The 288,358-nt window shown below is 42.3% G+C and overlaps 1 protein-coding gene across 3 annotated transcripts; it reads right to left on the bottom strand.

The window, feature by feature from the left end:
* Positions 1 to 60,658: 60,658 nt before the first annotated feature.
* On the bottom strand, positions 60,659 to 287,758 carry TLL1 (tolloid like 1). Of its 3 annotated transcripts, none has more exons than XM_069744191.1 (22): positions 287,269 to 287,758; positions 285,182 to 285,692; positions 202,942 to 203,052; positions 153,559 to 153,639; positions 153,293 to 153,445; positions 147,704 to 147,821; positions 142,546 to 142,724; positions 142,327 to 142,432; positions 121,635 to 121,759; positions 119,682 to 119,797; positions 107,427 to 107,529; positions 104,597 to 104,713; positions 97,929 to 98,074; positions 96,181 to 96,376; positions 95,032 to 95,157; positions 94,370 to 94,530; positions 88,996 to 89,176; positions 78,653 to 78,778; positions 75,630 to 75,757; positions 67,215 to 67,428; positions 66,019 to 66,269; positions 60,659 to 62,822 (listed from the first exon to the last, which is right to left on the bottom strand). In XM_069744191.1, exons 2-22 carry the CDS (start codon positions 285,333 to 285,335, stop codon positions 62,691 to 62,693), a joined length of 3,024 nt encoding a protein of 1,007 aa, XP_069600292.1. In that variant the 5' UTR covers positions 285,336 to 285,692; positions 287,269 to 287,758; the 3' UTR covers positions 60,659 to 62,690. The 3 variants fall into 3 exon arrangements, with proteins under 3 accessions (XP_069600292.1, XP_069600293.1, XP_069600291.1); XM_069744192.1 differs by lacking the exon at positions 287,269 to 287,758 and adding an exon at positions 287,164 to 287,234; XM_069744190.1 differs by lacking the exon at positions 287,269 to 287,758 and adding an exon at positions 96,544 to 96,567 and having other exon boundaries at positions 285,182 to 285,448.
* Positions 287,759 to 288,358: the final 600 nt, after the last annotated feature.

Below are 288,358 nucleotides of genomic sequence, written 5' to 3'. Positions count from 1 at the left end.
GGGTGCGCACCACCACCGCCAGAGACACTTTATTGTACTATGAGGGACCCAGTGGCAGTGCCGTCGACCAAAAGCGGGCACACCCACCTCTTCAGACAAACAGCACTCTCACGGGTGCTGGCGCAAAGTGGCGATACCACGGCCCCGTGTGGGGAGTTTGGCCATTTTGTTAGGAGTAAACATGTCGTATGCTGGACAATCAGGTGCAGAAAATTACGAGATTGGAAAAGTCATTCAGAAGAGTCCACAGGCAAGACCTTTTCATAGGAAAGTTAGGTGTCAGCCGGGCAAGGTGGGGCAAAAGATTTCGAAATCCAGTTGTGGTTCATTTTAATGAAGGTTAGATCATCTACATTTTGGGTAGCCAGACGAGTCCTTTTTTCTGTTAGTATTGAACCTGCAGCACTGAATACTCTTTCTGATAGGACACTAGCTGTCGGGCAAGCAAGCTCCTGCAATGCATATTCTGCCAATTCTGGCCAGGTGTCTAATTTGGATGCCCAGTAATCAAATGGGAATGACGGTTGAGGGAGAACGTCGATAAGGGATGAAAAACAGTTAGTAACCATACTGGACAAATGTTGTCTCCTGTCACTTTGAATTGATGCTGCAGTACCTGTCCTGTCTGCGGTCATAGCAAAATCACTCCACAACCTGGTCAGAAAACCCCTCTGGCCAACGCCACTTCTGATTTCTGCCCCTCTAACACCTCTGGTCTGCTGGTCCCTGGAGCTCGTGTGAGAACGATCACGGGCGCTGTGTGCAGGGAATGCCAGAAGCAAACGGTCAACAAGAGTTGATTGTTTTGTTGCTAATATTATTTCCAAGTTCTCATGTGGCATAATATTTTGCAATTTGCCTTTACAGTGAGGATCAAGGAGGCAGGCCAACCAGTAATCGTCATCGTTCATCATTTTTGTAATGCGTGTGTCCCTTTTGAGGATACGCAAGGCATAATCCGCCATGTGGGCCAAAGTTCCAGTTGTCAAATCTGCGGTTGTGCTTGGTTGAGGGGCAGTTGCAGGCAAATCTACGTCACTTGTGTCCCTCAAAAAACCAGAACCCACCCTTGCCACGCCACCAATTTCCAATGACCCCGGGAAAGCTTCCTCATTAAAAATATACTCATCCCCATCATCCTCCTCATCCTCCATCTCCTCTTCGCCCGCTACCTCGTCCTGTACACTGCCCTGACCAGACAATGGCTGACTGTCATCAAGGCTTTCCTCTTCCTCTGGTGCAGACGCCTGATCCTTTATGTGCGTCAAACTTTGCATCAGCAGACACATTAGGGGGATGCTCATGCTTATTATGGCGTTGTCTGCACTAACCAGCCGTGTGCATTCCTCAAAACACTGAAGGACTTGACACATGTCTTTAATCTTCGACCACTGCACACCTGACAACTCCATGTCTGCCATCCTACTGCCTGCCCGTGTATGTGTATCCTCCCACAAAAACATAACAGCCCGCCTCTGTTCGCACAGTCTCTGAAGCATGTGCAGTGTTGAGTTCCACCTTGTAACAACGTCTATGATTAGGCGATGCTGGGGAAGGTTCAAAGAACGCTGATAGGTCTGCATACGGCTGGAGTGTACAGGCGAACGGCGGATATGTGCGCAAAGTCCACGCACTTTGAGGAGCAGGTCGGATAACCCTGGATAACTTTTCAGGAAGCACTGCACCACCAGGTTTAAGGTGTGAGCCAGGCAAGGAATGTGTTTCAGTTGGGAAAGGGAGATGGCAGCCATGAAATTCCTTCCGTTATCACTCACTACCTTGCCTGCCTCAAGATCTACAGTGCCCAGCCACGACTGCGTTTCTTGCTGCAAGAACTCGGACAGAACTTCCGCGGTGTGTCTGTTGTCGCCCAAACACTTCATAGCCAATACAGCCTGCTGACGTTTGCCAGTAGCTGCCCCATAATGGGAGACCTGGTGTGCAACAGTGGCAGCTGCGGATGGAGTGGTTGTGCGACTGCGGTCTGTGGACGAGCTCTCGCTTCTGCAGGAGGACGAGGAGGAGGAGGAGGAGGAGGGGGTGCGAACGGCTACAGCCAACTGTTTCCTAGACCGTGGGCTAGGCAGAACTGTCCCAAACTTGCTGTCCCCTGTGGACCCTGAATCCACCACATTTACCCAGTGTGCCGTGATGGACACGTAACGTCCCTGGCCATGCCTACTGGTCCATGCATCTGTTGTCAGGTGCACCTTTGTGCTCACAGATTGCCTGAGTGCATGGACGATGCGCTCTTTAACATGCTGGTGGAGGGCTGGGATGGCTTTTCTGGAAAAAAAGTGTCGACTGGGTAGCTCGTAGCGTGGTACAGCGTAGTCCATCAGGTCTTTGAAAGCTTCGCTTTCAACTAACCGGTAGGGCATCATCTCTAACGAGATTAGTCTAGCTATGTGGGCGTTCAAACCCTGTGTACGCGGATGCGAGGCTAAGTACTTCCTTTTTCTAACCATAGTCTCATGTAGGGTGAGCTGGACTGGAGAGCTGGAGATCGTGGAACTAGCGGGGGTGCCGGTGGACATGGCAGACTGAGAGACGGTGGGAGATGGTATTGTTGACGCCGGTGCCCTAGATGCAGTGTTTCCTACTACGAAACTGGAGATTCCCTGACCCTGACTCCTTTGGCCTGGCAAAGAAACCTGCACAGATACTGCAGGTGGTGCAGAAAATGGTGGCCCTACACTGCCGGAAGGGATGTTGCGTTGATGAGTAGCTTCATTGGCCGAGGGTGCTACAACCTTAAGGGACGTTTGGTAGTTAGTCCAAGCTTGCAAATGCATGGTGGTTAAATGTCTATGCATGCAACTTGTATTGAGACTTTTCAGATTCTGCCCTCTGCTTAAGGTAGTTGAACATTTTTGACAGATTACTTTGTGCTGATCAATTGGATGTTGTTTAAAAAAATGCCAGACTGCACTCTTTCTAGCATCGGATACCTTTTCAGGCATTGCAGACTGAGCTTTAACCGGATGGCCACGCTGTCCTCCAACAGGTTTTGACTTTGCCACGCGTTTTGGCCAAGATACGGGCCCGGCAGATGGAACCTGTTGCGATGTTGATGCCTGCTGCAGCCCCTCCTCCTCCGCTTCAGAACTGCTGCCGCCTGCACCCTGTTCCCCCAATGGCTGCCAATCGGGGTCAAGAACTGGGTCATCTATTACCTCTTCTTGTAGCTCGTGTGCAACTTCGTCTGTGTCACCGTGTCGGTCGGTGGTATAGCGTTCGTGATGGGGCAACATAGTCTCATCAGGGTCTGATTCTTGATCAGCACCCTGCGAGGGCAATGTTGTGGTCTGAGTCAAAGGACCAGCATAGTAGTCTGGCTGTGGCTGTGCATCAGTGCACTCCATGTCAGATTCAACTTTTAATGGGCATGGACTGTTAACTGCTTCACTTTCTAAGCCAGGGACGGTATGTGTAAAGAGCTCCATGGAGTAACCCGTTGTGTCGCCTGCTGCATCCTTCTCTGTTGTTGTTTTTGCTGAAGAGGACAAGGAAGCGACTTGTCCCTGACCGTGAACATCCACTAACGACGCGCTGCTTTTACTTTTACCAGTTTCACGAGAGGAGGCAAAAGAGCTAGAGGCTGAGTCAGCAAGATAAGCCAAAACTTGCTCTTGCTGCTCCGGCTTTAAAAGCGGTTTTCCTACTCCCAGAAAAGGGAGCGTTCGAGGCCTTGTGTAGCCAGACGACGAACCTGGCTCCACACCTCCAGACTTAGGTGCAATATTTTTTTCCCACGACCACCTGATGCTCCACCACTACCACTACCCTCATTACCAGCTGACAATGAACGCCCCCGGCCACGATCTCTTCCACCAGACTTCCTCATTGTTTTAAAAACGTTACCAAACGAACGGTATTTGTTGCTGTCACACAACTTACACGGTGAGCTATAACTTCAGTATGATTTAGCTACCCCTTTACAGGTGGGTGAGACCACAACGAAAATCAGCCACAATGTTACACACTCTGTTGTTGTTGGCAACAAATGAGATGGCACACACGCAGGACTGTCACTGAAGCGCAAATGTAAATATTTATCTCCCACTGATTTGTGTTTGTTTTTTTTAAAAGGGAGACTTCAGAAAAAAAAAAATTAAAAAAAAATTATTTTTTACAGAAGAATTTATAAAACAAATAAAATGAAATGATTGTTTCAGGGAGAATTTAGGAAAAAAAAAAAAAAAAAAGGCTTTGTAGGGCCCACTGAGTGAGAGAGGACGCACACAGGAGTCAGGAGTGGCACACAAGCCCAGAGGCCAATATTAATCTCCCACCGATTGATTTAGTTATTTTTTTTGGTAGATTTTGGAACCCAAATCAATCAAAAAAATTAATAGGCTTTCTATGGCCCACAATTGGGGGGAGAGAGAGAGAGATGGCACACCCAGGAGTCAAGACTGGCACACAAGCAGAAGGGGCAATATGAATCTCCCACAGATTTTTTTTTTTTTTTTTTTTTTCAGGGAGACTCGAGAGAAAAAAAAAATACAAAAAAATGATTTTTTTCAGGAATAATTTAGAAACCAAAGAAAATAAAATGATTGTTTCAGGGAGAATTTAGAAAACAAATAAAACAAAAAATAGGCTTTCTAGGGCCCACTGAGTGACAGATGACGCACACAGGAGTCAGGAGTGGCACACAAGCCCAGAGGCCAATATTAATCTCCCACTGATTGATTTAGTGATTTTTTTTGGTAGATTTTGGAACCCAAATCAAGCAAAAAAATTATTAGGCTTTCTATGGCCCACAATTGGGGAGAGAGAGAGAGATGGCACACCCAGGAGTCAAGACTGGCACACAAGCAGAAGGGGCAATATGAATCTCCCACAGATTTTTTTTTTTTTTTCAGGGAGATTTGAGAGAAAAAAAAATACAAAAAAAATGATTTTTTTCAGGAATAATTTAGAAACCAAAGAAAATAAAATGATTGTTTCAGGGAGAATTTAGAAAACAAATAAAACAAAAAATAGGCTTTCTAGGGCCCACTGAGTGACAGATGACGCACACAGGAGTCAGGAGTGGCACACAAGCCCAGAGGCCAATATTAATCTCCCACTGATTGATTTAGTTATTTTTTTTGGTAGATTTTGGAACCCAAATCAAGCAAAAAAAATAATAGGCTTTCTATGGCCCACAATTGGGGAGAGAGAGATGGCACACCCAGGAGTCAAGACTGGCACACAAGCAGAAGGGGCAATATGAATCTCCCACAGATTTTTTTTTTTTTTTTTTTTTTTCAGGGAGACTTGAGAGAAAAAAAAATACAAAAAAAATGATTTTTTTCAGGAATAATTTAGAAACCAAAGAAAATAAAATGATTGTTTCAGGGAGAATTTAGAAAACAAATAAAACAAAAAATAGGCTTTCTAGGGCCCACTGAGTGACAGATGACGCACACAGGAGTCAGGAGTGGCACACAAGCCCAGAGGCCAATATTATTCTCCCACTGATTGATTTAGTGATTTTTTTTGGTAGATTTTGGAACCCAAATCAAGCAAAAAAATTATTAGGCTTTCTATGGCCCACAATTGGGGAGAGAGAGAGAGATGGCACACCCAGGAGTCAAGACTGGCACACAAGCAGAAGGGGCAATATGAATCTCCCACAGATTTTTTTTTTTTTTTCAGGGAGATTTGAGAGAAAAAAAAATACAAAAAAAATGATTTTTTTCAGGAATAATTTAGAAACCAAAGAAAATAAAATGATTGTTTCAGGGAGAATTTAGAAAACAAATAAAACAAAAAATAGGCTTTCTAGGGCCCACTGAGTGACAGATGACGCACACAGGAGTCAGGAGTGGCACACAAGCCCAGAGGCCAATATTAATCTCCCACTGATTGATTTAGTTATTTTTTTTGGTAGATTTTGGAACCCAAATCAAGCAAAAAAATTAATAGGCTTTCTATGGCCCACAATTGGGGAGAGAGAGAGATGGCACACCCAGGAGTCAAGACTGGCACACAAGCAGAAGGGGCAATATGAATCTCCCACAGATTTTTTTTTTTTTTTTTTTCAGGGAGACTTGAGAGAAAAAAAAATACAAAAAAAAATGATTTTTTTTCAGGAATAATTTAGAAACCAAAGAAAATAAAATGATTGTTTCAGGGAGAATTTAGAAAACAAATAAAACAAAAAATAGGCTTTCTAGGGCCCACTGAGTGACAGATGACGCTCACAGGAGTCAGGAGTGGCACACAAGCCCAGAGGCCAATATTAATCTCCCACTGATTGATTTAGTGATTTTTTTTGGTAGATTTTGGAACCCAAATCAAGCAAAAAAATTAATAGGCTTTCTATGGCCCACTATTTGTGAGAGAGATGGCACGCTCAGGACTGGCACACAAGCCCAGAGGCCAATATTAATCTACCATTTTTTTTTTTCCAGGGAAAATTTATAAACCCAATAAAAAAAATAATAATAAATAGGCTTTCTATGGCCCACTATCTGAGAGAGAGAGATGGCACGCTTAGGACTGGCACACAAGCCCAAAGGCCAATATTAATCTCCCACTGATTGATTGATTGATTGATTTTTTCATGTAGAATTATGAACCCAAATCAACCAAAAAAATAAATAGGCTTTCTATGGCCCACTATTTGTGAGAGAGATGGCACGCTCAGGACTGGCACACAAGCCCAGAGGCCAATATTAATCTCCCACTTTCTTTTTTTTTTCCAGGGAAAATTTATAAACCCAATAAAATAATAAAAAAATAGGCTTTCTATGGCCCACTATCTGAGAGAGAGAGAGATGGCACGCTTAGGACTTGCACACAAGCCCAAAGGCCAATATTAATCTCCCACTGATTGATTTAATGATTTTTTCAGGTAGAATTTAGAACCCAAATCAAGCAAAAAAATTAATAGGCTTTCTATGGCCCACTGAGTGAGAGATGGCACACACAGGAGTAAGGAGTGGCACACAAGCCCTGAGGCCAATATTTTTCTCCCACTGATTGATTGATTGATTTTTTCAGGTAGAATTATGAACCCAAATCAACCAAAAAAATAAATAGGCTTTCTATGGCCCACTATTTGTGAGAGAGATGGCACGCTCAGGACTGGCACACAAGCCCAGAGGCCAATATTAATCTCCCATTTTTTTTTTTCCAGGGAAAATTTATAAACCCAATAAAAAAAAAAATAATAAATAGGCTTTCTATGGCCCACTATCTGAGAGAGAGAGATGGCACGCTTAGGACTGGCACACAAGCCCAAAGGCCAATATTAATCTCCCACTGATTGATTGATTGATTTTTTCAGGTAGAATTATGAACCCAAATCAACCAAAAAAATAAATAGGCTTTCTATGGCCCACTATTTGTGAGAGAGATGGCACGCTCAGGACTGGCACACAAGCCCAGAGGCCAATATTAATCTCCCACTTTTTTTTTTTTCCAGGGAAAATTTATAAACCCAATAAAATAATAAAAAAATAGGCTTTCTATGGCCCACTATCTGAGAGAGAGAGAGATGGCATGCTTAGGACTGGCACACAAGCCCAAAGGCCAATATTAATCTCCCACTGATTGATTTATTGATTTTTTCAGGTAGAATTTAGAACCCAAATCAAGCAAAAAAATTAATAGGCTTTCTATGGCCCACTGAGTGAGAGATGGCACACACAGGAGTAAGGAGTGGCACACAAGCCCTGAGGCCAATATTTTTCTCCCACTGATTGATGTTGTGATTTTTTCTGGTAGATTTTGGAACCCAAATCAAGCAAAAAAATAAATAGGCTTTCTATGGCCCACTGAGTGAGAGATGACACAGACAGGGATGGCACTCTAGCAGAAATGTCAATCTTAATCTCCCACAAAAAAAAAAAAAAAAAAAAAGGAACTGTCCTTCAATTACTATCTCCCTGCAGTAATCTCAGCCAGGTATGGCAGGCAGCAATAAGGAGTGGACTGATGCACAAATTAAATAAAAAGTGTGGACAAACAAACAAGATAGCTGTGCAGAAAGGAAGGAACAAGAGGATTTGTGCTTTGAAAAAAGCAGTTGGTTTGCACAGCGGCGTACACACAGCAATGCAGCTATCAGGGAGCCTTCTAGGGCAGCCCAATGAGCTACAGCGCTGAGGAAAAAAAAAAAAAAAAGGAGCTTCCACTGTCCCTGCACACCGAAGGTGGTGTTGGGCAGTGGAAATCGCTACAGCACAAGCGGTTTTGTGGTTAATGGACCCTGCCTAACGCTATCCCTGCTTCTGACGAAGCGGCAGCAACCTCTCCCTAAGCTCAGATCAGCAGCAGTAAGATGGCGGTCGGCGGGAACGCCCCTTTATAGCCCCTGTGACGCCGCGGACAGCAAGCCAATCACTGCAATGCCCTTCTCTAAGATGGTGGGGACCAGGACCTATGTCATCACGCTGCCCACACTCTGCGTTTACCTTCATTGGCTGAGAAATGGCGCTTTTCGCGTCATTGAAACGCGACTTTGGCGCGAAAGTCGCGTACCGCATGGCCGACCACGCACAGGGGTCGGATCGGGTTTCATGAAACTCGACTTCGCCAAAAGTCGGCGACTTTTGAAAATGTTCGAACCGTTTCGCTCAACCCTACTCCCCGCATTGGGTTTCGTGTTTCGGTCGATCCCCGACTTTTCGCGATAATCGGCCGATTCCACTCGACTCGACTTTTGAGATAGTTGAGTTTCGCGAAACCTGACTCGACCCTAAAAAACTAAAAGTCGCTCAACCCTAGTATTGAGTGTCCATATCCATCTAGTCTCAGTTTGTGCTAGCCTCTGACTAATGTTACCTCCACGTATAGAGGGTACTATTCTATCAATGCCTCTTATCCTCAATAAGGAAGGATCGCAATTATGAAATTGAAAATGAGTCCCAGCACTCCGTTCTTGCCACTTTTCCCGTTCCAGGACCTGTCGTCACATGGTTTCACCTTTTGTTATCAGTTACAGCATTCCGTTTAGATTCATCTTCTCCCTTCCAGGACCTGCTGCATCACATGGTCTTACCTATCCAATTATAGTGGGCCGGGTGGAACGCACGCCGGCATTGCGTTCCGGTTGGGTCCGCCTCCTCTCCCATGTTCCCCTGTGTCGAGTCAGCTGATTGCGGCGCCGGGGCTGCATGGGTTTGTGGGTTGGCTCTCCTGGTGACCTCCTATGTCGGCGCGTGTCGCTCCACACCCGCTCCCCCTATCATTGGCTGCTCACCACATAAATTCCCAGCTCCCCTTGGATGTAGCCACCCCCTGACGAAGGCAGACGCCAAAACGCACGTCGGGGTTCGGCACATCCCAGGGACTTATACTCTACACAGCAGGTAATACCAGGTGGCTTTTTTTGACCTCCATTCCTTTTCATTTTATTTCGTTTTTTGCTCGTTTGGTGCTTTATACCTCACTGGACATTATGTCCAACATGTCATACATCAGTTTGACTTAGCGCCAGCAGTTTGCACTAATATTTACAATAGCACTCTATTTGGTCTCCTTTTGCCACCTATTAATTAAGTTTGCACATGCACTTGATTTGCATTGATTTGGTATATCTGCTTCTTATACCTATATATGACTTACTGACACAGATATGCATATTTATGCTGATTTTATACTGTGGTTATATAGCTAATTTATTCTTGTGCCATTCATATGTCCCTGGTGGTGTGCTTTTTATGGTATTTTTTCCCACCGTTCCACTATATTATATATTTTAATAAATATTGTTATTTATACCTTATTTTGGACTTTTGTCTCGGTTTTTTCTTCGTGTTTCTATTACAGCAACATTTGCCTAATGTTATATGCCTTACTTCATTATCTATGATAGATAGATTTTATGGATAAAGGGTTTGCTGTACTTTTCTGCCATCTACTGGCCATTGTTATTATATGTTTTCATGCTCTGAAGCTGTATTTCCCACAATGCTTCCCTCTCTCTGCAACTCCTCCTATCTTGTTTCCTCACATCCTGTCTTGTGGTCAGAGCCATTTTGGCAACACGTGCGTCAGTACTGAAGAATGGATTCTCGTGTCTCCTTTACCCTCAAACCTTCATATTCTACCTCATCTTCATCTTTTCATCTTACCCTGACATCTAACCTCATCTCATCAAGGTAATGTGAATAAAACCTCTTAAAATTAATCACTGCATCGTCCTTCAGGATTTACCACAAGCAGTTGGCTAAGAATAGGAAGAACGAGGAAGAGCATGCTGCCGGGACTGCAGCACACACAGAGGAATCAGAAAGCTAGGGACCACGCCGAGGGCCGGGGTGGAGAGTAAGCCAGCATCCCTGCATGGAGGGACAAGGGGATGCCATGCAAGGGCGCCTGTAGCAGCGGTACAGGTTGCCATTTATTGGCCAAAGTAATAATTTGTCAGGACCTCTGTGTGTGTTCTAGTAGCGTTGAAAAAAAATTATTGTCATCAGCTATTTCATTACCATAAATAGGAAAAATAACTAATTTTTCTGGACTGGTGTATGTTTTTTAGTAGGTTAGGAAAAAAAATAATTGGCATCAGCCATCTTGTTACCGTTACTAGACCGAAGAAATAATTTTTCAGGACCGCTGTGTGTTTTCTAAGTACTGTTGCAAATAAAATCTACTCTTACGCCATCTCTTTGCGAGTAGTGTTTGCAAAAACCACAACCAAATATAAGGAGAGCATCAATTAGAAGACGTTGACTTGGTCATGAAGGTGCTGGTATATCTGCTGATGGTGTAGCAGATGTAGGGAGATGACATGGTCGTTCTGTACCTGCTACATGCCCAAATACAACACCTTCCTCTGGTGCTGTGGGACTGTGGGAGCAGCAGCAGGCAATAGTGGAGTTTCACCACAACTTCACAACCAATGAGTGGGCCTCCATGTGAGATGTGTGTACTGTCTTGCGCTACTTCGAATATTCCACCAATATGGCCAGTGCTGATTATGCCATCATCAGCATTACTATACCACTTTTATGGCTGCTGGAAAAAGCAATTCAGGCCATGATGGATGGGGTGATGGTACCGGAAGAAGAGGTGCAAGAGGAACAGGACCAATTCACACCATTTTCTGACCTGTCATCCACACATGGCAGATAGGGAGGGTTGCTGTCCAAACAGTGGGCAGGTGCCCAACTGCATAGTCACTGGACAGTTTGGGAGGATCATGATGAGGAGGATAAGGAACAACAACCATGTTCAGAGCAGAGTGGAACTCAGATTAGCTAACAGGCATCATTGGAGCGTGGTTGGGGGATAAAGAGTACCCAGATGATACACCTCCTACCGAAGACAGCTTCTCGTTGTCTCTGGGCAGCCTGGCACACATGAGCCAACATATGCTGCAGTACCTGCACAATGACCGTTGAGTTAACCATATTGCTACCAGTGCAGATTAGTTGGTGGCCACCTTGCTGGATCCTCGCTACAAGGAAAAGGGGCCATTATTAATTTCATCACTGGTGCAGGAGCGCCTGATGCGTGAATACAAGCAGACTACTGATGGCTTACCCACTTGACAGCGGGGGCTCAGTGGAAGAACAAGGCAGAGGCAGTGGAAGTCGCCAAAGCAGCTGCAGTACCGCCAGCACCTCAGAAGGTAAGTTTAGCTTGGTCAAAATGTGGCAAAGCTTTATGAGCATGCCACAACATACAGCACCATCATCTAATTCTACTGTAATATGGTCCATATTCGCAGGAGCCAGCATAACAACAATATGGTGGAAGAGTACTTGTCCACATGTCTCTATGTACTAACCCTGCGGCAAGTGTCATGTTAGAACATTTGTTTAGCACAGCAGGGGGTGTGATCACAGATAGGTGCATCAGACTGTCCACATACAACGTGGGAAACCTACCTAACATTCCGTAAAATGAACCAGGCGTGGATTGCACAGAACTTGTCCATAGCTTTGGATGACTTAACAACTATACCAGTCTCACCCAGTCAGTATTCAACTCTATTTGCCATTTGTTTCATTTGTGTGCCTCCTCCCCAATTAAAAAACCCAAACAACTGTGTTGGCTACCTCCTCCTCCACCTCTTTGACCTACACAGTCAAATTGAAGGGAATGATGTGCACTCTGTAAACAAAGGTAGGCGGCTGCAGGCTGAACAAAAAATCCCAATCTTCATGAAAGACAGCTGCACTCCAATAGTATGAATTTTTCTGCCAAAAGTATATCTTTATTTGTGTGTACAGACATGACCAGGTGCTTTATGACATATACAGGTTGCGGATAATAAGGTTAACATTTCGACCGAGGGCGGTCTTTGTCAAAACCTCACTTATGTTAGGGGTGCAGAGAGGAAAAAGGAGTCAGCCCAATAAAGGCGGTACCTGTAGGAGCGTGGGGACGCTATGTCCGTACCATTGGTGATGCAGCACGCTCCTACATGCACCGCCCTTATTGGACTGACTCCTTTTTCCTCTCTGCGCCCCTAACTTAAGTGACGTTTTGACAAAGACCGCCCTCGGTCGAAACGTTAACCTTATTGTCCGCAACCTTTATACGTCATAAAGCACCTGGTGATGTATCTACGCACAAATAAAGATATACTTTTGGCATAAAAATTGGAGTGTGGCTGTTTTTCATGAAGATCTTTGACCTACACCACCACATCCACCTGTTCATCCACTTGGACCTAGGCCTCATGGTTCTAGATAGCTAGTTTTAGTTTTGCTAAATCTAGTGTTAGGGTTGGCGGATTGCATCAAATATAAATAAATAATAAATAAGGTGCAATCGCAACCCGGGGTCCACTGTGCAGTAAACTGCTGCTAGTGTGAACAAAGACGGATAAAAAACTAGCAAATGTTCCTACTTAAACACACTGAGTTAACTCCACACACTGTGACTGGAATGGAGATAACCAAACCCAGATAGAACTCAGAGATACACAAGGAGAGGAGTACCAACTCAGCTAACCACAGAGAGGTACAGGAACAGTAAGTACAAGTTCAGCTAACCACTGAGGAGTACAGGGACAGTACGTACCAGCTCAACTAATCACCGAGGGGTACAGGGAAGGTATGTATCAGCTCAGCTAACCACCAAGGGGTACAGGGAAAATAAGAAGTGTGCAATACCGGTTAGAACCTCTACGAAAGAACACATGGGTTGAACTTGCTCTGTGGTGCAATACCCTGTTAACCCCACAGGGAAGTAAAGCATACACACAGGATGGAAACAGATAGCAAAAACTCCCACCCTGGTGCAGGGCTACAATTTTGTTTCTGGTGTCCTACAACAGCTCTTTGGTATTCACCATAGTAGAGTTTGGAGTGTGACTGTTTGAGGTTGTGGGCAGGTGTCTTTTATACTGACAACAAGTTCAAACAGATGCCATTACTACAGGTCATGAGTGGAGGACAGAGGAGCCTCTTAAAGAAGAAGTTACAGGTCTGCGACAGCCAGAAATCTTGCATGTTTCTAGGTGACCAAATACTTATTTTCCACCATAATCTTGCCAAATCAGACAAGGAGATATTCTGGATTTGTTTTTTCATTTTGACTCTCATAGTTGTAGTCTATCTATCATGACAATTACAAGCCTCTCTCTTCTTTTTTAGTGGGAGAACTTGCACAATTGTGGCTAAATAAATATTTTTTACCCACTGTATATAATGCTCCAAACATTAAAAAAAAAAATGACATACTCACCTCTCCTCTGCTCTGACTCCTCAGCATCGGCATCTTTCTGCTGTCTGCGCTGTGACTGTTCTGGCAGAAGGCGCCCAGTACTGACATCATCATGCCCTCTGACCTGAATGTCACAGTCAAAGGACGGAAGACGCTGCAGTCATGGAACAGGGAATAATAATAATAATTGTTATTTATATAGCGCCAACATATTCAGCAGAACTTTACAATTAAGTAAGTAAGTATCACAAGTACCGGGGCCTGGAGCAAACGGGGGGAGGTGCTGATGCCAGCCCTCGCTACAGGTCTCAGAAAATGGCAACAAAAGCAAAAACTTTTTTTCATAAACATTTTGGAATTTTGTTGCACTACTTAAATAAAAAATAAACTATACATGTTTTGTATTTGTGTACTCGTACAAACCTGAGGAATCATATTGCTAGGTCAATTTTACCATATAGTGGACATGGTAATTTAAAAACCCAAGAAACAATTGTGGCATTGCTCTTTTTTTTGCAATTTCACTTGGAATTCTTTCCTGTCTTCCAGTACACTGTATGGTCAAATCAATGGTGTCATTAAAAAGTACAACTTGTCCTGCAAAAAACAAGCCCTTATATTGAAAGAAATGCAAAAAATTTATGGCTTTTAGAAGAAGGGGAGGAAAAATTAAAAATGAAAAAAATTGAAAATGGCCATGGCATTAAGGGGTTAGTTTGCATAAAATGCCGCAACATCGCTGCATGTGAACATAGCCTAAGAGTGATACCTTTACTGGCAAACCTGAAAAAGCCCATATCCTAGATATCACTGTATGAAATATTCCAGGTACAAATCTTTATTCAATACATAGTGGAATGCATTGCGAACAATAAGACATATAAAATTATCAATGAAAATTGAAATTAATATCTCATGAAGGTCTGGATGTGGAATGATACTCAAAATCAAAGTGGAAAATCAAATTATAGCCTGATACAACTTCAGTGAAAGTGCCTCAAGACAAGGAAATAATACTCAGTAGTTTATGTTGCTTCCACATGGCCATTTGACCTCCCAACAACATCTGGGCATGGTCCTGATGAGGTGGCGGATGTTCTCCTGAGGGATCTCCTGTTAGACCTGGATTCTTTAATCCTGGAGAGTCTGTGGTGCAACATGGCATTGGTGGATGGAATGAGACATGATATCCCAGATGTGCTCGATTGGATTCAGGTCTGGGGAATGGGCGGGCCAGTCCATAGCTTCAATGACTTCATCATGCAGGACCTGCTGACACACTTCAGCCACATGAGGCCTAGCATTGTCATGCATCAGAAGGAACCCAGGGCACATTGCACCAGCATATGATCTCACAATGGGTCTGAGGATCTCATCCTGGTACCTAACGGCAGTCAGGGTACCTCTGGCTAGAACATGGAGGGCTGTGTGGCCCTCCAAAGAAATGCCTCCCCAAACCATTACTGACCAACTGTCAAACCGGTCACACTGGAGAATGTTGCAGCAGAATGTTTTCCACAGCTTCTCCAGATTCTGTCACGTCTGTCACATGTGCTCAGTGTACCTGCTCTCATTCGTGAAGAGGACAAAGCCAAGGTCAAATCTGCCTATCTTGGTGTTCTCTGGCAAATGGCAATCACCCTGCACAGGCTTGGGCTGTAAGCACAACACCCACTTGTGGGTGTCGGGCCCTCATACCATAGTCATGGAGTCTGTTTTTGACAGTTTGAGCAGACACATGAATGTTATTGGCCTGCTGGATGTCATTTTGCAGGGCTCTTGCACTTCTCCTTGCACAAAGAAGGAGGTAGCGATCATGCTGCTGGGTTGTTGCCCTCCTATGGCCCCCTCCACGTCTCCTGGTGTACTGGCCTGTCTCCTGGTATCTGCTTCATGCTCTGGACACTGATGACAGACACAGCTACCCTTCTTGCCACAGTTCGCATTAATGTGCTATACTGGATGAGCTGCACTACCTGAGCACCTTCTATGGGTTGTAGACATTGACTCATGCTATTGTACGTAGGGGTGAGAGCAATGACAAAATGCAAAAGTGACCAAAACAACAGCCAAAAAAGATGAGAACAGAGAAATGGTCTGTGGTCACCCCCTGCAGAACCACTCCTTTTAATGGGTTGTTTTGCCAATTGCTTATAATTTCTACCTGTTGTCTGTTCCATTTGCACAACAGCAGGAGAAATTGATCAAGGTTATAAAATTAAGGTTTTCATTACAAATTGAGAAGTAGTAGGAAGGACGATCTTAAGAGTTTAAGGATCTGAAGTTAGTCTGCTGGAGGTGTGAACTGTATCCATGTAGTGGGTCAAAAATGAAAACTACACCTAATATCACAGAGCAATACATTTCTACAACATTGAAACCATCCACTGGCAATGGATGAACAGATCCACTGAGCTGAAATGGTCCAAAGGAACAGCCCCCAGGATTACAGACAGAGGGAGTAGAACAATAGGGATACAAGGCACAAATGTCTTCAGTAACATTTCTTAAATGTCACGCTATTGCCTCCTTTGCCTGATAAAGGAGCCTCTGGGCTTTTTCTGGTTAGCCAATAAAGGTATAACTCTTACAATACTTTGTGTTTTGTGGGTTTGCATAGATTTTACTGGATAACACTGAATGACAATTTAATTCTTTATTCTACATCACTGCAGCAGGAAATTAACATTGTGAGCAATGTTTTCCTGTGTGTTGAAAATGATATCTGAAATCACAACAGATATTATATATGGACACATTTAAAACAATTTAATGCACAATGACATCCACATTTGAAAGAAACTGGATTGGTTGTGAGTGACATCTATTTTTGAACATCTTTTGAATAGAAAAGGTGAAAAAAACACGTGACCCAGTATATTTATGAACAAATAAAATGTTTAAGCTGTAAACAAAAGTATGTTTCAAAAGAAATAATAATTATATATACATGGTACTAGTACATTTTGCATAGAAATTAGCATTTACATAGACAACAGTAGTGGTTCTGGTTTCTTTCAATTTATGAGTTTTATTTAAACTGCTTTGAATACACTGAGTGCCCTCTAGTGGAGAAATATTGTGTTGCAGCACATCATTTGTATTTAAAGAGTAAACTTTTCTTAATTTTTCTTAAGCTCTTGAACTGCCAGCAAATCGGTGGTAGCCAGAGTCCTTAGACCCCCATCAACCTTGTAATAGACCCAGCAACAGCCCAAAGTATGGATACCACAAAGATGTGGCTCTTCCCACTTACTTCTGGGCCAAAGGCTGACTCCAGGAATCTCTCTTCTGGAACCAGGGCAGCAATTAATCCAGGGAAAACGAGATTCATAAAAGCAAACTTTTATTTGGAGACTGGCAGTATTTATAGTATTTACAGGCAGATATAGAGGATAAGGCCCAATGGGTTATAAAATAATAATAATAATCTTTATTTATATAGCGCAACATATTCCGCAGCGCTTTATAGTTGAACAGTTTCAAACACAACAGTCATAAGTAACAACGTTAACAATACAATAATTAAAGCACAATAAGACGCCCCTGCTCGTGAGAGCTTACAATCTACAATGAAGTGGGGAGATACAAAGTACAGGGGCGTATTTACAATGATGTATTTACAATGATGGTCCAGCCATCTTCAGGGGGTGGGGGATAGATAGAAGTAATGAATGGGCTACACACACACAAAATAACTGATTAGGGAACATGATAGGCCGCTCTGAACAAATGTGTTTTGAGGGAGCGCCTAAAACTATGCAAATTGTGAATGGTCCTAATATCTTGGGGTAGAGCAATTCCAGAGGATTGGTGCAGCACGGGAGAAGTCTTGTAGTCAGGAGTGGGATGTACGGATTAGTGCAGAGGTTAGTCGAAAGTGATTTGCAGAGAGCAGAGGTCGGTTAGGCCCATAGACAGAAATGAGGGAGTAGATGTATGTGGGTGCTGCACTGTGAAGAGCTTTGTGGGTGAGAACAAGTACTTTGAATTGGATTCTATAATGAATGGGCAGCCAGTGTAACGACTGGCGAAGAGCGGACGCGTCCGAGTAACGATTAGCTACATAGACAACCCTGGCTCCTGCATTAAGGATAGACTGGAGAGGGGAAAGTCAAGTAAGGGGGAGGCCAAATAATAGAGCACTGCAGTAGTCCAGGTGGGAGTGGATCAGGGCAACAGTGAGAGTTTTTGTTGTTTCCATAGTGAGAAAAGGGCGAATCCTGGAGATGTTCTTTAGGTGTAAGCGGCACGAGATTGTATATGGGATGTGAAGGAGAGATCGGAGTCAAATGTAACACCCAGACAGCACGCCTGCTGCCAGGGTGTAATTATGATGCCACCCATGGAGAGGGAAACGTCAGGTTTAGGGATGTTAGTAGATGGTGTGAGCAAAAGAAGTTCAGTTTTGAAGAGGTTGAGTTTCAGATAGAGAGCGGACTTGATGTCAGAGACTGCGGACAGACAGTCACTGGTGTTCTGTAGTACGGCGGGAGGAAGGTCAGGGGATGACGTGTATAGTAACATAGTTAGTAAGGCCGAAAAAAGACATTTGTCCATCCAGTTCAGCCTATATTCCATCATAATAAATCCCCAGATCTACGTCCTTCTATAGTTGTATGTCGTCGGCATAAAGATGGTACTGAAAGCCAAATCTGCTGATGGTCTGTCCAATTGGGGCCATGTAGAGAGAGAAGAGAAGGGGGCCAAGGACTGAGCCCTGAGGTCCCCCGACAGTGAGAAGAAGAGGAGACGAAGTGGAGCCAGAGAACAGAACACTGAAGGAGCGGTCAGAAAGATAGGAGAACCAGGAGAGAGCAGTGTCCTTAATGTCTAGTGACTGGAGCCTAGAGAGTAGGAGAGGGTGGTTAACAGTGTCGAAAACTGCAGAAAGGTCGAGAAGAATGAGCAGAGTGGTCACCCTTACATTTTGCTGTCAGAAGGTCATTGGTCACTTTGATGACCGAGTGTTTCTGTCGAGTGTAAGGGGCAAAAGCTGGACTGTGAAGGGTCTAGAAGGGTATGAATGGAGAGGTAACGGGTAAGGTGGGAGTAGACTAGGCGCTCCAAGAGTTTAGAGATGAAGGGAAGGTTGGAGACCGGTCTGTAGTTATTTGTGCAGGATGGGTTGAGGGTGGGTTTCTTTAGTAACGGAGTAATGATAGAGTGAAGAAGGAGAGGAAAATGCCAGAGGAGAGGGAGAGATTAAAGATTGTAGTTGAGTAGTGATGACTGGAGAGAGAGACTGGAGGAGATGAGAGGGAATGGGGTCAGTAGTGCATGTAGTCGGACGAGAAGAAGAAAGGAGCTTGGAGACTTCTTCTGTGATGGGATCAGATGTGGAGAGTGAGCCAGGGGAAATGCAGGGAGGGATGGGAGTCACTTAACTTGGTGATTGGGAGCAGATTTCCTGATGGATATTGTCTATTTTCTCTATAAAGTGGGAGACCAGGTCATCAGCACAAATGTCTGTGATAGGGGCTTGTGCTTTTGGCCTGAGGAGCGAGTGAAAGGTGTCAAAACGTTTCTTGGGGTTGTTGGATAGTGAGGAGATCAGGGTGGTGAAGTAGGTCTGTTTGGCAAAGTGAAGGGCAGAGTTATAGGTTTTTAACATAAATTTGAAGTGTATGAAGTCTTCTGGTGTGCAAGTTTTCCTCCATAAGCGTTCAGCACTCCTAGAGCATCGCTGGAGAAATCGGGTTTGTGATGTGAGCTAGGGCTGTTTTACTCTGTGTTTGGAGGTTCTGATCTGAGGGGAGCTACTTGGTCCAGGGTGCTTCTAAGAGTGTCATTGTAGTGATGTACCGCCAGATCAGGACAGGAAAAAGAGGAGATTGGGGACAGTGATGAGTGTAAGGAGTCTGAAAGTGTATGAGGGTTAATGGCTTGTTGATTTCTGACTGAATGGCGGGTAGGAGTGTGCTGGGGTGGGTGAGGATTTGTGAGCGTGAAGGAGAGAATGTTGCGGTCAGAGAGGGGAAGCAGTGAGTTATTTAGGTAGGAGATTGAACACAGCCGGACAAAGACCAGGTGTAATACTATTGTAGGAACTCAAGGATTCTGGTAGCGTGGGGCAATGAACAGACAGAGACGGATTTCTTTAGTGCAAATAGTGTATTTGTAGCACAGCAATAACACCCAAAACAATATACTGATAACCCACAATGAAACAAGTCCCTTAACCATATACAGCAAATTGGCAGAGTTCTTAGGGCAGAGTCCCGGGCAAGGTGAGTGTGCCAGGTGACGTGGTGCAGATCCAAAACACTGTCGGTCAAATCCAGGTATGTAGTAAACACAGGGAAGTCCAGAACAAGTCCTCAGGTTAATCCCAGGTGTGGCATGAACACGGGTAAGTCCAGAAACAAGTTCTCAAGTTGATCTCAGTTGTGGTATAAACATGGGTAAGTCCAGAACAAGTACACATTAAAGCATTATACTTGTGTAGATTCCAGTAGCTCCCACCAGGGGGAGAAAATGAAGAATTAAGTAGCAAAAACACAGTCCAGCAACATAGTTCCAAAACACAGTTCAAAAACAGAGTTCTTACCAGGAGTGAGCCAAGGGATAAGTTCCAAAATCAACAGACTAAAGAGAACTGAGAGTGTAGCTTACATAGGCAGAGAATGTCCAGAGCCACAGGTAGAAGCACAGTTGAACAAGCAGCTGAGCTGAAGGGGAAACGGAAGCATAATACTCCAGCAAGGAGGCTGACACCTGCGCTGGGTTTTAAACAAATGAACAGAAAGTAGGGTAGACAAAAACATCAAACTCCATCTTAACAAAGGGCAAGATCATTCACAAGGTAACTTGGAAAACCCGGAATACTGACACCAGGTCAAGGGTGTTACCGTCCTTGTGTGATTCAGAGGTTGAGAGATGCGAGAGGCCGAACGAAGTGGTTAGTGATAGAAGCTGGGATGCATATGTAGAAGTGGGGCTGTTTATGGGGATGTTGAAGTCTCCCAGGATAAGGGTTGGGAGTTCTGAGGACATGAAGTGCGGCAGCCAGGCAGAGAAATGGTCCAGGAAGTGGGTGGGTGAGCCTGGGGGCTGGTATATGACCGCTACTCTGAGGGAGAGGGGGCGGAAGAGCCTGATGGTGTGGACCTCAAAAGAAGGGAATGAGAGTGATGGAGCTGGGGGGATGACCTGGAAAGTGCATTGTGGGGAGAGGAGTATGCCGACTCCACCACCAGGTCTGTTTGTGGGTCTCGGGAAATGGGAGAATTGTAGGCCACCATGGGAAATGGCAGCAGGGAAGACAGTGTCAGAATCCTGGATCCAGGTTTCAGTGAGGGCCAATAGATTTAGAGAGTTGTTCAGAAAGTAGTTGTGCAGGAAGGGAAGCTTGTTACATACAGACCGTGGATTCCAAAGAGCACAATTAAAAGAAGGAGATGAGGGAGTGCAAGTAATATTAATAAGGTTAGAATGGTTTTGATGTGAGGTAGGGTAGCGGTTGAGGTTGTAGGATGGTGGACCAGGGTTGGGGGAGATGTCTTCCGAAATCAGTAAGAGTAGGAAGATAAAAGCAAGAAGTTTTTGGAATTGTAAGAAGTTTTTTTGTGCAGTGTGTTTAGGCAAGATGGGCTGAGGTTTTTCAGGAAGGTGAAAAGTGCATGGGAGCTGTACATGGGAGAGGGAAGGATAGAGGAGCTGATGTATATGAGTCGTGATGGAGGGGGGATTGGGCGATGAATGTGGATGGCAATGGAACATAGGAGGATAGGAAAATAGCACATGGATAGAAGGGAGAGCAGAGTGTGGGTTACCTGACTCCTGCCCTGACTAACTGTCATGGAATAACTGACCTTTAACTTGATTCTTGTCTAATTCGATGGTTTGCTAAATGTGTGTGACCCCACACATGCGTACACCCCTAAGAATGAATCTAAATTTACAGGCCCCCAGTGCAGGGAGAGGACAGCGGGATTATGGGAGCCGGTTAGTTATAAATTAGGGACAGCTGCTCAACACATCCTGGTTTGGATAGATGATCAAAAATGCAGTCCTGATTACATCTCTATATTAAACACCTCTCCTGTGATAAATATCTACAGAGACCTCCCCTCCCCCCCAGCTACAATAGTGAGTAGTGAAAACCATGTAACTGATGATGAATTCTAGCAAAGGAGTTGAATGACATGAAATTACCATTCAGGGTGCTTGCTGAGGGTGCTTGCTGACACATAGAAAATCATTGCAAGATACAAAGACATTCAGGATCCAGGGAGAGCTGGGGATATTCAGTGCATACCATTCAGGGTGCTTGCTGACACATTGTATCTTGCAATGATTTTCTATGTGTCAGCAAGCACCCTGAATGGTATGCACTGAAAATCCCCAGCTCTCCCTGGATCCTGAATGTCTTTGTACCTTGCAATGATTTTAAGACATTCAGGATCCAGGGAGAACTGGGGATATTCAGTGCTTATCATTCAGGGTGCTTGCTGACACATAGAAAATCATTGCAAGATACATAGATATTCAGGATCCAGGGAGAGCTGGGGATATTCAGTGCATACCATTCAGGGTGCTTGCTGACACATAGAAAATCATTGCAAGATACATAGATATTCAGGATCCAGGGAGAGCTGGGGATATTCAGTGCATACCATTCAGGGTGCTTGCTGACACATAGAAAATCATTGCAAGATACAAAGACATTCAGGATCCAGGGAGATCCCAGGGATTTCCCACAGGTACCGGACGCAACTTCAGCCCTGGTTCTCAGTATAGGTAGAGCATCCCTCTTGCTAACTTCTCTAGCCCTAGGGGCTCTTCTCCTTTTCCAGGAGTATATCTGGATTCCATATCACTCCGCCTCTGAGAGTTTGAGTCCAATTTCTCCTGCAGCTACGCAGTCACAGAGAGAACGTGCCCCCAGGCCCCAACGTCTATCTCGAGGTTCACTGGCTGGCAATAAGGAGACATCCGGGGAACGGGATCTAGACAGTCACATCTTGTGACTGTAAGTTCTTACTGCAGCCCACAGGGGAATTACAATTATTATAACAAGGAAACATATCAGGAACAAAGCATTATTCAGATTCTACATCACAGTAGCATTGATGTTGTCAGGGGGAACATGGCAGCTGGTCCATCTCTCTACACATGCTCAGACAGGAGCTGTGCATTTGTGCCTGCTGAGCTGCCCACAATGTGGGGTTCTATTGCACAGAGAACTAATAATCCAGACCCCACCAATCTGCAGCTAATTCGAGCCCCTGCTAACTATGGAAAATTAAAAAGAAAGTTACGTTACTATTAAAATATAAAGTAATCAATTTCTACACATCCTATTCTCAGTTTACAAAATTGAATGGTTCACTATTTCCCCAAAACTGATAACATCCATAGTTTTAGCCGAGAATTACTGAATTATATATTCCAATATAAAGTCATGACCAAAAGTGTTAGCACCCTTGAAATAGTTCCAGAAAATGAAGTATTTATCCCAGAAAATTATTGCAATTACATGTTTTGTTATGCATATTTACTTCATTTGTATGTATTGGAAAAACACAAAAAATAAGAAAAAAAGGCAATTGAACATAATTTTACACAAAACCCCAAAAATGGGTTGGACAAATTAGCACCCTCAACTTAATATATGGTTGCAAACGCTTTCTAATAAATAACTGCAATCTATCGCTTCCTATAACCATTAATAAGCTTCTTACACCTCTCAACTGGAATTTTGGACAAGGCTTCTTTTACAAACTGCTCCAGGTTTCTCATATCTGAAGGGTGCCTCCTCCAGTAGCAATTTTAACATCTCTCCACAATAGGGATGGGCTGTTCAGGTACCAAAACAGCACTCGAACTTCAACCAGAACCTAAACCCCATTGAAAATAAAGGTTGCCCAAACTGGAAATGGAAAAAAAAAATATCTCTCTTACCCTGGAACTCCAAATATTGCTATGTAATTCAGGGGAAAGTCCATATTCGGCACTCAGCAAAGGACAGTAACTGTCTGATACGAACGCCGAACTCAAACATTTGGGTTATCCCATCTCTATGCCACAGGAGTTCAATGAGATTTGGATCTGGACTCATTACTGACCATTTCAGATCTCTCAAGCGCTCTGTTTCCATCCATTTCTGGGTGCTTTTTGAAGTATATTTGAGGTCACTGTCCTGCCGGAAGAGCCATGACCTAGGATGCCAAACCAAGTTACTGACACGGGGCATTATGTTGCGACCCAAACACTTTTGGTAACCTTTAAATTTCATGATGCCTTGCACACTGTTAAGTTGCCCAGTGCAAGAGGCAGCAAAACTACCCCAAACATCTTTGAACCTACATCATATTTGACTATCGTGGTCTCATCTGTCCGCAAGATGCTTTCCCAGAAGTAATTAAGACACTAGCGTTCATGGGAATAGGTACTGATGAAAGCTGCTGACAGAAAAAGGGTCCTGTGTGGCAAACCCATAGAAAAAGGTTATCAAAAACAAACTGGATACTGCCACGCTAAACAGCTAATGGACAGACATGGGAAAAAAAGACATGTAATGATAAATAAATCAATACAAATTGCATATATAAAAAGTATAACTCAGATAATCCCTTTAAAAATCTTGGCAGTTCAAAGTTACATACAGGTATTTATGATCAATACATCCCTATAAATAGAAGAAACAACTATTTGTGGTGTTTTCACTATCACCGTAAATGTAGAGTTTGGGCTGTAGATCTTACATATAAAGCATAAGTATTCCACAAATCTATTGCTACTAAAAAAGTGTCAGTACACAAACGAGAATTCAGAGGTATAAGTATAACCCCCATCCTGTAGTGATCTTTTACAAGGTCACTATATCAGGAAATTGTAGGTCTTCATTTTGTTAATCATGCATGTGAAACATAAAAAGGAGTATTAGCTGAAATGCTAGGTCTACTGTGGAAACTATTTGTAGCATTATAAACTGACACTTTTTTCATAGAAAGAGATTAGTGATTTGTTTATACTCTATATGTAAGATCTACAGCCCAAATTCTAGATACTCTGTGTTAGCAGAAACACCACAAATTGCTGTTTCCCCTATTTATAGGGAGGTATTGATCATAAATACCTGTGTGTAAGTTTGAATTACCATGATTTTTGAAGGTTTTATCTGAGCATTACTAAATACATGCAATTTTAATTGATTTACTATCATTGCACCCCTTTTTTATCCCCATTTCCATCCACTAGCTGTTTAGCGTGACAGTAACCAGCTTTCCCAGAAAGATTTTGGCTTATTCACATACATTTTGGCAAACTGCAGTCTAGCTTTTTATGTTTGTGTCAGCAGCAGGGTCCTCCTGGGTCTCCTACCATAGCATTTAATTAAAATCAAATGTCGACAGATAGTTCACTCTGACACTGATGCACCCTGAGCCTGCAGGACAGCTTGAATTTCTTTGGAACTTGATTCGAGCTGCTTATCCACCATCCGAACTATCCTGCATTGCAACCTTTCACCAATTTTTCTCTGCTGTCCACGTCCAGGGAAATTAGCTACAGTGCCATGGGTTGTAAATGTCTTGAATATGTTGCGCATTATGGACAAAGAAACATCAAGACCTCTGGAGATTGACTTGGAACCTTGACATTGTTCATATTTTTCAACAATTTTGCTTCTCAAGTCCTCAGACAGTTCTCTTACTGTTCTTCTTGATTAGTGTGGCACATACAAACATAGAGTGAAGACTGAGTATGCTTCTCCCTTTTTATCTGGTTTCAGGTGTGATTTTCATATTGGCCAAATCTCTTACTAGCCACAGGTGAGTTTGAACGAGCATCACATGCTTGAAACAACTTTGTTTATTCACAATTTTGGAAAGGAGCCAACAATTTTGTCCAGATCATTTTTAGGGTTTTGTGTGAAATTATGTCCAATTTTCCTTTTTTTCTAATTTTTTTTTGTGTTGTCCAATACACAAAAAGGAAACACACATATAACAAATCTTGAGTAATTGCAATAATTTTCTGTGAGAAATACTTCATTTTCTGGAACAATTTCAAGGATATCAATACTTTCAGCCATAGCTGTAAATACAAGTGTTATAAATTTACAAGCTCTGATCAGTGCAAGCTATTAAACAGAATAACCTACAAGGTTTTGGTGAGGAGTAGTGTTGAGCGATACCGTCCGATATTTGAAAGTATCGGTATCGGATGGTATCGGCCGATATCCGAAAAAAATCGGATATCGCCGATACCGACATCCGATACCAATACAAATCAATGGGACACAAATATCGGAAGGTATTCCTCTATGGTTCCCAGGGTCTGAAGGAGAGAAAACTCTCCTTCAGGCCCTGGGATCCATATTCATGTGTAAAATAAAGAATAAAAATAAAAAATATTGATATACTTACTCTCGGACGCGCCCTGGTTGTTACCGCTGCAACCGCCATGATTCCCTTCCTAAGAATGAGCGCGTTAAGGACCTTCGATGACGTCGCGGCTTGTGATTGGTCATGGTAGCGTCATGTGACCGCTCACGGGACCAATCACAAGCCGCGACGTCATCAAAGGTCCTTAACGCGCTCATTCTTAGGAATGACGGTGACAACCAGGGCACGTCCGAGGGTAAGTCTATCAATATTTTTTATTTTTATTCTTTATTTTAAACATGAATCTTAATCCCGATACCGATTCCCGATATCACAAAAATATCGGAACTCGGTATCGGAATTCCGATACCGCAAATATCGGCCGATACCCGATACTTGCGGTATTGGAATGCTCAACACTAGTGAGGAGACATGGGAATAATAAGGGCCTGAACCACTGTGGTACAAAACAATGCCTTCTTAAAACATTAGTATTTCAAATTAATCAATTTGTTTCAGTGTTTAAAGGGAACCTGTCACCCCCAAAATCGAAGGTGAGCTAAGCCCACCAGCATCAGAGGCTTACAGTATCTACAGCATTCTGTAGTGCTGTAGATAAGCCCCCGATGTATCCTGAAAGATGAGAAAAAGGTTAGATTATACTCACCCAGGGGCGGTCACGGTCTGGTTCTGGTCCGATGGGCGTCATGGTCAGGGGGCTCCCATCTTCTTACGATGATGTCCTCTTCTTGTATTCACGCTGCAGCTCCGGCGCAGGCGTACTTTGTCTGCCCTGTTGAGGGCAGCGTAAAGTACTGCAGTGCGCAGGCACTGGGCCTTTCTGACTTTTCCCCTCAACATGGCAGACAAAGTACGCTGGAGCCGGAGCGTGAATACAAGAAGAGGACGTCATCGTAAGAAGATGGGAGGCCCCGAATCGGACCGCGATGCCCATCGGACCAGAACCGGACCGGGACCGCCCCTGGGTGAGTATAATCTAACCTCTTTTTCTCATCTTTCAGGATACATCGGGGGCTTATCTACAGAATGCTGTAGATAAGCCCCTGATGCTGGTGGGCTTAGCTCACCTTCCATTTTGGGAGTGACAGGTTCCCTTTAAAAGCATTAAGCTGGCCATACACGTTAGTTAAAATTAAGTGAAACGTTCCAATTTTAATGGGTTTGGCCAATGACCTAATGGTTTTGGGGCTTTCTAAACCAGCCCAGATAAGGTCATTGTTTGTGATGGGCTAATGGGGTGCAGGAATTGAATTGATATCATAAACTCCAGTAGCATAATCACTAGGAGACTCTAATGTCTAAAAAAAATAATAATTTAGATATTTTTGATTATGTGACTTGGATGAAACACATGTAATTAACATCGTATTTTCTCTTTGGGTGCGCTAGATGAATGTCACCTTGTAGCTTTGCTGCTGAAATCTGACATTAATCCAGCATATATTTGCATCTATTTCGACAAAGTTACATTATTATTATTATTATTTATTATTATAGCGCCATTTATTCCATGGCGCTTTACATGTGAGGAGGGGTATACATAATAAAACAAGTACAATAATCTTGAAAAATACAAGTCACAACTGGTACAGGAGGAGAGAGGACCCTGCCCGCGAGGGCTCACAATCTACAAGATAAACACTTGGCTCTGTCTCCACAGGTTAATTGCACGTTATCTGGCCTTTTAAGTGAAATATCAGCTTCTTTTGTCCATTTGAACATGCTGTCATTTTAATGATGTCTTTATAATTTCACATTTCAGATGAAGTCTCCATTATACATAAAAGCCTTGGATATGATTAGTACAGCTGGTAATAGGACATTTTCTGACAAAAAAAGTTTCCCGTTTACATTATGAAGAATGACATATGCGGATTCATAAAATCTTTTTATTATGTACAAGTTTCATAGGGAAAATGTGTGTAGTTAGGGAATAGAGGTTACAAATCATGTGACAGGTGAAAAGATTAGGCTAGTTTCACATTTGCATCTATGTGCGCAGCATATCATCCGCAACAGAAAATGCATGCAAAAACGCATGCAAACACATTTTTTATCCGCATCAGCTTACGCATAACAGCAAAAAAACGCAACGTTTGCATGCATTTTTGCATGCGTTTGCACTTTTTATGCGCATGCATTCGATAGGAAAATGCTTTTCCAGGAGAATTTCCATGACACAAGCCACACCCAATGGGCGTGTCCATTGGGACTTCTATATATAGACCCTTGTACAGATGAAATCCTCATCTTTTGCTGCTGTATTCTGCGTCAAGATGGATCTTCGTATGGAGAGTTTCTATAGGAATCTGGATTAGGATGTCAACAGCGTCTGCGTTTTTGGCAAGACCACATTGTTGAAGTCCGAAAGAGCCGTGGAGCCTACCACTTCTTATTCAGTGAGCTCCGTGAAAACCCAGATAAATATTTTGTAAATTTCTGAGTCTTCATAGAATCCGATTGCTTGCAATCTCTTCCAGAGGCTTGAGAGTACTGGACTTCCAGTGCCCACACCCTCTTTTTATACATCTTTGTTTGGAGGGTGGCTTAAACCAGTTCCTGGACATGTTTACTCATAAATACGCATGCGTACGCAAATGCAATTGTACGCATGTCCTTATACCTTTGCGTTCCCATAGACTGTAATGCATGGTTTTGACGCACTCCATCCGCAAGCGTCTGCATGCGTATGGCCACGGAAATTTGGCACCTCAAAAAATGCAACATATTGCGTTAGCCGCACCCTGCCGCACACTGCGAAGCGACGCTTGCGTAAGCGAACTCATGCAAACGCATGTCCCTGTGTACACCATGTTAAAGATATGTACACTGGACGCATGCGGATGTAATGCTGCATTCACAGACGCAAACGTGAAACCAGCCTTAGATACATTTTCATGCAGAAGGTTCTGTTTTGTTACCTTATAAATATATTGCCTTAGTGATGAAGAGGTTTCATGGCCATGGACTTGTTTTGCAACAGCAGTACACAAGTGTTGTGATACAAGATGTAGGCATGGAAAACTGACTTTTTAAAGGGAAAAGATTATAAATACATTATGTATTGGTCTCAAGAACATAAAAGAGATAAGATGCATCATCAATATTAGATCTTTAGAGGTCAAACACCCGGCACTACCACCAATCAGCTAATATCAACTCCAGGGGAAACCATATGACAACCGTCTGTGGGGGTGTTAGGTATCAGACCCCCTCCGATCTTTTATTGATTATGTATACTATGGATGGGTCAATAGCATAAAAGTACTGTAAAACCCCTTTAAGCTTTATTTATGAAACTTGGTTTGGAAGTAGGAATGAGTAGCTGGGATGTTAGACATCTGTCTTGGATCCATGCTTTGCCTCTCTCACCCCGGCCCACTAGACTTTCTTGGTGTGCTTCTATATGTTTATTTCCTAGGCTTATGTAAGGCCTCCCAAGACACACACCGATGTCTTGTTATTATTACTTATGACCTTTAGTTTTTCTGTGTGTGCATAGTCTTAGTCCACAATTTCCAAGATGCCTGTGGTTTCCAGTCCCTGGATTACATGTGTGGGGCTTTCATTACCACTGCTAACTGGCTAGGTTCTCATGAACATTTCCTATCTGCTTGTGTCTTCAAAAGTTTTCCGATTTTATTATTACTCCGGAATTCTGCCTGCTACCTGTTCCAGGTCTTCTATGACTTCAGTGTGTCCAGCGGTTTATGCAATGTCTCATAGTTGCCTGCAGCTTCCATGGTGTTTGGACTTTCTTGTTATTCTGGAGTTTTGTCTGCTACCTATCTGCTGTCTCCATGATTTTTAATCAGATTTCACTTGTCCGTTTTTCTCGCAGATGTGTATGAACCCCAACACTGCAATTATTATTAGTTCTACAATCTGCCTGCAGTCTTCAGTAACTCTGCGATCTGCCTGTGCAGCACCTCTGGGTAGCCGATTGCTGCAGTGATATTGCCTTCCTTTCTGGGAGGGTGATGTTATGCTTGGAGGCAAGGGGGATTCTTTCTATCAGGTAAAGCACTTACATTCAAAACATCTGAATCTAGGCCAGGAGGGAGACAGTAGAGGGAGACAGTTGGTCTCCAGGAGAGCAGAAAGATGTCTGAAGCAGATGTGGGGGCCAAGCAGCCATAAGGGAGCTGCTACCCCTGGAAAGAGAATCAGAAGGACAGTTGAATTGTGGAGGAGCTTAGAGGGAAGAAGCACAGAGGAGGAAGAGGCTCAGCAGGGGAACAGCGGAAGGACACCCTGGGAGCCAGAGTACAGAACAGGGTACGGGAGCCCCAGATCGTGTTGTTCTCCAGGACGCGCGACAGAACCGGAGGGCATAGTACTATATGTCAATTGCCTGTAATAAGTCTGAGGTGAAGCAGTGACCTTAAGAGCCGGGTCATCTAAGAAATCCTATAAACAGGCTCAAAGTGCCTATCGTACAGACATTTGTCTTAGGACAGGAGAGAGGGGACCCTGTTAGCAAGCATTAAGCCACAGAGACTTCACCATCTGGCGCAAGTAGGAAAGGCTTGCAGACCTCACCTGGAAGAGGGATATCCTATTGCCTCCAAGCTGGCCGGATTACAGCTACCCTACACCTGGTACCCTGGACTGAGGACTGCTACCATCAGTAAACCAGGTAAAAGACTTTGCAAACTTTTGTCCTTGTTCTTTGTGCATTCATCGGCTTACACCATCTTGCCATACACTGAGGACCCTGCTTAACCTGTGGGAAGAGTCACCATCTTGCTGCATACCATCACCCCAGAGGACCCTTTTAAGCAGCGTCGGTCCCAACTGACCAAACACCAAAGGTGGTGTCACGAACATAGACATTACAAATCCCCTTTAAGACCATTCCCTTTACTTGGACGCCCAGGGCCACGGACCGGGTCGCAGCCACTGTGACATCCCCTTTAAGACCAGACCCAGTACCAAGTACCACGCTGCCCTGGCTTGCGCGCTCCACCTTCAATCTTCAGTAACTCTGCAATTAGTCTGTGATCTTCAATAACTCTGTTACCTGGCTATCTGCGACTTGCAGTACCCCAATTTACAACACCCAAAAGCGATATGTCTCACATATGATCACATAGTGATCCCTTCTCTTATAAACATGTATCCCAAAAGAGGACTATGAAGGTACAATATGTTAAAATATATAAATTTATTAAATTACAAAACACTCATAAAGTACAAAGAGATATCAATATATAAAAAAATTATTGTACAAAAAATTACATACAACTATATCACCTACAAAGAGGGAGAAGAACTGGCTGTGAATCTGAAAAAAACCTGATAGGATCAAAAAAAACCTGATAGGATAACAACTCCGGTAAACATTATCTTGACTATTGAAATGGCATATAAAAGCCCACCAGGGTGCACAAAAACAGTATCACAATTTATCAGCGCCCTATCTTAGTTAATTTGGTGGCTCTTTCAGTATAATACTTAATAATCACCATACATGTTTCCCATTCATGTCTTATATGTAGTGTTGAGCGATACCGTCCGATACTTGAAAGTATCGGTATCGGATAGTATCGGCCGATACCCGAAAAGTATACCGATATCCGATACCAATACAAGTCAATGGGACACCAAGTATCGGAAGGTATCCTGATGGTTCCCAGGGTCTGAAGGAGAGGAAACTCTCCTTCAGGCCCTGGGATCCATATTAATGTGTAAAATAAAGAATTAAAATAAAAAATATTGATCTATTCACCTCTCCGGCGGCCCCTGGACATCACGCTGGTAACCGGCAGGCTTCTTTGTTTAAAATGAGCACATTTAGGACCTGAGGAATGACGTCGCGGCTTCTGATTGGTCGCGTGCCGCCTATGTGACCGCCACGCGACCAATCAGAAGCCGCGACGTCATTCCTCAGGTCCTAAACGCGCTCATTCTAGGAATTTAGGACCTGAGGAATGACGTCGCGGCTTCTGATTGGTCGCGTGGCGGTCACATGGGCGGCACGCGACCAATCAGAAGCCGCGACGTCATTCCTCAGGTCCTAAACGCGCTCATTTTAAACAAAGAAGCCTGCCGGTTACCAGCGTGATGTCCATGGGCCGCCGGAGAGGTGAATATATCAATATTTTTTATTTTAATTCTTTATTTTACACCTCACCATGGATCCGATACCGATACCCGATACCACAAAAGTATCGGATCTCGGTATCGGAATTCCGATACCGCAAGTATCGGCCGATACCCGATACTTGCGGTATCGGAATGCTCAACACTACTTATATGAGAATGTAGTGCGGCCTAAAGCTATGAATACATAGCTGTCCACCTGGCAACAGTAATGCTGTCAGAGAGATAAGTCAAAATAGCTTTGTTAAGAACATACCAGCAGTCATAGTGTAGCCTGGATTGCGATCCTACAGCACACCTCGACACGCGTTTCACCGCCTCTGCAGTTTCGTCAGGAGATAGGTAAACGCCGTGTCTATCCGGTTCTTATACTAGTGGGTAATTAATGCAGCTGTGTGCGGCGCGTCACCGCCATGTTGCATCGCAGGGAGGAGCGCGGCGCTCAAGGAGCGCGGCGCTCAAGGAGCGCATCATCCGGGCACATGACCCGGTCATATTGCCAGGACAACGCGACTCCATGCAGAGCCACCGCCCGCCTCACTGCAAGGCAGCGCATCCGTGGCACGCGCATCAGCCATCTAACCTGAGTACACTATGTGAGTGTGATGCTCATATGGGAAGATGAACTAAAAGTATTTGAGGTAATTGCCAATACTACACCTATATCTTATGGTTTAACAGGGGCATACAATATGGATCATAACTTATAGCTTTAGTTATTTGTGCCAAGCATTCTGCAGAGATTATGATGTAACGCTCCTATACAATCCAAATAGTATATAAATAGAAGTAACATCAAATGGCTTCATATACAAGTCTGTGACATCTACTATATAAAGCTGAATGTGTGTGTGTGTGTGTGTGTATGTATGTATGTATGTATGTATGTATGTCCGGGATTGCATCTGCACCGTCGCAGCTACAGCCACAAAATTTTGCACAGTCACACGTCTGGACCCCGAGAGCGTCATAGGCTATGTTGTGAGGTGAAATTTTAACCCCACGCTTTCCAATTCACCAAATAATTTTGCCCCTATCTACATAATGGGGAAAAAAGTGAAAGGAAAAGTGTTGGAGGCGTCGCAGCCACAGCCACAAAATTTTGCACAGTCACACGTCTGGTCCCTGAGAGCGTCATATGCTACGTTGTGAGGTGAAATTTTAACCCCGCGCTTTCCAATTCACCAAACAATTTTGCCCCTATCTACATAATGGGGAAAAAAGTGAAAGGAAAAGTGTTGGAGGCGTCGCAGGTACAGAAACAAAATTTTGCACAGTCACACGTCTGGACCCTGAGAGCGTCATAGGCTATGTTGTGAGGTGAAATTTTAGCTCCGCGCTTTCCAATTCACCAAACTATTTTTCCCCTATCTACATAATGGGGAAAAGTGTTGGAGGCAAATTGACAGCTGCCAGATGTGAACAAGGGGGACTTAAAGAGTGAGAGCGATGGCACCAAAGAGTATATACCGTACAGTTGCTAAGGTGGGGCCCCGACATGGGGTACTCACCACACACGGGGATATGGACACACACAAAATGCGCCACACACTACCACGTGCTTGAACACATATACCACCCTCAGCACACATTCCACCACACATACACCAACCTCGCCACATAAAAGTCGAAACACAAAAGTCGCCGCTCAAAACTCGCCACGCGCAAAACTCGCCACATGCAAAAACTAGGCTCACGCAAAACTCGCCACAAGTGCAAAACTCACCTCATGGAAAACTCGCCACACGCAAAACTTGCACACGCGGAAAAATTGCCACATGTACAAAAGTTGCAGCACATGCAAAAGTTGCCTCACACACAACTTGCACATACTCAAAAGGCACCACACATAAAACTCGCCATGCGCAAAACTCGCCATGCGCAAAACTTGCTGCACACAACTTGCTACACTAACCTGTCACATGCAACTCGACACACAAAAAGTTGCTACATGCATGTTGCCACACAAAACTCATCTCACAAAAGTCGCTACATGCATGTCGCCACATGCAACTCAACACACACAACTTGACAAACGAAACTCGCCCTAAAACACACACAAGTCTGGTATTAGTCTTCAAAAAAAAAAATCTGATTAATAAGCAGACAAACTACAAGAGCAACAAATGTACCATATAGGAAATACAGCAGCTGTCAGTCACATGACCTGTCTATTATGTGTATGTGTGAGCTAATATATACTGCCAGGGGGAGGGCTTCCTGTTAGCTGGGGATTTATCAGGCTGCCAATTTATCTTACAAATACTGAGGTAAAAATACTGAGCAAATAACGTGTTAACGAGGTCTAATACAGGAGATCACACAGGTATATACTATATACAGGGGAGATGACACACAGATATATACTATATACAGGAGAGATGACACATAGGTATATACTATATAAAGGAGGAGATGACATACAGGTACATACTATATACAGGAGGAGATGACACACAGGTATATACTATATACAGGAGCAGATGACCTACAGGTATATACTATATACAAGAGGAGATGACATACAGGTATATGCTATATATAGAAGATGACATACAGGTATATACTATATACAGGAGGAGATGACACACAGATATATACTATATACAGGGGAGATGACACACAGGTATATACTATATACAGGAGGAGATGACATACAGGTATATACTATATATAGAAGGAGATGACATACAGGTATATACTATATATAGGAGGAGATGACATACAGGTATATACTATATACAGGGGAGATGACACACAGCAGGTATATTATATATACAGGGGAGATGACATACAGGTATATACTATATACAGGAGATGACATACAGGTGTATACTATATATAATGGAGATGACAAACATGTATATACTGAGGTGAAAATGAAAAGGTGTGAGTGCAAAAAGAGAGGACTTTAGGGAAAATAGTGGAGTGATCCGAAAATGACAGATGTGGGGTCGAAAGAGGAGTGAGGGAAAATAGTGGAGTGATCGGAAAATGACAGATGTGAGGTCGAAATGACAAGTGTTAGGGGGGAATGAGAGGAGTGAGGGAGAAAATGAGAGGTGTAAGGGAGAAAATGAGAGATATGAGGGGAAAAATGAAAGATGTGATTGGGAAAATGAGAGGCGTGATGGGAAAATAAGAGAAGTGAGGTGCTATAACTAACCACAGATATTTACTATGCCCAGGCAACGCCGGGCTCTTAAGCTGGTCCATAAATATAGAAAGTAATGACAGATCTTGAGATTGGACATAGATCAAAAATGTCTTATGTGGATAGTGGCATTCAAACACCTCTTCAACGTAACCATCTTTATCAGATCATCCACTTGGTAGTGCGATCGTCATGTGAAAAAAACATTTTCATCCAATTTTGTACTTTCCATTGGCATGTAATTCCTTCATCAATACTTTAAATATGGACAATTCTGCAACAACAAAATTATGATGAATACACATGATCTAATGGCCCCAACTTAAACCCAATATGGGGAACACATCACACTGCAACAATAGAGACTACCTAGTATAGTCCTCTCATTATAATAGATATATATAAAGTTAAAAACAAAACTAGACAGGTACATGATTAAAATTCGCGCTTTTCATAAAAAGGATTTGTCAGGACAGTGTCTAAGCTGACTATCCACTTTGCCTCTCTTTTTAATAATTTCTTGTTATAGTCCCCCCCTCTTATGCCTAATTGCACCCTATCTATACCTCTAACCTTGAGATATTTAGGATTACTGCCTTGGTGGCTTCTAAAGTGTCTCGGTATGGTTTTCAATAACATAATATCCTGCATTGAGGCCGCGTTTTTGATGTCTCTCATGTGCTCCAAAATCCTAACCTTTAGTTGGCGGGTAGTCATCCCTATGTAAATCAATTTACATGGGCAATATGCATAGTAAACCACCATATCTGTAGTACACGAGATAAGGTGGGTTATTTTATATGTCCGGGTAGCATTACTATTTTCAAATGTAAATGCTCTCTCAATGCACTGACATGCCGAGCTGTCGCCACAATTGAAGCTGCCCCATTTGGGTCCTGCTCTATCTGAGAAAATTGTTTTCCGTGGTGCTACATAGTGACTGTGTGTTAGTAAGTCCTTTAAATGTGTTGATCTTCTCCATGTAATGGATGGATTAATAGGTAAGTATTTACACAGATCTTCTTCTGCACGTAAGATAGGCCAATATTGTCTTAGTACATCCATGATATCTGTCCACCATGAATTAAACGTTGTTATGAGCCTCACTGGTTGTTCATGCTGCTGTTGTCTCCTTATGGTTCTGTGTTGTGAGTTCTGTTTTTGGGCACCTCTGGTGGTTACTGATGGTACTGGGTGATTTGTGTTCTGCTGTCTCTGGTGTCCACCTGTTCTATTAGCATTTGGGAGTTTCCTATTTAACCGGGCTTTCTTGTCATTTCCCCGCCGGCTATCAAGGTTATCAGAGTGTTTTGTTACCTCAGCTTCTGGCTTCAGTAATCTTCAGGACAAGCTAAGTTTTTGATTTTCTTGTTCCACGTTTTGCTTTATTTTTGTCTTGTCCAGCTTGCATATAATTGTTTCTTTGCTGCTGGTTGCTCTAGTGGGCTGTAATTGCTCTTCATGTTCCATGAGTTGGAACATGAGTTCAAGTAATTACAGGATGGTTTTTTTGAAGGGTTTTTTGCTGACCGCGCAGTTTACTTTTGTATCCTCTGCTATCTAGTTTTAGCGGGCCTTATTTTGCTGAATCTGTTTTCATACTGTGTATGTGCCTTCCTCTCATTTCACCGTCATTATATGTGGGGGGCTGCTATTTCTGTGGGGTATTTCTCTGGAGGCAAGAGAGGTCTGTGTTTCTTCTAATAGGGGAAGTTAGATCTTCGGCTGGTGCGAGACGTCTAGGACCAACGTAGGCACGTTCCCCGGCTATTGTTATTTGTGTGTTCAGGTTTAGGGTCGCGGTCAGCTCAGGTTCCATCACCCTAGAGCTCGTTGGTGCTTGTCCTTTTGTGATTCCCTGCCATTGGAATCATGACAGTATAGCCGGCCAAAATGTTTGGGCTGAAGTAGGAGGAAAAGTAGTCTGAGGAAGTTATTTTTTTTTTTTCTCTCCTCTGAGGTTGCTGCCTAGCCTTAATTGCAGCCTGGCTGATTTTTTTTTTTTCCTCCTCTTAATCCTTGAATGGCTCTGACCTTAGCTGTTTATCATGGACGTCCAGAGTTTAGCTTCCAGCTTGAATAATCTTGCTGCTAAGGTTCAAAATATACAAGATTTTGTTGTACATGCTCCTATGTCTGAACCTAGAATTCCTATTCCAGAGTTCTTTACTGGAGATAGATCTAGTTTTCTGAATTTTAGGAACAATTGCAAGCTGTTCCTTTCTTTGAAATCTCGCTCTTCTGGAGACCCTGCTCAGCAGGTTAAGATTATTATATCTTTCCTGCGGGGTGACCCTCAAAATTGGGCATTTGCATTGGCACCAGGGGATCCTGCGTTGCTTAATGTGGATGCGTTTTTTCTGGCATTGGGTTTGCTCTATGAGGAACCTAACCAGGAGATTCAGGCTGAAAAAGCTTTATTAGCTCTCTCTCAGGGGCAAGATGAAGCAGAAATATATTGTCAAAAATTTCGGAAATGGTCAGTGCTTACTCAGTGGAATGAGTGCGCCCTGGCTGCAAAGTTCAGAGATGGCCTTTCTGAGGCCATTAAAGATGTTATGGTGGGGTTCCCTGCGCCTACGGGTCTGAATGAGTCTATGACTATGGCTATTCAGATTGATCAGCGTTTACGGGAGCGCAAACCTGTGCACCATTTGGCGGTGTCTTCTGAACAGGCACTTGAGACAATGCAATGTGATAGAGTTCAGTCTAGAAGTGAACGGCAAAACTATAGGCAGAAAAATGGGTTGTGCTTTTATTGTGGTGATTCAGCTCATGTTATATCAGCATGCTCTAAACGCACAAAAAAGGTTGATAAGTCTGTTGCCATTAGTACGTTACAGTCTAAGTTCATTCTGTCTGTGACTCTGATTTGCTCATTATCATCCATTTCCGTCGATGCCTATGTAGATTCAGGCGCTGCCCTGAGTCTTATGGATTGGTCATTTGCCAAGCGATGTGGGTTTAGTCTTGAGCCTCTGGAAGTCCCTATTCCTTTGAAGGGAATTGACTCTACACCTTTGGCTATGAATAAACCTCAGTACTGGACACAAGTGACCATGCGTATGACTCCCGTTCATCAGGAGGTGATTCGCTTCCTGGTATTGTATAATTTACATGATGTTCTAGTACTTGGTCTGCCATGGTTACAAACTCATAATCCAGTCCTTGACTGGAAAACAATGTCTGTGTTAAGCTGGGGATGTCAGGGGGTTCATGATGATGCACCTCCGATTTCTATCGCTTCATCTACTCCTTCTGAGGTTCCTGTATTTTTGTCTGATTATCGGGATGTTTTTGAGGAGCCTAAGCTCAGTTCGCTTCCTCCTCACAGGAATTGCGATTGTGCTATAGATTTAATTCCTGGTAGTAAATTTCCTAAAGGTCGTTGGTTCAATCTGTCAGTGCCAGAGCATACTGCTATGCGGGATTATGTTAAGGAGTCCTTGGAAAAGGGACATATCCGTCCATCTTCGTCCCCTTTGGGAGCAGGTTTTTTTTTCGTGGCCAAAAAAGATGGGTCCTTGAGGCCTTGTATAGATTATCGTCTTTTGAATAAGATTACCGTAAAATATCAGTATCCTTTGCCTTTGTTGACTGATTTGTTTGCTCGCATTAAGGGGGCTAAATGGTTCACTAAGATTGATCTTCGGGGTGCGTATAATCTTATACGAATAAAGCAAGGTGATGAGTGGAAAACCGCATTTAATACGCCTGAGGGCCATTTTGAGTATTTGGTAATGCCTTTCGGACTTTCTAATGCTCCTTCAGTCTTTCAGTCCTTTATGCACGATATTTTCCGTGAATATCTGGATAAATTTATGATTGTGTATTTGGATGATATTTTGGTTTTTTCTGATGACTGGGAGTCTCATGTTCAGCAGGTCAGGAAGGTGTTTCAGGTCCTGCGGGCTAATTCCTTGTTTGTAAAGGGCTCAAAGTGTCTCTTTGGAGTCCAGAAGATTTCTTTCATGGGGTATATTTTTTCCCCTTCTACTATTGAGATGGATCCCGTCAAGGTTCGGGCTATTTGTGACTGGACGCAGCCTGCATCTCTTAAGAGTCTGCAGAAGTTCTTGGGCTTTGCTAATTTCTATCGTCGTTTTATAACTAATTTTTCTAGTGTTGTTAAGCCTTTGACGGATTTGACTAAGAAGGGTGCTGATGTTGCTGATTGGTCTCCTGCGGCTGTGGAGGCCTTTCAGGAACTTAAACGCCGGTTTTCTTCTGCTCCTGTGTTGCGTCAGCCTGATGTTTCGCTTCCTTTCCAGGTTGAGGTTGATGCTTCCGAGATTGGAGCGGGGGCAGTTTTGTCGCAGAGAGGCTCCGATTGCTCGGTGATGAAGCCATGTGCGTTCTTTTCTAGGAAGTTTTCGCCCGCTGAGCGGAATTATGATGTGGGTAATCGGGAACTTTTGGCCATGAAGTGGGCATTTGAGGAGTGGCGTCATTGGCTGGAGGGTGCTAGACATCGTGTGGTGGTCTTGACTGATCACAAAAATCTGATTTACCTTGAGTCTGCCAGGCGTCTGAATCCTAGACAGGCTCGTTGGTCACTGTTTTTCTCTCGTTTCAATTTTGTGGTTTCATACCTGCCAGGTTCAAAGAATGTGAAGGCGGATGCTCTTTCTAGGAGTTTTGTGCCTGACTCCCCTGGAAATTCTGAGCCCACTGGTATCCTTAGGGATGGGGTGATTTTGTCGGCCGTCTTCCCAGACTTGCAACGTGCTTTGCAGGAGTTTCAGGCGGGTAAACCTGATCGTTGTCCGCCTGAGAGACTGTTTGTTCCGGATAGTTGGACCAGTAGAGTCATCTCCGAGGTCCATTCTTCTGCGTTGGCAGGTCATCCTGGAATATTTGGTACTAGAGACTTGGTGGCCAGGTCTTTTTGGTGGCCTTCCTTGTCGAGGGATGTGCGTTCTTTTGTGCAGTCTTGTGAGGTTTGTGCTCGGGCTAAGCCTTGCTGTTCTCGAGCCAGTGGATTGTTGTCACCTTTGCCTATCCCGAAGAGGCCTTGGACGCACATTTCCATGGACTTTATTTCGGATCTCCCTGTCTCTCAAAAAATGTCCGTCATCTGGGTTGTGTGTGACCGCTTTTCTAAAATGGTTCATCTTGTACCCTTGCCTAAGTTGCCTTCCTCCTCTGAGTTGGTCCCTCTGTTTTTCCAGAACGTGGTTCGTTTGCATGGGATTCCGGAGAACATCGTTTCTGACAGGGGATCCCAGTTTGTGTCTAGATTTTGGCGGACGTTCTGTGCTAAGATGGGCATTGATTTGTCCTTTTCGTCTGCATTCCACCCTCAGACGAATGGCCAGACGGAGCGAACTAATCAGACCTTGGAAACTTATTTGAGGTGTTTTGTTTCTGCTGATCAGGATGACTGGGTTACCTTTTTGCCGCTGGCCGAGTTTGCCCTTAATAATCGGGCTAGTTCTGCTACCTTGGTTTCTCCTTTCTTTTGTAATTCGGGGTTTCATCCTCGTTTTTCCTCTGGTCAGGTGGAGCCTTCTGATTGTCCTGGAGTGGACATGGTGGTGGATGGGTTGCATCGGATTTGGAGTCATGTGGTGGACAATTTGAAGTTGTCCCAGGAGAAGGCTCAGCAGTTTGCTAATCGCCGTCGCCGCGTGGGTCCTCGACTTCGTGTTGGGGACTTGGTGTGGTTGTCTTCTCGTTTTGTTCCTATGAAGGTCTCTTCTCCTAAGTTCAAGCCTCGGTTCATCGGTCCTTATAGGATCTTGGAAATTCTTAACCCTGTGTCGTTTCGTTTGGATCTCCCGGCATCGTTTGCTATTCATAATGTGTTCCATCGGTCGTTGTTGCGGAGGTATGAGGTACCTTTTGTTCCTTCGCTTGAGCCTCCTGCTCCAGTGCTGGTGGAGGGAGAATTGGAGTATGTTGTGGAGAAGATCTTGGATTCTCGTGTTTCCAGACGGAAACTCCAATATTTGGTCAAGTGGAAGGGTTATGGTCAGGAGGATAATTCTTGGGTGGTTGCCTCTGATGTTCATGCTGATGATTTGGTCCGCGCTTTTCATAGGGCTCATCCTGGTCGCCCTGGTGGTTCTCGTGAGGGTTCGGTGACCCCTCAAGGGGGGGGTACTGTTGTGAGTTCTGTTTTTGGGCTCCCTCTGGTGGTTACTGATGGTACTGGGTGATTTGTGTTCTGCTGTCTCTGGTGTCCACCTGTTCTATTAGCATTTGGGAGTTTCCTATTTAACCGGGCTTTCTTGTCATTTCCCCGCCGGCTATCAAGGTTATCAGAGTGTTTTGTTACCTCAGCTTCTGGCTTCAGTAATCTTCAGGACAAGCTAAGTTTTTGATTTTCTTGTTCCACGTTTTGCTTTATTTTTGTCTTGTCCAGCTTGTATATAATTGTTTCTTTGCTGCTGGTTGCTCTAGTGGGCTGTAATTGCTCCTCATGTTCCATGAGTTGGAACATGAGTTCAAGTAATTACAGGATGGTTTTTTTGAAGGGTTTTTTGCTGACCGCGCAGTTTACTTTTGTATCCTCTGCTATCTAGTTTTAGCGGGCCTTATTTTGCTGAATCTGTTTTCATACTGTGTATGTGCCTTCCTCTCATTTCACCGCCATTATATGTGGGGGGCTGCTATTTCTGTGGGGTATTTCTCTGGAGGCAAGAGAGGTCTGTGTTTCTTCTAATAGGGGAAGTTAGATCTTCGGCTGGTGTGAGACGTCTAGGACCAACGTAGGCACGTTCCCCGGCTATTGTTATTTGTGTGTTCAGGTTTAGGGTCGTGGTCAGCTCAGGTTCCATCACCCTAGAGCTCGTTGGTGCTTGTCCTTTTGTGATTCCCTGCCATTGGAATCATGACAGTTCTGACTAAGTAGTTGACTCCTGTGCGTATGTGCTGCTCTCTTATATTCCCTTCTAATGGATTTGTGGTTATACCCTCTCTGTTGTAAATTTTTGGTCAAAATTTTGGCCTGATTTTCAATTTTAGTATGATCTGAGCAGATATGTTTCATGCGCAAGAATTGCCCCACCGGAATCGCCCTGTCTGTGGATGGTGCGCCGAAGTAGCGTGGAGGAGCGAGTTAGTTGATGTATTTTTGCGGTATACATCCGTGGTTAAAAATTGACCTCCATCTACCTCTATCAGAACGTCAAGGAATTCAATCTGTTTCTTGCTGTATTTATGTGTCAATCTGATGTTCTGTCGATTGCTGTTCAATTGGTCAATAAAGGCATTCAGTGACGTTTCTGTACCCTGCCATATAAACAATATATCATTGATATATCTGGACCATGAGACCACGGCAGCAAAACTCTCCAAATTATAGACCACTTCTCTCTCCCACAGCCCCAGGAACAAGTTAGCATATGAGGGCGCACAAGTCACCCCCATTGCTGTTCCCTGGAGCTGTAGGAAAAATCTATCCTTAAACGTAAAGAAGTTGTGGGTCAATGAAAACTGTAAAAGATCAATAATGAATTGAATGAGGTCTCCATCTAAGTCAGTCATTTGTAGGAAAAATCTGGATGCCGTGATCCCATGGTCGTGACAGATCGATGTATACAGTGACTCAACATCACACACAACCAAGAACATGTCTCGTTCCAGCTGTATGTTGTTGAGTCGAATCAAGAGGTCTGTAGTGTCTTTAATAAATGATGGCAGGGTCTCTACACATCGTTGTAGATAGAAATCAATGAATCTGCAAACTCCCTCGTTAAGGCCACCTATACCAGAGACGATTGGGCGACCCGGTGGGTTTGTAAGACTCTTATGTATTTTGGGTGTCAGATAGAATGTTGGAACAACCGGTGTCTGAATGGTTAATCCTTCCAACATTCTATTTGTTATAATTCCCTGATCTCTAGCCTCCTGCAACACATAATCTAGTTGGATTTTATATACTTCAAGGGGGTTGGAATCCAGTTTTCTATAACACTGTTTAATATTGAGTTGCCGCAGGGCTTCCTTCTCACACATATCACAAGGCCAGATCACAACACAGACTTAATGACCACCTGCTTCATATTTCTCAACTCATAAATAGCTCTATTTTCAGCAGAGGTCAAGTTAAACGAAGATCTATCCTCAGGCAATGATGCCAAATCATGTTTAACTAGTTTAGTAAAAATATCAACATTGGCAAAAATACCTGAAGGGGGGAAATGCTGTGACCGGGCATGTAGATATGTTGGGAAGCGTTGATCCTCAGTTGTTGCTTGTTCAGCAAGTAGAGCTTCCAGGTCCGCCAGTGCTTGCTGTTCTAAATTAGTCGGAAATGTGTTTTTAGATTGATTTGAAAAGGATTTCTTATATGTCAATTTTCTGGGAAAAAAGTTCTACATCTTTAACCATAGTAAAATAGTCAAACTTCGCCGAAGGAGAGAATGTGAGGCCCTTCTCCAGTACTCCAACTTGTGCTAGAGTAAGGCTAAAGTTGGATAAATTAATTACCCTCATATTTAACGCATCCTCTTGTTTGCCTTCTTGTAGTAGTTAAGTGTGCGTATTGGAGGGAATGAGGTCACAGATCTGTGGGATGGTTGATCTGCTTTGCTTCCCTCTCCTAACCCACTGTTTTTCTAAAAAATGTTCTCCACATGGTTTCTCAGATATTGATGAAGCGATTGATGATGATCGAGACACTATTCTAGGTTGAGAATTCTTATATTGCCACCTGTAGATCTTATTGGATGAATAATCTTGCAAATCACGTTGAAATTTGCGGACCTTTGTAGCTTGCTTTTCTTTTTCCCACTTATTAATATCAGTTTCTAAATCTCTATCAAAGCTTGCACATTCATCAGTTGTCAATACTGCTTGAATTTTGCTTTTTACTGTGTCTATTTCAGCTTCAATAGTTTCCAATGTTCTGCGGTCATGCCCAATAAGTAGCTCCAACAAAGTACGTGAGCAGTTAGTTAGTGTATCTTCCCACTTAGAGGAAAAGGTGGAATCATTAATATCTAATGTGGGAAATATCTGGATTTTCTATCCTCTAGGAATGATATCTTTCTGCAAATAGTTCTCGAGAGCTACCTTATTCCACCCTAACTTGGTGCGTTTTTTTAAAAGATCTTTAATATTCAGCTTCAAATCCTTACCCCAATTTACAAGTCTGCCGCTTTTAGTGCAACTGCTAACTGCCTACAGTCTTCAGGATGTCGCCTGTCTTTTTGCGGTGTCCAGTCTCTGAGTTATCTGTCTATGGCCTTCATTACCTGTTAATGGTCCTCAGTCTGCTATCCGTGTCCTGCGTGCTTCACCTGATTGCTGCACCAACGTCCATTGCCCATGTGCCCATCCAGACCTCGGGCTTAGAGGAACCACCTCAACCCAGTGATCCCGCATTATGTAACAAAGGAAGTTTAAAAAAATGAATTTAGGTAAGAAATTCCTGCAAAGCTCCAGGTGGAATATTGGTGTTATTCCAAAAATATAGAAGTCTCATTGTAGTGAAATGTTCCATTCACTGTTGTCCTCTGCAGAGCTGCATGTTTTACTGTCTGCTATGCAGGGAACTACAGCATGAGTCCATTCCAAAGAAGTGCAAAGCTGGAAGGCCAATGGTGTGTCTGTGCAGGAAACTATAAGAAGGGGATGCAATGCTCCACCAATACTGTAACTACTATGTTCATTGAATTGGTAAAAGTCCCAGAAATCAAAGACAGAGACATTGTAAATGAAATGGTGATGAGACAACCTTTTAAGGTACATACAGTGGGGGAAATAAGGATTTGACCCCTTGCTGATTTTGTATTGTTTGCCCACTGACAAAGACATGAACAGTCTATAATTTTTAGGGTAGGTTTATTTTAACAATGAGAGATAGAACATACAGCCAAGGCAACAAAGTAGTGGCTAAAAAAGAAGCACATTAAGGTCATGGAGTGGCCTAGCCAGTCTCCAGACCTTAATCCCATAGAAAATTTATGGCGAGAGTTGAAGCTCTGAATTGCCAAGCGACAGCCTCAAAATATTAATGATTTAGAGATGATCTGCAAATAGGAGTGGACAAAAATGCCTCCTGACATGTGCGCAAACCTCATCATCAGCTACAAAAAAATGTCTGACTGCTGTGCTTGCCAACAAGTGTTTTGCCACCAAGCATTAAGTCTGGTTTGCCAGAGGAATCAAATACTTACTTCTCATTGCAAAATGCAAATAAATTTATGTAATTTATACAATGTGATTTTATATTTGATATTTTAAATCTCAATGTTAAAATTAACCTATACTTAAAATTATAGACTGTCCATGTCTTTGTCGGTGGGCAAACGTACAAAATCAGCAAGGGATCAAATACCTATTTCCCCCACAGTACAGTTGAAACTACAAGTTTACATACACTATATAAAAAAAACACACATGTATGCTTTTCTCAATATCTGACATGAAACCAGAAACCTTTCCTGTTTAAGGTCAATTAGGATTAACATAATTATTAATATTTGCCAAATGCCAGAATAATGAGAGAGAATGTTTTAAGGCATTTTTATTACTTGTTGCAAAGTCAAAAGTTTGCCTACATTAAGATGTTATATGTAAACTTCTAGTTTCAACTGTACAATGTTATTGTAAAGTTATTTTGATCATGATATGCTGGCAACTCTTAGTAAGGCTCCTACGGACAGGTTTTTTGCAAGCCACTCCATGAATCTGGTCCCAGAGGCACCTAGCCTTTACTGTTTAGCCCAGTGGTCCCCAACTCCAGGCCTCGAGGGCCGCCAACAGTGCAGGTTTTCAGGATTTCCTTAGTATTGCACAGGGGTTGGAATCATCACCTGTGCAGATGATCACATTACCACCGATAGCAATAATAAAGAAATCCTGAAAACCTGCACTGTTGGCGGCCCTCGAGGCCTGGAGTTGGGGACCCCTGGTTTAGCCTATGTACTTCTATGTGGTCCACAAAGTGGCTGCTACCTGGGGACCAGACTGCCAGATGAGGGTTGTATAAGCCAGGTAAAAAACAGAGAATGAGAAAACAAGACAGAATCATCAGGCAGAGGTGATAAAAACTTAGAGATTAGCAACTGAATAACACAAAGGATCGAGGCTGCAGTGGTTTTGAAAAAGAACCAGGGTTCAGGTATAAACTAAAAATGGTATTTGGAGACAGAGTGCTACAGGTTTCCTAAGGTTGACAGGTTATAGTCAGATTACTAAATACAAGAATTAACCCTGCCTGGGCAAGACTAGAAGTCCCAGAGTATCATAGTTTCATAGTTTTCAAAGCTGAAGGTAGACATAAGTCCATTTAGTTAAACCTACTGTATATCTTAACAGGCTGATCCAGAAAAAGCCAAAAATCCAATGAGGCAGATGCCAATTATCTCATATTAGGGAAAAAAAAACTCCTTCCTGACTCCAAATACGATAATTAGACTGTTCCTATGATGAACAATCAATCACAGAATCTACTACATAATATGTGATATTCCATTTTTTAAGAAAGGCATTTGGGCCCTCCTTGTTTGTACTTTTGTAGAGAATCAACCATTATACATCATATGGCAGAGAGTTCCATAATCTCACTGCTCTTACAGTAAAGAATTGCCTTGTGATTATGATTAAACCTTCTTTCCTCTATATGTGGAGGATGTCTTCTTCTCAACTTTGCAGACCTAAGGGCAAACAGTTCACTAGAATGATCTCTGTACTATCCACTCATATATTCATATATTTGCAATAAGATCGCACCTATGGTATTTTTCGGACTATAAGGCGCACCGAACCATAAGATGAACCTAGGTTTTAGAAGAAGAAAAAAAATTTGAAGCAAAAATGTAATCATGATGCACTGCTATGGCAGGGTTTGCTGCTGACACTGTTATGGGGGTAATGTCCCCCAATTCTGCACAAATATCCCCCATACTGGTATATATGTCCCAATTCTGGTATACAAGTCCTCACCCAGGTATTTATGATCCCCAATTCAGATATATATGGCCCCCATCCTCATCCTAGTATCCATGGCCCCATCCCCATCCTGGTATACATGGCCCCCTTATCCCCATCCTGGTATACATGGCAGCCATCATGGTCCACACATACAAAAAAAAAAGATTCGACTCACCTTTCTTCATCTCCTTTGCAGCATGGCATCCTGTGCAGATGCCAGCAGCCGATTTCAGTGTGCGCACTATGCGCTGCGTCTCTATGCAGCGTCAAACACGCAGTGTTTACTGCACGTGGACACATACCCTTAGATGTTTTTAGGAGTGTTTTACAAAATGAAACACAAGAAAAGGAAGTATGGCTATCTTTTGCATGGTCTGCAAGAATGAGGGATGAGGGAGGCTGTGCTGGAGAGGGATCCGATTTCCTCTCGTGACAGCACTCCTCTGAGTTAGAAGCAGCGGTAGATTGGAGCTGAGCTGGTCTGGGATCTGAACCTGTCCTGATACGAGAGAATTCCTGCCGTACAAGCTGTTAAGGAACAGAAGGGACTGGGACCTGGAGAGAGGTGCTACGCCCGTGAGTCACACCACAAGCATCCTCAGTATTGCTCACCGGCTGGAGGAGCTAAACATCTGCCTGCATGTGCTGATTATTTTGTTCGGAACAGACCATTAGAAAGGACAGTGAGTAAATGTGTACGCATAATAATTTTTTTTTGGCACCAAAAGACAAGGCCTATAGTTAGGTATATTGACTTTACGGACCACTTTCTCTTGGGGTTCAGTGACTGAATATTCTATGCTACTCTTTGGTACTGACACAGCACGCAGCGAACTCCAGGCATGACTTGTGCTTCCTATTTCTCTGCTGGAAAAGGAGTCTCTGTGAAACAATATAAAATGGAGCAGTGGTTCAATTCCAACAGACTTTGTCCACGGCATCTTTGCTGATATGTAAATATGGTTAATTTCGGAATATTCTTAATATAGTTGGACAGACTTTTCCTCTAGTTTTCTTGACATTACACCGTAACGGGAGGGGAATATTTGATTGGGAAATCTACTATATAAAGCTGAATGTGTGTGTGTGTGTGTGTGTGTGTGTGTGTGTGTATGTGTGTATGTCCGGGATTGGCATCTGCACCGTCGCAGCTACAGCCACAAAATTTTGCACAGTCACACGTCTGGACCCCGAGAGCGTCATAGGCTATATTGTGAGGCGAAATTTTAACCCCGCGCGTTCCAATTCACCAAACAATTTTGCCCCTATCTACATAATGGGGAAAAAGTGAAAGGAAAAGTGTTGGAAGCGTCGCAGCTACAGCAACAAAATTTTGCACAGTCACATGTCTGGACCCCAAGAGCGTCATAGGCTATGTTGTGAGGTGAAATTTTAACACCGCGCTTTCCAATTCACCAAACAATTTTGCCCCTATCTACATAATGGGAAAAAATGAAAGGAAAAGTGTAGAAGGCAAATTGACAGCTGCCAGATGTGAACAAGGGGGACTTAAAGAATGAGAGCGATGGCGCCAAAGAGTATATACCGTACAGTTGCTAAGGTGGGGCCTCGACATGGGATATTCATCACACACGGGGATATGAACACACACAAATTGCGCCACACACTACCACGTGCTTGAACACATATTACCCTCAGCACACATTTCACCACAAATACACCAACCTCGCCACATAAAAGTCAAAACACAAAAGTCGCCACTCAAAACTCGCCACGCGCAGAACTCGCCACATGCAAAAACTAGGCTCTTGCAAAACTCGCCACAAGTGCAAAATTCTCCTCATGAAAAACTCGCCACACGCAAAACTTGCACACGCGGAAAAATTGCCACATGCACAAAAGTTGCAACACATGCAAAAGTTGCCTCACACAAAACTTGCACATACTCAAAAGGCACCACACATAATACTCGCATCGCGCAAAGCTCGCCATGCGCAAAACTTGCTGCGCACAACTTGCTACACTAACCTGTCACATGCAACTCGACACACAAAAAGTTGCTACACGCATGTTGCTACACAAAACTCATCTCACAAAAGTCGCTACATGCATGTCGCCACACGCAACTCAACACACACAACTTGACAAACGAAAATCGCCCTAAAACACACACAAGTCTGGTATTATCCTTCAAAAATAAAAATCTGATTAATAAGCAGACAATCTACAACAATTGCACCATATAGGAAATACGGCAGCTGTCAGTCACATGACCTGTCTATTATGTGTATGTGTGAGCTAATATATACTGCCAGGAGGAGGGCTTCCTGTTGGCTGGGGATTTATCAGGCTGCCAATTTAGCTTACAAATACTGAGGTAAAAATACTGAGCAAATAACGTGTGAACGAGGTCTAATACAGGAGGAGATGACACACAGGTATATACTATATACAGGAGAGATGACACACAGATATATACTATATACAGGAGAGATGACACAGGTATATACTATATAGAGGAGGAGATGACATATAGGTACATATATATACAGGAGGAGATGACATACAGGTATATACTATATACAGGAGATGACATACAGGTATATGCTATATATAGAAGATGACATGCAGGTATATACTATATGCAGGAGGAGATGACACTCAGGTATATACTATATACAGGAGGAGATGACATACAGGTATATGCTATATATAGAAGATGACATGCAGGTATATACTATATGCAGGAGGAGATGACACTCAGATATATACTATATATAGAAGGAGATGACATTCAGGTATATACTATATATAGGGGAGATGACACACAGCAGGTATATACTATATACAGGGGAGATGACATACAGGTATATACTATATACAGGAGATGACATACAGATGTATACTATATATAAGGGAGATGACAAACATGTATATACTATATATAGAAGGAGATGACATTCAGGTATATACTATATATAGGGGAGATGACACAGCAGGTATATACTATATACAGGGGAGATGACATACAGGTATATACTATATACAGGAGATGACATACAGATGTATACTATATATAAGGGAGATGACAAACATGTATATACTGAGGTGATGAGGTGAAAATGAAAAGGTGTGAGTGCAAAATGAGAGGAGTGAGGGAAAATAGTGGAGTGATCAGAAAATGACAGATGTGAGGTTGAAATGACAAGTGTTAGGGGGGAATGAGAGGAGTGAGGGAGAAAATGAGAGGTGTGAGGGAGAAAATGAGAGATGTGAGGGGGAAAATGAAAGATGTGATTGGGAAAATGAGAGGCGTGATGGGAAAATGAGAGGCGTGAGGTGCTATAACTAACCACAGATATTTACTATGCCCAGGCAACGCCGGGCTCTTCAGCTAGTAGAAGTATATATTCTTACAATTGTGAGTCACTGTGCTGAACTGCAGGCTTCTCTTAGGGTAAAATAAAGTAACGGCGGCTGGTTCAGACGGGCATGCCAACAGGTAAATTTATGTAGAGCGTATATGGCTGGGGTCACACTTGTGAGTGCAATGTGAGAAACTCTCGCATCAATACCCGGCACGGTCACCAGCACTCGGCACCAGAATGTGCAGCTGCATGTATTTCTATGCAGCTGAACACTCCTGTCCGAACTGCCAGCGGCAGTGGCAGGAATTGATGCGAGAGACTCGCGTGAGTTTCTCACATTGCACTTGCAAATGTGACACCGGCCTAACAGAAGCAGTTCTCTTGGGTGCCGAGCTGTTCAGCACAGAGAGTAGAGCCTTCTGGTGAAATATTTGTTTGATATGTTCTTTGTGTGGTTATCAAAACCCAGTGGGAATAATTTCATCCCTAAATAAAAGTTACAGAAAGTGGACTGTGTGAAATTGGTTCTTTTCCCATCTGTGACTCCTATGTATCTGGAGCAACACCCACGGTGCATAATTTACACTTGTTAGACACCAGTGTAGGACAAAAGCTTTCACGGACTATCTTTGTTGAAATCTGGATCGTGTAATGGCTTTTCACTACGTACAACTTTATCTGGTAGAACAATTGAGGTTTGAACGGAAATTCCATGAAAATCTGCAATGGAAATGGAGTAGTACAATAATGGATTCTACTAAACAAGTGAATGGATTCAGAGAAAAATAATGTCTGGAAAATTGTACAAGATTTCTCCAAAAGCACTTTTCCCAGGTGAAAAGAAAAATCCTGATTGTGTAGGTAAACTTTAACAAAGTTTCATTTGACAACTATCTTTTTTAGAAAGCCTAATCAGATTTAAGCTACATTTGGTCAGTGGAAAGGTGATAAATAGAACAAATTAAGGCAAAAATGCATAATTAATGGAATTTCCCCATAATGTTCATATTTATAATTGGATATTGTCACTGAACTTTTCGTAAAGTTGCTTTTATTCATCTACATTACTATGTAACAATTATGGATTTATAATAACCATAATGGACAGGTGTCCTTAAATGTAGTCGTTGATTCGTTTTTTGTCTAAATTTTTCACATATTCAGTTTGAAAACCAATGGTAGGTAATTTGATTCCATCTCATAATTTAATATTTAAATGAGGTAAATATGGTTAGGGACTCATTCCTGCTTCCATAGCCTGCGGTCTAAATTTTGATAGCACTTATGAATTGAACCATGAATTGTGTATTTGTGTGTCATATTGGTTATTGAATGGTAAATGAGTGAAGCACAGACGATATGTATCCATAGAGTGGAAATGCTATTGATTATCTATCTTGATTTTGTGTTGCATAATCCACAATATTAAAGGACCAGAAAAGTTCAGTAAAATTTTAACAAATCTCATCCACACATTAACATTTTTTTATCACATAACTTGAAAAGACATTCACATTTTAAATCAGCGTGTCAATTTATGTTGAGGATTGTTTGCAAATTTTCACATTTTTAATGGGGAATTCTAAATCTAGAAGACACCCTTTTTGTTGTGCACCTTGCATGAATCAGCATCAAAATCCACAAATTCTGAGAAAAAAAAAACACTCCACTTTTACTAAATTTAGAACATAGTTCACTAACCTTCCCTCATATTTCAATGGCTCCTCTGGTGGTCCCTGTTTAGCTAGGCCTTTGGTGATGATGCTCTTATGTACAACTGCAAGCAACCACAAGTTACAGCAGATACATGGTACAAGGCATTATTGAAGCAGAGCACAAGGCTAGGGAGTCATGGAAGCATTAGAGGTGGTGAAAGAATTTTTATTTGTTTTAATTTAATCCTACCATTTGCTTTAATTTAATCCTACCGACAAGTGCAATTCCGCAAACAAATCGGCACCACTTACATACAAATTAGTGCAAATTTGCTGCTAATGTCCATGCATCACCTAGCAGATTTGAGTCAATTTTCTATGTCAGTTATGCCTCATATGAATATAATTTTAATACTAACTAATAAAGTTAATGATCCTGACATGTTTTGGTTCCAGCGCTTGGCTCTGAGATGTTTTTTTTTCCAGTGGACAGCTCACTCTGCTCCCATGTGCACTGGGTTACTTTGGTACCTTGGAACACAATTCTAAAGTCACAACCTAGGGCCTTTGAGGATATCTCAGGCCAAGACATGATGCCTGTGCATTCAGGAAGATTGGCATCTTTCACCACCACATCGCTGGCACCAGCTTTTCAAGTGTGCCTCCTGATTTACCCAGTTTTGCTACAGTCATTGGACTATGCAACACGCTGGGTTTAGAGACTTCACAAGCGTGCCTCCTACCAAACGCAGTTCTGTCATACCTCTTCACTCTGTTACATCACTAAATGTGTATCTCCACCCACCAGCTCTGTTAAAATCACTGAACTTCGCTACATTAAATCTATTTCACCACAGACCAGCCTCCAATCATATCCAGCTCTGTGGTTCCATTACTCTACTACTTCTCAGTAGTCCCGGCTTCTCTGTGACCAAATTCAGCCTTCTCCAGCTGTATCTCCTTCCTGCATCAGCGACATCTGTCCGGGCTGCATTCCATCTGCTCATCCTGTCCAAAGGCTGTGAGGGTCAACCTCACCAGCTGAGACAGAACAGTAATGAAGAAGAGGTGACAAGTGCAAAACATACGTTGGGGAATGGGACCAACGCCAGGACTAAACGCTAATTATGGGTAAATACCTCTAAAAGTTACTATCGTTCAATTTATCGTAAGACACAGGCACTTTTTCTGCTTATTAGCAGAGCATTCCCTCGTGATCTAGTGGTAACCCATTGAAACACGTATAACTAGTTGTTTCATAGCATTACATACAAAATTGGAAACACATTGCTCTGTCGTGCCATGTCATTGGTCCCCATTCTTTTACCTTGGGTCATATTCACAGAGACCTATATATATCCATTGCATGACTTTTTTTTTACATTTTTTGTAATACTCATGTTAATAAAATTTTGTATTTAATTTTCAATGGCATAAATTTACTCTTTTCTTCCCTAATTTTTCTGATAATTATGAGGCGCCATCTTAATGGTACACTCTGTATATGAAACTGGTACAATTTTTGCACAATAATTAAACAACATTTTTCTGGCTTTGTACTTAACATTATCTGGCTAACACGGTACCAAGATATAGATCTTTCCTGTACTTAACATTAGGCATTTTTTTTTTCATTATGTTGTTAGGTGTGGAGCGCTTAAGGTACCGTCACACTAGACGATATCGCTAGCGATCCGTGACGTTGCAGCGTCCTCGCTAGCGATATCGTCCAGTGTGACAGGCAGCAGCGATCAGGCCCCTGCTGTGCTGTCGCTGGTCGGGGAAGAAAGTCCAGAACTTTATTTCGTCGCTGGACTCCCCGCAGACATCGCTGAATCGGCGTGTGTGACACCGATTCAGCGATGTCTTCACTGGTAACCAGGGTAAACATCGGGTTACTAAGCGCAGGGCCGCGCTTAGTAACCCGATGTTTACCCTGGTTACCATCCTAAAAGTAAAAAAAACAAACACTACATACTTACCTACAGCCGTCTGTCCTCCAGCGCTGTGCTCTGCTCTCCTCCTGTACTGTCTGTGAGCGTCGGTTAGCCGGAAAGCAGAGCGGTGACGTCACCGCTCTGCTTTCCGGCCGCTGTGCTCACACAGACAGTACAGAAGGAGTGCAGAGCACAGCGCTGGAGGACAGACGGCTGTAGGTAAGTATGTAGTGTTTGTTTTTTTTACTTTTAGGATGGTAACCAGGGTAAACATCGGGTTACTAAGCGCGGCCCTGCGCTTAGTTACCCGATGTTTACCCTGGTTACCGGCATCGTTGGTTGCTGGAGAGCTGTCTGTGTGACAGCTCTCCAGCGACCAAACAGCGACGCTGCAGCGATCCGGATCGTTGTCGGTATCGCTGCAGCGTCGCTAAGTGTGACGGTACCTTTAGAAAGTACTCTGAAGATTTGTTGCCAGAATTAGGACTGAGGCTATGTTCACACGTTCCTGATTTCCCTCCTTTTTTTTCAGGACTAAAAACCGCAGCTCTTGGCAGAAAACGCAGGTCCTTTTTTTGGTGCTTTTTTGGTGCGCTTTTTGATGCGTTTTTTTATGCAGTTTTCTATGCAGAGTCTGTGTGTTTTCTAGGATGTTTTTTAGGGTTAAAATGGCTGAAAATACCCTAACCCTATTCTAACCTTAGTGGAAAAAAAAAATTCTTAATTTTTTTATTGTCCCTACCTATAGGGGTGACAAAGGGGGGGGGGGGGGGGGGTTATTTACTATTTTTTTTATTTTGATCACTGAGATATAACCTATCTCAGTGATCAAAATGCACTTTGGAACGAATCTGCCGGCCGGCAGATTCGGCGGGCGCACTGCGCATGCGCCCGCCATTTTGCAAGATGGCGGCGCCCAGGGAGAAGACGGCCGGACGGACACCGGGAGGCCGGGTAAGTATAAGGGGGGAGATGAGGGCACGGGGGGGGGGCGTCGGAGCACGGGGGGTGGCATCGGAGCATGGGGGGGTGGGATTGGGGCACGGGGGGGGCAGCCACACTGCAGCGGTTCTGCACCACAAACCGCAGAAAACCCGCAGATATTTTTTTCATCTGCGGGTTTGACCTCACAATGGAGGTCAATGGGTGCAGAACCGCTGCAGTTCCGCAAAAAGAAGTGACATGGTACTTCTTTTTTACCGCGGCTATTCAGCGCGGTTTTTTTTTGCGATTTTCCGCAATGTGGGCACAGCAGTTCCTGTTTTCCATAGGGTACATTGTAATGTACCCTGCATGGAAAACAACTGCGGACCCGCAGCGGGAAAATCGCGGCGATTCCGCATTAAAAAAAGGATGGTGTGAACATGGCCTTAGACATGTTTTTCTTACTACTGACATAATGAATGCTGAATGCTAGATTGTTTATTAATCACAACAACACAATGTGCCTTTTGATGAATAATCGTACTTTCATACGGTTGTATTGATACATCTTGGTCTCTCTGCAGAGTGGTAACTTTGGATTATAGCATCACAAATATTACTCTATAATTGCCTATTTCTGCATTAGGGACTGAAGGCATACCCCAGCACCTTCCAGCATTACTGCAGCAATATTTCTCTCCGTGTTTGGCGATTTAGCTGTTCAACTATTTGTCTGCACTTCGCAATTTTTTATACGCATTTTCTTATTACGGTAATACAATTTTATCAAAGCTTCATATGTAATATAACAATTGCTTTAAAAATATAACAGTTCGGCTCTTTACATTGTACAACTGAGGATGAATAGTACACAGAACTCGCTCCTGACATAATTTATGCTCAGTGTTTTTTCATTTCCTGTATGGCATGTCTGGCATTTTCACTGGTTTTATTTTTTTGTGTCAATAAAATGGAGTATTTAATTATCAGTTTTTTTGGAGGGCTTTTTTTTTTTTTTATAGGCTCTCTGCAATCACGGTCCTCCATTTTACTTATCAGGGCATTAAAGGCTCTTTGGATAATAATTTGGCAACTCTTTAAACTACCTCATAGATGGCTTACTTTTGGTCCAATTTTTTGTGGAAAAATGTTGGCACATGTTGAAGCATCTTAGAGTTGTGCGAAAGATTTTTTTTTTGTTTTTAGATATACACCAAGAGGGATGACTGGAGTGGAACTACGCCCATTTTTTTTGACTTTTTAAAAGTCTAAATTGATGAATCAGGTGAAATTATCTGGAATCGCCAGAATCTGACCACAAAACAGAAAAACAAACTTCACAGGTGAGCACATACAAAATGGACATAAAAAAGGGGCAAAATAGAATAATGAATTACCGTATTTTTCTGACCATAAGACGCACTTTTTTTCCTCCAAATTTGGGAGGAAAGTGTGGGTGTGTCTTATGGTACGGATGTAGCATGTGGGGAGGGGGGCAGCAGTGAGTAGGATCGCACTGTTATCCCACTTCAGGATGTCCCTGCTGCCTGGAATCAGAGCTGAGTGCTGTGCAGTGTGCACAAGGAGGACCTGTGATGATGTCAGAAGTGGGCGGGCTGGAGCATCACATGGCAGAACAGAGCCCTCCCTCTTCTTGACATCATCACAGGTCCTTCAGACTCCAACACTAGAATCTGCTGGCTGTGCTGTGGAAAGGCAACAAGAGGGAGGGCTCTGTGTGCAGTCATGGGATGCTTTTACCTCACCACAGTGTGGCAGGCTGCCACAATTAAGAGGTTAGTCTTTCCAAAACACAATAAAGCAGTCTGTCACTTCTTTAGTGAACTATAACTCCCAGCATGTCATAGGATCTGCAGGACATGCTGGGAGTTATAGTTCTCCCATTGGATTCTAAAGCAGCACTCCAGTGTTATTTTGCAGTGCTGGAGTGGTGCTTTAAATATAAGCCATGTGCCCCCATTCTTATACTCACCCTCCAGCATCTTCATATAGTACTGTACAGACACCACACTGGTCCCGCAGCTTCCAACATAATAACATACTATTATATGTGGTGTTATTATATATAATAGTATGTTATTAAATATTTTACCACATTTTTTTGCTTCAAATATTTTTTTTCCCTATTTTATACCTCTAAATCCTGGGTGCGCCTTATAGTCCGCTGCGTCTTATAGTCCGAAAAATACGGTACGTGCAAAGCAAAAAGTGTGCAAAACAAACAAAACTAGACCAAAAAAACAGGTATAAATGCAATGATGAATTGGTGCCTTAACGCCCAGTAGTGCCTCCTGCGTTCCTGTTTGATACAAACACTCTCAGACGGAGGCGATGTGATAAGTGGGGCTTTAGCTGCACCCCATTTCTAGAAGTGCATTTGTGTCTCATTTAAGACAGCTGGTTTGTTGGAAGATGCAGGGGCTGCTCTGATGGAAGAGGATGCAAGAGTTAGCACAAGCGGACAATGCACAGTGAACATTGCCCTAGCTCAGTGGTCCCCAACTCCAGGCCTCGAGGGCCGCCAACAGTGCAGGTTTTCAGGATTTCCTTAGTATTGCACAGGGGTTGGAATCATCACCTGTGCAGATGATCACATTACCACCGATGCAATACTAAAGAAATCCTGAAAATCTACACTGTTGGCGGCCTTCGAGGCCTGGAGTTGGGGACCCCTGCCCTAGCTATTCCTCTATAGATGGATTTGGCAATAGATGTTCCAAGGCATAACATTAAAATCCAGGAATGCATCTCTAGTCCAGCCATGTAGAAGAAGCATAAAATCGGGTTAAACACTCAAAACGTGTACCTCATTTTACGATACTACGCTATGTTGCAATATGTTTTTACTCAACATTCAGTAAAGAAGATTGTATGCTTTATGTATCTGGATGGGCTAATGATGCATTTTTAGATTCTCATCGGAATGTTACAGAGTTGCATCGTCTGTGCCTTGGATTAAGCCTATCTACACCTGGTGAGCTGGTAGAATTTTTGCTTTCAGAATGTATAACGTTAGGTTACATGCAAATTGGTATATCTGTAAGAGGGGGTGGTATAAATCTCTTTACTTGTGTGTGGCCAGTATAACAAAACTGTATGGTCCCCAAGTCCCTCACAACTGTATGTCTGTGCAGTGTCAGTGATCCTTTGGATGGTCTGTTGTATAACCATTTTCAGTAGGAAAAGGAGATTTACATTTCAGAGTAGACCTATGTGCCAAGTAGTTCATTTTTTATAAAGAGCCGGATGCGAGCACGAAACACATGAAACTAAAAACTATGAAATTGCCATTACACTCTAGAATAGCTTTCTTCATACAGTGCGGTCTACTCTGAAAAGTCAATACTTTTTCCACTAATCTATATGCAAAAGCGTGTTCACCTTCATTTGTCAATGGGACAGCAGAAGCATAATATTCATGGGCAATTATTGGAGATGTAACAATCACAACCCTTTCGGGTGAACAATGCCATAGCTCCTTATCTGTACCTTTCAATATCACTCTGTGTGCGCTTGTCTCCCCCTTTTTTCTCTCTACGTGTAACCATTTTTGTCTCCCATATTCTGCAACCACTTTGATGGGTTTGGACAGGGGAGGAGTAGCTTCTGAACTGACCATGTCTGGTTGCAATGACCGCGCGGGTAAGAAGCCTAGCTTGTCAAGGAAATATTACTATGAGTGAAAAAATCTTTGCATTGATATAAAGTGGAAGTCCATTTTTAAAGAGAAGTCATCATAAAATAACTTGCTGTTAAAATCAGGTTTTTGTGTTACATGTGTTTAAAAAAAAAAAAAATTGGCTATGAATTTTTTGCATATCACAATAATAAATGTATTACAATTTTTTTTGCAATTTTCATACTGACCACTAGGGCTTTTTATTAGACTCTTAACTTCCTATTGTTTCAAGAAAAACACGTGTACACAGCCGCAACAGCTAGATCCCTATCTTTTTGTATTAGATCTAAGGGCATGTGCACATGATGTCTTTTCAGCTGGGAGAAGCAGCCGAGTTTAAGAAAGTTTAGGAAATGCTTTTTAGGAAATGCTTCAAAAAAGCCTTTTTCGATGTTTTTGACTGCCAGCAATTTTTGGAAGCGTTTCTCTAGCTTTTTGTACTGACATTTTCCAGTAGTGATTTTATAAAAAGAAAAAAATGTTGACAAAGGCTTTATTTGATGCTTGGATGTCTATTGTGCAACTTTTGAGCCTTTTCATTGACTTGTATAGTAAAGTATCAACAGATACAAAGTCAAAGTTGAGGGCCTCCACAACTGTTATCCTGTGTACCAAAATAGTAAGTATACTCTGGTCTAAGGATAGATGAATGCAGTTTTCAGTTGCAGGCCATCAAATAGATTACTTCTCATGCAGAATGGAACGGCACCTCCAAATTCCATATACAGTATGTTAAAGAGAATCTGTCATATAAAAAAATGCTATAGCTTAAAGCATTCTGACACTCTTCGGTGCCAGCCCTTAGAGTCACACTGCCGAGAGGAAATTAACTTTATTCCTCTCCTTAGCATTCGGGTTTCAGTCACAGGGGTGGAATCGGCACGGCTTCAGTCACCGAACTGTGTATAGAGAGCAAAGGCTGTAACCATGCCCTCGGAAGGAAGGGGGAGCGGTAACATCATCTAATGTTACGGGTGGATCCTGTGTTATCTGTGTATTGAGGCCAATTATATAAAGTCTTGCTGTAAATTTTGCCTGCAAGGACAAGAAGTAAGAGTCTAAAAAGAGGTTTTCTTTTAAAAGGGTTTGTTTAATCTATTGATAAAAGTCTGCAGTCACTATGTCACTTCAAACTTCTGAATCCTTAGGTCACCTACACATGTTCAGTATTTGGTGAGTTTTTTTAATTCTTTATTTGAGTAAGTGGTGCATGTGCTATTGTTATACTTTTCCACTCTTGATTTTGGCTTATAAATATGGGAGGTAAACAACGCATCAAATACTCAACGTGTGAACGGGATCTTACAGCGTGTTTTGTCAACGGGAATGCGCATGACTGCAAGCGTGTGATTTGCATACTGTCAACCAAATTTCGACTAGATGTCCTAGGTCTCGCTGAATTCAAAGGCATTGAGCAAGGCTGAGCATGTCTAGTCGGCAAATGACCGTGTGCATGCAAATTGCATACTTTTGTTCACATGACTACCCACTCTCACCGGTAACACCAGAGAGGCCTGACAGCATGCGTTGCGCACACAGTAAGGATTCAGAAGCTTGCCGTCACATAGAGCAAGTGCAGACTTCCATTAGAAGACAATACAATCATTTTAATAATACACATTTTTATATTTTATAATATATAAAATTGGCAAAAAGAAATACAAGCAGCACAAAAACCTGGCTTAAACAATAGGTAATTTCCTACAGACAGCTGCCTTCTAAAAAAAAAAAACAGACAACGCTCGAATAAGAATACTGCCCTGAGAATAAAGCTTTAAAGGTTTACTTGCTACATCCTTCCTACACATGGCTACCATCCGTCATAGGTCTATGTTGGTTTACTATCTCACCCCATACTCCGGATATTTACTGGATACAGGAGTCTATGGATCTATCTTAAGTCCGCAACATGTCTACTAAATTCAAAAATAAACATTTAAAAAAAATTACATATGGAGTAATTTAAATATATATACTGGTAACTTCATGGAATAATGTATTTTAAAGGAATAAACCATGTTTTATTAGTGCCAGTGAATGTTGCAGCGAGATAACAGATGTTTGATGCCAATGTATTCAGCAGCCTACATCCAATAATACCAGAACCAGATTTCTATTTAATAAAACATACGGGAACCTGAATATCTTAAATAAAACAATTACGTATCTGCATATGACAACTTTAAATAAAAAGTTGCTACTGTCAAAAAAAAATAAAAAATTTGGCACATAAAGTAACATTTAACTGGTCGACCATACAAGATATTTCACACGCCTGGAACATGTACATTCACACAAATCGACAATAGCAGATACATCATGGCTGTACAATGTCTAGAAGCACATAATAGAACAGTTCAAAAAAATAACAGTACACCTACCGAGAAAGCAGCATGTTATATGTACAGTATACATAGAGCTAAAATGTCCTTAAAGATCCTTTGTAACATACATTAAAAGGTTGTCCCGAGACATATCAAATTACAGATGTATCTACATGGAGATCGCTTTGATCATGTGCAAGAATTCTAAGGCAACAATTGTTGTTCCACAGGACACGGAGCTGAGATTGCAATAAGTTCTCCATATACTTCGGAAGTCTTTCGGAATAGTATGCAGACTGTCACAGAGACACATTCAGATTTCTCACTTAAGTTGGCTCAATTAGTTTTTCTTTTTAGCATAATAATTTTTGTGGGTTTTTTGTAACGGACATAGCACCATTGGAGATTTCATCCAATAACATATTATGTAAAAGTATATAGACAGGCCTTTCCTACAGCCGCTACCGAAAACTCTGCCTTTAATGGAGTCTGAATGGCAATTTGTCCTTAACGTTCACACACCAAAGAAATACTGTAGCAGCCATTCTAAGGATGGATACTGAAAGGTGAAACCAGAGTCTGAATTTCAGGTTTTGCAATTCAGCCAATTAGATTTCCTGTTTATTTTTATTTTTCATTTATTCCGCTCTAAGAAGAAGGACAGACGTGAAAGCCACTAACAGGTCCCTGATTTTATGTTTGTTGCAAAGTAACAGTGCATTACAACATATGGCATATTAGAGCAGTAAATTGACAACATCCTTTTCTGAACAGCATTCACACTATGAATGTAGCGGAGGAAAGAGAATGTTACATTCATATAAATGATGGTTATAACGAAAGGAACAAATGTGGCTGTTTCTCGGATGTAAACCAGACGTCTGTGTGGAGACAAAGAGGCTTTAAGTTTGCAGATCCTAAGCATCTTTGTGTAAGTGGATAAATGGAGGAGTCCTGACCGGGTTTCCGAACATCTCCTAAAGATCTTCCTATTTTGCATTCTGTATGCCATTTTGTTTGCACGATAAGCTGCCTGCCAAGCACAAAAGTCCAGTCTGAGGAATTCTGTGAACGATGAGTCTGTGGCCTGCAGGAACTTTTCATCTTGTCTTATATTTCTTCTTAGACAATAGTCAGAAGATAGAGCTTGTCCTTGGGGTGACTTTCAATGAACGTTGCAGAGTGATCTTGCAGGGAGCATTGACAAATGTCAAACGAAGTATAAAAGCGCTTAGGGGAAATTCACAAATGGGACTTGGTTGGTTTGACTGAATATAAATATTCATGGTTTCATTTACCATTTCTGTATTTTGTGCTTGTGAAAATCAGAATGCAACATCTGGAAACCACCATCTGAAGGACAATTTCCTTGTGTATTGCTGAATAAGACAACATAAAAACCAATATATTGCACACTATCCTATTAGTTGCCAATTTTGTGAATTCCCCCCAAGCTTCCCTAGCAGCATGCAAAACCCTGTGTTCAACTTCTGGCATGGTAGTACAATTGCAACCATTATATCAACGTCTTTAGCTTGTATCGTCCACTACTGGCCAGTGCAGTTCCTTAGGTTGATGCTTCCAATTCTAATTATGATATAAAACACATGTACTAATAACGTTAGTAAAAAAAATACTTCCTTTTTATAGTTCACATGTGCTGTCTTTTATCCCCCATTTTCGGCCTTAGAGGTTGAGTGTTATTTGGTGAGTAGGATATCTTGATACTTCACGCTTGTGTATCGTATATGAAATCCTTTCTTGCCGATTGTATCATCAGTATGAAAAAGAATTAGTATTGAATCCCCGCTTGATATAATTTCTTCTGGAGGCTGAAATACATATAGAAGAGGTTACAATTCTCAATCTTTACATGCCATGAAAACTAATCTTCCAAAACAAGAAATAGCCACTTGTATGCATTAGATGTATTCAATGACAAGCAAGATATCCTTTATAAAATGTAATCTCAAAAAAAGCAGAAATTAGAATTATGTTTCTGAGAATCGACTGTTTAGATTGGAAAAATCTTCGGCGCTGCGGGTATACCCTGTGTTTGTAGTTGGTACAGAAGAAATGTATTACCCAGGATATAATGAGTACAAGCTACATTTTATTGGCATAACTAAAGGATAAGCATTTTGGCACTGACAGTCCCTTCCTCAGGCAATAATACAATGGCAAACGTGAGGGATTTATATGACAGCACAGGCTTGAGCCAGACCGCTAGACCTCATGGAAATGGATAGTGGAGTGAGCAGTCATGTTTTTTCACCTACCTTCCACTCCATACCTACTCAGTACTATGCTGAAATAGAGCCTTTTTATCTATCTACAATTATTTTCCTGAATATTTCTGCACAGGACCGTGACTAATACACATAAATATGAACAGAGGTACTAAAAGAGGTAGTATGGGACTTTTACATTGTTGGCCTATCCATAGGATAGGACATCAATATCTGATCAGTGGGGGTGCAACACCTAGCACCCATGCCGATCAGCTGATCCTGTTGCCAGCTGACGTGCTCAGGTGCAGAACACAGCTCTGTCAACTGTATAGTGGCCACGACCAGGTACTACACATCCATCCCCTTTTGGAATCAACATGGATTTGAAGTGCAGTAACTGGACATGGCCACTATACAGTTGACTGAGCACTTCAGCCAGCAGCAGAACAGCTGATTGGTGGGGGTGTCATTGGTCACACCCCAACCAATCAGATATTGATGATCTATCCTAAGTATAGGCCAACAATGTAAAAGTCTTAGCCAACACCATTTAGCACAGATTTCCCTATTAAGTCATCTGTTCAGATTTAAATGTATTAGTCTAAGTCCAAACTAAGAATTGTCCATCAATGTGAAAGTCCGGACAACCCATAGAAGGAAGCCCCTAGTTCAGGACCCCATGGATTAACCAGAGTAGAGAATAATTACAAAAAAGGAATCTCATTTTTCTGGAGGACCCACTGTGTTCATACATAACTTGGGTATCCCATTCATTTTAGTTTGCATCATATTAGGCTTCATTTTCCCCAATAGTGGTGGAGACGCAAAAGTATTTATTACTGGGTTTCCCATTTACTCACAGATTTCAGAAGGTCAATTAGAGTCACAGCAGGTCTATGTTCTGTAATTATCTGAGTTTTATGGGCCATTCTACTTTAAAAAAGGGTTTGCCATATGCACAAAGCCCCCTTTATGGAGGGCAACAAATCACAAAAATTGGTGATTCTGCCAATTATAATGTAACAAGTTTCTATAATCTGACAAACGAGTCTATGGCATTGAAAAAAAAAAAATCTATAGGAGGTCGCTGAACTGTATGGCCAAAACAGCCTGTGCATAGCCTGGATCGCTGTAAGCAGGGCAGCAGGAGAACAATAAGATCCAAACTGAACTTTCCTCCCACCTCTCACCTAACTTGCTCTTTGACAATATACAATCTGGTTTCTGCCCCCAGCACTCAACTGAGACAGCCCTGACCAAAATCACCAACAGCCAAAGCTAACGGACAATACTCTGTACTCCTCCTTATAGACCTGTCCTCTGCTTTCGACACAGTTGGCCACTGCCTCCTACTACAGATCCTCTCCTCCTTTGGCATCAAAGACCTCGCCATATCCTGGATCTCCTCGTACCTTTCCAACCGCACATTCAGCGTCTCCCACTCACAAACTACCTCCTCATCCCACCCGCTCTCTGTTGGAGTCCCCCAAGGCTCTGATCTAGGACCCCTACTCTTCTCAATCTATACACTTGGCCTGGGACAGCTCATAAAGTCTCATGGTTTCAAGTACCAACTTGCCCAGACGTCATCTCGCTGCTGTCCAGAATCCCGGAATGTCTATCAGCTATATCTTCCTTCTTCTACTCTAGCTTCCTCAAACTCAATGTGGACAAATCTGAACTCATCATCTTCCCTCCACCCCATAGATCTTCCTTACCTGACCTATCTATCGCAATTAACAACATCATGTTTTCCCCCATACCGGACGTCCGCTGCCTCGGAGTAACCTTTGACTCTGCCCTGTCCTTCAAACCGCACATCCAAGCTCTGTCCACCTCCTGTCACCTCCAGCTCAAAAATATCTCCAGAATCCGTGCTTTCCTCAACCGTCAATCTACTAAAATGCTGGTGCATGCCCTCATCTCCTGCCTTGACTACTGCAACATTCTTTTCTGTGGCCTCCCTGGTAACAACCTTGCACCTCTCCAGTCCATCCTTAATTCTTCTGCCCGACTAGTTCATCTCTCTCCTCGCTACTCCTCCGCTTCCCCCCTCTGCAAATCTCCCATTTCCTCAGCGTATCCAGTTCAAATTACTAATACTGACCTACAAAGCCATCCATAACCTGTCTCCCCCATATATCTCTGAACTAATCTCCCAATATCTTCCCTCACGTAATCTCCGGTCCTCCCAAGACCTCCTTCTCTCCTCCACACTTATTCCTCCTCATCCAACCGCCTCCAAGACTTCTCCAGAATATCCCCCATCCTCTGGAATTCTTTGCCTCAACACTTCTGACTATAAACCACATTCGGATCCTTCAGATGGAACCTGAAAACCCATCTCTTCAGGAAAGCCTACAGCCTGCACTGACCCTGCTGCCTCCTCACCACTACTGAAGCTACCGAAGCTCCTGCAACCCACAACCTATTGGCTCCTTCCCCATAATCCTGTAGAATGTAAGCCCGCAAGGGCAGGGTCCTCACCCCCCTGTATCAGTCTGTAATTGTTAGTTTGCTTACTGTAAGTGATATCTAACTTGTATGTAACCCATTCTCATGTACATCACCATGGAAGCAATGGTGCTATATAAATAAATAATAATAATAAGTTTTTTTTAAAGCAGTCTGGGCTGGTAGACAAAACCTTCAGATCACAAATGCTTGAATACTCATGTAAAGCGTACAAGTCCAACAGGTATTTATCAGCATTTTGAATGATTTTGTGCACTGTTTATCCCTCAACAAGAAAAGCATGCTTTTATAAAGACTAATCTCTTTTTGTGTAATGACTCACCCCGGAACCACAAAAACGTCCTAGCCGCATCGCAGATGTATCATAACCATCAAAGAGATCCATGTAGTCATAACCACAATCTGCTTCTTCTTCCACCTCAAATGTTGGGAAGTCGAGTTCAATTCGAAGACCTCTTTCTGTCACCAACAACCACTCACAATCTGCTTGGACTGGGTAAATGTTGTCTCCAAACTGAGCGTGTGAAAACAAGTCTCTTGGCTTTGGTTCTGGTTTCAGCCTACCTCCGCACTCTGAAAAAAAAAATGTGCACATTAATATATAAATTCAGGCTACTTAAGAAAAAAAAAATGTAAAAACACAAAAGTACATTTAAACACACACTGCCTGAAATAAACATCTATACTTCTATATAATGATGTCATTCTTTATCAGCCTGCATCAAAGCTGGTAATTGGGAAAACCAGTTTTTTCTTTTTTTCTTATATAACCAATATTTAATTAGGAAGAGACACAGAACGACAGCAAGCCATAACATCTACACGTGTGGTTTCTACTTTTGCAAAAGGAAAAATGGCACAAGCCAAATCTACGGTATAGATAGGCGATTTACCACTAGAGGTCACTATAATGCAACTAGTTTTGCTGCATTAAATAAAAAAAAAAAACACAATTGTTTTTGTAAGATTGCTATTATATAAATAAATTATCCCCCTTCTAATTATAACATGTAGCCTGTCAGTTTTTGGCGATGTCGCTTTACAGGACTTTGATTGAAGCATCTCAAAGAGACACACAAGTTTTTTGCTTTTCTTCCCACGGATTGTTTTTGTCATTATCCTGCGAGCTGCACATCAATAATTGTACATAATCCCATGGAAACATACTAAATACTCTTGCATGGCTTCGACGTATCAGACAAGGATTTCTTTGTGTTCTCCAGATAATCCTTGTGTATTGTAATTTATTACAAATGTCATGCAATGTTGGAAATAAAATATATGATCACGGTGCAACAGTTCATATCATCAACTTGTAAATGTTTTTGAATTTTACAATTTTTTTAATCAAATATCCCATACGTTCAGGAATATGCATTTGTATTAAATAATCTTATCTCACACCTCAGTGTAAGAAGGAAGCCTTCATTCGGTAGCTTCCCACTTGGCTCGGTGATCACTCGTATGCTTCCAACATGATAAGCACAGACCTTGAGTTAAATATCATTTCCTACTGACCCGTGGAATGTGTGGCTTGAAAACCTTTTCTTTGTACGGATGCGTCAGACACAAAACGAAGAAACATCTCATTTCCTGTAGCAACTAAAGGCTCTGGAATCTTATTGCCACACAGTCGTCCCAGGATTGAAGACTTCTCCGTTTCCCCATCAAAAACCTCCAGGTGGTCATAGGCGCACTCTTGATGCTGCTCAATTTCGAATTCGCCAAATCTCTATTGTAAAAACAGATTCACATGAAACAAGAGGACACGGTACATGCGAAGCTCCAGAAAATGGCCTTGCGTTATTGTGAATGGAGAATATGCTACCTTCATGATTCAACCCTTAGACGGTACATGATGAACCTATTATGTTTGCAATGTATAACAGTATTATGGGTGTAAAGTTTTCTTATTTTCTATGAACAATATCAAAATATCTTGTCTCTATTTGGATCAGTATAAAAAATGCATCTTAAATTGATGGCAATAGTATATATATATATATATATATATATATATATAGTGGGGCAAAAAAGTATTTAGTCAGTCAGCAATAGTGCAAGTTCCACCACTTAAAAAGATGAGAGGTGTCTGTAATTTACATCATAGGTAGACCTCAACTAAGGGAGACAAACTGAGAAAAAAAAATCCAGAAAATCACATTGTCTGTTTTTTTAACATTTTATTTGCATATTATGGTGGAAAATAAGTATTTGGTCAGAAACAAAATTTCATCTCAATACTTTGTAGTATATCCTTTGTTGGCAATGACAGAGGTCAAACATTTTCTGTAAGTCTTCACAAGGTTGCCACACACTGTTGTTGGTATGTTGGCCCATTCCTCCATGCAGATCTCCTCTAGAGCAGTGAAGTTTTTGGCTTTTCGCTTGGCAACACGGACTTTCAACTCCCTCCAAAGGTTTTCTATAGGGTTGAGATCTGGAGACTGGCTAGGCCACTCCAGGACCTTGAAATGCTTCTTACGAAGCCACTCCTTCGTTGCCCTGGCGGTGTGCTTTGGATCATTGTCATGTTGAAAGACCCAGCCACGTTTCATCTTCAATGCCCTTGCTGATGGAAGGAGGTTTGCACTCAAAATCTCACGATACATGGCCCCATTCATTCTTTCATGTACCCGGATCAGTCATCCTGGCCCCTTTGCAGAGAAACAGCCCCAAAGCATGATGTTTCCACCACCATGCTTTACAGTAGGTATGGTGTTTGATGGATGCAACTCAGTATTCTTTTTCCTCCAAACACGACAAGTTGTGTTTCTACCAAACAGTTCTAGTTTGGTTTCATCAGACCATAGGACATTCTCCCAAAACTCCTCTGGATCATCCAAATGCTCTCTAGCAAACTTCAGAAGGGCCCGGACATGTACTTGCTTAAGCAGTGGAACACGTCTGGCACTGCAGGATCTGAGCCCATGGTGGCATAGTGTGTTACTTATGGTAGGACTTGTTACATTGGTCCCAGCTCTCTGCAGTTCATTCACTAGGTCCCCCCGCGTGGTTCTGGGATTTTTGCTCACCGTGATCATTCTGACCACACGGGGTGGGATTTTGCGTGGAGCCCCAGATCGAGGGAGATTATCAGTGGTCTTGTATGTCTTCCATTTTCTAATTATTGCTCCCACTGTTGATTTCTTCACTCCAAGCTGGTTGGCTATTGCAGATTCAGTCTTCCCAGCCTGGTGCAGGGCTACAATTTTGTTTCTGGTGTCCTTTGACAGCTCTTTGGTCTTCACCATAGTGGAGTTTGGAGTCAGACTGTTTGAGGGTGTGCACAGGTGTCTTTTTATACTGATAACAAGTTTAAACAGGTGCAATTACTACAGGTAATGAGTGGAGGAAAGAGGAGACTCTTAAAGAAGAAGTTACAGGTCTGTGAGAGCAAGAAATCTTGATTGTTTGTTTCTGACCAAATACTTATTTTCCACCATAATATGCAAATAAAATGTTAAAAAAACAGACAATGTGATTTTCTGCATTTTTTATTTCAGTTTGTCTCCCATAGTTGAGGTCTACCTATGATGTAAATTACAGACGCCTCTCATCTTTTTAAGTGGTGGAACTTGCACTATTGCTGACTGACTAAATACTTTTTTGCCCCACTATATATATATATATATATATATATATCTACTATATAAAGCTGAATGTGTGTGTGTGTGTGTGTGTATGTGTGTGTGTGTATGTCCGGGATTGGCATCTGCACCGTCGCAGCTACAGCCACAAAATTTTGCACAGTCACACGTCTGGACCCTGAGAGCGACATAGGCTACGTTGTGAGGTGAAATTTTAACCCCGCGCTTTCCAATTCACCAAACAATTTTGCCCCTATCTACATAATGGGGAAAAGTGAAAGGAAAAGTGTTGGAGGCAAATTGACAGCTGCCAGATGTGAACAAGGGGGACTTAAAGAGTGAGAGCGATGGCGCCAAAGAGTATATACCGTACAGTTGCTAAGGTGGGGCCCCGACATGGGATACTCACCACACGGGGATATGAACACACACAAAATGCGCCACACACTACCACGTGCTTGAACACATATACCACCCTCAGCACACATTTCACCACACATACGCCAACCTCGCCACATAAAAGTCGAAACACAAAAGTCGCCGCTCAAAACTCACCACGCGCAAAACTCGCCACATGCAAAAAATAGGCTCACGCAAAACTCGCCACAAGTGCAAAACTCACCTCATGGAAAACTCGCCACACGCAAAACTTGCACATGCGGAAAAATTGCCATATGCACAAAATTTGCAACACATGCAAAAGTTGCCTCACACAAAACTTGCACATACTCAAAAGGCACCAGACATAAAACTCACCACGCGCAAAACTCGCCATGCGCAAAACTTGCTGCACACAACTTGCTACACTAACCTGTCACATGCAACTCGACACACAAAAAGTTGCTACACGCATGTTGCCACACAAAACTCAACACACACAACTTGACAAACGAAACTCGCCCTAAAACACACACAAGTCTGGTATTAGCCTTCAAAAATAAAATTCTGATTAATAAGCAGACAAACTACAAGAGCAACAAATGTACAATATAGGAAATACGGCAGCTGTCAGTCACATGACCTGTCTATTATGTGTATGTGTGAGCTAATATATACTGCCAGGGGGAGGGCTTCCTGTTGGCTAGGGATTTATCAGGCTGCCAATTTATCTTACAAATACTGAGGTAAAAATACTGAGCAAATAACGTGTTAACGAGGTCTAATACAGGAGATCACACAGGTATATACTATATACAGGGGAGATGACACACAGATATATACTATATACAGGAGAGATGACACACAGGTATATACTATATAAAGGAGGAGATGACATACAGGTACATACTGTATACAGGAGGAGATGACATACAGGTATATACTATTTACAGGAGGAGATGACACACAGGTATATACTATATACAGGGAAGATGACACACAGGTATATACTATATACAGGAGGAGATGACATACAGGTATATGCTATATATAGAAGAGGACATACAGGTATATACTATATACAGGAGGAGATGACACACAGATATATACTATATACAGGGAAGATGACACACAGGTATATACTATATACAGGAGGAGATGACATACAGGTATATACTATATATAGAAGGAGATGACATACAGGTATATACTATATATAGGAGGAGATGACACAGGTATATACTATATATAGGAGGAGATGACATACAGGTATATACTATATATAGGAGGAGATGACATACAGGTATATACTATATATAGGAGGAGATGACATACAGGTATATACTATATACAGGGGAGATGACACAGCAGGTATATACTATATACAGGGGAGATGACACAGCAGGTATATACTATATACAGGGGAGATGACACAGGTATATACTATATACAGGGGAAATGACACAGGTATATACTATATACAGGAGATGACATACAGGTGTATACTATATATAAGTGAGATGACAAACATGTATATACTGAGGTGAAAATGAGAGGTGTGAGGTGAAAATGAAAAGGTGTGAGTGCAAAATGAGAGGAGTGAGGGAAAATAGTGTAGTGATCGGAAAATGACAGATGTGAGGTCGAAATGACAAGTGTTAGGCGGGAATGAGAGGAGTGAGGGAGAAAATGAGAGGTGTGAGGGAGAAAATGAGAGATGTGAGGGAGAAAATTAAAGATGTGATTGGGAAAATGAGAGACGTAATGGGAAAATAAGAGAAGTGACGTGCTATAACTAACCACAGATATTTACTATGCGCAGGCAACGCCGGGCTCTTCAGCTAGTATATTTATACTAGCTGAATATAGTATAGTAATTCCATGGAAAAGGGGGTCAGATAAATATGACTGACATAATGCACTGGAGCTACTTTTTCTCTTGCTTGTCTTTACGTCTGGTCAGGACAAATCTCCGTGCCCCTGCATACTGAGCCACAACAGATTTTGTCATCTGTTAGTTATCAGAGGTGGGGTTACAGAAACAGCATGCTCAGCTGATTTAATAGCTACACTGCCAGTGGCTGGTGCTCACTAGAGGCTGTCTGAGGAAAAAAATGGCAGAATGCGTAATTTGCATGCAATATTCATATAGCAGCAGGCCATGCAAGTCAACGAGTCCGCGGAAAAAAAAGAACCATCTGAGGGTGGTCATATTTTCATGGACTGACAATAGAGAAGATGAAGAATTTTTTTTCTTCATCTGAAAAGAAATTAGATCACACTCTGATCAGATTGTGATCAGATTGTGATTAGCATAATTGTATCAATAGAACAAATTAAAACCCAGCTCACCCCTCAATGTAGCTCGACAGAACAGAAGCCCGCGATCCACGGCACGGCACGGCATTAGTTAGACACAGGGAAGGAAGAAATGAATCCAGCTTCTGATCCACAGTTCAGAGAGACATTGTTTAAAATCATGAAGTCTTTATTTCCAGAAGAGTTAAAATGAGACTTCCAGAAGAGTTAAAATGAGACTTCCAGACGCGTTTCAAACGCAAGTGGGTTCTTAGACGTAGTTTAAACCAAGTCTAAGAAGGCACTTGCATTCAAAAAGGATCTGGTCGCCTCATTTTTGTGTGTCCCCTCTACTACTCCTCCATCACAGAGGATTTTGTTTCTTATATTTTGTATTTTTTAATTTCTCTATTGATTTTTAACTTTTCCGGAAAAAAACACATTTATGATTTTAAACCACGGACTGTGGATCAGAGGATGGATTAAATTCTTCTTTCCTATTAGCATAATTGGACAGATTTTCACAAATGACAGAAAATACGGCAGTGTGACCCTAGCCTTACTTAGAATACCTCTTAAGTGCACCATAGAAGAGGAGATTAAGACAGAGACTGATAGATTTTCAAATATGCAATTAATATGGCACCTGTACAAAATGCTACCAACAATAACAGATGTGTGGTACCACAGAAGACAGACAAGATGCATCTTCTATGTGTTTTTTTTTGAGAGGGGACAAATAAGCCTGAAAAACCAGATAGGTCAGTCAGTTGGCTGTAACCTGTTTGTGTGCTGAATCTCCCGCAGTTTTCCTAATACTTATTGACTATATTACTTGATTTCTTTAGATATCCTGAATGTAAAAGTGCATTTTCAGATATTTAGAAGGAGCCAGTAAACTAAACTTTTTTTTTCAGTTAATTGGATAAATGAAAGATTGGCCTGGAGGTCCAAGAAAGTATGTTTCCAACAGAGAAGGAATACAGATTTTATTCAGTTGCGAAATGCAGCAAATGTCTTTTTCTGAAAGAGGATTTGCGAGAGTTTATTAGAGGCTTATGTGCAGGGAAGCGCCCAGATTTTTAGTTAATTATTAGAAAATATAATGAGACAAAATGGTTTGTTGCAGTTAGCAACCAATCGCAAAACAAATTTCCTTTATCCATAGCAATAAAAAGCGAGCTGTAATTGGTTGCTATGGGCAACAAGACACATACTTATCTGAAAACATACACGTGAAGTGTTGAACACAGACTCATCATCAGCAGTAGTCTTACAAAATACATCCTGGGATGCCATTTTAATTTTTGGGGGGAGTTTGGAGTTGGCACTGTAGTTCAAATAAACCTCCCTACTGTAATATATAACACCAGCAGAATGTTGTGTTTTCAGCCTTGTGGTAATAGCCTTCATCAGGCCCCTGCCCATGTATACATGTCCACAAAATGGTTTACAAAGTAGATGTGCTTTCTTCTGGAAATATTACATCTGTCCATGGTTTGTATCTAAGCAATTAATCAAATTTGTTTCAAATGCCTCAAAAATTTCAGATGCTAGAGTACAATATTTGAGGGATTCAAAAATCGAACAAGATGGCAACCAGCTGGTCACCATTTGGCTAGATTCTTTTGAAGATCATCAAGGGGTTAAAATGAAAAACACATTCTACTCATCTGGCTTTTTACATCACCTCTGCCACAGCTCTCAAGACCTCCATGCGTTCCTTTGTTTTTCCATCACTGGAGACCATGTAGCCACACAGGTGGTCACGCATGGTATAATGTGAATGATGAATATTGCCCCATGTGAATGACTAGGATTCAATGCTGGAGGAATCAAATACCCGCATGCAAAAAAAGGGAGCTGCGGTGAAGGCGACATAAGGTGTTGGGTGAAGGTCTACGACAGGTGAGTATAATGTTTGTTTTTTTTTTCTTATTTTTTAACCCCTCATCTCCAGCAATTATACTTTGGAGGATGGAGAGACATCAGAACATAAACCTATTTTCACTGCAAATCGGGCCACTTTTAATTTGGGCTAATTTTTTTTTTCACCGAGTTAAGATAATCTGCCCAAAATAAATTTTGGAAAATTCACTCATCTAGTTTTCTTTGGAATTAGAACTCGGCTCTATTCAAGTAAATATGGTTGAGTGAATTATACACACAACTTGCTTCTTAGTCCTCTCTTTACAGAAAGAACTTGACTTATTTGCATGTACCTTAGATGGGCAATATCGACCAACTTTGGGATTAACTACAAAACTGACTGTATAGCAATCTTTATTACTCAATATCAGTGCCAGTCTTACTACAGTTCTCATACATGAATGGACTAAGCCCCCTTAGTTACATTCCAAAATGTAATGGAAGACCTTGTCAGAAGAATCCCCAAAACGGTTTTAGAACCTCATAGCAAAGATCATAATGTGGAACATGTAATAAGTACATTGTATATGTCAGTACGATCCATAGAATTAGAGATGGGTGGACACCTGGATGTTCGGGTCTAGACACCAGAAGAGTACCCGGACCCTACTGAATGGGGGACTCTAACATCCAGTATTTGCCACGCTGCCATGTGTCTGACAGCATGGCAAACACCACTATTGAGCTGCTGTAAATTGATCTGTGTGAGCCCGCAGCTGTGATTGGAGGAATAAAGTTTACCTTTGGTCACTGGCGTCGTGTGATGTGACTACTGCTCCAATCAGCTGATGCCTGACAACCGTGAGAGCAGGAGCGGCTGATGGGAGTATTCATCTGCCGCCTCCTGCACTGTAAATAAGTGAAAAAAAAACAAACTGCTGTGGGTTCCCCTTTATTTTCTATAACCAGCCAGGAAAAACTCACAGCTGGGGGCTGCAACCCTCAGCTGTCAACTTCAGCAAGGCTGTTTATCAAGAATAGGGAGGTTCCCACGCCATATTTTTTTATTATTTAAATAACCAGCCTTGCTAAAGCAGACAGCTGGTATTCTTAGGCTGGTAAGGGGTCATGGATATTGGCCCCCTCAGCCTAAAAATAGCAGCCTGCAGCAGCCCATCAGCCAACACCAGTTACTGGCAGTAAACTTTTTACCTCCGATCACAGCTGCGGGCTCACGTTGTCAATTGCAGTGTAGGAACCATGGCTCTCTGACCGGCTGCAATGAGTTCACCACTGATCAGAAGTGGTGCTTGCCGTGCTGTCATGCACATGACAAACACCCGTTGTTCGGGGGGGCCGGACCCAAACAATAACACAGATTTTCTTGTTAAATCCATGTTTGGTGTCCATGCCTGAAAAGTAGGTGTTCGGGACGGATGCCGAACTTTACTGTTCGGGTTCGCCCATCTCTGCATATGGAATCCATGTAATCTCATATCTGTTTATGCAACGGCCCATTTTCCTTTTTGTAATTTTTAAATTGTAAAAGATGACCATATATACTATATTTTTTTTTTGCCTGATACGCAAAGGAAATGTGCAATCTTTAACTTTAGGCATTTTAGAGAACATTTAATCTTCATCTTGCTGAACTGTTCATAATAACAGTAATTTTGACCAGGGGTGCACATGTTTACATACCACTGTAATAACTTGTAAGAATCTGAGATGACTGTCATATTGTTCATCTTTGTAAAAAGCAGTGTATTTTACGTCATCTCATTATGCAAGTACTTACTAGTTTAACCCTATGGCCTGGAGTGGCACTTATTTCCCAAGTACATTCCTTCCGACTTGGATACTTGTCTGGCCAGTTGGGGCTTGTTATTACTCCGTGAGGGCTATGAATTCGGTGCTCACATTCAGCTGCGTAGAGAAATACATGACTTGTAATATTTTATTATAGAAATTTGCACATGCCAACACTTAAACACTTGTCTCTTTAGAATTTAGTTCTACTTTAACACCTGTTCTGGTATAAATATAAGGACTCCATCCCTCATTGCATAATTGTATAATGTGTGCCATATCGGATATATTAATTTCTATACATTTTTATAGTATAATTTACAGCTTAAAGCCCCAATAACCCAAACTATTTTTCATTTGTTTGGCACGGATATCTAAAGCGGTTGGTCACTTTACTTTAATAAAGACATGACTTTTGAGGCCTTTGTTAATATTTCAGTGGTACAGATTCTCTCTCTGCACTTAATGGCAGCCTTCTTCGCAGATTCAATAGTTCTCCAGTCCCAAAATGGCTGCTGGTGAGACATGAGATGAGACGGATACATCAGCATCGCCTGACAGAAAAACAATTTTACTGTCCGAATTGTTTTCAATTGGAGAAGGCTGATGGACAGGTCTGGTCACATGCTCCTCACTTAATTGCCATTTTGTGGACAGGAAAACTGTGCAGTCTGTGAGAAAGGCTGTACTAGCAAGTTTGCAAGGAGAATCTGTAATACTTCTACATTAGTAAGTGCACCATAATATTTGGTACAACAGAGATTGAGTGGAAAGCCAACTACTTAACTTCCCAATCAAGAGCCTGTATGACAGTAACCTCATCACCATGGGGAAACCATTGAGAATTTATGACACTTTTGAGGGAAAACGACCGATGTGTTATCTGCTTTGCCAAGCATCTTTGAGGCAATGTTATTCACATTCTCTTCTCAGATGTAGTCTTGCTAATGCTGTGCTCTAGGAGACCCTGACCAGGTTCCAATGAACACTAATTACAAAATACTAAGGTCAAGGAAAAAATGCAAACTTGTGTAATGTAGAAATGTTTTGTATTAACTATGTATACTATGGCCTCCACATATCTATAGCATTAATATCCATATGCCAGTTTGTGCTCAATTTACATAGATTTGGTGTAAAGAGTAGTAAAGCACCCATAGTGTTTAAGATGTAGGAATGTCTCCACTGTCTCCAGGAAACTGTCACAACTAGCAGCTGCCAGTCACTTGCAAGGAGGAGGAAGCCATTTAGCTAATACTAGAGTGAACTTCCTCCCATTAAATGCGGATTTAATAGTTTAATGGTGTTTAGGCATAGTTTTATGTTACTCTGCAGTGTTAAGAGAAGATTTGCTCATGCATGGTGTTCCAGGCTACACACAGCTGGATGTCCCTATACTTCCCAGAATGTTAGTCTGAGCTTTGAATTTTGATATTGCTGGGAAGACAACAAGAAACACTGTTCTTATTGCCTTCCGATCTTTGGCCTCTACAATAATGTAAGCAATAGCAGCAACCACATTGGAAAAGATTTCTTGGCTAACTCCAATGATCACAACTATTATGATTATATATACAAGAAAAACTACTTTGCAACATTTGTGCCCAGGGCCGGACTGGCCATCTGGCAATTCTGGCAAATGCCAGAAGGGCCGGTCTGGTTGTGGGCTGCCTTGTCTGCTACAATGTTAACAAAATCGGTGTTCTCAAGATACTCGTACTGTTGAGTTGTGATGGAGCACACAGTTGCTGACTCCGTCACTTACCCCAGCAGCCACGGGGATCATTAGAAATATTGGTCTTGTAGTGAATCTTCCTTTCTTCCATTCAGGATAATATTAGTAATATATCCCATCTGGTTCATGGGGACGGCAACAACATGGGCCTGTGTGATTTCAAATGCCAGGGCTGAATTTCAGCCCCAGTCCATACCTGCTTGTGCCCTTAGAAACCCTAAATGTAAGAACTTCTTTACAGGGAGATTATTCATATGGTCATTTACAAAAGGATTGCAATAATCGAACGTGCTTGTGTAATGTTTTATCTGAGCATGCTCTGGTGTTATCTGAGTATCTTGGGCATGTTTGACTAATTAGTTATTTTTTAGGGATCTCTGTTTCTCGTTTTGGTATACATATTTCTCTGAGATTCCGCATTATTGTGATTTGGTTTTTTCATGTTTGACTAATACATTTGAGTCACTGTGGCTGCATGATTCACGGCTGTTAGGCCCCTTTCACACATCAGTTTTTTGCTATCAGTCACAATCCTTCGAATTTTGAAAAAACGGATCCGGCGACTGATGCCGCCAGATCCGTTTTTTTCTCATAGACTTGTATTAGCGACGATGGCCTCATGTTTCATCCGTTGTTCGCCGGATCCACGGAAAGTTGTTTGTCCGGCGGCCAGAGACAACGGACAAAGTAATGTTTTTCGTGTATGTTAAAAAAAAAAAAAAAAAAAAAAATGGACAGCGACGGATCCGTCGTCATCCGTCGTTTGCTCGAATGGAAGCCTATGGGCGCCAGATCCATAAGATGATGGAATCCGGCAAAGGATTCCAGTTTTTTTAACGGAGCATGCTCCAATTTATTTAGGATCCAATTAGACAGATCCGCTAGTCGGATCTGTCGAAAAAACGAATCCGCCGCATTAATTTTTCACAATCTGCGACGGATCTGTCGAGTCAACGGATTGTGACTGACGGCAAAAAAATGATGTGTGAAAGGGGCCTTAGCTGCAACACATACAGGGATTACCTGTTTGTTAGGATATCCCAACATGTGCTGCAGCTGTCTAACAGCCACAAAACATGCAGCCGCAGGGACTTATTATTTGGTCATGCCCAAGATACTCGAATAATACCCGAGCATGCTTCGATAACATGTTATCCAAGCACGTTCATTTATCACTAATGTTAACAGTTCTTTTGTACAGTACGCAGTTTACAGTATAGTGTGAGAAGCAATAGTGAAAACGACTTATTTCCACATGTGTATTCTGTGTCTATTACCTTCTTTGCAGTCATGTTTATTCTCATGGAGTACAAATCCATTGCGGCACTGGCAGACATAGCTACCAATAGTATTGATGCATTCATGTTGGCAGCCTCCATTCTCTTTAGAGCATTCATCCTTGTCTGCAAATAATATCAGGGTTACATTACAGCACATCTCTACAGCATGTACAAAAATCAGCAAAACCATCATTACCAAAAACCTTTATGTTGTTAATTCAAGCCAAGCACTTCATGCAATGGAGTTTACCAGGTCAACTTGTAACCTTGTGTATATTTTATTCCTTTAATTTGGTCAAAAATTTGCAAATAGAATTGCGAAGATCAATAATCATCTCCGCTCTTTGTTTTAATAGGCCAATTGTAAATCACTGGAGACAAAGTTCACGAGCAAAAACATACAAGGCTACAAGCTGCTAATCGTTTAAACACAGATTAAACCGATCCATACCTTTAAACACTATAAATCATCTAGGTAAATAACCGTGTTCATATGAGACCAATCCATAGCACTAGAGAGACGTATTAATGTGTAACAAGGAAGCGGCCAGGGCAAAGACGTAAATTAATAGGTATTAAATATTGATACTTCCACCATTAGAAGTGAAGTAGAGATGAAAAGATGAAGAGTAACTGGCAGAAGGTCAACAGTTTTGCTGCATAAAAAAGGACTCTCAACAGCAGACATTCCAGAAAGGCATCCGCCAGCGCAGGAATGTGTCAGATGGCATTATCAAATAGACCTGGTCGTAGCTTCAAATCAAAACTGTCAGGTTGCTTCTGACATACAGAAAAAATCCTACAGCATCTAATGTCTTGCTACAGCAATGCACCACACAGATGCATAACAATTACAGTAATTAAAAGGGACAAAATTAATCACAAGTCGAAGCGCAACAATTTCATCTAGTATGTCATCATTTAAGGGCTTATTAGTCATCAGGACCTTTAAAGGGGGCGGCTGTGAAATCTGTTTAGCATGAAATCTTGTTAAACCAGTCTTTTTATCTGCAAGTTATATTTTAAATAAACCATGGGAATAATTATTGGTTCTCATATAACAGACATAGCTGAAAGAAATTCCACTCCTCCAAAAAAAAAAATTCCAGTGTAAATCTCGACTTTTGTCAAGTCTTTTCAGCAATGTATTTGTCATGTTATGTGGCAATACTGGAGATGTACAGGGTGGGCCATGTATATGGATACACCTAAATAAAATGGAAATGGTTGGCGATATCAACTTCCTGTTTGTGGCACATTAGTACATGGAAGGGGGAAAACTTTTCAAGATGGGTGGTGACCATGGTGGCCATTTTGAAGTCAGCCATTTTGGATCCAACTTTATAAATGGCCTGCCGAGCTGTATCCATATAAATTGCCTACCCTGTATAATGGAGTTCTAGCACCTTTTAGGTAGGGGTAATCTTAAGCTGCCGTTCAGATAGATATAACTAGGAAGTGACTAGACAGAATATTTAACAATTTCATACAAAAAAAAACCCCAAACAAATGTATTATAAGTTTATGTGATTTTTATTCTAAATGGAATTTAACTACTGACCCTTTTGGACATTTCTTGTACACTGGATTTAAAAAAAAAAAAAAAAAAAAAAAAAAAAAAGATAAAGCCCAAGAAAAAACCCCAAAAGAAGCATGTTCACTATGCTAACTAAATAGTAATAGTACATGGAAATAACATAGGGTACTTGGATGTATTTTACTCATTTTTTATCAAAATATCTTTCTGCGACAAGGTGTACCCAATGGGGACAGTCCCCTTTACAGTTTGTTGCAGTGAGATGGATTTTACACTTTTTTGATAAAGATAATGTTGCCTAAGTATGTTCTTTATGTTACTGACACATACTATTTGTATTTACTTATTTGTTGTATTTTTTCTGTGAAATGGCCATAATGTGAACATGCTCTTACACCATTGCACTTATACCAGTGTATGCTCCTTTCTTTGGTTTTTCATATATTATTTTAGCCTACAGTCAGTGGCTCGCTCGGGTCTTACATCTGAAGTGGTGTAAGTGCTGATGAGGACTTTGACATTGCATTTTTGATGCAGATGGAGTCACGCTATGTGCTCAGTTGGACATCATTTTAAACCGTATACACCAATATGAGGTGAGGTTAATAACCCCGACGACCATGTTTTGCAGCCCACCTTAAATAGTTGCATAGAGCAGAAAATGATGTTTAACAGAGCACACACAGATTCTGTCTCCATCACCATAGTCAATTGATACGTCAACATATCTCAGCCAGTGTGTTGGATGTGTGTTCGACAAGCAGTAAATGACTTTCAGTAGCATCTAGCGGAGATCTCAATTTTGGGAAGAGATGTAAGCCACAGTACATCCGTCAGTCAAGTTATCAAACACACTGAAAATATGGACAAGTGAAAAAAGTAATGTAATGTGTATATAAAAAGTTATATACTGGAATGTGAATGTAGACCCGAGTCATGAATCTAAGTAATTGTCCTTTTATTAGCCACAGCTAGTAGATCAGACAAAACAGACAAGATATCATATTATCCCTACTATTCTGCTGCTTAGTGTAATACGCTACAATCCTTTCCATCATCACATTTCAATTACAAATGCATTTTCAATCGGCTTGACATCAGTTCACATATCTTTCCAGCTTTTAGAGGTGAATGACCAAGAAACCTTTCAGTATTTACACCAAAAATTGAGGAACCCTTCATTCTCTTAATTGGTGGAAAGATGCAAGTAACGCCTTCCAAATAAAAAAAAAATGTGAATTTAAAAAAGGTTAAAGGATGTAATACTCTTGCTTCCTTATTACAGTGCACATAGGTAAGTTTAAGACATTCAAAGAAATTGAAGAATGCTCACGGCCCTCAAAGAAATAAGGCTAACTTTTTTACTGCCTCAAAAATAGGTTTTATGTGACACGTTAATGCCAGTAAATGGGAGATTAAAAAATAATTACACAATCCTATTGATACTTCTAGGCCAGGTTAAGGAAAAATTGCACTTAATGTAAGTATATGGTTAAAGAATAGCTCTTTAATAATTCCATATGGTTAGTTGAAGTTTTTTAAACAAATGTATTGTGGAGTCCATAAACCCCAAATCATTTGTGGTTTAGTGAGCAAGAAGCAGTTTCCCCAACTTTTAATGGATGCTAGCCCCAAGAAAAAGCACATGTCCTTTCCCCAACAGAAGGTTAGCTTACACCAGGGTGGTCGTACCTCTGAGCCTGTCAGAGGCCACCAGTCTGTCATATATACGTACACGACCTGATGGGGCACCTTTTATCGTGTCCTTGCAAGATTCAAAAATAAAAATTTTTTCTTTGCAGGCAGCTTGCTTGTCTGTAAACAAAAATGTATCGGCATATTGGCAGAAGTGAACGGAAATGATTCCCCTCTCCACAAAAGTTAGGAACCCACAATTGGATACAGTCAGTTGAATACAGTGACCATCTGTATTAAAGGGGCTATCAAGTTATTTAATGGTTATATTTGCCAAGGATCCAGACAGCTTCATTGTTCCTGCAGTTCTTCTAGCAGCATGTGAGAGTGCTTAGTTTGGACCAATGGTAATGTGACCATGCTACTGGTCCTAACTGTCAATCGTCAGAAGCATACCGCCCCCAGAAACCAGAGGCAGAGGAGTGTGTACTCCTGAGTAGAGTTGAGCGAATATGTTCGGAATCGGTCACCGAATCTGAATTTACCATATTCGTGCCATATTGGTACCCTCTTCATGCCGAATTTATGTGTGATGATCGATTCATTGACTCCAATGACGTTTTGCTGTGTTCGGCGAATATTGCGAAAACAAAATTTGCTGCTGATCGTAATTGGAACCGAATTTTGAAAAATTCACTCAACTCTACTCCTTAGGAATATTAGAACACTACTTTAAGGCAAAGTTCAATTTTAGAGTTTTGAAAGTAACATAATAAACAGAAGCAGAAAATAGTATACAAAATAAACCAATAAATCGAGTGGGTAGGTAGTGGCCACTTGGCCAAAACACTATATACTAGTAAAACAATTAAGAAACTATGCTATTCCCAAAAACATCTCAACAGTAGCTCCGAATTAAGGTGCCCAAAGAGTTGTTGGTTGAATTTACAGCTCTTTTCACTCCTGCTGAAATTGGCAGGTTTGACTGACCTTGGACTTGACTTTAGTTTCAAGTCCAAGATAATAAACCATCAGGATAACATTCTAATAGCACTTACCACCTGCAAGCATTACTATCGTTTTAACAAAAAAAATATTGTAAATTAATATATTTTACAAAGTGAATATAAAATGTTATGCTACATAAAATGGACATTTATACAGTGGGGGAAACAAGTACTTGATCCCTTGCTGATTTTTTACGTTTACCCACTGACAAAGGCATGAACAGTCTATAATTTTAAGGGTAGTTTAGTTTTAACATTGAGAGATAGAATATCAAAAACAAAATCCAGAAAATCACATTGTATAAATTATAAAAGTTGATTTACATTTTGCAGTGAGAAATAAGTATTTGATCCCCTACCAACCATTAAGAGATCTGGTTTCTACAAACCAGTTGGACACTCTTAATCAACTTGTTACCTCCATTAAAGACAGCTGTCTTACATAGTCACCTTTATAAAATAAAAGACTTCTGTCCACAGACTCAATTAATCAGTCAGACTCTAACCTCTACAACACGGGCAAGACTGAAGAGCTTTATAAGGATGTCAGAGACAAGATCATAGAGCTGCGCAAAGCTGGAATGGGCTACAAAACCATAAGTAAGAGGCTGGGTGAGAAGGAGACAACTGTTGGTGCAATAGTAGGAAAATGGAAAAAATACAAAATGACTGTCAATGAACATCGATCTGGGGCACAATGCAAAATCTCACCTCGTGGGGTATCGTTGATCATGAGGAAGGTGAGAGATCAGCCTAAAACTACATGGGGGGAACTTGTTAATGATTTCAAGGCAGATGGGACCACAGTCACCAAGAAATCTATTGGTAACACATTACGCTGTAAAAGTTTAAAATTCAGCAGTGCCCCCAAGGTCCCCTGCTCAAGAAGGCACATGTGCAAGCCCGTCTGAAGTTTGCCAATGAACACCTCAATGAATCTGTGAGTGATTGGGAGATGGTACTGTGGTCAGATGAGACAAAAATTGAGGTCTTTGGCATTAACTCAACTCGCCATGCTTGGAGGAAGAGAAATGCTGCCTATAATCCAAACTCCATCCCCACTCAAGCATGTAGGTGGAAACATTATGTTTTGAGGGGGTTTCTCTGCTAAGGGCGCAGGACTACTTCACCGCATCAATGGGAGAATGTATGGAGTCATGTACCATAAAATCCTGAGTTACAATCTCCTTCCCTCTGCCAGGACATTGAAAATGGGTCGCGACTGGGTCTCCCAGCAAAACATACAGCCAAGGCAACAAAAGAGTGGCTCAAAAAGAAGTACATTACGGTCATGGAGTGGCCTAGCCAGTCTCCAGATCTTAATCTCATAGAAAACTTATGGTGGTAGTTGAAGCTCCGAGTTACCAAGCGGCAGCCTCAAAATCTTAATGATTTAGAGATGATCTGCAAAGAGGAGTCGACCAAAATTCCTCCCGACTTGTGCGCAAACCTCAACATCAAATACAAAAAACGTCTGACTGCTGTGCTTGCCAACAAGGGTTTTGCCACCAAGTATTAATTATTGTTTGACAGAGGGATCAAATACTCATTTGTCACTGCAAAATGCAAATAAATGTATATAATTTATACAACGTGATTTCCTGGATTTTATTTTTGATATTCTATCTCTCAATGTTAAAATTAACCTACCCTTAAAATTATAGACTGTTCATGTCTTTGTCAGTGGGCAAACTTACAAAATCAGCAAAGGATCAAATACTTATTTCCCCCACTGTACATGCAGATTTCTGAATATGGTCTACAAATAAATATTTATGGGTAATTAATTTCTATTACTATATTCATTCATCTCTCACATTTAAAGACATAACTAAAAAGGTTATACTTTATGTTATTTTTTCTGTATCCATCAGTATGTAGTCAAGCAAATATATGGTATCACTTGATTTCAATTCTGCAAACTATCAGATGTGAAATCTTCAGCTTTCAGTTTCTTTCCAATATAATGTAATCAAAGGGTGACTATACTTTTAAGTAACTTTACAGAGTTAAGGTACCTTCACACTAAACGATATCGCTAGCGATCCGTGACGTTGCAGCGTCCTCGCTAGCGATATCGTTCAGTTTGACACGCAGCAGCGATCAGAATCCTGCTGTGATGTCGCTGGTCGGGGCTAGAAGGCCAGAACTTTCTTTGGTCGCTGGTTCTCCCGCTGACATCGCTGAATCGGCGTGTGTGACACCGATGCAGCGATGTCTTCGCTGGTAAACAGGGTAAACATCGGGTTACTAAGCGCAGGGCCGCGCTTAGTAACCCGATGTTTACCCTGGTTACCATCCTAAAAGTAAAAAAAACAAACGCTTCATACTTACCTTCCGCTGTCTGTCCTCCGGTGCTGTGCTTTCCTGCACTCACTGTGAGCACAGCGGCCGGAAAGCAGAGCGGTGACGTCACCGCTCTGCTTTCCGGCCGCTGTGCTTACAGCCAGTACACAGAAGCACAGCGCCGGGGACAGACAGCGGAAGGTAAGTATGAAGCGTTTGTTTTTTTTACTTTTAGGATGGTAACCAGGGTAAACATCGGGTTACTAAGCGCGGCCCTGCGCTTAGTAACCCGATGTTTACCCTGGTTACCGGCATCGTTGATCGCTGGAGAGCTGTCTGTGTGACAGCTCTCCAGCGTCCAAACAGCGACGCTGCAGCGATCCGGATCGTTGTCTGGATCACTGCAGCGTCGTTTAGTGTGAAGGTACCTTAAGCTGTCCTGTGTATACATGCTGAAACACTTTCTGACCATCTTGTCTGTATCCTGCATTTACATAAGGTTTCCATTTGACAGGTTTAGTTTTATAATTTTCAAATGATTCAGCTGGTGGATGAAGACTAGCCTTCTATATATAGTCCATATTAAAAGAAAGATGGATTGCCCTCAACGGTCTGTAAAATCCAGTATTTATTTCAAATATTAAAACATCTTTAACGGGAGAATGGGAGAAGGAGTGCGGGTCGCTCTCACACTCCTTCCCCTGTTGAAGATGTTTTCATCTTTGAAATAAATACTGGATTTTAGAGACCGGTGAGTGCCATCCATCTTTCTTTTTATATGGACAATTAATATTGTTATTTGTGGGCAGGCACCCGAAGGTGCAGATTTTTATACAGACAGCGTTTTGGCACACCAATGGAATATTGCGCCTAAGGTGTATTAGAGGTGTGGATCGCTTTGTTGCTTGTGTAGACTTCTATATATAGGCCTCCTATATATATCCGAGTACAGGACAAAGAGGGATTTCTGACATTTTCCCAAAGGTAGCACACAGAGAGAAGCATATTCAGAAAGATTCAGTAGTACTGAGCTGTGAATCCAACTCTGGGGTGAAGAGAAAATACTCGTTAGAACGAGCAGCATGATCTTTCTGCATCTCTCTGCAATAGGATCTCACTCTGCACATTACTCATTCTCTCCTCTTTATAAAGTATAATAGTCTGTTGATCCTGGCACTTCAGTGCACTGGTAGTACATGTCTTGAGCAAGATGGAGTTAAGCATTTTTTTTTTTTTTTTTAAGTGGATGGTGAGTTCAGGAGGCTGGGGGGAAGTGGCATATAAGTGGAGAAAGAAGCAGAATTTTCTGATATTTATTGCAAAGTATCTTATATTCACCTGTATTGATTTATTCAAAGTTTGTTGAAGCTCCCATTTAAACTGTCCCACTACATTATAGGAACACAGCTGGATCAAATAGATCTGTTGCATTCATATTTCTGCAATTTGTTATTAGAAAAAGGCATCTCTGGACCATATTCCTATGCTCACACATGCAGGATGTAGGGGCAAATAACGCCCCTAAATATTGCCAGAAAACTATGATATTAATCCATATATGAATGTAAATGAGCTAGATTATACTTTAAATGACATAATTTAAAAGGGAGGTCTACTACTAGGACAACCCCTTCTTGATCAAAAGGTTTGGCCCCATAAAATAATAAAGCCTAAACTCGCCTCCCGTGCTGGCGCTGTTCCCACGGTGTCGGCACTTGCTCTCCCCAGGGCTCTCGTGCTGTGACACGTGACAGCGGTGACCAATCAGAGCGGGTGTCACTATCCCTGCTTTCAGACAAATCGAACATGAAGAGGAAGTCCGGGCTGCAGCTGATCTCAGACTTCCCCTTCATGTTCAATTCGACAGGAGACAGCAATAGAAAAAGAGGTTCAGAAACCAGCTCACCTCCTGATGCCAGTGTGGATATAGCGCTGGCATCACAACGATAGCACAGGAGCCCCATGAGACCAAGCACCGACACTGCGTGAACAGTACCAGCACGGGAGGGGAGTATAAGCTTTATTATTTTATGGGGACCAAGCAAGGGGTATAAGAAGAAGCTGTACAAGTAGTGGACAACTTCATTAAAGTAAATCTCTGTGGCTCATTTTAAAAAAGAGCCTGTCAGCAGCACCCACGTGGTACAGTCCAGTCCGAAGGGTGCAGTCTGTTTTGCTGTCTGTTTTGCCTCCTCGCTCATGGCAAGCACCATTCCTCCTGCCCTGCTTTATGTGAAGGACGCGTTGTACATCATCCACAGTCTCCCCCAATCACGCTCCTGTGCAGCTTTAATTAGTTCTGCCCTGCAGTGCTGCAATGCCCATGCACCGGCTTTACTTCCAGGTCACTGGCGCTCTCTGATCTCTTCCGTCACATTACAGTACTTTGCTCTGCCCTAGTTATTTTTGTATCTATACAAAGGGGATTGAGGACTTACATACAACTTACTAGAATGCTGTATAAGAGGCCTTAAAGGTGGTGGCTGTACATTATATTGAGAAAACCTGGAGAGAGGTTCCCTGTAAAACCCAAAAGCATGACCATTACTGACATTGACACCAAATCTTAGAATTATAATGGAGCCAATTCATGTCAGAAACCAAATTTTGTATGTTAAAATACTTCTGCTGATTTTTTTTTTACAAATATCTACTGTAATTTGATTGTGGCAGTCAGATTTATGCTACATAAAGATGGCGTATACTGGCTCCAGCTAGTCATACATTCTATATTAGAGGTAGTTTTGGAATTATTTACATGGATTGTAGAAGAAAATATGTGTACAGTTAGGCAGCATAGGGCAATATCTGCAACACTTGTACTGGAGCCAGTTCATTTTATATAGTGCTTTCTATATTTATTGGTTAGATGTGGAGAAATTATCAAAAGTGAAAAAATGTAACTGATTTCTCTCAAATATAGAATTAGTTGATAACCGATATTTAGCCAAACTGTTTCTACATATTAATGCAACCAGTTAAAAATCATACTTTGTGGCCATTTGCACTGTGGATAAGTGATGACAGCAATTATATTTTTTCCTCTATTATACTGCATTCTATACCTTGAAATTATCTAACCATTAAGGTTCAGTTACACTTTTTTGGGGAACACCAAATATTATAGTAGCAGGCTACAATAAAGAGCATGTTTAATCTCATTAAGTAAACTTGCCATAACTATTATCCATTTTCAAAGTTACAGTATAGATTTCAACAATTTTTTTGGTATATAAAAAAATAGGCTATATATAGGAAGCAGAAAATTAATTGATTGGGTGTTTTACAACACAGATAGTGCTCAGCTTTAAATTATAAGTGGAAAATTAACAATTAGACATTAAGGCGTTATGGCAAAAATGTTAACATGGCTAAGAATTGTCAACTTGTTTTAGACTTCACCTTTAATTACACCTTGCCAAGGAGGAAACTCAAAACTGTTAATGGTAAAAGCATTGGAAAAGAACATGTAATAATACCACTTCCCTCATGCAGACTGATTCATTACATGTGAGGCAACAGAGCCCAGGCCCAAGGCATTAAGCACTAAAGAAAACAACTTAAAACTGGGATCTGTAATTCCGTGAGGGACATTGGCTGCTTGGTTCTTGGATGTGTTTTGTGATGTATGGCATAACATTTACAGAACACTTGACACTGCAGGCCCCATGTACAACAATAGACAAGTGGAAGTCTTGCCCATAGCAGCCCATAAAATGTCAAGAAAACACCCACACTAACACCATGTACACAGACATCTAATGTGTATAAAATTGTACAGCTAAGGTTTGAATCTAACCACATTGTAAAAATTCTGACTCTTGCTAAAAAAATAAATAAAATTACCTACAACACTAAGACCACGCTGCCCTTACCTGAGAAGAAGTGTGCACGGAAGCCTTTTTTTGATACTGTATTATCAGATTTAAATTCTATTCTCATATTGTTGTACTGAGAGGTAATAACCTCAGGCACTTCAGTCCCACAGAACTTTCCATGTAACTTTGAATCAGAGGATAGACCACTTCGAATCTCAACAAAGTCATACTTGCAAACCTGGAAAAAACACGGCATGTTAATACCATATAATAAATTATACCTCTTATTAGTCATTCAGGCTGCGATACAAATCACATCTGTTATGAAGGGCAAACAATCTATACAATGAATATATACTCACACAGTATTAGGGAACCTGTCACCACCCCCACCCCGTGCTCCATTCAAGATAGTGACGATGCCTCGCGAGATTTGTGAAGACTCGCAAGACTTCGGCACTTTATTGAGGAGCACGGTGACCCGCTCCACTGCGCAGGCACCAGATTCCAAGCCCGACAGTGTGAATGCATCATAACACACTGCGGGGCGGGATCTGGGGCCCCCGCTACACGCAGGCACCTGATGCAAGTTCAAATTGCAGAGCGCAGGCGTTGGTCACGTTACAAGAAAGAGAAGAATCCTAGACAAGCTCTCTAAAGTAGAGTTAACTGTTTTTATAAAATATGAAACGGATTATCTGAATTTCTGGACAATTAGAAAGCGGAAACATCCATAAAAACTGTTTATTTTATGGAGCCATTAGAGCCTGATCACTTCATCTATATAGACTAACATACTCCAGTAATTTGCCCTATGATTAGAGATGAGAGAAATCGATCCATGAAGGATTGACTTTCCTGAAATTCACAAATACCCACGAATTCAAACAATCTGTGATTCAATGCCCTTGTATTGGTAAAAAAATATATAAATGCCCCGCCATGTCACACACTGCTAAAAACAAAGAGCGGACTAATGGGGTTGGTCATATCCAGGAGGGCTGCCCATGATGGCCAAGTGCAGCAAGAAGGAGGAGTATAGAAGAGGAGAGCTGCCCAAGCAGCACCATTTTAGGCTTTACAACATAATAAGGATAGAGGTCAGAGCACACAGGTCATTATCTGATTATGTGTATTACTGCTGTGGTAGTCTAAGGCTATGTGCCCACGTAGCAGAATCTAAGCAAAATTTTCCTCATCAAAACCAGACTTCCTTGCCAGGAAATCTGCTTGCGTTTTTCTAGCGTTTTAGTCGAGTTTCTCCTCGTGTTTTTTTTTCATGCGTCCCAATACAATTCTATAGCGTCAAAATCACCGCGATTCCGTAAAATTAATGAACATGCTGCGTTTCCACTGTGGAAAAAAACGCAGCATGGGCACAACAATTGCGGAATGCTATTAAAAATAATGGGTTCAGTTTTGTAAGCATTTTTTACGTGTTTCCGCAGCGGAAAAAAGTGGCAAAAACACTTAAAAAACGCAATGTGGGCACATAGCCTTAGTCTATGGTCACGTACACTCGTTCGGCAGTTGAGGAGTATTTTACCTCAGCATCTGTAAGCCAAAATTAGGAGTGGAACAATCAGAGTAAAAGTATAATAGGAACACGTCAGCACTTTTGTACTTTTCACCCACTCCTGGTTTCAGCTTACAAATACTGAGGTAAAATACTGAGGTAAAATACTGAGGTAAAATACTGACCGAATACTTAATGTGCAAATGTGGCCTTATGAACAATAATCAAGTGATATAGGGAAGGGCTGTACCTGTATAGTCACTCAGGGTGACTGAATTGATTGATCTGAGATATTGTATAACATTTTTTTTTTTTTTTTTTTTTTTTTTAATTCTTCACACACTACAAACAAGGAGGGCATTTTAACCCCTTAGTGACGGAGCCAAATTTTTGAAATCTGACCAGTGTCACTTTATGTGGTAATAACTCTGCAACGCTTCAACAAATCCCAGTGATTTTGAGATTGTTTTTTCGTGACACATTATACTTTATGATAATGGTAAATTTAGGTCAATATGTTTTGTGTTTATTTATAAAAAATATCAAAAATTTGAGAAAAATGTTAAAAAATTAGCAATTTTCAAAATTTGAATGATTATCCCTTTAATCCAGATAGTCATACCACAGCAAAACATTAATAAATAACATTTCCCACATGTCGGCTTTAAATCAGCATCATTTGTAAAATTTTATTTTATTTTATTAGCATTTTAGGAGGTTTAAAATTGTAGCAGCAATTTTTCATTTTTTCAAGGAAATTTACAAAATTTATTTTTTTGTGGACATATCCATGTTTGAAGTGACTTTAGGGGTCTCATATATTGGGAAACCGTCAAACGTTATACCATTTTAAAAACAGCACCCCCTGACATATCAAAAACTGCTGTCAGGTAGTTTATTAACCCTTCAGGTGCTTTACAGGAATTAATGCAAAGTGGTATGACAGAAATGAAAATGTGTATTTTTATTACCTAAATGCCTCTAACTTCTGAACAGATTATTACAGCCGTCAGACTCTAAGGCCACTATTTGGTCATGAATTGCCATGGCAAACATCAGGACCACAAAATCATGATCTGAGGGCACCAATTTGGATAAAGAGGAAGTCCCACACTCTGTTTACCATTTATAATGATGTAGTCACTATTTACAGCAGCATCTAAGGGGTTAAACAGATTTGGACAGTGCACACACTGATCGTGGCTGATGCAGAAAGTTGTCAGCTATAGTGGACAGCCAACAGCTGCTGGATTGTCACCTGTATGGGGAGGCTATTCTCTTATATGTAAGGTCAGTTAAAAGGCGTATTGGCTGTCATTAAGGGGTTAATACTGCTCCCTTTTAATTCTGCTACTAAGCCAAAATCCTGAAATGGAATCTTGTGTGTCACAGAAAATCTAGTTCCTGGATTGTGACATGGACAATATATATGAAAAAATAAATAAAGATAAGAGAAAATTCTCTATAATCCAGAAATGGAAACACGAGTGTCTACCTCAATGTATGTGTGTGTTAGCACAAAAACCATATATTACTTTTGCACACCATGTTGTAATCGTCCAATATTAGATCTATATACACCACCCAAACACGGCTTTTGGCTACCAGCGGAATTTCAATTGTTTTCCACTAGCCGGATAGGATATTAATAAGGCAGGGTTTTCAATAAAGAGCTCAACAGAGGTTCAATACAGTCCTAGGAGACCTTAGTGTTATACCTCTATTTTCTAGCCTTTATTTGCTACAAATAAATATATTTTTTTTAATTAAGTGAAGCGAGTGAAATTGAATTTCACATAATCCACCCAAGTCTACCTATGACCATATAACCTCGTCCTTACAGAGGTGATGGGCTGTCTGCCATCGGCTTATAGCCATGCATTCTCTAACAATATACCCACGCATGTTCTAGTTGTTCACCTGGCATATATGGCCAGATATAGGATAGTCATACACATTTGTTGTTGCTATCATTAAGCTACACGATCAAAAGGATATTTTTAACCTTTTCCCTGCCAACATCGAATCTGGAAGTGAGAGAGTTAAAGGACTTTTCAACAGTGTACATATGCCAATGGTGTGAATTACGTTAAATAATCTAATGTCTTTAATAAAAATGTTTTATGCTGGAATTTCCTAAGCTCCTTACAGCAAACCATGAATTGCTGCAGAAAATGCACCGATTGTTTTCAGCTATGTGTCTTTGCGTCCAGTCAAAGCTTTGCTTAAGAAAGTTCATTTGAGGCTCTATGTGTGTTATTAATTCATGGTCCATAAATCACAGCTGCTTAACATACTGAAAAATAGGAAAAGAAAATAACAAGGGCTTTAAAAAAAAAAACAAGCCTTGGCTAAAGTTTCTACCTTCCCCACCCCTCCCCCCCCCCCCTCCAAGAAAAGAAAAAAAGATTTGTTGGCATTTCTCTTAATTTAATTATGTTCAGTGAACTTAACTTCTGTCTAATAAATTAATGACAAACTATAAAACCCCAAAATACTATAACTGATCATTAAAAAAAGAAAACAGTGGTATACTGTGTGCTTTTAGTTTTACTGCACTGTTGCAATGCATATGCTGATGTGGATAAATATTAAAAAAAATAGTGGACAGTTTTATAGGTTTTGTTTTGCCATAATATTAAAAAAATATTAATTTTGCCGATGATTAATCCTAGATTCCTGTTCTAAACAGAACATTCTTTCTGTGGTATATAAAGTGCTGGTGGGGAGAGGAATCAAAATATTGCAAAAAAACAATCTTTGCCTCTCCTAGGTTCTTCCTTTCCAGCTGAAAGTGAATGCGCAGCGAACTGGCATTAGATGTGGAGTGATGCAGCAGCACTATGGGTAGAACAGCCCGACATCTGCAGGTATCACATTATACAGGTGTCCTGGTCTAATGAAACCTTTCATACAGGGTTTGCACTTTGTCAGTTCAGTGCAGATTTTCAAGTTGTTTTTCCACATGTAAAATCCGTAGCATATTAAAGTAACAGCAAAGTGGAGGAGTTGTAACTGAAATCTTATCTACGTGCTGTGTGTATTTTTGGTTTCAGTGTAGCAATCATGTAGAAATGAATTTTTCGCTGCATTTTTAAATCAACTTTGTGCCAATTCTTTGCGCAAAATTATTGTAGATTTTGCCCACTCTAATGGAGAGGATAAAATTTGCACCAGAACAAAAATGGCAGCAAAATTCATGTGAAATGTAGATGGAGTCAAAAGTAGAAAAACTGGGGAAAGGCTGTAGAAAAATCTGCACCAAATTTACAATAAGTGAACCCAGCCATAAGAAGTGAGCAGCTGGACAGATGATTAAGAGTAAGGTCATCAGCTCTGACCACCCATTCACTGCTATAAGTACCACCAGGAAAGTGGTGGTCCGAGTCAGTATGATATCAGCTCTGTTAACTGAAGGATGTTGGGACCAATTTTTCAATCCGACTTTTTTTTTTCAGTCCGCACCACTGTAAATTAGCCCAAATTTAAATGACACTTTAACTTTACCAAGTTTTCTTACTTGGATGAATCTGAATATTAATGACACTGTGCAGGATTGAAAAACAGTTGCATATTTACAGAAATGCACCACACCTGTCCAAAGGTTGTGTCTGGTACTGCAGCTGAGCTGCATTGAATTAGATCAGGCAAAGTTGCAATGACATACACAACCTCTGGACAGGTTGTATTTGGTATTGATACACAATCTGCATCCATGAAACGTAATATATTGCTTGTTACCCAATACTCATATCCTTAATGCATAAACACAGCACACGTTAAAAAAAAAAAAAAATTAACTATTGCTCTCCGTCAAATAAATATTACAAATGGTGATAAAATGAAAGCAGCCCAAGAAGGTGCAGCTTCCAGCAAACTATGATGCTTAGATAGAACTAAGTGAGGAATACTTACTTCATTACCCTCTAGTTCAAAGTAATCAAACTTCACCGATATCCTGTACTGAGAGGGTGCAACCACCTGCCACACACAATTCTTATTAGAAGGATATTCTTTGGGCCATGCCGGGGTTGTTATAGTTCCGTTGAGTTTGGTTAATAATCCTCCACATGCAGCTGAAAGGACAAAAAAGGAGACATCTTGTCAGAAATCTGTAATACTATAACTACAGAATTATGAGGCGGTGCATTCATGCTGAATTAGCTAATAATAAGATGCATGAATATATAACGTAAAATAAAATGCTGCATAATGGTAATGCTACTAAACAAATGAACCTGTAAATACTGAACGTAACGTAATGGTACATTAGGTTACACAAACATGGGCAATCCCAGCATGTTTTGTGGTTGTCTAACAGATGCAAAACTTGTGGCCATGGGGACTTGAAAATGTCACTCAGCACCCGTGATACTCGATGCATACCCGAGCACCGTAGGCAAACTCGAGTAATGAGTACTTCCGCTCATCACTAATTTTTACCTATTTTTAGTTCCGGTGTCATTTTTGCCCTCTTCGAGGCATCAGTTTTTCTTATACCGAAAAAGTAAACTCTGGATGGCACTCGGATGATGCGCAGTAAAATATCAAATTCACAGTTTTCCTACAAATATTACCTTCACAGCTTTTCTTGTCTGGACCAAGCTCATAACCGGGATCGCAAGAACACTTGAAACTTCCCAAAGTGTTCACGCAGCGTTGTTCACAGCCCCCATTGTCTGGTTTGGCACATTCATCTTCCTCTATTTTAAAATACAGAATGTTTAGGTAATTATAAAGATCCCATCTAATCCCATAAGTAACGCTGCACCCCGTTCCCATACTACGGCCCCTAAGGTATAACGGGAGTAAAATAGAAGAATCCGACAAAGAAATATGAAAACCCAAGGAGGGTCATATGAAGGATATGTTGTCTACAGAACGTTATTTACATATTCCCATAAACCCTGTGTTACATGCTAAAACAGATTATCCGAAGCTCTAAATCCAAAGGTTTCAGGTAACGGTAGTAAGAAGGAGTCAACTATCGCATCTGTGCGTCTGAATAGAACGGCATACAATGCACACAATTAAGGCCAATAGTAAAGTGATGGGTGGATGGGTAGGTGGATGGATGGGTAGGTGAATGGGTGGATATATGGGTAGATGAATGGGTGGGTGAGTGAGTGGATGGATGGATGGATGGGTAAGTGGCTGGATGGATGAGTGGGTGGATGGATGGATGGATGGGTAAGTGGCTGGATGGAGGAGTGGGTGGATGGATGGATGGATGAGTGGGTGGATGGATGAGTGGGTGGATGGATGGGTAAGTGGCTGGATAAATGAGTGGGTGGATGGATGGATGGATGGATGGGTAAGTGGCTGGATGGATGGATGAGTGGGTGGATGGATGAGTGGGTGGATGGATGGGTAAGTGGCTGGATAAATGAGTGGGTGGATGGATGGATGGGTAAGTGGCTGGATGCATGGGTGGGTGGATAAATGGATGGAGAATTTGACCTGCTCTGTGGCACTAAATTTACATAGTTAGAAAATGCTATGTGCACTAAGTAGAGGAAAATACAAAGTAACTGTTTTATAAGCAGAGTCTGGAGGCCATTCATAACATCTTAGCACTACCGTGCCAGACTGCCAGAATTTTATTTACTCTGCCTGCTAAATATACATAAAGGTTCCCTGACATGAAAATGCCAGTATCTCCATAACCCTAGTGTCTGCGAGGTGTAAGTGGTATGTAACAATTTCCTAATTAAATATATTTTTACCCTTTAGGAAGTTAGCAGCGAACCCTGCTTTGTTTACAGTTGCATCGGATACAAACTTCATCCACAAGGTATTAGAGGAAGATCGGATATCATCCGGCTTATCATAGCCACAGAAATGTCCAATGAGAGGGCTGTTTTCACTGCTGCCATCTCTTACTTCTAAGTAATCGTAAGCACATGTGTCATGGCGCTCAATCTGCAAAATCAAAAGAAAGAAAAGGGTAAGGTGAGCATTTATGGGATTTCAGATCAAGTAACTAAAGATTGAGATGAACATCAGGCAGAAGAAACCTTAAAAACACTAGAAATACCTCTTAACATACTTCAGGGAAAAAAAATAATGCAACCAGATCTACTGATTACCTGGATGCCTGCTCCAACTTGTACCTGAAAAACAATCAATATGACCCAATTGGTTACAACAGATTTATTCCCAATATACCACAAATGTTTCCATTTAATCCCAGTATAGTACCAGTACACTAAAAATGTTTCTAAATATGGATCTATAGGTCAGTATAACATGATGTTAATGTGGTCATTAGAGAGTTGGGAACGGATAGAGAAGGCGGTGCATGCATAGCTTTCTCTACTCACTATTATGGGGGTTACAAAGATTTCTGAGCAAGAGTAATCAGCAATTTTTGGAACTTCTATAGAAGTGAATGGAGAGAGAGGCACGTTTCTGGCCACCTATTGCAGGTGGCACCAGGCCAGCCAAGCTCTTGAGATGGATGTGAATGTCATATATATGACCGCCACCTATCCGGCATTTACAACAGATCCTGCCAATATGCTATGAATGATCAAGACGAGAATACCCTTTTAAAGTTACAGCTGACCTTTTTTGTATCATTGTATGTCTACGGGAAATGTAAGCGTTGCAAAGATTTAAGCCTGGCTTTGCAAGTAAAAAAAAAAAACACTACTTGAACATTTGTGATGCAGTCTGACAACATAGGGCAATTTAAAGAAATTCATGCGACCCTATAACACCACACTTAAAGGGAAAGCTACGGATTAACAAATGGTCATATACATTTAAAGTACCATAATTAAAAAGATACGGCTTTGTAGAAAATGGCAAATTATTCTGTCTGCTATTTACTAAAGGCTATAACTGGATTTATTATAAGGTATATCCTTTTTAATGATTAATTTATCATTTATGGTGAAGCAACTCAGTCTGCAAACATAGATTACAGACGCATGAAAGGAACCTACTGGCAGGACCTTTACATTTAATGAGAATATAGCATTTGTACATTGAAATCCATTTAAAGGGACACTCACCTGAATTTGGAGGGAACAATCTTCAGCCATGGAGGCGGGGTTTTTGGGTGTTTGATTCACCCTTTCCTTACCCGCCGGCTGCATGCTGGCTGCAATATTGGATTGAAGTTCATTCTCTGTCCTCCATAGTACACGCCTGCGCAAGGCAATCTTACCTTGCACAGGCGTGTTTTATGGAGGACAGAGAATGAACTTCAATCCAATATTGCAGCCAGCATGTAGCCAGCGGGTAAGGAAAGGGTGAATCAAACACCCAAAAACCCCGCCTCCATGGCTGAAGATTGTTCCCTCCAAATTCAGGTGACCGTGTCCCTTTAATCCTCCTGAAAATGCATGCAGTGAAACAGGTCTCGCCCTAAGCTTGGCCTGTCAATGACAATTTGTTCGGTCTGCGTTACAGATTTCTAAAAGCAATACAATTCATCTGTGCCACCACTTAGGTCAGATAACATTACCTCAAACGCCTGGAAGATTAATCCCACATTGTAATTTTCGGCTACTGTTATTTTCCATATACATTCCTTTGATGGCCGGTAGTCGTCTGGGTAATTGGGAGATTGGATCTGCCCAGAATCTTTGTGGATCTCTCCACCACAAATTGCTGAAAATTCAAGTGAAAGGTTAGGAAAGGGGATTACAGAAATAGCAAAAAAAAAAAAAAAAACACAACATCTTTCTATATAAGACACAGAAAGCAGTTTAAAACTTGTTCCTTGCCTAGCAACTAATCAGATCTCAACTTTCATGTTTTCACCCGCGGTGATAAAATTTACTTTACAATGGGTAACAGACAGGTTTTCTTGCAGTTCAGAGCCACTAACCATATAGACTTTTAGAATTGAAGTCAATGTCCAATTCTAAACAATCTTAAACTATCATGTAAGTAAAAGTAATGAATTCAGGAAATATTCAAATTAACGCTGACACAACGTCATCCATTCACCAAGTACCTTCAATGGTTCTTACAATTATGTGTCTATAGGATATTCTATAGTGACCTCATTGGATATTTTCATTTTAATATGGGTGCATGTCTTCACATTCATTAGCTTTTCAAAAACCTGACCTGCACATCCAAACATAGACTGAGTGTGAACAGGTGCTGAACCCAGAGTCGCCAACTCGTATATAGTTAAATAAATAGGGCAGCACACTGCAGCGCCAAAACATGTAAACTTGAAAAAACGAAATTAGAACTGCATTACTGCACTAGAAATATGAAAAATGAGAGCTTTTAGCGCACAAAAATGGCCAATTTTATGTGTACCTCGTAGCCACGTTAAGGCATCTCTCTTATACGAGGTCCTAAGTTTGACCTACCTCACTGAGAATAAACGTCTCCATCTGAATGGGTACATGCAAAAACCTCTTCTTGGACTCAAATTCTCTCTCTATGTGGAGGGGTATTGGACCTACTATAATTAAAACACCTGAAGCTAGGAGGCGGGGAGTGCACGATCAGAAGGCTAGAGAATACATTTCAAAAACCTGACCTGCACATCCAAACATAGACTGAGTGTGAACAGGTGCTGAACCCAGAGTCGCCAACTCGTATATAGTTAAATAAATAGGGCAGCACACTGCAGCGCCAAAACATGTAAACTTGAAAAAACGAAATTAGAACTGCATTACTGCACTAGAAATATGAAAAATGAGAGCTTTTAGCGCACAAAAATGGCCAATTTTATGTGTACCTCGTAGCCACGTTAAGGCATCTCTCTTATACGAGGTCCTAAGTTTGACCTACCTCACTGAGAATAAACGTCTCCATCTGAATGGGTACATGCAAAAACCTCTTCTTGGACTCAAATTCTCTCTCTATGTGGAGGGGTATTGGACCTACTATAATTAAAACACCTGAAGCTAGGAGGCGGGGAGTGCACGATCAGAAGGCTAGAGAATACATTTCAAAAACCTGACCTGCACATCCAAACATAGACTGAGTGTGAACAGGTGCTGAACCCAGAGTCGCCAACTCGTATATAGTTAAATAAATAGGGCAGCACACTGCAGCGCCAAAACATGTAAACTTGAAAAAACGAAATTAGAACTGCATTACTGCACTAGAAATATGGAAAATGAGAGCTTTTAGCGCACAAAAATGGCCAATTTTATGTGTACCTCGTAGCCACGTTAAGGCATCTCTCTTATACGAGGTCCTAAGTTTGACCTACCTCACTGAGAATAAACGTCTCCATCTGAGACCCATTCAGATGGAGACGTTTATTCTCAGTGAGGTAGGTCAAACTTAGGACCTCGTATAAGAGAGATGCCTTAACGTGGCTACGAGGTACACATAAAATTGGCCATTTTTGTGCGCTAAAAGCTCTCATTTTTCATATTTCTAGTGCAGTAATGCAGTTCTAATTTCGTTTTTTCAAGTTTACATGTTTTGGCGCTGCAGTGTGCTGCCCTATTTATTTAACTATATACGAGTTGGCGACTCTGGGTTCAGCACCTGTTCACACTCAGTCTATGTTTGGATGTGCAGGTCAGGTTTTTGAAATGTATTCTCTAGCCTTCTGATCGTGCACTCCCCGCCTCCTAGCTTCAGGTGTTTTAATTATAGTAGGTCCAATACCCCTCCACATAGAGAGAGAATTTGAGTCCAAGAAGAGGTTTTTGCATGTACCCATTCAGATGGAGACGTTTATTCTCAGTGAGGTAGGTCAAACTTAGGACCTCGTATAAGAGAGATGCCTTAACGTGGCTACGAGGTACACATAAAATTGGCCATTTTTGTGCGCTAAAAGCTCTCATTTTTCATATTTCTAGTGCAGTAATGCAGTTCTAATTTCGTTTTTTCAAGTTTACATGTTTTGGCGCTGCAGTGTGCTGCCCTATTTATTTAACTATATACGAGTTGGCGACTCTGGGTTCAGCACCTGTTCACACTCAGTCTATGTTTGGATGTGCAGGTCAGGTTTTTGAAATGTATTCTCTAGCCTTCTGATCGTGCACTCCCCGCCTCCTAGCTTCAGGTGTTTTAATTATACTAGGTCCAATACCCCTCCACATAGAGAGAGAATTTGAGTCCAAGAAGAGGTTTTTGCATGTACCCATTCAGATGGAGACGTTTATTCTCAGTGAGGTAGGTCAAACTTAGGACCTCGTATAAGAGAGATGCCTTAACGTGGCTACGAGGTACACATAAAATTGGCCATTTTTGTGCGCTAAAAGCTCTCATTTTTCATATTTCTAGTGCAGTAATGCAGTTCTAATTTCGTTTTTTCAAGTTTACATGTTTTGGCGCTGCAGTGTGCTGCCCTATTTATTTAACTATATACGAGTTGGCGACTCTGGGTTCAGCACCTGTTCACACTCAGTCTATGTTTGGATGTGCAGGTCAGGTTTTTGAAATGTATTCTCTAGCCTTCTGATCGTGCACTCCCCGCCTCCTAGCTTCAGGTGTTTTAATTATAGTAGGTCCAATACCCCTCCACATAGAGAGAGAATTTGAGTCCAAGAAGAGGTTTTTGCATGTACCCATTCAGATGGAGACGTTTATTCTCAGTGAGGTAGGTCAAACTTAGGACCTCGTATAAGAGAGATGCCTTAACGTGGCTACGAGGTACACATAAAATTGGCCATTTTTGTGCGCTAAAAGCTCTCATTTTTCATATTTCTAGTGCAGTAATGCAGTTCTAATTTCGTTTTTTCAAGTTTACATGTTTTGGCGCTGCAGTGTGCTGCCCTATTTATTTAACTATATACGAGTTGGCGACTCTGGGTTCAGCACCTGTTCACACTCAGTCTATGTTTGGATGTGCAGGTCAGGTTTTTGAAATGTATTCTCTAGCCTTCTGATCGTGCACTCCCCGCCTCCTAGCTTCAGGTGTATTAATTATAGTAGGTCCAATACCCCTCCACATAGAGAGAGAATTTGAGTCCAAGAAGAGGTTTTTGCATGTACCCATTCAGATGGAGACGTTTATTCTCAGTGAGGTAGGTCAAACTTAGGACCTCGTATAAGAGAGATGCCTTAACGTGGCTACGAGGTACACATAAAATTGGCCATTTTTGTGCGCTAAAAGCTCTCATTTTTCATATTTCTAGTGCAGTAATGCAGTTCTAATTTCGTTTTTTCAAGTTTACATGTTTTGGCGCTGCAGTGTGCTGCCCTATTTATTTAACTATATACGAGTTGGCGACTCTGGGTTCAGCACCTGTTCACACTCAGTCTATGTTTGGATGTGCAGGTCAGGTTTTTGAAATGTATTCTCTAGCCTTCTGATCGTGCACTCCCCGCCTCCTAGCTTCAGGTGTTTTAATTATAGTAGGTCCAATACCCCTCCACATAGAGAGAGAATTTGAGTCCAAGAAGAGGTTTTTGCATGTACCCATTCAGATGGAGACGTTTATTCTCAGTGAGGTAGGTCAAACTTAGGACCTCGTATAAGAGAGATGCCTTAACGTGGCTACGAGGTACACATAAAATTGGCCATTTTTGTGCGCTAAAAGCTCTCATTTTTCATATTTCTAGTGCAGTAATGCAGTTCTAATTTCGTTTTTTCAAGTTTACATGTTTTGGCGCTGCAGTGTGCTGCCCTATTTATTTAACTATATACGAGTTGGCGACTCTGGGTTCAGCACCTGTTCACACTCAGTCTATGTTTGGATGTGCAGGTCAGGTTTTTGAAATGTATTCTCTAGCCTTCTGATCGTGCACTCCCCGCCTCCTAGCTTCAGGTGTTTTAATTATAGTAGGTCCAATACCCCTCCACATAGAGAGAGAATTTGAGTCCAAGAAGAGGTTTTTGCATGTACCCATTCAGATGGAGACGTTTATTCTCAGTGAGGTAGGTCAAACTTAGGACCTCGTATAAGAGAGATGCCTTAACGTGGCTACGAGGTACACATAAAATTGGCCATTTTTGTGCGCTAAAAGCTCTCATTTTTCATATTTCTAGTGCAGTAATGCAGTTCTAATTTCGTTTTTTCAAGTTTACATGTTTTGGCGCTGCAGTGTGCTGCCCTATTTATTTAACTATATACGAGTTGGCGACTCTGGGTTCAGCACCTGTTCACACTCAGTCTATGTTTGGATGTGCAGGTCAGGTTTTTGAAATGTATTCTCTAGCCTTCTGATCGTGCACTCCCCGCCTCCTAGCTTCAGGTGTTTTAATTATAGTAGGTCCAATACCCCTCCACATAGAGAGAGAATCTGAGTCCAAGAAGAGGTTTTTGCATGTACCCATTCAGATGGAGACGTTTATTCTCAGTGAGGTAGGTCAAACTTAGGATCTCGTATAAGAGAGATGCCTTAACGTGGCTACGAGGTACACATAAAATTGGCCATTTTTGTGCGCTAAAAGCTCTCATTTTTCATATTTCTAGTGCAGTAATGCAGTTCTAATTTCGTTTTTTCAAGTTTACATGTTTTGGCGCTGCAGTGTGCTGCCCTATTTATTTAACACATTCATTAGCATCCTGTATTAGCTAGATAATACAGTAACTACTGAGAATTAGTATGTGAATGTTACGTTAATAGTGTGCAGGGCCGGCTCGTGGTACACACAGGCCCTTGAGCGATAGACTAAATAGACCAGTAACGGCACAAGTGACTTTCTTTGCCATAACATGGTTTTATGAAAGCCTCTTTCGGCAAAAGGAGTTGCAATTTTTTACACTACTTTGCCATACATATTTAATACTACATTTCTATTAAACTCTTACTATGGGTTAAATGTGGTGAAAAAAAGCAACTGTGCAGTTTTTATTTATTCCAATTATCTACCACTGTGCTCTGTATTTGGCTTGTTTCAGACCAATGTAATTTAATGAGGCAGGGCAGATGAGCAGCTTTTTTGACTTACAGAATATTTATGTGAAATAATTATGGGATCACGCACTAGTTCCGTGTGACGGATGATACTTGTCCATTCAAGTCTATGGGTGCGGAAAAAAACGGATGCCATGCTGAGACAGTATAACATCTGATTTTTACAGATACATTGCAATTTTACAATATAAGAAACAGTAAACGGTCTTATAAAATATAAATTGCTTCTCCTATAAAAAGAATGGATTGCATACAAAAGACAAGTGAGAAAAAAAATGGAGTTTTCTGCATAAAACGCACTCTTTTTAATGCAAACGTATAAAAATAATAACTAGCTGCCTTCAGTTTGGGGATTTTCAAAAGCGTAACAAAAATTGTGTTTTAAAGTGATTGTCCACCATTGGACAAACGCTTCCCACTGTGTACAAAATAAAATAAGAAAGAAAAATTAAAAAAAATAAAAAGAGAGAATACTTACCTACCGGAGTGACACTGCTCCTCCTCTCTCAGCAATGTTGGAACATTGTTTATGTCATGCGAGCGCTGCAGTCCATTAACGATCGCTGATGGGCTACAACCAATTGAATCTAATGAAATAGTTCTGTCTGATGGAACTGTGAAGGCTGCAGACCATCAGTACCCGCTGGGGGGCTCACGCCACATTATGTCACCATGTCTCTTGTGGACACAGTGCAAGGAGCAAGGAGGTCTGGGAGACGAGCACACTGGGGGCATTCAAAAAGAATTATCCAGTCACGTAACATATTTTTAGGGGCTGTTTATTTTAAGTAACTTTATTCCCCCAGAAAATTTTCTTTTCTACTTGTAGTATCCTGACCTATTGGTATATACGAGGTCCATTCTCTCATCGACAAAGGTCTAGCCTGTCACCCACTGGGGAATGTGCACCCAATAAGCATTTGGAGCAGAAATTTCTGCATCTCTTGGCATGAAATAGGCTGCGTAAAATAGGCAGCTTTTTTAATAAATGTTTGTTGCAGATTTTTCCTCATTCATTATTTAAACACATCCAATTGTGGAAGTTATTAGTATCCCAACATATATTGATTAAAATGAACTATTGTTCATGGGAAAACCCCTTTAAATATGATTTCTGACAATAAAAAGTTATGGCCTGCAGCTATCCCTAGAACTAGTGGGCAGTGACTATTTTCTCCTCAGTTTGAGAGCGTTATGTTGTGGAATGTATGCAAACATTTCAATCCGAGGGAACTGGTCTTCCATTGAAGAACCTTTATAAATCTGTCATATGCATATTGCAAAACACAATTATACATACTTCTGTCATAATTACATCTATTTATATGGCTATTATCTTACCTTCATAAATTGCAGAAAACCCTTTCCCGACCCAGTTACTGCTGCTTCTGAATTCGATCCACATTCTGCTGTCTGTTGTTGTCAAGACCTCTGGAAGTTTATCGCCACAGAACTTGCCTAGAAGTAGAAAAGACATATAAACAACAATAGAATAAATATTATGTATACGGTGTGTAACTGGTGTGATGTATCCTAGGACATACTCGAATCTTATATTTTATTACATGACAAAATCACATTTATAAGTAGAAATTATGAGATACGAAATAACCAAGAAGCACTATGGCAATGTGCCAGCTAGATGTTTAGATGTTGCATATCATACCTCTTCATGAAATATCACCAGTACCATGCTGGCAGATAATAGTAAAGTAGAGGGAACTAGAGAGACCTGCTGAACATTGAGTCCTATAAGTCAATGTTCAACCCTCACCGGAGCCTTGCAACAATCCTTTTTCGGGGTGTTTTCCCCTCATCTGTGTGAGCAGAGTTTGCCTGTCTGAGTGTAATGCCACTGAGACAATGTAGAGGAATGCGGCTTCTCCTTAGGCCACATTCACATGTTCAGTATTTGGTCAGTATTTTACATCAGTATTTGTAAGCCAAAATCAGGAGGAGAAAAATCAGAGGAAAAGTATAATAGAAATATGTCACCAATTCTGTATTTTTCACCCACTCCTGGTTTTGGCTTACAAATACTGAGCATGTGAATGTGACCTATAAGAGAACAAATGAGTACAGAGTCTTACCAATGGGGAGTAAACACTCCAAAAAGGCTGTTTTGTAAATTAATTTCTGGCTTGGAATTTATCCCTTGTCATATTGCAAGACTTGTGTGAGGCAGTGACCCCTGTTACAGCTAGGGGGCACTATATGTGCTCTCCAGAATGTGTATGGAAGCGTAGTGAGGCCATGAGGGCGTACTACAGATACAGGTGTGGCTGTAATTAGAATGGTGAAGCAGTGACTGATTAAAAGCCCTGTTGTAGAGGGGGAGGTGTGTCAGTGTTGAGCTAGGAAACAGACAGAGCAGTTGGCTGCAGAGCTCTCTCTGTGTGGAGCAGAAGGAACCAAAGAGACTGACACCCTGCGATTTGGGTGGTCTTGTGTTTACCCGGCTGCAATCCGGAGGATAAAGAGTGCAGTGCACTGAGTGAGTACAGAGACTTGATACCGGCGTGTGGTCACCCAGGGAAACTGGACAGATGGAAGTTTGGCCTGTTTATTGACTGCATCATATAGCCATGTATTACTAATGGACTGTATGAAGAAGCCGTGTAATGTATAGACAGTGTGAAGTAACACAATAAAGGAACGTTTTGTTTGAACTTATTTGGGTCACTGGCGTTTCACTGTATATGGTCCTACCGCTGCATCATACTTGTTAAAAGGTAAGGACATTGACTTACAGGTTGACTACCTCTCCTTCATGGTAGTCGCGAGATAGCTCCACCACACAACAAAATAAAATAATTTGCATACTTTTCTCCCAAAGAGAATTGCCTGTAAGGCACCGTACTCAGCTGATGTCTTTAAAGGGCCACTGTCACCCCCTCCAGCCGTTATAAACTAAAAGAGCCACCTTGTGCAGCAGTAATGCTGCATTCTAACAAGGTGGCTCTTTTAGTTTTTGGTGCATGTATTCCCAAAATAAAGCGTTTTATAACTTCTCCAAAATACCTGTCTTTCGCTATGGAGGCAGGTCCTAACCCCCCTGCTTGAAACGCCACACTGCCGTCACTCAAATCTTCAGGGGCTCCAGGCGACGCCCCCTCCGTGCTGTTTTCGCATGTAATCCGGTGCCTGCGCTGTGTAGTACTGTTTGGTGCAGGCGCAGTGAGCTCTGGCCGTCTGACCTCCGATGCAGTCTTGTTATGCATTATGCAGAGTGCGGGGCTGGGATTCACAAGCAGGGCGGCCGCACAGGCGCAGTCTGCAAGACTGCATCGGAGGTCAGACGGCCAGAGCTCACTGCGCCTGCACCAAACAGTACTACACAGCGCAGGCGCCGGATTTCATGGGAAAACAGCGTGGAGGGGGCGTCGCCCAGAGCCCCTGAAGATTTGAGTGACGGCAGTGTGGCGTTTCAAGCAGGGGGGTTAGGACCTGCCTCCATAGCGAAAGACAGGTATTTTGGAGAAGTTATAAAACGCTTTATTTTGGGAATACATGCACCAAAAACTAAAAGCCACCTTGTTAGAATGCAGCATTACTGCTGCACAAGGTGGCTCTTTTAGTTTATAACGGCTGGAGGGGGTGACAGTGGCCCTTTAAAAGGAGAAGCAGAGCTTCCTCCACTGTGCCTCAATTGTGTCGCACTCAACCAACTCTGGAAATGCAATTTGTTAAAATTCGACTCAACGTCAGTCCATAATGGATCGATCCACTCATTTTTAGTCAAGACTCCAATATACTTAAAAGTTAAAAGGTGGGGCACACAGTAGAAAAAAAACTTTGGCATTGGTATTGTAGCATGATACAAATACTTCAAATTCTACACAACAGGATGTTATTCAACTAATTACTGATTTTCATAAATATTAAAAGTTCTTATGAGAGTCCAGCTGTACATACATTATTGTTATATAAAAGAGAATCTGGCACGCATTTAATGCAAGAGAAACATGGTTTTATCTGGACTGCAATCCAGGATTTGAAATGTTTCGGTCTGACACTCAGACCTTCATCAGACCAGTTGTTTGAATGGATTGATAAGTAGCGCTATATAGATAGGGGTCAACAACCCAAAAAGATGTGTGGTCCTCAAACGATTAACTATTGAGCAGCTAATCTGCATTTTGTACCATGCAAACAGGTAGAGATTACCTACCCAGCGATGGGGAATTTTTCCAATAGCCATCTCGAACTTCAATGTAGTCATACCCGCAGAAACTGCTCTTGTAAACATCCATTGTTGTGAAATTTAAAACAATCTGTAAAATAGTCAAATATATTAACATAAATGTGATACAATGACATGTATTTAGCTCTTCACTACAGAATTATTGGCAACCTAATTAAACAACTTTTCCATTAAATAGCAATGTGTCCTCTGGACTGGCCATTTGTGATCAGTAAGGGTCAGAATCCCAAAGCTACTACAGCCTAAAGCAGCTAAGTCCAATAAAAGTGGATAGGACAGAGCTGCAGCACCTTAAAATATATGTACGGGACTGTGCCAGCTAAATCATAAATGAAACAAATTGGAAGGGTCCTGCGAGGAGTCAAAACTGGACAAACCCCTTCCCACCAGGATAGTTCATCAATATTATCTTAATATACGATTTCACTGCACATTCGCAAGATGATTTCACTGCACTCAAACAAGCAACACTCGCATTCAAATCAGCTCTCACCTCTGCTAAACAGGCCTACTTCACAACCCTCATCTTCCTTATCCCACAACACCAAACAGTTGTTCAACACTTAACTCCCTCCTCCGCCCGCGATTGCCCCCTCAGAGTTTCCTAATCGTTACCGAGGACTTTGCCACACACTTCAAAAATAAGATCGACCAAACAAGGCAAATCTTCATCGTCAAACTACCACAACCCCTTTGTACACCAGACCAATGCCCAAACCCCATAACTTCCCTCTCCAAAATCACTGAAGGGGAGCTTGCTCATCTCTCCAAATCACACCTCACCACTTGTGCACTTGACCCCATCCCACCTCTTTCCCAACCTCACCACCACACTAATCCCATCCCTAACCCATCTCTTCAACCTATCACTAACTTCTGGTACCTTCCCCACTGCTTTTAAACATGCCACAATTACAACTATCCTCAAAAAGCCATCTCTTGACCCAAGCGCTATGTCCAGCTATCGCCCCATATCTTTGCTCCCATTTGCATCCAAACTCCTTGAGCAGCACGTCCATGCTGAACTTTCCTCTCACTTTGCATCGCTCTCTTCGACAACCTACAATTTGGCTTCTGTCCCCACCATTCCACTGAGACTGCCCTGACCAAAATTACTAACGACTTACAGCCAAAGCTAACAGACAATTCTCTATACTCCTCCTTCTAGACCTGTCCTCTGCCTTCGACACAGTTGACCACTGCCTCCTACTACAGATCCTCTCTTCCTTTGGGGTCAAAGACCTCGCCCTATCTTGGATCTCCTCATACCTTACCAACCGCACATTTAGCGTTTCCTACTCCCATACTACCTCTTCATCTCACCCCCTCTCTGTTAGTGTCCCTCAAGGCTCTGTCCTTGGGCCCTTACGCTTCTCAATCTATACACTCGGCCTGGGACAACTCATAAGGTCCTATGGCTTCCAGTACCATCTATATGCTGATGACACTCAGATCTACCTCTCTGGCCCAGATGTCACCTCTCTGCTCTCCAGAATCCCAGAGTGTCTATCAGCCATATCCTCTTCCTTCTCTTCTCGCTTCCTCAAGCTCAATGTTGACAAATCTGAACTAATTATCTTTCCTGCATCTCACATATCTTCCCTACCTGATCTATCTGTCAAAATAAATGAAACCACCCTGTCCCCAAAATCTGCTGCCTTGGAGTAACCCTGGACTTTGCTCTGTCCTTCAAACTGCACATCCAAGCTCACCACCTCCTGTTGCCTCCAGCTCAAAAATATTTTCAGAATCCGTCCTTTCCTCAACCCACACTCTACCAAAATACTTGTGCATGCCCTAATCATCTCCCACCTCGACTACTGCAACATCCTCCTCTGTGGCCTACCTTCTAACACTCTCGCACCCCTTCAGTCCATCCTTAACTCTGCTGCCCGACTAATTAATCTCTCTCCTCGCTACACTCCTGCTTCCCCTCTGCAAATCTCTTCACTGGCTCCCAATTTCCCAGCGTATCCAGTTTAAACTACTAACACTGACCTACAAAGCCATCCATAACCTTTCTCCTCCGTATATTTCCAAACTAATCTCTCAATATCTTTCCTCACGTAATCTCCGGTCCTCCCAAGACCTCCTTCTCTCTTCCACGCTTATTCGCTCCTCACCCAATCGCCTCCAAGACTTCTCCCGAATATCCCCATCCTCTGGAATTCTGTACCCCAACACATCCAGTTATTCACCACGTTTGGATCCTTCAAAAGAAACCTGAAAACTCACCTCTTCAAAGAAGCTTACAGCCTGTAATTACCACACGGCCACCTCAACACTATCGGAGCTAATGCAACCCTCAACCTACTGTCTCCTTCCCCATAATCCTGTAGAATGTAAGCCCGCAAGGGCAGGGTCCTATTCCCTCTGTATCAGTCTGTCATTGTTAGTTTTGTTTACTGTAAGTGATATTTGTATTTTGATGTTACCCCTTCTCATGTACAGCACCATGGAATTAATGGTGCTATATAAATAAATAATAATAATAATATATACGGTACTTACCTTGTAATGTATTCACATCCTGTTCCGCCCAGATGTGTCCGGATCCCAAAATTCAAGAGGCGGAAGTTCACTAACCTCCATATTGGGACACCCAAGTGATGGGTGTCTCAATATGGAAACTGCTGGTGGTACCAGCCCTCTTGCATGGTAGCATCAGCGGAACACCGTCGCACCACACACACTGTATATGCCGTACGCACCACACACACACTGTATACGCTGTACACAGCCTCTTGCAGGGTACCACCAATGGAACACTGTCGCGAACACGCCGCCGCCGGGATCAGCTGAATGATTCACTGACCACCACCATCTTTGTACAGGAGGAGCGCATGCGCAGCTTTAATGTGGCCGCCACTATCGGTCTGCAAAAAGATGATGGCGGTCTGATTTACTGTGCCTGCACGAATTCTGCGCAGCCACAGTGAATCATTCGGCTGATCCCGGAGGCAGATGTGCGACGTGCCTACAGGCAGAGGAAGCCGGGCACATTAAAGGGGTTTTCCTTTCAAACAAAAGTTAATTTTAAAAATTGTCTGTGTCTGACCATGTATGGAGCATACCACATCTCCTGGGCAGGGGAGGAAGCACAAGACAATACTGACATTACAGCAGGGGATCACAGAGGATTTCTTTTGTCAGGTAAAATATTTCACTGACTGTTTTTTAAACAATATTTTACCTCACAAAATGTACCCTCTGCGATCTCCTGCTGTAATGTCAGTATGGTCTTTTGCTTTCATCCCTGCCCAGGAGCTGTGGTATGTTCTGTACACTGTCAGACACAGTTTTAATTTTTAAAATGAACTTTCATTCATGGGAAAACCCCTTCAAAAACCAAATATCAACGCCAACATGGCTCCTCGTAAAAAGTACGCCAATGACAATGAAAGGAAAGCAGCAAAGGCACAACGACTTTGCTTTCATTTTAACACAGGGGGAGGGGTGAGTGCACATAGCAAAGAGGACACAGGGGGAGACAGCTCAAACAAGAGAACACATGAGGGAAGAAGACAGCACAGTGGTGGAGAGAGAGAGCAGACAAGGGGGAGAGCACATGGGGTCCACAGGTCAAAGAAGAGATGGCATGAGAGGAGAAGGCAGCAGTTGGGGGAGAGAGAAAGCGCACAGGGGTGAGAGACAGAGCACAGGAAACAGCTCAAACGGGACAGCATATGGGGGAGAACAGCACAGGAAGGAGAAAGACAGCAGACAAGGGGGATTGCACATGGGGTAGACAGGTCAAAGAGGAGAGCACAGACGGGAGAAGTCAGCATATGGGGAAAGAGTGGATAGGTGGGTGAGCACATGGGGGGAGAGATTCTCAACGCTGCAAAGCCTGCCCCATCGTGACATTACCGCACTCCCATGCAATAGAATCGGGCCTCCATCCAGTTACTATTATAACAGCATAACATAAGGCATAGACCCCAATTCTAGTGACGTCACTTACTGGGCTGCTTGGTGTAGTTTTGATAGAATCCCTGTTTTGACTGATGTAGATGTCGTAGAGCTAAAACTTCTGGGCTGTGTATAACCCCGCCCTATACACTGCCCACACCACTGATTGGCATCTTCCCAGGTACATTGTTAGCAAACTACCAATCAGTGGTGGGGGCAGGGTTATACAGTTTAACTTGACTGTCCTGCACATGAGACCTAGTCATGCAGTGTTAATCTCCTGCTGATAAAATATGAATTGTATTGAAACTACAGCACAACCTAATAAGTGACACATTCCTGGAATCGGGGGAATCTGTCCTTATATTATGCTGGTCTCAGATTAAATAGCAAAAACCATCTGACAGGTTCACTTTAATTATGTTCTACTAGATTTCTCAGCAATGTTCACTGTTGCAGCAGATAAAAGATGAGATTACTAGAGGTGTCTATACTGACAATTTGTCCAATGTTTGTTAGATAAGGTAGCACAAAATTGGCCATATAAGCAAATTTTGCTATTGCACTCTAGCATGAATTAACATAATTTGTCATGCATCTCATTATATTATATCATTAACCTTGACAGCGCAATGTCTTGGCAAGTTATTTTAAGAATAACAATATTGCTTGTTGGGGGCACGGTAAATAGCTATATCAGCAGCTATGAACTATTGGAATTACACTTGTGAAAAATTGCCAACAGCAGAACTGAGCAAATCATTAAAAAAAATTCTCCTGTGTGTTCATACTTCAAAATGTGAGGAGGCTGGAGATTTGCCAGTTATTTATACACCTAAAATCAGTAGAAAAATACAATCCTATGACAATCAGAACTCAACATTTTCAATGTGAAGAGACCTTTCATTTTTTTAGCTTTGAACTCCTCACACTGCTTTTTGCATTTTTTCCCTAGAACATTACATCTGTATTGCCAGTGACATCTAACAAATATTTTATGGCTAGGAGTTTGAACTCATCACTCGTAGAATAGAAATGGGGACTTTTCCATTCCGGTCTCTTCTCTAGTGAACTCCCAATCAGTACACACAAAACAAACAAAATAATTTTATAAGAACCTTTGGGGGAGGAGGTAAAAGTAATTGGTTAAAAGGGCCAGAAAGCTGTACTCTGGTATGTTTCCACGTTCAGGGAACGCAGCGTCCAGATGTTACAGCATAGTGGAGGGGATTTAATGAAATCCTGTCTCCACTATTCAGTAAAAAACGCATGCGGCATACCAACGAAACGCACATGCGGCGCGTCTTAAGAACGCAGCATGTCCTTGCATTGCAGAAAAAACGCAGGTGACCTGCCAGTGACCTCAGGTGCAGGTTTGGTCAGGATTTTACTTGCATAAAATCCTGACCAAATCCTGAAGCAATCCTGAGTGTGGACAAATACCCTTAAGTGAAAATGGAAAGGATTGTGCTTTATTTTTCTATAAGAAATAGATAGATATATATAGATAGCAAAAGGTGGCTACTTTGAAGAACCTAGAATATAAGACATAATTTCAGTTGCTTCACACTTTTTGTTAAGTATATAATTCCACATGTGTTAATTCATAGTTTTGATGCCTTCAGTGTGAATGTACAATTTTCATAGTCATGAAAACACAGAAAAATCTTTAAATGAGGTGTGTAGAATATATATATATATATATATTTCTTAAAAAGCGCTCCCCAAAAGGGATGACAGGAGAGTTTTAAAAAGAATCTCTTAGCAAAATCAATCCTCCACCATCTCTCATGTGGGAAATGTTACTTATTAAGTATTTTGTGTGACATCTCTGATTTAAGGGCATAAAAATTTAAAGTTAGAAAATTGCTAAATTTTCGCCAAATTTCCGTTTTTTTCCACAAATAAACGCACGTTATATCGAAGAAATTTTACCACTATCATGAAGTACATAATGTCTTAACTACTTACAGTATAACTGTAGCCAACCCCTAACTGTAGCCCTAACCATAGCCCCACCCCTAACCCCAACCCTAGCCCCGACCCTAGGCCTAACCCTAGCCCTAATGGGAAAATGGAAATAAATACATTTCTTAAATTTTTGTATGTTTCCCTAACTAAGGGGGTGATGAAGGGGGGTTTGATTTACTTTTATAGTGGGTTTTTTAGCAGATTTTTATGATTGGCAGCCGTCACACACTGAAAGACGCTTTTTATTGCAAAAAATAGTTTTTGCGTTACCAGATTTTGAGTCCTATAATTTTTCCATATTTTGGTCCAGAGGTCTTTTGCTTTGCGGGACGAGTTGACGTTTTTATTGGTACCATTTTCGGGCACGTGACATTTTTTGATCGCTTTTTATTCCGATTTTTGTGAGGCAGAATGACCAAAAACCAGCTATTCATGAATTTCTTTTGGGGGAGGCGTTTATACCGTTCTATGTTTGGTTAAATGGATAAAGCAGTTTTATTCTTCGGGTCAGTAAGATTACAGCGATACCTCATTTACATAATTTTTTTTATGTTTTGGCGCTTGTATACAATAAAAACTATTTTATAGAAAAAATAATTATTTTTGCATCGCTTTATTCTGAGGACTAAAACTTTTTTATTTTTTTGCTGATGATGCTGTATGGCAGCTTGTTTTTTTGCAGGACAAGATGACGTTTTCAGCGGTACCATTGTTATTTACTGTATATCTGTCTTTTTGATCGCGTGTTATTACACTTTTTGTTTAGCGGTATGATAATAATAAATAATAATAATAATTTTATTTATATAGCGCCAACATATTCCGCAGCGCTTTACAAATTATAGAGGGGACTTGTACAGACAATAGACATTACAGCATAACAGAAATACAGTTCAAAACAGATACCAGGAGGAGTGAGGGCCCTGCTCGCAAGCTTACAAACTATGGGGAAAAGGGGAGACACGAGAGGTGGATGGTAACAATTGCTTTAGTTATTCGGACCAGCTATAGTGTAAGGCTCAGGTGTTCATGTAAAGCTGCATGAACCAGTTACCTGCCTAAGTATGTAGCAGTACAGACACAGAGGGCTAATACTGATAAAGTGTATGAGAACATGATGCGAGGAACCTTTTTTTTTTTTTTTTTTTATTATAAATGGGCCACACAGGGATCGTTAGGTTAATGCATTGAGGCGGTAGGCCAGTCTGAACAAATGAGTTTTTAGGGCACGCTTAAAACTGTGGGGATTGGGGATTAATCGTATTAACCTAGGTAGTGCATTCCAAAGAATCGGCGCAGCACGTGTAAAGTCTTGGAGACGGGAGTGGGAGGTTCTGATTATTGAGGATGCTAACCTGAGGTCATTAGCGGAGCGGAGGGCACGGGTAGGGTGGTAGACTGAGACCAGGGAGGAGATGTAGGGTGGTGCTGAGCCATGGAGTGCTTTGTGGATGAGGGTAGTAGTTTTGTACTGGATTCTGGAGTGGATGGGTAGCCAGTGTAATGACTGGCACAGGGTAGAGGCATCGGTGTAACGGTTGGTGAGGAATATGATCCTGGCTGCAGCATTCAGGACAGATTGGAGCGGGGAGAGTTTTGCAAGAGGGAGACCGATTAGTAGAGAATTACAATAGTCCAGACGAGAATGAATAAGTGAAACAGTCAGAGTTTTTGCAGAGTCGAAATTAAGAAAAGGGCGAATTCTAGAAATGTTTTTGAGATGCAGTTAAGAAGAGCGAGCCAGTGATCGGATGTAGGGGGTGAATGAAAGGTCAGAATCAAGGATGACCCCAAGGCAGCGGGCATGTTGCTTTGGAGTAATGGTGGAACCGCACACGGAGATGGCAATGTCAGGCAAAGGTAGGTTAGTAGAGGGAGAAAACACGAGGAGTTCAGTTTTTGACAGGTTTAGTTTCAGATAGAGGGAGGACATGATGTTAGAGACAGCGGTAAGACAATCACTGGTGTTTTCTAAAAAGGTCGGTGTGATATCGGGAGCAGAAGTGTATAATTGGGTGTCGTCAGCATAGAGATGGTACTGGAAACCAAATCTACTGATTGTTTGTCCAATAGGGGCAGTATACAACGAGAAGAGTAGGGGGCCTAGGACTGATCCTTGAGGAACCCCAACAGTAAGGGGAAGGTGAGAGGAGGAGGAACCAGCAAAACATACAGTGAAGGATCGGTCAGAGAGATAGGAGGAGAACCAGGAGAGAACGGTGTCCTTGAGGCCGATGGAGCGGAGCATAGTGAGGAGGAGCTGATGATCCACAGTGTCGAATGCTGCAGAGAGATCCAAGAGAATTAGCATGGAGTAGTGACCATTAGATTTAGCTGTTAGTAGGTCATTAGAGACTTTAATGAGGGCAGTTTCAGTAGAGTGTAAAGAGCGGAAGCCAGATTGAAGAGGGTCGAGAAGAGAGTTATCTGAGAGATAGCGGGTAAGACGGGAGTGGACCAGGCGTTCGAGGAGTTTAGAGATGAAGGGAAGATTAGAGACAGGTCTATAATTAGCGGCACAGTTTTGATCGAGGGATGGTTTTTTAAGTAATGGATGTATGATGGCATGCTTAAATGAGGAGGGAAAAATACCGGAAGTGAGGGAAAGGTTGAATATTTTTGTTAGGTGAGAGGTGATAGCCGGGGAAAGGGACTGGAGGAGATGTGACGGAATGGGGTCACTGGTGCAAGTGGTCGGGCGAGAAGATGCAAGGAGCCGGCTTACTTCTTCTTCTGTAACTGCTTCAAAGTCAGAGAGTGAACTAGATGCAGTGGGGGAGGGAGGACAGTGCATGGTATGAAGAGATTGGGAGATGATTTCCTGTCGAATGTGGTCAATTTTTTCTTTGAAGTAATTGGCCAGATCGTCAGCACGGAGATCCGTGGTTGGGGCCTGCTCTCTTGGGTTGAGTAGGGACTGGAACGTGTCAAAGAGACGTTTAGGGTTATTGGACAGGGAGGTGATGAGGGTGTTGAAGTAGGTTTGTTTGGAGAGGTGAAGGGCAGAATTGTATGTCTTTAGCATGAACTTATAATGGATGAAATCTTCGGGTAGATTAGATTTTCTCCACAGACGTTCTGCGCACCTGGAGCACCGCTGCAGGAAACGTGTTTGCAGCGTGTGCCACGGTTGTTGCCGTCTGTGCCGAGTTGTTTTATGTATAGGAGGAGCAGCTTCATCCAGAGCACTTTGCAGGGTTTCATTGTAATGCTTCAATGCAGAATCAGGACATGAGATGGAGGAAATAGGGGCCAATGAGGACTGCAAGTTCATCATAAGTTTCTGGGTGTTAATGGCCTGTATGTTTCTATAGGTGTGGAAAGTGGGGGTGACCTGAGCGGGATGGCAGTTCTTGATAGAGAATGAAAGAAGGTTGTGGTCAGAGAGCGGGAGAGGGGAGTTTGTGAAGTCATCCACTGAGCAAAGTCGGGAGAGGACCAAGTCAAGGGAGTTTCCATCTTCATGTGTTGGAGAGTTAGTATGCTGCGAGAGGCCAAAAGAGGAGGATAGAGATAAAAGGTGAGAAGCAGATGGGGAGAGGGGAGAGGCAATGGGGATGTTGAAATCACCCATGATAAGGGTGGGGGTGTCACAGGAGAGAAAGTGTGGAAGCCAGGTGGCAAAGTGATCCAGGAACTGATGAGAGGGGCCGGGAGGACGATACACCACCGCCACTCGCATGGAGAAGGGGACGTAGAGTCTGACCACATGGACCTCAAAGGAAGGGAAGACAAGTGAGGGTACTTGGGGGATAACTTGGAAAGTACATTTGGGTGAAAGGAGCAGACCAACGCCTCCACCTGCTCTGTTGTCTGATCTTGGGGTATGAGAAAAGTGTAGTCCACCATATGAAAGAGCAGCAGCAGCGGTGGTGTCTGACTGCTGGATCCAGGTTTCAGTTAGAGCCAGGAGATTAAGAGAATTAGAAAGGAAGAAGTCATGAATGAAGGAGAGTTTATTACACACAGAGCGAGAATTCCAAAGGGCACAATTGAAAGAGACAGCAGGCATGCAGGGAATATTAATAAGGTTAGAGGGGTTTCTGGGTGTAGCAATTGGGAGGTTTGACTGGCTATAACATGGGGGGCCGGGGTTTGGAGATATGTCTCCAGCGACTAGGAGAAGGAGGATCGAAAGAGTGAGCAGATGGTTAAGTGATTTGTGAGAGCGTTGTTTTTTGCCTCAGTTTTTTTTTTCTTTTTTACGGTGTTCACTGAAGGGGTTAACTAGTGGGACAGTTTTATAGGTCGGGTCGTTATGGATGTGGCGATACTAAATATGTGTACTTTTATTGGTTTTTTTTTTTTTATTTAAAGAAATGTAATTATAGGAACAATATTTTTTTTTGGGGGGGGGGGAATTTGTTTTGGAATTTTTTTTTTTTTTTTTTACACTATAACATTGCCCCAGGAGGGGCATCATGTTATAGTGTAAGGGTACCGTCACACTGAAACGACGCTGCAGCGATACGACAACGATGTCGATCGCTGCAGCGTCGCTGTTTGGTCGCTGGAGAGCTGTCACACAGACAGCTCTCCAACGATCCCGAAGTCCCCTGGTAACCAGGGTAAACATCGGGTTACTAAGCGCAGGACCGCGCTTAGTAACCCGATGTTTACCCTGGTTACCAGCGTAAACGTAAAAAAAAAAAAAAAAACATTACATACTTACATTCCGTGTCTGTCCTCCGGCGCTGTGCTTTTCTCTGCACTGTCAGCGCCGGTCAGCCAGAAAGCAGAGCGGTGACGTCACTGCTGTGCTTTCTAGCTGGCCGGCGCTGACACAGGATGCAGGAGGAGTGCAGAGAAGCACAGCGCCGGGGACAGACAGCTGAAGGTAAGTATGTAGTGTTTGTTTTTATTTTTTACGTTTATGCTGGTAACCAGGGTAAACATCGGGTTACTAAGCGTGGCCCTGCGCTTAGTAACCCGATGTTTACCCTGGTTACCAGTGAAGACATCGCTAAATCGGCGTCACACACGCCGATTCAGCAAGGTCAGCGGGAGATCCAGCGACGAAATAAAGTTTCAGACGATCTGCTACGATGTACGATTCTCAGCGGGGTCCCTGATCGCAGTAGCGTGTCAGACACAGCGAGATCGTAACGATATCGCTGGAATGTCACGGATCGTGCCGTCCTAGCGATCAAAGTGCCACTGTGTGACAGTACCCTAAGATCGCTGATCTGACACTTTGCTGTGCACTGTGTCAGATAAGAGATCTGACGTGCACACATCCAGGCTTCCCGGCGTCTGCTCTGAGCACTTCCCTGCAGGACCCGGATGCCGCGGCCATTTTGGATCCGATCCTGCTGCAGGAAGGAGAGGTAAGAGACCCTCGAAGCAACGCGATCACATCGCATTGCTCCGGGGGTCTCAGGGAAGCACGCAGGGAGCCCCTTCCCTGCGCGATGCTTCCCTGTACCGCTGGCACACTGCGATCATGTTTGATCGCAGTGTGCCGGGGGTTAATGTGCCGGGAGTGGTCCGTGACTGCTCCTGGCACATAGTGCTGGATGTCAGCTGCGATAGTCAGCTAACACCCGGCCGCGCTCCCCCCGTGAGCGCGGCCGATCGCATATGATGTACTATCCCGCCACTGGGAATTAAGTCCCAGGTCACCTTGACGGAACAGTACGTCATATGGGATTAAGGGGTTAAAGAAGCACTCCTCCTACATCAAAGTTTTTGTCTTCTTAATATATTGCAATCATCATATTAAATAGCATTGTGCACTTACAATTGCTCATATTGTCTTTCTACCCAACTATTTTCTCTATGTAGAAACAGGAAGTCTCTTGTCAAAGTATTCACCATCCCCCGCTTCAAAGCCTGACGGAGAGGCTCCCTCCTCCATCGCAAGGGACTTTGCAGTGATTCAAAACTCATACAGAGAAAACTGACCTCCTGTTTCTACATAGAGCTTAGAAGGATTCAGCTAGTCATTTTTTAATCACATGAGGTCATAAACCTAATGGAAAAGAGAGGAATTAGCTGGGTAGAAAGGCAAAATGTGCAATTGTAAGAACACAGTGCTATATGATGATTGCAATATATTAAGTGGATAAAAAGTTTGATTGCAGTGCTTCTTTAAGTGCTCTGTCATGCACTTAACATCTCATTTGCATATTAATTAAAATGCAAATTACTTTTAAGTGCAGAAACAGATATAGAGCTGTCCATATATTTATATTTCAGAAACCTGCATGCCCATATATGTGGTTTGGGGTGGAGGACTGTTGAGCTTACTTACAGATTCCCTTTAAGAAGCTGGATTTTTAGTTTCCAGACTTTCATTTGAATAAAATAGAATATAACTGAAATAACAGAACCCTCTACCTTTTCCCCAGGGGTCACAGAAATTCTCCATATGCAATGAGTATAAGAAGGATAGCCATTTGGAAATCCAGGAGATGAAAAATTTCCTGTTGAGTCTTGTAACGTTTCTCCACATGCTGAAAAAAATGCATATCATTCACAGTCATCATGTCCAAGTAGTTGTAAATTAGTCACTAATCATCAATAATAAAATATAATACAATGCAGCATCTTTAGAACCTGGAAAAGAAAAGCAGTGGAAAAAACTTCTGTCTGAAAAATGCAATCTAGCGGTATTCCCACACCACAACCAGTATTTCTGGGCTAGGTGCACATTGTTGGTAATTCTATCCACCTTACTGTTCTAGCCAAGTAAGCAGATCATTTATATGATATATATCATCTGAGCATTTATAAAAATGGTATATAGGATACATAAATAAATTGGGGATAATTATAATAATAAATGAATATGCAGTGAGGAAATGTCAATGTCTACACTAAGAACGATATATTTATAGGAATCTAAAAAAAAAAAAAAATACCGTAACTCTTATTGTACTGGATAAGTTTAAAGGGAGTCTGTCACCCCCATAATAGTATATGAGCAGCGGCCACTGGCAGCAGGGGCTTATCTACAGCATTCTGTTATGCTGTAGATAAGCCCCCGATGTAACCTGAAAGATGAGAAAAAGAGGTTAGTTTATACTCACCCAGGGACGGTCCCGCTGCGACCCGGGTCCGATGGGCGTCGCAGTTCAGTCCGGCACCTCCCATCTTCATAGGATGACGTGCTCTTCTTTGCTTCCTGCTGCGGCTCCAGCGCGGGCATACTTTGTCTGCCCTGTTGAGGGCAGAGCAAAGTACTGCAGTGCGCAGGCACCGGGCCTCTCTGACCTTTGCCAGCACCTGGGCACTCAACAGGGCAGACAAAGTACGCCTGCTGCGCCGGAGCCGTGACAAGAAGAGGACGTCATCTGATGAAGATAGGAGGCGCTGGACCGGGCCGCGACGCCCATCGGACCGCAACGGGACCGCCCCTGGGTGAGTATAATATAAACTTTATTTCTCATCTTTCAGGTTACATCAGGGGCTTATCTACAGTATTACAGAATGCTGTAGATAAGCCCCTGATGCTGGTGGCCGCAGCTCATATACGATTTTGGGGGTGACGATTCCTTTTAAGTTTCAGCACTTTTTGACAGTCATTTCAATAATTTACCATAGAATTTAATTTACTATTGTTCTGAAATATGTATATTTTATTCCCGTGCTTTCAAGACAACCAGTGACCTACAAATCTTTCATGCAAAAGCTCGAAGCAAGTTTGGCGTGACCAGATGGCACGTGAATGTCTGTGTCCACCTATGGTCTAAACATCGCTTCTGCTTTTACATGGAGCAGCGTCCTTTACTGCCATTTTATTATTATTTGTAGTTTTGCAGCTTTTTTTTTTACCATGTTTAACCATTTTTGGTGGGTAAAAAATTTCTCAGGTGTACATCCCACAACTACCAGAAGAGTGTACATGTCCGTGTGCATTTGGTCCAAATTATGACTCCATTCAGTAAGAAACATGTTGCATCTCATCTAAGAACAAGGTTCATATACAGTTTATTAACTTTTGTGTACAACATTTAGTTACTGCATTTACTTGGAACAGAATTGTATTGATTTTGGAGAAACACCAAAATGACAACACTGGGTGGCACCAATTTACCGGTAACTGAAATATGGTTTTGTGGATTTATATAATAAGACAAGTAGATTCCTGCTGGCTTTGTAGAATGCTGAAAGAAATTAAAAGGTAGCTAATAAGTAAAATGTTAGAAAAGGTTACAGGCTTTAAAGACATGCTGGCTTGGCTGCTTGTGCCGACTGTGCTTGTAGCCAATTTACATTCATTCACCTTTGAACTCTAGAAACAGAGAAATAAACTGCTGAATAATACGCGTTTGTAATTCAATTTTGTACCTGGACATCGATACAGCTTTCGTGCCTGTGCAATATCTCCAGCACTGAGTCTTGTACGCTGCCCAATAGAAGGTCGCACACCATTGTCATCTCGGGAGGGAAGAATTGTATCCAGAAACATACCCCTAAAATATGATACGTACACAAAAAGAATCATCAGTTCTATTGCACGTCCCCTTAAAGGGAATCCTGTCAAGGTTTTTGCTACCTCATCTGAGAGCAGCATAATGTAGAAAGAGACCTTGATTCCAATGATGTATCACTTAATTTATTGGATACAGCAGTTGTGACACAATCAAAATTTTTAGATGTAGCAATATGCAGAGATGAGAAAGCTGACCCCGCCCACACTAGGTTCTCTGTGTATATTGTTTATTGATAATGAACTGCTAATCAGAGGAAGGTGCAGAGTCAGACCCACTTTGCACAAAGGAGCTAGTTTGGGCAGTGATAATCTCCTAGTGATAAAACAGTCATTGTATGGAAATAATGAGGGGCAAAACATGGCGGTCACAAAAGTCGCCGCTGTGACTGAGCCCGGTGGGTCAGGGGTCCATCGACGTCAGCAGAAAAATCAACTGGAAGTGCATCCTGGGACGCACATCTAGTTGAAGTGTGCTGCTGTGCACAGACCCATCTGATGCAATATTCACTGCTGGCACGCCACAGGCCAGCAACTGACATCAGTGTGCACTTCACAGGGCACATGGCAGTGACGTCATGTGCTCCCATCTCATGCTGAAGTCAGCTGCCGGCTTCACGCTGCATGGTGTGATGGGAAGGTGTTTTTTTATTTTTTAAACCAGTGGCCATACAAGTACATGGATGACTAGGGGTTGGATTATACTTTATGGATGACTATGGGGGTACATTATAATACATGGATGACTGTGGGCTGGGCATTATACAGTGGGTATGGAAAGTATTCAGACCCCTTTACATTTTTCACTTTGTTTCATTGCAGCCCTTTGGTAAATTCAAAAAATTTCATTTTATTTTCACAATAATGTACACTCTGCACCCAATCTTGACTGAGAAAACAAATGTAGAAATTTTTGCAAATTTAATAAAAAAGAAAAACTGGAAAAAAAAAACTTTGCTCAGACACTCATATTTAAGTTACATACTGTCCATTTCCTTGTGATCCTCCTTGAGATGGTTCTACTCCTTCATTGGAGTCCAGCTCTGTTTAATTAAACTGAGCACTTGATTTGGAAAGGCGCACACCTGTCTATACAAGACCTCACAGCTCACAGTGCATGACAGACCAAATGAGAATCATGAGGTCAAAAGAACTGGCCAAGGAGCTCAGAGACAGAATTGTGGCAAGGCACAGATCTGGCCAAGGTTACAAAATAATTTCTGTAGTACTCAAGATTCCTAAGAACACAGTGGCCTCCATAATCCTTAAATGGGAGAAGTTTGGGACCACCAGAAGTCTTCCTAGACCTGGCCATCCAGCCAAACTGAGCAATCATGGGAGAAGAGCCTTGGTGAGAGAGGTAAAGAAGCACTCCAAGATCACTGTGGCTGAGCTCCAGAGATGCAGAAGGGAGATGGGAGAAAGTTCCACAAAGTCAACTATCAATATTCGGGCCTTTATGGCAGAGTGGCCCAATGGAAGCCCCTCTTCAGTGCAAAACATATGGAAGCCCGCATAGAGTTTGCAAAAAAACACATGACGGACTCCCAGACTATGAGAAATAACATTCTATGGTCTGGTGAGATGAAGATAGATCTTTTTGGTGATCATTCTAAGTGATATGTGTGGAGAAAACCAGGCACTGCTCATCACTTGCCCAATACAATCCCAAGAGTGAAACATGGTGGTGGCAGCATCATGCCATGGGGTGTTTTTCAGCTGCAGGGACAGGACAACTGGTTTTCATTGAAGGAAACAAGGTATCCTTCTGCCACTGTATTCCTCCGCCGCTGTAAAAAAAAAAAAAAGTCCCTAGTCTCACTTTATGGCATTGCTGTATGAGAAATTTTCGCAGGCAGCAATTGCCATAAAGTGAGACTTTGAACTCAGGTAACCTTAGTGATGCACTGCAGGAGCCATTGTCTCCTGTCAGTGTGTCACTGAGGGTCCTATAGAGCAGTGACATCACCCGATGTCACTGTTCTATAGGGGAGATCGTCGTGGGACATATATATATATATATATATATATATATATATATATATATATATATATATATATGTATATATATATATATATATATAGATAGAGTTAGGTCCATATATATTTGGACAGAGACAACATTTTTCTAATTTTGGTCATAGACATTACCACAATGAATTTTAAACAAAACAATTCAGATACAGTTGAAGTTCAGACTTTTAGCTTTCATTTGTGGGTATCCACATTAAAATTGGATGAAGGGTTTAGGAGTTTCAGCTCCTTAACATGTGCCACCCTGTTTTTAAAGGGACCAAAAGTAATTGGACAGTTGACTCCAAGGCTATTTCACGGACAGGTGTGGGCAATACCTTCGTTATGTCATTCTCAATTAAGCAGATAAAAGGCCTGGAGTTGATTTGAGGTGTGGTGCTTGCATTTGGAAGGTTTTGCTGTGAAGTAAACATGCGGTCAAAGGAGCTCTCAATGCAGGTGAAACAAGCCATCCTAAAGCTGCGAAAACAGAAAAAACCCATCCGAGAAATTGCTACAATATTAGGAGTGGCAAAATCTACAGTTTGGTACATCTTGAGAAAGAAAGAAAGCACTGGTGAATTCATCAATGCAAAAAGACCTGGGTGCCCACAGAAGACAACAGTGGTGGATGATCGCAGAATAATCTCCATGGTGAAGAGAAACCCCTTCACAACAGCCAACCAAGTGACCAACACTCTCCAGGAGGTAGGCGTATCAATATCCAAATCTACCATAAAGAGAAGACTGCATGAAAGTAAATACAGAGGGTTCACTGCACGGTGCAAGCCACTCATAAGCATCAAGAATAAAAAGGCTAGACTAAACTTTGCTAAAAAACATCTAAAAAAGCCAGCACAGTTCTGGAAGAACATTCTTTGGACAGATGAAACCAAGATCAACCTGTACCAGAATGATGGAAAGAGAAAAGTATGGCGAAGGCGTGGTACAGCTCAAGATCCAAAGCATACCACATCATCTGTAAAACACGGCGGAGGCAGTGTGATGGCTTGGGCATGCATGGCTGCCAGTGGCACTGGGTCACTAGTATTTATTGATGATGTGACACAGGACAGACGCACCCGAATGAATTCTGAGGTATTCAGAGACATACTGAGGGCTCAGATCCAGCCAAATGCAGCAAAACTGATTGGTCGTCGTTTCATACTACAGATGGACAATGACCCAAAACATAAAGCCAAAGCAACCCAGGAGTTTATTAAAGCAAAGAAGTGGAATATTCTTGAATGGCCAAGTCAGTCACCTGATCTCAACCCAATTTAGCATGTATTTCACTTGTTAAAGACTAAACTTCAGACAGAAAGGCCCACAAACAAACAGCAACTGAAAACTACTGCAGTGTAGGCCTGGCAGAGCATCAAAAAGGAGGAAACACAGCGTCTGGTGATGTCCATGAGTTCAAGACTTCAGGCAGTCATTGCCCACAAAGGGTTTTCAACCAAGTACTAAAAATGAACGTTTTATTTAACCCCTTTCTGCCATTAGACGTACTATTGCGTCCATGTGGGGTGGGCTTTACTTCCCAAGGACGCAATAGTACGTCATATGCGATCGGCAGCGCTCACGGGGGGAGCGCCGCCGATCGCGGCCGGGTGTCAGCTGTTTATCGCAGCTGACATCCGGCACTATGTGCCAGGAGCGGTCACGGACCGCCCCCGGCACATTAACCCCCGGCACACCGCGATCAAAGATGATCGCGATGTGCCGGCGGTACAGGGAAGCACCGCGCAGGGAGGGGGCTCCCTGCGGGCTTCCCTGAGCCCCCCGCAGCAACGCGATGTGATCGCGTTGCTGCGAGGGTCTCACCTCCCTCCCTGCTCCCTCCAGCCCCGGATCCAAGATGGCCGCGGATCCGGGTCCTGCAGGGAGGGAGGTGGCTTCACAGAGCCTGCTCAGAGCAGGCACTGTGAAGCAGCCTGCACTCCTATCAGATCAGTGATCTGACAGAGTGCTGTGCAAACTGTCAGATCACTGATCTGTGATGTCCCCCCCTGGGACAAAGTAAAAAAGTAAAAAAAAAAATTTCAAATGTGTAAAAAAAAAATAAAAAAAAATATTCCAAAATAATGAAAAAAAAAATAAAAATATTATTCCCATAAATACATTTCTTTATCTAAATAAAAAAAACAAAACAATAAAAGTACACATATTTAGTATCGCCGCGTCCGTAACGGCCCGACCTATAAAACTGGCCCACTAGTTAACCCCTTCAGTAAACACCGTAAGAAAAAAAAAAAAAAAACGAGGCAAAAAACAACGCTTGATAATCATACCGCCGAACAAAAAGTGGAATAACACGCGATCAAAAAGACAGATATAACTAACCATGGTACCGCTGAAAACGTCATCTTGTCCCGCAAAAAACGAGCCGCCATACAGCATCATCAGCAAAAAAATAAAAAAGTTATAGTCCTGAGAATAAAGCGATGCAAAAATAATTATTTTTTCTATAAAATAGTTTTTATCGTATAAAAGCGCCAAAACATAAAAAAATGATATAAATGAGGTGTCGCTGTAATCGTACTGACCCGAAGAATAAAACTGCTTCATCAATTTTACCAAACGCGGAACGGTATAAACGCCTCCCCCAAAAGAAATTCATGAATAGCTGGTTTTTGGTCATTCTTCCTCACAAAAATCGGAATAAAAAGCGATCAAAAAATGTCACGTGCCTGAAAATGTTACCAATAAAAACATCAACTCGTCCCGCAAAAACCAAGACCTCACATGACTCTGTGGACCAGAATATAGAAAAATTATAGCTCTCAAAATGTGGTAACGCAAAAAATATTTTTTGCAATAAAAAGCGTCTTTCAGTGTGTGACGGCTGCCAATCATAAAAATCCGCTAAAAAACCCGCTATAAAAGTAAATCAAACCCCCCTTCATCACCCCCTTAGTTAGGGAAAAATTAAAAAAATGTATTTATTTCCATTTTCCCATTAGGGCTAGGGCTAGGGTTAGGGCTAGGGTTAGGGCTAGGGTTAGGGCTAGGGTTAGGGCTAGGGCTAGGGTTAGGGCTAGGGTTAGGGCTAGGGTTAGGGCTAAGGTTAGGGCTAGGGTTAGGGCTAGGGTTAGGGTTAGGGCTAGGGTTAGGGCTAGGGTTAGGGTTAGGGCTAGGGTTAGGGCTAGGGCTAGGGTTAGGGTTAGGGCTAGGGTTAGGGCTAGGGTTAGGGCTAGGGCTACAGTTTGGGTTGGGGCTAAAGTTACAGTTAGGGTTTAGATTACATTTACGGTTGGGAATAGGGTTGGGATTAGGGTTAGGGGTGTGTCAGGGTTAGAGGTGTGGTTAGGGTTACCATTGGGATTAGGGTTAGGGATGTGTTTGGATTAGGGTTTCAGTTATAATTGGGGGGTTTCCACTGTTTAGGCACATCAGGGGCTCTCCAAACGCGACATGGCGTCCGATCTCAATTCCAGCCAATTCTGCGTTGAAAAAGTAAAACAGTGCTTCTTCCCTTCCGAGCTCTCCCGTGTGCCCAAGCAGGGGTTTACCCCAACATATGGGGTATCAGCGTACTCAGGACAAATAGGACAACAACTTTTGGGGTCCAATTTCTCCTGCTACCCTTGGGAAAATACAAAACTCGGGGCTAAAACATATTTTTTGTGGGAAAAAAAAAGATTTTTTATTTTCACGGCTCTGCGTTATAAACTGTAGTGAAACACTTGGGGGTTCAAAGTTCTCACAACACATCTAGATTAGTTCCCTGGGGGGTCTAGTTTCCAATATGGGGTCACTTGTGGGGGGTTTCTACTGTTTAGGTACATTAGGGGTTCTGCAAACGCAATGTGACGTCTGCAGACCATTCCATCTAAGTCTGCATTCCAAATGGCGCTCCTTCCCTTCCGAGCTCTGCCATGCGCTCAAACGTTGGTTTCCCCCAACATACGGGGTATCAGCGTACTCAGGACAAATTGGACAACAACTTTTGGGGTCGAATTTCTCCTCTTACCCTCGGGAAAATACAAAACTGGGGGCTAAAAAATAATTTTGGGGGGAAAGATTTTTTTTTTTAATTTTCACGGCTCTGCGTTACAAACTGTAGTGAAACACTTGGGGGTTCAAAGCTATCACAACACATCTAGATGAGTTCCTTAGGGGGTCTAGTTTCCAAAATGGTGTCACTTGTGGGAGGTTTCTACTGTTTAGGTACATTAGGGGCTCTGCAAATGCAATGTGACACCTGCAGACCATTCCATCTAAGTCCTCATTCCAAATGGAGCTCCTTCCCTTCCGAGCCCTCCCATGCGCCCAAACAGTGGTTCCCCCCCACATATGGGGTATCAGCGCACTCAGGACAAATTGGACAACAAATTGTGGGGTCGAATTTCTCCTTTTACCCTCGGAAAAATACAAAACTGGGGGCTAAAAAATAATTTTTGTGGGAAAAAATTTTTGTTTTATTTTTACGGCTCTCCATTATAAACTTCTGTGAAGCCCTTGGTGGGTCAAAGCGCTCAGCACACATCTAGATAAGTTCCTAAGGGGGTCTACTTTCCAAAATGGTGTCACTTGTGGGGGGTTTCTACTGTTTAGGTACATTAGGGGCTCTGCAAACGCAATGTGACACCTGCAGACCATTCCATCTAAGTCTGCATTCAAATGGCACTCCTTCCCTTCTGAGCCCTCCCATGTGCCCAAACAGTGGTTCCCCCCACATATGGTGTATCATCGCACTCAGGACAAATTGGGCAACAAATTTTGGGGTCCAATTTCTCCTGTTACCCTCAGGAAAATACAAAACTGGGGGCTAAAAAAATAATTTTTGTGGGAAAAAAATTTTGTTTTATTTTTACGGCTCTGCATTATAAACTTCTGTGAAGCACTTGGTGGGTCAAAGTGCTCACCACACCTCTAGATAAGTTCCTTAGGGGGTCTACTTTCCAAAATGGTGTCATTTGTGGGGGGTTTCAATGTTTAGGCACATCAGTGGCTCTTCAAACGCAACATGGCGTCCCATCTCAATTCCTGTCAATTTTGCTTTGAACAGTCAAACGGCGCTCCTTCCCTTCCGAGCTCTCCCATCCACCCAAACAGTGGTTTACCCCCACATATGGGGTATCCGCGTACTCAGGACAAATTGTACAACAACTTTTGGGGTCCAATTTCTTCTCTTACCCTTGGGAAAATAAAAAATTGGGGGCGAAAAGATAATTTTTGTGAAAAAATATGATTTTTTATTTTTACGGTTCTACATTATAAACTTCTGTGAAGCACTTGGTGGGTCAAAGTGCTCACCACACCTCTAGATAAATTCCTTAGGGGGTCTACTTTCCAAAATGGTGTCACTTGTGGGGGGTTTCAATGTTTAGGCACATCAGTGGCTCTTCAAACGCAACATGATGTCCCATCTCAATTCCTGTCAATTTTGCATTGAAAAGTCAAACGGCGCTCCTTCCCTTCCGAGCTCTCCCATCCGCCCAAACAGTGGTTTACCCCCACATATGGGCTATCAGCGTACTCAGGACAAATTGTACAACAACTTTTGGGGTCCAATTTCTTCTCTTACCCTTGGGAAAATAAAAAATTGGGGGCGAAAAGATAATTTTTGTGAAAAAATATGATTTTTTATTTTTACGGTTCTACATTATAAACTTCTGTGAAGCACTTGTTGGGTCAAAGTGCTCACCACACCTCTAGATAAGTTCCTTAGGGGGTCTACTTTCCAAAATGGTGTCACTTGTGGGGGGTTTCAATGTTTAGCCACATCAGGGGCTCTCCAAACGAAACATGGCGTCCCATCTCAATTCCAGTCAATTTTGCATTGAAAAGTCAAATGGCACTCCTTCGCTTCCGAGCTCTGCCATGCGCCCAAACAGTGGTTTACCCCCACATGTGGGGTATTGGCATACTCAGGACAAATTGTACAACAATGTTTGGGGTCCATTTTCTCCTGTTACCCTTGGTAAAATAAAACAAATTGGAGCTGAATTACATTTTTTGTGAAAAAAAGTTAAATGTTCATTTTTATTTAAACATTCAAAAAATTCCTGTGAAGCACCAGAAGGGTTAATAAACTTCTTGAATATGGTTTTGAGCACCTTGAGGGGTGTAGTTTTTAGAATGGTGTCACACTTGGGTATTTTCTATCATATAGACCCCTCAAAATGACTTCAAATGAGATGTGGTCCCTAAAATAAAATGGTGTTGTAGAAATGAGAAATTGCTGGTCAACTTTTAACCCTTATAACTCCCTAACAAAAAAAAATTTTGGTTCCAAAATTGTGCTGATGTAAAGTAGACATGTGGGAAATGTTACTTATTAAGTATTTTGTGTGACATATCTCTGTGATTTAATTGCATAAAAATTCAAAGTTGGAAAATTGCGAAATTTTCATAATTTTCGCCAAATTTCCGTTTTTTTCACAAATAAACGCAGGTACTATCAAATAATTTTTACCATTGTCATGAAGAACAATATGTCACGAGAAAACAATGTCAGAATCACCAGGATCCTTTGAAGCGTTCCAGAGTTATAACCTCATAAAGGGACAGTGGTCAGAATTGTAAAAATTGGCCCGGTCATTAACGTGCAAACCACCCTTGGGGGTAAAGGGGTTAAAGTTATTGAATCTGTCCAATTACTTTTGGTCCCTTTAAAAACAGGGTGGCACATGTTAAGGAGCTGCAAATCCTAAACCCTTCATCCAATTTTAATGTGGATACCCTCAAATGAAAGCTGAAAGTCTGAACTTCAACTGCATCTGAATTGTTTTGTTTAAAATTCATTGTGGTAATGTCTATAACCAAAATTAGAAAAATGTTGTCTCTGTCCAAATATATATGGACCTAACTGTGTATATATATATATATATATATATATATATATATATATATATATATATATATATATATATATATATATATAGATAGATAGATATACACACATAATAATAATAATAATAATTTTTATTTATATAGCGCCAACATATTCCGCAGCGCTTTGCAAATTATAGAGGGGACTTGCACAGACAATAGACATTACAGCATAACAGAAATACAGTTCAAAACAGATACCAGGAGGAGTGAGGGCCCTGCTCGCAAGCTTACAAACTATGGGGAAAAGGGGAGACACGAGAGGTGGATGGTAACAATTGCTTTAGTTATTCGGACCAGCCATAGTGTAAGGCTCGGGTGTTCATGTAAAGCTGCATGAACCAGTTAACTGCCTAAGTATGTAGCAGTACATATACATATCAAAATATGAAGACACAAAAGCGCAGAGAGGTCAAAAATACTCTGCTGTAAAAAAAGTCACAGTAAATAAAGTGCTAGTCAAAAAATGAAAAAAATACAAAAATACAGGGTATTTACTTATGTATAACACATATCCCAAATAAAGACGATAACGCCTCCAAAACCATAACAATCAATACACAATTCCCATGAATTCCCAGGGAAAAAAATAAAGGCATACAAAGTAAATGAATAAAATGTAATATTTTATTAAAGAAGACTGATGAAATTTAAAAAGACCAAGACATCTATGTAAGACTAGAAAAATCCCAATAAAAACAAAAGGCGGATAACAAAGCAGTGATAAATGTACAAAAATTAACCTACTTATGCAAATATTGCCAAAATAAATGCCAAAAAAATTGCCAAAACAGGCTAATATAAGAGCAAAATATGTGCGGATAAATGTATATAGAAACCATATATTAATAGTAAAGTGCCAAACAGTGCTGAAGACATATAGCCATATGAAGGCCGAATAGTCACAATACTTATATAAAATATATGGAAACTACTGAAGCACAGTACTATAGTATAATAGGTACCTATGTAAAATACAAATGAATAAAGGGCCCAGTCCTATATATATATATCTACACATCTGTGCTACAACCGCATATACATGCTATACTAATAAGGCATAGAGCATGAGGACAAATGCATGAATAACTTACATGAATGCTAGCAAGGCTATATATCACGCTTGTGCCGCCACCCCGACAGCGCCGTTTCGCCTATCCGGCTTCTTCCTTATGGGGGCCCCCTGTTTGTATATAGAAACCATATATTAATAGTAAAGTGCCAAACAGGGGGCCCCCATAAGGAAGAAGCCGGATAGGCGAAACGGCGCTGTCGGGGTGGCGGCACAAGCGTGATATATAGCCTTGCTAGCATTCATGTAAGTTATTCATGCATTTGTCCTCATGCTCTATGCCTTATTAGTATAGCATGTATATGCGGTTGTAGCACAGATGTGTAGATATATATATATAGGACTGGGCCCTTTATTCATTTGTATTTTACATAGGTACCTATTATACTATAGTACTGTGCTTCAGTAGTTTCCATATATTTTATATAAGTATTGTGACTATTCGGCCTTCATATGGCTATATGTCTTCAGCACTGTTTGGCACTTTACTATTAATATATGGTTTCTATATACATTTATCCGCACATATTTTGCTCTTATATTAGCCTGTTTTGGCAATTTTTTTGGCATTTATTTTGGCAATATTTGCATAAGTAGGTTAATTTTTGTACATTTATCACTGCTTTGTTATCCGCCTTTTGTTTTTATTGGGATTTTTCTAGTCTTACATACAGGTCCTTCTCAAAAAATTAGCATATAGTGTTAAATTTCATTATTTACCATAATGTAATGATTTCATATATTATAGATTCATTATCCACCAACTGAAATTTGTCAGGTCTTTTATTGTTTTAATACTGATGATTTTGGCATACAACTCCTGATAACCCAAAAAACCTGTCTCAATAAATTAGCATATTTCACTCATCCAATCAAATAAAAGTGTTTTTTAATAACAAACAAAAAAACCATCAAATAATAATGTTCAGTTATGCACTCAATACTTGGTCGGGAATCCTTTGGCAGAAATGACTGCTTCAATGCGGCGTGGCATGGAGGCAATCAGCCTGTGAAACTGCTGAGATGTTATGGAGGCCCAGGATGCTTCAATAGCGGCCTTAAGCTCATCCAGAGTGTTGGGTCTTGCATCTCTCAACTTTCTCTTCACAATATCCCACAGATTCTCTATGGCGTTCAGGTCAGGAGAGTTGGCAGGCCAATTGAGCACAGTAATACCATGGTCAGTAAACCATTTACCAGTGGTTTTGGCACTGTGAGCAGGTGCCAGGTCGTGCTGAAAAATGAAATCTTCATCTCCATAAAGCATTTCAGCCGATGGAAGCATGAAGTGCTCCAAAATCTCCTGATAGCTAGCTGCATTGACCCTGCCCTTGATGAAACACAGTGGACCAACACCAGCAGCTGACATGGCACCGCACACCATCACTGACTGTGGGTACTTGACACTGGACTTCAGGCATTTTGGCATTTCCTTCTCCCCAGTCTTCCTCCAGACTCTGGCACCTTGATTTCCGAATGACATGCAAAATTTGCTTTCATCAGAAAAAAGTACTTGGGACCACTTAGCAACAGTCCAGTGCTGCTTCTCTGTAGCCCAGGTCAGGCGCCTCTGCCGCTGTTTATGGTTCAAAAGTGGCTTTACCTGGGGAATGCGGCACCTGTAGCCCATTTCCTGCACACGCCTGTGCACGGTGGCTCTGGATGTTTCCACACCAGACTCAGTCCACTGCTTCCTCAGGTTCCCCAAGGTCTGGAATCGGTCCTTCTCCACAATCTTCCTCAGGGTCCGGTCTCCTCTTCTCGTTGTACAGCGTTTTCTGCCACATTGTTTCCTTCCAACAGACTTACCATTGAGGTGCCTTGATACAGCACTCTGGGAACAGCCTATTTGTTGAGAAATTTCTTTCTGGGTCTTACCCTCTTGCTTGAGGGTGTCAATGATGGCCTTCTTGACATCTGTCAGGTCGCTAGTCTTAAGGCCCCGTCACACATAGCGAGATCGCTAGCGAGATCGCTGCTGAGTCACAAGTTTTGTGACGCAACAGCGATCTCAGTAGCGATCTCGCTATGTGTGACACGTACCAGCGATCAGGCCCCTGCTGTGAGATCGCTGGTCGTGTCGGAATGGCCTGGGCCATTTTTTGATCGTTGAGGTCCCGCTGACATCGCTGAATCGGCGTGTGTGACGCCGAGTCAGCGATGTCTTCGCTGGTAACCAGGGTAAACATCGGGTAACTAAGCGCAGGGCCGCGCTTAGTAACCCGATGTTTACCCTGGTTACCATCGTTAAAGTAAAAAAAACAAACGCTACATACTTACCTACCGCTGTCTGTCCTCGGCGCTGTGCTTCTCTGCTCTGGCTGTGAGCGCCGGTCAGCCGGAAAGCAGAGCGGTGACGTCACTGCTCTGCTTTCCGGCCGCTGTGCTCACAGCCAGACCAGAGAAGCTGAGCGCCGAGGACAGACAGCGGTAGGTAAGTATGTAGCGTTTGTTTTTTTTACTTTAACGATGGTAACCAGGGTAAACATCGAGTTACTACGCGCGGCCCTGCGCTTAGTTACCCGATGTTTACCCTGGTTACCGGGGACCTCGGGATCGTTGGTCGCTGGAGAGCTGTCTGTGTGACAGCTCTCCAGCGACCAAACAGCGACGCTGCAGTGATCCGGATCGTTGTCGGTATCGCTGCAGCGTCGCTATGTGTGACGGGGCCTTTACCCATGATGGGGGTTTTGAGTAATGAACCAGGCAGGGAGTTTATAAAAGCCTCAGGTATCTTTTGCATGTGTTTAGAGTTAATTAGTTGATTCAGAAGATTAGGGTAATAGGTCGTTTAGAGAACCTTTTCTTGATATGCTAATTTATTGAGACAGGTTTTTTGGGTTATCAGGAGTTGTATGCCAAAATCATCAGTATTAAAACAATAAAAGACCTGACAAATTTCAGTTGGTGGATAATGAATCTATAATATATGAAAGTTTAATTGTAATCATTACATTATGGTAAATAATGAAATTTAACACTATATGCTAATTTTTTGAGAAGGACCTGTAGATGTCTTGGTCTTTTTAAATTTCATCAGTCTTCTTTAATAAAATATTACATTTTATTCATTTACTTTGTATGCCTTTATTTTTTCCCTGGGAATTCATGGGAATTGTGTATTGATTGTTAGGGTATTTAGTTAATACGTTTTTTTGCAAAAAAAAAAAAAAGTATGTTAAGCTGCTCCACCAATCGCCAAGGTATACCCACAATAGAGCAGTCCTATCTAATGTATATAATCCCTATCTGATGTATTTTAAAACCTGATCTAGCACTTTCTTATTTACTGTGACTTTTTTACAACAGTATTTTTTGAACTCTCTCTGCGCTTTTGTGTCTTCAAGTTCTTTGGTGGTGTGAACAGGTTTCTACAGACTTGTTCACTGTGCAAGTAGCCCATGTGTTTTTGGTTTTATATCAAAATATAAACGGACACAAAAAAGGCCAGGTATATATACAGGAAAAATAACTGAAATTCATTTGCTCGAACCACAGGGCACACAAATGCATCAGAACGTATAAAGTGCATCACACCATATAAAAAATATATATAGAACTGCAATAGAGATGCATATGGTGATGTATATATCACAGGCCGCACAGACCCCCGGCAGGCCGTACAGACCCCCCGGCAGGCCGTACAGACCCCCCGGCAGGCCGCACAGACCCCCCGGCAGGTACGCACAGAGACACGCAGTCTCCGCCCACACTCAATTATACTGCATTTTTGCACTGTGGGAACTTCCGATTCCGATATCACAGATCGGAACTCTATCGGAATTCCGATACAGCAAATATCGGCCGATACCCGATATTTGCAGTATCGGAATGCTCAACACTACTAATAGACTAAACTGCATAAAGCAGACAATACAACTCAGCATGTATCGTGCATTAACACATCGCATATTGTGTAATACAAAGCAGATGCCACAAAGGACTTTAAACTAGAAAATAGACAAAGTGGACTTATATGTGTGTGATACACATAGTAACATAGTTATTAAGGTTGAAGGAAGACTTTAAGTCCATCTAGTTCAACCCATAGCCTACCCTAACATGCCCTAACATGTTGATCCAGAGGAAGACAAAATAAAGTTATGTGACAAACAGTAAGATCCACATTGGGGAAAAAAAATTCCTTCTTGACTCCACATACGGCAATCAGACTAGTTCCCTGGATCAACGCCCTATCAAGGAATCTAGTATATATAACTTGTCATATTATACTTTTCAAGAAAGGTATCCAATCCCCTCTTAAATTTTAGTAATGAATCACTCATTACAAAATCATACGGCAGAGAGTTCCATAGTCTCACTGCTCTAACAGTAAAGAATCCGCGTCTGTTATTATGCTTAAGGCCGGCGTCACACTAGCGTATTGCATCCGATGCAAGAGCATCGGATGCGATATGCTAATGACCCTCGGCTCCTGCTCGCAGCAGAGCAGGAGCCGAGTGTCTTGCGTCTGTGCTCCGATTCTCTCGCACAGGGAGGATCGGAGCACAGCTGTGGAGGAGGCGGAGAAATGAATTTCTCCATCTCCTCCATTGCTGTGGTCCGCTTATAGCGCACATCACTCGGATGTTATCCGAGTGGTGTGCGCTGTCTCACTCGCACCCATAGGCTTATATTGGTGCGAGTGAGCCGCGAGTTTTCCTCGGCCCGAGACAATCTCAGCATGCTGCGATTGTCTCGGACCGAGGAAAACGGCCGACAAAAAGTCGGCTGCTGGGAGCGGCCCCATAACTTAATATTGGTCCGAGTGCAATGCGATTTTTTTATCGCATTGCACTCGGCCGTTTTAAACGCCAGTGTGACGCCGGCCTAAACCTTTTTTACTCCAAACGCAGAGGATGCCCCCTTGTCCCTGTCTCAGGTCTATGATTAAAAAGATCATCAGAAAGGTCTTTGTACTGTCCCCTCATATATTTAGACATTAAAATAAGATCACCCCTTAGCCTTCGTTTTTCCAAACTAAATAGCCCCAAGTGTAATAACCTATCTTGGTATTGCAGATCCCCCAGTCCTCTAATACAGGGGTACCCAACTCCAGTCCTCAAGGCCCACGAACAGGTCATGTTTTCAGGATTTCCTTTGCATTGCACAGGTGATGCAATTATTACCTGGGCAAGACTAAGGAAATCCTGAAAACATGACATGTTGGTGGGCCTTGAGGACTGGAGTTGGGGACCCCTGCTCTAATAACCTTGGTCGCTCTTTTTTGCACCCGCTCTAGTAGCTAATTATACAACACCTTTAACGCTGACACAGTTATTGTAAATTGTACATAAGATTTAACTCTAAAATGTCTCTGTAGATATCCCTGTATCATTGCCTCTGAGAAAGGCCAACTTGTAAAATACTGTCTAAGAGAAACAAATAAGGTAATTACCATTCTTTAAAAGAATTTTAAAATACTCCAAAGCCAAATATTCTCTCTAAAATACTTGATATGAATTGATGGTATACATGCAATATTTTAACCCCTTCATGACCCAGCCTATTTTGACCTTAATGACCTGGCCATTTTTTGCAATTCTGACCAGTGTCCCTTTATGAGGTAATAACTCGGGAACGCTTCAACGAATCCTAACAGTTCGGAGATTGTTTTTTCGTGACACATTGGGCTTCATGTTAGTGGTAAATTTAGGTCAATAATTTGTTGCGTTTATTTGTGAAAAAAATGGAAATTTGGCTAAAATTTTGAAAATTTAGCAATTTTCAAATTTTGAATTTTTATAGTGTTAAACGAGAGAGTTATGGGACACCCCTGGTCCCTAAAAAAAAATGGTTTTGTAAATTTCGTTGTAAAAATGAGAAATCACTGGTCAAATTTTAACCCTTATAACTTCCTAGCAAAAAAGTGTTGTTTCCAAAATTGTGCTGATTTGAAGTCACTTTGAGGGGTCTATATGGCTGAAAATACCCAAAAGTGACACCATTCTAAAAACTGCACCCCTCAAGGTGCTCAAAACCACATTCAAGAAGTTTATTAACCCTTCAGGTACTTCACAGCAGCAGAAGCAACATGGAAGGAAAAAATGAACATTAACTTTTTAGTCACAAAAATGATGTTTAAGCAACAATTTTTTTATTTTCCAAAGGGTAAAGAGAGAAACTGGACCCCAAACGTTATTGTACAATTTGTCCTGAGTACGCCGATACCCCATATGTGGGGGGGGGGTGACTGCTGTTTAGGCGCACGACAGGGCTCAGAAGGGAAGGAGCGCCATTTGACTTTTTCAATGAAAAATTGGCTCCAATCTTTAGCGGACACCATGTCGCGTTTGGAGAGCCCCTGTGTGCCTAAACATTGGAGCTCCCCCACAAGTGACCCCATTTTGGAAACTAGACCCCCCCCCCAAGGAACTTATCTAGATGCATAGTGAGCACTTTGAACCCCCAGGTGCTTCACAAATTGATCAGTAAAAATGAAAAGGTACTTTTTTTTTTTTTTTTCACAAAAATTTTTTTAGCCTCAATTTGTTCATTTCCACATGGGCAACAGGATAAGATGGATCCTAAAATTTATTAGGCAATTTCTCCTGAGTACACTGATACCTCACATGTGGGGGTAAACCACTGTTTGGGCACATGGCAGGGCTCGGAAGGGAAGGAGCGCCATTTGACTTTTTGAATGAAAAATTAGCTCCAATCGTTAGGAGTCACCATGTCGCGTTTGGAGAGCCCCTGTGTGCCTAAACATTGGAGCTCACCCTCAAATGACCCCATTTTGGAAACTAGACCTCCCATTGAACTAACCTAGATGTGTGGTGACCACTTAAAACCCCCAAGTACTTCATAGAAGTTTATAACGCAGAGCCGTAAAAATAAAAAATCATTTTTCTTTCCTCAAAAATTATTTTTTAGCCCGCAGTTTTTTATTTTCACAAGGGTAACAGGAGAAATTGGACCCCAATAGTTGTTGCCCAGTTTGCACTGAGTATGCTGGTACCCCATATGTGGGGGTAAACCACTGTTTGGGCGCATGTCGGGGCTCGGAAGGGAAGTAGTGACGCTTTGAAATGCAGACTTTGATGGAATGGTCTGCGGGCGTCATGTTGCATTTGCAGAGCCCCTGATGTGCCTAAACATTGAAACCCCCCCCACAATTAACCCTACTTTGGAAACTAGACCCCCAAAGGAACTTATCTAGATATGTGGTGAGCACTTTGAACCCCCAAGTGCTTCACAGAAGTTTATAACACAGAGCCGTGAAAATAAAAAAATAATTTTTCTTTCCACAAAAATGATGTTTTAGCAAGCAGTTTTTTATTTTCACAAGGGTAGCAGGAGAAATTGGACCCCAATAGTTGTCGCCCAGTTTGTCCCGAGTATGCTGGTACCTCATATGTGGGGGTAAACCACTGTTTTGGCGCATGCCGGGGCTCGGAAGGGAGGGAGCACCATTTGACTTTTTGAACGGAAGATTGGCTGGAATCAATGGTGGCACCATGTTGCGTTTGGAGACCCCTGATGTGCCTAAACAGTGGAAACCCCTCAATTCTACCTCCAACACACCCCTAACCCTTATCCCAACTGTAGCCATAACCGTAATCACAACCCTAACCCCAACACACCCCCAACCACAGCCCTAACCCCAACACACCCCTAACCCTAATCCCAACCCTAACCCCAACACACCCCTAACCCCAACACACCCCTAACCCTAATCCAAACCCTAACCCCAACACACCCCTTACCAGAACCTTAACCCCAACACACCCCTAACCATAACCCTAACCACAAGCCTAATCTTAACCCCATTTCCAACCCTAGCCCTAATTCCAACCCTAACCCTAAGGCTATGTGCCCACGTTGTGGATTCGTGTGAGATTTTTCCGCACCATTTTTGAAAAGTCCCCGGGTAAAAGGCACTGCATTTTACCTGCGGATTTACCGTGGATTTCCAGTGTTTTTTGTGCAGATTTCACCTGCGGATTCCTATTGAGGAACAGGTGTAAAATGCTGCGGAATCCGCACAAAGAATTGACATGCTGCGGAAAATACAACACAGCGTTCCCACGCGGTATTTTCCGCACCATGGGCACAGCAGATTTGGTTTTCCATAGGTTTACGTGGAACTGTAAAGCTGATGGAAAACTGCTACGAATCCGCAGCGGCCAATCCACTGCGGATCCGCAGCCAAATCCGATGCGGATCTGCAGCCAAATCCGCACCGTGTGCACATAGCCTAATTCTAAGGGTATGTGCACACGATGCGGAAAACGCTGCGGATCCACAGCGTTTCCGCCGCTGCGGGTCCACAGCAGTTTCCCATGAGTTTACAAAAAACGCTGCGCACATGCTACGGAAAAAAACTGTGCGGAAACGCAGCGGTTTACATTCCGCACATTTCACTTCTTTCTGCGGATTCCGCAGCGGTTTTACAACTGCTCCAATAGAAAACCGCAGTGAAATCCACAGAAAAACCACGGTAAATCCGCGATAAATCCGCAGCGGTTTTGCACTGCGGATTTATAAAAACCGGTGCGGAAAAATCCGCAGAGGACCAGAATACGTGTGCACATTCCCTAACCCTAGTTCTAGCCGTAGTGGAAAAAAAAAAAAATCTTTATTTTATTATTGTCCCTACCTATGGGGGTGATAAAGGGGGAGGGTCATTTACTTTTTTTTTTTTATTTTGATCACTGTGATGTTTTATCAGAGTGATCAAAATGTACATGGAACGAATCTGCCGGCCGGCAGATTCGGCGGGCGCACTGCACATGCGCCCGCCATTTTGGAAGATGGCGGCGCCCATGAAGAAGACGGACGGACTCCGGGAGCCTCGGTAAGTATAAGGGGGGGGGGGAAATCGGGGCACGGGGGGCGTCGGAGCATGGGGGGAGCGGACAGGAGGACGGGGGAGCGGAGAACAGGATGGAGGGGAGCGGACCACAGATCGGTGGCTTGGGGGGGCGATCACTGGGGTGGGGGGGGGGGGCACATCAGTGTTTCCAGCCATGGCCGATAATATTGCAGCATCGGCCATGGCTGGATTGTAATATTTCACCAGTTTTTTAGGTGAAATATTACAAATCGCTCTGATTGGCAGTTTCACTTTCAACAGCCAATCAGAGCGATCGTAGCCACGGTGGGCGGGGGGGCTTCACCCCCCCCCCCCCCTTCCCTGGGCTAAATTATCACTCCCCCTGTCCCTGCAGGTTGGGTGAAATTGGAGTTAACCCATTCACCGGATCTGCAGGGATGCGATCTTTCCATGACGCCACATAGGTGTGGCAGGTCGGCTTGGCACCGACTTTCATGACGCCTACGTGGCGTCATGGGTCGGGAAGTGGTTAAAATATAGAAAAATTAGCATTTATGCTAATGACCAGAATAGCAAAAACAAATGAGAACTTTTAAGAATGTCAAATCTGTGCTCTGACACTTAAAGGGGATGTTACTGGGAACAGTGGGCGCATGACCACAACCATGTAACTTGCATACATGTGGTCACATGCTGACTAGATGGATGAGGCCTGTTCTCAATGCAAGTGTATTGAGCGAGGCCAGAGTCTACTCAGAATACTTGGAATTGGAATCACATACTTGCGGTCACATAACTGCCTGCTCCCGGCATCAGTGGATCTTCACAGTGTGCAAATTGTGAGGATTCACAAGCCTGCATTCACATTGGCCGGACAACCCTTTTAAAAGATTCTTCCTAAAATAGCAAGTTATCAGTCATCAACTGATCATAGGGAAACGGATTGCTAGGACCCTCCACGATCTTGAGAACGCTATTCCGAAACACCAAGAGTGGACTGTAGAGCAGTGTCTTGAATAGAGCAAAGTTGCTATCCCGGGAATAATTGTTCAAGCTGGCAATAAACTTTGTTAGGAGCGTGATTGTTTGCCAGACGGCCATTCCTAGACTTAAACATACAGTACATGTGCTTTCAACGAGTAATAATCGGCCGCCAGGCACCTCTTGAAGCAACATCTCCGTTAACGGGGTATTCCAGTGGAAGTCTGAATACCGAGACCCCAACCAATAACCAGAGTGGGGAATTGTGTTCTCCATGTGAAAAGAAATCTGTATGCACCACTTCACTGTATTCACTCTGTATGAGACTACTACATATAACTGAGTGATGCACTGCTATTTTCAGCAATTTCATAAAGAAAGTTCACCAGTGGCACACATGCTCGACTTCTGCGACATAGATCCTAGCAGTTGGACTTACACTAACCGAGTAGTTATTACATATCCTGTTGATAGGTTATCACAGAATATTCCATTAGGAAGGAAAGTACAAAACTGTTGGACGTTGAAATTCAAGTTGCTAGATCTTTCCGTAACTCAACATTATTTGTCAGAAATGCTTTAGCCCCCATACACATTAGATGGTCAGCCAGTTGTACCAAAATCAGTGTTATCCCAACTGAAGTATAACTTGTATCGGCACCTCTCTGCCAAGTCCTGACACTATTAAGTCTAAGCTCAGTAACACATGATGTTTAGACTTTGCATAGTCACAATGATAAATATTAGGCAATTGGTTATTGAATGCATAACATACTTCCAATGAACCATGCTGCTAAAAAAAAAATAGTATTTAAACTGTAGAAAATAGAATTATAAGTGAAAAATTATAACCTGAGGTTCCAACCTTGAGAAGGTGTTCCTTGCATAATGCATGATGCTCTCGAAATCATATGGTTCTCCTTGTGAGTTCACCTCTCCTGGCTCCATTTTCAGAAAGTTGTATTCCTGGCCTACGAAATAAAAAATCTATGTAACTTATCTATGTCACTAAATGACAAAGGGGTGAAGACAATTTTCATGAAAAAAATGCACATTAGCATAAGAGAAAGACAGAAAGAAGTACCTGGTTGAATATTTTCCGTGATAATGGTCACATGACCATCTCGGTCTGGTCGAGTATGCTCATGCCAAAAGCCAATTACATGACCTAGCTCATGAACCACGATTCCAAACTTATCACAGTTTTTGCCTATTGATATTGCTTGAGGGCCATTTCCTCTTCGACCCACATAAGAACAGCACCTGCGGAACAAATTACAGAACATAACCTTATTTAACACCTTGTGGCAAGCACAACAGATTTCCACTCAATTGCCAACTTCTACTTTCTGATCGAAAAGGAGTTAAGTTTATTAATAGATCAAACACTTGAATCATTTATTACATGTCACATCTGTTACACTCACAGATTTCCATCGTATCATAGCAACAAAAATTCCAAGAACACTGTGCCACGTATTGATGTTTAACTAAAAATACAATTCTGCAGGGTGACATCGAAGTCCATGTCCTTATAAAAATTATTTAATTGTAATCTTGATGTTTTTTCATGAACACCTTGAAACCTTCTTTATTGGGAAATGGGTCAATAAAGAACAGGTGGTCATATATGAACTATAATAGCTTTCTTTTCCAGGTGTTTCCCTCCTCATTGCAATCAATATTTTTTTTTTCTTTTTACATAAGTCTCTTAACATATACTTGTTACCCTGCTATATTATTACAATATAAAAGGATACAACCAGGAACCCATAACTTCACCCATGAGAGAAAGTAAGAGCTGAATATATAACAGAACCCAAAACATGAAAGCAATTTCTAACATTTTGGATTTTTGACATAATCTCTAAATTTTCAAAACATTCTTATGACATTTTATAAAACCTAAACGGTGGGGGGGCTAATGGAATTTCTAAAAACATAAATATTGGATTATAGAAACCTACAAATGAATTATGGAAGACCATGTAGAAGAGCAGGACTTGACCTTCCTCATTCTTTATACTGTATCTTGTGTGGCTCAAATATCCAGAATTCCACCAATTTGACACTACAGCAAAACCCTTTCAAATGGCTACCTTTTCACAGATATAGTACATCATCATATCCTTTGTATTCTGGCCCTATTCTTCTCAAGCAAGCTGACAATCCATGTGGAGGGTAAATATTCAATGCAATTCTGTATGTTCATGGTAAGGAATATTTAAATACAATACCACTAACTCAATAGCACCTAATAAGTCATAGTGATCATTCTTTTACAGAATATAATGAAACAATTGTGAGGTTGTATATTTTTAATATACAGTTGTGGCCAAAACTCAAAAAAGCCAAAAACCCCTGCAATTCTGTCAGATAATACTCAGCTTCTTCCTGAAAATGATTGCAAACAAATTCTTTGGTATTATTATCTTCATTTAATTTGTCTTAAAATGAAAAGACACAAAAAGAATTGTCCTAGAGCCAAATTGGATACAATTCCACACCAAACATAAAAAGGTGGACAAAAGTATTGGCACTGTTCGAAAAATCATGTGATGCTTCTCTAATATGTCTAATTAACAGCACCTGTAACTTACCTGTGGCACCTAACAGGTGTTGGCATTAACCAAATCACACTTGCAGCCAGTTGACATGAATTAAAGTTGACTCAACCTCTGTCCGGTGTCCTTGTGTGTACCACATTGAGCACGGAGAAAAGAAAGAAGACCAAGGAACTGTCTGAGGACTTGAGAAACCAAATTGTGAGGAAACATGAGCAATCTCAAGGCTACAAGTCCATCTCCAAAGACCTGAATGTTCCTGTGTCTACCGTGCGCAGCGTCATCAAGAAGTTTAAAGCCCATGGCACTGTGGCTAACCTCCCTAGATGTGAACGGAAAAGAAAAATTGACAAGAGATTTCAACGCAAGATTGTGCGGATGCTGGATAAAGAACCTCGACTAACATCCAAACAAGTTCAAGCTGCCCTGCAGTCCGAGGGTACAACAGTGTCAACCCGTACTATCCGTCGACGTCTGAATGAAAAAGGACTGTATGGTAGGAGACCCAGGAAGACTCCACTTCTTACCCTGAGACAAAAAAGCCTGGTTGGAGTTTGCCAAAACGTACCTGAAAAAGCCTAAAATGTTTTTGAAGAATGTTCTCTGGTTAGATGAGACAAAAGTAGAGCTTTTTGGGCAAAGGCATCAACGGAGTTTACAGGAGGAAAAAAAGAGGTATTCAAAGAAAAGAACACTGTCCCTACAATCAAACATGGCGGAGGTTCCCTGAATTTCTGGGGTTGCTTAGCTGCCTCTGGCACTGGACTGCTTGACTGTGTGCATGGCATTATGAAAGTCAAAACAAAAGAAAGTCAAAACCGCACCCTTTTCTATATAAATTGAAGGTCTCAGCGGACACAAGGGCGCACGTCCAAAACCAGGGAGCCCATCCCGGACAGTACCAAGACCACAAAGAACAAAAAGACAGCGCCACAGTGGATAAAGGTCTGTTGACCGAAACGTCGCTACAGGAGGCAGAATAAATGTAAGCTTCTATTTTTTCACCATCCACTGTGGCGCTGTCTTTTTGTTCTTTGTGGTCATGGCATTATGAAGTCTGAAGACTACCAACAAATTTTGCAGCATAATGTAGGCCCCAGTGTGAGAAAGCTGGGTCTCCCTCAGAGGTCATGGGTCTTCCAACAGGACAATGACCCAAAACACACTTCAAAAAGCACTAGAAAATGGTTTGAGAGAAAGCACTGGAGACTTCTAAGGTGGCCAGCAATGAGTCCAGACCTGAATCCCATAGAACACCTGTGGAGAGATCTAAAAATGGCAGTTTGGAGAAGGCACCCTTCAAATATCAGGGACCTGGAGCAGTTTGCCAAAGAAGAATGGTCTAAAATTCCAGCAGAGCATTGTAAGAAGCTCATTGATGTTACCGGAAGCAGTTGCTCGCAGTTATTTTGGCTAAAGGTTGTGCAACCAAGTATTAGGCTGAGGGTGCCAATACTTTTGTCTGGCCCATTTTTGGAGTTTTGTGGGAAATGATCAGTGTTTTGCTTTTTGCTTCATTCTCTTTTGTGTTTTTTCATTTAAGACAAATTAAATGAAGATAATAATACCAAAGAATTTGTGTTTGCAATCATTTTCAGGAAGAAACAGTATTATCTGACAGAATTGCGGGAGTGTCAATACTTTTGGCCACAATTGTAGGAAAAGAAATAGACTGCAGTCGATATTCCAGTTCCTGGATGACCCACAGACCATTTGTAGAGAAGAAGGCACAGTACTCCAAACGTTAGGTATTTATGTACTATGACACAAACATATCCACGTTTAGAGCATAATTGGAGTTCTGTCATTTTTGTTGCTACATAAAAGGAGTTCGTGAATAAATACATTTATTCTGCTTGGACAACTCTGCTGAATGACAAACGACCATGCTACAATGTCAGATTAACATTTCCTTGAAAAGAAGTATTTTATGCATATTAAAGAAGCCCTTCCATCAAAATGTTTCTCTTAATATATTGCAATTATCATATTATATACCACTGTGTACTTACAATTGCTCATTTTGCCCTCCTACCCAGCTTTTCCATTAGGTCTGGAACATCACGTGATTAAAAACGGACTAAAGCCCCCGTCTCACATAGCGAGATCGCTAGCGAGATCGCTGCTGAGTCACAAGTTTTGTGACGCAACAGCGATCTCAGTAGCAATCTCGCTATGTGTGACACGTAGCAGCGATCAGGCCCCTGCTGTGAGATCGCTGGTCGTGTCGGAATGGCCTGGACCATTTTTTGATCGTTGAGGTCCCGCTGGGTAACACACATCGCTGTGTTTGACACCTAACCAACGACCTCGTTGACAGGACGTCCCATTGAATCATCATGAAATAGCATCGTTCTACAGGTCGCTACAGTTCGCCTCATCGCTGCTGCGTCGTTGGGGAGATCGCACTGTGTGACATCTCACCAGCGACCACATAGCGACGCAGCAACGATCCCTGACAGGTCGTATCGTTGTCGGGATCGCTTAAGCGTCGCTATGTGTGACGGGGCCTTAACTGAATCCTTCTAATCTCTAAGTAGAAACTGGAGGTCAATTTTCTCTGCACAAGTCATGAGTCACAAAAGTCTATGGCAAGAGGGAGGGTGAAGTAGGTGGGTCATAAGTTGAGAGGAATAATTCATGCAGGGACTAAAAACATTGCTTTTTATACGTAAAGCAGAGAAAAGAGAATAATTAGCTGGGTAAAAAAGGCAAAATGAGCAATTGTAAGTACACAGTGCTGTATAATATGAGAATTACAATGTATTAAGAGAATAAAAACTTTGATGGGAATAATTTTTTTTTTTAAATAAGCATTTGAGGAGTCCAGCTCCATGTTACCATCAGGACTGTATAGCCATTCTGATTTGAATTTTCTAAGTACAACAGCTTCATCAGGTGGAATAGATCTTTTAATAATGTAGGCTGTTTACATTGTAAAATCTCCTGCTCTAAGTGTTACAACTGGCTTTCCAAAAGTAAGAGATGTTATAAAATAAAGACATAATCATTACTTACCTTTTGAATATTCTGATACTCCAAAGGTGACTGCTAGTCATGCAATGACGACATGTCATCCATGATTTACGAGATCACTACATCCAAATACTAGTTACAGAAACTTGATTCCAGCTCACCCAGTTGCTCTATGCTTATCCACCTGGAGCTCAGACACTGGCCTCGCATGAAGGATAATAGAAAAAAATTTGAGTCCAGCTCAACAGGACTGGACTTTCTTTTTTTTTTTTCAAAAGAAAATATGGTGCATACAAAAGAAAAATGTACATGGTCAACATGACCCAGTTGACGCGTTTCGACTGCACAAGGCAGTCTTACTCATTTTTTTCTATTATCCAAATACTAGTCTTAGTTTTCATGTGCCATACAGGCAAAAGTTACTGCTGAAGCCAGAGATTGGTGCACGTGAATAATGGACTGGATGTTGTAATGGCAAGACTAGAAGGAACCAGTGAAATGGCACATCTGGAGTGACAGAGGGTTCAATGGGCACGTAAAAAAACTTTTGGCATCCGTTGTCAGATGTAAGAACATCATTTAGTGCATTTTTGCTTGTGTAAATAATCAAGGTTGTAACAGTGTATATTGATATGCGTTTTTTTGACCAGTATAAATAAAAATACAAAAAAAAAAAATTCATAAAAAGGGCATCTTCCTTACCCACAAGGCCTATATGTAAACACAATGCAGCTTTCTTCATCGGTACGCTCTATAAAGGTTACACAGGTATGTTTTTCCCAGTGTCTCATGGCCTGCTTGAACATGGCTCTCTGACTTCCTAGAGGAAATGTAAGATGGAGTAAAAAAAAAAAAGAGCAATTTTATACAAGACATGTTCTAAAAGTAAGGATGAGTAAGTAACACAAGACAGCTAAAATTTTACATTATAGCCAATATACTAGGCACATTATACATTACGCCTTAGAATACACAAAGATTACAACGTCTGACTCTGTTCTACAAATACAAAAGAATCTAGAAGCTGGCAGACAAATATATTGTTTGTACATGTGTACAGTAATTTTTGTAGCAGTAAGTAATGGTCATTGCCATAAGGCTGGCACAAACATTTGAGAGAAGCTGTGGAGTGGGAACACTGGTATAGAAATTCTATTATAATGTGCAGGCACTACAATTTAGCCTACACTATTGTGAGCCATATCTGTAAGGCCGCATTCACACGTCAGTATTTGGTCCGTATTTTTCATCAGTGTTTGTATGTCAAAACCAGGAGTGGAACTTAGAGAAAAAAAAACAATTTGACACCTGTTCTGTGGTTTGGAGACATTCCTGGATTTGGTATAGAAATACTGATCAAAAATACTGATGAGTGAATAAAGCCTAAGATGGCTTTCAGCATTACAATTTAAAAGAACCAAGATGGCATGAGGGTAAAGGTACCGTCACACTAAGCGACGCTGCAGCGATACCGACAACGATCCGGATCGCTGCAGCGTCGCTGTTTGGTCGCTGGAGAGCTGTCACACAGACAGCTCTCCAGCGACCAACTATGCCGGTAACCAGGGTAAACATCGGGTTACTAAGCGCAGGGCCGCGCTTAGTAACCCGATGTTTACCCTGGTTACCAGCGTAAAAGTAAAAAAAAAAAAAAAAAACACTACATACTTACCTTCCGCTGTCTGTCCCTCTGCGCTCTGCTTCTCTGCCCTGTGTAAGCACAGCGGCCGGAAAGCAGAGCAGTGACCCCTCGGCGCTCTGCTGCTCTGCCCTGTGTAAGCACAGCGACCGGAAAGCAGAGCGGTGATGTCACCGCTCTGCTTTCTGGCCACTGTGCTTACACAGGGCAGAGAAGCAGAGCGTCGAGGGACAGACAGCGGAAGGTAAAATGTAGTGTTTGTTTTTTTTTTACTTTTACGCTGGTAACCAGGGTAAACATCGGGTTACTAAGCGCGGCCCTGCGCTTAGTAACCCGATGTTTACCCTAGTTACCAGCGAAGACATCGCTGAATCGGCGTCACACACGCCGATTCAGCGATGTCAGCAGGAAGTCCATGTCAGCAGGAAGTCCAGCGACGAAATAAAGTGCTGGACTTTCTGCAGCGACCAACGACATCACAGCAGGATTCTGATCGCTGCTGTGTGTCAAACTGAACGATATCGCTAGCCAGGACGCTGCAACGTCACGGATCGCTAGCGATATCGTTTAGTGTGAAGGTACCTTAAGACAAGACGAAGAGGCCGCAGCTGTGGTGAAGCCACGATGTGGGCGAAAATTAGAGTACCAATTATCACTGCTGTTTCATGATTAACTCATTAGAGCAAAAATAAATTTATGTGAGCTCTGGGGTCATCGTGTGGAGGAAGTTCAGGAGCTTATCTCCCTCCACATGAGATATATGCTGGCATCTGTCTTAAACAACAAGGAGCAGAGCTGAGGTTTGATTGCTGCTGGTAACCATTTTGATGCCTATATCTCAATATTGTGGTATTGCAAGCGATCAGTCTATTGTATGTTCAAGTAACCTAGAAACTTTATTAAAAAAAAAAAAATGGCTGGTGAGCAAAGGGATTAACAAGTAGTATGTTGATTTTGTAGGAGAATAGCAGATAAATATAAAAAAAAAAAAACGAACACACACACACGGAAATTACAATATTCTGCATAGTTTTGAGGGTGACTCAGATATTCGCCTAAAACCTCAAGCAACTGCATGTTAATCACAAAAGAGAAGTGGTTAGTTGCCACTATGTGTCATGGCCGCGCCACGGCCAATGTTTCTGGCAGGCCTTAAAGGGAACCTGTCACCCCGTTTTTTCAGTATGAGATAAAAATACCGTTAAATAGGGCCTGAGTTGTGCGTTACAATAGTGTATTTTTTGTCCCCTGATTCCCCACCTATGCTGCTGAAATACCTTACCAAAGTCGCCGTTTTCGCCTGTCAATCACGCTGGTCTGGTCAAAAGGGCGTGGTGAAATGGCTGCTTCTCCCCCACCTCTTGCTTATCTTCCCGGCGTTGGCATAGTGGTTCTCGCATGCGCAACATCCGAAAAAGAGCACAATCTGTGCTATTCCCCTGGTTATTGGTAGGGGCGGCCTTCTTCCTGAGGCCGCGCGTGCGCAGATGGAGTGCTCTGCTGCCCGGGGCTTCAGGAAAATGGCTGTGGGATGCCGCACGTGCGCAGATGGAGATCGCGGCGGCCATTTCCCTGAAGCAGAGATGCGAACTCGGCTTCAGGAAAATGGCCGCCGCGATCTCCATCTGTGCACATGCGGCATCCCGTGGCCATTTTCCTGAAGCCCCGGGCAGCAGAGCACTCCATCTGCGCACGTGCGGCCTCAGGAAGATGGCCGCCCCCACCGATCACCAGGGGAATAGCACAGATCGCGCTCTTTCGGCTGTTGCGCATGCGAGAACCACTACACCAACGCCGGGAAGATAAGCAAGAGGTGGGGGAGAAGCAGCCATTTCACCACGCCCTTTTGACCAGACCAGCGTGATTGACAGGCGAAAACGGCGACTTTGGTAAGGTATTTCAGCAGCATAAGGTGGGGTATCAGGGGACAAAAAATACACTATTGTAACGCACAGCTCAGGCCCTATTTAATGGTATTTTTATCTCATACTGAAAAAACGGGGTGACAGGTTCCCTTTAAGCTGGTCATACACATTAGGTTGAGGTCAGTCGAATGACACTTCAGCCGACTGTTTGGCCGACAGCCATCTCTGCCGAATCTCCCATATACATGATCACTCTTTTGAACCAGTCCTCCTGTGTTCTCTCTATGAGAAAGCTGCAAGCTGGCATGTCGACTGGTGACTTATCTCAGAGAGAACACTGCGATCAGCAGTCCAAATCGGACACGTGCCATCAACATCTCTCCTGACCATCATTTGTCCATGCACATTATGTCATCTAGTGGCCATACAGCCCCCATACACATTAGAACATCAATCGAACCCGTTGATATTGGCGGGTTTGGACAACATTAGTCTAATGAGTATGGAGACCTTTACTTTCATTACTGCTACTGTAGGTCTGGGAACTTCAAGAACACAGTATTGGGACTACAATCTCAGAACCATCCATAGGCATGGTTACACTTTGCTAAATGTGTCTGTTTCGCTGATCCGCTGAGCACATGGGGACCTATGAACAGATTCAGTGTGCTTGCCAAAAAAATGAACAGCGCGCAAGTGTCAGTCTTATAGCCAAATAATTTGCTGAGGCAAAGTTCCATAATTAAAACTTTGGAATTGTACTCTATGAATCTTTTAAGCTACCAAAATACAGTTATGTCACCTTCTCAGCTACATATAAATGTACACATGGGTATATAAACTTGCACACATTTTTTTTCTTATTTTAAGAATGTTTTCTCTAGAATTATGTTCTGATCTCCAGTGTGGATTAGTATGCAGTTTAATGTTCACCATGTGCTTAAAGAGGCTGAATTCTGTTGTAGGATTAATGATACCAGAATAGATTCCCTCTTAACCTTCATCTTGGCCACACAGAGGCATGAGCAGAGTTCCATGTATACAATCATTGTATTACTCGAGCCAAAAAGGATATAATGACGACAATAAACATATCTTCTTCAAAAATAAAGAGAAGTATTTTAGTATGTTTCTTTTTTTTTTTTCTTTGGTTTTGATTGTATGGTTGCTGTAACTTCTCTTTATTGATGTGGATCTAATCTTGAACTATCCTAAAAAAGAACAGTCTATATACTTGAGAGGGAGCATAAAGAATCACTCCCACTAAACTATTTTTTCCATAAACCTGACAAAATGTATATGTAATGTAAGTGCGTAAACTCAGCAAATTGCAGTCTTCCTCCAATTTCCAGTGCCGGTATAACCTCTGATCGGTAAACTTTCACCAGTCGGCGGATGTTTAAATGTCTGTTTACACAAACCAAAGTAAACAATGCATACTGAGTGATCTATACTAGAGGTACCTTCACACTAAACGATATCGCTAGCGATCCGTGACGTTGCAGCGTCCTCGCTAGCGATATCGTTCAGTTTGACATGCAGCAGCGATCAGAATCCTGCTGTGATGTCGTTGGTCGGGGCTAGAGGGCCAGCACTTTCTTTGGTCGCTGTCTCTCCCGCTGACATCGCTGAATCGGCGTATGTGACACCGATTCAGCGATGTCTTCGCTGGTAACCAGGGTAAACATCGGGTTACTAAGCGCAGGGCCACGCTTAGTAACCCGATGTTTACCCTGGATACCATCCTAAAAGTAAAAAAAAACAAACGCTTCATACTTACCTTCCGCTGTCTGTCCCCGGCGCTCTGCTTTCCTGCACTCACTGAGCACAGCGCCCGGAAAGCAGAGCGGTGACGTCACCGCTCTGCTTTCCGGCCGCTGTGCTCACAGCCAGTACAGAGAAGCACAGCGCCGGGGACAGACAGCAGAAGGTAAGTATGAAGCGTTTGTTTTTTTTTACTTTTAGGATGGTATCCAGGGTAAACATCGGGTTACTAAGCGCGGCCCTGCACTTAGTAACCCGATGTTTACCCTGGTTACCGGCATCGTTGGTCGCTGGAGAGCGGTCTGTGTGACAGCTCTCCAGCGACCAAACAGCGACGCTGCAGCGATCCGGATCGTTGTCTGGATCGCTGCAGCGTCGTTTAGTGTGAAGGTACCTTAGGTTACAACATATTTGGCAATGCGAGTCCTGTTTACACAGGATGATGCACCACTAAGAACGACGATATTTTGTGCTGCACAAAAGATCATTTCAGCCGATGAACAAGCATTTTAAATCATTCATCGGGTGATTGGTAGCCTGTTTGCACAGCAAGATAATCGTGAAATGAGAATGTTTAATAATGTTGGTTCATTATTATCTTGCAGTGTACCTGCCCCTTAGGCCACATATAATGAACCTCTGCTGACCACTTTCTCTTTTCTATCCTCCACAAAAGGAACACTTGACTCATCTGAGTGCTCCTTTGTCCTCTATGAGAGAGACACAGACTCCTCTGGCAGCGGCTTATTTCCAGTGAGAAGGACCCTTGTGTCATCAGGAAGGTCTCTTCTGTACCCCAGCATCATTTGTCATGGGAAAGGAAGGAGGTCCCCATGTACTGTACTTACGTTGGCTTTCAGACAACCACGCTGATATCATCAGATGTTGACAACTTTAGTCTAATGTATATGGGGACCTTTAATGTTGAATAATGGAGAAAATGCAATGGGGTAACACTTTCCCCAAAATGCTTTGATCTCTATAATAATAAACCATGAGTATTAACAAAAGCGTGCATCTTACCAGTGAAGTTGCCTCCAATAGTATATGGAATAACTCCCCCAGGCCATATTCTTTCTGTTCGTGATGTAGCAGCTCTGGGAATTCTTCTCTTTTCATTTTTCCCTGAGGTTTTCAGATTTGCTTTTTCACCAGTTTCATTTATGGGCTCATGTCCTGTGAATTGAAGTATCCATGTGTTAAACAGAATGAGTGTGTTTGGCACTATTAATGTGGCTTTAAAATACTATCATGCTGCTTTAAAAGGCTTATATAAATAGTTGGAATACCAGAGCCAAATCTTCTTATCCTGTCTATAAGCTGATAGAGTGCTCCTCTTTTTTTTGAAAGATCATGTTCTTCAAGGCCACCTTGAAAACATAAGAAAATATGTTACTTGTGATCATCAACATTAATCGCCAAACTACAAAAGCTATACACTAGACTTATAAGGAAAGCTTGCTTAGCTCAAGTCATTTTTAATCTGATTTCTAGAGTCTTAGCCAAGAACTCTTGCTTTTTTTTTTCATACCACTAAACAAGTCACGACAATGACATCATCAAATTATTATCTAAAGTGTCTCTGCTCCTTGGGACCTTCACATCTTTTGTGAAATATTGATTAGCAGCCAGACGAACAGCTTTTATCTAGATTGCATACTGCTGACTGTTTTCATCTTCTGGTAATTAATTTTTCCCAACAAAAGACTATTAAGCTATCTTAAAAAAAGGACACCCAAAACTGCAGTGAACAAACATTTTTTTAAAACATTTATTGGGTTTGAAATGGATCTTAAAAACCACATCCTTAAATCACACTAGAACAGCAAGCTCTAAGGTTGTGGTGTCTTGTAATAAGATCTCAGAGGCATTCCTTCATTGCGTTATAATCAATAGCACAAAGCTTCTCAGATACAACTAAAAACGCCAACAAAGGAAAACACATTGTTTACTCTACAAATTAACAAAAATGGGTCAAGAAAAATATCTAGAAACAGCAATAATGGATTCTAGTCTGCAAAGTCCAATTATTCTTCCACAAGTAATGGGATGGAACTCACAAAACAATAAGGTTTATAAGTAGTGTTGAGCGATACCGTCCGATACTTGAAAGTATCGGTATCGGATAGTATCGGCCGATACCCGAAAAATATCGGATATCGCCGATACCGATATCCGATACCAATACAAGTCAATGGGACATCAAGTATCGGAAGGTATTCTCATGGTTCCCAGGGTCTGAAGGAGAGGAAACTCTCCTTCAGGCCCTTGGATCCATAGGGATGTGTAAAATAAAGAATTAAAATAAAAAATATTGATATATTTACCTCTCCGGCGGCCCCTGAACTCAGCGCGGGTAACCGGCAGGCTTCGTTGTTCAAAATCAGCGCTCTTAGGACCTGAGAATCACGTCCCGGCTTCTGATTGGTCGCGGGCCGCCCATGTGACCGCCACGCGACCAATCACAAGCCGCGACGTCACCGCAAGCTATTAACGCGCTCATTTTTAAAAATGAGCGCGTTAATGACTTTCAAAGACGTAGCGGCTTGTTATTGGTCGCGTGGCCGCGACCAATCACAAGCCGCTACGTCTTTGAAAGCCATTAACGCGCTCATTTTTAAAAATGAGCGCATTAATAGCGTGCGGTGACGTCGCGGCTTGTGATTGGTCGCGTGGCCGCGACCAATCACAAGCCGCCACGTCTTTGAAAGCCATTAACGCGCTCATTTTTAATAATGAGCGCGTTAATAGCGTGCGGTGACGTCGCGGCTTGTGATTGGTCGCGTGGCCGCGACCAATCACAAGCCGCCACGTCTTTGAAAGCCATTAACGCGCTCATTTTTAAAAATGAGCGCGTTAATAGCGTGCGGTGACGTCGCGGCTTGTGATTGGTCGCGTGGCCGCGACCAATCACAAGCCGCTACGTCTTTGAAAGCCATTAACGCGCTCATTTTTAAAAATGAGCGCGTTAATAGCTTGCGGTGACGTCGCGGCTTGTGATTGGTCGCGTGGCGGTCACATGGGCGGCCCGCGACCAATCAGAAGCCGGGACGTGATTCTCAGGTCCTAAAAGCGCTGATTTTGAACAACGAAGCCTGCCGGTTACCCGCGCTGAGTCCAGGGGCCGCCGGAGAGGTAAATATATCAATATTTTTTATTTTAATTCTTTATTTTACACATCTCTATGTATCCGATACCGATACCCGATACCACAAAAGTATCGGATCTCGGTATCGGAATTCCGATACCGCAAGTATCGGCCGATACCCGATACTTGCGGTATCGGAATGCTCAACACTATTTATAAGATCTGGCAAACAAGATAATGGCCATGTAAAAATGAAAGGTGGGAGAAAATACAAAAAAAGTGAGAAAGTAATCTTGACTTATCCCAAAGATATTTCTAGTCATCTCTTAAGGCCCCTTCACATTAAGCGACGCTGCAGCGATACAGACAACGATCCGGATCGCTGCAGCGTCGCTGTTTGGTCGCTGGAGAGCTGTCACACAGACCGCTCTCCAGCGACCAACGATGCCGGTAACCAGGGTAAACATCGGGTAACTAAGCGCAGGGCCGCGCTTAGTAACCCGATGTTTACCCTGGATACCATGCTAAAAGTAAAAAAAACAAACACTACATACTTACCTACCGCTGTCTGTCCCCGGCGCTGCGCTCTGCTTCTCTGCTCTCCTCCTATACTGTCTGTGAGCCGGAAAGCAGAGCGGTGACGTCACCGCTCTGCTTTCCGGCTCACAGACAGTACAGGAGGAGAGCAGAGCACAGCGCTGGAGGACAGACAGCGGTAGGTAATTATGTAGTGTTTTTTTTTTTTTTTTTTAACTTTTAGCATGGTATCCAGGGTAAACATCGGGTTACTAAGCGCGGCCCTGCGCTTAGTTACCCGATGTTTACCCTGGTTACCAGTGAAGACATCGCTGGATCGGTGTCACACACGCCGATCCAGCGATGTCTCCAGGGAGTCCAGCGACGAAATAAAGTTCTGGACTTTGTTCAGCGACCAACGATCTCCCAGCAGGGGCCTGATCGTTGGTCGCTGTCACACAGAACGATTTCATTAACGATATCGTTGCTACGTCACAAATAGCAACGATATCGTTAACAATATCGTTATGTGTGAAGGTACCTTTAAACTACAATTTTCTTTTTGCCTAAAAGTGGCCATACACACTAGTTAGCAAGACTAAACAACTGAGGCACCAAATCACTGGGGAACAATTATAAAAAAAAATTCTGTTGAGTTAGGTTTTTGACCTGATTTATACTAAAATTGGCATGCTGATTCCAAAAATGTAGTCAGTTTTTTTCTAGCACGTCAAGTTTTTCCTCCATAACTTACCTGCCAGAGAAGCACAATTGCACTGATATCTGTAATAAGACTTGTTGTCTGATTACAATTCGACTCATATAGAGCTACGTGGCAACTTGTAAGAGTAGTCACAACTGAGAGTGTGGTGAGAGGTGTGTGCAGCTTCCAATACATCATAATTATCAATATCTTTACACAAAGAAATTATCATAGTAGGAACAAATAGGATTTGTGATAGCTTTTCTCTTTACATTGGGCGCTTAGTTGTAATTTATATATCTTTTATGATTTTTTTCTTTGTTAGTTTTCAAAGCTTGTAACTTTCCATCTCAGTGTTTTATTTACATATGTACATATTTCCTTTGTTTCATATCATGTCTGCTCCTTCTTCCTCTCGTCGTAAATGTATTTGTGATGTTTTCACCATTCCAGTTCAAAGGGCAAACATCAGTGCATTTGTCAAACAAGCATATTTTGCATATTTTAAAGTAAAACTCTGTGGTCAAGATAAGCCATGGGCCCCTCACATAGTGTGCAAGCAGTGTGTCGAGAGTTTACGGATGTGGACCAAAGGAACACGTGAAAAGTTGGCATTTGGTATCCCCATGGTGTGGAGAGAGCAAAAAAGTCTTTCCACAGACTTACTTCTGTTTAGTGAAAACATCAGGATTTAACAGGAAAAATAAAAGTAAAATAGAATATCCAAATCTACCGTCAGCTATCAGACCAATGCCTCATTCAGCTGAAATTCCAGTGCCAGTTTTCGAACAGCTACCATCTCTAGAAGTTCTGAGTGATGTTGACGAACACAGTGACAGCAATGATGCAGAATTTGAAATTCACAAGGATTCAGTTCGTAAGGGATTTGATCAGCACGAGTTAACCCTGCTGTTCTGTTGGTCAAAAATGACCGACTTTGAACTTCAATATTCTTTAAAATATTCAAGATGCGGCTCTGAAACCCGTGGCCGACCGACCCATCCTCATTTAAGTCAATCAACCACAAGTTTCAGAACCGCATCTTGAACACCCCAAAAAATACCAAAGTTCAAAATAGGTCTCCCCAGACCGAACAGAACAGCAGGGTTAAATGATTTAGCATGTGAATTGGGCTTATCAAAAAAAGCTTCAGAATTACTAGCATCAAGACTGAATGAGAAACAGTTACTTGAACAAGGAGCGAAGGTATCATACTTTCGTACTAGAGAAAGTACATTTTTGCAGTACTTTCGGTGTGACAGCGGTTTTGTGTTTTGCCATAATATTCCTGGTTTACTACAAGAATTAGGGCTTTCAATGTACAATCCAAATGAATGGCGACTGTTTATTGATAGCTCAAAGCGGAGTCTTAAGTGTGTCCTTCTACACAATGGCAATTTATTTGGTGTAGTCCCTATTGGGCATTCTGTCTCTCTTCGTGAAGAACATGGAGATGTAAAGAGTTATTGAGTTATTAAAATATGACACACACAATTGGATCATCTGTGTTGACCTTAAAATGGTTTGCTTCCTTCTTGGTCAGCAATGTGGGTACACAAAGTATCCCTGCTTTCTCTGTATGTGGGATAGCAGAGCTCGAGAAAAGCATTGGGTTGAGTCGAATTGGCCTCCAACATCTGGTCTTAAACCTGGAGATCCTAACATTCTACATCAGCCACTTGTTGACAGGAAGAATATACTATTCCCACCTCTGCACATAAAACTAGGTCTCATGAAGTAATTTGTAAAAGCATTGCCAACTAACGGCAACTGTTTTAAGTACATCATGTTGGCACTTCCTGGACTGTCCATTGAAAAAAAAAATCAAGGCTGGTGTGTTTGATGGTCCACAAATTCGACAGCTCATCAAAGATGAACATTTCACCGGGACTATGTCAGATCTTGAGAAGAATGCTTGGTTATCATTCAAAGACGTCGTCAAGAACTTTCTTGGAAATACACATGCAAGTAATTACAAAGAAATTGTTCAAAAACTATTGGAGAGCTACAAAGCGCTTGGTTGCAACATGAGTATTAAACTACATTTTCTGCATTGCCATCTTGCTAACTTTCCGGAAAATCTTGGTGCTGTTAGCGATGAGCAAGGTGAACGATTTCACCAAGATTTGAAGGTTATGGAAGACCGTTACCAGGGTAGATGGGATGTACATATGATGGCTGACTATTGCTGGAGCACCAAACGTGATTGTCCTCAAGTTAAACACTCCCGAAAAAGCTACAAAAAAAAAAAAATAATATATATATATATATATATATATATATATATATATATATATATATATCCTTTGTAAAATACATGATAGTGTTAAACATATTTGTCATGCCTATTTCTTATATATTTCATTTTTTGTTCATATTTGTACTATTTAAAAAAAACACTTTAGGTACAGTAGTTTACATATTTTTGAGAAGACAAAAATCCTATAGTTCAAAAACTTGAATTGATAGAGAAAAACTGAGATCATTTCTGGATTCAGCATCCAAAAATTAGTTAAGAACAGTTGTCTGATCTAACTCCTAAAAAATTGTGTTCCCCAGTGAATTGGAAAATAGCCTCACATGTATAAATACCAGACAATATTACATATATTTGCTACCAAAAAGGGAAAGTATATCAACTTATTGACAGGCATAACTAAATAAATATATATATATATATATATATATATATATATATATATATATATATATATATTGGGGGGGGGAATTTAACCTTTTGGAAATATCTATGGTTCTGAAATGCTTACTAATAAAACATGGTCTGATGCTCATCCAAATCACAATTATAGACCACCTAAGTAAAATAACATATGTAGCAAAGGCTAGGGTTAAATCCTAGCTCTAAAGGCTATGATTATTTGCATCTAGCTGGCTATGCATATAACCAGGCTGGCTGATCATCCTAATCAGTCAGCTAGGGGAAGATGGCCATACTGGATGTGCCTTGGAGCTGAAGAGAGACAGGATAGAATCTCTTTAGAAGAAGAGTCTGCCCAGGCTGTAAACACAAAACTTCAAGTATAAAGGCCCCTTCACATTAAGCGACGCTGCAGCGATACCGACAACGATCCGGATCACTGCAGCGTCGCTGTTTGGTTGCTGGAGAGCTGTCACACAGACCGCTCTCCAGCGACCAACGATGCCGGTAACCAGGGTAAACATCGGGTAACTAAGTAAGTAAGTAAAAAAAAACAAACACTACATACTTACCTAACGCTGTCGGTCCCCGGCGCTGTGCTTCTCTGCACTCCTCCTGTACTGTCTGTGTGAGCACAGCGGCCGGAAAGCACAGCGGTGATGTCACCGCTCTGCTTTCCGGCTGACCGACGCTCACAGCCAGTACAGGAGGAGTGCAGAGCACAGCGCCGGGGGACAGACAGCGGTAGGTAAGTATGCAGTGTTTGTTTTTTTACTTTTAGGATGGTAACCAGGGTAAACATCGGGTTACTAAGCGCGGCCCTGCGCTTAGTTGCCCGATGTTTACCCTGGTTACCAGTGAAGACATCGCTGGATCGGTGTCACACACGCCGATCCAGCGATGTCCGCGGGAGATCCAGCGACGAAATAAAGTTCTGGACTTTGTTCAGCGACCAACGATCTCCCAGCAGGGGCCTGATCGTTGGTCGCTGTCACACATAATGATTTCATTAACGATATCGTTGCTACGTCACAAAAAGCAACGATATCGTTAACAATATCGTTATGTGTGAAGGTATCTTAACTGGTATTATTGGGCCTAGTGGCCAGTGTAAAAATTTCAAAACTTCAAATATTTTTTTTGTTTCAGAGATAGAAGGAGTGCTTACATTTCCGTGCCCTAAAGGCCTGATATATGCATTACTTACACACTTGTTGAGTGTGAAAATTGATTCAAGACAATTAGCTAAAGGGTAGGTGGGAAGCGCAGATTACAGAAGAATGGAACAAGGTGCTAGAGTCCCCATTACATGGTTTTCCTGCTATGAGCAATAAGCTTTCATTTATTCATCAATGCTATTTGCATTTGTAATTTGCTCAACAATTAAATACATTTTTTTATATGGAAAAGAGAAAGAAAACACAACTATCATGTATTAAAAAGAAAATACTGCCATCATATAAACCTGACAAACAATGGGTAATTGTCTGATTTCCTCTAAGTTAAAACATTATACCAGTTAACTATTAAAAAAGTCATTAAACCAGATTACTTTTCCTCCTCACACTATGGAATGTTCCGAACATGGACAGTGCAACTCTGAGATTAGTTAGTTTGCTTGTGCTGGTCTAGAATTGTAACTTAGATAACATTTACACTGGCCAATAATCGGGAACGAGCATTCTTAGAAACAGGCTATAAATCTCTGGGTGAACGATCAAAACGCTCTTTTATAAGGTGAAATGATTTTTAAGTTTACTTAAAAATCATTATTCTTGAGAGCACATTGTTTTGTGTAGACAGGACATGTGCTGCCGAGAACAATAATTTGATTGCACTTTGCACATAAATTAACAATCGTTCTGTTCACATGAAAAAGTACGACCAACCTGTTTAACCAAGCTATTAAACAACTGCTTTGTAATAAATGTGGCCTTACATTTCTTGCAACTATACAGAGAATTAGCAAGGATGAAAAATTACAGCTGTTTTGAGCACAGCTAGATCACATTGGCTCAAGAGTATTTCTGAACCTAACAAATTCAATTACGAATAAAAACATATAGAGATAATGCGATTTTATGAGGTCACACATTTCTTGCCCTAACAAATGTGATTCCTTAGACATTTTATACCTTTTATGGCTGCTGTTTTCTCAGCAAATATTTAAGACCAATGACTTCTCTGAACCATTTTTCAGCGCAGAAATGAAATCTCGGAACTGGTGTCTCGCCTGTCAATCAATCTTATAGAGATAATTCAATAGAATAACAGCACACAACTGTTAATTTTGGGAAAATATGTGTGCAGTCTTCTGGGAATTTCTAGCGACTACAAAATAATAATTCTCACAGGCGTGTTTTTTGTCTACAAAAAAAAAAAAAAGTCACCGCATTCTTGATAGCAAAAGCATTCAAGTCATCCAAGGTTTCATGGGTTTTACAGAAGCAAAAGGCTCTATCATTGTACTTGCCTTTCTCTAGTTGTGTAATCTTCACAATTATGTAAGATTTGCTCTAATCAGTCCATTGAATAGTTCAACTACTTTTGTCTGTCTGCTCCTGGCTTGTGACAGTCTTTGGTTTCCAAAAGGTGGCCCTGTGCAAGAACAGAATATGGGCCCTTTCCAGTTCTATGGATCATAATGCACAATTCCATCTGCTTTGGAGGTGAAAGTGGGCTCCCTTACCACTTGAACCCCTGAGCTGCAGCATAGGTTGCACCAATGGTATGTCTGCCATGCTACAGTCATTACATATGAGTATGCTAAACAATATAACCCCTAAAGAACATATTTTCATGACGAAGAAGAAACAAGAGGCTGCCAGGCATTGCCACTTATCTGACTTGTTGAGTTAGATATTTGTTCCTTTGTTCCCTTTGAGATGATTGTTAACCCTCAAACCATGTGGATGACAAACATTGTTCCGAAGACTTCCTAGCTTGTCCAAAGGTGGTTTGTGGTACTTTAGCTGGAGTGCTGGAGTGATTCTTGTAACGTAAGGTTCCTGCACCTAAAATTATACTTGCCACCTGCAGTCTTCAGCTCCTCTTAAAGCCATCTTGTGCCCGCAACTTCTAAATGATTGAAAGGCAGAAGTAATGGTCACAACTTCTCAATGCAAGTTTATGAGAGCCAGAAACACTATAGTGAACCGACAGATCATAAACTGCTGGAGACCGACCAGAGCAGCGCTGATAAAAGATGAAGATGACAGGCAAGTATGAGAGTAAGGACAGGGTGCTTACATTAGTAGCACCATTCCAGGGCTGCAATGAAAAAAAAAATACTGGAGTGGTGTTTTTAGTGAAGCTGATCTAGATCTTATTCCTGTAAAACCCCTAGCTGTGTTTCCTGCTATAGTGCCAGCACCAACCAACAGCAGGAGAAGGATGGTTTGAAAAGTCAAAACTGCAGCCTTTTCAGTCAGGGTCAAGCTTCTTGACTTGGATGGAATGAGAAGGAAATTGTCTTAGTTGCCGCTGATTGACTGTAGCCATCACATGACAATCCCCCATCGGGTGTTGATACCGACAGTCTGGAGTCAAACAGCTGCGAGAAGGAAGGCATGGAACTCCTCAGGGAAGTCAGTACAGTTTTTATTCCTTATTTTTATTAAACCCAGTTAGCCAAATGAGCAGGACAAAGAAGAGAAATCAAATTCTCACACATTCTCCTGACTACTTCCTGTTGAATACAGGCCATCATTGATGATTCCGTTATGTCTAGAAGCTTTTCTGCTAACAGATTATGAGAAATACAAATTTCTTGTTTCTTCCCTGTCAGTAGATATCAAATAATGTATAATGGAAGGTGAATAAAAATCCTTTTACAGAAGAATTGATTTACTATAAAAGGCAAAGTTATGACTTTTTTTTTTTTTTTTTTTAAGAAAAAAGGTAAATCTGTGATTTATAATAATACATCAGGGCCAGACTGCCATCTAAAAATTTTGGCAAATTCCGATGGACAAGTGTAGGCAATAGGCAACTCCTGGTCTGAATTTCAACCAGTTTGCTGAATCATTTTTTTTTTTTTTTTTTTTTAAACCATTTAAAAATTTAGGAGGCTTATTTATTTATTGACCTTTATGAAAGCAATTATACCTGGAGATCAATGAGGAGTCCACATGTATTCCTCGTAACTAGTATATGATATAATTAGTTCTGGCAGGAAAATGACAAAGTTGTAATTGCTACATAAGAGTATGCTACCATGAGTGAAGAAGGTATCATTATACACTTAATAATGGGTCTATCAAAGGGAATCATCATGCATCATCAAAAGTGTTCTATCATTAAGATAGCATTCATGTAGGTGAAAGTGTCAGCCAAAAACTATTAAAAAAATTACAGTATATTCTCTTTAAGATGTGACTTGCTCTAGGTTCCTTCATTACGCAAAGTATGTATTTAAATGTTTACTTTTTTTTTACTTAGAATTATAAAATAAAAATAATCTTTTTTTAATTCCACTATAAAGCTGTCCTTTAGATTTATGCATCTTGCTTCTTAGGGTTCCTTTAGATATAAGAGAATGAATGTTTCTCTGTTTCCCAATTATTGGCAATTCTAAACAGGCTTAGCAATTACACCATGAACAAGCAAAATTATTTCGTCGGGCGAGATTATTTTTACGCAAGCATACAAACAATAGTTCTTGACATTATGTCATCCTTTCTAAACAGGACAATTGATACCAAGAACATGCATGACCATTTAATTTTTTTTACTATTGGCCCAAGAACTAATAGGCAGATAGTAGCTTCCAACTGATGTCACACAGACAGAGCAGCAGCTTTTCTTTCATTCTGCTCTGTTGACAGGATATGAGAGCCAATGTCACACTGATAGATAGCTGGCAACCCGCTGCTTAACTGCAGGAGCCAGTTGTCAACCAGTACTATGATGGTAGTCACACAACATTGACAAAGCAGTTTGGAAGTAGCTAAATCACTGGCAGGAGCGGTCGGTGACTACTCTTAGTCGATACTGGGTGGAACAGGCAGGTATAGATGCCTTTGCCTGTACTACCATCATGTTAGTTTTTAGGCTTTTGGTAAAAAATATAAAATAGTCCTGGACAACTCCTTTAAAAATTGTTTTGTATACAGAAGTGCAGACAGCTGGTCTAAACAAACATATAGCTAATCAGATGTCAATTAACGTCCCAAGTCGGCTAGCTTAAGTGGGTCCTGAGGCAAGCTTCACAATCCTAACACAACCCTTTGCAATAACACCTCATACCCCAGCTGAAGCATTTGGAATAATTTTTCACCTAATAGAGCGATGAGCAGAGAGGCAGAAGTATATGTATTAGCAGGTGACAATGTTCTGTTTTGTTCTAGACATACAGTGCCTTGGGAAAATATTCGGCTCCCTGGAACTTTTCAACCTTATCCCACATATCATGCTTCAAACATAAAGATACCCAGTCTTTTGGTGAAGACTCAACAAGTGGAATACAATTGTGAAGTTGAACGAAATTTATTGGTTATTTTAAATTTTTATGGAAATTCAAAAACCGAAAAGTGGGGCGTGCAATATTATTCGGCCCCTTTACTTTCAGTGCAGCAAACTCACTCTAGAAGTTCATTGTGGATCTCTGAACGATCTAATGTTGACCTAAATGCCTAATAATGATAAATATAATCCAACTGTGTGTAATCAAGTCTCCGTATAAATGTACCTGCTCTGTGATAGTCTCAGGGTCCTGCTTGAAGCACAGAGAGAATCATGAAGACCAAGGAAAACAACAGGCAGGTCTGTGATACTGTTGTGGAGAAGTTTAAAGCCAGATTTCGATACAAAATAATTTCCAAAACTTTAAATATCCCAAGGAGTACTATGCAAGCGATCATTTTGAAATGGAAAGAGTATCATACCACTGCAAATCTACCAAGACCTGGCCGTCCCTCTAAACTTTCATCTCAAACAAGGAGAAGACTGATCAGAGATGCAGCCAAGAGGCCCATGATCACACTGGATGAACTGCAGAGATCTACAGCTGAGGTGGGACAGTCTGTCCATAGGACAACAATCCGTTGCACACTGCACAAATCTGGCCTTTATGGAAGAGTGGCAAGAAGAAAAATGATAATTACTTACGGGTAATTTGATTTTCCAGAACCATGACAGCACCGCACGTGAGAGATGGCATCCGCCCCCAGGAACAGGAAACCTGTAGCAGAGATATAAGAATGGGGCGGCCCCTCTCTCCTCAGTTTGTTTCAGAGTATGGAAGATGACCGCTTTGTTAGTACACAGTTATGTATCATATTTACATTGTACAACCTTTCGTTAGTTTCTATCTATACACATATCTCCTTACATACATATTTACTTATAATTTTTTTTTTTTTTTTTTCGTGAATCACACAACCATCACCAAGATAGGGCGGGAATTAATGCGGTGCTGTCATGGTTCTGGAAAATCAAATTACCCGTAAGAAATTATCATTTTTTCCCCTTCACCATGACAGCACCGCACGTGAGAGGAAGAAATAGAAGACTCCTAGGGTGGGACAACAGCAGATAACACCTTTCTCCCAAAAGACAAGTCTGATAGACCCAAGTCTAGCCTATAATGTCGGAAGAAGGTAGAGGGTGAGGACCATACTGACGCTCTACAAAACTGTTCCACCGAGGCGCTTGCCCTTTCCGCCCAGGATGTGGCAATAGCACGCGTGGAGTGAGCCGTAACACCTTGTGGGGGAACTTGACCAGAAGAGGAATATGAAAGTGAGATAGCCGTACATAACCACCGTGCAATAGTTGCCATTGAGGCCTTTTTTCCCCCCGTTTGTCCCCTGGAAGGTGACAAAAAGGGCCGATGACTGACACCAAGATTTTGTGGCTTCTATGTATTGAAGCAGGCATCGTCTGACCGAGACAATGGAAGGTTTGCTCTCCCTGGGATTTTGGTTGGGGACAGAATGAGGGCAGAATAATTTCCTGGTCTCTATGAAATTTTGAGTTGACCTTTGGAAGGAAGGCAGGGTCGGTTTTGATAACCACTTTGTCATCATGGAAGGTAGTGTAAGAAGGGTTCACCGACATAGCTTGTAGCTCACAGGTACGACGGGCTGAAGTTGAGGCAACCAGGAGGACCGTTTTTAGGGTCAAGGATTTTATTGATATAGAATCAAGAGGCTCAAAAGGGAAATCGGTTAGAGCATTTAAAACTAAATTTAAATCCCAGGGAGCCACCTTAGGTAATAATTTTGAGGGTCTGGATGTAAAAGAGGCTCGGATGAACCTATAGACCCAAGGGTGGTCAGCAAGTTTATGATCAAACAGCGCACCCAGGGCGGAGACTTGCACTTTTAAGGTGCTAGTAGAAAGACCCCTTTCCAACCCTTTTTGGAGAAATTCAAGAATTTTTTTTACCGGGACTTACTGACTCGTTTTGGACAATTGTCGCCCCGAGAAATCTAGGAACTTTTGCCAGATTTTTTGGTATTTCTCTGAGGTGACCTTTTTCCTGCTGGCGAGCAATGTGGTCACCAAAGGGTTTGAGAATCCTTTTGCTAACAGAAGTCCCCTCAAGTTCCAGGCGGTGAGATGTAGCCTGTGTACTTGGGGATGTTGAACTGGTCCCTGGTGTAGGAGATCCGGGGCATCCGGAAAGATCCACGGGTCCGAGATAGACATGCGTCTGAGCCACGTGAACCATGCCCATTTCGGCCAAAAGGGGGCTATGAGGATCACTCGTGCCTTGCTTTACGGAATTTTCCTGAGGACTGTCGGGATTAATGGTATTGGGGGGAAATGCGTATGCTAGATGGAAGTTCCACCGATATAAAAAACACGTCTACCCCCTCCGGGTGTTCTCTTGGGTTCAGAGAATAGAACTTCACCTTCCGATTTCCTTTTGGGGCGAACAAGTCTATCTCTGGAACGCCCCAGCTGGCACATATTTTCCCAAACACTCGCTGGTTCAGGGACCACTCCCCTTGATGTAACGTGACGGCTTAAGAAGTCGGCTACCTGTTTCTCTGACCCTTTTAAGTATGTTCCGGTTAGTGAAAGAAGGTTGTTTTCGGCACATATAAAAAGTTCTTTGGCTTCTGCCATAAGGGATGGTGACCTTGTGCCCCCTTGGCGATTTATATAGGCTATCGGTGTGTTGTTGTCGGACAACACCACAACATGTCTTCTTCGAATCCTTTCCCCTATATGAAGTGCTAGCCTTACCACAGACAATTCCTTTAGATTGGAGGACGCTGTTATCATTGGGCCCCCCCATTGACACTGTAGGACCTGATCCTCTAAAGGCCCCTTCACATTAAGCGACGCTGCAGCGATACCGACAATGATCCGGATCGCTGCAGCGTCGGTTTGGTCGCTGGAGAGCTGTCACACAGACCACTCTCCAGCGACCAACGATGCCGGTAACCATATACATACTTACCTACCGCTGTCTGTCCTCCAGCGCTGTGCTCTGCACTCCTCCTGTACTGGCTGTGAGCACAGCGGCCGGAAAGCAGAGCGGTGACGTCACCGCTCTGCTTTCCGGCTGACCGACGGTCACAGCCAGTACAGGAGGAGTGCAGAGCACAGCGCCGGGGGACAGACAGGGGTAGGTAAGTATGTAGTGTTTGTTTTTTTACTTCTAGGATGGTAACCAGGGTAAACATCGGGTTACTAAGCGCGGCCCTGCACTTCGTTACCCGATGTTTACCCTGGTTACCAGTGAAGACATCGCTGGATCGGTGTCACACACGCCGATCCAGCGACGAAATAAAGTTCTGGACTTTGTTCAGCGACCAACGATCTCCCAGCAGGGGCCTGATCGTTGGTCGCTGTCACACATAATGATTTCATTAACGATATCGTTGCTACGTCACAAAATGCAACGATATCGTTAACAATATCGTTATGTGTGAAGGTACCTTAAGTGTGCTCCCCATCCCCATGGACTCGCATCGGTAGTAACGACTACTGGATCCCGTACTGACCACGGCACTGCGTTGCTTAAATTTTCTGTTTTCAGCCACCATTCTAGTGAGTTCTGAACCCTTGGAGATAGAACAATCTTCCGATTTAGATTGTATGGATTCCTCTCTTGTTCGGCTAGTATCTGCCATTGTAACTCCCGTGTGTGGCTTTGTGCCCACCGTGTTGCTGGAATTGTTGCCATTAGGACTCCTAAGAGCGACATTGCATTCCGGTAGTCCGTTGTAGCTTGAACAATTGTATTTTCTGTTGAATAGATTGAATTTTCCTCTGTGGGAGGACACATTCCTGCTTGACTGAATCTAATAAGATTCCAACGAATTCTTGAGTCTGTGTTGGGATAAGTCTTGATTTTTTCAGGTTTATCATCCATCCTAATCTGGTCAGTACCTCCAGTACTCTTGCGGCCACTTTCTCGCAATTTTCTTTGTTGTTCGCCATTACCAAAAAATCGTCCAAATATGGTACCAACATTATGTCTTCTTTCCTGATGAAAGATGCCACTTCGGAAATAATTTTTGTGAATATACGGGGCGCTATGGCTACCCCAAAGGGAAGACACTGATACTGTATATGGACGGGGCTTTTTGCAAGGTTTACCACTAATCTCAGATGTTGGTGTTGGACAGCGATTGGCACATGGTAGTAAGCATCTGTGAGATCGATCACTGCCATGTAACAGTTTGGGTCGAGTACTTTCACTGCGGTTCTTAAGGTCTCCATTTTGAATTTGTCTATTTGAATATAATGGTTTAGGGCCTTTAGGTTGAATATTACTCAGTGAGCCGTCCGGTTTTGGCGTTGGGGAAAGGATTCTACAGCACCTTATTTCTATCTCTTGATGAGATACTTTTACTAACACCTCCTTTTTCATGAGGAGATGAATTTCTCTCTCTAGTGTGGCCTGATTTTTCCCCGCCACTTGGGTCATTTTTACGCGATTTGGTGGGAGGCTGGAGAACTTGAGTCTTAGACCCTCTGACAATAAGTTGGTTACCCATTGAGAAGCCGGCAGTGCTGCCAGTGGTGGACAAACCGCCAGAGTCTTCCCCCCACCGGAATGCTGGCGTCATTGATGTCTGGGATCAGACTTGGGAGGAGGTTTGTTGAAAAGAAATCCCTTTTCTCTTCGGTCTCTCCAGGGTCTGCCTTGACTAGGCCTGTCATCTGATCGGCCGGTCCCTCTATATGCAGATCCACGAAAGGAAGAACGAGAGGTTTCCCATCGGCGCCTGGGAAAGGAAGGAGGTGGAAAGCGCTTTTTCTTGTCCGATGCCTTCTCAAGGATCTCGTCCAGAGCCTTGCCAAAAAGGTATTGCCCTTCACAGGGTACCTCGCAGAGTTTGACCTTCGATTGAAAGTCAGCTGACCAATTTTTCAGCCACAATGCTCTACGTCCCGAATTGGATAAAGCACATGCACGTGCGGCACTCCTAACAGAACCTATTGAGGCATCCGCCAGGAACCTCGCGGCGCCCTGTAGAGAGGGCAATGCTTCCAGATGTCTCTCTCTTGGGCATTTGTTTTTGATTTGGTCACTTAACTCCTCTAACCACTTGGCCATAGCCCGTGCCGTGCAAGTGGCAGCAACCCCGGGCTTAAATGACCATGTCGCTGCTTCCCAAGCCGACTTTAGAAAAGCATCTGCTTTCTTGTCGAGGGGGTCTTTTAGGGCTCCCATGTCCTCGAATGGTAACGCAACCTCTTTAGAGGTGTTGGCGATGGCTGCATCTAACTTAGGCGCCTTATCCCACTTCTCACAGACCTCCTCAAAGGGGTATTTGCGTTTTAAAGCCTGAGGGATGGACATCTTTTTATTAGGCTTCTTCCACTCATGTTTTATTAAATTGACTATTATCATGGAAGGGAAACATTTTTCGCTTTTTCTCCTCCAAATTACTAAACATGGTGTCTTGGATTGTCCGCGGTTCCTTAGGGGTCTCTACTCCCATAGTCGTTCTGACGAGTTTGAGCAGCTTTCCAATATCTTCTGACTGAAAATAAGGGTGACCATACTCCTCGTCTGAGGAGTCTAAATCTGAGGCATCAGAGGGGGTTAAGGCTCCCGGCTCATCCCCTGAATCTACGTCCGACCCTTGCTCACTTGTTGGGGGAGGGGGGGGTTTCCTTTGCCGTATGATGTTTCAATTGCTCCTTAACCGTAGATTTAACTTCCTCCCGTATAATTGATTTAATATTTTGTAATAAGGAAGAAGATTCCTCTGCAACCGTTTTATCGATACAGGGCTGGCAGATTTTCTTGCTGTATAGCCTGGGGAGTGTTTCTTTACATAGTGGACAGACCCTATTTTTCTGTTTGGAGGTGGCTTTCCTTCCCTAAAAAAACATAGTGTACAGGGTATCAGTGTGTGTGGTTTGCCTTACAAAGGCACTCACCCCTCCAGGACCCCAGATACCGCGGCAGCTTGAGTCTCCTCAGACATTCTGAGCGCAGGCATCAGCAGCGTCTCTGGATCCATCGCTGGTTCGGTCATGTTCAGGCAATTGCTTGAAGTGCAGGACCAGCGACTCCTTTTGCCGCTTCTATTATATAGAAAGAGCGGTGTGCGCGCCTCTGGAACAGCTTCCACCCAGAAGTGTCCAGCACACCGGCTCCTTCGGCGTGTGACGTCACTTCCTGCGCGACCGGAAGCCGTCATCCTTCACTTTGGCGTCAGCGTCAGTGAAGGACACGCCCCCTTATCCCCGGACCAGCCTCCTGCACAGAGCGGTCGCCGGGGAGTCCCGCGAGGGGGAAGGAAGGCGCGGACCAAGCAGCCTCTTCACCGGACAGCACCTAATGCGATTCCGCCGAGTATGACTGGGCCCCCCCCCCCACGGACCTCGGCCTCCGGACCGGAATCATCAGAGGGGGATCCCTCCGGAGGTAGGAGCCCTGCGACAGGCGTCCACCTGCAGGAACAGGAAACCAAACTGAGGAGAGAGGTGCCGCCCCATTCTTATATCTCTGCTACAGGTTTCCTGTTCCTGGGGGCAAATGCCATCTCTCACGTGCGGTGCGGTCATGGTGAATGGAAAAACCATTTCTCAACGATATCCATAAAAAATGTGGTTTAAAGTTTGCAACAAGCCACCTGGGAGACACCCCAAACATGTGGAAGAAGGTGCTCTGGTCAGATGAAACCAAAATCGAACTTTTTGGCAACAATACCAAACGATATGTTTGGCGTAAAGGCAACACAGCTCATCACCCTGAACACACAATCCCCACTGTCAAACACGGTGGTGGCAGCATCATGGTTTGGGCCTGCTTTTCTTCAGCAGGGACAGGGAAGATGGCTAAAATTGATGGGAAGATGGATGAAGCCAAATACAGGACCATTCTTGAAGAAAAGCTGTTGGAGTCTACAAAAAACCTGAGACTGGGACGGAGATTTGTCTTCCAACAAGACAATGATCCCAAACAAAGCAAAATCTACAATGGAATGGTTCACAAATAAACGTTTCCAGGTGTTAGAATGGCCAAGTCAAAGTCCAGGCCTCAATCCAATCGAGAATCTGTGGAAAGAGCTGAAAACTGCTGTTCACAAACGATCTCCTCCAAACCTCACTGAGCTCGAGCTGTTTGCCAAGGAAGAATGGGCAAGAATTTCAGTCTCTCGATGTACAAAACTGTTAGAGACATATTACAGCTGCAAGTCGCATGGGGTCACAGCAAAAGGTGGCGCAACAAAGTATTAAGTTAAAGGGGCCGAATAATATTGCATGCCCCACTTTTCAGGTTTTGAATTACCACAAAAATGTTAAATAACCAGTACATTTCGTTCAACTTTACAATTGTGTTCCACTTCTTGTTGATTCTTCAGCAAAAATTTACATTTGGTAGCTTTATGTTTGAAGCATGATATGTGGGAAAAGGTTGAAAAGTTCCAGGGAGCCGAATACTCTCGCAAGGCACTGTATCTTTTATCGCCAAAAAGATCGCAGGAGTGAAAGATCACCAGAGCAGTGATATAAAAATGAGAGTTACTAGTTCATTAAAATATACAAAAAATGTCGATTACGGAGGAATTCAAAAGAATAGGAGGCGGAAACAAGTGCAATATTGATCAATCACATGTGGACAACAAATTGTGAATTCCCAGTCAAAAAGGAGGCTAATTGTAAAGTGACCATGCACTACAGCATGACACCAAGCTTTATAAGTGACACATCTACAATCCAATAAAATGTAAAATCATGCATATTTCAAGCCAGAAATAGTTGGTTATGCAACTGTAAGAAGGCCATGCACTACAGCCTAACCAAAAGTCAAAGCATCCTGAATATTGCATGCATCACTGTTAAATCACCCACTATACATTGCTGCTGCCCCACACATCTGTGCAGCTACAGCATTGGAGGAGGGGAGTAATTAGCAGGAATCAGATTAGCTGTAACAAGCTAAATGTATACTTTAAATAAGAAAAATTAAAAAAAATGCAAGAACCTCATTAAGATCCTTATTTTTTTAGTTTATTCCTTGACATTAAAAAGATTAAACTAAAACTACCTTTACAAGTCTTTGTTGTTTAACTGGACAAAAGCTAATAAACACCATAGTTTAGGGTGGATCACAAGCCTGCAAGTGATTTATGGAGTCATTTAAGTTTAAAACCGTTTATGACTTTTAAAAATAGTTCATAGCTTGGATCCGTCCACAATATTTGTCTACATTAGACCTGGCTTCTCCATGATGCTTTCAAGAATACCTGGCTATATTATTCATCAAAGCTTTCATACCAGAAAACAGGCAGAAAAAACCTTAAAGAAAACCTTTCAGTGCAATTTTGTAATGTGAAGACGTGGCTGTAATGGTGCTGTAGTACTGATTACACCGATACCTTTGGTGAAGAAATCCGCTTTGTTGTTATTCTTTAAACTTCATTTGAAGTTTTCTGCTAATTAGATTTCGGTGCACAAGGGTCAGACTGTACAGAGAGGTCTTCTCCTTCCTGTCTATGATTCACTGGCCCCTCTACCTGCCTCTTGTTTTTGATTGACCCCTTCCTCTGCTTGAAACCTCAACAGTGACCTATCACAAAAGGGCAAAGGAAGGTGGAGGGGCTGGGGAATCAGACTGGAAGGAGAAGACCCAATGTGCAGTCTGGCCCCTGTGCACTGAAATCTAATTAGCAAAAATTGTATTACTGTAATGAGTACTACATTGCCTTTAAAGTCATTTCCTTACATTCCAAAAATCATGCTGACAGGTTCACTTTAAAGAGTCATAAAATCTTTTGAGCATTTCAATGTTTCATGCCATATTCGTGTAGCTCTGTCAGAGTGGGTGGAGATGGGCCGTGATGGGGCGAAACTGGTGTAGCAACTCCCACTCTTCAAATTCATGATGAGCCATGGTGTATCTTATACCCCAAATCTTACTCCAGTCCCTGACTGACTGGAGTAAGATGTGTGCCAAGGTGTACATGGAGACGCACACCCCTTTGTGTCTCACCCAACTTATTAAGAAGCGTGCACTTCCAACCCCTCATTAAGACAAGAATAAAAATCGCCGATCTTGGTTAGTTAGGGCCACAATGCCTTTCAGGAAAAATTATCTGGGGAAAAGTGTAATAAATAATAAATATGGAACAAAATAAATAGAGATAGCGGCGCTGATGCAGATGGAAATGAGACGCAGCAGGTAATATTCTGTACCACACACAGAGAGAATTGGATAAATGTATAAAATAAATAAAAAACCTGCGCTGTCTGCTATATATACAGAAATCAAACAATCACAGTACAAAATTACCTGTCAGATGAGGAACATTAATCGTATTGAAATGCATACATGTACTCAAACTCAGATAGATGCACTTAGTAGCTATAATAGAAAAAAAGGAAAAAGAAAAAGGAGAGCAATATTAGTAAATGATTCCTATTTTTAAAGGAGTAAGGATACTACTATAATGTGTATAAATATTATCGGGAGTGCATAAATAATATTCCCGAAAATACCAGGATAATAAAAAAAGAAGAGAATAAAAATATAATAAAATAATATACTCCTGTGGTTTAAACGTTGTTAATAAAGCACCCGTTCCTGCCTGGAAATAGAGTCAATATAGCAGCAAACAAGTACTCGTATATAGATCAATGAAGGCGCCGTGGTTGCGCACACAGTCTCAGTACAGTACCTGTAATGTAGATAGGCGCTTTAAGGATCTCCGTGGTAGCTGTAGATGAATGCTGCTAAATAATCAGCTGATGGATGCGGGCGTTACAATCTTCCAAGCGGCTTATGCGAGCGCTGTCCCGGCCGGTGACAAGCGCCTGCACGGCCGCTACTTGAACGTCCTAGTACGATGCTTCGCAGGACCTGCAGTGACGTTCGGGTCACGTGTTCTTGAGTCACGTGGTGCCCCTGGAGACACTACGGATCGCAGTGGGAGCCAAAAACCAACGCGTTTCGGAATGACGCGGATTCCTTCATCAGGGTTGGCTCCCCCTGCGTTGGGATAGCTCTAAATACCTGCGGTATGTCTCTCATAGGCTTAATTGAATGCAAATAGTTCCACCTCATTATTGAGGCCTTTAGGTCTCAAAGTATCCATCTCGAAGATATACTTAGTTTCTTCACGAGACATCTGACTAATAAAATCTCCATTACGCCAGTCTCGATGTACCACCTTCATACCCACCACTTTTGATCCTTGCGGATGTCCTTCATGGTGGATTAAAAAATGTTTAGACAGTGGGTGATCAACGTATTTATTACGTATATTTCGAAGGTGCTCATTAATTCTCTGATTTAGAGCCCGTTTTGTGCGTCCCACATAATGTTTCCCACACGGACATTCGATGACATATATCACCCCTTGCGTTGTACAGGTTATAAAGTCCGTAATGGGAAATTCCGTACCATTCCGTGATATCACCTGTTTTTGTTTACTTAATTTTAGTGATTTACACATTTTACATTTTTGGCACGGAAAAAAGCCCTGGATAATTTGTTTAAAGGGGCCCCTAGTTTTCATCGGGGGATTTGGATTCCGCACAGTGGGGGCAATTAGTAGGCCTAGATTGCGTGCTTTTCTAAAAACAAAACGTGGGCGTTCAGATAGTTTGTCTCCTATTGTGTGATCATCTTTCAGGAGGTCCCAGTGTTTATTTACAATTTTTCTCAAGATTTGTATGTTTGAATTGTATTGGGTGATAATAGGAATAAGAAATAAAACATAGAAATAAAACACATCAAACCCACTGATTCAAACAGTTTTATTTCTATGAAGAGCTGCCACTTACCCAGATGGTTGCTAAATGTTCCCCGTAGCCAGTTCATTAGATCAAATCGTAATTGCACTAACATAGATGATTTCGATAGGGAGGCTGATATGCTTATTAACAAGTTTGTAAATAAAGGGTATGATAAAGAAGCTTTAACCCTAACTAAAAACATGGTTAAAACAATCTCTCGAACAAAACTCCTTGCTGATAATAATAAGGAGGAACAGGATCCCTTCAAACAGCAATCCCAGATAGTGATACCTATTATCACCCAATACAATTCAAACATACAAATCTTGAGAAAAATTGTAAATAAACACTGGGACCTCCTGAAAGATGATCACACAATAGGAGACAAACTATCTGAACGCCCACGTTTTGTTTTTAGAAAAGCACGCAATCTAGGCCTACTAATTGCCCCCACTGTGCGGAATCCAAATCCCCCGATGAAAACTAGGGGCCCCTTTAAACAAATTATCCAGGGCTTTTTTCCGTGCCAAAAATGTAAAATGTGTAAATCACTAAAATTAAGTAAACAAAAACAGGTGATATCACGGAATGGTACGGAATTTCCCATTACGGACTTTATAACCTGTACAACGCAAGGGGTGATATATGTCATCGAATGTCCGTGTGGGAAACATTATGTGGGACGCACAAAACGGGCTCTAAATCAGAGAATTAATGAGCACCTTCGAAATATACGTAATAAATACGTTGATCACCCACTGTCTAAACATATTTTAATCCACCATGAAGGACATCCGCAAGGATCAAAAGTGGTGGGTATGAAGGTGGTACATCGAGACTGGCGTAATGGAGATTTTATTAGTCAGATGTCTCGTGAAGAAACTAAGTATATCTTCGAGATGGATACTTTGAGACCTAAAGGCCTCAATAATGAGGTGGAACTATTTGCATTCAATTAAGCCTATGAGAGACATACCGCAGGTATTTAGAGCTATCCCAACGCAGGGGGAGCCAACCCTGATGAAGGAATCCGCGTCATTCCGAAACGCGTTGGTTTTTGGCTCCCACTGCGATCCGTAGTGTCTCCAGGGGCACCACGTGACTCAAGAACACGTGACCCGAACGTCACTGCAGGTCCTGCGAAGCATCGTACTAGGACGTTCAAGTAGCGGCCGTGCAGGCGCTTGTCACCGGCCGGGACAGCGCTCGCATAAGCCGCTTGGAAGATTGTAACGCCCGCATCCATCAGCTGATTATTTAGCAGCATTCATCTACAGCTACCACGGAGATCCTTAAAGCGCCTATCTACATTACAGGTACTGTACTGAGACTGTGTGCGCAACCACGGCGCCTTCATTGATCTATATACGAGTACTTGTTTGCTGCTATATTGACTCTATTTCCAGGCAGGAACGGGTGCTTTATTAACAACGTTTAAACCACAGGAGTATATTATTTTATTATATTTTTATTCTCTTCTTTTTTTATTATCCTGGTATTTTCGGGAATATTATTTATGCACTCCCGATAATATTTATACACATTATAGTAGTATCCTTACTCCTTTAAAAATAGGAATCATTTACTAATATTGCTCTCCTTTTTCTTTTTCCTTTTTTTCTATTATAGCTACTAAGTGCATCTATCTGAGTTTGAGTACATGTATGCATTTCAATACGATTAATGTTCCTCATCTGACAGGTAATTTTGTACTGTGATTGTTTGATTTCTGTATATATAGCAGACAGCGCAGGTTTTTTATTTATTTTATTAAATAATAAATATGCATTTCATTAAATCGCAAAAGAAATCTAGACTTATTTTTAATTACATTAGTAAAGGAAAAGATCCTTTTTAAAAAAAATTCTATCACAACTAAGCTCTATTTGCCAGCTTGAGTGGACCGCTCCTACCACACATATGCCAATCACATATCAGCATTCACATAATGACCACTTCAGCTTCCCAACATCAGAATACTGACAATGTGAATATGATTAATCAATCTGCAGGGAGATAGTGGCACTGCAGAAATGTATGTTTAGACCAGAAAATCCCAATAATTAGCTAAATTAAGCTATGTTTTTTAATTGCATTTTTATCTGGTTTTTCATAGAATGCTAGAGTTGGAAGGGATCTGATTGTGTCCAACCCCGTGCCCAGATAGACATCTGTCCAGCCTCTGTGTGAAGACTTCCATTGAAGGAGAACCTCTCGTGGCAACCTGTTCCACTCATTGATCATCACTGTCAAAAAGTTTTTCTAATATCTAATCTTTATCTTCTCCCATTCAGTTTCATTCCATTGCTTCTCGTGTTTCCATGTGCAAATGAGAATAATGATGCTTTCTCTACACTGACATCCCTACAGATATTTGTAGACAGCTAGTAAGTCTCCCCTTAAGGTACCGTCACACTAGACGATATCGCTAGCGATCCGTGACGTTGCAGCGTCCTGGCTAGCGATATCGTCCAGTGTGACAGGCAGCAGCGATCAGGCCCCTGCTGTGCTGTCGCTGGTCGGGGAAGAAAGTCCAGCACTTTATTTAGTCGCTGGACTCCCTGTAGACATCGCTGAATCGGCGTGTGTGACACCGATTCAGCGATGTCTTCGCTGGTAACCAGGGTAAACATCGGGTAACTAAGCGCAGGGCCGCGCTTAGTAACCCGATGTTTACCCTGGTTACCATCGTTAAAGTAAAAAAAAACAACCGCTACATACTTACCTACCGCTGTCTGTCCCCGGCGCTCTGCACTCCTCCTGTACTGGCTGTGAGCACAGCGGCCGGAAAGCAGAGCGGTGACGTCACCGCTCTGCTTTCCAGCTGCCCGGCGCTCACAGCCAGACCAGAGAAGCAGAGCGCCGAGGACAGACAGCGGTAGGTAAGTATGTAGCGGTTGTTTTTTTTACTTTAACGATGGTAACCAGGGTAAACATCGGGTTACTAAGCGCGGCCCTGCACTTAGTAACCCGATGTTTACCCTGGTTACCGAGGACATCGGGATCGTTGGTCGCTGGAGAGCGGTCTGTGTGACAGCTCTCCAGCGACGCTGCAGCGATCCGGATCGTTGTCAGTATCGCTGCAGCGTCGCTTAGTGTGACGGTACCTTTAGCCTTCCTTTTTGCAAGCTAAACATTCCCAGATCCTCATGGGACATAGTTTCCAGGCCCCTCACCATCCTGGTAGGGCTTATCTGAAGTTGCTCCAGTCTCTTTTTATGTTTTTTTTTTCAGCTGCTGCTTTTGATTCATATATGTCTTGCTTTATATAAAAACTGATTTGTTTTCTTGTTACTTAGCTTTCATAAACGTATGCTAACACAGTTTGGATTACATGTGTTTTTAGTGCACCTCTTCTACAGAAAGGCAATAAAAACGCATATGCAATTTTTTTCCTCCAGAATTTCCTCAGGTCATTCAAGTCTATGGGAAAAAAACAAATAAAATGCATATTTACCACCAGTGAAATTTACATGTTACATATTTTAACCCCTTCCCGACCCATGACGCCACGTAGGCGTCATGAAAGTCGGTGCCATTCCGACCCATGACGCCTATGCGGCGTCATGGAAAGATCGCGTCCCTGCAGATCGGGTGAAAGGGTTAACTCCCATTTCACCCGATCTGCAGGGACAGGGGGAGTGGTAGTTTAGCCCAGGGGGGGTGGCTTCACCCCCTCGTGGCTACGATCGCTCTGATTGGCTGTTGAAAGTGAAACTGCCAATCAGAGCGATTTGTAATATTTCACCCATTATAACGGGTGAAATATTACAATCCAGCCATGGCCGATGCTGAAATATCATCGGCCATGGCTGGAAATACTAGTGTGCCCCCACCCCACCCCTCCGATCGCCCCCCCACCCCCCCGATCTGGCCGGTACACTGCTCCGGCTCCCCTCCGTCCAGTGCTCCGCTCCCCCCCGTGCTCGTGCCCGCTCCCCCCGTGCTCCAATCACCCCCCCGTGCTCCAATCACCCCCCCTGCACTCCGATCCACCCCCCCCGTGCTCCGTTCCACCCCCCCGTGCTCCATTCCAGCCCCCCCGTGCTCCGTTCCACGCCCCCCGCGCTCCGTTCCACCCCTCCCGCGCTCCGATTCCCCCCCCGTGATCCGATCCCCCCCCCCGTGGTCCCCCCCACCCTATCATACTTACCGATCCAGCCGTGGTCCCGTCCGTCTTCTCCCGGGCGCCGCCATCTTCCAAAATGGCGGGCGCATGCGCAGTGCGCCCGCCGAATCTGCCGGCCGGCAGATTCGTTCCAAAGTGCATTTTGATCACTGAGATATAATCTATCTCAGTGATCAAAATAAAAAAAATAATAAATGACCCCCCCCCCCCTTTGTCACCCCCATAGGTAGGGACAATAAAAAAATAAAGAAATTTTTTTTTTCCACTGTTAGAATAGGGTTAGAGTTAGGGGTAGGGTTAGGGTTAGGGTTAGGGGTAGGGTTAGGGGTAGGGTTAGGGGTAGGGCTAGGGGTAGGGTTAGGGGTAGGGTTAGGGTTAGGGCTAGGGTTAGGGCTAGGGTTAGGGTTAGGAATGTGCACACGTATTCTGGTCCTCTGCGGATTTTTCCGCTGCGGATTTGATAAATCCGCAGTGCTAAACCGCTGCGGATTTATGGCGGATTTACCGCGTTTTTTTCTGCGCATTTCACTGCGTTTTTACAATTGCGATTTTCTATTGGAGCAGTTGTAAAACCGCTGCGGAATCCGCAGAAAGAAGTGACATGCTGCGGAATGTAAACCGCTGCGTTTCCGTGCAGTTTTTCCGCAGCATGTGTACAGCGATTTTTGTTTCCCATAGGTTTACATTGAACTGTACACTCATGGGAAACTGCTGCGGATCCGCAGCGTTTTCCGCAGCGTGTGCACATACCTTTAGAATTAGGCTATGTGCACACAGTGCGGATTTGGCTGCGGATTCGCAGCAGTGTTCCATCAGGTTTACAGTACCATGTAAACATATGAAAAACCAAATCCGCTGTGCCCATGGTGCGGAAAATACCGCGCGGGAACGCTGCGTTGTATTTTCCGCAGCATGTCAATTCTTTGTGCGGATTCCGCAGCGTTTTACACCTGTTCCTCAATAGGAATCCGCAGGTGAAATCCGCACAAAAAACACTGGAAATCCGCGGAAAATCCGCAGGTAAAACACAGTGCCTTTTACCCGCAGATTTTTCAAAAATGGTGCGGAAATATCTCACACGAATCCGCAACGTGGGCACATAGCCTTAGGGTTAGGGTTGGAATTAGGGTTGTGGTTAGGGTTAGGGGTGTGTTGGGGTTAGTGTTGTGGTTAGGGGTGTGTTGGGGTTAGGGTTGTGATTAGGATTATGGCTACAGTTGGGATTAGGGTTAGGGGTGTGTTGGGGTTAGTGTTGGAGGTAGAATTGAGGGGTTACCACTGTTTAGGCACATCAGGGGTCTCCAAACGCAACATGGCGCCACCATTGATTGCCAATCTCGTATTCAAAAAGTCAAATGGTGCTCCCTCACTTCCGAGCCCTGACGTGTGCCCAAACAGTGGTTTACCCCCACATATGGGGTACCAGCATACTCAGGACAAACTGCGCAACAATTACTGGGGTCCAATTTCTCCTGTTACCCTTGTGAATCTAAAAAAATGCTTGCTAAAACATAATTTTTGAGGAAAGAAAAATGATTTTTTATTTTCACGGCTCTGCGTTGTAAACGTCTGTGAAGCACTTGGGGGTTCAAAGTGCTCACCACATATCTAGATAAGTTCCTTGGGGGGTCTAGTTTCTAAAATGGGGTCACTTGTGGGGGGTTTCTACTGTTTAGGCACACCAGGGGCTCTGCAAACGCAACGTGACGCCCGCAGACCATTCCATCAAAGTCTGCATTTCAAAAGTCACTACTTCCCTTCTGAGCCCCCACGTGTGCCCAAACAGTGGTTTACCCCCACACATGGGGCATCAGCGTACTCAGGAGAAACTGGACAACAACTTTTGTGGTCCAATTTCTCCTGTAACCCTTGGGAAAATAAAAAATTCTGGGCTAAATAATTATTTTTGAGGAAAGAAAACGTATTTATTATTTTCACGGCTCTGCATTATAAACTTCTATGAAGCACTTGGGGGTTCAAAGTGCTCACCACACATCTAGATAAGTTCCTTTCAGGGTCTAGTTTCCAAAATGGGGTCACTTGTGGGGGGTTTCTACTGTTTAGGCACATCAGGGGCTCTGCAAACGCAACGTGACGCCCGCAGAGCATTCCATCAAAGTCTGCATTTCAAAACGTCACTACTTCAATTCCAAGCCCCGGCATGTGCCCAAACAGTAGTTTACCCCCACATATGGGGTATCACCGTACTCAGGAGAAACTGGACAACAAATATTGGGGTCAAATTTCTCCTGTTACCCTTGGGAAAATTAAAAAATTCTGGGCTAAATAATTATTTTTGAGGAAAGAAAACGTATTTATTATTTTCACGGCTCTGCATTATAAACTTCTATGAAGCACTTGGGGGTTCAAAGTGCTCACCACACATCTAGATAAGTTCCTTTGGGGGTCTAGTTTCCAAAATGGGGTCACTTGTGGGGGGTTTCTACTGTTAAGCCACATCAGGGGCTCTGCAAACGCAACGTGACGCCCACAGAGCATTCCATCAAAGTCTGCATTTCAAAACGTCACTACTTCACTTCCGAGCCCCGGCATGTGCCCAAACAGTGATTTACCCCCACATATGGGGTATCAGCGTACTCAGGAGAAACTGGACAACAACTTTTGGGGTCAAATTTCTCCTGTTACCCTTGGGAAAATAAAAAATTGCAGGCTAAAAGATCATTTTTGAGAAAATAATTTTTTTTTTTTATTTTCATGGCTCTGCGTTATAAACTTCTGTGAAGCACTTGGGGGTTCAAAGTCCTCACCACACATCTAGATTAGTTCCTTTGGGGGTCTAGTTTCTAAAATGGTGTCATTTCTGGGGGATCTCCAATGTTTAGGCACACAGGGGCTCTCCAAACGTGACATGGTGTCCGCTAATGATTGGAGCTAATTTTCCATTTAAAAAGCCAAATGGCGTGCCATCCCTTCCGAGCCCTGCCGTGCGCCCAAACAGTGGTTTACCCCCACATATGGGGTATCAGCGTACTCAGGACAAACTGGACAACAATATTTGGGGTCCAATTTCTCCTATTATCCTTGGCAAAATAGGAAATTCCAGGCTAAAAAATCATTTTTGAGGAAAGAAAAATTATTTTTTATTTTCATGGCTCTGCGTTATAAACTTCTGTGAAGCACCTGGGGGTTTAAAGTGCTCAATATGCATCTAGATAAGTTCCTTGGGGGGTCTAGTTTCCAAAATGGGGTCACTTGTGGGGGAGCTCCAATGTTTAGGCACACAGGGGCTCTCCAAACGCGACATGGTGTCCGCTAACAATTGGAGCTAATTTTCCATTCAAAAAGTCAAATGGCACGCCTTCTCTTCCGAGCCCTGCCGAGTGCCCAAACAGTGGTTTACCCCCACATATGAGGTATCGGCGTACTCGGGAGAAATTGCCCAACAAATTTTATGATCCATTTTATCCTACTGCCCATGTGAAAATGAGAAAATTGAGGCGAAAAGAATTTTTTTGTGAAAAAAAAGTACTTTTTCATTTTTACGGATCAATTTGTGAAGCACCTGGGGGTTCAAAGTGCTCACTATGCATCTAGATAAGTTCCTTGGGGCGTCTAGTTTCCAAAATGGGGTCACTTGTGGGGGAGCTCCAATTTTTAGGCACACGGGGGCTCTCCAAACGTGACATGGTGTCCGCTAAAGAGTGGAGCCAATTTTTGATTCAAAAAGTCAAATGGCGCTCCTTCCCTTCCAAGCCCTGCCGTGCGCCAAAACAGTGGTTTACCCCCACATATGAGGTATCAGCGTACTCAGGACAAATTGGACAACAACGTTCGTGGTTCAGTTTCTCCTTTTACCATTGGGAAAATAAAAAAATTGTTGCTAAAAGATAATTTTTGTGACTAAAAAGTTAAATGTTCATTTTTTCCTTCCATGTTGCTTCTGCTGCTGTGAAGCACCTGAAGGGTTAATGAACTTCTTGAATGTGGTTTTGAGTACCTTGAGGGGTGCAGTTTTTAGAATGGTGTCACTTTTGGGTATTTTCAGCCATATAGACCCCTCAAACTGACTTCAAATGTGAGGTGGTCCCTAAAAAAAATGGTTTTGTAAATTTCGTTGTAAAAATGACAAATCGCTGGTCGAATTTTAACCCTTATAACTTCCTAACAAAAAAAAATTTTGTTTCCAAAATTGTGCTGATGTAAAGTAAACATGTGGGAAATGTTATTTATTAACTATTTTGTGTCACATATCTCTCTGGTTTAACAGAATAAAAATTCAAAATGTGAAAATTGCGAAATTTTCAAAATTTTCGCCAAATTTCCGTGTTTATCACAAATAAATGCAGAATTTATTGACCTAAATTTACCACTAACATGAAGCCCAATATGTCACGAAAAAACAATCTCAGAACCGCTAGGATCCGTTGAAGCGTTCCTGAGTTATTACCTCATAAAGGGACACTGGTCAGAATTGCAAAAAACGGCAAGGTCTTTAAGGTCAAAATAGGCTGGGTCTTGAAGGGGTTAAAATTGTGCCACAGGTCAGTCTGTAAATCCTATTTACTTTGCTGAAACTGTAAACCGCTTTGTATTTTTGAGTAGCAAAGAAACGCAGCATTAAAAAAATGTAGCAAATACCCCAAGGCTAAATTCCCACAATGAGTATCTGTACACATGGAGAGCCATAGTGGAGCGAGGGTGCCAATTGCATTTAAGATGGTGCCAACATCCGTTGGCATGGAGGAATCAGGGTAGGGTACAGGTTAGGGACAATACCCTCCCACCTTTATAGGTAGCCCGACTACTAGTTATGTTGCCTCTGAGTGGGGATTTTTTTGCTTTCTGATTAGGTTTTTTTCTATTTTGATACTAATGAACAGTGATTTTATGTGTATAATCTGTGAATCTGAGTAGCTGCACACATTAAAGAAGTTATCCACTACTATAAAGTTTTTTTTTTTTTTTCATAAATCTTGCTATTATGTGCCACTGAAAACATCTACTGTGTTTATTTTAGCAATATTAGCTGTTATCATGCTGTAGCAGCACATCTTCAGTGCTGGATTCAGCTCTCATGGGGTTAATCGACTACTTCCTTATTGTGACCTAATACTACAAGTTCCATGATGCTTTGCAATGCCACTAAGCCCGAATCTAGCACACCCCCTCCAAAAACACACCCAAACCCCTCCCTCCTCTCCCTCCTCTCTCTTCAAAAAGATTTGTGGTGTCATTTCTGTCCAACTCCTCTTTTACATTTGTCCAACCCACACTCCATTACACAGAGCGATAGATAGATAGATAGATAATAGATAGAGAGATAGATAGATATGGGATAGATAGATAGATAGATATTAGATAGAGAGAGAGAGAGAGATATGAGATAGATAGATAGATGTGGGATAGATAGATAGATAGATAGATAGATAGATAGATAGATAGATAGATAGATAGATAGATGTGGGATAGATAGATATGGGATAGATAGATAATAGACAGACAGATGATAGATAGATAGATAGATAGATAGATAGATAGACACAGACAGATAATAGATAGATAGATAGATATGGGATAGAGAGATAATAGATAGATAGATAGATAGATAGATATGGGATAGAGAGATAGTAGATAGATAGACACAGACAGATAATAGATAGATAGATATGGGATAGAGAGATAATAGATAGATAGATAGATAGATAGATAGATAGATAGATAGATAGATAGATAGATATGGGATAGAGAGATGATAGATAGATAGATAGATAGACACAGACAGATGGATAGAATTAGATAGATATGGGATAGATGGATACATACAGATATATCTATATATCTATTTCCATAGATATGTCCATATCCATGTTTCTAAACCCCTTCACCCCTGGAGCTTTTTTCGTTTATCGCTCCCCTTCTTTCCAGAGCCATAATGTTTCCGTCAATATGGCCATGTGGGGGCTTATCTTTTGCGGGACAAGTTCTACTTTTGAACGACACCATTGGTTTCACCATGTCGTGTAACAGGAAATGTGAAAAAAATTCAAAGTGCGATGAAATTGCAAAAAAAGTGCAATCCCACACTTGTTTTTTGCTTGCCTTTTTGCTAGGCTCACTAAATGCTAAGGCTGTGTGCACACGTTGCGGATTTGATTGCAGATCCGCAGCGTTTTTTGCCGCACAGAATTGCAGCAAATCCGCATTGTAGTGCACAACCAATGTAAGTCTATGGGAGCCGCAGACTTGTTGTGCACATCCTGCGGAAAAGGCCGCACCGAAACGCAGCTTTTTTTTTTCTCCGCAGCATGTCACTTCTTTTGTGCCGAACTGCAGCGTTTCTGCACCCTTAGGCCGGGATCACACACAGCGAGATACGGCCAAGTCTCACAGGTTAAAACCAAGCTCTGGCACCGGCACTCCGGAGCGGAGCGTGCAGCCGCACAGCAATACATGGAGCCGCACGCTCCGCTCCGGAGTGCCGGTGCCAGAGCTTGTATTTAACCTGCGAGACTCGGCCGTATCTCGCTGTAGTGTGACTCCGGCCTCAAACTTTCATTGAGATGTAGAAAATATCTGCAGTTTTGCTGCGGATGTGGGTCCAAGAAACGCTGCAGTTCAGGAGGAGGGAAGTGTGTGGGTGGTGACCAGGGCCGAACTGGCCATCGGGCACTTCTGGCAAATGCCAGAAGGGCCAGTGCCAGTAGTGGGCCGCTGCACTCTTTCCCCCCTACTCCCGCCAGTGCCGCCGCCGCATTCAACTATACCGGCGTCCATGACGCCGGTATAGTTCAATGCAATGATGGAGGAGAGAGCGTCCGCTGACGCTCCCTCTCCCATCATTCCCCGCTCTGCCTCTGACACTGCGGGTGCACGATGACGTCATATCATCGCACACCTGCTGTGTCCCGGGCAGACTGCAGCCGCCGAGACAGGAGCCAGGAGCAGCGCGGGCAAGAGGAAAGGTGAGGAGAGTGTGGAGCCATTATCGGGGGGATGAGATGTGGGTTGTGCTGTATATACCACTGTGTGGGCTGGGCTGTGTATGTACCACTGTGTGGGCTGTGTATATACCACTGTGTGGGCTGTGCTGTGTATATACCACTGTGTGGGCTGTGCTGTGTATATACCACTGTGTAGGCTGTGCTGTGTATATACCACTGTGTGGGCTGTGCTGTGTATATACCACTGTGTGGGCTGGGCTGTGTATGTACCACTGCGTGGGCTGTGTATATACCACTGTGTGGGCTGTGCTGTGTATATACCACTGTGTGGGCTGTGCTGTGTATATACCACTGTGTGGGCTGTGCTGTGTATATACCACTGTGTGGGCTGTGCTGTGTATATACCACTGTGTGGGCTGTGCTGTGTATATACCACTGTGTGGGCTGTGTGTTGTGTATACTACTACGCGGGCTGTGCTGTATATACTACTACGCGGGCTGTGCTGTATTTACTACTACGCGGGCTGTGCTGTATATACTACGACCCGGACTGTGCTGTATACTACTACACGGGCTGTGCTGTATACTACTACACGGGCTGTGCTGTAAACTACTATTCGGGCTGTGCTGTATATACTACGACCCGCGCTGTGCTGTATACTACTACATGGGCTGTGCTATATACTATGCAAGTTGTGCTATATTATATGCGGGCTTTGATATATACTATGGGAGGTATATTATATTCTATGGGGGAGGCCGTGTTATATACTACTAGCTATTGAACCCGTTCTACGCCCAGGTGGCGAGCATTTATATTGGTATATGGTCTCCATCCTGTCATGTGCTGCTCCATCCTGCGCCCCCATCCTGTCATGTGCTGCTCAAATCCTGCACCCCTGTTCTGTCATGTGCTGCTGCCATCCTGCAGCCCCATTCTGACATGTGCTGCTCCCATCCTGCGCCACCGTTCTGTAATTTGCTGCTCCCATGCATATGGCCGGTACACTGCTCCATTATGGTTCATGGCCCCCATAACATGCTCCATAGTATATGCCCCATAAATGTTGATGGCCCCCATAAGATGCTTCATAGTATTATATGCCCCGTATGCTGCTGCGATATATATATATAAAAAAAAAAAAAATAACATACTCACCTATCGTCGCTGGGCACCGAGTGCTGGGGGGCCTGAGCAGGCGGGGACACCGGCGCGCTGTGGGGGTCAGGTGCCGGTATTGCCGCTAGCTCAGGCCCCCGACACTTGCTATATTCACCTGTCCCCTGTTCCAGCGCTGCACGCCACTTCTTCCGGTCCTCTGGCTGTGACTGTTCAGTCAGAGGGCAGCGCGCATTAAGCGCGTCATCGCGCCCTCTGAACTGTGAAAATCACAGGCAGAGGACCCGGGAGACAGAGCCGCACGCAGCGCTGGAACGGGGGACAGGTGAATATAGCTTATACTTACCCTCCTGGCGCGTCCCTGCCTCTCCGTTGGAGATCGTGGTGTGCGTTCAGTGTTTACGCATACCTCGATCTCCTGGGAGCGTCACTCTGTTGGGTCCAGACTGCGCCGGCGCTTGCGCAGTCTATAAAGGCTTCGGACAGAGTGACGCTCCCAGTGTTATATTATAGATGTGGCTGTGTTATATACTACTGCGGGGGTATATTCTATTCTATGGGGGAGGCTGTCTTATATACTATGTGGGGTATATTATATTCTATGGGGGAGGCTGTCTTATATACTATATGCGAGCACATTTGCAGGATCCTTTTTTTTTTTTGCCGGATCCGTTTTTTCTCAGAGTTGTATTAGCGCCTGATGGCCACACGTTTCATCCGTTTTTTGCTAGATCCGTCGCTGTGCATTTTTTCGACGTACCGAAAAACCGTTTCTCTGTATGTGTTTTCCGTCCGGCGGAAACAGCTTTTTTGACGTATCCTGCCAAAAACGGATGAAACGTGTGGCCATCAGGTGTAATCCGGCGCTAATACAACTCTATGAGAAAAAACGGATCTGGCGTAAAAAAAAGGATTCGGCGAAAATAAACGGATCCGGTGGAAAAAACAGATCTGGTGGAAAAAAAAAAAACATCCGGCGGAAAAAAACGGATCCGGCGGAAAAAAAACATCCCGGTGGAAAAAAATGGATCCTGCAAATGTGCTCGCAGGATGCGTTTCACCCATAGACTTGTATTAGCGACAGATGGCCACAAGTCGCGTCCGTCGTGCTACGGATCAGTCGTGTTTTGGAATACCGTCGGCACGAAAAAACGTTCAAGTGAACGTTTTTTTGGCCGTTGCGGCAGAAACTCCGCCCCCTCCTCCCCGCACTTCAGAATGGGCAGCAGATGCGTTGAAAAACTGCATCCGCTGCCCACTTCGTACACAAATTTCACAACGTGCGTCGGTACGTCGGCCCGACGCATAGCGACGGACCTGTACCGACGCAAGAGTGAAAGAGGCCTTAATGAGCGTTGAATTTTTTAAAAATAAAAGAAAAAAACGGCGTGGGCTCCCGTGCAATTCTCTGCGCCAGAGGGGGAAAGCCGACGGCCGGGGGCCAATATTTGTAGCCTGCTATGAATATCAGCCCGCAGCTGTCTGCGTAGCCTTTACTGGCTATTAAAATAGGAGGACCCCCCCAAAAAAATGATGTGGGGTCCCCCTATATTTTATAGCCAGAAAGGCTACGCAGACAGCTGCGGGCTTATATTCATAGCCTAGAGAGGGGCCATGGATATTGGCCCCCCCTGGCTACAAATACCAGTCCGCAGCCATCCCAGAAATGGCGCATCTGTAAGATGCGCCAATTCCGGCACTTAGCCCCTCTCTTCCCACTCCCGAGTAGCGGTGGGATATGGGGTAATAAGGGGTTAATGTCACCTTGCTATTGTAAGGTGACATGAAGCCGGGTTAATAACGGAGAGGCGTCAATAAGACGCCTATCCATTACTAATCCAATAGTAAGAAAGGGTTAATAAAACACACACATTTGGAAAAAAATATTTTAATATTCTTCATTTAACCATACTTACCATACTTCTGCGCCTGCAAAAAAAAGTAAAATAATAAACCGTATACTACCTGTCCGACGCAGTCCAATTAATAACGAGTGTCCCACGACGATCTCCCCTATAGAACAGTGACATCGGGTGATGTCACTGCTCTATAGGACCCTCAGTGACACACTGACAGGAGACAATGGCTCCTGCAGTGCATCACTGAGGTTACTCTAGTTCACTGGTCTCACTTTATGGCAATTGCTGCGTGGGAAAATGTCTCACCCAGCAATGCCAATAGTGAGACTAGGGACTATTTTCTCACAGGGGCGTAGGAATACCTTGTGAGGAATACATGATGGAAGGATACCTTCCATCATTGTGTTCCTGGAGCCCCTGGAGAGTGGTCGCATCAACTGATGCTCCTGCTCTCCACGGGAGATCGTCGTGGGACACTCGTTTTAATTGGATTTCTGCGGACAGGGAGTATATTGTTTGTTTATTATTTTAATATTTTTTACAGGTGACAATGGCTTCGGGGAACAAAGTGACAAGTGATGGTGAGTATGTACTCTATGTTATATGTACTGTATGTCTGTAGTATGTATGTACTGTATGTCGCATGTCGTCGCATGGTGCATGTCGTTGCATGGTGCATGTCGCATGCCGGCGCATGGTGCATGTAGCATGTCGCATGGTGCATGTCGTCGCATGGTGCATGTCATCGCATGGTGCATGTAGCATGTCGTCGCATGGTACATGTCACATGCCGTCGCATGGCGCATGTTGTTGCATGGTGCATGTCGCATGCCGCTGCATGGTGCATGTTGCACGCCTCTGCATGGTGCATGTCACATGCCGCTGCATGTCGTCGCATGGTGCATGCCAGCGCATGGTGCATGTAGCATGTCGCCGCATGGTGCATGTCACCGCATGGTGCATGTCGCATGCCGTCGCATGGTGCATGACGCATGCCGTCGCATGGTGCATGACGCATGCCGTCGCATGGTGCATGTCGCATGCCGTCGCATGGTGCATGACGCATGCCGTCGCATGGTGCATGTCGCATGCCGCTGCATGGTGCATGTTGCATGCCGTCGCATGGTGCATGTCGCTGCATGGTGCATGTCGCTGCATGGTGCATGTCGCTGCATGGTGCATGTCGTCGCATGGTGCATGTCGTCGCATGGTACATGTCGCATGCCGTCACATGGTGCATGCAGCATGTCGTCGCATGGTGCATGTAGCATGGTGCATGTAGCATGGTGCATGTCATCGCATGGTGCATGTAGCATGTCGTCGCATGGTGCATGTCGTCGCATGTTACATGGTGTGTGTTGTATGTATGTACTGAGTGTTTTTTTTTTTTCATTCAACACATTAGCCGAATGATGGGACTACAACTGTCCCATCATTGGCTAATGTGCCAGTCACTGTCAGTGTAGCAGGCAGAGCCCGATGGGACTTGTAGTCCCATCGGACGATGCCTGCACACACATACATACACATATATATACATACACACACACACACACACCAACAACCCCCCACAGGAGACCCCCGGCGCCGAGCGGCACAGGAGACCCCGGCGCCGAGCGGCACAGGAAACCCCCGGCGCCGAGCGGCACAGGAGACCCCCGGCGCCGAGCGGCACAGGAGACCCCCGGCGCCGAGCGGCACAGGAGACCCCCGGCGCCGAGCGGCACAGGAGACCCCCGGCGCCGAGCGGCACAGGAGACCCCCGGCGCCGAGCGGCACAGGAGACCGCCGGCGCCGAGCGGCACATGCCGGCACCCAGACCCCAGCGTCAGGCATCCACGCACTCCCCCCAGCAGAGCCAGCACAGCCCTGTCCTCAGATCCCAGCGTGAGCAGTGAGCACACATAGCCCCGCCCGCCCCCAGCACAGCCCTGCAGGCAGCCCCGCCCCCAGCCCAGTCACTTTTGCTGAGTGACTGCAGACTGTGGGGGCTGGTCACGCCTGCTGCTGACGTCACGTCAATTTTCAGAGCCTGGAAATTGACGTGACGTCGGCGGAAATTGAGCGGAGGCTGCAGTCTGGGGGTCATGTGACCCGTACCCAGCTGCAGCCATAGCGCCGCTCACAGGCAAAAACGACAACGCAAGGTATTTACACAATGCAATAGGGGCCCTGGGGGGATACATTGGGGGGTTACATGAAAGTAGTGGACAACCCCTTTAAGTATTCACTGCAGACATTTCAGCATCGAAGAGATGACATTTAGCAGGAAAAATGCAGAATTTGAAAAAAAGCACGTTTCTGATGCATTTTTCCCATTCATTAACCCATTTACGACCGTGGACATATCCATATATCCAGGTCGCCTGGTACTTCATGACGATCGCCGGCGCACTTAACGCCAGAAGCGGTGCCGCACTGCTCCCGACACTTTAACCTTCTAAATGCAGTGATTAAAATCAATCGTAGTATTTAGAGCAGACAGAGGGAGGAAGCCTCCTCTGCCCTTGAATCAGCGCCCCCAGCGACGTGATCGTGGAGGCGCAATTGTTACTATGGTGACCAGTAGTGATGAGCGAGTACTCGTTGCTTGGGTTTTCCCAAGCACGCTCGGGTGGTCTCTGAGTATTTATGACTGCTCAGAGATTTAGCTTTCATCACCACAGCTGAATGATTTACAGCTACTAGACAGCTTGATTACATGTGGGGATTCCCTAGCAACTAGGCAACAACCACATGTACTCAGCCTGGCTAATAGCTGTAAATTATTCAGCTGCGGCGAAGAAAACTAAATCTCCGAACACTAACAAATACTCGGAGATCACCTGAGCGTGCTCGGGAAAACCCGAGCAACATATATACTCGCTCATCACTAGTGACCGGATGTTGCCAGGTCACCAGAGTTAGCCAATTTGCTAGGATTATGTTGAGTGCATGATCTAACAAGTTTGTCTGTCAGTGCAGCGATGACAGTTTGTACAGCATAGGAATGATCCTGCAGATATTATACCCATAAATAATTTTTTTAAGAAAAAAAAAAGTACACATATTTGATATTGCTGCATCTGGGACTAACCAACCTATAAAACTGACCAACCAGCTAACCCCTTTAGTGAACAAAATTAAAAAAAAAAAAAAAAAAGTGAGGCAAAAAACAATGCTTTATCATCATACCACTGAATAAAAAAAACAGGATAAAACGCAATCAAGAAGACAAATGTAAATAAAAATGGTACCACTGCAAACTTCATATTGTAAAAAAAACAAAATGTCATTCGGCTCAATCAGTGGAAAAATAAAAAGTTATAGATCTCAGTATAAAGCAATGCAAAAATAATTATTTTTTCTACAAAATAGTTTTTGTGTAAAAGCGCAAAAACTAGTGATGAGCGAGTATACTCGTTGCTCGGGTTTTCCCGAGCACGCTCGGGTAGTGTGAGTATTTTTTAGTGTTCAGAGATTTAGTTTTCCTTGCAGCAGCTGTAGGATTTGCGACTACTAGACAGCTTGATTACATGTGGGGATTCCCTAGCAACCAGGCAACCCCCACATGTACTCAGCCTGGCTAGTAGCTGTAAATCATTCAGCTGAATCAACAAAAACGAAATTTTCGAACACTAAAGGTACCGTCACACAGTGACGCTGCAGCGATACCGACAACGATCCGGATCGCTGCAGCGTCGCTGTTTGGTCGCTGGAGAGCTGTCACACAGACAGCTCTCCAGCGACCAACGATCCCGAGGTCCCCGGTAACCAGGGTAAACATCGGGTAACTAAGCGCAGGGCCGCGCTTAGTAACCCGATGTTTACCCTGGTTACCATCCTAAAAAGTAAAAAAACAAACGCTACATACTTACCTTCTGCTGTCTGTCCTCGGCGCTCTGCTTCTCTGGTCTGGCTGTGAGCGCCGGGCAGCCAGAAAGCAGAGCGGTGACGTCACCGCTCTGCATTCCGGCTGACCGACGCTCACAGCCAGAGCAGGAGGAGAGCAGAGCACAGCGCTGGAGGACAGACGGCTGTAGGTAAGTATGTAGTGTTTGTTTTTTTACTTTTAGGATGGTAACCAGGGTAAACATCGGGTTACTAAGCGCGGCCCTGCGCTTAGTTACCCGATGTTTACCCTGGTTACCAGCAAAGACATCGCTGAATCGGTGTCACACACGCCGATTCAGCGATGTCTACGGGGAGTCCAGCGACGAAATAAAGTTCTGGCCTTTCTTCCCCGACCAGCGATCTCCCAGCAGGGGCCTGATCGCTGCTGCCTGTCACACTGGACGATATCGCTAGCGAGGACGCTGCAACGTCACGGATCGCTAGCGATATCGTCTAGTGTGACAGTACCTTAACAAATACTCGGAGGTCACCCGAGCGTGCTCGGGAAAAGCCGAGCAACGAGTACACTCGCGCATCACTAGCCAAAACATTAAAAGAATATATAAAATATGGAATCTCTGTAAGCACACTGACCCAAAGAATAAATGTACCTTATCAATTTTAGCACACGTGGAACAGCATAAAATAAAACCCCCAAAAATTATTCCTGAGTTGCTGGCTTTTGTTCATTTTGCCTTCCAAAAATCGGAAGAGAAAGAGATAAAAAAAGTGACCATGGCTCTGTTGGTCGAACTATGGAAAAATTATAGCTTTCAAAATATGGGAAACAAAAACTATTTTTTTTTTCTTAAAAAGGATCTTTTAGTGTGTGGCAGCTGCTAAACAAAGAAAACTATGTAAATCAGGTATCGCTGGAATCGCACCGACCCACACAATAAGGTTGTCTAATTACTTATACCACATGAGGAACAGTGTACAAAAAAAAAAAAAAAAGACATCCAACCAATTCATCACCTGCTGTTGATTTTTTCATTCCGTCTCCCAAAGATCGCAGTAAGGCTCGACATAATGTTTGGGATCACATTTGTTCTGCGCTCTATTCTGAGCGCTTGCATCAGGAATTTCGTGCAAATCTCTGAAATATGTTATTCAGATGGAACCCATGGCAGAAGATTCCCTATAATGAGGCAGATGACGACACTGTGGATGCTATTTGACCTGTAATTTAGGCATGCATAAATGCGCAATCATCCACAGATTTGTGCACTTCTGAAAAGAAGGACAAAGCTGACAGAGACCAGACAGAATCCAAAGTAACTCTGCTTCCTCATTATAGTGAGTGGCTCCCTTAGGGGTTTCATCTGAATCACGTCACTCAGAGATTTAGATGGAAACCCCGATATAAATGCTCACTGTAGAGCGCTGGATAAATGTGATCCCAAACGTTATGTAAAATGTTCCAAACAAAAGTTTCAAATCAATCAACAAAAACAAGAAAGTCCCCACTCAGGTCTATCATCTGTCTATGGAAATATAGGGGCTTCCACATCACTGGTAGCACAAAGGTTCTTTAAAAGCGCTATGGCTCCTTGTCCCCCAAAAGATATCCAGTGAATTCTGCACTCCCAAACCCAAATACCCCCTCCTTTCTATGCACCACAGTGTACCTAAACCATAGTTAGAGTCCACATGTTTGGCATTTCTGTAGCGATGAGAGCCTGCTTAATTTACGGGTGCATGTCTCCAGAAGCTAGAGCTGGGCACAACGTACTGGTCACTACAATGTTCTGGTCACTACAACAGCAGTTTGCAAGTTTCACTCAGCAACATCCACTGTTGCTTGTTTCTGGAAAATGCACATGGAGTCAAAATCATCACCACACCTGTAGATAAATTCCCAAAGGGGTATAATTACCAACAAGTTTTCACTTGAGAGGGAATTCTGCTCTTCTAACACTTAGGGGCTCTATATATGGAATCCGCAAACTATTGTAGAAAATTCTGTGCTCCAGGAGGCAAATATCGCTCCATCCATCCCTCCTGAGTCTCGCCGTGTAGCTAAAGCAGTACTGTACAGCGATTTGAAGGGTATTTATACACTGAGCATAAATTTTGGGACAAACTGTGAAAATGTAACATCTCATGCTAAAACAATATTTTGGTGGTAAAAATGTAATTGTTTTTTTCTTCACTGACCATCTGTGGTGTGAATATGATCACTGCACCCCTTGATGAATTCATGGAGAGGTGTAGTTCGTAAAATGGTGTCATATGAGGGGTTATGCTGTTTTGGCACTTCAGGAGCTCTACCAATGTGATATGGCACTCCAATATGGTGCTTCTTCCCTTCTAAGCTTTGCATTGTGCCTCAAAAGTAGTTTTCTACCACATATGGGGTATTGGCATACTCAGGAGAAAATGCACAACAAATTTGGGGTTACATTTTCTCCGGTTACCCTTATAAAATAAAAAAATTTGTAGGAAAAATTATTTTAAATGTACCCCAAAATTTGATGTGTAATTTCTCCTGTTATCTTGTGAAAATAAAAAATTTGAGACTAAAAGAAAATTGTTGAAAAAATTAGATTTTTTTTATTTTCATGGTTCTATACTTCGGTGAAGTACCTGGTATTTCAATTTGCTCACTACACATCTATATATCTATATATGAGGGGTCTAGTTTCCAAAAGGGAGGCATTTGTGGGAGCTTCCACTGTTTATGCACATCAGGGGCTCTTCAAACGCAACATGGCGTCCGCTAATTATTTCAACAAATTTCACATAAAAAAATCAAACGGTGCTCCTTCCCTTCTGAGCCCTGCCGTGCGCCCAAACACTGGTTTGCCTTCACATATGGGGTGTTGGCATGCTCAAGAGAAATTGCACAAAAAAAATTTGGGGTCCATTTTTTCCTGTTACCTTTGTGAAAATAAAAAGTTTTGAGTCTAAAGTAAATTTTTGTGAAAAAAAGTTGAATGATCAATTTTTCCATCCACATTCTAAAAATTCCTGTGAAGACCTGAAGGGTTAATAAACTTATTGAATGTGCTTTTGGCACCTTGATAGGGTGCTTTTTTTGTTTTTTTAGAATGGTGTTACTTTTGGGTATTTTCTGTCATATAGACCCCTCAAAGTTATTTCAAATGTAATATGGTCCCTAAAAAAAAGTTTTTGCAAATGTTGTTGAAAAAAAAAAAAAAAAAAAAAGAGAAATATGTTCAACTTTTAACCCTTATAACTTCCTAACAAAAAAATAAGGTTTCAAAAATTGTGCTGATGTAATGTAAACACGTGGGAAATGTTATTTACCGTATATACTCGAGTATAAGCCGAGATTTTCAGCCCAAAATTTTGGGCTGAAAGTGCCCCTCTCGGCTTATACTCAAGTCACGGTGGGCGGCAGGGTCGGCGGGTGAGGGGGAGAGGGCGCTGAGGCATACTCACCTAGTCCCGGCGATCCTGGCGCTGTCCCTGCCCGTCACACGGTCTTCGGTGCTGCAGCTCTTCCCCTCTTCAGCGGTCACGTGGGACCGCTCATTAGAGAAATGAATACGCGGCTCCACCTCCCATAGGGGTGGAGCCGCATATTCATTTCTCTAATCAGCGGTGCCGGTGACCGCTGATAGAGGAAGAGGCTGCGGCACCGAAGACCGTGTGACGGGCAGGGGGAGTGGGACGCCGGGAGCAGGTAAGTATGTAATATTCACCTGTCCGCGTTCCACACGCCGGGCGCCGCTCTGTCTTTGCGTCCTCTTGCTCTGACTGTGCAGGTCAGAGGGCGCGATGATGCATATAGTGTGCGCGGCGCCCTCTGCCTGATCAGTCAGTGCGGAGAGACGCCGGGACGAGACGCTGGGGGCTGCAAGCAGCGAGGTGAGTATGGCTTTTTTTTTATTGCAGCAGCAGCAGCTTTCTATGGCACAGCTATGGGGCAATACTGAACAGCGCAGAGCAATATATGGCAGCTTCGTTATACCAAGAAACAGAAAGATGATCGGCACAGAGCTTCACTATAGCGCAATTGGAGATTCGCTTAAACGATCTGTTTCAGAAGGACAGATGAGGTCTCCCTTGCTGTGAGCTGCGGGTGGTGCTATGCAATCGTCAGAGTTTTGTACAAGACCATATAATGAGAAGAAAAATGATGCAGCACTCACCCTTGCGCTTCTTCCAAGTGTGCTCTTTATTCAGCAAAACATACTATGCATAGTATGAACCGGCATACGCAGTGATCTGTGAGGGAGCGGGAGTGAGGAGAGACCGGACGACGGCCGTTTCGCGCTACGGCGCTTCTACGGGTCCATGCTAAAAACAGGTGATGTCATTTCCTTTTTAAAGGTTTTTTTTTTTTTTTTTTGACTCACCTGATTCTATTAATTGCAATTGTGCAAGTTAAAAACAATGAGATCTCTTATTACAGAATGAACATTTACAAGTATATTACAAAATGAACATTTACAAATGTATTATAAGAACACCGCCATGTCAAGTTTGTCGTTAAGACCCCCTGGGCCCTGTGCGTTTGTTTGTAGGATCCATTTCGCTTCACGCTGCAGCAGTAGGCGGTCATTATTACTGCCGTTTTGTGAACATTTAACTATTTCCAAACCTGCAAACCGCAATTGATCTGGATCACTATTATGTGTCTCTGCCATATGTTCTACAAAACGCACGCGTCCCTTTCCTGTCCGAATTGAGTTATAATGCTCTCGTATTCGGACTGTGAGAGGTCTAATAGTCTTACCTATATAAAACCGTTGACACGGACAGAAAATTACGTAAACCAGAAATTTACTCTTGCAGGTTATGAAGTCTTTCACAAAATGCTCAATTATACCTATTTGCAAGGGGTTCTCAATTTTATGCAGATGGCATATGCTACAATTGCCGCATCTGTGGTTACCTTGCGGTATGGTTTTTGCTAACCAATTATTTGTTGGTGGTGATATTTTATTTTTTACAACAAGGTCTCCTATATTAATTGATCTTTTATATGAGAATAGAGGACATGTATCCGGGAGATTTCTAAAGTCCACGTCTTTCTGCAGCACATGCCAATTTTTTCGTATTGCTGTTTGTATATCTCTATCTAAAGGGCTATGTTTAAATGTAAATGTGAATCTGCGATTTTTATTTTGATATTCGTTTGCATCTTTTCTTTTTCCAATGTTTTTTCTTTTTTTGCCCTTTTCTAACAGCTGAACTTGAGATAATTTGGCTGCTCTAATTTCTGCTTGTTGGAGAACATCTGTTGGATATCCTCTGTTTGAAAGGCGTGTTTTTAATTCTTCTACCTGAGTTTTATAATTTTCCTCATTATTGTTGATTTTACGTATTCTCACCATTTGACTATATGGAATACTGCGCTTCGTGTGATTCGGGTGGTCACTTTTAAAATGTAAAATGTTGTTCGTCGCTGTGCTTTTTCTGTGGACTTTCGTTACTATATTTTCATTTACAATTTCTATTTTTACATCTAGGAATTCCAATTCTTTTTTATTGAACACTGAAGTAAATTTCATGTTTTCTTTATTATTATTGTTCAGGAAAGTAACGAATTCGTTAAATTTAATTTCTTCGCCATCCCACACCATAAAAATATCGTCGGCAAATCTTAAAAAAAAGCCGTATGTGCCGAAGGTATGGGTTCTGGGGTCCGGTGACGTACCTCTCCTCAAAAGCTGCTAGAAACAGATTTGCGAAGACGCACGCGACCGGAGTACCCATCGCGGTACCAACTTTTTGCAGATACCATCTCTCCATGAACTTGAAAGCATTGTGTGATAAAACGAACTCCAGACTATCCAGCACAAAAGAAATAAAATTGGCGTCTTTATTTGTATTCATTAGAATGTGATGGACTGCATCCAAGCCTTTTTGTTGTGGGATTCTAGTGTAAAGGTTATGGCAGCCCCATAGCTGCCAATATATGGCAGCTATGGGGCAATAATGAACGGTGCAGAGCACTATATGGCAGCTATGGGGCAATAATGAACGGCGCAGAGCACTATATGGCACAGCTATGGGGCAATAATGAACGGCGCAGAGCACTATATGGCACATCTATGGGGCAATAATGAACGGTGCACAGCACTATATGGCACATCTATGGGGCAATAATGAACGGTGCAGAGCACTATATGGCACAGCTTTATATGGCACATCTATGGGGCAATAATGAACGGTATGGAGCATCTATTTTTATTTTTGAAATTCACCGGTAGCTGCTGCATTTCCTACCCTAGGCTTATACTCAAGTCAATAAGTTTTCCCAGTTTTTTGTGGCAAAATTAGGGGGGGGTCGGCTTATACTCGGGTCGGCTTATACTCGAGTATATACGGTATTAACTACCGTATTTTGTGTGACATGAGTCTCTGATTTCAGGGCAGAAAAATTTAAAACTGCTACATTTTCAAAGTTTTTGCCAAATTTTCTTTTTTTTCCACAAATAAATGCAAGTCATATTGAATAAATTTCACCACTATCATGAAGTACAACATGTCACGTAAAAACGATCTTAGAATCAGTTTGATGCAGTGAAGCGTTCCAGAGTTATTACCTCAAAGTGACAGTGGTCAGAATTGTAAAATTTGGCCTGGTCAGGAAGGTGAAAACAGGGTTGGAGTTGACCCAAGATAAAATCATGTTTTATCTCAGTTTTATTTCTTAAAAAGGATTTGATTGGACACATTATTTAACAAAAATGTCAACAATTTTTTACAATGACATAACTGGGAGAAATAACAGAAATATGCAAACCAAAATGAAGTCTGAGAATTATGACCAGTATGTTGGGAATGAGAAGATAATTGTTTTTAAAACAAAATTTGGAAAAATGAAGCATAAGTCTATGTATCACGATCTGGATTCTTTTCAAGCCTGCTAGTAATTTCTATACTTCCCAGCCAGGGAATGGAGGAAGAAAAATGTGGGATCCCTAACATAATTCACATTACTCAGTCTGTTAGCAGTACAAAATAGCTGGCATATTTCAGAATGTGTAGTGTGCCTGGTAGGTGTTTACTTTACATACATGCTAAAATAATATTTCAGATGTGTTATTTTTGTTAACAAATTACAAACGCATCACAAATCTTAAAATATTCTACTAGTTTTTAGCCAATTCGAAAAAGGCAATCAGCTTAGCATTTTTTCAAAATAAAGTATGGAAAGAATTTTCAGTATAAAAAAGACAGAATATAGGTTATTTGTTCTAGATCGATTTCATAACAAATGTAGTTTTCCTTATAGTCTCAATGCTTTGCCACTAGAAATTCAGATTAAATATCTGACAAGGCATTTTCGTGTATAATTCCTGTATATTCACGATATATTTAAACAAATCTGTCTCCAAATTCCACAATCAAAACTATATATATTAACGAATAAACATGTTAGACGTGATGAGATTAAAGAGCTTACCCTTGATAATCCGTGACAGAACAACTGTACAAACCCTTTAAAAAAATAAATTTTTCTGGAGAATATTGAAAGAGGTATTTTATCATTCCAGCTCATTTTTAATTTCAGAATTATATAGCCATTCTTGTATGGATTTTTAAATAATTACACCAGCCCTATCAGGTTCTCAAGGCTTTACTTCAGGACTGAAAGTCTGTTTAGCATTGTTGTTTAGTATGTAATCTTTCTACACTGATTTACCTATAAAACTGCACACGCAACCAATCACAGTGCAGTATTCATTTTACCAAATACATTTTAGGAAACTAAAGCTGAGCTCTGATTGGTTGTTTTTTTTTTTTTACAGTTTAATGAGAATGGTGACCCAAATTTATTGTTCTTTTTCCAAAGATTTATTTTTATTATTATAGGGACGAGAGGGACTGTGATAGGGGGGGAGGGTGAGGGAGGGAGAGGGGGAGGGGTGGGGAGGGGGGAGGGGGGTTGGAGAGGAGAGGGGGGGAGGATCATTTAACAAGAACTTGTAGCAATTACAATATAACAAAAGGAACGTTCATTGTAATACAACTTATTGTAGACAATTTTTGCAAATTAATCAAATTATTCAAATTATATTATTCATAGGACTTTGAATTGATTGCAAGCCATTTAAGGCCAATCATATGAGGACAGCATTTAATCCAAAGCATTTGACACTAATCTTTTAATTAATGGGTAGTGTATGGAATTAAGAATTGGGAATTAAGAATTAAGTAATATTAAGCCTATATGTTAGAGGCGAATAGATCAAGTGATGGGAGGCGGAAAGGCCTTGTCCCATTTGTTCCACTTCTTGCAGAATTTTCCAAACTGGTTGTTGATCAGAGCGAATTTCAGTTCGTGGGATCTATGTTGCTGGAATAATTGTAAAATAATTTCCGGATTGGGTAGTGTTTTATTCTTCCAGTGGCGAGTAATGATGTTTTTTGCTACAAGGCATAGATGAATGAGTAGAGGTTGGAGTGTTGAGTCCAATTCATCCAAGTTAATAGATAGGAGGGCCATTTGGGTGGTAAGGGTAAAGACTTTGTTGGAGAGTGTTAAAGGTAGTGGAAATCAGAGACCAAAGATTTTTGACTTTAGGGCATTGCCAAAGCATGTGAATTAGGTCTCCCTTGAAACCGCAATCTCTCCAGCAGAGTGGGGACGTTGAGGGTCCGAAGTGAGCCAATTTTGCCGGGGTGAGGTACCATCTGCTAATTGTTTTAAAGTGTGTCTCTTGGAGTGGAAATGAAATTGTGGCGTTATAGGTTGTTGAGAGAGCATCTTCCCAATTTTCTGGGGAGAAGGTAGAGTTCAGAGTTTTTTCCCAGGTTAACATGTAGGGGGATTTTAGCATGATTTCGAAATTGTTGAAGGAGTCGTAAAGGAAGCCATGGCTCCAGAAAATTTTGTGGTGGGGATTGTACCAAATTTATTGTTCTGGGTAGATAATCAGCATCTGATAATTCCATATTTTTGTTAAAAGTTTATAGAATCACTTTAGAATAATCAAGCTGGACTGATGGACAGTGCTGCCGGGCAGCACAGTATCAGACTATAGTTAGTCCAGAAGGGTATCCAGTAGTGATGAGCGAAAGTGCTCGGATAATGTGTTTTCCGAGCACGCTCGTGTGCTAATAAAGTATCTTTAGAGTGCTCGAATACTATGTCAAGTCCCCGCTTCTGCATGTCTTGCAGCTGTTCGACAGCCCCAACACATGCAGGGATTACCTGTTTGTTAGGCATACCGGTTTGTTAGGCAATCCCTGCATGTGTTGCAGGTGTTGAACAGCAGCGAGACATGCAGGTGCGGGGACTCGAACATAGTATTCGAGCACACTGAAGATACTCTATTAGCACAAAGAATGCTCGGATAACACATTATCTGAGAATGCTCATTCATCACTATTATCCAGCAATTCCAGACATCAACAAAACTGAAATTTTCCAAAAAGAAACCTATTAGGTCATATGGAGAACATATAACACATGCATTTTATTTTGAAGCAATTATCTTTGATTTGGCAGATTACTCAGAACTGAATCTAATCAACTGCTTTTCTGCTACCCTTGAAAATGCATCAAAGTTTCAGATAAATAAACTCATCAAAAATAAAATGCTTAAAATTCATGATGAATAAGTCATAATTTACCAAAAGAGGCAACTGCAGGAGCAATCTGTGCAAGTAGCAAAAAACGTGACTCAGAAGAAATTAAATCAGAAAATCGGATATGGACAAACAAGAAGTTCTCTTACCGGTGGTGTGTCCCATGTGTTCATTTGAATGCTGAGTGAGGTCAATGGTTCGGTCTATTTTAAACATTTTTAAATCTTCTTTATCCAAGGCAATGTCTCCCCAAAAGACTTCTAAAAGAAAAATATATATATACGTCAGTAATTATATGACAACATTCCAATGTGTTAAGTAAGATAAGCTATTATTGGGTTTACACTGCCATAGTCGTATCCTATGTACAGACATTGCCATTCATGAATACACAACAGACATTCTTGGGATTCTTAGACAATGTTCACATGGTTGAAAAACTAATTAAAAGTTCCCAAAGAACATGCACATCATTTAAAATGAGATGTGTAAAATTGTTCTTATACAAATGAACTTGTGAGGCGCCATAAGTCCTATTGTACTAGAGAAAAAAAAAAAAACACAAAAAGTAGACATAATAAAATCAAAAGGGATAAATCACAATGTGCACAGCTGTATCTTCATCTTTAACAACTATATTACTACTGGATGCTATTTACCTCTTATGGATCTTACCAGTCATGCTAATCTTAACAGGTTTCCTCCGATGAACCATATATAGTGTCATGGTAAGATTAATAGAAAAGGGTTAAATGAAACATGGAACTCCACAAACTTGTCCCTATCATTCATAACAGGGGGAGGAAAGGTACTTAAACCAGTGAAAAAAAGCCTTATTCCTTATTGTAAGCCAATGCAAAGCAGTACACAGATACCCTAACAGGATCAGTTGGATGACATACTTAAAAGGGGTTTTCCACTTCCCGGAAGATGAACACTACAGAGATGAGCAAATATTTCAATATTCAGTTCGGATTACGATCGCCGTATTTTCAATATTCACCAAACATTGCAGAATGCCATTATAGTCAATGGGAATACAGATGATATGTTCAGAAAAAAATCCTCAGACATAAATTTGGCACCAATATGGTACAAATATGGCATGAATATGGCAAATTCGGCAAAAATCGTTTTCCAAATATATTCGCTCATCTCTACTCAACACTTGAAAAAAAAAAAAGAGCAGGTTCTCACCTTTCCTGGTTCCAGTGTTTGATTCCCACTACTGAACAGATTTTTGGCTGCAGCTGTGAAGTCACGTCGACCACACACACATCACTGAATTAGCCAACCAGTCACTGAGCTCTGCAGGTGTGCTGAAGTAGAGGGCATGACCAACAAATATCAGGGCTTTGCCACGGAGTTGATGTGTTCTGTCAACTTGATGTCATCATTGCAATCAAAACACTAAGACCCAAGCAGCAGCGAGAAGCTAGGGCTGTACCCGGGAAAGGTGAATAACTGGTGGTTGTTATTTTAAAGCATATATTGGCCACTTTCCTAAAAGTGGAACCATAAGGGTACCGTCACACTATACCATTTCGATCGCTACGACGGTACGATTCGTGACGTTCCAGCGATATCGTTACGATATCGCGGTGTCTGACACGCAGCAGCGATCAGGGATCCTGCTGAGAATCGTACGTCGTAGCAGATCGTTTAGAACTTTCTTTCATCGCTGGATCTCCAGCTGTCATCGCTAGATCGGTGTGTGTGACACTGATCTAGCGATCTAGCGATGCGATCCAGCGATGCGTTCGCTTGTAACCAGGGTAAACATCGGGTAACTAAGCGCAGGACCGCGCTTAGTAACCCGATGTTTACCCTGGTTACAAGCGTAAAACTAAAAAAAAAAAAAAACAGCACATACTTACATTCTGGTGTCCGTCAGGTCCCTTGCCGTCTGCTTCCCGCACTGTGAGTGCCGGCCGTAAAGTGAAAGTGAAAGCACAGCCGCTGTGCTCTGCTTTCACTTTACGGCCGGCAGTCACAGTGCGGGAAGCAGACGGCAAGGGACCTGACGGACACCAGAATGTAAGTATGTGCTGTTTGTTTTTTTTAGTTTTACGCTTGTAACCAGGGTAAACATCGGGTTACTAAGCGCGGTCCTGCGCTTAGTTACCCGATGTTTACCCTGGTTACCCAGGGACCTCGGCATCGGTGGTCGCTGGAGAGCTGTCTGTGTGACAGCTCCCCAGCGACCACACTATGATTTACCTACGATCACGGCCAGGTCATATCGCTGGTCGTGATCGTAGGTAAATCGTATAGTGTGACGGTACAATAAGGCCTCCATACACAATAGATTAACATCCAATTCCCCTGATATTAATGAACTCAGCTGACAGCTTAATGTGTATGGGGCCCCTGACAGATGATTGTCAGGAGGAAGATCCGGCATTTTGAACAAGCAGTTGGCAGATTGAGTTGGCAACCACTTTTATATGTATAATATGAACAAAAGCTGTAACACAAATGTGAATATAGCCTTAGAATGACAACTCTTATCTGGTCAAAGGGTGGCGATATTATTTTGCCATCTTCCGGCAAGATGGCATGCCACCAAAGGCAGGTTTAGCATAGTGCTTCTACAGACCCCCTATTCAAGATGTTATAGCCATGATGAGGTTTTAATTTATACATAATAACAAACCATTTTACATTGTCCACAACTGAGAAAATATTTAATTACGTCAACCGTAGAAACATTTTGATGGAAAATTCCCCATAGAAAGCAAAAACAAAGGTTAATAAATTCTTGTCCAAACCACTTGCACTAATTTCTGTTTTGGCTGTGTGCTCAATCAAGTATTTACTGGGAGGTAATAAACGCACCATGCATTTGCAGAGTACAATTGATTTTAGAGCCTTGCTACAACACTCTTAAATTAAAATCACGATGATGATTTATTGCACTACAGTCTTAAAAATGCTCACCAACAGTCGGTCAATAGTTCTGTCAATAATAGATTCTTTAAAATGCTATAGGCTGCATTTTCACATTGTAATCTGTCTGGTAATTACTGCTGTAAACTTCTTGCTAAGTTGACTATATCTACTTACTAACACCTGCAGCTGACTGCATTATAACGCAACTGAAATACACTTGGGTTACAGGTTTTTTTTTAATTAACTTTCACCATAAAAGAGTTTTGCCAGAAAGAACTACAGCAAAGTCAAAGTGAAATTTAAAAGACTTGTCAAGGTAAATTTAGCTGAAGATATATTCCAGACATGGTGATTTTCCATTTTTGGGGCTTCTGTTTTTCCTCCCTTTCATCCAAAAACTACAACTTTTTATTTTATCATCGACATGACTGTATGAAGCCTGTTTTTGTTGAGGGGCGAATTGTATTTTTGAATTATACCCTACAATTTACCATTCTATCTATTATAAAATGGGAAAATAACTCCAAGTGCAGTGATAATGTGAAAAAAAACACTATTGTGCCATTTGTTTTTTTTTAACTATGTTTTACATGATTTTCAATATCCGCACAATTATGTCGATAGCAAAACTTGGACAGTTTTGTGAAAACAAATTAAGAAATTCATTAAAAAAAGTTTTTCCTTCCATAGCCATGTTCTGAGACATGTGGCCCCTGACAAAGAACTGCGAAACATGCATTGAAGTGACAGATAGACAGAGAAATGCAGCCACAATGTAAGTAAGCATACAAGTTACACATTTACAATGAATAGAAAATTTGACCATGTTGAGATAACTGAAAACTTTATTGACAATGCTAATTACTAAGAGAGGCTAAAATCATGACCATAAAGGGGTGGTCCGACATACAAAGTAATTTTCATTCTAAGTCCCTATTTAATTCCATAATCTAAACTAATTTCCAATATACGGTACTTGATTAAAAAAAAAAAAAAGCAGTTGGTGTGTGGAAAGTTAGGAATTTTTTTTAAACTACTTACTGTTTTTTTTTTTTTTTTTTACGACCCTTCAGTTGAGAATTCCAGTGCATGCTAGGATGCTCAAACAAAGTGTCACCACTGCCACAGCCTCTGTCCCCTCCCAGAAGCAAAGTGTCATCAGTGATGATTGTTTCAGGGGCTGTGCTAGTTCCTGTGCACAATGAAAATGCACATTCTGATGCTTACTCAGATCAGCAGCAACGAGCAGGCACCAGAATGTGCTGTCAGTGTGTGTTGTACTATCCAGGATGCAAAGATCAGTGGCATCCCCTGTAAGTGACGTCACTTGCAGGGACAGCGCTGAACTCTGCACTTCGGGTACTCTTAGAACACACACTGAGAATGTGCTCTGCTGCCAGCTCGCTACTGCTGATCTGAGTCAAAGAAAAAAGGGCAAGCGGTCATTGTGCACAGAGACTAGTCAAGTCCCTGAAACAACATCACTGATGACAATTCATGTCAGGGAGGAGGCAGAGGCTGCAACCTGATGAGGCTTTGTTTGAGTTTCCCATCATGCACTGGGATTCTCAAATAAAGCGTCATAAAAAAGGAAGTAGTAAAAAAAAAAGTAAGTAGTAAATAAAAAAAAGAAAAGTAGTCAGATAGTGTAATTGGAGAAGGATTGCTTTAATTATGGCAATAAATAGAAATAGATAGGGATTCAGGATGAAGATTACTTTTTATGTTGGACCACCCCTGAAAGGTTATTACACTGATCCTCTGGTTTCCTGCCTGCTGGGAACAGCGTATGCTTCTGATTAGACTTCAGACCAGCAGCTGTAAGGTTGTGCCGCAGGCTCAACTGTGCGCTGTCCAGCAATCCAGCCAGCTTCAAAACAGTGCCTACAAGAGCTATGGAAAAGCACTCAACTCCTGGCCTAGAAGCCCGGCCACTGGTAGCCAGTTACCAGTGGTGGCTAGTTATCTAGTCAACAAACTAAACAAAACAATTTAAAATCCTACAATCTTGAGAGCAAAAAGATTTTTAACACCACTTTGCAAGTTTACCCATTCATCATGAGGAGTCAAACTCTTTCATCTAATGAGAAACTATAACTATTTATGCAGTTTATAAAATGGCAGTTACAATCTGTTAATCGTCAAATCCCACCACTGTCCTGGTTTGTTGTTATCGCCATAAACATCTGCTATAATATAACAATACTAGAATTTGCTCTGCTTTTGATTTAAGTCTCTGTATAATGTCAAAGTAATAATAAAGTAGTTGTATGTCATCTGTTTAAAAAAATAAACCATTAGGGTTTTTAAAAGTGGTCAAACCCAATTTTTATGATGCTTTATTCAATCATTTTGGTTCACGCGTCAACATAAAACTCCCTAAGAGGAAAATAAACTAAATGTGCCAAAAAGAAGTAACCGGTAATTCCTTAGATTATAATTTATTGCTTGGTTTGTCTACAGTTATCCAAAATGCACCACCTGTTAATATTTTTTTGCCAGTAATCATTTTGTAGATATGACCACAGACAGAAGGGAGACTTGCATTACACACCCTTTGTTCTTAAATCTGTGTCTTATTAGCTTCTCATACCAAAGTCTCCTTCGGGAGAGCAAATTGTTCCTTTCACTGGACTTACTAATATTCACTTTGAACATCTTCATATTGCTATTGCTGAGCTACGTGTATTCCAGAATCTTTATCAGCATCTGTTTCAGCATCAGATTTATGTCAAGATGGACTTGAGAACAAATGTTCCTTATACTCTCTTTTCACCTCTTCCATTTGCTACTCTCTTCTTCCCAGTTGAAGTAATGTGTGTAGAAAAAAAATAGACTAGATAAATAATGATTGTTTGATCATAGAAAAGTCTCTACAATTGTCATGCATAATTCTGGAACTTTACAACCATGATTTCTTGAAGTTAAGCTCAAAACCAATGAGTAAAAAATTTAAATAAGAATACTATATGAACAGCCAAACCTGATAATTTGGTGGGAATGTTCAACCATGCTAAGTGTATGTGATGTTTCCAGACTCACGACTAATATGACATCAGCAGAAATAACTTTTTCCCTCAAGAAAAACAGAAGCAGATTTTTACACCCCCCTCTCGACACTGAAAACACATACTCCCTCAGCCAACATAAGTATAGCCCAATAGGTAGAGATGGGCGAACCTGGACAGAAATGTTTGGCGTTCGTACCAGAAACTTACTATTCGGGCCTGAGCGCTTAACAGACTTTCTGCGTAAGTCCGGTGGAGGGAGATACCAAAGATTTGTTTTTCTTTTCTTAGCGGTTCGAGAATCCATTATTATTAATGAGCTTCGGGTTCTGGTAGGAAGTTTGGGTACTGTTCTGGTACCTGAACCCAAACTTCCACCGGTCCACCCATCCTTATAGCTATTGAAGATACACTGAAGCTTCTAGGAAGGAGTGCAAGCAATTCCAAAGTAAAGATTTGCTTGAATTTAAAGGGAACCTGCCACCCCCAAAATCGAGGGTGAGCTAAGCCCACCGGCATCAGGTGCTTATCTACAGCATAATGTAATGCTGTAGATAAGCCCCCGATGAATCCCAATACATGAAAAAAAATAGGTTAAATTATACTCACCTGGGCGGGCGCCGGGAAAGGTCAGAGAGGCCCGATGCCTGCGCACTGCAGTACTTTGTTCTGCCCTCAACAGGGCAGACAAAGTACGCCTGCGCTGGAGCCGCAGCGTGAAGACCAGAAGAGGACGTCATCTGATGAAGATGGGAGGCGCCGGACCGGATCACGACACCCATCGGACCGGACCGCAGCAGGGACCGCCCCTGGGTGAGTATAATATAACCTCTTTTGCTTATCTTTTAGGATACATCGGAGCTTATCAACAGCATTACAGAATGCTGTAGATAAGCCCCTGATGCTGGTGGGCTTAGCTCACCCTCGATTTTGGGGGTGACAGGTTACGGTTAATGCAGTGCATAAATCCATATACCCAGGGATTAGCTTGTGTGGCTTAAGCATACCTCAATTAAGCCAAATATAAGGACATCTCTCAAATGGTAGAATAATTTTCTCAACAAAAAAAAAAAAAAAAAGATTTGCAATCATTGGATCAATGGTAGCTTTCCAGAAATATTTCACATAAAATATGAAAAGAACACGCTATCTGCAAGCTGCTAAGCAGATGATAATAAATAATTACTCCTCTACACATTCAGCAAAACACGTTGAGAAGCTTTGTTACAATTTATAATATTTGAGAGAAGCAACTTGTCAAAAAAGAATTACGTGGGCCTATAAAGCTGTCAAGAGTATCAACGTTTTCAGGAGTCAGTTTCTCGTGCATATAGAGAATCTAACCAAGCTAACTTACAACTGGATGAGGATCGAAAACTCAGCGAGCAAAATGATCAGTTGGCATCAAATTCTTTATAAAAGCAATACTGCATTTTCTTCTGCCATTTTAGCCTTCTTTTTACCTTGGTTACGGTATATTTGGCAAGCCTTGTCCATTACGCAGTGTGATGGTAATTTTAACACTTCAGTGTTACTTATGTAACATTTGCTCAAGACTATTGTGCATCTCTATTACAGCATTTTGTAAACTTTTTTGTTAACCTTGCAGTTTCTCATATTTCGTAAACTTGAAAGGGAACCTGTCACCCCCCTGGCATTTTTAACTAAAAGAACCACCATGTGCAGCACTAATGCTGCATTCTGTCAAGGTGGCTCTTTTATTTGAGGTCCCTGCCAACACTGAAATATTTGTTTTTATAATTTGCCCGCCATACCTGTAGTCTGTCCGGGGGCATGACATTTCCCCCCGGACACAAACGCCTCCCAGCCATCACTTATTTCCTCTGTGCGCCGCCTCTACATTCATTTACGTCCCCGGCGCCTGCGCTGTAAGGTTTTTTTTCGGGCATGCGCAGTTTGTGCTGCCCTTCGACTCCCATCACATGATGGGAACTTCTAGTGCAGGTGCCGGGGACGGTAATGAAGGCACAGGAGGTGGCACCTAACGCACAGAGGAATCAGTGATGGCTGGGAGGTGTTTGTGTCCGGGAGGGGGGGGGGGGAAAGACACAGGGGCGTGAAAACATGCTGAGTGGGACAACAAGTTTAATGAAACACGCCCTATCAACTAGTCAATAGGTTAATTTGATTTTTAAAAATAGGACCTTAGAAATACTTTTGTTAAAGAAACGTTAATATGTCAGACGCTACAAAGGGCTTATTAGGAAGGGTATTTATAAAGGAATAAAGAAATACTGGTGGTTTGGAGGGCATGGGAGACCCGTCAGGTTCCCTTTAAGCTACACGGATATTTAATTAGTTATAAAGTATTATTAATTCATGCAACTATAGTATAAAAAATGGCTAAAAAAAATGCTCAAAAAAAATAAAAGAGCTATATAATCAAAGTAACCATATCTTTAGCAATAATGATCTACTACAGATCATAGATTCAGTATTTATATAGCTCCTTGAAAGTTATGCTTTCATTCTCCACATCGGAAAAATACCCAATAAAAGGAAACCTTAATTAAGTCCTTTTTTCATAGGAGTGTTTGTTATTTCTGCTGCATTTTGCTTATCCTGCAGAAAAGTAACAAGACACTTTGTAGACTGCAGCAATTCAGAGTCAATACATTTGTAAATGAGAAATGGAAGGTGAACAGCTCTATTTTAGAATTGCTTGATCTTTTAAAATAACTTACTAGCTGGCGTTTTCACTGTTCACCTCCTAGGCCCCCCCTCCTTGGACCTCACTACGCTCGAAGGCCGCAATGAGCTGCGGAGCTCGAATGTGCTCAGCACATTCCCAAGACCTGTCCTCTGGGCCATAACCCTTCCAGGCCACCAAATAAAATTTATTGGCACGTACCACCTTGCACCCCAAAATAGCGTTCACCTCGTAATCATCTGTAGACAAACGCAATGTCCCGGCAGATGACTCGGAGAACCGGGACATGTATACGGGCTTCAAGAGGGACACATGAAAGGTGTCGGTGATACCTAGGCGTGGAGGAAGAGCCAGATGGTAGACCACAGAGTTATCCTGTTCGAGGACTTGATGGGACCCAAGTAGCGAGGTGCAAACTTAGTGGACTCAACACGCAGCCTGACGTTACGGGCAGAGAGCCACACTAAGTCACCAGGAGCAAAGGTCGGAGCGGGCGCAGATGAGCATTGGCGGAGGACGTTATTCTCTCCTTGGAGGCCCGAATGGCATCCTGAGTGCGGTCCCAAATGTCCCGTGCCTCCACAGCCCAGTCTGCCACCCTGGAGTCGGCGGAAGACACGGGAATGGGCATAAGGACACGAGGATGCTGGCCGTAAATAAGGAGGAATGGAGTCTGACCGGTGGAGTCGGCTACGGCGTTGTTAAGCGCAAACTCCGCCCATGGTAGCAAGGATGCCCAGTCATCCTGCCTGGCAGAAACAAAATGATGTAGATATGTGACCAGAGTCTGGTTGGCCATCTCTACCAACCCATTCATCTCGGGATGATATGCCGAGGAGAGATTCAACTCAATGCTGAGAAGACAAAGTTCTCTCCAGAATCGAGATGCAAACTGGGGACCCTGGTCACTGACAATTTTGTCCGGCATACCGAGTAGGCGAAAGATGTGTTTGATAAACAACGCTGCCAGCACCCGTGCAGGAGGTAGCCGTGGAAGAAGCAAGTGCACCATTTTGGAAAAATGGTTGGTGATCACCCAAGTAATGGTGCAGCTACGAGACTTGGGTAAGCTCACCACAAAATCCATTCCGACCACCTCCCAGGGCCTGTCCGCCACCGGCAGGGGGTAAAGCAACCCAGCTGGCCGTTGACAAGGAGACTTGTTCTTGGCGCAGGAGACACTCCCGAACATAGTCTGCGATGTCACGGGCCATATGCGGCCACCAGTATGTCTTTGCCAGTAGCTCAGATGTCCTTTTGGACCCAAAATGTCCACCCACACTGTACGAGTGAGCCCAAGAGAGAACCTCCGGATGCAGACTGGATGGTACAAAAGTCTTGCCTGGAGGCACAGACTAGCGAAACTGGGGCCACAGTTCTTAGACTCTCGGTAGGGACAATAAGCCGAAGCTCCTCTTCCTTCTCCTCAGATGATACAAAGGAGCGAGAGAAAGCGTCGGCACGAATGCTCTTCTCCCTGGAAAGGAAATGGAGGGTGAAATGGAACCAGGAGAAGAACAAGGACCATCTGGCCTGGTGAGAATTTAACCGCTGGGCTGTCTGTAGGTAAACCAAATTCTTGTGGTCTAAATACTTGGAAAGGAAAGCGAGCCCCCTCCAAAAGATGTCTCCACTCAGAGAAGGCCAACTTCATTGCTAGCAACACCCTATCCCAGATGGAATAATTCCTCTCCGCTGGTGTGAAGGTCTTGGAAAAGAAGAATCAAGGATGCTTCTGACCTTAAGCATCCTTTTGAAAGAGGACTGCTCCAGCACCAATGGAAGAGGCATCCACCTCCATTACAAAACGGCTTATCTACATCAGGGCGATGTAGGATGGGAGCACTAGCAAAATGGGACTTAATAGAAGTGAAGGCCTTGGAGACCTCAGACCACAATTTGGGATTCTCCCTTCTTGGTGAGGGCTACCAAGGGAGCTACCAAAGTTGAGAAATGAGGAATGAACTGGCGATAATAGTTAATGAACCCCAAAAAGCGCTGCACCGCTTTAAGAGAATGGGGTTCTTGCCAGTCCATCACACCCTGTAGTTTGGCAGGATCCATAACCAATCCCTGGGCGGAGATGATATAGCCCAGGAAAGGTAATGACTCTTGCTCAAACACATTTCTCCAACTTGGCGTAGAGGGAATTAGCTCGCAAGAGGTCGAAGACTTTGCAAATATCTCTCTGGTGGGAGTCAATATCTGGAGATTAGATGAGGATATCATCCAGATAGACTACGACCGAGGTGGAAAGCATATCCCGGAAGATATCGTTTACAAAGTCTTGGAAAACGGCTGGGGCATTACAGAGCCAAAGGGCATCACTAGATATTCATAGTGCCCATCCCTGGTGTTAAAAGCAGTCTTCCATTCGTCCCCCTCATAGATGCGAATCAGGTTGTAAGCACCCCACAGGTCTAGTTTAGTAAATACCCTTGCTCCCCAAAGCCTATCAAAGATCTCAGATATCATGGGCAGGGGATATTTATTCTTAACGGTGATGGCGTTAAGACCCTGTAGTCTATACATGGACGTAGTTCCCCATTCTTCTGCACGAAGTACCCAGCCCCTGCATGTGACACTGACTTCCTAAAGAATCCCCTTACCAAATTTTCCTGGATGTACTGTACCATTGCCTCCGTCTCCGATAGAGATAACGGATAGACTCGACCCCGGGGAGGCTCAGCACCAGGCAAGAGGTCTATAGGACAGTCATAGGGGCGGTGAGGCTGAAGGGTCTCCACAGCCCTTTTGGAGAACACGTCAGCATAGGGCCAATATTACTTGGGGAGAGAGGATAGATCTGCGGGTACCTCGGTAGTAGCAACCCGAACGCATTCCCTCTGACATCTACCCCCACAAGATTCACCCCATTCCAAAATTCTGCCTGTGGACCACTCAACATGAGGAGAGTGGTACCGTAGCTAGGGTATCCCTAATAGTACCTGAATTTCTACAGAAGTTTGGAGGTCGAAATCCGCTGTCAAAACAATGTATTCTGTCACTGGTGAATAAGCTGAAACGTACAGGAACATTACTGGATGGGCATGCTGGAGGAGTTCCGAAAATGACTGAGGAAACAATTAAAGATGCAAAACAGCGTCTTCTGGCATTTCCATTCAAATCGTTGCACAGACTTTTTCCTTTGGGGACATTTGAAAGGTCGTATGTACAGTAACATGCCACGAACATTACAGGCACTCCAAGACATCATACAGCGAGAAATTCAAGCTATGACAACAGACATCCTGTCATTAACAGTCATTAACATGGTACTGTGCGTGTGTCCTTGGATGCGATCCGTGCACATTTTAAAGACCTGCTTTAAAACATCAGTTTCTCATAAACCAAAGTATTTACAGTCCAAATATCAGTACGATAGATCATCTCTTTCAGAAGTCACAGCAAATTTTCCAGGTTAAGTAGCGAATCACCTTGTAGCTTAATATCTGCAATGGCCAAAGTAATTTTGGTTTATTAACCTGAAAATGAAGTAGAATGCAGAGGCAACTTCGTTAAGAAAATCAATGGCATGGTCATACATCATTAGGAAAAAGAAAAATCTAAAAATTATGTGACTAAATCCAGATGCTGAAAACCTCACGAAAAAGATTGTGAGTTAAGAATGTGATTTTTTTTTTTCAAAATGTAGTAGTATTTTGCCAGAGACAAAATTATCTAATGTGAACTGAAATTGCCTTTTTTCCCCATCTTGTTCAAAGCAGGTCTGTCAGTATTATTCCTTTTTACTGTCATCACAGGGTCACGTTTTTGTGAAATTACCTGTTCTTTTTATTTGTATAGTTTTTTGTACATACAGTACAGCCCACATGTTTGGACACACGTTCTCATTTAAAGATTTTTCTGTATTTTCATGACTATGAAAATTGTACAGTCACACTGAAGGCATCAAAACTATGAAAAAAAGCAGCTAAGTAAAGAAAAACGAGTGGCCATCATTACTTTAAGTAATGAAGGTCAGTCAGTCCGAAAAATTGGGAAAACTTTGAAAGTGTCCCCAAGTGCAGTGGCAAATACCATCTAGAGCTACAAAGAAACTGGCTCACATGAGGACCGCCCCAGAAAAGGAAAACCAAGAGTCACCTCTGCTTCTGAGGATAAGTTTATCCGAATCACCAGCGTCAGAAATCGCAGGTTAACAGCAGCTCAGATTAGAGACCAGGTCAATACCGCACAGAGTTCTAGCAGCAGACACATCTCTACAATAAATGTTAAGAGGAGACTTTGTGCAGCAGGCCTTCATGGTAAAATAACTGTTAGGAAACCACGGACAAGGACAGGAAACAAGCAGAAGAGGCTTGTTTGGGCTAAAGAACACAAGAAATGGACATTAGACCAGTGGAAATCTGTGCTTTGGTCTGATGAGTCCAAATTTGTGATCTTTGGTTCCAACCGTGTCTTTGTGCAACGCAGAAAAGGTGAACGGATTGACACTACATGCCTGGTTCCCACCGTGAAGCATGGAGGAGGAGTGATGGTGTGGGGGTGCTTTGCTGGTGACACTGTTGGGGATTTATTCAAAATCGAAGGCATACTGAACCAGCATGGCTACCACAGTATCTTGCAGCGGCATGCTATTCCATCCGGTTTGCGTTTAGTTGGACCATCATTTATTTTTCCACAGGACAATGACCTCAAACACACCTCCTGGCTGTGTAAGGGCTATTTGACCAAGAAGGAGAGGGATGGGGTGCTACGCCAGATGACCTGGCCTCCCCAGTCACCAGACCTGAACCCAATCGAGATGGTTTGGGGTGAGCTGGACCACAGAGTGAAAGCAAAAGGGCCAACAAGTGCTAAGCATCTCTCGGAACTCCTTCAAGATTGTTGGAAGACCATTCCCGGTGACTACCTCTTGAAGCTCATCAAGAGAATGCCAAGAGTGTGCAAAGCAGTCATCAAAGCAAAAGGTGGCTACTTTGAAGAACCTAGAATATAAGACATAATTTCAGTTGTTTCACACTTTTTGTTAAGTATATAATTCCACATGTGCCAATTCATAGTTTTGATGCCTTCAGTGTGAATGTACAATTTTCATAGTCATGAAAATACAGAAAAATCTTTAAATGAGGTGTGTCCAAACTTTTGGTCTGTACTGTATGTTTTATCATTTTCAATTCTCTTTATTTTATCTTTGTGTGGAAACTTCCTGAAGAAGAAGCCTTTGAGCTTTGAAACGCGTTGAATAAACCACCCGAACACCCTAACAGTATATCTGGATCTATTATTTGTCGCAGCAGCGCGGATGTAATCCACATTTCATTTATTATAACTATTTTACAGTGGAAATGAATAAAATAAAATAAAAATCCTTAAAGAGCTTCTTTCACAAATTTGAACATGTTAAAGCATGGAGCTGTAAAACAGTTTATATATTTTTTTTAAATTGCAGAGCTATTAGCATGTATAGTTTAGGTTATAATTTATGTAAAGAACAACTTGGCATTAGCCAAGATTTGTCTCAGGGATGTGTACTTCTGCTACATGACTTTGATGAAACATAAGCAACATGCAGGAGAAAAGAACACACCCTTTTCTCCTTACTGATCTCTGTAACTACTCTGTAGATATTCATCAGAGTTATGTATCATTACAAACCGTTCCAAATCTCATCTCAGTGATATCCTGCTCTCGCCCTCACTGACTGTCATGAAATGAAATCTGGAAGTGTTCGTAATAGTAGGTCACTCAGATAAGCTGTATCTCTACACTATAATTGCAGAGATCAATGAGGAGAGGATAGTGTGTTCTATTCTCCCCTGCATGACGCTGCCCGATTATTATTTGTCAGCCTCATGAGGGGAAAGAAGCACATAATTGATATTTGGATCTGGTGGTTACACTCAGTTGAACTATAAACATAAATGATATCTTAAAGTTTAGCAGTAACTGTCTATGAAATGGAAAGGAAAAATGTAATTTAAAAAAATAAAATAACCTGTTCTACTCAGCTTTGCAGCCACTATTCCATAATGTGGTTGATTTAATATGCTCAAACTGCTGAAAGGTCCACTTTATAATTGACATGTAACATTCTGCAGGTCAATATGAATATGGTGATAGCTTATACCCATTTTCTAACCCTTCTCCAAAAGCTTAATTTTACCTTCATGACCAGGCCAAATTTTACAATTCTGACCAGTGTCCCTTTATGTTGTAATAACGCTGGAATACTTCAACTGATCCCAGTGATCTGTTTTCTTGAGACATATTGTACTGCATGATGATGTTAAAATTTGTTCGATATTACTTGCACTGATTTGTGAAAAAATTGCAAATTCGGCACAAAAAAATGAAAAAAATCAGCAATTTTCACTTCTAATTCTTATGTCCTTAAAGGGACTCTGTCACCTGAATTTGGAGGGAACAATCTTCAGCCATGGAGGTGGGGTTTTCGGGTGTTTGATTCACCCTTTCCTTACCCGCTGGCTGCAATATTGGATTGAAGTTCATTCTCTGTCCTCCATAGTACACGCCTGCGCAAGGATTCCACATTTATATTTTTTTTGTGCTTTGTCACTTTTTCAAAATATAAACTATTTTATAAGAAAAATAATTATTCTAACATCTCTTTGCAGCAGAAATGTTTTTGCATGGAATTTGACATGTGCAGATTTTGAAATCTGCACCATAGGTAAATTTCCTTCTGGACAAAAACGGAGAAAAACAGAAGACTTGTTGTAGGTTTTCTCAACGGAACTCAATATGGAAGAAATCCACATTCAAATCCTAGTGTTGCCGATTTTTCTGCAGCTTACCAGTGGATGTATAATAAAACTGAAGGTGTAAATGGTCATAAAAATATATACATTCTCCTTCCATTCCTGGGATGTAATTTCCTCTCCCCCTACCCATGTTTGTTTACAATCTTCCAGCAAAGACATGTCAAGATTTTACTCCTGCACCCGTCACATCATCAATGCAACTGCGTATCAAGGGATTGGGAATGTGAGACTACTGCTTTTTACTTTACATAAAACGCTTTAAGAAACAGCAAAAGGGAAATACGCAGATTTGCAATTGTAGTTTTCCTGCATAAATTGTATAAAGCAAGTGAGTTACATGTAAGATTACCATGAAGTATGAAACTGACCATAAACCCTTTATCTCAAAATAAGAAGATGCTAAAACTTCATGCAGGATTGCGCTAAATACATCTTTCAAATTTCATTTGCACATATTCTTTCAATTTCACATATCGCTTTGCCAGATAGTTATACAAAAAGAATTACTGCATAAAGAGCTTTAGAATTTTTCAACCACTTGGCATCTTTTGACGTGTAAGCGTGTCTGAAGGTGGCTTAGACAACCTGTGGTTTTCCAGCTGTTCCTGGCAAGCTGTAGCTTTATGTGCTTTCAGTAATGTAGAATATGAATGTAAAAGCCTAATGCTCATGTACAAACTGAGATCAGCCAACTTGCTTTGACAGACATTGCATGTTATTAGGGTGGGCAGGGTTGTTTTCATGGGGTCAACTATCTGGAAACATGTGGCTTCAACTCATCACATTTCATGGCTTTACAGAAGTAGAAGTAGAGGTCACAATCCTTTGTTCTCTATATCCAATTGGCTTCAAATCACATGTGAACCTTAGATAAAATGTATAAAAATCCACCCCTATTATTTCAGCACAAGATATCACAGGCACTCCAGTACGGTCTCCAAAGCTGATAATGTTTGCTTCATCATGAATAGCAAGTTGTAAACCAGAGCACCACAATGATGAATTAACATCAGCCATTTGCATTGTATTTACTTCTAAGAGCATTAAAGTCAGCAAACACATTAGAAAATTCCTTCATCAGATTGAGATAAGGAAGACCCCCTAACAAGTCCATATGTAAAATAAAGCATTCACTAATGAAGAATTAACAGCAATTAGCAAAAGGAATAATCTATTCAAAGATCATCTGCCTCATATTACAGTGCATGAGAAATCAATTACACACTGCACTAATTGAACAGAGCTCCAAGAGTTGCAGTAGCTTCTATTTTAAATGTCAAGTGCCACTTGGTGTTTAATTGCAATGACAAGGCACTCAGCTACGATAACCGTTATCAGTCATCAGATGTTATGCCACGAGTTAGCATTTCAGCATCTGCTGGGACTGGAATCTTGCAGATTTAGCCATTTTAAAGATTTCTGATAGAACAGTTTTAACATTTTTAACAATACAGTTTTAGCTTCCGTAAATTCAAATTCCTCCTGGTGTACCTATAGTTTTATAGTCATTAGATAAAAAAAATAAAAAAATAAGAATGTCCATTGGACCTTGAACAGTGAGTCCGCAAGATATAGACATTGACTTGTGAACATAGTTATTGGTTTATGGTAATAATTTTACCTAACAATCAGGGAGTCGGTAAGCCAAAACTCCAACTGACTCCTCAATTTCCATGACTCCGACTCCACAGCACTGGTAGGAGGCATGTGCATAATGCAGCAAAGACAGATTCAACTCAACTAAAAGCCAAGATCCGAAAATCAGTAATAGAATAGAATAGATATTTAAAGGACATTTCATAACTTTCCAAACTTTTTGTGAAAAATATTCAGCACATACTGCATTGAACTACTGTACCTAATTTATTATATATTTTAGGAGCCGCAGTTGTTCCATTTTGTACTGACGCCACCAAAATGAACATCAACTCCGACTCCACATTACTGCTAACAATATGTAGTATGGAATATCAAAATACAACCATCATTTATAATATATACAATTCGGAGAGGGTTACAGCAGTGCCATCGACTACCCGGAATTAGAGGGAACTGCGGACAAAACTTTAATTAGAATGGAACCATTCTATGGTGTGTGGTGAAGAATCTTTCTGTACAAAGGCAAAGCCATGAAGGATATTTTAGTGCTGTGGCCCATCAGTTCTCAGAATCGATGGAGGACTCAGATGTCAGATTCTGACTGATCATTTTCTAAGGGTATATCCCAAGTCTAGCAAAAATGGAATACCCTTTTAAGACAGGTGACCAATGTTTAATTATATAGAAAATGTAAAAAAATATTCTCTAAAATTAGGTAAGGGTAAACATAGTTTTGTTTTGGGGGGTTATTATGGCCAAGGACATATTACACCATCCCAACATTATTCTTGTTTCCATTTTTTGTAATTCAGGCTTGGTGGTTATGTGGCAGAATATTTGGAAGTCAAGCTTTAGAATCTGCACTAGAAACATGGCTTCCAATGTGTATTTCAGATTTCGCTCTCTTTAAATGGTATCAATTGGACTGGAAACTACTCTGCTCTTGTCTTAAAAATGCATTGTAAATCTAAAAGAAAAGAGACCAGCACCAAAGAGAATAGAGCTAAGTTTGTTAAAATATATTATTGAAAAATTCACACTACTTAACCTATAGCTGAAGTGTAACTAAGCAAATTCAATATAATAATGAATTTTCAAAGCCAAAAATAATAGCTTCACAAATTAATTCAAGTTAATAAATTCCTGCCAGCCACCAAGTAATGAGACGCAACTGATTGTTGGCCGTGCTATCTGGCAAAAGGGAAATGTTGCTGTCCAGCAGTTAGCAATTAACACATTTTCAGCTGCATTCGTTTAATTGGAAGCAATGCATGATATTATTCCTAGGTTAGGTCGCATTTATACTTGTTGAACACCACTTTAATGGACTTCCAGAAGCTTTTCCAAGATCTCCCCAAACTATACATTGAAAATAAATGAGAAGCTATTGTCCCTTGGAATGCTGTGGATGGTTATGGTCTTCTTGTGAATGCCATGGAGCGAACAAATTCTGTAGAGATGAATGCAGGTCTCTGGCCAACCATGATGTGATTAGTCGCTTCAAAGCGTATAGAATGAGGTTAAATCATTTTACACAAAAGTCAGTCCTCCTACAAGAGAAACTATTGTATGCAGCACAATGCAATTTTACAATGTGAGCAGCAGAGAGTCTGGAGAAAACGATCAACCATTAAATGGACAAAAACTGCACAGTCAGCATGCAGAAGCTCAGATAAATGTAAGCGCTCGACATCTGTAAGAATTAAATTAAAATATGAAAATAGTAAATGGTCATTACAGTTGTCATTAAAGACATTAGGTCTAAATTCATTCAAGCATTTGGATGTGGGGTTTTTTTACAATTATTTTGGCTGTTTTTAGCCCATTTTTGATTTGGGCTGAATTCTTTTAAATTTGCACCTTTTCTTGAAGTCAATTTTACATGTGTTCATTCTTGTATTACTACCATCGTTATCATTATGTTTGCCAAAGTTGCTGTGATTTTGTTTTCCAAATGCAGGCCATTCAATATTTGGGTACAATTGTATTCCATTTCCCCCAGAGACATCCAAGCAGCACGTACACTTTTGTTTTCCTTCAAAGCGACACTAAATTTGTAAAAAAAATAAATAAAGAGCATTTTTTGCGCCAAATTCATGAACCTTGTGTGCTATTTTGAAGAATTTGTCGCAAGAACATAAATTATGTAGACAAAAAAGAAAGGCAACTTGAAAAAGTACAAATGATAAGTTGGGTCCATTGTTTTACATACTCTCATACAGCTTGTAAAAATATCATGGTATACTGGGAAAGTTTACATCATTACTTATTATTCCTATAAGAACACTGAAAGTACCTTTATCCAGGATAGGTATTAACTAGAGATTAGCGGATCAATTAGTGGGATTCCAGTCTAGCATCCAGGTCAGTGGTACCTGGCACCTAGATGGTAGGCCCACAAATCTCTTACATTCTGACATCCTCGATGCCGCTTTTGATTGCAAAAATGATGTCGCGCCAGCCCTGGTAAATCTCCTGGCACCAGAAGAACAGTGATTTGTGGGCCTCCAGACTACCATTGACCTGTACGCTGGAATGGAGTCCCGTAGATCGATCCACTCATCTCTAGCATGAACTATTCAAATCCCAACTAATCATTAAAATTTAGGACCAGAAAACAGTGCTCTGTTATCTCCACTGCTCCCATAGACTTTTATTGGGGCAGAAGTGCTAATACGTGACCAATGCTTCATTCAAACATAGGTTTGGGACAGCCAGCGATTAAAAAGAAGTTAATCTTGCTGAGGGCAATAACTGGATATCATAGTTCAACTTCATTAAAAGGGATTAGGAAACAAAGCTTGTTCGAATTACTTCTTATGAAGTCTATATACCGTAACAGGTCTACTGCTAGGGACACACCTCAATGAGTCAGAACTAAGGACAAATCTATGAGAGCAGCTCCCACATTGGTGAGCTTGAGTTGTTTTTTTTAACACTACTGTAAGGAAATTGTTGAATTGTTAAGGCTTCCTTCGGGAATATCACCCCAAGGGTGCGTGAAGCAAGACCAATGGCAATCAGCTATTTGTTGTGGAAGTCACATTGTGCGAGTCACATTATAAAAAGGGTTATCTTCATAACCAAAACCTCTTCATCAGGCACAAACATTTTCCCTTTTTTCTTTTTACATTTCATTGCAAAAACTTTGAAGAATGATTTTTTTTTTATCTAGACTACTAAACTATCTTTTTATACATACATATAATTATATATATATATATATATATATATATATATATATATATATATATATATATATATATATATATATACATACATATACACATACATACATATACATACATATACACACACTACATTTCTACATTAGCTACTAAAAGAAAAGATCTGATCTAGATGAGATTTTGTAATACACAGGATAGGAAAGGATATATAACAGAATAAACAATTACAATCTAAATGCTTCACTGTTTGGAGATGCTAAGATTTTAAAAGGAATCCCCACACTTGATTGAAGCTGCCCAAACCATGAGCATGGTTGCCACTGGCATTTCAGAGAAAACAGACTATATAGATCCAGCCAAGGACTATAGGTGGAGACTAGACTAGTTTGGCTCTGCCCCTGGGCGGCTGTTCCCAACACAGCTCTAGGTGATTGATAAGTATGGCCCATAGCGAAAGGCCTGTCAATCACATCCAGTGGTGCCGATAGAAGCCACCAGGGGCGCCGATAGAAGCCACCAGGGGCGCCGATAGAAGCCACCAGGGGCGCCGATAGAAGCCACCAGGGGCTAGCATCAGATTAGTCTGGCTCTAATTTATGCTGCCGTGGTTTAGGCAGCATGACTCAGGTAGCTTGTTCCCTTTAAAAACATTGTAGAGCTGCAAATATGGAGCTTGGAAACAAGTGCAAAACCTTGTTGGCTCCATTCTATAGTGCTGTAGGCATTCCTCATATATGGAATCATATTGCAGTTTCCCACCCTACAAACAATGCCTTCATGGGAAAATTTCTTCAAACTAAAAGCATTTTATTGAACATTTCATTTAAATTTATACTACAAAAACGCCTTATGCCTCCAAATTAAATCAGAAACACACAAAGGTTTAGATTTCACAACTGGGAAAGGAAAAGGATTGGAATAATTCAGGTATAGCCAATCTCATGTGCACAAATTACTAATCTATAACCACATTGTACCTGTCAAATAGCATTTATAATGCTGCCGCCTTCTTATGTGGCAGCAGGGCTTTTAGGCCCCTGTACACACCAGGGTGCATTATCACTTCTCTTCCATTTACCGCTAGTCCCGTTAGGATCAACTAACATATCTAATGACTACAGAGATAAATGTGTTGTTACCTATTACCAAAAATTCAGGAAAAATATTTGAAATCATTTACTACATGAATATAAGGAATACAATACAGATAGGTCCCAGTGTGAAGCAGAATGATTTTTTTCACCATTATTGTATCATCTTTTTCTTTGTGTGTAATGTAAAATATAATCTTCAGATTTGAGTTACACTGATTAACCACAATTATTTGCTATCCGCCATTTCTATTTGAAACTTAAGAAAATCTCTTTGAAGGAAGCATGAATGAGCAAGAGTGTGTGACATTTCCAGCTAAGAGGCAGGATGCAGCCTACCAGGAAGAGATAACCAAGTCAGTGGTGACTGCATTCAAAAAATGTAAGCAAGTTTGGCAACGTATAATACTGTACTGCTGTCGGGAAACTAGATAACAAAAGGTTGGCAATGTGCATTCTGCTCTTTAATAGTCAAGATGATATTAGATAAGTGCAAAGCCAATAATTCACATCATGTCTTCCTTACAATAACATGCACAGGAATACCTGGCAGCATTAAATTTTCATGGTATTTATCTTGGAGCCATTCTCACACCGAGCATTTGTACAGTAGATAAAAGCGCATGACATTTGTCATTATTATAAAGATGAAGACACAAAAGAGAATAGTAAAACCAAAAACACTCAGTTTGAAAAAATGTTGCAGTAATCCGCAAGTGCTAGTAAAAGATGTAAAAAACAGGGTATTTGGTTGATACGTTTTTTGCAAAAAATGTATACTAAGCTGCTCTACCAATCTTCACGGTATACCCTTATCAGAGCAGTCCTAACTAATGTATGCAATCCCTATCTGATGTATTTAAAAACCTGATCATCTGTATATAACCTGTGTGAACAGGGTTCAGAGAGGAAAAATCCATGTGTGCATACAGGGTAGAACAGCTTATGTGCAGATAGCCCAAGAGGAGTGGTGGAACTCCCCAGTCTTGTAGACACAAGAGAACAATTATGGAAACAGGAACACATGGGCTACTTGCACAGTGAACAAGTCTGTATGATCATGTTCACACACCACCAAGAAACCTGAAGACACAAAAGAGAATAGTAAAACCAAAAACACTCAGTTTGAAAAAATGTTGCAGTAATCCGCAAGTGCTAGTAAAAGATGTAAAAAACAGGGTATTTGGTTGATACGTTTTTTGCAAAAAATGTATACTAAGCTGCTCTACCAATCTTCACGGTATCAACCAAATACCCTGTTTTTTACATCTTTTACTAGCACTTGCGGATTACTGCAACATTTTTTCAAACTGAGTGTTTTTGGTTTTACTATTCTCTTTTGTGTCTTCAGGTTTCTTGGTGGTGTGTGAACATGATCATACAGACTTGTTCACTGTGCAAGTAGCCCATGTGTTCCTGTTTCCATTATTATAAAGATGTGCAGCCACAAAGAAGATTATTTTATACAACCAAGAATTATGAATTCTGTTTGACCTTATGGCCCGTGGAACCCAAGACAGCGTCAGGGAATAGCAATTAAAAAAGAAAATTCTATAGCGGAACTCAAATGCAATGAAATTCAAAGACAGATTTGTATTAGCATTATAGCAATATGTCCGCTAATCGAGTGCTTGTCCAGCTGCTTCTAAAACAAAATACATAGGTGTCAAAAAGAAAATAGCATTAACAAAACTGATGGATGGACCGGATAGGTTTAATAAATTGCATTTAACCTGTATTTTTCAAGGACAATTTATTTTACCACCTAATATTTAACCATAGATTATACAGCTCTGGCAAAAATTAAGAGACCACTGCACAGTTTTATAAAAATCAGCTTCTCTATATATGTCTCACAGCAATTCCATTCCAGTGTCAGTTGAATCCCAACCAAAGTACACCTCATTCTACTTACCGTATATACTCGAGTATAAGTCGAGATTTTCAGCCCCCAAAAAATAGGCTTTAAGTGACCTTCTTGGCTTATACTCGAGTCATGGTCGGCGGGTGAGGAGTAGCGACGACTGTCAAATACTCACCTGCTCCCGGCGCTCCTGACGCGGGCCCTGCATGTCCCATGGTCTTCGGGCACGGCAGCTTCTTCCCCTGTTCAGCGGTCACTGGTACCACTCATTAAAGTAATGATTATGAACTCCACTCCCATAGGGGTGGAGCCGCATATTCATTACTGTAATGAGCGGTACAATGTGACCGCGCACTACAGGAAGAAGCTGCCGCACCCAGAGACCGTGGGACATGCAGGGACCGCATCAGGATCGCTAGGAGCAGGCATTTCATATTCACCTTTCCACGTCCCACCGACGCTCCATCTTCCGTGTCCTCTGCAGTGACTGTTCAGGTCAGAGGGCACGATGACGTATTAGTGTGCGTGCCGCCCTCTACCCTGAACAGTCAGTGCAGAGAGATGGGACGCTGAGGAGCAGCGACGAGAGGCGAGTCATTTATTTATTTTTTAGTGCAGCAGCAGCATTACATGTGGCACAATGTTATATGGAGCATCTATGGGGCCATAAAGAACTGTATGGAGCATTATATGGGGCATATATGGGGCAATAAAGAAGTGCATGGAGCATTATATGGGGCATCTATGTGGCCATAAAGAACTGCATGGAGCATTATATGGGGATCCTGATTCAATATGGATATTCAAAAACACTTAACCTACTGATGTCTCAATTAATTTTACTTTTATTGGTATCTATTTTTACTTTTGACATTTACCAGTAGCTGCTGCATTTTCCACCCTAGGCTTATACTCGAGTCAATAAGTTATCCCAGTTTTTTGTTGCAAAATTAGGGGGGCTGGCTTATAATCAAGTATATACGGTAATTTGCTTCTGATTAGGTGATCACCTGAACCAAAACTTATTTAGCAACGGAAAGTATAAAAAAAAACTCTGCTGCGGTGTTCACAATCCTCTTGCAATAGGACAAGCTGAATAGCAAAACAAGTGCTAGTAATATCCCAAAAGTAATAGGAATTAAAAAATAACTTTTAACCAAAACAAAGGAGTTGAAAAGAAAAGTCTTGAGTGAAGAAAAGTAGGGTTCAATTCTGGCTTTACTAGCAGAGAAATACAGTGAGGATCATGTTGCCTCCATCCTTAAAATTTCTAAGATGGCAGTCCATTACAACAAGGTCAAGCACCAGACATTGGGGATAATAAAGCTACAGACTGGAAGAGGGTGAAAACGACTTTCCACTGACCGGGATGACCATCATTTTATTGGAATGTCACTCAGCAACCACATGATTACATCAAGTGACCTACAAAAGGAATGACAGATGGCAGCTGGTGTGAAGTGCACGGCAAGAACAGTTTGCAACAGGCTCCTAGAGGCAGGACTCAAGTCATGCAAAGCTAGAAAAAAGCCTTTCATCAATAAGAAGCTAAGGAGAGCCAGGCTGAAGTTTGCCAAAGACCATAAGGATTGGACCATAGAGGACTGGAGTAAGGTAATCATCTCTGAGGAGTCTAATTTTTAGCTTTGCCCAACACCTGGTCATCTAATGGTTAGATGGAGACCTGGAGAGACATACAAGCCACAGTGTTTTGCACCCACTGTGAAATTTGGTGGAGGATCGGTGATGATCTGGGGATGCTTCAGCAAGGCTGGAATTGGGCAGGTTAATCTTCGCGAAGGACGTATGAATCAAGCCGCATACAAGTTTATACTGGAAAAACAGTTGATTCCTTCTGCTCAGACAATGTTCCCCCAACTCTGAGGACTGTTTTTTCCAGCCGGACAATGCGCCATGCCACACAGCTAGGTCAATCAATGAGTGAATGAAGGACCACCACATCAAATCCCTGTCATGGCCAGCCCAATCTCCAGACCTGAACCCCATTGAAAACCTCTGGAATTTAATCAAAAGGAAGATGGATAGTCACAAGCCATCAAACAAAGAAGAACTGCCTACATTTTTATACCAGGAGTGACATAAGGTCACCCAAAAGCAATGTGAAAGACTAGTGGAAAGCATGCCAAGACGCATGAAAGTTGTGCTTAGAAATCATGGTTATTCCACAAAATATTGATTTCTGAACTCTTCCTGAGTTAAAACATTAGTACTGTTATTTCTAAATTATTATGAACTTGTTTTCTTAGCATTATTTGAGGTCTGTAAGCAATGTGTTTTTTTGTTCTTTTGACCATTTCTCTTTTTCTGAAAAAAAAAAAATTTGTGCTTGGAATTTCGAAGACATGTTGTCTGTAGTTTATAGAATAAAAACAATTTACATTTTACTCAAAAATATACCTATAAAGAGAAAAATCAGACAAACTGAAAATGTTGCAGTGGTCTCTTAATTTTTGCCAGAGCTGTATGTTTGAAATGTAGTTATGAGGAATAAGAATTTATTTTTATCTCAAACACAGGGTCCCTCATGTTCATGGGATATTTCTTGTATATCAGGTCAACTCCATTTACAGTATCTTCATACTATGACCCTGATTCATCAAAGCAATTTTGCCAGAATTCTGCTGTAAATTGATTTGAAAAATCACAACATTTTTGCCAACATTTTGCAGTTTTTAGCATTTTCACGCCAGTTTTTCCGAAATGGGAAGAGCTGGGATGAGATGGAGACGTAGCCAAGGTGTGACGCTACTGCACGTCTAATTCATTAAGAGCTGGAGTGTTCTCTACACACTCCGGGACTGGAGTAAGATTTCTGGGGAAGCACGCTATTTGTCAGCCGCTCAGGATTCATGAAGAGATGTAAAAAATCAGGTGAATCTGGCACTACCATTCCTCCTCATTTCAACATCCTCCATAGATATTAAAGCCCAGGCTCATTTTGGGTATTCTGCTGTTTGCTGTTTTTGTATTCATTCTGCAATGACTGTTTCGAAAAGTGCTAGGAGTTGAGCTACACATCAAGGTTTCATAGAAAACACGGAAACCTGTTGTGAATTTTGCTCTTGGGTTCCCTCCAGTGTGGGACAAGACACAGCATATTCCCCATGTTTTATTATAAAGGTAATGCGATATGAACACTAGATTGTCTGTACTGAACCATTTATAGAAGGCATTAAAATGTTTATATAAAAAGGTATATTATAAGATACCGTAAACCTTATTATTACACTCAACGTTGAAATTGGAAAACCAAAAAGTGGTGTAATTATGGAATTCATAAGATCAATAAATATGCGAATGATATGCAAATGATAAAAAACAGAAACAACATTTTCAAAACATCTCATTTTTGTTTTATCGAGTATGAGAGCCACACAGAGATACAGACACTTAGAAGCCTTTGCATGCTTATCTATGAGGTGATTATTAATGGTCTGAGGAAACTTCTGCCACACTGAATGCACTTTGGGCACACAAATCAGGACCCGATACTGGCAGCTCCCTTTGCAATTGCCATCCAATAACATGATTCTGCACTATTTGCATTCTGTAGCCTTTGTATTGCATTATACCATAAGTGCATGTTTGCACTAAACTGAAAAACGATAAAGGTTGCACCATGATTTGCCAAGAATGATTACTCTAGAACATTGAAAATGCATTACAGCCATAGAAAATAGGAAAAAAAAGGGCTCTATAATATACACATGAAATATTTATCTGCAAAAAATTGCTATGAAAAAAAAAGGAATGTACTTCCTATTTTCTATATCTCTAATGCATTTTCAATGTTCTAGACTAGTCATTCTTGGTAAATCATGGTGCAGTCTTTATCGTTTTTCAACTTATATTTTTGGGGGGTTGGTGCCTGTTCACATTAGCTTGAATTGGATGTGCTGCTCTTTTTCTCTATATGTTTGCACTATATGGGGTGGGAACAATCCTAACAAAAATAAATCACAAAGATCCTTCAAAAAAGTTTTTCATTCTGGATAGTGAATTTTATCTTACAGTGATCTATTGGCTGTTTACCAAATTCAATCACACAATTGAAACAGATAAAACTAGTTAAGACTTTGATTAAATACAAAATCCAACCATGTTTGATCCAATTCTATTCCACAGATTAGTTTCTCATATAAATGATCCACAAAGCTTTTCTGTTAATCAGTAGGTATATGGATATATACCTAAATTAGCTCATGCACATATGCAATTGGCTTAGGCTTAAGGTACCTTCACACATAACGATATTGTTAACGATATCGTTGCTATTTGTGACGTAGCAACGATATCGTTAATGAAATCGTTATGTGTGACAGCGACCAACGATCAGGCCCCTGCTGGGAGATCGTTGGTCGCTGAATAAAGTCCAGAACTTTATTTCGTCGCTGGACTCCCTGGAGACATCGCTGGATCGGCGTGTGTGACACCGATCCAGCGATGTCTTCACTGGTAACCAGGGTAAACATCGGGTAACTAAGCGCAGGGCCGCGCTTAGTAACCCGATGTTTACCCTGGTTACCATGCTAAAAGTAAAAAAAAACAAACACTACATACTTACCTACAGCCGTCTGTCCTCCAGCGCTGTGCTCTGCTCTCCTCCTGTACTGGCTGTGAGCCGGAAAGCAGAGCGGTGACGTCACCGCTCTGCTTTCCGGCTCCCAGACAGTACAGGAGGAGAGCAGAGAAGCAGAGCCCAGCGCTGGAGGACAGACAGCGGTAGGTAAGTATGTACTGTTTGTTTTTTTTTACTTTTAGCATGGTAACCAGGGTAAACATCGGGTTACTAAGCGCGGCCCTGCGCTTAGTTACCCGATGTTTACCCTGGTTACCGGCATCGTTGGTCGCTGGAGAGCGGTCTGTGTGACAGTTCTCCAGCGACCAAACAGCGACGCTGCAGCGATCCGGATCGTTGTCGGTATCGCTGCAGCGTCGCTAAATGTGAAGGGGCCTTTAGCTCTCAACTCAATCATGTAATGAGTCATCAGAATTTAGCAGTCTACCTACTGGTCAACTGAGCGGGCCATATATCTAGAGATAAACGAATCTTTAAAAATCTGAGTTTGCCAGTTTTGACTAATTTTTCCTAAACTTTGATTTGCCATGAATTCCAAGTACTGCAATTTCCAGAAAAAGACACAGAACATTTTAAGGTTCTGGACTATATTGAACACCTTTCAAGGTATTCCCATCTCCAAGATCCTATACCAATATGTAGTAGGTGTAATAAGGATATTGGCAAATATTTCTAATTAGGAATGTATGACTACCAGCATAAAGAGCACAAAACATCAAAATGATAAACTCACGAGACACTCCTGAACTATAAATAATGACAAAGGAACAACTGGGTGCCTATATTCTCTAAAAAAATAAAACTTTATTGAAAACAACAATATAAAAACAATAGCAGCTTAACAGTGCAATTGTGGACCATATGAATGCATAAGCAGAGCTAAATCACATGTCATTAGTGTTTAATCAAGAAACAGCATAGGAAATTGTTTAACCCCTTTCTGACATTAGACGCACTATCCCATCGAGGTGGGGTGGGTCCGTATGCCCACCGACGAGATAGTACGTCATAGCGATCGGCTGCGCTCACGGGGGAGCGCGCATGATCACAGCCGGGTGTCAGCTGACTATCGCAGCTGACATCTGGCACTATGTGCCAGGAGCGGTCACGGACCGCCTCCGGCATATTAACCCCCGACACACTGCGATCAAATATGATCGCAGTGTTCCGGCGGTATAGGGAAGCATCGCATTGCTCCGAGGGTCTCCTACCTTCTCCTCCCTGCAGGCCCCAGATCCAAAATGGCCACGGGGCTCCATCCCGGTCCTGCAGGGAGGTGGCTTCACAGCACCTGCTCAGAGCAGGCGTCGGGAAGCCTCCCCGCTGTGCACGTTAGATCGCTGATCTGACACAGTGCACAGCAAAGTGTCAGATCAGCGATCTGTCACTTTACTGTGATGTCCCCCCTGGGGCAAAGTAAAAAAAATATATATTTCCATGTGTTAAAAAAAAAAATAAAATAAAAAAATCCTAAAATAAATAAACATTGTTCCAATAAATACATGTCTATCTAAATAAAAAAACAAAACAATAAAAGTACACATGTTTCGTATCGCCGCATCCGTAATGACCCCACCTATAAAACTGTCCCACTAGTTAATCCCTTCAGTGAACACCGTAAAAAAAAAAAAAAAAAAAAATGAGGCAAAAAAACACTTTATCATACCACCGAACAAAAAGTGGAAAAGCACGCGATCAAGAAGGCAGATATAAATAACCATGGTACCGCTGAAAATGTCATCTTGTCCAGCAAAAAACGAGCCACCATACAGCATCATCAGTGAAAAAAAAAAAAAAAAAAGTTATAGTCCTCGGAATAAAGCGATGCAAAAAAAAATATTTTTTCTATAAAATAGTTTTTATCGTATAAAAGCGTAAAAACATAAAAAAAAAATGATATGAGGTATTGCTGTAATCGTACTGACCTGAAGAATAAAAATGCTTTATGCATTTTACCAAACGCGGAAAGGTATAAATGCCCCCACAAAAAAAGAAATTCATGAATAGCTGTTTCTTTAGTCATACTGCCTCACAAAAATCGGAATAAAAAGCGATCAAAAAATGTCACGTGCCCGAACATCTTACCAATCAAAACGTCAACTCGTCCTGCAAAAAACAAGACCTCACATGACTCTGGACCAAAATATGGAAAAATTATAGCTCTCAAAATGTGGCAATGCAAAAAAATATTTTTTTGCAATAAAAAGCGTCTTTTAGTGTGTGACAGCTGCCAATCATAAAAATCCGCTAAAAAACCCACTATAAAAGTAAATCAAACCCCCCCTTCATCACCCCCTTATTTAGGGAAAATTTAAAAAAATGTATTTATTTCCAATTTCCCATTAGGGTTATGGTTAGGGCTAGGGTTACATTTACGGTTGGGATTAGGGTTAGGGGTGTGTCAGGGTTAGGGGTGTGGCTAGGGTTATGGATGGGATTAGAGGCGTGTTGGAGTTAAAGGTGTGGTTAGGGTTGGGGTGTGTTGGAGTTAGGGGTGGAGTTAGGGGTGTGGTTATGGGTGTGGTTGGGATTAAGGGTGTGTTTGGGTTAGGGTTTCAGTTAGAATTTGGGGTTTCCACTGTTTAGGCACATCAGGGCTCTCCAAACGCGACATGCCATCCGATCTCAATTCCAACCAATTCTGCGTTGAAAATATAAAACAGTGTTCCATCGCTTCCAAGCTCTCCCGTGCTCCCAAACAGGGGTCTACCCCATCATATGGGGCATCAGTGTACTCATGACAAATTGGACAACTTCTGGGGTCCAATTTCTCTTGTTACCCTTGGGAAAATAAAAATTTGGGGGGCTAAAAAAAACATTTTTGTGGGACAAAAATGATTTTTTATTTTCACGGCTCTGCGTTATAAACTGTAGTGAAATACTTGGGGGTTCAAAGTTCTTACAACACATCTAGATAAGTTCCTTGGGGGGGTCTAGGTTCCAATATGGGGTCACTTGTGGGGGGTTTCTACTGTTTAGGTACGTGCAAATGCAACGTAACGCCTGCAGACCAATCCATCTAAGTCTGCATTCCAAATGGCTCTCCTTCCCTTCTGAGCTCTGCCATGAGCCCAGACAGTGGTTTCCCCCCACATATGGGGTATAAACGTACTCAGGACAAATTGGACAACAAGTTTTGGGGTCCAATTTCTTTTGTTACCCTTGGGAAAACACAAAACTGGGGGCTAAAAAATAATTTTTGTGGAAAAAAAAAAAGAATTGTTATTTTCACGGCTCTGCGTTATAAACTGTAGTGAAATATTTGGGGGTTCAAAGCTCTCAACACATCTAGATAAGATCCTTAGGGGGTCTACTCTCCAAAAAGGTGTCACTTGTGGGGGGTTTCAATGTTTATGCACATCAGTGGCTCTCCAAACGCAACATGGCGTCCCATCTCAATTCCAGCCAATTTTGCATTGAAAAGTCAAATGGCGCTCCTTCCCTTCCAAGCTCTGCCATGCGCCCAAACAGTGATTAACCCCCACATATGGGATATGCGGATGCTCAGGACAAATTGTACAACAACTTCGGGGTTCATTTTCTCCTGTTACCCTTGGTAAAAAAAAACAAATTGGAGCTGAATTAAATTTTTTGTGAAAATTAAATGTTCATTTTTTTAAAACATTCCAAAAATTCCTGTGAAATACCTGAAGGGTTAATAAACTTCTTGAATGTCATTTTGAGCACCTTGAGGGGTGCAGTTTTTAGAATGGAGTCACACTTAGGTATTTTCTATCATATAGACCCCTCAAAATGACTTCAAATGTGACGTGGTCCCTAAAAAAAAAAAAGTGTTGTAAAAATAAGAAATTGCTGGTCAACTTTTAACCCTTATAACTCCCTAACAAAAAAAATTGTTTCCAAAATTGTGCTGATGTAAAGTAGTCATATGGGAAATGTTACTTATTAAGTATTTTGTGTGACATATCTCTGTGATTTAAGGGCATAAAAATTCAAAGGTGGAAAATTGCGAAATTTTCAAAATTTCTGCCAAATTTCCACTTTTTTCACAAATAAACACAGGTAATATCAAATAAATTTTGACACTATCATGAAGTACAATATGTCACAAGAAAACAATGTCAGAATCACCAGGATCCGTTGAAGCATTCCAGGGTTATAACCTCATAAAGGGACAGTGGTCAGAAATGTAAAAATTGGCCCGGTCATTAACGTGCAAACCACCCTTGGGGGTAAAGGGGTTAAGCTATAGAACTGAAGACAGCAAAAGCAAAGCCTGGATGTCCTAATATGCATGCTGCATTGTGCAGGTTTATGGTCTGTCTGGGTGTATTGATACGGCCCCTGATGAAGCAACGATGAAATGTACATCGGGGCACCAGGACCATATTCCATACCGTTTTTTTTAGAATATGTAATTTAACTTTGTCATCTTCTTGTACACAAATTTTTCTATTCAACTAGCAGACAGACCATAAAGCTGCACTGTGCAGTTTATACATTAGGACATCAAGGCTTTGTTTTTAGTGAGTTAAGGCCGGGTTCACATTGCGTTAAACAGCAGCCCATTCAGCACATACGTGAACGGGCTGCTGGCGTAAGTGCCGACATTCTCCATCGCGCTAGCGCAGACAGAGCATCTGCTAGCTCGATCTGCGCTAGCAGTGACAGACCCGGAAACGATGCAGCCCGCGTCTCAGGGTCAGTCACTCAATAACGGCACATCGCTAGCGCACGCCCATTGTGGGCATGCGCTAGTGGTGCGTCTGACATTGGACTCAATGGCAGTGTTAACGGACTACTCTACACCGCGTTTATGCCGCGGTGCAACGTAGTCCGTCTAACGGACACCACTAATGTAATGTGAACCCAGCCTAATTCTATAGCTTAAACAATTTCCTAGACTGTTTCTTGATTCAACACTAATGATATGTGATTTACCTAAGCATTAATGTGGTCCACAAATGCGCTACTTTAAACTGCTATTGTTTTTATATTGGCGTTTTCAATAAATTTTTAATTTATTTTTTTATTTTTTTTTTTAGAGACTATAGGCACCCAGTTGTTCCTTTGTCGGTATATAATTAGAAATGTAGTAGTTTTTCTGAGTTACTATGCCTCTTTCCTAATGCACAGGCATTGCAGGACTTTAGGTATCCATGGCTACAACCACTGATATAGTGACAGTTAGCTAGTGGCTAGTGATCGTAACCATGGATACTTAAGGTCCTGCAATGCCTGCACATGAGGAAAGCAACATATCAAATCAGAAAAATCATACAACATTTCTAATTAGAGGTATTTGCTAATATTATTATTACTACTACATCTAATACATATTGGGATAGGATCTTGGAGATGGGAATAGGGCAACACTGGAGTCCTGGGTTCAATCCCACCAAGGAAAACACCTGCAAGGAGTTTGTATGCTCTCCCCGTGTTTGCGTGGGTTTCCTCTGAGTACTCAGTTTTCCTCCCACATTCCAAAGGGAATTTAGATTGTGAGCCCCATCAGGGGCAGCAATGATAATGTGTGCAAAAACTGTAAAGCGCTGCGGAACATGTTGGCGCTATATAAATTAAGAGATTATGATCATTATCCTTCTATATTATTTCAAAACACTTTTTTGGTGATTACTTTGTATCTCTGTTCATACTGCATCCACAAACACAAATGATACACCATTTGAAAGGTAAACTTGCCCCTTTCAGCAAGAAAATAGCCAAACAAAAAACACATCAACGATATCACAAAATACGTTTTAAACATTAATTTTCATAAAACTGCAGTAAGGAAAATTTTCCTGCAGGTGGCACCACAATACCCCAAAGCATACTAATACAAAGCTGAAACAAATCGTAACATTTGCCTGGGGGCTTTCCAGCTTGCCAAACTCCTTGCCCAGCCGATTTCAGGCAGGTACATATAAAATATTTGCTACGTATGTGGAAGTAGAATAAAAGTAAAACTTTACCTGTTTAAGACTAACTTTAAAACTGAAGAAAATGAATGCAGCCAAAAAGGGACCGGACAGGTTCTGAATCATCAGATTTTCCGTATTATTGGATAGTCATTGAAAAGTCTATCTTCCTTCTAAGGTTGCAGCTTATTGGTGACCTGGCGTCACCTCTGGCTCCAAGTAAAAAACTGCAGCGTTGACATAATAATCTTTATTTTTATATAGCGCTAACATATTCCGCAGCACTTTACAGGTTGCACACATTATCAAATTCCAAATTATTATACAAAGGTGTAAATACGATCAGTTATGGGGTCAATTCTCCTTCATCATTTTTACTGTCAAAGTGGCACTGCTGTACAGGGAGCTGCTCCGTTCACATACACAGGGCTGTGTCGCACTTCCCTACACTGCAGATAGATGGCAGTGCTGCTGTGGAGGGGAAAAAATGCTGCTGCCCCTGTTCTTTTGCAAGGTCCTGACAATCAGACACCTTCTGATCAGGAAGTAAGATACTATTATGTTTAATGTTGGGGGGATCTCCTTAAGGCTGGAGTCACACACAACATATAAAAAAAAACAGTCTGTTTTACACGGACGAGAATCGCAGAAATGTTTCCCGAACAGTGATTCTCTCTCTAAAATATATATATATATACTCGAGTATAAGCCGAGATTTTCAGCCCATTTTTTTGGGCTGAAAGTCCCCCTCTCGGCTTATACTCGAGTCATATACCCGGGTGTCAGCAGGGGAGGGGGAGCGGGGGCTGTGTAATGATACTTACCTGCTCCCAGCGCGGTCCCTGCAGTCCCTGGCTTCTCCGGCGCTGCAGATTCTTCCTGCACTGAGTGGTCACATGGCACCGCTCATTACAGAAATGAATAGGCAGCTCCACCCCCATAGGGGAGGAGCCGCATATTCATTGCTGTAAATGATCGGTGCCATGTGACCGCTCAATTACAGGAAGAAGCCGCAGCGCCGGGGAAGCCAGGGACTGCAGGGACCGCGCCGCAGCAGGTAAGGGGAGCACAGCGCTATAATTACCTGCTCCTCGCTCCGGTGCGGCTCCGTCTGCAGCGTCCTCTAGCAGTGACGCTCAGGTTAGAGGGCGCTGTGACGTAGTCAGTGCGCGCCCTCTGCTGAGCTTCAGTGCTGGAGACGGAGCCGCAGAGGAGCAGGTAATTATTGAAAGCGCTGGCGTCCTGAGAAGAGAGGTGAGTATGTGATTTTTTTTTTTTTTTTTATGGCAGCACCAGCAGCATTCTAAGGAGCACCTATGGGGCCATAAAGGTGCAGAGCATATAAGGGGCACAGCATTATAAGGAGCACCTATGGGGCCATAAAGGTGCAGAGCATATATGGGGCACAGCATTATAAGGAGCACCTATGGGGCCATAAAGGTGCAGAGCATATATGGCACAGCATTATAAGGAGCACCTATGGGGCCATAAAGGTGCAGAGCATATATGGCACAGCATTATAAGGAGCATCTATGGGGCCATAATCAACGGTGCAGAGCATTCTATATAGCACAGTTGTATATGGAGCATCTATGGGGCAATAATGAACGGTATGGAGCATCTATTTTTATTTTTGAAATTCACCGGTAAATGCTGCATTTTCTACCCTAGGCTTATACTCGAGTCAATAAGCTTTCCCAGTTTTTTGTGGCAAAATTAGGGGGGTCGGCTTATACTCGGGTCGGCTTATACTCTAGTATATACGATATATATATATATATATATATATATATATATATATATATATATATATATATATATATATATATATACAGTGGGGCAAAAAAGTATTTAGTCAGTCAGCAATAGTGCAAGTTCCACCACTTAAAAAGACGAGAGGCGTCTGTAATTTATATCATAGGTAGACCTCAACTATGGGAGACAAACTGAGAAAAAAAAATCCAGAAAATCACATTGTCTGTTTTTTCAATATTTTATTTGCATATTATGGTGGAAAATAAGTATTTGGTCAGAAACAAAATTTCATCTCAATACTTTGTAATATATCCTTTGTTGGCAATGACAGAGGTCAAACGTTTTCTGTAAGTCTTCACAAGGTTGCCACACACTGTTGTTGGTATGTTGGCCCATTCCTCCATGCAGATCTCCTCTAGAGCAGTGATGTTTTTGGCTTTTCGCTTGGCAACACGGACTTTCAACTCCCTCCAAAGGTTTTTTATAGGATTGAGATCTGGAGACTGGCTAGGCCACTCCAGGACCTTGAAATGCTTCTTACGAAGCCACTCCTTCGTTGCCCTGGCGGTGTGCTTTGGATCATTGTCATGTTGAAAGACCCAGCCACGTTTCATCTTCAATGCCCTTGCTGATGGAAGGAGGTTTGCACTCAAAATCTCACGATACATGGCCCCATTCATTCTTTCATGTACCCGGATCAGTCGTCCTGGCCCCTTTGCAGAGAAACAGCCCCAAAGCATGATGTTTCCACCACCATGCTTTACAGTAGGTATGGTGTTCGATGGATGCAACTCAGTATTCTTTTTCCTCCAAACACGACAAGTTGTGTTTCTACCAAACAGTTCCAGTTTGGTTTCATCAGACCATAGGACATTCTCCCAAAACTCCTCTGGATCATCCAAATGCTCTCTAGCAAACTTCAGACGGGTCCGGACACGTACTGGCTTAAGCAGTGGGACACGTCTGGCACTGCAGGATCTGAGTCCATGGTGGCGTAGTGTGTTACTTATGGTAGGCCTTGTTACATTGGTCCCAGCTCTCTGCAGTTCATTCACTAGGTCCCCCCGCGTGGTTCTGGGATTTTTGCTCACCGTTCTTGTGATCATTCTGACCCCACGGGGTGGGATTTTGCGTGGAGCCCCAGATCAAGGGAGATTATCAGTGGTCTTGTATGTCTTCCATTTTCTAATTATTGCTCCCACTGTTGATTTCTTCACTCCAAGCTGGTTGGCTATTGCAGATTCAGTCTTCCCAGCCTGGTGCAGGGCTACAATTTTGTTTCTGGTGTCCTTTGACAGCTCTTTGGTCTTCACCATAGTGGAGTTTGGAGTCAGACTGTTTGAGGGTGTGCACAGGTGTCTTTTTATACTGATAACAAGTTTAAACAGGTGCCATTACTACAGGTAATGAGTGGAGGAAAGAGGAGACTCTTAAAGAAGAAGTTACAGGTCTGTGAGAGCCAGAAATCTTGATTGTTTGTTTCTGACCAAATACTTATTTTCCACCATAATATGCAAATAAAATGTTAAAAAAACAGACAATGTGATTTTCTGGATTTTTTTTCCTCAGTTTGTCTCCCATAGTTGAGGTCTACCTATGATGTAAATTACAGACGCCTCTCATCTTTTTAAGTGGTGGAACTTGCACTATTGCTGACTGACTAAATACTTTTTTGCCCCACTGTATATATATATATATATATATATTATTATTATACATATACACACACATACATACATACGCTCTGTGTTCATCATCATTAAGTACATTTGACCAGCTTGATTTTCCTGAAATTGCCTGCGCCCCCAACAACCAATGTGCGAAAATTTTGCACGGGCCAACCAATTATTATGATTATACCCCTTTAATGCAAACATAACCTTAGTAATGTCCAAATGACCTCAACACGTATAGCTATGGTAGACAGATTTTCCAAGAGGGAGTTAAATAAAAAACTACTTAAAGTCTTATGTTTAATATTTTAAAATATTTTAAAAAATCACTTTGATGGGCAGATGTTTGTACACATGCGGTATACAGTACATGGAAAAAGCCACTGATGTTTGCATCATCATTTGCTAAACATTATACCTATTTGTGAGCTAGAAACAAGTTGTTTGTTAAAGAAAGGGACTATAGCTTTTTAACAAGCCTTCCAAAAATGATTGCTATTTTGGGATGAACAATGGGTTTGCTGGTTTGATAGTGAAGAAGTAATGGTTTCTTAAAGAGACTTGCAAAAATTATCACATTTTTCGGTGCAGTTTAGTTACAGTACACTGGAGACTGGGCAAAATAGAACAATGGCACAACTCGGAGTTGCACTAAAATTTAGAGACTTTTGGTATTTTTATGCCGGCTCACAACTTTGCTAAATTAGGTGTAGCTGGTTCAGGACAGGGCCAGGACACTACAGTTCTTCTAATTTATGATGAGCTGTAGCATTCCATATGCCAGAAATCTCACGTCAGCCCCCGAATGGGGTAAGATTTCAGGTGTAATGCACGGAGGTGCAAGCCACTTATTATGCTCTCCACGTTCATGAAGAATGCACTTCATGAATCAGGAGGATTTGACTCCACAAAGCCCCCTTCATCAAGATCAACGAAAAAAAAAAAAAAAAAAATCACCGGTATTGATAAATCAGCGTCATAATTTTAAATGCCAGCTAAGGACTATACAGCGAGAACTGACTAGTCCAATGAAGCCCCTTACTGGTTCTCCACACCTCACTCGTTGATTGACAGATGTCTCAAGTGTTTACATATAGAAAAGCCTGTCAATCAACTACAAAGAGGAGATGAAAAGCTGCGAATAGGTGTCACTAAACTAGTCTGGTATCTCCCTATAGGCCAGCTAATGTGAAATACGTTTTCTCAAACACCACAGATTTGCAGAGTAAAATAAACCTAGCTGGAATTTCAAAAGTTAAGGGGAAAAAAAAATGGAAAATGACAACTAGCCATCCATTTTCCAAGAATTCTGTTCATGTTTTACAAGGTTAGAATATACTAGATGGTGGCCCGATTCTAACGCATCGGGTATTCTAGAATATGTATGTAGTTTATTTATTAAGTTTTCGGAATAATGCAATTTATACACAGGATTCAGCCGGCCGGCCGTGACCAATTAGCGAAGCATGGTTCAAATTCCGCACAAATTCACAGGCTGACTGCGCCTGTCGCTGATTGTTCGTGGCCAGGCGTGACCAATCAGTGAAGCCAGGGCCAGCTCCAGTTTTTTGAGGGCCCCTGGTGAAAGAAGTCTCAGTGGCCCTCTAACACATACCACGATTCATGATGCACAGATACAGCAGAGAAATTTAGCACGGCCACGTAGCATATAACGCAGCCCACGTAGTATATAGCACAGCCCACGTAGTATATAGCACAGCCCACGTAGTATATAGCACAGCCCACGTAGTATATAGCACAGCCCACGTAGTATATAGCACAGCCCACGTAGTATATAGCACAGCCCACGTAGTATATTGCCCAGACACGTAGTATATAGCACAGACATGTAGTACAGTCATGGCCAAAAGTATTGACACCCCTGCAACTCTGTCAGATACTCATTCTCTTCCTGAAAATGATTGCAAACACAAATTTGGTATTATCTTCATTTAATTTGTCTTAAATGAAAAAACACAAAAGAGAATGAAGCAAAAAAGCAAAACATTGATCATTTCACACAAAACTCCAAAAATTGGCCAGACAAGAGTATTGGCACCCTCAGCCTAATACTTGGTTGCACAACCTTTAGCCAAAGTAACTGCGACCAACCGCTTCCAGTACCCATCAATGAGTTTCTTACAATGCTCTGCTGGAATTTTAGACCATTCTTCTTTGGCAAACTGCTCCAGGTCCCTGATATTTGAAGGGTGCCTTCTCCAAACTGCCATTTTTAGATCTCTCCACAGGTGTTCTATGGGATTCAGGTCTGGACTCATTGCTGGCCACCTTAGAAGTCTCCAGTGCTTTCTCTCAAACCATTTTCTAGTGCTTTTTGAAGTGTGTTTTGGGTCATTGTCCTGTTGGAAGACCCATGACCTCTGAGGGAGACCCAGCTTTCTCACACTGGGCCCTACATTATGCTGCAAAATTTGTTGGTAGTCTTCAGACTTCATAATGCCATGCACACGGTCAAGCAGTCCAGTGCCAGCGGCAGCAAAGCAACCCCAAAACATCAGGGAACCTCTGCCATGTTTGACAGTAGGGACCGTGCTCTTTGAATACCTCTTTTTTTCTCCTGTAAACTCTATGTTGATGCCTTTGCCCAAAAAGCTCTACTTTTGTCTCATCTAACCAGAGAACATTCTTCCAAAATATTTTAGGCTTTTTCAGGTAAGTTTTGGCAAAATCCAGCCTGGCTTTTTTATGTCTCGGGTAAGAAGTGGGGTCTGCCTGGGTCTCCTACCATACAGTCCCTTTTCATTCAGATGCCGACGGATAGTACGGGTTGACACTTGTACCCTCGGACTGCAGGGCAGCTTGAACTTGTTTGGATGTTAGTCGAGGTTCTTTATCCAACATCCGCACAATCTTGCTTTGAAATCTCTTGTCAATTTTTCTTTTCCGTCCACATCTAGGGAAGTTAGCCACTGTGCCATGGGCTTTAAACTTCTTGATGACACTGCGCAAGGTAGACACAGGAATATTCAGGTCTTTGGAGATGGACTTGTAGCCTTGAGATTGCTCATGCTTCCTCACAATTTGGTTTCTCAAGTGCTCAGACAGTTCTTTGGTCTTCTTTCTTTTCTCCATGCTCAATTTGGTACACACAAGGACACAGGACAGAGGTTGAGTCAACTTTAATCCATGTCAACTGGCTGCAAGTGTGATTCAGTTATTGCCAACACCTGTTTGGTGCCACAGGCAAGTTACAGGTGCTGTTAATTACACTAATTAGAAAAGCATCACATGACTTTTTGAACAGTGCCAATACTTTTGTCAACCCCTTTTTTATGTTTGGTGTGGAATTATATCCAATTTGGCTTTAGGACAATTGTTTTTGTGTTTTTTTTTTCATTTAAGACAAATTAAATGAATATAATAATACCAAATAATTTATGTTTGCAATCATTTTCAGGAAGAAAATGAGTATTATCTGACAGAATTGCAGGGGTGTCAATACTTTTGGCCATGACTGTATATAGCACAGACACGTAAGATATAGCACAGACATGTAGTATATAGCACAGAAACGTAGTATATAACACTGCCCATGCAGTATATAACCCAGGCCACGTATAGAGCACAGCGATGTAGTATATTGCCCAGCCACGTAATATATACCACAGCCACGTAGTATATAGCACAGCCCATATAGTATATAGCACAGAGATGTAGTATATAACAGCCCACGCAGTATATAAAAACACAGCCCACATAGTATATAGCAATGTGGGCACCATATCCCTCTTAAAAAAAAAAAAAGAATTAAAATAAAAAATAGTTATATACTCACCCTCCGTTGGCCCCCCGGATCCAGCCGAGGCGTTTACTGATGCTCCTCGCGACGCTCCGGTCCCAAGAGTGCATTGCGGTCTTGCGAGATGACGTAGTGGTCTCGCGAGACCGCTACGTCATCATCTCGTGAGACCTCAATGCATGGACCGGACGGTAGCGAGGAGCGGGAAAGGCCTTGGCTAGATCCGGGGGCCCACGGAAGGCAAGTATAATGATTTTTTATTTTTAATTATTTTTAACATTAGATCTTTTTACTATTGATGCCGCATAGGCAACACCCTGAAGTTTGAATGTGGTCTTAGTAGGAATTTATTCATCTGAGAACTTTGCAAAATTAAGAAAATTCCCTTCGCAGCTTAGGTTCTCACAAGTCATGAAAGTCTTCATAAATGTCATGAAATGCTACCATCATATTCACAATAGTGGATGAAGACAGAAAGCTTTTAGAGCATGTCCATTGTAAAAACAGTCCTTATCCTTATGTGTATAATAAAGATAAGCAGGAAACACAAACAGGAATTCCGGCACACAGCAAATTATAATATAAAAAGACCTCATTATGAAGAGTCTCCAGTCAAACTGATGGTAAACACAAGTCACAGAAATGCAAAAATGTGTTCTCAGCTTCATCTGCACTTCCTACTAAATCAGTCACCTTGTCCTCTAGTTGTTAACCTGTCTCCACAAGGCAATACAAATAGCCTTTAAGGAGCTGCACCTGTCTAGTGAAAGCAATTTATAAGAAACATTGCACAAGCAAAACTACAAAGAGAATGGTTTTCAGGACCATTATGCAATATTAGCATTCCAATGGGATTTTTCATGTATATTGACCACTTGTTCATAAACACCATATTAAATTAGAATCGACATGCCATACATAGTGTGACACAGTGGTGAGCTAGCAAATGATAGAAGATCAAGGTAGCTACCAATAGACATTACTTACATTTGAAAAGAAGACTTGTTTTCTAAAAAGTTGCAAACACATTAGATTAACTTCACCTGAAGCTGAGGATGTCAACACTTTAAGGTGTATGGGAAGTGGGTGGGGGGCAGTCATTTCCACCTAGCATGGCTACATGAAGCTTAAACATGAGATTTTCGGTCTGCAGATCATTCCAATATTTAAATTATATTAGAAGAATATACTGATAATTTTATGTGTATGTCCACTTCCTACTCACCAAATTTAGCTGGATCTGTCAATATAGAACAGACAAAAATACAAACTTTGAAAAAAAACATCCCAAATCCCTTCGAACCACTTAAAACACCACCGCAAGTCAACTTCAGCAAAAGAGCAAGATTACACTTCTTAATAAACATATTCATTTATCTTACTCACTTAGGTAGAACCACTAATTTCATAGCTCTTTACAGACATCACCATCACTTTCCCCATTGTGGCTCATAATCTAAACTCCCTTTCAGTATGTCTTTGCAGTGTGGGAGGAAACCTGAGAACACGGAGGAAACCCCCACAAACAAAAGGACAAAGCATACAAACTCCTTGCAGATGTTGTGCTTGGTGGGATTTAAATTCAGGACCACAGTGCTGTAAGGCTACAGTGCTGATCACTGAGCCACCGTGCTGTCCAAAAACATTTCTCTGTTTAAAGGCAACCTGACAGCTGATACATGCTGCTCTACCAACGGGCATAATGTATCAGTCAAGGGCTGTATTAACTCAGTCATACAAGTCCAACTCTGAAACTTGCAGCATTTCAAAGAAAACCCGTTTAAGCTGCTAGGAATGAGCAGCAGGCGAGAATAGGTGGACTAGCCGGACCCCAGCAGGTGGCAGCTTTTCCCCACCCACTGCCCTGGAGTGACAGGTCTCTCCCTATACAGACACGCAGGGAGCAACCAGTCAGTCACTGGCCGCATGCATCAGCTGTCAGCTTCCCTTTAATAATCACAAGGAAACAAGGGAATAGATCTATAAGACAATATACAAAAGCATATTACATGAGGCAACTTGATAAAAATTAATAAAAAACCTGTAGAGGTGTGACCAAAACTCAGAAAGAGCCAGGGTCACCTGGAACAGACAATACTCAGATGAGTTTCTCTTTTCAATGATTAGTTTAACCCTTTTACCCCCTCAAAGAGGTTTGCACACTAATGACCAGGCCAATTTTTACAATTCTGATAATTATAAAAAGGTATAGATAAACTGTGTATTTAGTGGACAACAGCAGACCACGGAAAGGAATCCATATTTGACTACATTTATTAGTAAATGACTGTCTTTTAATAGCAAGTCCTTACTAAGGAGTGTGTCTACAGACATTAATAATCTTTTAAACTTTTATTTTTATATAGCGCTAACATATTCCGCAGCGCTTTACAGTTTGCACACATTATCATCGCTGTCCCCAATGGGGCTCACAATCTAAATTCCCTATCAGTATGTCTTTGGAATGTGGGAGGAAACCAGAGAACCCGGAGGAAACCCACGCAAACACAGGGAAAACATACAAACTCTTTGCAGATGTCCAGGGTGGGGCTTGAACCCCGGACTCCAGCGCTGTGTTAAAGCCAATATTGGTGAAACAGCACAAAATGTTAATATTTAGTAACGAATGTCATGCAGTTTTATATTTATTCCAACCCTTAGTGATTCAGATGTCTCAATGGGGTAATGTCTTGAGAAAAGAGTCTAAAAGAACACCTGTCCATGCTAGAAGCTGGATACTTCAACATGTTTATGAGGTGCCCATATAACACATCTATGAGGAAGCGGGTTCTTTGTTAGGTAAATGGCAGACTATACACCTTCCTATACATATCATATCCTGACCTGTCTTCAGATATTCAAATACTAAGTTCCCTGGTTTCTTGAAACACAAAATTACAAGAAACAAGTAGTCACCTACTGAATCATTTACAGAAACACATAGGTGAGAAGAGAGAACAATTTACTATGGATGGGGATGGACTGTTAAGACATCAAAGCACAGGACAGCAGCAGATTTGCATACAAGGAGCAGTGGCTCCAGACCAGCATTCACAGGTTAAGCATTAGACAGGAGCTGAAATACCTAATCCTCTTACATCTATAGAAAACCTTTTATTAGGAACAATGAGGTTACCACATTGCTAATTTCCTTAAAGACAGCACACTGGGAAAAAAAACTGTGTCCTTAACCCCTTTCTGCCATTAGACGTACTATTGCGTCCATGTGGGGTGGGCTTTACTTCCCAAGGACGCAATAGTACGTCATATGCGATCGGCAGCGCTCACGGGGGGAGCGCCGCCGATCGCGGCCGGGTGTCAGCTGCCTATCTCAGCTGACATCCGGCACTATGTGCCAGGAGCGGTCACGGACCGCCCCCGGCACATTAACCCCCGGCACACCGCGATCAAAGATGATCGCGATGTGCCGGCGGTGCAGGGAAGCACCGCGCAGGGAGGGGGCTCCCTGCGGGCTTCCCTGAGCCCCCCGCAGCAACGCGATGTGATCGCGTTGCTGCGAGGGTCTCACCTCCCTCCCTGCTCCCTCCAGCCCCGGATCCAAGATGGCCGCGGATCCGGGTCCTGCAGGGAGGGAGGTGGCTTCACAGAGCCTGCTCAGAGCAGGCACTGTGAAGCAGCCTGCACTCCTATCAGATCGGTGATCTGACAGAGTGCTGTGCAAACTGTCAGATCACCGATCTGTGATGACCCCCCCCGGCACAAAGTAAAAAAGTAAAAAAAAAATGTTTCAAATGTGTAAAAAAAAAATTAAAAAAAATATTCCAAAATAATGAAAAAAAAAAAAAAAAATATTCCCATAAATACATTTCTTTATCTAAATAAAAAAAACAAAACAATAAAAGTACACATATTTAGTATCGCCGCGTCCGTAACGGCCCGACCTATAAACTGGCCCACTAGTTAACCCCTTCAGTAAACACCGTAAGAAAAAAAAAAAAAAAAACACGAGGCAAAAAACAACGCTTTATTATCATACCGCCGAACAAAAAGTGGAATAACACGCGATCAAAAAGATAGATATAAATAACCATGGTACCGCTGAAAGCGTCATCTTGTCCCGCAAAAAACGAGCCGCCATACAGCATCATCAGCAAAAACATAAAAAAGTTATAGTCCTGAGAATAAAGCGATGCAAAAATAATTATTTTTTCCGTAAAATAGTTTTTATCGTATAAAAGCGCCAAAACATAAAAAAATGATATAAATGAGGTATCGCTGTAATCGTACTGACCCGAAGAATAAAACTGCTTTATCAATTTTACCAAACGCGGAACGGTATAAACGCCTCCCCCAAAAGAAATTCACGAATAGCTGTTTTTTGGTCATTCTTCCTCACAAAAAACGGAATAAAAAGCGATCAAAAAATGTCACGTGCCTGAAAATGTTACCAATAAAATCGTCAACTCGTCCCGCAAAAAACAAGACCTCACATGACTCTGTGGACCAAAATATGGAAAAATTATAGCTCTCAAAATGTGGTAACGCAAAAAATATTTTTTGCAATAAAAAACGTCTTTCAGTGTGTGACGGCTGCCAATCATAAAAATCTGCTAAAAAACCCGCTATAAAAGTAAATCAAACCCCCCTTCATCACCCCCTTAGTTAGGGAAAAACTAAAAAAATGTATTTATATCCATTTTCCCGTTAGGGCTAGGGTTAGGGCTAGGGCTAGGGTTAGGGCTAGGGTTAGGGCTAGGGTTAGGGCTAGGGTTAGGGTTAGGGTTGGGGTTACAGTTAGGGTTGGGGCTACAGTTAGGGTTGGGGCTAAATTTAGGGTTAGGGTTTAGATTACATTTACATTTGGGAATAGGGTTGGGATTAGGGGTGTGTCAGGGTTAGGGGTGTGGTTAGGGTTACCGTTGGAATTAGGGTTAGGGGTGTGTTTGGATTAGGGCTTCAGTTATAATTGGAGGGTTTCCACTGTTTAGGCACATCAGGGGCTCTCCCAACACGACATGGCGTCCGATCTCAATTCCAGCCAATTCTGCGTTGAAAAAGTAAAACAGTGCTCCTTCCCTTCCGAGCTCTCCCGTGTGCCCAAACAGGGGTTTGCCCCAACATATGGGGTATCAGCGTACTCAGAACAAATAGGACAACAACTTTTGGGGTCCAATTTCTCCTGTTACCCTTGGGAAAAAACAAACTAGGGGCTAAAAAATAATTTTTGTGGGAAAAAAAAAAAGATTTTTTATTTTCACGGCTCTGCGTTATAAACTGTAGTGAAACACTTGGGGGTTCAAAGTTCTCCCAACACATCTAGATGAGTTTCCTGGGGGGTCTAGTTTCCAATATGGGGTCACTTGTGGGGGGTTTCTACTGTTTAGGTACATTAGGGGCTCTGCAAACGCAATGTGACGCCTGCAGACTATTCTATCTAAGTCTGCATTCCAAATGGCACTCCTTCCCTTCCGAGCCCTCCCATGCGCCCAAACGGTGGTTCCCTCCACATATGGGGTATCAGCGTACTCAGGACAAATTGGACAACAACTTTTGGGGTCGAATTTCTCCTCTTACCCTCGGGAAAATACAAAACTGGGGGCTAAAAAATAATTTTTGTGGAAAAAATTTTTGTTTTATTTTTACGGCTCTGCATTATAAACTTCTGTGAAGCCCTTGGTGGGTCAAAGCGCTCAACACATATCTAGATAAGTTCCTTAGGGGGTCTACTTTCCAAAATGGTGTCACTTGTGGGGGGTTTCTACTGTTTAGGTACATTAGGGGCTCTGCAAACGCAATGTGACACCTGCAGACCATTCCATCTAAGTCTGCATTCCAAATGGAGCTCCTTCCCTTCCGAGCCCTCCCATGCGCCCAAACAGTGGTTCCCCCCCACTTATGGGGTATCAGCGCACTCACGACAAATTGGACAGCAAATTTTGGGGTCCAATTTCTCCTGTTACCCTCGGGAAAATACAAAACTGGGGGCTAAAAAATGATTTTTGTGGGAAAAAATGTTTGTTTTATTTTTACGGCTCTGCATTATAAACTTCTGTGAAGCCCTTGGTGGGTCAAAGCGCTCACCACACATCTAGATAAGTTCCTTAGGGGGTCTACTTTCCAAAATGGTGTCACTTGTGGGGGGTTTCAATGTTTAGGCACATCAGTGGCTCTCCAAACGCAACATGGCGTCCCATCTCAATTCCTGTCAATTTTGCATTGAAAAGTCAAACGGCGCTCCTTCCCTTCCGAGCTCTCCCATGCGCCCAAACAGTGGTTTACCCCCACATATGGGGTATCAGCGTACTCAGGACAAATTGTACAACAACTTTTGGGGTCCAATTTCTCCTGTTACCCTTGGTAAAATAAAACAAATTGGAGCTGAATTAAATTTTTTGTGAAAAAAAGTTAAATGTTCATTTTTATTTAAACATTCCAAAAATTCCTGTGAAGCACCAGAAGGGTTAATAAACTTCTTGAATATGGTTTTGAGCACCATGAGGGGTGCAGTTTTTAGAATGGTGTCACACTTGGGTATTTTCTATCATATAGACCCCTCAAAATGACTTCAAATGAGATGTGGTCCCTAAAAAAAAAATGGTGTTGTAAAAATGAGAAATTGCTGGTCAACTTTTAACCCTTATAACTCCCTAACAAAAAAAAAATTTTGGTTCCAAAATTGTGCTGATGTAAAATAAACATGTGGGAAATGTTACTTATTAAGTATTTTGTGGGACATATATCTGTGATTTAATTGCATAAAAATTCAAAGTTGGAAAATTGCGAAATTTTCATAATTTTCGCCAAATTTCCGTTTTTTCACAAATAAACGCAAGTACTATCAAAGAATTTTTACCATTGTCATGAAGTACAATATGTAACGAGAAAACAATGTCAGAATCACTGGAATCCGTTGAAGCGTTCCAGAGTTATAACCTCATAAAGGGACAGTGGTCAGAATTGTAAAAATTGGCCCGGTCATTAACGTGCAAACCACCCTTGGGGGTAAAGGGGTTAATGAAAAACAAAACTCATTAGTGTCTTAGCAAAGTAAACTAGATCACTTTAAGAGTTGCTAAAGGGATAAACATTTTCTTCAGTAGCACATTGGAAAAAAAACACAAACTGCATTTCTCAACTCCCACTTGTGTGGTTATTAGGTTATGTGTGGCTAGCCGGCATAAAGCTAGGTTGGTTTGCTCCACAAGATGAGTTATATACACTAAACGATCTAAAGGTACCGTCACACTTAGCGACGCTGCAGCGATACCGACAACGATCCGGATCGCTGCAGCGTCGCTGTTTGGTCGTGGGAGAGCTGTCACACAGACAGCTCTCCAGCGACCAACGATCCCGAGGTCCCCGGTAACCAGGGTAAACATCGGGTAACTAAGCGCAGGGCCGCGCTTAGTAACCCGATGTTTACCCTGGTTACCAGCGTAAAAAAACAAACAGCACATACTTACATTCAGCTGTCTGTCCCTTGCCGTCTGGTTCCTGCACTGACTGCTGGCCGTAAAGTGAAAGTGAAAGCACAGCACAGCGGTGAGTCACACAGCAGTGACTCACCGCTGTGGCTGTGCTCTGCTTTCACTTTACGGCCAGCAGTCAGTGCAGGAAGCAGACGGCAAGGGACAGACAGCTGAATGTAAGTATGTACTGTTTGTTTTTTTACGCTGGTAACCAGGGTAAACATCGGGTTACTAAGCGCGGCCCTGCGCTTAGTTACCCGATGTTTACCCTGGTTACCAGTAAAGACATCGCTGAATCGGTGTCACACACGCCGATTCAGCGATGTCTGCGGGGAGTCCAGCGACGAAATAAAGTTCTGGACTTTCTTCCCCGACCAGCGATCTCCCAGCAGGGGCCTGATCGCTGCTGCCTGTCACACTGGACGATATCGCTAGCGAGGACGCTGCAACGTCACGGATCGCTAGCGATATCGTCTAGTGTGACAGTACCTTAAGGCTCACCCGCTAATAGAAAAATGCACCAAGGAGATGACTCTGGAATTTCAGATGACGTGCTTACAAAGCTCGCAGCACACAATACATCTTGTCCTAGCTATAGGTCCGTTTACGCGGTCCATCCGGTGAAACGATACCACCGAGAAACTTTTACTATAAATCAGCGGTAGTTTCACAGTCTAACACAGGTAAACCAAAGCAACACACACACTAAATTGCTCAGTTCCGTTAGGCTGCCATAGTTTTTGGCAGTAAGAATCCTGTATACACAGGACGATGCCCCGCCAAGAATGATGATCTTTTATGCTGCATAAAAGATCATTCCATGATCGAACATTTACGCTGTTTGTCATATTATGGCCAGATCAAAGTCTTTAAGTCCCTTTAAATACATACATCAATATATAAAATATAATATGACGCATAATATATTCTTAAGATAATAACTGGTTTTCCACATTAACTTGATCATATAGCTGTTAACCAAATGCTTGATAACCCAGAATGGAATGAAACTCAAACATATCAGAACCCTCTGATCCATGTGTCACAGGGTGACAGTCAATTCCCCACAGACACGAGAACCAAACTATATATACATACATACATACGTTCTACCTTAAAAACAAAAACTTTGCATACATTACCGTAATAAAACAAAGCAGTGCAACAAAATAAACACGAGCTACAAAAGGTATATAATATTGGAAAATAGTGTGCCATAGGAAAACCTCAATATCTAAATAATTGGGGAGCATACCTGCAAACCAACTGTCTTGTCTTCCTCTTCCGTTTGATATTTTCAGGATAGTCTATAGTAGAATTCTCTTTTCCAACTGAATTCAGTTCAACTGTACTTTATGATTTTTCACTAAAGGCCCCTTCACATTTAGCGACGCTGCAGCGATACCGACAACGATCCGAATCGCTGCAGCGTCGCTGTTTGGTCGCTGGAGAGCTGTCACACAGACCGCTCTCCAGCGACCAACGATGCCGGTAACCAGGGTAAACATCTGGTTACTAAGCGCAGGACCGCGCTTAGTAACCCGATGTTTACCCTAGTTACCATGCTAAAAGTAAAAAAAAAACAAACAGTACATACTTACCTACAGCCGTCTGTCCTCCAGCGCTGCGCTCTGCTTCTCTGCTCTCCTCCTGTACTGTCTGGGAGCCGGAAAGCAGAGCGGTGACGTCACAGCCAGTACAGGAGGAGTGCAGAGCGCAGCGCTGGAGGACAGACGGCTGTAGGTAAGTATGTAGTGTTTGTTTTTTTTTACTTTTAGGATGGTAACCAGGGTAAACATCGGGTTACTAAGCGCGGCCCTGCGCTTAGTTACCCGATGTTTACCCTGGTTACCAGTGAAGACATCGCTGGATCGGTGTCACACACGCCGATCCAGCGATGTCTCCAGGGAGTCCAGCGACGAAATAAAGTTCTGGACTTTATTCAGCGACCAACGATCTCCCAGCAGGGGCCTGATCGTTGGTCGCTGTCACACATAACGATTTCATTAACGATATCGTTGCTACGTCACAAATAGCAACGATATCGTTAACAATATCGTTATGTGTGAAGGTACCTTTAGTCTGAACTATAAAGCGTTTTTTTAGAGAGTTAACAGCATGGTCAGGCAATGAGAATTGTGGTCCAATACTATAAAAAGTGACTTAATGATTGTATTCTGGCCACTTGCACATATAGAAGAACACATCCTATTCGCAGAATTGTCACTAATTTGCCATAAAGATTGTTTCACTGTCATAAACACAGCAGGCAGAGCCTATTACTTTAATTCTATATGATGGTACGCGACAACATTCTGTTAACCACTGCATTTAACATGTCTCATGATACATCTATGCTTTTGCATCTTAAGTAAAACTAGCAAATGACCTTCAGTTTAAAAATCTAGATACCAAAATCCAGTACAAATTCTGTCCTTAAACTTAGTGAAATTCCTACAACTTCCAAGAATATGCTAAGAATAGCAGTCTGGCTTAATCATGTCAACATCACCGCAGTATATTTCCTGAATTTACCGTAACTTCCCTTGTTAATCAAATAAAGACAAAAACGTGAAGCATCTGTAGAATTGTTCTCTGCACATCATTCGTCGACTTTATGACAATGCTTTACAAGCATAGGTAAAGGCATCCCTAATGTAATGTATAAATGTTGGATTAAAAATGTCTAAAACTTTTAACTTGGCCTTAGGTCAAGCAGTTTGGATCTTAGGAAGGAAAATCTACAGAGACTAATTTTCTTACAGAATGTACAGGAAAGAGTTTAAAGGCCTTGAAATATACAATGAATAAATGGGTTGGCAATAGGACAGTCAAGGCTGCTCTTTGCTGACTTAGGTTTTGGCTTGACTGGAAAGATGAATCAAGGAGTGCATTTATGAACAATAGCTGCTTAGCTGACAGATCTAAATAGAAACCTTTTATACGAAGTTTTCCTTAACTATATTAACATAAAACAGACAGCTAATTCTGGGGGGCAATTTTGTTTTCTAAAACATGAACCAGAATGAAAGGACTTTTAGAAAAATGATTTGCAAACAACTTTGTTGTATATTACGATCCTGCTGTGGTCCTTTTGCCAGAAAAATGTTGTCAAAGTAGATGTCATTAGTAGTTGTGCCTACTTGGCAGTAAGTTTCATCTACACTGCTGTATTTGTACACTAGTGCTCTGTAGCAGAGCTCCTGGCTGCCAATTTTCTTCTATATCATAAAGCGTTCATACCAGTTTTCTTTAGGGCAACCTCAAGTATCTTCAGAAGTGTTTTTCAAGGACAGCAGTGGTTACTTAAATCACAAGGGAAAATAACAATAGTATCATACAGTAGAACTTATGTAAATCGTTCAGAATTTTTTTGCTCTTCTGCATAAATTTGACCCAAAATTACACATTTCACGATTCCTAAAAGTATTGTATTTCTTGGACTACAAGATGCACTTTTTTCCTCCAAAAATGCATCTTACAGTACGGATGTATCGGTTCTGGCTGTGGTGAGGGAGTGGCAGCGGTGAGTCAGCGGGTCACAGAGACAGGAGCCGGCTGCTGAGGCTAACTCCTGTGCCCACTGCTAAAGAGAAATGAATATTCACTGCATTCCATGCCCATGGGCGTGGAGGGCAATGAATATTCATTAATAGCATCCTGGTATGCATGGCCCCATCATTATCCTGGTATGATTGGCCCCCATCTCTGTCCTGGTATGCATAGCCCTATCCTTATCCTGGTATGCATGGCCCCACCCGAAAACATAAAAAAAAAAAAATTACACTTACCTTCCCGACGCTCTCTCCTAGCATCTTGTTCCGATGCAAGCAGCTGCTTTATGCTTGTAAGCAGCGCTAGCCAAAGGGCTGCTGCTGGAATACTCACTGCTCTGCATGATGGGACTGTATGTGTGCAGAGCAGTGAATATTCATTGCTCTTTAACCCCTTTCTGCCATCGGACAGAACAGTACGCCCGATGGCACAACCCTTGCTTTGATGCGGGCTCCGGCGGTGAGCCCGCATAAAAGCTGGAACATGTCAGATGTTTTGATCAGTTGACATGTGCCCACAATAGGCGCGAGTGGAATCGCAATCCGCCTGCACCTATTAACTAGTTAAATGCTGCTGTCAAACTCTGACAGTGGCATTTAACAAGTGCTTCCAGCCATCCCGCCAGAAATGCGCGCACCGATGACCTCCCGTCACATTATCGGGGGTAATCGGTGCATCGGCATGATAACCAGAGGTCTCCTTGATACCTGTATGGTTTTTGTTGCCAGATTGCTATGAGCGCCACCCTGTGGTTGGCGCTCATATTAATGCTGTAATTCTACTACATAGGGGCGATCCGAGCATTGCCTCTATGTAGCAGAGGCTATCAACTTGTGGCTGCTTCTAGCCTCCCATGGAGGCTATTGAAGCATGCCAAAATAAAAAAAAGTTTTTAAAAATATTTAAAAATTTAAAAAAAGAAAATAAATATATAAATATATATATATATATATATATATATATATATATATATATATATATATATATATATATACATACACACACTCGAGTATAAGCCGAGATTTTCAGCCCAAATTTTGGGGATGATAGTGCCCCTCTCGGCTTATACTCGAGTCAAGGTGGGTGGCAGGGTTGGCGGGTGAGGGCGCTGAGGCATACTTACCTGCTTCCAGCGATCCTGGCGCTCCCCCTGTCGTCCCACGGTCTTCGGTGCTGCAGTTCTGCCACTGTTCAGCGGTCACGTGGGACCACTCATTAGAGAAATGAATAAGCAGCTCCACCTCCCATAGGGGTGGAGCCACATATTCATTTCTCTAATCAGCGGTAACGGTGACCGCTGATAGAGGAAGAGGCTGCAGCACCGAAGACAGCTGTCCGGGAGAAGGAGCCGGACGCCGGGACCAGGTAAGTATCGCATATTTACCTGTCCCCGTTCAAGCCGCCGCTCCATCTTCCCGGCGCCGCTCCGCTCTGACTGTGCAGTCAGTGCGGAGAGACGCCGGGACCGGACGCTGGGAGCTGCAAGCAAGAGAGGTGAGTATGGTATTTTTTTTTTTTATTGCAGCAGCAATGGCACAGATTTATGTGGAGCATCTATGGGGAAATATGAACGGTGCAGAGCACTATATGGCAGCTATGGGGAAATATGAACAGTGCAGAGCACTATATGGGGCACAGCTATGGGGAAATATGAACGGTGCAGAGCACTATATGGCACAGCTATTGGGAAATATGAACGGTGCAGAGCACTATATGGCACAGCTATGGGGAAATATGAACGGTGCAGAGCACTATATGGCACAGCTATGGGGCAATAATGAACGGTGCAGAGCACTATATGGCACAGCTATGGGGCAAGAATGATCTATTTTAATTTTTGAAATTCACCGGTAAGTGCTGCATTTCCACCCTAGGCTTATACTCGAGTCAATAAGTTTTCCCAGTTTTTTGTGGCAAAATTAGGGCATATACGGTATATAAAAGTTTAAATCACCCCCCTTTCGACCCATTCAAAATAAAAAAAAATAAATAAATAAAAAACACCTACACATATTTGGTATCACCGCATTCAGAATCGCCCGGTCTATCAATAAAAAAGGATTAACCTGATCGCTAAACGGCATAGCGAGAAAAAAGTAAAAACTCCAGAATTACATTTTTTGGTGGCAGCAACATTGCATTAAAATGCAATAATAGGCGATCAAAAGAAAGTATCTGCAAAAATGGTATCATTAAAAAAGTCAGCTCGGCATGCAACAAATAAGCCTTGACCCAACCCCAGATCACGAAAAATGGAGATGCTACGGGTAACAGAAAATTGCGCAATTTTTTTTTTGTCTAGCAAAGTTTGGAATTTTTTTTCACCGCTTAGATAAAAAAAAAAAAAAAGAACCATGTTTGGTATCTATGAATTCATGATGACCTGGAGAATTATAATGGCAGGTCAGTTTTAGCATTTAGTGAACCTAGCAAAAAAGCCAAAACAAAAAAAAGTGTGGGATTGTACTTTTTTGCAATTTCACCACACTTGGAATTTTTTTTCCATTTTCTACTACACGACATGGTAAAACCAATGGTGTCATTCAAACGTACAACTCGTTCTGCAAAAAAATAAGACCTCACATGGCCATATTGATGGAAAAAAAAAATGTATGGATCTGGGAAGGAGGGGAGCGAAAACCGAAAAAAGCTTTGGGGGTTAAGGGATTAATAGCAAGCACAGCGTCTGCCGGAACATTCCTGCAGCTGCCAGCGGTCACATGTGCTGCTACTAAAGGGAATGAATATTCACCACATTCCACACCCATGGGCTTTGAAAACCGGATCCAGGCCCCGGATTTATTGTTTCACACCTCCGTTTCATGTGTTTTGGGCCGATCCAGTCACTGTGCGTTTTTTCTGCCAGATAAAAAAAAACGTTGCAGTGAACGTTTTCTCTGTCCCCCGGAAACGACTATTTGGACGGATCCAGAAAAAATAACAAAAAACAGATGAAACGTCTGGCCATCAGGCACAATCCGGCGCTAATACAACTCTATGGGGAAAAAAACAGATCCGGCGTTAAAAAAAAAAAAGATTGTTTTTTTTTTCTTCAAAAATTGCCGGATTGTGCCTGACAAAAAGCCTGATGTGTGAAAGTAGCCTTAAGGCAGGGGTCCCCAACTCCAGTCCTCAAGGCCCACCAACATGTCATGTTTTCAGGATTTCCTTAAGGTACCGTCACACTTAGCGACGCTGCAGCGATACCGACAACGATCCGGATCGCTGCAGCGTCGCTGTTTGGTCGCTGGAGAGCTGTCACACAGACAGCTCTTCAGCGACCAACGATGCTGGTAACCAGGGTAAACATCGGGTAACTAAGCGCAAGGCCGCGCTTAGTAACCCGATGTTTACCCTGGTTACCATCCTAAAAGTAAAAAAAAACAACCCCTACATACTTACCTACCGCTGTCTGTCCCCGGCGCTCAGCTTCTCTGCACTCCTCCTGCACTGGCTGTGAGCACAGCGGCCGGAAAGCAGAGCGGTGACGTCACCGCTCTGCTTTCCGGCTGACCGACGCTCACAGCCAGAGCAGGAGGAGTGCAGAGCACAGCGCTGGAGGACAGACGGCTGTAGGTAAGTATGTAGTGTTTGTTTTTTTACTTTTAGGATGGTAACCAGGGTAAACATCGGGTTACTAAGCGCGGCCCTGCGCTTAGTTACCCGATGTTTACCCTGGTTACCAGTGAAGACATCGCTGAATCGGTGTCACACACGCCGATTCAGCGATGTCTGCGGGGAGTCCAGCGACCAAATAAAGTTCTGGACTTTCTTCCCCGACCAGCGACAGCACAGCAGGGGCCTGATTGCTGCTGCCTGTCACACTGGACGATATCGCTAGCAAGGACGCTGCAACGTCACGGATCGCTAGCGATATCGTCTAGTGTGACGGTACCTTTAGTCTTGCCCAGGTAATAATTGCATCACCTGTGCAATGCAATGGAAATCCTGAAAACATGACCTGTTGGTGGGCCTTGAGGACTGGAGTTGGGGACCCCTGCCTTAAGGTACCGTCACATTAAGCGACGTTGCAGCGATATAGACAACGATGCCGATCGCTGCAGCGTCGCTGTTTAGTCGTTGTGTGGTCGCTGGAGAGCTGTCACACAGACAGCTCTCCAGCGACCAACGATGCCGAAGTCCCCGGGTAACCAGGGTAAACATCGGGTTACCAAGCGCAGGGTCGCACTTAGTAACCAAATGTTTACCCTGGTTACCATTGTAAATGTAAAAAAAAAAACAAAAAAAACGCAATACATACTTACATTCCGATGTCTGTCACGTCCCCCGGTGTCAGCTTCCCTGCACTGTGTAAGCGCCGGCCGTAAAGCAGAGCGGTGACCTCACCGCTGTGCTCTGCTTTACGGCCGGCCGGCGCTGACAGTGCAGGGAAGCTGACGCCGGGGGACGCGACAGACACCGGAATGTAAGTTTGTAGTGGTTTTTTTTTTTTTTTTTACATTTACAATGGTAACCAGGGTAAATATCGGGTTACTAAGCACGGCCCTGCGCTTAGTAACCTGATGTTTACCCTGGTTACAAGTGAAGACATCGCTGGATCGGCGTCACACACGCCGATTCAGCAATGTCAGCGGGTGATCCAGCGACGAAATAAAGTTCCAGACTTTCAGCTCCGACCAGCGATGTCACAGCAGGATCCTGATCGCTGTTGCTTGTGAAACAAAATCGCTATCCAGGGCGCTGCAACGTCACGGATCGCTATCATTATCGTTCTAAAGTCGCTCAGTGTGAAGGTACCTTTAAACACTGCTTTCTTGGGGCTAAGTGGTCAGCTGACAACAACCTTGAGGTGCTTTCTCCATTAAGAGTTTGTCTAGTTTTCATGCTACCTGGTTCCCTTTAAATCAAGCTGTGCTTCATTTGCAAAGAAACAAAAAGGTAGATAAGTGTTTGTTGCATAAAAATAACATTTGTTTAATTAAGCCAATTACAGCATGTCTAATGAAAAGTCCTGTATTTACTGAGGGATAAACTCAAACATGCATTTGAAGGGTTCATGAATGTCCAGACCACATCAAGTGTCAGGATAAGTAATAGTGGCATATACACAGACACTCGGATGGACAGTTCTGCAAAAATGTAGAATCTACTGTGTTATTTCAGTCATCAGCAAGGGTCACACGAATGATTGCATGTATATATCGGTAACTACAAATACAAGTAAGCAATTTGATTGTGGATAGCCCAAGCAAGGTGTCTCCAAACTGTAGCTTGCGGCTGTCTGTGACCCTGGTGCATCAGCACCAGGTCTGGCAAACAGAAAAGTCATTGTCTGAAGGCCTGCTCGATAGCTACGTGTAAGTAGACGTTCACAAAAGAGCAAATCTGGATCAACATAAACCGACCTTGGAGGGAAGAGAAGTTTAGTAAACTGTAAAAAAAAAAAAAAAAAAAAGGTAGATACTGAAAAAGGTACTTGAAGCTGAAGAGGATAGTGTGGTGATAATTTTTGATTGGGGGGGTGGGGGTAGGGAATACCGAATTAGGTTAAAATTAGGAATCCCTGGACATAAATATACTGCCTATAAATGAGTGGAAGGCACAAGGTCCTGATGTACCTTCTATGAAGGAATCTTTGGCTGTTATTAAACTGGTAATTGGAGGCTCTAGATCTGTCTCACGACCAACTCGCAGAACTCAATGAGGCGCTCAAGTTAAAAAAATAAAAATAAAAAAAAAAATAATGGTTGGGAACTCAAACACTAGGCTCCCGAGCTATTGCAAAACTACAACTCCCAGCATTTAATAGTTAGCAAAACAAGCTGGAGAGAGTCTAGTTTCTGGTAAACACCACCAGAAAAATATCCACAAAATTAAGACTCTTCTTCATTCTATTCATGAATGTAAACTCGTGCAAAACTCAAACACTGATACCCCCATTACCCCACAGACCATTTGATCATGCCAGCTAGCCAAGGCATGTAGAAATTTGTTACCTATGGCCAACCTTTCAAGATTAAAAACATGCAGGGTTTGGTTATAGTTTGTTAATCATGGACACACATTAATAATAATTACCTTTATTTTGCGAGAGTGGTCTAATTGGTTCCTAAATTCAACATTAGTTTGCCCACTTCCAGCTACTTATTGCTGTCAATATTCTTAATAAACTCTTAGTTCTAGAGCAATACCACATCTAGGTTGCCAATAACACTACTTTCCTCAGGAAGTATTCATAACTCATAAGTATTGTGAGCTGGGAATACAGCTTCTGAACAGAAATCTTCACATTCTATCTTTAGTACACACCCTGTTATGTGAAAATTCTAAAATTACAGTTTGATTTTCTTATTCTGTGAAAATGATTATCTGAAGCCTGAAGGTATAAATCACAGCTCTGCTACACACCTCCACACAACACAATTAGATCTGGGATCACATCTTTTCTTCCCGGCCACTTTATAAAGAAGTTTTTTCTGCGTTCGCTCAATACCTTCATAGCCTATTATACCCGAGAACTGAATCATGTATATACCATTATGGCTTCTACTGTATGTATTATAGTATTATTACTACTAGATGGTGGCCCGATTCTAACATCGTGTATTCTAGAATATATGTATGTAGTTTATGTATGAAGATTTAAGAATAATGCAATGAATACACAGGATTTTCCGGGTAAAATACATACATCATTAAATTTTATTGCTCATAGAACTTAATACAACGGAACAAAATTATTAAACAGATCATCAAAATATATAAACCATTACATGAATATCTAACTGTATTAAAATAAATCATCGGATCATATTTTCGCTTACGACCCATTGGAAGACAGGAAGCGTAAATCGTGATAGCGTACAGTAAAGAAGTATCTGTCCAGCACACTGACTGACAGAACGTGTTCAGTGAACGTGACTAAACTATGTTGCACTATGACTGACAGAACTTGTTCAAGAAACGTGACTGAACTACGTGGCACTGTGACTGACAGAACTTGTTCAGTAAATGTGAGTGAACTATGTGGCACTGTGACTGACAGAACTTGTTCAATAAACGTGACTGAACTATGTCGCACTGTGACTGACAGAACTTGTTCAGTAAACATGACTGAACTACGTGGCACTGACTGACAGAACTTGTTCAGTAAACGTGAGTGAACTATGTCACGCTGTGAGTGGGGTTTAAATTGCGCACCAATATTGCTGATTGGTCGCAGCAAGCCACCCGCGACCAATCAGCAACGAGGGATTTCCATTACAGACAGACAGAATTAGACAATTATAGATTATTTATATAACACCATTAATTCCATGGTGCTGTACATAAGGGGTTACATACAGATTTATGGATATCATGCATATGGTTTTGTGTTACTGTTTTTTGTTTGTATATACAAATATTCATTTTTTTATGAGAGCTTGCCTTATACCATATAAATGTTACCAACTTTCTCAAAGGACTATCTAAACTTTTTTTTTTTTTTAAGTTTATTTTTTGTCCCTTCAATTGCCTGCAGATCTTTGGGGTCCTCACTAATCTCAAAAGTGCACAGCTTACAAATTCGGAACTGAGGGTACCGTCACACTATACGATTTACCTACGATCACGACCAGCGATATGACCTGGCCGTGATCGTAGGTAAATCGTAGTGTGGTCGCTGGGGAGCTATCACACAGACAACTCTCCAGCGACCAACGATGCCGAGGTCCCTGGGTAACCAGGGTAAACATCGGGTAACTAAGCGCAGGACCGCGCTTAGTTACCCGATGTTTACCCTGGTTACAAGCGTTAAACTAAAAAAAAAACAAACAGCACATACTTACATTCTGGTGTCCGTCAGGTCCCTTGCAGTCTGCTTCCCGCACTCAGTGACTGCCGGCCATAAAGTGAAAGTGAAAGCACAGCCGCTGTGCTCTGCTTTCACTTTACGGCCGGCAGTCACAGTGCTGGAAGCAGAGACTGCAAGGGACCTGACGGACACCAGAATGTAAGTATGTGCTGTTTTTTTTTTTTTAGTTTAACGCTTGTAACCAGGGTAAACATCGGGTAACTAAGCGCGGTCCTGCGCTTAGTTACCCGATGTTTACCCTGGTTACAAGTGAACGCATCGTTGGATCGCATCGCTAGATCGCTAGATCGGTGTCACACACACCGATCTAGCGATGACAGCGGGAGATCCAGCGATGAAAGAAAGTTCTAAACGATCTGCTACGACGTACGATTCTCAGCAGGATCCCTGATCGCTGCTGCGTGTCAGACACAGCGATATCGTAACGATATCGCTGGAACGTCACGAATCGTACCGTCGTAGCGATCGAAATGTTATAGTGTGACGGTACCCTAAGTGTACTTGCCTGAGCATGCGTAAGGATTCAATAAAAAAAAGTTTATGTTATCAATTGAATTCATACTCTGCTCTGTTCATGTGTTGAGGCAGGAGCTGTGCACTTCTCAGGAGTCATTTGGACAATCGGTGGGGGGGCTCAGGACCTGGATCCAAGCTGATCTATTTGAAATATAGGGGGAGCACCTGGTCGTGCACAGGTTATGGTGAAATTATGTACTTTCCACTTCCAGATTATGACGCCAACAGTGCTCACTGGAACCTTCAATAGTACAGAAATTTTTCTGTAAACAATGCCATTATTATGATTTGCAACATTAAGGTTGCAAATGTCTTGAGAGAGCTCATTGGTTTTATCCATCATGAGAAGATTCTTGTGTGGCACCTTGGAAATGAGACTTTTTTTTACAGGCCATCAGTTGAACCAGCTGATATTGTTTTTTCATTAAATGGCAGAATAACTGATAGATTTCAGCTGGTGTCATAACTTTCTCATGGCTTTTGCACCTCCTTCTTCATGTATTCATTACTTTACCTTGTGTCATTTTCTCATTATTACACAATGAAAGTTACGGACATCTATGGTTTGATTTCTTTGCCTGTGTGGATTGGATGGGTTGTTGCCAACATTTGGTGAGAATGTCATGTCACTAGCATCTTTAGAAATGCATTTACTTTGAAAATTGTTGACATGTTCAATACTTCACCCTCTGTATCACTATTTTACAGAACATTGGAGTTGATAAATTGTAATGGTTATGAACAGTAGCTATGTGTTCTTTTTAAAAAAAAATCAATTCTTAAGAAGACTACGATGGTGATTGTGGTAGTTTTAAGGTTAAAATGGAAGAATATGTCACAAATAGTTGAATTTGAAAAAATAACAAAACAAATATAGAACTCCCTTAAATAATATAACTACTATATACATAGCTATTTCATAAACTATTATTTTTGTAAATTGTGGTCTTTCCCATTACATAAAAAGATTATAAGATTTGGTTTTACAGCTCAAGATTTATAACTAAGGTCCAAGGTAAAAATAAAAAAATTGGCAAACACCAATGTATTCAGCTGATAAGCAAAGGTTTACAGGCTGAAAATGACTAGTATCAGGCCTCACCAATTATGTTAATAAGCTTGAATCTCCATGGAGCAAGCTTCAGGATCTAGGTTGACATGAGTGCCTAATTAGGATTGTTTTCTGCTTATGTCTGTAAGTCCTTCTAACCTGACTATTAAAAAGGTCACTTTGGTTCATGGATCTAACTGACCCTTAATTCTACAATATTTTGCTCATTTCTGATCTAGTAAATGATAAAACAATAATTAATGCAAGATTTCATATGTACCGGAGGTACGCCACACAGTCTTTCATAATTGCGGCTCATTAAGGAGGCATAATGGAATGTGGCTTCAGAACTCCTACATTCATTAAAGACCTTTAACACAATCAGATGATCGGCCTAATGAAGGTTAATAAAAAATATTTGATGCCAATAATTGCCCTAAGTACACACAGCCAGCAAATAGGCAGATGCTCCTTTGTAAGTAGATCTATACAGGCCTAAAAATTATCAATGACTGGCAGCAAATCCCCTCATGTAGACAGGGCATGTGCTACCCAGAGTACATGAACAGTATAACGATACTGAATCTTCATTACCATCATTTGTCTCTAGGAGGTTAAAGTGTAATGAGTGACCATCATCTAAAATAGTCAATAAGTGCTTGTAAAGGCAGATTAACTGCTGAGTAAAATAAAACGGCCAGGGCCTTTATACCTCTAAAGCCTTTCCTGCATGGTTTTAAAGGACTGACCTCTAAAATAGTAATTGTAGAGTGTTGCTCAGTTGCAGGGTGGATAAAAATCAATGTTTTTTTAAAAAAAAAAAAAAAAATAATAAAATTCGGATTTTTTTTATTTAAATCGGATTTTTTTCAATAAACTGCTTTTTGAGGAAAATATTTTACCATCCAAAGGTTCTTCCATCATGAGATAAAGCTGAGTTGTTTAACTCAGTAGAATAAAGGCTGTATATGTGTAACATTCACAATGCCATGCTCTTCCAGAGGTTTCTGTAGGATTAGTGGGCAGTTTCTCTCCTATATTATCATAGACGCTCGCTTTACTTACGCAGTTCTCAAAACTGAATTTGACTCCGCAGAGGTCCCAGCCTCTTCTTCACGGCAAAAATGTTACAACATGAACAGAGTTGAGAAAAAGACCTTAATCCTATTGTTCTACAAACCTATGAACACAGAAACAACCCCTTCAGTGCCAAGTCCAAGAAGTTAGACAATATGTTTCTGATTGTTTGGAGTGGAATAGATCTGCACAACACAAGAAGAATGTGAATCTAAGTGTGAGGAGGAGGAAGGGCAAGCAGACAAGAAAATGAAAGTGAAACTTTGAGCACAATACTGCAGCATAGCCACAGACAGACAAGTCTGGATCTGTTTGTGTGTACGATCTGAGGTTTATTACATTCTTTCCTTATAATGGCAGCAGGCCTTAAAAGAGACCCAGTTTGGGAATATTTTAATGAAGCTCCTTTGCCTATCGGTAAGGCAGGCATGCGTGCAAAATGCAAACGATGCAACAAAGATGCAAGGCCTGGTGGCGCGAATGAGACAACATCATGAGAAGTGCGGTGATGAAGATGACTCATAAGTAGAAACTTTGATTTAAATCACTGATTTAAATCAAGCCTTACTGACTAGTGATTTAAATCAGTTAGATTTAAATCAAATCCACCCTGCTCAGTTGTTTTATTAACTGCTTTATACAGTAGTATTACATTCATTTAACAAATGCTATTAAAAAAGGGCAAAGAGCAATGTTTCAGGAACACCTCTTTTATTATATAGTCCTACCCAAAATCTAGACATTAGATTTAGCATACGTCATTTAATAGACTTCCGAGTGTTTTAATCACTAAGAAAATCTGGCAGACAATTCACCCAAAAAAATGCATTTCATAGATGATTGTTTTGACTTAAGTAGCTGCTTTCTAAATTAGAGCTTAGATAATGATGTCTATAAAAAGTATTTGCCGCTAGCGGTGATATGAAGTAGGAGAGCAAGTTAGACATTACTGTAAATGGCATTTTAAATCAAAAGTAGAGGATAGATTTTATTTCATAGGGGTAATCTGGAGACCTAAACCCATCTGTTCTCTTTACAGCTGTTACTAAATGAAAAAAAACTCAGAACATTAAATTATGTCTATAACAAGATGGTCCTGGTGTCCAAATAGAAGATATGGAAAACGAATAAACGAAAAATAAAGACAAGAGCACAGAGAAGAAGAGAGTAGGATCTCAAGATCTGAACTGAAAGAGAACCAAGACGGAGCCTCATTAACTAGAAATAGGCACTCAGAAGGCTCATGAGCTGGCATTTGTGTAACGGGAATGGTGGTACTACTGTACCGTAATTCAAGGAGAGCCTGGAGGGGCGTGATTGGGTGAGCACCTGACTCTTCACTAGATCCCCAGATGGTGCTACTTGAGGATAGACCTCGGACACACAGCAGCTGATCCCCAAGGGACAGGCAACTGGAACGGCCCAATAGGAGAGAGCGGCTGATATACCGACTGGCATGGCAGGTGAAGGCGAATCCAACTGATACAGACTGGCATGGCAGGTTTCCGCTGAAATACAGACTGACAAGGCAGGTTTTAGCAAGGAGTTTAAGGACAGATGGACAAAAACTAGCAGAACTAGCGGGTACTAGCTGACATGGACCTGAGAACTAGTAAGCGTGTAGGGAACAAACTAACAACATTGCACAGGCACTTGCATGCAGGTGGAGGTGCCTTAAATAATAAGTGTATCCCAGCCATTGGCTGGAGACACTTTAGGACAGCGCGCACGGCCCCTTAATGAAAGAGGGAGCGCACGCGTGCCCTATACACAGTGCCTGGGTATCTGCACACAGTGCGCCGAACCCGGGCAGCAGCCGGAGAAGGAGGACGTGTGGGGTGGGGACCATGGCGGTGAGTGAGTCAGCAACCCTGCCACGGGAGAGGGGCAGAATAGGGATACTGGCACTATTTGCTTATAGTGCCTGAAAAAAAAAAAAAGTCAGAGTGGGTGCACCCACTACCTTCTCTAGCGACAGCGGAAAGTGTATAAATATTTATTTTCCTTTAAATATGTATTTTAAAGTGTATAAAGAGAAAGTACAACTGGCACTAGAGAATGATAATTAACTGTACAGTAACAGACTAGAGACTTTATGCTCATCGAATAATTGTAAATTGGCAAGATTCTTGACCAAGCATGGACCAAGATAGAATAGAAAAGCCGGATTACTTACCGGTAATGCTCTTTTAATGAGTCCACAACAGCACCCCACATGAGAGAGAGGGATCCGCCCACAGGAACAGGAAACTTACAGAATAAAAGGAGGCGGTCCCCACTCCTCCTCAGTTTAGTTTACAGAGTATTAAAAGGGAACCGCAAAAGCTTTAATATTCATTCTTACTCAGCAACATAAATTTCTTAACTCTATACAACCATTACTTGTGAACTTAAAAGAAACTGTGCATAATTTAGGGAGGGTAGTACATGGGTGCTGTCGTGGACTCATTAAAAGCATTACCGGTAAGTAATCCAGCTTTTTACCCTTCGCCACGACAGCACCCCACATGAGAGACTTTCAGAGAGTCATTTGGATGGGATTACTGTACTGAGAACAGCTCTACCAAAGGCCAGGTCAGAAGATGTAGAAAGATCAAGTCTGTAATGGTTGTAGAAGGTGTAGACCAGGTTGCGGCCTTACATATTAAGTGGATTGGTACATCTGCTTGTTCCGCCCAGGAGGAAGCCATGGCTCGTGTTGAATGTGCTTTTATCCCCACTGGAGGGATTTCGCCCTTTGATGTGTAGGCCAAACAGATAGCTTCTCTGATCCACCGAGATATGGTAGCTTTTGTGACCCCATGTCCTTTCTTGCGGCCCTGAAAGGAGATAAGCAGAGCCCTACTCTGCCTCCATGTCTGAGACCTCTCTATATACATCAGGATGGCTCTTCTGACATCTAAGGTGTGGAACTTATGTTGCTCTGGGGTTATAGGAGAATCAAAAAAGGAAGGTAGAAAAATTTCCTGAGATCTGTGATAGGTGGATGCTACCTTAGGGAGGTATGAGGGGTCAGGCTTTAAGACTATTCTATCCTGAAATATCAGTAAGAATGGCGGGTCTACCGATAGGGCCTGGATGTCGCTAACCCTTCTAGCTGAGGTTAGGGCTACGTTATATGTTAGAATATTTAGAGGTATGGAATCTAGTGGCTCAAATGGGGAGCCAGTTAAGGCCTCTGAAACTAAATTTAAATCCCACGGAGGTAGACGGGGAATATGGACCGGATTACTACATTCATAAGACTTAATAAATCTGGAGACCCACTTATTAGCCGCTATATTGTCTCCATATAGGGCTCCTAATGCTGAGACCTGAACTCTTAAGGTTTTTACCGATAAACCTAATTCTCTACCTTTTTGTAGGAACTCTAGAATAGGCATTACCGGGACTTGCTTAGTGAACGGTATTGTATAAAAGTTTAAGAATTTTTTCCATACCCTACTATATAATAGGGTGGTAGATCTTTACCTACTTAGTAACAGGGTGTTTACCAGTTTTTCTAAAAACCCTCTTGAATTTAATAACTGCCGCTCAAATTCCACGCCGTCAAGTGAAGCCCTTTCACTTGCGGGTGGAAAAATGGGCCCTGGGACAGCAACTCCTTGTCTAATGGGAGGATTCATGGATCGCATAGACACATGCTCTGGAGACAAGAGAACCATGGTTTCTTTGGCCAGAAGGGTGCAATGAGGATTACTCTTGCTTGTTCCCTCCTGACCTTCCTGATCACTAGTGGAATCAGAGACATCGCAGGAAAGGCGTATGCCAGTTTGAACTTCCAAGGGTGGTGAAGGGAGTCCAACATGTCGGGATGATCCATGAGGTTCAGAGAAGCAAATCTTTACCTGTCTGTTGCCTCTTGTGGCGAACAGATCTATTTGAGGTATGCCCCATGCTTCTGTTATTATTCTGAATGTGTTTAAGGTCCATTCTCCCTGGCGTAGTCTGTTTCGACTGAGGTAGTCTGCTTTGGTGTTTTCCGACCCTCTGATGTGTAGGGCTGTTAAGGATGCAAGATGAGACTTGCCAACTGGAAGATGTCTGCTGCTACGGTCATCAGGGTTCCTGATCGCGTACCCCCTTGACGGTTTATATATGCCACTGCGGTGGAATTGTCCGACAGAACTCTCACATGTGCTCCCTGAACCTGTGGAAGAAAATGACTTAAGGCATATTCTACCGCTTTTACATCTTTCCAATTGGAAGAATATGTCAATTCTGTCTGATTCCAGGTGTCTTGGACCAGATCATCTTCCATATATGCACCCCACCCCATAGGGCTGGCATCAGTGGTAATCCTCTTAGAAGGATCTATCATCCATGGTACACCCTTTGAAAGGTGATCCATATCTAGCCACCAGGATAGGGATTTTATGACATCTCTGGAAAGAGTTACCTTACTCTCCAGATGTCGTCTTTTCCCCTGGACTGACAATACTTCATATTGTAATTGGCGGGTATGAAATTGAGCCCACGGTACAGCTGGTATACATGAGGATAATGATCCTAGTAAGGACAGCCTTCCTCAGGGTCATGAGGGGTTTTTTCATTGCCTCTGACACTTTTGATTGTATAGTCACTTTCTTTGAATGCGGGAGGAAGCTTTTCTGACTTACTGAATCTAGCTGGATTCCTAGAAATATTTGAACGCTGTCTGGATTCAGCCTGGACTTTTCGAAGTTGACGATCCAACCCAACTCCTGTAGGGATGAGATCGCATTAGATAACCGCATTTTACATTGAGTTATGGAATCTCCTATTACTAGAAAATCATCCAGGTAGGGTATTATTAAAGTGTCCTGCTGGCGTAAATGAGCCATCACTTCTAGAATCACCTTTGTAAAGATGTGGGGAGCCATAGAAAGCCCAAAGGGCATTGCTACATATTGAAAGTGACGAACCTGTCCTGCCAGGATGACTGCTACCCTTAGGTACTGCTGGTGTTCGGCATGTATGGGAAGATGATAGGCATCTTTTAGGTCTATCCCGGCCATGACAAACCTAAGGAACAAAAGCTTGATGGCAGAACTAATAGATTCCATTTTAAAGGTATGGTTACACAAAAAGGAATTTGATTTTCTTAAATTTATGATGGTTCTAAATGAACAATCTGGTTTATTGATCAAAAATAAAGGGGAATAGAACCCCTTCCCTTTTTGATCCTGGGGAACCTCTATCAAGACTTTTTTTAGATAGAGATAGGATTTCTGACTCTAGAGCTTCTTGTTGTTCCCGTCCTTTTGGCGATGTTACTATAAAAGAATCCCAAGGGATTCTATTAACCCCTTTCTGACCTCGGACGGGATAGTACGTCCGAGGTCAGATCCCCTGCTTTGACGCAGGGGTCCGCGGTGAGCCCGCATCAAAGCCGGGACATTCAACTGTTTTGAACAGCTGACATGTGCCCGCAATAGGCGCGGGCAGAATCGCGATCTGCCCGCACCTATTAACTAGTTAAATGCCGCTGTCAAACGCAGACAGCGGCATTTAACTACCGCTTCCGGCCGGGCAACCGGAAATGACGTCATCGCCGACCCCCGTCACATGATCGGGGGTCGGCGATGCGTCAGGATGGTAACCATAGAGGTCCTAGAGACCTCTATGGTTACTGATCACCGGTGGCTGTGAGCGCCACCCTGTGGTCGGCGCTCACAGCACACCTCCATTTCTGCTACATAGCAGCGATCAGCAGATCGCTGCTATGTAGCAGAGGCGATCGTGCTGTGCCTTCTTCTAGCCTCCCATGGAGGCTATTGAAGCATGGCAAAAATTAAAAAAAAAGTTTAAAAAAATGTGAAATAAATAAAAAAAAATATAAAAGTTTAAATCAACCCCCTTTCGCCCCAATCAAAATAAGTCAATAAAAAAAAAACAAATCTACACATATTTGGTATCGCCGCGCTCAGAATCGCCTGATCTATCAAATAAAAAAACGCATTAACCTGATCGCTGAACGGCGTAGCGAGAAAAAAAATTCGAAACGCCAGGATTACGTTTTTTAGGTCGCCGCGACATTGCATTAAAATGCAATGACGGGCGATCAAAAGAACATATCTGCACCAAAATGGTATCATTAAAAACGTCATCTCGGCACGCAAAAAATAAGCCATCAACCAACCCCAGATCACGAAAAATGGAGACGCTACGAGTATCGGAATATGGCGCAATTTTTTTTTATTTTTTTTTTTAGCAAAGTTTGGAATTTTTTTTTTCACCACTTAGATAAAAAATAACCTAGTCATGTTAGGTGTCTGAACTCATAGTGACCTGGAGAATCATAATGGCAGGTCAATTTTAGCATTAAGTGAACCTAGCAAAAAAGCCAAACAAAAAACAAGTGTGGGATTGCACTTTTTTTGCAATTTCACCGCACTTGGAATTTTTTTCCCGTTTTCTAGTACACGACATGCTAAAACCAATGATGTCGTTCAAAAGTACAACTCGTCCCGCAAAAAATAAGCCCTCACATGGCCAAATTGACGGAAAAATAAAAAAGTTATGGCTCTAGGAAGGAGAGGAGTGAAAAACGAACACTGAAAAACGAAAAATCCCAAGGTCATGAAGGTTAAACTCTAATTTTAATCCGTATCTAATGTCCAGAATCCAATGGCTAGATGTTATTTGTTCCCATTTAGATAAGAAAAATTTTAATCTGCCGCCTACTTCATAGTTAGCGGTACTTGCTACGCTTTGTATTATAGGATCCGCTAAACAGAGCACCTTTTTGTTTAGGATCCTTTGTCTCCCAGCGATCCCTTTGCTCAAACGGTTTGTTTCTGGTAAAGGGCCGTCTTCTGAAGGCTCTCCTGTAAGACGGAAGATATTGGTTAGGGAAGCCTTTCTTTCACTCTCCCGCTTTATTTAAGAGCTCATCCAGTGTTTTTCCAAAAAGGAACTCACCCTGGCAGGGGATCACACAAAGTTTTGCCTTTGCTTGTGCGTCCCCTTTCCAGTTCTTCAACCAGAGTGCCCTCCGGGCTGCATTCACTAGGCAGGCTGATCTGGCTGCTAGGCGTAGCGAATCCAGAGGCATCTGCCATGAACGCTATAGCCTCTTTTATTAGAGGGATTTTCGGTAGAATTGACTCTCTCGAAGTTCTACCTCTAATTTGTTCCTCCAGTTGTTCCATCCACACTAGTAGCGACCTTGCTGTGCAAGTAGCAGAAATGGCAGGCCTGAATGCCCCCGTATTAGTCTCCCATGATCTTTAAGTAAGGCCTCTGCTTTCTGGTCTAATGGGTCAGTTAGAATCCCCGAATCTTCCACTGGCAAGACCGATTGTTTAGAAGTTGAAGCTACTGCCGCATCAACTTTTGGCACCTTTGACCAAGAATTCAGCTTCTCATCGCTGAAGGGATAGCGTCTTAGAGGATGATGGTAGGAATCCTCTTGTATTCTGTTTATCCCACTCCTTTATTAAATCTTTAATCGTGGGTATGACGGGGAAGGATCTACGTTTTCTCTGTCCTAATCCCGCGAACATGATGTCCTGAGCTGACTTCTTTCCCTTATCGTCTGGACACCCCATCGTGCTTCTGACAGCTTTTACTAAGTTGTCTACACTGCTGTTAAGCAGACACAGCCCCCCTTCATTTTCGGATGAACTCGGCTGAGATTCCGATTCGTCTGAGGATTTATGTACCACCTCTGACTCTGAGCTTGCTGGAGATGGGGACCTGCTTGGTTGTCGGGTACTGGTGCTACTTGCATGCTCCAAACCCTGCATCTCTTCCCGGATTATGGCTCTAACGTCAGACGGAGTCATTATATTCTCCTGACGTAAGGTTAGCATAATGCATTCTGAGCATAACCTTTTCGTATAGGAATCCGGTAGGGGCTGCGCACATAAGGCACATTCCTTGTGCTTGGATTTGCGTGTCTTTTTCCTAGTCTAGAGGAAGGGGACACAGGAGGAACATACATCAGCATATACATAGTAACATAGTAACATAGTTAGTAAGGCCGAAAAAAGACATTTGTCCATCCAGTTCAGCCTATATTCCATCATAATAAATCCCCAGATCTACGTCCTTCTACAGAACCTAATTGTATGATACAATATTGTTCTGCTCCAGGAAGACATCCAGGCCTCTCTTGAACCCCTCGACTGAGTTCGCCATCACCACCTCCTCAGGCAAGCAATTCCAGATTCTCACTGCCCTAACAGTAAAGAATCCTCTTCTATGTTGGTGGAAAAACCTTCTCTCCTCCAGACGCAAAGAATGCCCCCTTGTGCCCGTCACCTTCCTTGGTATAAACAGATCCTCAGCGAGATATTTGTATTGTCCCCTTATATACTTATACATGGTTATTAGATCGCCCCTCAGTCTTTTTTCTAGACTAAATAATCCTAATTTCGCTAATCTATCTGGGTATTGTAGTTCTCCCATCCCCTTTATTAATTTTGTTGCCCTCCTTTGTACTCTCTCTAGTTCCATTATATCCTTCCTGAGCACCGGTGCCCAAAACTGGACACAGTACTCCATGTGCGGTCTAACTAGGGATTTGTACAGAGGCAGTATAATGCTCTCATCATGTGTATCCAGACCTCTTTTAACCCTGCTGTTCTGTTGGTCAAAAATGACCGACTTTGAACTTCAATATTCTTTAAAATATTCAAGATGCGGCTCTGAAACCCGTGGCCAACCGACCCATCCTCATTTAAGTCAATCAACCACAAGTTTCAGAACCGCATCTTGAACACCCCAAAAAATACCAAAGTTCAAAATAGGTGTCCCCAGACCGAACAGAACAGCAGGGTTAATGCACCCCATGATCCTGTTTGCCTTGGCAGCTGCTGCCTGGCACTGGCTGCTCCAGGTAAGTTTATCATTAACTAGGATCCCCAAGTCCTTCTCCCTGTCAGATTTACCCAGTGGTTTCCCATTCAGTGTGTAATGTAATATAGGCAGAGGATTTTTAAAAACTCTCCCAGTGAAGCTGACATGTACCGATTCTGGAGGCGGATTATTTGATAAGGGATCTCTCTGTTTGGTGGAAGATCTCTCCTGAGGTCGACCACCATTCTTAGTGCTGCTCCTGGCGCTTGTCTCCTTGCTGGGAGAACGCTCTGTCGCAGCCAAGTGCGCGTCGTCGGCCGGTGAAGCCATACTCACACACACTTGCCGACGCTAGCGCCGCAGATTTAAATATGGCACCGAATCTCCTGCCTCCCCGGACCTAACCCGGAAGTGCTCCAGCAACTTCCGGGTTAGCCACGCAGCTCCTTCTCACCATGCGGCGCTGCTGCTGGATATTAAGCCGGCCGCAGAGCGCACTCGTCCTCATGGAGCCGGGCGGACCAGCGGTGACCGGACCCAGACCATGGCGACTTGACCAGACGAGGGGGGAGGCTGCAAGCAGTGGCTCCCCCGTCGCTGCCTCTGGAACCGCAGCCCCTGCCGTTCCCACGGAGACAGACGCAGGCGGGTGCATGGCCCAGGAATCCTCTTGACTGCAGGTCCTTCGGATTCCTAAAGGAACAGGAAACCTAAACTGAGGAGGAAAGGGGACTGCCTCCTTTTATTCTGTAGGTTTCCTGTTCCTATGGGCGGATCCCTCTCTCTCATGTGGGGTGCTGTCGTGGCGAAGGGTAAAAAGTGTAATGGTGGCATCTTTTTGAATTTGATGAATAACTGACCCTATGAATAAGGAATGTAGGATGCAAGTTTCAAAATATAATTGATAAGCATTAAATGGAGAAATAAAGAAGAAACAAGAGATAAAAAGACTAGGGTGAGGGAGAGAGGGTCTGTATGAGCTGCAAAATTGACATGAGTCTTAGTTGGAAGTATAAAGTGGGTAGAAGCTCACAAAACACAATGTTGACGAGCAGAAGACAAATTGTAGTTATTGCATAAGTGAAGGTGAGGCAAGGGGAAGGGTGGCTTGAAGTTCATATTGTATAAAAGCTGGAGAACTGCATCTTGTTTGATAGCCATTGACTACGGAGATATGCCATATGCCATTAAGACGTAGATATACCTCATGGGTTCTCATCTTCCAATGAGAAACTTCCACTAACTAGAGATTTGGTCACTCCAAAGATGAATAGAGGGAATATTTTGTGATTTGCAATGTAATGAAATTAGACAGCAGATATTAAGGTTTTAAGAATGACGATTTACTGGCTCAGGGTAATGGTAGGAAATATGGTTGAGGCCAATTTCAGAAAGACATTTAAAGAGTTTTAAAAACCTGAAGTCAAAATGTATGTAGTGGATTGCATTCCCACAAAATAGATACGAAGTTGTCCATGGCTTAATTACATATTCCACAGACGTCACTAGTGTTTTTTTTCTATAAATTCTGAACAAGGTTAGAGCTACATGATAATGTTCTTTAATCACGCAGTATGTAATGCCCCAGAACAGAAAGCAGCACAGGGAAAAGAATGATGCTTCAATTGTGTTCTAGCAATACATTATTGATAGATTGTCCAACATTTGATTTATGCAAAGATCTTTATCAGGGATATCAGTGAAGGAAGATGCTGAAGATCTGTACTGTGTAATGTGGTTCTATATTGCATTCGACTGGTAGAACCACAGTACACTCCAGATGTCACCGGCATCTTCTTTCACAGATGTCTTTGATAAAGACCCTTGCATAGGTAGAAACGTTGAAGATTTAATAATGCATCTTACCAAATCAAATAAAAATCATTATTAAAACATTATTCAGGACTGCACTACCAACAATAAGAAACAAAATACATTTACTATGATCGCACCTAATAAAGTCGCTCGGGCTGCTCAAGAAAAAGGACCCCTAGTAGTGTTCAACACCCTAAGAATATAATATAAAGGACTTGTAAGGCGTTTATATACCCCCACTATTCAGCAGAATGAAGACATTTGCCATACCAGGCCCAACCACATGATCAGGTATGCTCCTGTGCCAGAAAGGACACTGATAAAGCCCCCACACAGATTAGACTGATGTAGGCTGAATCCACCGATATCGATGGGTTTGGTCTAATGTGTATGGGTGTGCTTTCTCATTGATGGTTAGGAGAGACGTTGATGGCGCATGTCTAATTTTGCACTGCCAATCGCATTGTTATTCCTTAGAAACGCCACCGGTTGACGTGTCAGTCGGTGGCTTTTTCAAAGGAAACCGAGGAGCTCTCATGTATGAGAGTGTCTGCTCAGATGGCTGATGGCCAAACGATCAGCTGAAGCATCAGTTGGCCAACAGATATATAATGTATATGGCTAGCTATAGTGGCTCAGTCTCGAATCTCTCTACAAGAATAAATAAATGCTTATTTCCAGAAACCCACTTTGACAGCAATCATGTAAAGCACAATGTACCGTACATGGTATAAACTGTCTACAGAAAAATCAGTGTCAAATTTTAACAAAAAGAAAAATCAGTGTTTATAGAATAAAAGATGCATTTATATAGATAACGTTAATTATCACCTCACCATATGCACAAGAACATATCTAATAATGTTATACAAGTATTGTACATATATTGCAGAATACATAAGAAACTATTTTATGGGCAAGGTGTTTTGATTACCAGAATCCTCCAGTGTGCCATCTCTCAGCTAAGCATGGTCAATTGAAAAGCATATTCAATTATTTCCTTTGTGACTCAAACAGAACATTACAATTTCATTGCATAACGGGGAAAAGAAAAATGAAGTGTTACATAATATGTTTCTTCAGCTGTGCACCGTAGCCATTTCAATGATGTTCTGACACTGCCGTCTCCCCTAATATTTCATTATAACGTATTGTACAGCGAGTTCTGAAAACATCACTATCTACTCCACCCAATAAAAAACAGGACAAAATAGGATTCACAATGACAGAAATAATACATGGATCTATATAAGGAAAAACATCTCCTGGTAAAACACGATCATTATTAAGCTTCTAACGGCCAAACCCCATAGTTCACCCTTGACCTCTGACTCCTTCATTAATAGCATTAGACTTGAACAGGACCATAATTTCCACATTTACCAATTATCTGTCCTCGTAAACAGGTCTCTGGCCACTGCCATCTACTTTCTTAGTTGATGGGGTTGTGGGAGCACATTACACATTGGCAAATTAAGCTTTAGGCCTCATTCACACTTTTAGTATTTGGAGCCTTTATTACTAGTGATGAGCGAGTACTCGTTGCTCGGGTTTTACCGAGCATGGTCAGGTGATCTCCGAGTATTTTTTTAGAGCTCAGAAGTTTTGTTGACTCAGCTGCATGATTTACGGCTGATAGCCAACCTGAGTACATGTGGGGGTTGCTGCATCAAACCTGCAGCGGCCAGCTGTTAGAGCATAGTGGATGGGATTTCTAGAAATCTCATGTGCTATCATGTCCACTATGCATGCATAGTCGCCTGTGGATCACCTGCGGACACTGACATGTGGCACGTCTTTCAAGACCGCAGCATGTCAATTTCTCTTGTGGAGATGCTAGTTGCCGCAACAAAAATGACGTCAATAGAAATGTATTGAATGAGGTAAACCCGCACAGTTGAGTGATCACATGCAGGTTTACCTGCATTCAATAGAAGGCAGCGCTTTGGACGCAGCAAACATGTGCTGCGTCCAAAGTGCTGCTAGTTCTGGATCGTGAGCAGCCGGCCTAAGGCCAGGTTCACATTACATTTTGGACGTCTGTTAGACGGACTACGTTACACCGCGGCATAACGCGGTGTAACGCAGTCCGTTAATGCCACCATTACTTCCTATGTCGGACGCATCACTAGCGCACGCCCAAAATGGGACGCGGGCTGCAGCGTTTCCGGGTCCGTCACCGCTAGCGCAGATAGAGCTAGCAGATGCTCTATCTGCGCTAGCGCGATGGAATGCCGGCACTTACGTTAACGGGCTGCTGTAACGCATGTATTGAATGGGCTGCTGTTAACGCAATGTGAACCCGGCCTAAGGAATCATTTAAGATTTCTATATATTTCTTGTGTAACCATACATTGGATTACTCTCGCTACACAGAAGTCTTAATTATTGTCAGATCGACACAAAACAATCACTGCCTTCTCTACATGAACATGACAGTTTAGCATCTGTGTAGCATTTGGCTAATCATCATTATGCTGTCACATTTTTTTTAACTTGTTTCCAGAATCTGCAGATATACAAAAATACTGCTGCCAGCATGCCTCCGAGTTGTAAAGGAGAATGTGTGTAGGCAGAGTTCTATGCATCTTTAAAAAAATATATATATATTTTTATACCCCACCACCAAAAAAAAAAAAAGTTATATTATAGATTCTGATATTATACCAACAGATTTACAGTGTGCTACAGATACATATACCAAAGTGTGTAATTTTCCATAAGAAGAAAATAAAAATGCATGCTGCAGATCCAAGTTTTGGAGCTACACAATATTTGCTGTGATCTTATTGGGGAATTACTAACAGAAGCTACTAATAACTTATAGATAAATGTAATGCTCACCATTGTAAAGGCCCCTATACCAGGGGTGGACAAATCATTGGTGCAACTGCACAGGGGACCACGAGGAGCCCATTTCCACTTATAAAACAGGTGGACTTGTGCGTTATGATAAGCTATTGGATTGCAAAGGGCCCAGATATTGTTCTTGTACAAGTGCCCTTTCCTGTCTGTGTACGCTGGTGCCCTATACACATAAATAGTCAGATTAACCCAAAAGATTTAGACAGACCATCTGATGTGTATGGGGGCCTCCTGACTCTTGTCCGACAGATGATGCAAGGGCAGAGATGATTCGGCCATTGGAAATTTAACCACCAATTATTTTGTTCATTTTGTTCACAGGGCATACAAGCACTTGCCAGACCTATCTGGTAGGCGAGGGCTGTGTCATAATCATGGCCCCAAAAAAAAAAAAAAGCAAATCCGTTGAGTAGTGATTGGAGGCCTGACTTCTAGTGCAGTGCCCCAGAGATCTGGTCGTTGCAGTATGACACTCTGCTACTAAGGGGAGAGATGGTACGTCTGATGGCACTGAAGGAATTCTCCTGACCAGGTATCACCAGAACACATTACACTTCACACTCCAGCCACTAGGGGGAGCAAAAGGCTTTATTTATTGGGCCCCTCACACTGGTAAAACTAGGGGTTGGATAGGAAGTTAGTCAGAAGCTGACTGGGTTGGATTCAGGCAACATCCCGTGGCAGGGGGTGTTGCAGGGAGAAGACACAGGGGGGTCCCTGTCAGGCGTGGGAACCTGGCAGGTGCCTAGCTAACAGAACAGAACGTTACGGAACCGCGCCTCCAATACCTTGCGGCGGTATCCTAAGAAAGAGACAAGAAAGGAAGGATATTGTGGAACAGTGTAAACGAGATCAAGCAAAAATGAGTACCAGTAGGAGTCGTGCCGTGAGACCGAGGCAACATCCTACTGAGGCGCGTAGCCGGTGGCCGGAACACCGCGGGAGTAACTGACTCTAGGCCTTACTTCGAACTCCGCAGGACAGTTAGTTATAGGTTGGCTGTCTACCTTAAATTTCCTAAGAAGACGTAGGGGGCAACAGTGGGAGAGGGGCGTCTCTAGGGTCCCGGAAGACCTCCAGGCCTTCCCGTCATACGGGTGCGTCCTAGCCAAAACATACTGGGGGACGAGAAACTAGCAACATCTGGAACTAAAGAGAGAGAGAGCTGTAGAGAACGAACGAGAACAGCAGTTGTGAGGACTATTCCGAATGCTCAGCAGGGTAGGACTACAACACACAGGCGCTAGTGGTGGGCAACGATTTCCATCTGCGAGGGAAATTCTGGAAGTGCCCATCAGGCCGGCCTGTCTCTGATAGCCCTGTTAAACATGCTCTGGATTGAGGATCCTGAAGTCTTTAGTAAAGAGGTAAAGAGACTAACCTTGTGTCCTCGTTATTGACTGCACCTTACACCACCACCATCCACTTTACTGGGAAGCCCTGGGGACATACTTCACCTGTGGGAAGGTATACTATCCAGCTGCCATTCCATCACCCCAGCGGACCCCACAGCAGCGTCAGTCACCCTGACCGAACACCACAGGTGGCGTCACGAACCCCTGACAGACTATACCACCTTTATTGGACGCCCCTTAGCAGGGTCGCGGACCGGGTCTAGCCACCGTCACAGCCTCAGAACCGAACCAGAGAGGCCCGGTACCGGAAACGCGTGGCCCTGTGTCTGGGGGCGCTCCACTAGCATACTGTTTGCGCAGCTCTGTGTGGCTTCCCATCTACTTCCACCTGCAGTACCTGGATAATAATAATAATAATAATCTTTATTTATATAGCGCCAACATATTCCGCAGCGCTTTACAGTTTAACAGTTTCAAACACAAAAGTCATAAGTAACAACGTTAACAATACAATAATTAAAGCAAAATAAGACGACCCTGCTCGTGAGAGCTTACAATCTACAATGAGGTGGGGGAGATGCAAAGTACAAGTGTGTATTTACAATGATGTATTTACAATCATGGTCCAGCCATCTTCAGGGGTTGGGGAATAGATGGGGATAGTGAATGGGCTACACACACACACACACACAGACATAAAAGGACTTTGATTAGTGAATGTGATAGGCCGCTCTGAACAAATGTGTTTTGAGAGAGCGCCTAAAACTATGCAAATTATGGATGGTCCAAATATCTTGGGGTAGAGCATTCCAGAGGATTGGCGCAGCACGGGAGAAGTCTTGGAGTCGGGAGTGGGAGGTACGGATTAGTGCAGAGGTTAATTGAAAGTAATTTGCAGAGCGCAGCGGTCTATTAGGCTGATAGACAAATGAGGGAGGAGATGTAAGGGGGTGCCGAACTGTGGAGAACTTTGTTGGTTGAGAACAAGTACTTTGAATTGTATCCTGTAATGAATGGGTAGCCAGTGTAATGACTGATCCACATAACTAGACTGGATCGCACATCGACTCATGGTCAAATAGGATCTTGTATTTATTTTGGGTGTATTGATAAATAATGGTTTTGGCTTCCAAATACTGAGGTAAAATACTGACCATTTAAATACGTGGCCGTGAACGTGGACTTGATATTGCAGATTTTCAGTACATATTACATAAATTTGGCTACTATCGTTATCACATTTTTGACAATGCAGTGTTGGTGTGTAATGTTTTAAATAAAGTTTGATACTTCCTGGTATTTGGCTTTTACAAAATGTTATTGACACAGTCAGGTGCAGATTACATGTGTTTTTGATGTGCTCTGCTGTGGGAAGGAATGCACTAAAAGTGCAGTGCTTTTACCTGAGGATTTTCTACATCTATTGCAAGGTGACCTGCTCATAAAAGTCAGCGCATCCGCAAAAGTAATAGACACGTGGATTTGAAACACACCGCAGGTCAGTTTACGCTAAATAAAAAAAGAAGACACCCCCTAAAGGAGTTGACGCAAAACGTGCGTAGGGGTCTCTGCACCACATCCCACTTGGATTTGTATGTATGTAATAATTTTAAGTGGCTATTAGGTTTATGTTAGTTTTGCACAGCTCTGAATCCACTAGTTTAGTTAGTTTTTATATATAAATATAATTATTTGGCATCCATGTATGCATTATTTATGCATATATTTATTGGCCAAAAATGTCTTTGAATTAATCTTGTCACTTTATCTTTTGAGCTGTCCATATATATTTAGTTAACATTAGTGATGAGCGGGTGTTACCAGAGTATCTTCTCTATTCTGATAACACATTATCCGAGCATGTTCACTCATCACAAGTTGAGATATCTACTTATTTATTTAATGCTCAAACTCCAAATTGATTTTTTGTTGCATTTTTTTTCATTGGCTCATATATAGACATTATGGCACCCATTTGTGGATTTATTCTCTTACCAAAAATACTAAATAGGAGCTTTCATACTTTATCATATTACTACTGCGCAATATTTGTTACATTCTGCATTTTACAATCCTTGGTTATACAGGGCTTAGATATTTAAAAATAATGTATTAATTATATGTGGATAACTGTTGAATAAAGATAACTTGTTATTTATTTGGGCATTGACGCTTCCTCTTTTTTCGGATATATGTATCATTTGAAAGTTACTCCTCGATATTAGATCGTTTTGACCTTTTTTAGGATATTTGAGTAAAAAGAAGCACAATGGGCACAATATATCAATAAATAATCCCATCCACTTTGCCAGATCTGTAAGATGCTGCGCTTTTTGACACAGCAAAAATGTGCAGCGTCAAAAACTCATGAAAACCTCGTCATAGCCATTTAAGTCTTTTTGGGCAGCCTGGAAAAGAGTTACGGCTATAAGAGGGTTTGGGGAAACGGTTATATATTTGGAATGACATACAAGACATTTTCAACAAATCATACGACATTGAACACAAATGCCACTGGCTTGTAATCGGAGGTAAAGCTTGTGGAGAATCTCCCATAAGGGGCAATAACTGGAGGAACAATGAGGACCCCAGGCTGTTAGTGCTGCATGGCAACTGCAGCCCTGCACAAATGTGAGGGGGCAATAAAGCCGAAGAGGAAAGAGACAGCACCTCCTCCTCCTGTTTAAAGTTACACCCAACTCTCTCCTTCCTCCACCCTCTCAGCCCTGACACGTGAAGCCTTGGATAGGATATGACACGTTAATAAACAAAGGGGAATCCTCTCACAGTGGTAGGAATAGCCTCTCAGGTAGTAGTATTACAGATGGAGCTGAGCTGAATGGGTATTAGGCTATGTGCACACAATGCGGATTGGGGTTCAGAATTTTCCGCACAAAATCCGCTTCTCCTGGCAGAAACCGCAGCTGCGGATTTGCCGCGGATTTTGATGCAGAATTAATGCGGATTTTACCACTGCGGATCTCTATAATGGAAGGGTGCAGAAACGCTGCAGTTCCGCACAAAAGTAGTGACATGCACTTCTTTTCGATCCGTAGCAGATTCAGTACGGATTTTTCCGTACCATTAGCACAGCTTTTTTTTTTCCCCCTATTGATTTACATTGTACTGTAAATCACTGTGCGGAACTGCAGCGTTTCTGCGCGGAAAAATCCGCTGCGGATGCGCACAAATTCCGCATCGTGTGCACACAGCCTTAACTCCTTGTGGCCATTGGTTGTACATTGTGATAACTATCTGAAGTAAGATAATGCGGTGGCTTTATCTGCAGCAGCCCTATGGAGACCTATAGCTAATGTCCTACATCGTGACAATACGTCGCCCCATATAACAAACTCAGCCCTATGGTACTTGATAAGCTGGGATTTTCTGCATTTGTGACACAGGATCAAAGGAGACAATCTCCCGCCTCATTATGTATAGTAGAAGCAGAGTATACATATAAAGGCACTAAGAAGGTCTGAAAAAAAAAAAAAAAAAAAAAAAAGTGATATAATGCTGCCTATAATAACACAAGCAATGTATAGTTCTAATCATACCCAAAAGGTTGACATCTGCACAGGTGTGTCGGAATCGGTAGCACGATGCATTATCGTAGCGTGAGCTGCGGTACTCCGCTCCCACAGAAGGCCCAGGGCAACCCTGGCCCTCCGGACAAATATTTATTATTGATTATTTGCGATTTACCAGCGTCAGTGTGAACCATTAGCAACACCACTTTACTCATGTATTATATGCAAGGAATATACAAACAGTTAAAAAGCACCGACCCTCCAACACCCCTCCCCCCCCCCCCCAAAAAAAAAAAATCCCTTAATTCATCCTCTATCCACAATAGGTTGTAACTTAATCGTAAGGCCGGCGTCACACTGGCGTATTGCATCCGATGCGAGATCATCGGATGCAATATGCTAATGACACTCGGCTCCTGCTCGCAGCAGAGCAGGAGCCGAGTGTCTTGCGTCTGTGCTCCGATTCTCTCGCACAGGGAGGATCGGAGCACAGCTGCGGAGGAGGCGGAGAAATGAATTTCTCCATCTCCTCCATTGCTGGGGTCCGCTTATAACGCACATCACTCGGATGATATCTGAGTGGTGTGCGCTGTCTCACTCGCACCCATAGGCTTATATGGGTGCGAGTGAGCCGAGAGTTTTCCTCGGTCCGAGACAATCGCAGCATGCTGCGATTGTCTCGGACCGAGGAAAACGGACGACAAAAAGTCGGCTGCTGGGAGCTGCCCCATTGCTTAACATTGGTCCGAGAGCAATGCGATTTTTTTATCGCATTGCACTCAGCCGTTTAAAACGCTAGTGTGACGCCGGCCTAATAGTCAGGATCCCAGGACAGTTAAGACATCACTGTGACTTTAGTTATACAAAAAAAGGGAGAGATTTGCATTGTAGTTATTGGAGCATTTTAGGCTGCAATATGGGTACTAAAATTGCCGACACGTTGTGAGTGATTGTCACAGGTGACAATGAACGTTAAGCTGGAAAAGTTTTGATTTGGGATCAAAAATCGAATGAGTCTGGATTTTTCGCAACCGTTGCATTTCATTCACATGATGTCGTATGTAAAAACGCAATGAGTCCTCGTGAACTTTGCGTTACAGAATCAAAGGCACTATGTAGTCTGACAAGACAGACAACCATCTGCTCTAATAACCTGGAGAATTAAGCAGACTTGTCTGTCAGGGCTCCAGGAAAGCTGGGTAAGACAGGGAATTTGATCACACTTCTCATAACAGATTAGCTTAGGGCTCGTGCATATAAATTGGCGGTTCTGATGAACAATTTTTTTCTATGTCCAACTGTATGTGAGGAACAAAAATGCAGTGTTCATTACCTTCTTTCAAGACTTGCCCATTCAAGTCTATGGGTGCATTTATTGCAAAATAAATTTAAAAAATAAAAATAAAAAAATAATCGGATTCCACACTGACCAGAGTGATGTCAAAATTTTCTGGGTATATTTCTCTTACAAACATAGAAAACTGTATTTGATCACGAACATGGTTAATGGAGCTATATGAAAAACAGATCGCACACGGACGGATGTAAATCAAATAAAAATCTTCCAAGTTTTCTGGATAAAACTTAGAAGATTTTTCATACGCTCCTCAGCAGCCGACCTAAGGGTCTGCAGAGCAAAATTTAACAAGCTGACAGAAGATAATAATTTTAAAGATTTTTATTTTCCAGTGTTTTTTTTTCTCCTGTGAGGAAGAACATTTGTCTACAAATGACACATACACCACCCACCCCTCTGGCCCGGTGCCCAGTGCCAGCCACACGTGAGCCTTTAATACGGTAAGCAGCATTAGATGCTGCATCGTGCAGAGATTACAACCCTGAATGAAAAATATTGGGACTCACCAGCTTTACAAGGATCCTTGTAGTCAATGACCTCAGGTTTTTCCTCTTCAGTGTCATAATAGGGATAATCGTAGTCTAGGCCATAACAGAGAGAGAACTTTTCGCAGAAAGTCCAGCTAGTGAGGAAGATGATGAGCCAGGGGAGCATGATCATTGCACAATGCAGGGCTGCGGAGCTGTGACACCAGAACACAGTGGTGAGAGGGTTATTATGGGGGATGGCTCCCTCAATTACAATGGTCTTCCCTTTCTCATCAGATCTGACCAATGATCACAAGCACACAGCCAGGGAAAAGTTTTCTCCAGCAGGATCAGCCACTGTCAGAAGATCTTGATAAATGCTTGTTAGTCTAGATAAGACTCCCATAAGACACAATAGGATGGCCCTATAACTGCTGCCTGTAGACCAGGATCTGAGGGGGCTGCTGCTTCTTCATCCACTTACTCTTTCTCCCACTACACAGGCCGGCTGCCAGGAAGACCTGATCTGTACAACAGTACATCTGACAAGCTGAGGAGCGGAACAGACAAGCAAAACAATCATTATATGAAGTCCCATCACATAGGAGAAAAGAACATGATCATTCTGCTCGGAATATGTAACAGTGAGTTATAAGCATCCCATATATTGGCTGAATACAGTCATCATTGCACAAAGTATACAGTAAAAGAGCTGTATGCACTAAACATCCCATATACTGTCTGGGCACCAAACACTGCACAACTGAAATGCTGACCCACTGTACACCTCACATACAGTACTTACAAATACTTACCTAGGTACCATACACCCCATGTGCTAACGCTGAGCACTGTACACCCAGTAAATGGCCCTCAACACTTCACACAGCGACCCCATGTGCTCAGCACCCAACACAGCGATTCCATTGGTACTGCACTCCACATAGCAACCCCAAGTCCTTTACTCCCCATACAGTGATCCCGCGCTCACTGCACCCCATACAGTGACCCCGAGCCCCATACAGCAACCTCACTGCACCCCATACAGCAACCTTGCACTCTGCGCCCCATAGAGCGACGCCGTGCCCCATACAGCAACCTCACCCTCTCTGCACCCCATACAGTGACCCCGAGCCCCATACAGCAACCTCACACTCTCTGCACCCCATACAGTGACCCCGAGCCCCATACAGCAACCTCACCCTCACAGCACCCCATACAGCAACCTCACTGCACCCCATACAGCAACCTTGCACTCTCTGCGCCCCATAGAGTGACGCCGTGCCCCATACAGCAATCTTGCACTCTGCGCCCCATACAACAACCTCGCACTCTGCGCCCCATAGAGCGACCTCGCATCCCATACAACAACCTCACACTCTGCGCCCCATAGAGCGACCTCGCGTCCCATACAACAACCTCACACTCTGCGCCCCATAGAGCGACCTCGCGTCCCATACAACAACCTCACACTCTGCGCCCCATAGAGCGACCTCGCGTCCCATACAACAACCTCAAACTCTGTGCCCCATAGAGCGACCTCGCGTCCCATACAACAACCTCACACTCTGCGCCCCATAGAGCGACCTCGCGTCCCATACAACAACCTCGCACTCTGTGCCCCATACAACGACCCCGTGCCCAATACAGCAACCTCACACTCTGCGCCCCATAGAGCGACCTCGCGTCCCATACAACAACCTCGCACTCTGCGCCCCATAGAGCGACCTCGCGTCCCATACAACAACCTCGCACTCTGCGCCCCATAGAGCGACCTCGCGTCCCATACAACAACCTCGCACTCTGCGCCCCATAGAGCGACCTCGCGCCCCATACAGCAACCTCACACTCTGCGCCCCATACAACGACCCCGTGCCCAATACAGCCACCCTGCGCTCTTGGCGCCTCATACAGCAACCCTGCGTTCTCATATACCAAATACACATCACAGAATCCCACACAAAGCAGCTGTACCTTCGAAATAGGCAGAATGCACTCCAGATACCTTTCAATGAACTTACAGAAAATCCCTGTTCATGCAGCATCCTGATCCTCACAAGCAGCCGTCTGCTGCCCCCATAACATACAGTGCACCCATTGAGGAACATGGAGAGCAATGTACTCACCTAGACGTGGGCTTCTCCGGGGGGTGGGAAGGCTCCTCACACCAGTAAGGAGCAGGATCAGCTGGACTCCAGTGGAAGCAGCGCTCAGTGTGAACTCCCGGGCTTCATACCTCATCCAGGAGGCATAAAAGAGCCATTGATTGACCTGCAAAGTCCAAGCAAAGTGTTGGCTATAGGCAGCAAATGCAGACAGGTCTATGTGTGAGCAGACTATGGCAGGATCCCTCCGGCCAGTGCAGATCTCGGGGACAATCCCTGATTTCCTCCAAGTGCCTCTGATACAGGACCTAACATGCCCGGCTCCTGCCCCAGCTGGGAGCAGTAGTGCTGGGAGCAGTAGTGCTGGGAGCAGTAGTGCTGGGAGCAGTAGTGCTGGGAGCAGTAGTGCTGGGAGCAGTAGTGCTGGGAGCAGTAGTGCTGGGAGCAGTAGTGCTGGGAGGGCTGCACAACACTTGATAATCCTGCTGTAGTAATTACATTTGAAAGTCGTAGCAAAGTAAGGTGAGCTTTGGAGAGCTCAGCCTCAGGCCCCTCCTCTCTCCTCCCCGGTCTGATGGAGGGAGGGGGCTCACAGACAGCTCTCTAATCCTGTCAGGGTGTCACATTTGACACCAATCTTCTCAATAGCCACACTGCTGCCTGTCCCTGGCCATCTCTCCTCACTGCTGACCTGAGGGCATGTGATGGTTCTCCTCACACCTCCATGCCTGCTCACTGCTCCCCAGCTACCTCAGATTTATGGCTGCTCTTTATAACAGGGCTCATGTATCTGGAGCATCGGGGGTCTCCTTTGTCCTGCACACTGGGGGCAGTATGTACCAATCATGACAGTCTGGCTATGGCTATGGATCTGTATATTGAAGTTCTAGAAATGTCACACAAAATGTATCCAATATGGTGAAAACGATGAAACTGGAGCTAGAGAAGCCATCCCTTATAGTATTTATAGTAATGTGGCAGAGTATCAGGCCTCAGGAATAATATATTGTTACCATACAACAAAAACAAACAAGTTTATAATCATTTTCTCTACAATTAGACGTCAATCTCTCTATAAGGGCTCGTGCACACGGCCGTATTTTCCATCCAA

The sequence above is a fragment of the Ranitomeya imitator genome, chromosome 1 (assembly GCF_032444005.1).
Source record: "Ranitomeya imitator isolate aRanImi1 chromosome 1, aRanImi1.pri, whole genome shotgun sequence".
NCBI classification, from domain to species: domain Eukaryota; kingdom Metazoa; phylum Chordata; class Amphibia; order Anura; family Dendrobatidae; genus Ranitomeya; species Ranitomeya imitator.
Note: the sequence above shows the minus strand (reverse complement) of the source record. Positions and strands in the feature narration are given on the sequence as shown.

Coding starts and splice junctions, on each gene's coding strand:
- TLL1 (XM_069744190.1), bottom strand. CDS start 285,335: ATGATCATGCTCCCCTGGCTCATCATCTTCCTCACTAGCTGGACTTTC. Junction 98,075..104,596: donor GTTTTCTGCAATTTATGAAG/GTAAGATAATAG, acceptor TTGAATTTTCAG/CAATTTGTGGTGGAGAGATC. Junction 96,568..97,928: donor TAATCTTCCAGGCGTTTGAG/GTAATGTTATCT, acceptor ATTGTTTTTCAG/GTACAAGTTGGAGCAGGCAT.